General features: G+C 36.2%; 3 protein-coding genes and 1 long non-coding RNA gene across 4 annotated transcripts; 1 reads left to right on the top strand and 3 right to left on the bottom strand.

Annotated features, from left to right (window-relative positions):
• Window positions 1–73,924: 73,924 nt before the first annotated feature.
• Window positions 73,925–148,352, bottom strand: DNTT (DNA nucleotidylexotransferase). The gene is made up of 11 exons (XM_065746734.1): window positions 148,150–148,352; window positions 145,061–145,235; window positions 139,162–139,290; window positions 129,683–129,853; window positions 128,430–128,501; window positions 125,541–125,664; window positions 124,134–124,266; window positions 99,270–99,372; window positions 93,165–93,428; window positions 91,741–91,824; window positions 73,925–74,143 (listed from the first exon to the last, which is right to left on the bottom strand). Exons 1-11 carry the CDS (start codon window positions 148,350–148,352, stop codon window positions 74,057–74,059), a joined length of 1,545 nt encoding a protein of 514 aa, XP_065602806.1. The 3' UTR covers window positions 73,925–74,056.
• Window positions 148,353–166,882: 18,530 nt separating this feature from the next.
• BLNK (B cell linker) lies at window positions 166,883–257,220 on the top strand. Its single transcript, XM_065746859.1, has 25 exons — window positions 166,883–166,998; window positions 171,588–171,650; window positions 196,320–196,366; window positions 230,913–230,978; window positions 234,902–234,958; window positions 236,892–236,941; window positions 237,461–237,501; window positions 238,122–238,278; window positions 239,070–239,227; window positions 239,638–239,716; window positions 240,448–240,531; window positions 241,934–241,959; window positions 242,527–242,555; window positions 242,837–242,932; window positions 243,692–243,734; window positions 244,681–244,708; window positions 245,006–245,078; window positions 245,434–245,464; window positions 246,788–246,830; window positions 247,583–247,661; window positions 248,086–248,117; window positions 250,988–251,067; window positions 254,153–254,236; window positions 255,169–255,324; window positions 256,474–257,220. Exons 1-25 carry the CDS (start codon window positions 166,924–166,926, stop codon window positions 256,591–256,593), a joined length of 1,797 nt encoding a protein of 598 aa, XP_065602931.1. The 5' UTR covers window positions 166,883–166,923; the 3' UTR covers window positions 256,594–257,220.
• A 5,002-nt stretch (window positions 257,221–262,222) lies between these two features.
• On the bottom strand, window positions 262,223–267,762 carry ZNF518A (zinc finger protein 518A). Its single transcript, XM_065745994.1, has one exon. The coding sequence runs from the start codon at window positions 267,646–267,648 to the stop codon at window positions 263,032–263,034; it is 4,617 nt and encodes a 1,538-aa protein (XP_065602066.1). The 5' UTR covers window positions 267,649–267,762; the 3' UTR covers window positions 262,223–263,031.
• Window positions 267,763–269,641: 1,879 nt separating this feature from the next.
• On the bottom strand, window positions 269,642–271,334 carry LOC136055050 (uncharacterized). Its single transcript, XR_010622800.1, has 2 exons — window positions 271,202–271,334; window positions 269,642–269,766 (listed from the first exon to the last, which is right to left on the bottom strand). It is a non-coding gene; the product is annotated as an uncharacterized LOC136055050 (long non-coding RNA).
• Between the last annotated feature and the right edge of the window lie 17,024 nt (window positions 271,335–288,358).

Raw genomic sequence — 288,358 nt, 5'->3', positions numbered from 1 at the left:
ACAGGCTTTTTTCATCAATTTTAAAGTCAGACAATTGGACAAAGTCACTACTACTAGAAAGAAAAAATCCAAAACTCTTTGCTTCCTTTCTTTTCTTTTCCCATTCTCTAAAAATAACATAATAGAAAAAAACTGAGGTAAGAAGTGGGGTAGGATAAATGAATATTGCCTCAAGAAACAGTAAATAACACAAAAAATCCAAGACGCCTCTGAGCAGAAAACCAGAGGTCTTCTTGCCAAAAGCAACAGAAACTGCTCAGTGGTAGCTCAGATTTAACACCTGAAACACAGCAGGAAAGACAGTAACAATCCTAACTAAGGAGTTAGTGAGTAATGACACATTGCAGTGGGTAGTTGTCTTATTGAAAAAATCAGAAGTTAGGGTCAAGAGAGGAATCAAACACACCTTTTAACTGTATTTTTCAGCATACAGATCCATAACTGAACAGTGAAAAGTATTATTTAATGTGGCTGAGTAGAGTCTAAGGTCTTCTTCAGTGTTTTTTTCCCCACCAAATAACCGGATAAATTCCTACGATAACAACTGTAGCAACTTACAGACAACTTTCATAAGGGAGAGTTTTATACAGCATTCTGACATGACCCATTCTTCCTTGAACTTCTCACATATCTCTGTCCTCACATTTCTTTTATCCAGACAGGTAAAAAACACTAGAAATAAAATAATTTACATTGATTTTTTTAAAGGAATCCTGAATATTTACTGTGTTTTTGTAGATGGCTTTCCATGGCCAAGCATGCCAATACTCATGCCAGACTTACAAGCTTAAAAACAATTTCAGGTTGTTTGCAAGTTAGCAGTAGGTTTACATGTTGAACTGATAGCTGATAATCACCAATATTAACTTTTGTCAAAAATGTATGAGGGCCATACCAAAACTAACGTCTTCCAATTGATTATATCAGCATCATGACCCCAGAGGCAGATATTGGTGGTATGACAGTAGAAGTTGAAGCTTCTCAGCAATATTTCATTACATTTTGTTGCCATGTGACAGATAGCAGCAAAGGGGCATTGTAACAGAATGAGAGCTAATATGAAAATGCACGTGAAGCGAAGGTTCATCATCAAATTCCTCCACACAGAAAAAAATGGCACCACTGATATTCATTGACCACTGCTGAAAGTTTATAGAGATCAGATAGGAGATGCAAGCATAGTGAGGAACTGAGTGATGTTTTTCAGCAGTGGTGACAGAAACATGAAAGACAAGCCACCCTGAGGACAGCCTTGCAGATGTTTACAAGTGCAGCATACAGGCTCTTGTTCATGACTGGTGAAAATGCATAGAAAATGGTGGTGACTACGGTGAAAAATAGCGTTGTGTAGCAGAGAATTTGTTCTGAGAAAGCGTGTTATTATTGTGCTCTCTGTACCTGTTGTATTTTCCATGGAAATAAATAAGACATTTCTTTTCAAGTGACCTACGTAAGTTACACAGGATTGAAGGCAACCAACTTGAAGTTCACACAATAAGAATGCAATCTCTATTCCAATTATAATCTCCTTTAATGTTTGGTCATTGAGCTAAATTATACTTTCACTACATACCCCTGTAGCCTGGGTTGGATGATATTTAAGTACTTAGCAGATTTAATTCCTTTAGAATGATTCATGTGGTGCTAATAGTGTAGATACCAACAAGAAATACTGATGAATAAAGAAACTGAAAGAGACAAGTGACATTTTGATAGCACGTACTGAATATAATCCATAGCTATTACAGTGCTGCAAGAAGCACATATAGTAAATGCCTCAAATGCTATGAATTCCATATTACTTAAATTGTTTGTGGATATCTCACACTCTGAAATGTTAGCAGCAACTTAGATGCTATCACTTTGTTTATTTTGTGAAGAAAAAGTAGAAAGAAATACGTACGGGTACATGACAGGGAGGTTGTATGTATATGAAAGTATTTCCATCAGCTGACTAATTTTTGTGCGTCTTACTGACATTAAAATTCTTGTATAAAATTGATTATGATGCTACAGGATGGATGAAGCTAACACAATATAATATCTCAGCGTCATCTGATGGTAGTTAAAATTTGCACATGGGTTACCAACATTTTAGTTCTGTGTACAACCAGATCCATTTAAGAATTCCCTCAGACAGAGACCTTGATTTTTGGTCTGACTTCTACGCATCATATCAGCAAAGGTAATTACGTGCACAAATCTCACTGGCTTCGGTAGTAGTTAAGATCCCAAAAGAGAACTGTGGCTAAAACCAGTTACATTGTCATTACCACACTGTCTTCATGCTGCATCACAGGGGTCAAATTTTGAGAAGAGAGTTAACTAAAAACCTATACTAGTTGTTGCACCTCAGAAAAGGTATGAAAGGTTAGAAATTGTATTTACCTTCTTCATCCTTTCTCTATTGGACAATTTACTCATCACGTTGCTCATAGATTATCACGCTCTACACTTACATACAGTAGAATGCTTGTAGACATCCAAGGTATTTCACTTTTCCAGATCCCATTTGGACTAGGCATCCAAATGCCTACAAGTAAATTCCAACTATAAAAATGTACATTCTCTGTGGGATAGTCTGTGATCTGCTGGAGTGTGTTTGCAGTAGATGGATCTACTTTCCCTCATTTTTATTTTTTCTTTTTTTGTTTTATTCTTTGTCTGATGAAAAGAAAAAAAAGTGCAATTTCACTGTTGACGCTGGCAATGAAATTTATCAACTATGCATTCACTATTTCAGATTTCACAGGTAAGCCTGTGAAAATATTCACTATATAAAAGTCAATTTTGTATTCTCATTGCAATTAGTTGAAAACTAGGTCAACAGCCATTCTAGACAGTGATTTTAAAAGGGAGGGGGAAGGGGATGTTATACAGAAATAATTAAGTACTTGCTATATTAAATTGATTAAATTATGATACTATTCTTTCAACTGCACTTCTGACACAAATTTGAAAGCAAATTCTTTACCTTCACGTTATATTTAGTTTCAGGATTGCAACACAATGAAAATATCAGTTTTCTTTGGAGCTTCTTTAATTGCTACGTGATAAACATGCAGGCATACTGAATGATAATGAGTGGACTTATATATAGCAACTAGTAATTAAAGTAGTTTTCTGTGTTGTTTTTAAACTACCTTAATTGGCAGTTAATTTATGCACCTGATTTTTCAGGTGCTTGTGCATATACTCATTAAAAATGACCTCCAAGAAAAGCAGGAACACTGAAAAAGGAGACAGAATGACATGTTAGCTGCTACTAAACGTACTTCTTCCCTTTGTCTGTATTGAGAAGTGCTTTTTGTAAGGACTGCAATTATAAATGATGGAAATAATAGAACAGTTTCAGAAAGTTTTCATATTCAATGAAGTAACTGCACTAGTTATAGAGCTGTCAGTATTTCTAAGTTCTTGTTTACAAATTTTTTTTTTTTTTTTTTCAAAATTCACTATAGCCTGAAACCTTGTTTATACCATTTTATCCTGGAAAAAGAGCAGTTTTGTATTTTTTGTTTGTTTGAATGTTAAGAAATTGCCTGTAATATTCTAATTTCACAAACTAATCTTAAGATCCCTTATTATTATTCAATGCAAGTGGCTTAAACTTGATTTAAAAAAAAATTAAGGCTATATAAAACTAGTCATAGCACAAGCTATCACTTTAATATCCTTATAGTTGCACATAGAATGTTAAGCTGTGAAGTACTGGCTATCTTGTTAAACTAATACACACATTTCACAGTGAAATGTGCACAAATGCAAGTCCTCATTTTATGTAGTAAGTTAACTTATAATCTTTAAGGTTTAGAAATATGAGTTGGAAGGGACCATTGAAGACCATCTAGTCCAACTCCCTTGCAATGAACAGGGATAACTACAGCTCAATCAGATTGCTCAGATCTAGAACATAATATGTAGTAGCGACATTGGCTTTACAAACAAAAATCCAAAAGGTACAATATTGTCTTTCAGCAACAAATATATTATCAAGCACATTAAAAATTCTCCATACCTCTGATGTCAGGGAAAACCAATTTGCTCACCAATGATGTAGCTTTACAGTTACGTAACTGCCCAGAGCAATCAGCTGCATGTTCTGTTGAAGCTGAAACGTGTACAGGAATTAGGGCCATATTGAAAACTAAATATTAAAAGCAATAGCAATTCAATGCCACCATCCCTCTTGAGTGCTATATATTGGCTGTCTTGTACTTTTCATAGGATAATTTTAAATAAAATGTAGATGTAGAATCAAATATATAATAACATTACGTACAGTACAAGCATGGTAAAATGTTCTCCAAAGGAAAATGCATACTAATATTTAAAGCCAGTACTGTTCTGCTTTTTTTTTCCATTATAACTGATGTTTCATTTTAACATATACATTTGAAACTCACTTTGTGTTTTAACACAATGCTCTGGGCCAAATTGATCCCTTGTGTAACGTTTCATGTGCATGTGAGACAATTATTACAATTTTTAATGGCATGAGTTTGGGGTGACTGAATTATTCATGCTGGGCATATTGATGAGAAGGTCATACAGGTCATTGGTAAGAACTTCAAATACTTCCACAGTTCAGAAATGTAATTTTACAAACATACTTTTAGAAGTGTGTGCTTACTTGTTTTGTTTTTAATTGATGAGTATTAGTGTTATTTATTTCACCGTCTGTCTATAAAGTCAAATTTCATTAACTGCTATTTGCAGTCTCAGAACAACTACAGTAAGCCTAAAATTAGAAAATCCCAAAAGAAAATTCCAGTGTCGTAGCAGATTCTCACTCTCTTAGAAGATTAATGGAGCAGACTTGTAGTACATTTTCTGTATCCCGTGGCTATTCATTTAACATATTCATTATGCTGGACATCATGTTATGTTTGAACATTTGGAAGAACTTGATTTTCCTTTTATTTTTTTCCCCAAACAACAAAGCTCTGAATTTTCTTCATTATGAATGTATTGTTAGGCTGTGCAGAGCTGTCTGTAAGAAATACTTGAAAGAGTTTGCTGTATTCCTGACATCATTTATAACAATAGCCTGGAGATGGGTTTTATCTGTTGTAGCGACTCGATGCCCTTTCTTCTCACAGCTTGTGCCATATGGGGGTGCAGCTAAGAGAAAAATGCCTAACATCCATATTGCTCATAAGTAACTCCTACTCTCATTAAAGCTGTGGTTTTCAGTTGTGAACTGGAGGAACCCAAATAGTTCTTGTAACTTTGCATAATGGACTAGAGAACACACAGACAGCTACTAGTATTCAGGATGCAGAAACCTGGTATTGAAACTAATGCCAGAGTTTTATAAACTACAGTCTGAAAGGAATAAATGCTTACTTAAAGCAAAGATACATAGGATATATCCTTCATTATATGTAGTAGTACCATATGGCTTCACCTTGTCTGAGTGCTGATTGAGTATAAGAGCCTTAGCCTATAGGACAATGCAAACAAGGTCTGAACAAAATAAGGCATGTCTAACATAGCAATGAAAGCATATCTGAATGCAATGAGACTTAACGGAAGCACAGACTAACAAGTAAAGGGATAATGATACCTTAAAATCTGGAAGGGTTCTGCTACATGACTGGCAGCTTGTGCCAAGATCCATCTGCAAAGATACTTGGTAGCAGAAGCTGTGGTTGGGGGAACATCATCATGGGGACATCCAACATCGTGCACAACACAGAACTTTCATATGCTGAGCCCTGACCAAGTTCTTGACACTGAACCTGGTCAAAGCGTGTGTCATCCTGCTTCAATTGTGCTGCTTTGCTGGGCTGGTATTTTGCATGAGTTTCAGTTGTTTGTGTCTTTGTTTCTGACACACTCAATTCATTGAATAAGTCTGCTTAAGCAGACCTTAGAAACATCACAATGTTCAGCATTTCTTTTCCCTCAGTGACATCATTCCAATCCTGTTTGGAGTATTCAGGGATGGAACATATAATTCAGGTCTCAGACACTGCTAAGAAGCAATTGTCATCCCTTATGCTGAACACCTCAGACCACATTAAGGAACACCAGTATGTAGAGATTAAGAACAAATGCTCCAAGAACAGCTGGAGAAACCTGAATTTCCTTTGATGTTTGGGGTGTTTTGTTACATTCACATACAACAGTGTTTGGAAAACTTAACATCAGCCAGAAAATGAATTCTGAAAAAAATCTAGTCACAGACATGAGGTTATAATTTATATCCATATCCTTAAATAAATGAAAGGACTAGTAAAAACACTGTACTGCTAAAGGGCAAGCATTTAAATTCCAATTTGAAAACTGTTCTTGTTTTCTGAGTATCCAGATATGGCTAACCATGCAACCGGGAGAAAAAGTCCCTACTGGTCTTGTTTTTCAAGAAATTATCCTATATCAGTTACTGAAGAGCAAGTCATTGCCTCTACAATTTCTTGTAAACATGCACACATGCACATTTCATTTGATGGGAAAGGAATATTTTAGAAGCATAAACCCACATATATAATTAACTGTGATACTGTGAACTTCCGTACTCTAAAAATGTCTGACACAAATAGGTCAAAAATTCACTTTCAAACTAAAGGTTTTTTTTTCCTCCTCAGAAATATCAACTGATTTTTTATTGCGTAACATTATGTTTTGACCATCCACTTTAACTGTGTTTTTTTCATTATTATATGCTTGCAAGTACTGCAATAAAGTATACTAAAATCAGTGTTTGGACTACATTTCTTGTCACTAATTTACTATTCCTTCTTAATATCCCCTGCGCGTCCTTAATATTAATCAAGAAAATCCTAAAGAGCAGCTCTTGTAAAAGAGACAACCCAAGAGTTTGGCAATGCCCTTTTACATCTAGACTGATTTAAGAGCCAGCACAGCTAAGAGCATGATAGTGTGCTGCTGTAGCACATTAAAAGGTCAAATTTAAATGAGTTCAAGGTTGTGGTGCTGTTCTTTATCTCAGGAAGGATTCAGTTTTGAATTCTAGTTAAAAGCGTATGCAATTTGAGAAAAAAAAATGTAATAAATCATACTGATTCATTTAAGTAACAATTATACTATTATTAACAAACACTTAACATCTGACTCCTAACTAGTCATATCAGAATTAATAATTAAGGTTTGGAAAATGAAGTGTATATAAATGTTTGGAGGACTGCTGTCTTTTACAGTAAATGTTTGACATGAGCGCAATAGTAGTTCTCAAACTAATTCAAAGGAGGTTCCTGTTCTTAGTGAGCAGTGTAACTTTTACCTTATTCTCATAACTAACAATGCTTTTAGCAGTTAAGTTACTATTAAATACAAAGATATTGAAGATAAGACAGGTAATTACCTTCAATACCTCTATTGTGTGCTGGATCTGATTCTGAATATTGCACTTAGAAGCCTGTAAGGATAGGCAATAGCAGATACAGCTGCTTTAAACCAGTTTTGAATCGCTCAAGAAAGGTAGAGGTTACAATCCAAAAATAAAGAAACAATTGCTTACCTCTTTCCAAGGATCAGGGATCTGATCAACTCCAAAGGAGATGATCTCTGAGTAGAGATGTTTTTCTTGTGGCTGCCAGCCCTTAAATGAGGTTAGACTGCACAGGTGGATTGCTTCCACCAGTGCTCCTAGGGCTATCTACACCCCTTCAACAGGTGCTTAATCATTGGTTCAGCCATGACCTAACAGTTCCCATACAAAGCCCTTTTATTTATTTTCTTCATGAGGGATCCGTGTTAGATGTATGGCCTTCAGAATACAGGAGCTAATTAGATCTTTTTTATCTTTTCAAATTAAAAAAAACAAAACCAACAACATATCTTACTTGTCTACAAACTGCCATCTGTGTGTATGCTTATTTGAGTGTGTGTCTGTATGTATATATATGCATATACACATATATTCACACCAAGTAAGACGAAATACAAACGATGTGAATAGAAGATCTAAGCATTTCTTCAAGTTGCTTATTCTGAACTGATGCATCTTGCTTCAGTGGAATCTCTTGGACTTTTGCCATTGACTTCAAATGAAATAGATTCAGGCCACTATGACTAGCAGTTCTTAAAATCTTTGTTTTGAAAGTCATGATATGAAACTCAAAGCTTACTCTTTCTTCCCTGTGCAGAAATAACTTGTAGGGAGGAGGACAGGATTTTTAGATATTAACTACTTAGTAATTCTTAAGCATCTCAATAGTGCTTTTAATCTTCAAAGTGCTTTATAAACATTAACTAAGTAATCCCTTCAATCCTCTGAAGTAAATAATTTCATATTTATTATCCTCATGAAGAACAGATATAAAATAAAAGGAAATGCTGAAAACAGTACTTTTCATTTACGTCTTTTTTTTTTTTTCTTATGTAGGAAAAGGGAAAAAAGCACAAAAAAAACCTCAGACTGTGAGTCTATTTTCCCTTGGTACTTACTCCATTTCAACAGCTACTACTTGAAACCAAAAATATAACCTGTATGACTTCACCCATTGCTAGAGACAGAAAACCCACTGCAAAAATCAACTGCCTCTGAACTCTTCCTCTTTCCCAAATAACTGTACTTTCATTCAAATGAATTTTGCTGGCACATGCTTCAAATAGATTGCTGCTATATAATTACTTAGTTTAGAAAAGACCTTTAGGATCATCCTTATTTGTGGAAAGATTTTTGACTGAAAACTGTCATTGTAGATGAAATTTAGTACAGAAAAGTACTGTACAGCTGAGAAAAAACAAAACAAAACAAAAAAATCAGCTAGAAGCAGAATATTATTACTCAGGAGTAAGAATCTGTGGCTCTGACACAGCTCCATCACCTTGATGTTCAAAAACATTAACGAAAAATAAGAACTATTAAGAAAGGTTCATTTGGGCTTCCTTTTCAGTCTGTTTCAGCTGATAATCTGGCCATTCCCACATATTTACAATTACATACTTAAGAGAAATGGAGAATAAATGTCTCATAGAATTTCAGGTTTTAGTGTAATTTCTTAGTGGTAGAAATGTGTTTTCCATATTTTTTCAAGCAAACAGGGTTTCTCTAACAAATGACAACCTATTACCTACACTCAAGCCTCCTAGATTTGTGACTGCATTAAGAAAGCAGAGAGAAAGAAAACTCATCTAATATCAACCAGCAGGTATGTCTGCATTGGAGAATATGAACATCATATTAAACTCCCATAAAATGTTGAATTCAAAATACAAAAAATACTAGCTAATAGAGTTCTGGTTGGTATTACTGGCCATGGCTTTTCTGTTTATTCAGATATTAAATACAAAAATATATAATATTATTAAATAAATTTACATTATATTTTTATAAAAGCCTCTCACATTAAAATGCTAAATCCGAATGTTATCTTTACATACTTATGCATGGTAGGAAAAATGCAAACACTTAACCTCTTTCTGTTATAATATTTTAGTCTTGCTAAATCATACCTTTCCACTTTTCTACTGAAATTGCAGATATATATAAAATTAAAAAGCAATAATCAAGAATCTTCATTGAATTTGTGTTTCTAATAGATTATCTCACAAGAAGAAAAATTGTGTATAGTTATTTATACTGTAGCAATGAGAGCTAAGGCTTAGTATTAGTAGATTGAATTGTAATGATTAGAAAGAACTTCTTCAACAATTGAACAATTGATTCACCATAAAACTAAGATATAGAAGACATTTTAGGGGGGGCTCTTCCATGAGCAATGTGATAAAATATTCAAGGGGTGCATTTACGTCGAGTTGTAACTAGAATACTGTTTCTTGGAGATGCCATTACAGAAATACAATATTAAAAAATATGAACATCTGGTAATCAAATGCAAGTCAGTGTAGTACTTACATGTGAAACATGATTTATTCCCAGGGAAAGACATTAATTCTAAACACAGGGCTTCCGGACTTTCTGGAAGACTGAAATATGAAAGTGATGTGGAGAAAGTAGAGCTGGGTGTATCAGGAGAAAAATCAGAGCTGAAAAATTGTTATAGTGAGCCTCTGAGAAATACAATGAATTAATCTGGGATTAAGCTACTAGGTAGAAAAGAGAATAAGGAAGGCACTAGGGAGGTTGTACAGACCTCCAGGGCAAAAAGAAACATGAGATTAAATGTTGTTTAAAGATGAGGTGAGAGAAAGAAGGTATGAAAAAAAAATATAACCACAATACTATAAAAATTGGTAATTCTAACCCTCTAATTACCAAAAATAGAAAAAATTACCTCAGAGACACAATGGAGGAGAAATATGGGAATAAAGATGTAGCAAGTGATTACATTTGTCTTAATTAGAGACACAAAGATCAATCTGAATGCAAAGACTCTATTGTCAAGGACTTGTTTAGCATTAACTAGTGAATACGATGGCATTAAATCTCTAAAAAATAAAATAATTTGGGATGATTTTGTAAAACAATTTTAGGAGAGGAGGTGACAGGCTTTATCCATCTCAGTACAGTAGTATATGGAAAAAACTTTCAGAGATAAACCATTTCCACATGAATTTACACAGTCCAGCTGGAGGAAAAAAAAAAGAAGAAAAAAAGAAAAATGCTAAGAAATGGACACAAAAGACAAATTCTTGGTCTCTGTAAAACAGTGCAGCTCCATTAACTTTTTCATACAGTTCAAGGCAGAAAGGATCCATTAGATCATCTTTTCTGACCCTGTGTATAGTAGGTTATTAAATTTCATTTTCAGTAGTGCTCAGCTCAGTAGTTTATTGTTAAAGTATTACAGAAAAACATCTAGTCTTGATTTGAAGGCAGAGAGATGGAGAATCAAACAGTGCCCTTGGCTTTTTGCTCTGAAGGTTAAATACCTTTGCTGCTGTGAAATTGTGCCTTATTTCTCATTTGAATTTGTTTGGCTTCAGCTTTCAGCCAGGGGTTCTTATTACAAGCCTTTTTGTTTGTGTGTGTATGTGTGTGGGGGAGGGGGTTGTTGTTTTGGGTTTTTTTGTTTGTTTTTTTGCTAGCTTAAGGAATTTCTTAACTCTTCGTATATATCTTTATTCTTATTTTCATATAGATTGCAAGCAAGTGACTATTCTTTATTTGAGAAACCATAAAGAAGCTACCTATAAAACTTTTTCTTCTGCTTTAATAATATTTTTCTTTCTTTCCATTCTGATAATTACTCAAAACTAGTACAATTGTACTGGTCAAGGTTAAGTTACCTCTTTATCCACATTCCTTCACCCTCTGTATGTTCTGTGCAATAATCAGTTTGTCAATACCATAAATCTGGCTTGAGCTGTGCATCTGTCTTTTGAGGGACCAAAGTTCAGTTTAAAGTGGTCTACATTTCCTATGCAATTAATATATAAAGATATTTTCCTTTAGAGGCCAAAAAACATTTTAGATCAGTTGTCTCCATTTTCCTCATTGAGAGGAGAGTCTGACTGAGCTTCTTACCCAGAAGCCCTTTGGTACTAATAAAAAAGTGAAGGACCAAAGATACAAATGTAATTCAGCTCTTTACAAAGTATCTGGAATTTTATCTTTCCTGATGACTTACTACAGTCAGTAGGGTGAAAACAAATTCTGAACTCCTTTTACCTGCTTCTTTTCCTTATCAGTCTGTTTTCCATCATTTCCTCTGATACAGAATTGCTTATAAATTCTTGAAAGCAGGATGTTTGTAGTATTTGATGAAGAATTCAAGAGAAATTTAGAGCACTTCTTTAACTCCTCCATCTCTTCTGTAAGTCATAGTTTCCTTTTCACCTGTGTTAGTAATTAAAGTTTCATATATAAGAGTAAAAACTACAACACAGCCCTTTGTTTATCATTCTATGAATGCTTATTTGCTACTTTCAAACCACTTTCAGAACCTAGCACTCACATTTCAGCCGAAGTGCTAATTTTGCTTCAGCACTTAATGTAAAACATTACAGTTCATCAATGCACCAACAAAAACTGGTGTTCCATAAACAGAACTTGTAGAACACAATTTACTTCTACTGATGACTCTCAGTAACTCACTTCCAGTTCTGTTATGCTCAATCACTCATGAATTACAACAATAACTAATGGAACTAAATGCTGTATCATCAGTTATCCTTTTCTAAAATTTTGTAATCATGTATTTAACATTATCATTCGGATTATTTTCCTTAGAAGGAACATACAGTTGTTTCTTGTAGGCCATGTTAAAGTAACAATGGCGCATCTCCACTCATATCTATTTCTATCACCAAGCATGTTTTTACAGTGTTGAACTCCATAACAGAGTGCATCAAGAAATCTCTTACTGAACTGGAAAAATGTTACTACCTTAGGCATTTTCCCCAAGTGCCCTTCCCTTTAGAACCATACTGTACAGAATGATATAATTGAAAGGGATCTTCAAGTATCATCTAGATCAACTATCTGACCCTGTCAGAGTTAACCAAGACTTAAAGCATATTGGTAAAGGCATTGTCCAAGTGCCTCTTGAATAGTTTCCTTAAATTCTGGTTTTCGTCCTCAGTCATTGATCTAAATGGTGCTGGGAAACTAATAGTCAGGTTTCTTTTTTTTTCGCAGTTCCTTCTCTGAAACCTCTCACAACTCATTGCGGGTAATCAGATATTATTTACTTACAGACATTATTACATGAGCCAACCACTAATTAGCTTGACATCTTATAAGTGAAGTAACATGGCATTTGCACACCCTGCAAACAGCCTTTGACCTTAACTAGGAAAAATAGAGTTTTCCATTAAATTAATTAGAGCAATGTGACTAGACGGCTAAGCTCAAGATATTGAGGTTTGTTTATCCTTTCTGATTTTGGGTCACTTGCTTTTGTCTCACAATTCAATTCAAACAACCTGAGGATGACTAGAATTCCAGAGTGCCAATATAACAGGAAGGGTGATGAAAGTAAGTATATGTAAGCACTTGGCCTGTCTGGTGGCTATTACTTTTTTCCATTACAGGATTTCAGTCCTACAGTTTTCCAGGATTCCAACCCACATTTCACAAATGGTGCAGAGCAATGTAGGTAAGAATGAACTAATTTGTTTTCAGACTTTTAAAAACTTATTTAGTGATAACGACTGACCTCTGAATCTGTAAAGTGATAGTAAAAGGAAAATATAATATTGCTGAGGTGACTTATTTTCAAATCAGACTGTAGAAATACGATTTCCTGAGGAATAGTCTCCAAACTTCTCCAGAGAAGGTGAAAGAAAAAAGCTACACCTTTCTTATATAAAGATCCTTTATTTGATAAAGCAGAATATTTGTCTAAGTGTTAAGGCAAGCTAGAAGACCGAATATCAAGAACAAGAATAAAAACTAAAATTGCACATAATTATAAAAAGAATTCACTTATTTTCAAATTTATAAATAAACTGAAAATCTTATGGATATTTTTCTTAAAATGGTTAGCAGATTAAGTTGCTTTGTTACACTTGATACTACATCAAGCGATTTAACCTTGCTCATTTCATTGAAAATACACATTTCATTTCATTAAATGCTTTACAAATACCTGGTATTATTTTTTTTTTTCGAAGACCATCATTAATGGCACAGAGCAGAATTAATTATATAGTAGCAAAGCTCTCACTCAATTTTTTGTCCTTGATAACAAAGTTGAATTTTGGAGAGTGCTTAGATATTGTTGATTTCTTTTCATAGGAAAAATGCATCAATTGAAAAAGAGCAAAGCACTATTCACTGGCAGTCAGCTAAGCTAAGACTATAAGATGTAAAACACGAATTTTGTTTAATTTTCTCTTTTTTTTTCCTACATAAATTAATTGATTAACATTGCCTAGAGCACTTAGTGAGTTATCTGAAGAATTCTGAAGGCAAAGTATTGCAAATATTAATATGGCAAAATAAAAAAGTGTTATTTTTATAGTGTCAGTATTCAGTCCCTTGAAAAGATGAATCATTTTTTCAACAAATAATGCAGCACTGGACAGCAGAGAAGTTTTCACATATCAAACAAAAAGCTTATTTTTGCTATCTACATTTGCAAGACTAATTCTTTGTAATTATGCTTGCAAGAAGAACTGGAGGAAGAGGATTTTGGGTTAATGTTTCTGCTGGTGGACTACAAGTTTCCACAATTTCCCTTTGTGGCATGGAAGGGACATTTCAAAGTGACCTTGGTGTAGAGATGACAATGCAGATGATATTACACTTCAGTGATGCCTCATCAGTTACTCAAAGTTGTGCAGGCTGTTTCATACCCTGAGTAAACTGCAGACAAAGGAACTCACTCTTCAGTTACCCTTCAAACTGTAAAGGGTCTGATACTGTCTCATCATGTAAAATACAAAATTTACAACAATCCCTATACAAAGCCCCAAGTTTCTTTTGAAATACTGGAAAACAACTGTATTGTTCTTATGATTTGAGTCAGTTGTCACCTACATCTTTCCAGATAATTAACAATGAGATATAGCATTAAAAAAAAAAAAAAGTGGGTAGGAAGAATTTGAGACCATGCCTCTAAGGTACAGCAATTTAATAAGGGATAAGTAGTGTAGTGCAGCATAGGGAAAATTCTACCCATCTAACTTTGTGGATATTATAGTGAAACTTACAGGTTTTAACAGCAGATGAAATTACTTATTTATACTTTTAGAAAGCCTTTGATGAAGTTCCTAACGACAGACTTCTATTAACTATAGAGTTCTAGAGTTGGATAGTGAGAATCAGAATTTAATTAACACACAGTAAAATAGCCAGCAATCTAGCTCACTGGACAGAGTACTTGTTCCAGTAAGGTCAATCTTCAAGACTCTTTTTAAGCAAACATACATTTGCAGAGGAAGGCTCTTTTTCCTTACTTAATTTTAGTAATATAAACAAGCCAACTAAGCTCATTGCCTGGAATTCCTCTATAGGTATTTAAGAAGGAAGGAGGGAAACAGATAAATAGCCTCAGTTACTCAGCAGTAACTGAGTCAAAAGAGTGTCAGTGATCAATAAAATCAGGAATTGATAGGCATGGTTGTATAACTATCTGTCACCTTCAAAGCAGGGGATGAATTTGACGTAATGGTACAAAATAATCAGCTCACTGCAAAATGCAATTAAAATCAGGTGAATAAGCAGAATACTCTACGTTTATCAAAGTAGAACATACTCTTCTGCTAATACTTGGTTATGTTTTATTTAAATGAAGGAAGTGAACCTTCTCTTTTGTTACAAAGAGGTATATTTGCTTTCAAGGAACTGGTGCTTCTAGGAAGAAAATATGTGACCTGCAGACTAGAATATTCTAATTATAGAACATTCAGAACTCACATTTTCCTTCAGAAGAAACAAATATTGTTGAAAAATCAAAGAATTTATATCACAGTATGAAGAAACTTTCCGGTGCTTTCAGTAAGTACATTCAACAAGTGTAAAGAAACATAAAGGAAAAATTGAGTAACACTCCTCAGATCACCCTATATATATATATATATATATATATTTTTTTTTTTTTTAAGTTAAACTAAAAGAAAAAAAGACAAATATGTAGAACTGAGATAAACAAAAAAAAACCATACCCTTAAAAAAATCTGAATTCATTACAGAAAGCACTGACATGGCTACTACCTGTGAGTTGCACAAATTACTGGTTTTCATTGCAGGCAGATAAACTGAACAAGATTATTTTTTCTTTTGTTCATTTCTTCTTTAACTCAAATCTGGTGGAAAAAAAAAAAAAAAAAAAGCAGGGAAAGCAAATAAGGAGATAAGTACCATTATGCAGAAGACAGAGCATCCTGTCTGAAAGCAATAAGTACTTTCTTCAATTATTTGTAGTCACTGATGAATGACATCTATATCATCCGAGGAAATTACTTGGATTCTACCGTTAAATTTACTAATCACTGATGACAGTAACATTTTAAAATTTGTCAGAGGGGAAAAAATGGTAACATCCTGGAAACTTTCTTCTTATATCTCAAACTATTTCAGTATTATTATTTTTTTTAACTCAAATTTATTTCACCTTTCTGAAAACCCAAAATTACTGAGATGAGAGGTAATGTAAGCAAAAGCAAATTTCCAAATATGTGAATGAATTAATTGTCTGGGCAGTAATCTGACAAAGCTGTCCGAACATCAGCATTCTGATACTTTCTAGCTAAGCAGTGCATCCATAACGGGCTGCTTTATGGAGTAAAGAATAAAAATAAAAATAAAAAAATCATTTCCTTCATTTGATGCAGCTTCAAATTATATTAAAAAACCCAGTGGCAAGATGCTAAAGAAAGTAACAGCTCTGCCTGAACTTTTCCCATCCCTTGTGCAAAATATGCCGATCACTTCTATCCAGTCTATTCTACTTCTCTCTGCAACAAATTTAATACCAAAAAAGTAAAATAAAAACCCCCTAAATATTTGATTTCCATAAGATCTCAAAATTGTGTATAGATGGAGTAGAAAGAACTGTCCACTTAGGGGAGAGCCTACTGATAAGTAGGTCTATGCATAAAATGCCTCATATGATTCCTCAGACAGGATTAATCTTCCCCAGAGTTAATATTTAGATACACAAAGTAATCTGGGATTTTAAATTTTTGCTGATATCTGCCGTCACCTACTGAGCACCTTTCAACTCTCACTGAAGTCAATGAGAAATGAAGAAATTCACTACCACACAAAGCAAAACTCCTACTGAGCCAAAATCTTAGATCTGAGACATCAGAAACAGCAGGCACTTGTGGACTTACAGTCTCTAGCTGCTCTGATGCCATCACAAGTTTTGCCTGATTTAGGAATAAACAGACTGAATTGGTTGGCACATCCTTTGAGATACTGAGCATCTCTATCTCCTTGTAAACCTGAGCCAAGTTGAAATGTCACACGTTATTTATGCATCCATACAAATTACTCACATTCAAAAGGAAAAAATAATTTGAACCCAGAACCTTTCCTATTTTAACAGACAGACAAAACTATGAACTTGTTTGTATGAATATCTTAGTTTACAGAGGTTTACATAAAGAAAGAAGAATGTACAGGAAATAATGGAGAAAAACCTGACATTTTTACTAACCTTGTTAGCAAACTAACACATGCTGTTACTTGTATCAAAACATAACCACAAACTAATGAGATCTAGCACATTATTTTGCAAGACTGCTGGCAGTTTGCAAAATAAATTAAGAGACAAAACTCACCCCAAAGGAATTTTCAGTGTAATTTTAGATATGACTCAGGGTAACACAATGACAAAGAAGAAAATTAGGGTCAGGAATGATATGTGTTAGATGGCGTCATGGTGTGCATGTGCTAATGATTGCTTCAGATCTTTAAATACAATTATGTCCTTTCTTCTCTATCTCTTTTAATGCTGCCAATCTTCTTTGACTGACACTGTGTATAACAGAAATTTTTTGTTATAGATACTCAAACAGGTGAGCCAAACATCTTCAGACTCATTATTTTTTATGGGATGCTTTTTTTCCAAAATTATTTCACCTTATTTTCTAAAAGTATTAATATCCATCATATAGACAGAATAGAAAGTCATTTAAATATATAACTGCACTTATATGTCACATAGAAAATTATTCTAGCAAAATAGTCAACAAAATGTATGTAATATTATACCTGCTTAGTTTGAAGCAATAGAAATTTTTACTTTTCTTTCATGCATCTCCCTTCTTGAAAAGGATTGTAATGTTTTCCTTCCAGTCAGCCTTTTCTTGCACCCAGTAATGTTTTTTCCTTCTAAATATTTTTACAATACACCCATTCCAATTATTTTTAACCTTTTCTCCTAGCATGTATCACTACACAATTCCTATTATATTTATTATGTGAAATTACTTTTTCAGTATTTCTATCTTTTCCCAGTATTTACGTTACTTCTCACAGTCAGCTGTGGCTTCTTTTCCTTCATGATGGTAAAGAGTTTTCTCTCTTAACTTCCTAGAGCTTCAAATCTCATTAACACCTCCCACTCCTCAATGGAAATAGATGAGTGGAAGTAGTTATATATTCCCATTTTGAGACAAAAAATGTTACAGAAATTGTGACTGAAAGGGCAGCTTTCCTTCCCATTTAATTATCATTTTATACAAAGTTTGAGGAAACAAATGCATACCATATTCTTAGTGGAAACATTACTACTACATTCTGAACAAATCTTTTTCTTACATTATTTTTCTAATTCTCAAATAACTAAAAATGTTCTTCCTCAAGTAAGTGAAATACCTTCTGATACGGAGTATAACCATTAAGAAAAAAAGCTTAACATATATGTGCACTAAATAGGGTTTTAAAACTTTGACTGCAAAACATAGGATCCATAATAATAATGAAGACAAAATGTACGAGACACAAAAATATGTGCTTGGGTGTTGTAGTAGGCGTGGTTGGGACATTGTGATGTTACAGGACAGGACCTTCCCTGCTCTGAGATTGATTAATTATGCATGTTTAGGGGCGTAGACGATGATAGATATATGCATTTAGGGAGCTGCTGTGCCTTATTAAACGCCATTTTGCCATTTTCTACATAACCATATTGGTGTCTGTGATGGCAGTGGCCTTAGAGTGGGGAGATCGCTAGCCCTCAGCGGTCCAATCTCCAAGAACGGAGTCAATACTTGGGGTATCATTTAAAACATGTTTGGAATGTCATTTAAAATGCCTGATTTCACTTATAAATGAAATTAGGAATGAATACTTAGTAGAAAATTAACTTGTCGTATTTGTATATAGACGAAACAATAAATACTAAATTAGTGCCACATCTTGTAGGATTCGTTTTCAAAGCTTGGAGACAAGTGTTACTTGCACATAACAGAATACTGGTAATTTCATGCTCTTGTTACTTCTACTGAGCCAAATGTTATTCCTTTTAAACAGTGTACTGGGAAAAACTTGAATCACATGCTGTATCTAGTCCATTTATTTTGGTTCTCTGTAAAGCTAGGTTCTCTGTAAGCTAGTATTGTTATATCCTCAATTATTTAAACATTTCAGTACAATCTAATTTTATTTGCCTTGGATTTTTTTCCCTGTACTTTCCTTAGGTGATATTAATTCTCATATGTTGAAAAAAGTAAGGTCTATATCATTTTGGTGACAGACTAAGAATATATCCGTGTACTCCAGAACCTTGGTTAAAAAGGTTAGTTGTTCAAAAATTGTTAGGTGGAATCTACTTATGGCCATAGAAGATTTGAAATCTACCAGATCCCCTTGGGAATAGCTGTTTGGCTGAATTCAAGACTGACAACAGAACAAAACTACAATTTTGATTATACATAAGGACAATGATGTAAATTCATGAAAGCATCATTGGTATTCACTCCAGTTAAATGGAATACTTTTCCCACCATAAAATCGAATGTCATTCCATAAGTATCACACACATTATGATACAGAATTAATTTCATATAGAAATAAAGTCTGAACTATTTACATATTGATACAGTAGTCAGCAGAGCAGCAGCACAGGCTATATGCTATAAAGCTCAATCAAAAGAATTAAAAACCAGAGGTGGGTGAGCTGGGAATATATTCCACCTACTGTTCATGTAACACTTCCTGTCATTTCAAGTTGCAAATAACGAAATGAATTTTCGCAGGCAATTAGTTGCTAGAAATACCTGTGAAAGCAAGTCTACTCCCAGTGTCTCTAAGTAATTTAGACCAGCAGGTGTTGAGGAAGCAGTACATCCTCAATAACAAAGAAAGAAGTTTCACGGTACCATTTGTAAGACAAAAAGAAATTAATTTCAGGAGTATAAGGCCTATTGTTTCCATTTTACGTTTAGCCAAAAACTAACCAACTGAAAAAGCTATTCTCACAAAATCTATAACATTCTTTGGAACTTTGTAAATCATTCTTCTCAGTTGGAAGACTATTTCACTGTGCAGTACAATGAGTGTCTATTACACCATAAAAGAGTAAAGCCAGCTCTTTTTCCAAAAGAGTAAAATAAAAGAGCAACATAGAGCATTACTGCAAGACCCAAAAAACATCAGATTATGATTGTGATCGGTGTCTTAAAGAGTAGAAATTCTAGAATATTTATTTGAAAAAAAAGCAAACTGGCATGGCAGCATCATATAAAAACTGTGAAAAAAAATGGAAGAATACTTAGTAATACATTCTTACATGTAAATATATGTGTAGTTGTGTACAGAACATTTTTAAGACAATAACTTTGATTTAGTGATCTGTGAAGTATCAGATTCATGATAACTTTCTTAAGTATAGAGCTGATATCTTGTTTTCTGTTATACTACCTATTTTAAAAAAGGAAGGCACTTCAGTGTGCACCAGAAAGGTGTCTCCAATTTTGGGACGACTGAAGTTAATCAAAGAACTGTACCCAGAAATCTTTCTATCCCTCATATATAATTATAGAGATTTTTTTAGAATGAGGTTTATCTCAAGGGTAAAAAGCTGATTATCCAAAGTCAGCCACTCTTCAAAGGTGATAGATTTACTGAATCTAGATCTTCCTGTTACAATTGGATCTAGCTGAGTAATATCTACGAAGTAATCTATGACAAAATGGTTGCTATAATATTTGACAAACAATAGAAGTATTAATTTGTAAATGGAAATTATAATATATGTAATAGACAATTAGAAGTATGATTTTGTGACTATTAACTATTGCAGTGAAAAAGATTAAAGCCATTGGGTTTCTTTTGGAACATCTTATATCTTTATACTCTATGCATATTTAAAGTGAATAAATGTAAATTCCTCTTATTTTGAAAAAGACTTTATATTTTGATGTAGATTCTGTAGATATCTATCTATACAGATAATAGATATGGATGGAATGAGTAATTTTTAATTCAAATGGAAATAGTCAAATACAATTTACTAGCCAAAAATAGAACAGTTCTCTTCTGCCCCTTGAAGTGTCATGTTTCAAGTCCATAAGTGAACCTTAAACAAGAAAATAATTTGGTATTAGAGAAAGAAAAGGCAATTTTCCTATCACTTGACATAATTTTATGGGTCACCTATAAAAAAAATTTATCAGTTAGCAAATATATCTTTTTGCAGGATAATAATTTTAGAAGAGCTTTACCTAGCAACAGGAAAGGTATAAAGGCAGTTTTGAGTTTAAACTCTATCATATGCACTTAGTTTAGGTAACTGATTTTTCTCTGTGTTCAGTATTTTTGTTCTTAGTTTTATTTATTTCTGGTAGCATTTTTGAATGTTTTCAAAGAAGAATTGTGCTTTCTGTCAATACCATCTTTCCTTTTCAGATAATCTAATATAAAAAAAGAGCACACACACACCAAAAAAAAAAAAAAAAAAGAAGGGTAATTCCCAGAATTCAATCTAGTATTGATTCAGTTCTACACAGAAAGAGAAGCCCCTCTGAATAGTAATTAGAAGGGTAAATATGTAACGTAATAGTCATATAATAGACATGCCAAAAGCATTTCACAACAGAAAATGTTTCTTCATGGGTCCAGTGCAGGCAGAAAGCAAATTTCAGAACTTTGGTGGAGTGTATTATACAGAACACACATTCTTTCTCACCATTGTCATTTGTTGAAGGTAGCACACTTTTATTATCAACACATTGTCCTTCATCAGCCTTTGTGTTTGAGTGTTTTCTAAATATGGGACAAGAAATCTCTCTCTTCACCTGTCTTTGTTAGAATAGTTTTTCATGAAAATACCATAAACACACCAGACATGCTCCATAATGCAAGAGAATCTATAGATCAATCAAACCAGAGAATCAATGCTATTTGTATGACAATAATCAAGGAAGTTTTCTGTTTTGGCACAATAATATTTTCTTTTGTTTTGGCCTACTATTAGAAAGATCTCTTTGAAATTTTAATAGAATAGGCAAACTAAACTGTTTCTGAAAAATACTCCAGAATCCTAACATGTTTCTAGAAGTGCTAAAGATGTGATATTACTCCTGAATTATTGACACTATTCGTCACCTTTGTCAAACAAAGCTTATCATAGTATGTGACCTCAATATAGATAGTAAAGTTCTGGCCCAAACAATACTGAAAGACTGATGAATGTCTACTGTATTTTGATAGACTATTTTAGTCACTAAACTGAAATTAAGAACAGAATGCAGCAGAAAATCAGCTATGATTTTATGTAGTGATTGATAGCAAAGCTCCACTGCAATTATCTAAAGAGATAGATCAATAGTCCAATACACTAAATGAGTAAGTTAATGTTATTAACTATCATAAAATTTTGTGAAAAATATTGGCAATTATCTGTCAGGAACTGAGCATTCATCATAAAGAAATGAAATCGATCTGAAATATTACTTAAGTGCTTTAGCTTCTTTCCCTCAAGATAGTGTGAGATAATTACAGTATGCTACATTTGAATAAGAACAGTCATATCCATCTTATTTCATTTCTTTGTGATATGAATCTGTCCTGACAATTTATTTTCTATGGGCTATAATTCATGCATTTGGTTTTGCTGTGATTTAGAAAATTAGCTATCTGTAAATTTAGTGAAATTTGTTCAAGAACATAAAAAGCTTTCAGTAATTAATACTGAAAGTATTTATTCCATCAAATTATCTGGCACTTGATGAAAAGAAGAAGTAAAGGGATATTAAATGCAGAGGAAAAATAACCACAGAAGAGCACACTGTGTATGCTTAGCACTTCTCTGGCGAGTTCAGAACGTGTCCAATGATTTCTCAACGTTGTTTTCATCCAGCTGGTGAGCGTGTAACTCCATCGCTGGCTAGAAGGATACTACAGGAAACCGTAACAAAAGCCACGAGAAAGTCAAATGTATCAACGTTCTTCCCTCGACCACAAAGCCAGCTGACAGATCGTATAAAACAATTGGATTAGTCAGACAAAAATTGTCCTTGGGAAATCCACATTCGATGTTCAGCATCTCTTTCCTGTCCTTCAGGTGCCCATGGCTTGCAGGTGGACCTGTTTCAGAATTTCCCTGTGTAGTACCTAATTCCCCACCTTCAGCTCTTTCATCTTGAAGAGGAGTGTGACACTTGCCATTGTTCTAGTCATGGAGAAACCTTCCTTGATTGCCACAATCTATGAAAGCTGACAGTGAGCAGACAGCTGCCTCGGCAAACCCTTATCTATCTATCTATCTATCTATCTATCTATCTATCTATCTATCTATCTAAGTCTGAATGGATCTATAAACTTGTATATTCTTAAAATACTTTATGCCTGCTATACTTCAAGACCTTTATCAAGAAAGTAGGAGTAACCTTTACAGACTAATATTTCCACTATGTAAGTATTCAGTAGTAATCCCATATATGGCATACCGTATGTTTGTGGATAACACACATACATTGCCATATTTCTAGTACTTAGAACAATTGTCTATTGCTTTAGTATTCAGAAGTTCATTTTCAGGTCCCAGGGTTGGGTAAACAAATAAACAACTTTTCATATACTAAAGGATAAGGAGATTCTAAAACTCCTTATCAATTGCAATCGTATTGAAGAATTTTGCCAGCCACATTCTATAACAGAAAATCAATTGAAAATATATGGAAAACTTTACTACTTTCAGAAACAACCTCTACTGAACTGCAGATTCACAGCTACAAAAATAATCTGCTGCAAATTGAAGCAACAAAGTGAAAGCTGCAAAACAATTCTAACCACACAGGTTTTCAATGTGAGCATAAAATAAATAAAATCATATTAAGTATACAGACAAACATGTAAAAACAGTAGGCATTTATATACATCACTTTTCTGATTATATCTTTGATCTTTCATAGTTTATTGACTCTTTGTAGGCATCCAACTTTATATATGAAAAGACTTTATCACTATATCAAACTCCATAATATAAATGTATTTTAAATTACAGTTCATGTATTTATTTATTTTATGTAGATATCCATGTGAACTGATAGGAAAAAAAAGTGATCTGAAGTGAACAAGAAATGTTTACAAGGTCTACACAAAAAGCCTGCAAAATTACTGATGTAGACTCTGAGCAAGTATTGCAAAAAGGTGTGTAGTCAAGATGAAAATTGCCTTCTTTCAGTCAAAAGAGGACAATCATAACATCTGCTTATGAATTTGTGCCTTATTTGGCATGGAATTACACTTAGATTTTGAAGAGGAAATCTGAGCATAAAAAGATGTGAAGAATTACAGTGCTTTCCTTTTTATCCTTTGCTTCCTCCTAGGGCTTCATTATCACAGAAATCCAATGTCCCTAAGATTTATATTTTCAGAATTCTTTAAGGATTTTTAACCTGACAGGCAAACTATCCCTTGTTATTACCTTCAACATCATAAGATTTTTCTGCTAAAAATAAATAAATAAATGAAGATAAAAACCCCCAGAGGGCTGGACTGAAATAGTCAACTATGGCAACTTAGTAGGTCATTTCAGCTATCCTTTACACAAGGATATAAAGAATCTGCTTTTCCATAATAGAGAAAGCATCTTTGGTCATGTGAATTAAAATGAAATGCAGAATAACTCCTTTACTAAAGCAGTAGTATTGCCAGTAATTGCAACTTCCATGCATTTAGAATATAGGTTGTAGAAAGAAAACTCAATAGGAGCAACAGCTATAAAATGAACTGAGGACTAAAGTTTGACAATTTTTTTTTAATTGTATGCCTTTTTTTTTTTTTTTTAAGTTGTGCACATAAGACTCTGCCTTTTATAAAATATGAGGATGAACTTCTAGTCAAGGAAATTGACTGTGGAGCACAGAAACCAGGAAACAGAATTGTTTCATTGAAATTCTGAAAAAAAAAAAAACAAACCTGTTCTCTTTTTAACAGGAATACCTACAAACTTGATTTTACATGAACTTGGTTTAAGGAGGGAGTAGGGTGAATATTTCTATTTTGGCAAAATATCAGCTTTGTCATTTTGGTGACAGGACATTTCTTCTTTATCATTATTTTTGAACTTATTCTGTATTAAAAAGAAAAAAGTCAAGATCAAAGAAAATTACTTAAAATTTAACAAAGTGCAATGCTTTTATCCACATATGAATTTTCATAGAAATTTAAATTGCTTTCATCCTATATCCCACAAAGAAGAGTCTGAAGTAATAGAAAAAGATTTGTATTTCCATTATCCTCTAGCTAGTGCCTTCCTCAATAGTAACTTTGTATACAACCTTGGGAAAACCTTTTAATCTCACTCAATTCTGTCAGGGAGAGTGTTCCTCAGATGAGTACTATGGATTGGAAATTAATTGGTTTTCTGAGACATTCTGGAAATACAGTGGTATCAGCACAGCATACCAGAAATCATTTGAGGATAATTCTTAAAAAATTGGAGTTTTCTTTTAAATAAAGCCATGTCATTTCTCCATCAAAACTTAACTGGAACATTCTCCTTTCAATGGTTTTCTGGAAAGAATTAGTCAAACCTTTAGTGAATTTTACTGACTTCTTCATGCAACCAAGTCCTTAAGACAACATCACTATACAATAGAAGAAAAAACTAAAAATAAAAAGAATTTCTACCATTTAATAGTATGTTCATTTGTAAATTACTAAGATGATATTTGAAAATCTGCAAAAGTAAAACTCTAATTCACTAGAGAAAGCAGGAAGCAACTTAAGCACTTTTATACCAAGTATCACCTAAGGACTCGTTAGTGTGATTTACATTGACCTATTTAAGTATGAACATTATGAAATCCATGCCTTTCTATTTGTTTTTAAATGTAACTGGTTTAATGGTCCTTCATACCTAGAGTCATAGTTTTGAGAAATATAGGACTTTATTTGTACATTGCAGTAACTGAGGAGGCTCAGAACTGAATAGTGAGGAAGAGCTCATTGAAGTTTAGCATTTTTTTACTTCCTGATAATTATTTCAACTTAGCAAAATATCTTATGAATTCATTGTATAGGTTCAGGTAGTTGAGTATGTTATAGCTGTTTATCAGTAGTCTGAGATTAAAATAGGTGGAATACTCTAAACCATAACTTAAATACCATATCAATCTTACCCCTGCAGACATTTGGCAGCTCTGAATAGCATCTCCAAGTTTTAAAATCTTGTTCTGTTTAAATAACTGAGAGTTAAATCAAGCAGACTACTCATTGAGATCACTATTCAATGAACTTGTATATGGAAAGAAACAGTTAGGTCACTGACTCTTGTAGTCTAATGAAAGTGTATGTGTTCTCTTCCTGAAAGCACTCTTCTGCCGGGACTGTTGCTACAGATGAGCAAATTCAACCCTTCATTATCCACAGATAAGTAGATATATACTCTTTCAGACATACATGAGTCATATAGTATTTAACTGAAACAGAGATTGATAAATCTTCAGAACAGAAGCAATGGTCTTAGAATGCACAGGTTCTAACAATCCGGTCTCCCTCCCAAAAAAAGGTCTTTCAAAGTTTGTCATCTTTGGATGCTATCCAAAATAAACCTGTTGCCAATTCTGAAGTTAAGAATGAAGCATTCTTGTCATATGTTGTGACCTGCATCATTTAGCCTACAGTTTTGTGCTAGAATACTTATATAAATCTTGTAACTTTCTGTATTTTCTGTAATTCACTGAAAAAAAACAAAATGAAATCTCATCAAACCACGAAAACGAGACACCCACACAAAATATACACCCTCCAGATTGAAATATTTGAAGAAATGAAAAGCACACCCACTGAATTACTTTTCAGATTCTGAAAAAGTATGCATTAGGTACCTAATCTTAACTTTTCCTAGTCTCAGATTCCAGCTACCAGGTCTTTTTCATATCTTTATCAGATAGACTAAAGAAACCTTTACTATCATACTCTCTCCATGGGAATACCAATAGGTATTTTAAATTGCTTCTAATACATTTTTCCTTGAATAAAATATCTAGCTATAGCTTCTTACAATTCCAAGTCAGATTTTCTCTCCTAGAACTATTGTTGTGGCTCCAGCAGGAACATATTCAAAATTTCCAGTGTCTCTTTTAAATCATGGAGGGCATACTTATAATTGTCTTATTAAGGCGGTGTAGTGCAGCATCACTAATTTTACTCAGGATTTGTCTACTTGTATTCCAAGGAATCTTTTTTTTTTTACAGTATTACACTGGCAAGTCTTATATTCCTAGCTCTGAACTACGATGCCTAAACCTTTTTGGTATTTATCAGTGTCACCTCAGAAATAGACCACTTCTTAGAGAAAGAATACATTAAAAAAAAAGAAGAGAATTAAGGGGTAAGCTAGAAATTTGCTTTCTTGGACTGTTATATATTTTTTGTGCAATTTTGGATACGTCTCTTCAGATTCAAAAGTCTTCATGTTATTTCAGTGTGAAATTCAAAATATACCAGTGAGAGTTTGTTATCCTAATTATTTCTAAAGTAAGAGTTCAGAAGAATAGTCATATTATCCAACTTTAGGTTTAAAAGTTAAATTTCAAAGTCATAAGAATTGTTATCCACTAATTCTGTCAAAAGAAAGACATTCCCTGCATAAATTGGCCCATCCAAAATCTCCAAAAATGTCAGCTGCTCCACCAACTCCAAGTGACTGTGTTCCTAACACCAAAACCAAACACAACTTTCACACATCGCTGCATTAAATCCATAGAATGAATCAGTTTTTCAGCTGCTTTATCAGAGATTTATTGTTCTAATTCTGCATGTTGTCAGAGAAAGGTTGTTGTGATAATAGACCGTAGTAATAAATCAGAGCAGTGCCATGAAGAATATACATTATAAAATATTTGTTTCCAGTATTTAGTGTGATTGAAAACTTTCTTCCAAAACAGCACAATGGAAACATTTTAGATAATTCTGATGCAATAACACAGTTCAAAGCACTTTAGAAATTTTCATTCATGCCCATATAAAAGTAGTAATCAGCAATTTTTTAAATACAGTGGATTGAATGTCTAAACTGGATCTCAAAGAATTTCTCATTCTTCTGATATTTGCTGGAAAACCATATCTTAATAACATTTTATCATAAAGATAGTAACAATTCATAGTCACTTAGTTGAGAAAGGATAAATATAACCAGATTGCTCTCTTTTACACAGGCAGAAGGATTCACTTGAATTAACTCTAGTTAGATCTTCAAAGTCGTTCCGTTCCAACCTTCTCGCCACATTTCTGGGCCTTCTCTGAAATTCTCTAATGTTTTACTATCTTCTTCAAATTATGGGTTCCAAAAGTTAATACAATATTTTAAGAACAATTACTGTCCTGTTCATGCGAAGATGTTATAAATCGTTCGACTTCTTTTCGGTATGCTTCTGCTTTTATGCATTTGACGCCCTACGCCTTTAAGTTCAGCAGCGCTAGGATCTTCCCGTTCTCTACTCTGACTCAAATCATTTTTTTAAATTACCAGTTTCCAATACAATATCTTCAAGTCTATAGGTGGGCCTACTATTACTAGTTTCCAGATGACATTGCATTTGGACATAACAAAGAGTATTTGCTCCTCCTGATTGAATAAGAAATCCCACAGAAGGTTTTTAATGTGGATACGATAATTCCAAAACACATCAGTAAGTTATCCTGAATTAAAACTGAGAACTATGCAAGTAAAATAAGTTCTAAAATCACTTAATCTTTTTCTGCAATAATATAAATTAATATATAATTAAACAGGGTCAAAAATTTTGCTATGAAAATAGCAGTTTCTGCATGTTGTTTAAGTGATGAATTAATGTCAAAACAACTTGCTGAGCAGTTAGATTTTTTTTTCCTTTCTAATTCATAATAAAACCCAGTGACATTACGTCTCCCAGCAGTCCGAGTAAGTTTAACAGTGTAATAGAAACACTAAATCAATCCATTTCAATTTATTTAAATAAGAAAAAAACCCTGAGGTGGCCTTCATGCATTCATTTAAATGACAACCTCAAAGGTTAGCACCTACAATAAGTATTGAAAATAAATAGTCAAAAAAGCATACTAAATGTGCAAATTTTGTATGTCCATTTAGGTTTGTCTAGGTATACAAAATAAAAACAAACTGTCAAAATTAAATAAAAACTGAATATCGGTGATCTAGCGTTTACATGATTTATAATTAGTATCCTACCTCCAAAACTTTTCACTTGGTTTATTTTAGTGTATCAGTGTCCTTATTATACTGACACGTTAACATGCAATACCTTGGAAACTTACTGATAACTAAGTAAGCTTCTACAAATGAATCTACGAGTTAACAGAAACTAACAAAGAGGATCTTCATTTCAGTTTAATCAGTTCAGTCTACATATGGGTCCCTCGGGGAACACCAAAGAGAAAAAAGAATATAAAATATGACACTTGTTTGAACTTTCAGTAAAAGTGACAAAAAAATTTGCACTGTGTATAGGATCACTGGGATGAGTTTGTCGAATTAAAAGACAGGAAACTAGCCCTAAATGCCTTTTAAAAGAAAATTGTCTTACTAATACAGAGAAATCATCTTATTTTATCCAACAGTCATTGATAAACTAATTGCATAAAACTAATGCATAAAAAGCTAGAAGAAAATAATAATCTAGTAGAAAAAGATAAATGGACTTTCCACAATACATGATGTTCGAATGGCATATTTTGTAAAAACCATTCCAGAATTCAAATTACAAAGTCAAGATGAAATGGGAACAGCTTGTTAAATCTAATTTTTAGGCAATCAATTGCACAAGGTTCAAATTACTCTGTACTTCAACTGTAAGGTCTGTGACAGATGGCCCAGTAAGGCAGATTGCAAAGTCATCTGCATAAAAACAACACTGCAATCTACAAGGAATCACAGGGACCACTAATGTGCCTGAAGAGGAAAGTGTATCACAATACAGGGAACCCTCTGGGGCAACTTGTTAATTATTACAGGATCACATTTCAGTGTAAGGTTTTGTTCATTACTCTGGAGCTAATTTACACTCAGTTTAGTATATGGTTCTCAAAGCCCAAGGCCAAAAAGGAAATTACAGTAAAACCTTGTGAAGGACAATTTGAGAGTGTTATTAGTAGAAATCGTTTTCCCATTATTGGGTTGAAAATCAGTTTGAATCAGGAGCCAGAAGATCACATGATCCTGAAGTCCAAATTCCACTCCTAACCCAAATTTGATCTGTAGCCTGAAACAAGACTTTTAAACTGCATTATGTGATTCACACCCTTGATTTGAGTTGAGGTCATGAAATTCTATGTACCCAAACTAAAGGAGTTTTAAGTTAAGGGAAATTCATTTTGACCACATGGAGAGCAGCTATACTTCTACACTTGGAGAATGTGTAGTATATTTTTATATCCCATTATTGTTTGGTAATCGGATAAGAAGGAGTAACAAGATCATATTACTCCATATACTCCTGGGGAATATGAGGTATGTTTTCAAGGAGCATAATAGAATGTGAAATTAGTAGCAGCGCTCTTCTCCCGGACAATCTCCACCTCAGACAGCCTTGAAACTGCACAAAAAAGGATAGAAATCCTTTCTATTCTGTTAAGTACAGAAGGATATGGAAAAACAATGCACAAAAACAAAAAGAGAGGAATGGTCAGAGTTTTCAGAGAAGGAAGTCAAAAGGAAGAGGTAATGGATATTAACAGCACAAACCTACTGCATAAATAAGCATTGGATAAAGTATTAAAAATGTTTTGTCTTTCTTAGTATGTATATATCCCCAAGACATACAAGCACTTTTCTCCTAAGCAGAACTCTGTGTGCAATAGCCAGTCAGAGCCTTGACTCAAGGTTCACTTTCTTTCCCAACTTCCTGATGAGACAATAATTTTATTGCTGAAGTTCAAAGGAACCATATCAAGACTGAATTCAGTCACCTTTTTTGCAGAAAAAAATTGCTCTGACAAACTGTGTACCCAAACGTTCCTTGCTAAACATAAGCCTTATCACTTACTACACTGGGAGCAAGATTGCACAAATCTTAAAAACAGATGATATAATAATCCATCCAGTTAGGCCAGAGAGTCTGATTTGTAAGACACCAAGAGTACTTGGCGAACTCCTACAAATAAATGTTTTCTTGGCTTTCAGTTCTGGATGCTTTTTCAAAAATAAGGTTGAGTACTAGAGAAAATATCCAGAAAAAGAATATTCTTGAGAACATTCTGCCTATTAATTTTTCAGAACAAATGTTTCCTACTGTTTATTTACTCAATATCAAGTCGATAATATCTTCACCAGACTTCTTAGAAGTACTTGCTCTTATTGATAGCTGTACTGTTCTATTACGTGTAATATAAAGGTACTATTTTTCCAATCATTTATTTAATTGTGCTCGTGTAACATTGAAATTGAAAAAGTCCCAAACACCTTCAGATTATAAAGCATAGAAGAGGTGCTATTTATATAATTCTTTATATAAGAGCTCCATATTCACACTTGTCTTTCACCAAAACGCAGATTTTTTAATATGTTTCTTTCATAACCATGGCATCATCAAAAACAGACTGCATAAACATAAATCTTTTTAAAATGGAAAATGGAGAACTCAAATTTAGTTTTAAAATAAAGATCACCACTTATATAGATAACAAACAGACACACATTACTGAATATTTCTGTATTTCTATCTGCCTGACACCATTCTGAGTCAAAAAAAGAAGCCTCAAAATACTTTACTTTTCAAACAGAAGTTAGAAGTGATATTGTGACAAGCTTCTTTGAACCAGCTGAGTACGACCCTCCCTCATTATCAGATGCTAGCTGAATTAATGAAACAACTACAGGTTAAAGTAGTAGAATGCAGAACCAAACAGGCAATCTACAAACAGAAAATATTATCTACTCATACTATTAGTTCAAGTATCACTTACTAATAAAATAATCTCTTATGCTTTTCCTAGCACGATTAAGAATACTTCTTAACAAATCATGCCACTCTAGCATGCTATTGTGTTTTCTGTAGGTCACTCTGAAAGTAATGCCTCCTATTTATTTCCATGGAAACTACACCACGAAGAGCACATTGACACTTTGAGAAGACACATTCTTAACTACAAAACATTGTTTTTCAACACAGTCTCCACCAATAGCTATGTATTTTCCCCAGTCTGCATATCATGTTTGTAAACATCTGTACCAGCAGAGGTGATCCACTGTTGCTACTCCTGAAACATACCACTCAATACCTCACTGTGCTCACATCCACAAACTGGTCTCCGTAAACATTCAGTAAGTGTTGATGAGCATCAGTGGGTGCAGTTTTTCCACATGGAGGAATTCAGTTCCACCCCTTTGCATCATGTGTGCTTCCATGTCAGGCCCCATTATACAAAACTGCCCCTCTGCTGCCATCTGTCATACAACAATAAAATGTATTGGAATATTGATAGGAAGCTTTAACTTCTACTGCCATGCTCCTAACATCTGCATCTGACATTGTGGGCTAACAGAATAAAATTGGAGGCGTTAATTTTGGATCAACACTTGTAGATTACACCACATCAGTAGATAGTATAAACAGGAAAAATGGGAAAAATTTGTTCTTTATTGTTCACGAGTAACAACAATAAAGAAATGATGTCTTTTAGAAACAACATATACTGTCCAGGCTATCTTAAGTTTTGAACATCTTGAATATCAGCTCTTTAGTTCCTTCATATTCAAGGGCTTTGGCAAGGTCTTTGGAGCTCCTAAACAGTAATACCACATGCAGCTTATGAATTCACAGGTTAACAGCTTTGAAAAAGGCCAAAGTTATCTTTCATGTTATTTATAATATTATTAGGTGTATTTTTAGCTAGACATTTTTAGCTTAGATTTTTTTCTAGAGAATTAGAAGCAGTGACTGAAGTGTACTATGATGAGAACTTTTAAAGGTCATTACTAAACACAATCAACTATCTGAAAGAAAATCTTAACTGTCATGTGGTGGATAATTTAGATAGGATACTTAGTAAACTACAACATTAATAAAAAAAGTTCCTTCACATTATTTCTTGACACACTTTGCAGAGTTACAATAATCTTCCTCATGATAAATATTTTAATGGGAAAGTTGAATGAAGAAAATACTGCAAAGAACTAAAGTACGGCCAAAGCTGTGATTGTTACAGGTATATAATGCAATTTATTGATACAGGAGGAAGGAGATTTTTTTGATCTTTTCTTCCCTCCTGCTTTTTAAATAATACACACTGCATAACATGCATGATGGAGGTGCAAAATAACAGGCTATTGCCTTTGGCAAAGATTTTAATTGAAACCGTTTATATAGTTTGGAAAGTGGAATGCTATGAAAAAGTTATGTGTTGACTACTAGGCAATAATAATATAACTTAAAATATGAAAGAGGGTTGTTAAGAATGGAGAAATACACCTTTTTAATTGTAGCTGGGGAAAACTCTATATGGGGGTTAATCCTTTCAAAATAAATTAGTTATTCCTTATGAAAATGATGAAAAAGGAAGCTGGAAAAGCTTGTATGTGTGTTTATATGTCTCAAAATAAGCCCAGCAGGAAGCAGACTTGAAATCTGGAGGAATTTCATGCCTCAGAATTCTTGCTTATTAAAATAGTTAGTGGCAGACATGAAGGGATAAGAAGAAACAGAATCATTTACTGAAATCCAGCAGGGATCTAACCCAAAAGGAAAATCTGTATATTATTTCTGGGCATCCTTCCATGCCCTTAGGATACTAAACTATTACCACCTCAGGACCTGAAGGTGTCATACCCCCAGAGGTGGAGCTCAGTGAGAAATAGATGCAGAAAATTCTCAGAGGCCCCTCCCTCCTCATTTATCTTTCTAATGCATAAACATGGGAAAGCCTATGTTCCACAACCTGTAACCTAAAAATCTGTAATAATGTTTGTAAGAATAAACTCAACATTATTTTACTGCATTTTCTGAAATTCAACACGCAGGTCAGATTCAGTCTTTGGGCAGTCCTTAATCTCACTGATTAAGCAAGTTTTTTGCCAACACGAGTACTGAGAGGGAACTTCAGGAGTTAACACGGTAATTACACTTCTTGCTATAAACCAGGAATTTCAACAAAAAAGTTACACTTCAACAGGGAGGTAAGAGCAGATCAGAAGTGAAATGTGGAAGGGACCCTGCCTCCACCCCAGATTCCTCTTCCTGCTTACCACACTCAACAAGACAGCTGCACCCAGAGAGTATAGGAAGCCAGCTGAGCTTTCTTGCACTGAAACAGCCCAGGTATGGAGAAGGGACCATGCAGAAGATTCTTGCTCCTCACTTCAACAGGAATCCTACCTGTCACCACCCTCTCACAGCCCAAAGATAACCTGTTGCAAACCTCCTTTAGCACTGGATTTTTTACAGCTCCACTGCAAACTGATTTTCCCACAATTTCTCTGTGTGCAATATGACTGTTCCCTCCAATCTCAATCCGTAAGCTACAGTGACATCTCTTTCCATCCTGGTCCAGATTTCTCATCCCCAAAACACAACAGTAATAATTGGAAAGAGTGGGAGAGTGTTCTACTGGATTCATTATAGATATATTATTAAAACACCAATAAATTTGAAATAAATTATACTTAGTGAAAATTGTGCCATTTTTTCAATATCAGTGTTACAAAACACAATGAGTAACCACATTTTGTACCCTAGTTTCAGATAATTATTTAGTGAATTGTCTTTTGCTCTGAACCTTGTAAAGGATTGTTGAGATTGATTAAAATCTTGCTTAAAGGCTACTGATCATCAGTGCAAAGGGAGTGCAAGTTATTTTCTAAGCTTGTAAGCAGCCTAAAATTTCTTGAGCACTTTATATGCTGCAAACAAAGAGCTTTGATCTAGCTTGTTAAACTCACTAACAATTAAAGGTTTTTGTAGTTTACTGAACATTTCTCTTCAAGGTCACTGAACAAGCTCTGAATTTTTTCATTTTCTGTTCTTAGTATAAATGTTTAATAGCTCCAATAAAGAGTGCAGAATATGATTATGAACTCTTGTGCCTCTCTAACCTATTTGACAATATTAAGAACAGTTTCTAACACAAGAACTGCAATTAAGTATCTGAAGTTAGCCAGAGTGTAAGCTTCGTGTAGCATTTGTTCTTTGTGAAGTACATTTGAAGGGGCCATAAATGAATGCTTAGTGGTTGTTGTTTATTCTTCACTGTCCTTCTGACCTAAAACTTTCATTCATGGAGCAAAAAAAATAACAGGCAACTGAGAAGTAACACAACATAGTCATCCAAAGTAAGAATCCAAACAATCTATGTCTGAAAACTGATTATTTATATACTACTGCTATTTACTGAGTAGATACCAGATCAGGCCACAGTCAACCATATTAATGATTATATAATGATTATATAACATTAATTAATGATAAAGTAACTCTTAATAGAGAAAAAGGACCATCTTCACAAGATTTATTATATTTATAATTATGTTTTATTTGTCACAGTTATTTTGACTTGACAGTATCTGGAGGCAGTCAAAATAAACTAGGAAATAGAAGGGTTGTACTTGTGCAGTACTTGTGCAGTGCAAAAATACGTATATAAAATGAGAACATATTTCACATTTAAAGACTATCCTTAAATATGTGGGGTAATAGAAAACAATTAAAAATGAATGGAAAAATGTGAACACAAGGCAGATCTACAAAAAAACATACTACTTACTGAGAATGCTGAAATTAAAAATATATTAAAAGCTAAAAAGAATTTACAAAGTGAATGCACAGGTGAGTACTCAAAGTCAAAGTCGAAAGGGAGTATTAGAAATCCATTCAGGTTTCTTCAAAAGTGTTGCCTGTCTATATTGATTGCTGGCAAAAAAGATTGCTGGCAACACAGAACCATACAACAGCAGTTTTGAGAAAAAATATATCGTAAAATATTTTAATGCTACATTAATGCTATAAAGGTCTAAACCTCCATCACACACTAAACAAAGAAAAATTTGTTCCTGGTTATACAAAATATTTGGACAAAATGTCACTCTTTGTCTATGGTAATGAATAGGTTCTTTTCAACAACGAGAGAAAAAAAAAACTAAACAAGGATGTTCAGTAGGAACTAAAAACTTTTCCATGAATTTTTATGTGGTACCAAGTTCAACTTTTTCAGAAGACCTTTCTAAGAATGTAGCATTAAGGTGAACTCTCTGGGTAGTTCATTTACCCTGTGAAAGGGAGAATATCCCTTATATTCACTAAGCACATAATAATATAATGATTAAATAAACCAGTAATAAGTAGTGGAAGGCTCACTTCTCTTTATATTGCTTTTACTTATAGCAGTAAAATGCAGTAACAACAATGCTTTAAGTGCTATTGTAATATATTTAAGTGAAAAAAATATTACAATTAAAAACATTTTGTAGAAATTTGGCATGGCGCAGGGGAATTATTCAGATCCTTTAGAATCTCAGACACACTTCGAGAAGCTTGGAATTCTCTACATTGACCTTTTAAAAATCTCTTTATTATTTAAATGTGTGCTACCTCAATCCTCCAACTCTTTCACCTCCATGGTTTTCCCATTTTTATGTAATTGAATTTTGTATCATATCAAATGACATTTGAGATACCTAAGATAGCTTTTATTATTTATCTGTGTGAATTCCTTAAAAGCAGCCCACTGCCCCACAAGAACCTGTGGGCAGCAAACTTGCTCTTGCAATAATCACATATGTGGAATTTATTCCAGCTCAGTGAAAATGCCTAATTAGGAAGAACAACAAAAGCCAGGGCTTTCCTATGTACAAGTAATAAGATACTGAGCTGTGAAATTAGGCTTTTAATCCAAAAATAGTATTGTGTTACCAATATGTACATTGAGTTAGTATTTAGATAAATTCATTAATTACTAATGTAAGCATGAGTGTTGGCCCCACATACGCTATTTTTTTCTTTGAATAAACAATTTAAGTGGCCTGTGATCTGAAATAACCTCAGAGAGATCGAGGCTCTCTCTACAGGTGTTGGCTCTGAACTGGAAGCCAATCACATCAGGCTTTGCAGCAATGTAAAGTGGAAAATCACAAGTGGGAGTTGTTACATTCTTCACCTTATAGACAGTAAGGCTGCTAGACAGAGCTATCTCAGTGGTTATCAGAAATAATACAAGATTTTATGCTAAAGTGGAGAGTATAAACAGTCTTATTTTAGATTACATGAAAGAATAGTTTTAGAATATATTTATTTTCACCAGATGAGAAATGCACCGTTTGAATTTCTAAAAAACTTGTTTTATTTACTATATTTTTGTCAGGATCTGATTAGTATTCATATGAATAGGTTTATTTCAGCCTTTTATTTTCTCAAAATATTATGCAACAAATATTTCAAAAATAATAGTAGACATGCAAATAACGATTGTGCTCAAAATGCATTTGGGTAGATACGATCTGGCACCAATTTTTATGTGTCTAGGTTCTAGTCCAAAACAGAGTACACAGCAGGAAACAAATAATGTTAAATGACTTGGTAACATAAAATGTCATAAGAAAATAACCAGGGAAGTCCTCCTGGTAGAGCACTTTTTCTTCCATTCTTTTCTTACAGTTAAATTTCAGCCAACTAACAAACATTCCTTAATGGAATCAATTGAGAACATGCCAGAATGAACTTACTGTTAGATATAATTGTTTCTGCCTAATCAATTTGAAATTTAATTCAAACTTAGTCATTTACTGTTTCTAAATGCTGTTTCTATAAATTCTATAATACTGTTTCTAAATGAGTATCAAGGGCTCTGGCTTTTTTTGGTAGTAGAGGTCTTATTTCTTGCAGACTTAAGTGTAGGTTTATGAAAAAAGTTTCATTAAGCATAAATTAAAATACATTCACTTTCATTTTATGCTACTGATCATTTATCTGCTATTTATCCATCATACTTGTGTTCTGTGGAACTGTATTCAATGTCATTTAAGTCATTTAGATTTCTTCTTGGTAGTGGTAGAGTAAATGATAGATTTCATTTCTTAAGTTCAATAGTTGCACATAGAACTCTCACAAAATTACTGCAGAAACAGTTGTTCTTCCCATTTGCCTACTTTCTAGATATACAGAAGGAGAGAAAAAAGAACAAATCTCCTAGCACAAAGATTTTGTTGTTGTTGTGTAAATCTACTCCCATTTAATTACATAATTTCTCTCTTGCAAATTCCAAACAAATGCTAATCAGCATAGTAGGAAAAATAAATTATATTAAGTGCATGGTGGTAAGAGGGCAATTTACAGATCTGCACAAATATGCCTAAATCTGTTTGCTTCAGCTAGAGAGAACTTGCATGGATTCCTGCTGAGTAGCAGAATATATTTAACAAGATAAAGTTTGTTGTCTCTGAAAATCATAGCATTGTTTTAATTATATAAAAGCACCATGAGGTGATAGAAGAGCCGAAGCAGACTGTGAAGCATTCTCTAGCTGTGGCATTAATCCACACCTTCTTTCATTTCCTGCACATTAATCATTCAGGCTGGGAACTGAAAAGCTGTATCTATATTTACAATTAAAAGTGATGACTGAGAAGCAGAATTACCAAAGATACTCAAAGGTACTGATAAGTTCTGTTCAAGTACTCTCGTCTCATTCTCATCAGTAGAATTTAGTAATACTATAGACAACTAATACTGGAATCTGTTTTCCAAAATCTGTTCTATTCAAACACTACCAGAATATTTGATAATTCTTAGTCTTACTACTTGCTCAGGAGTGGGGGAAGATGCATACAAACACCAGGCTAAAAGCAATAGCTGACTCTTAACATTTAATCCACTGTCAATTTCACCTTATTCTTATTTTCAGAAGATATGAAGGGGCTGTGCAAAGAGCTTTATGGGGGCCCACCATCTCCTGTACTAGAGATCAGAACTGTACTGTCTGGTCTTTGTTCCTCTCCCAGAAAATAAGCTTGACCATTCATGTTGTTACAGTTGTCTTTTAACAGAAAGTAATTGATGCAGCATAAATACATCCATAAATTTACCTACTATACAGTCTAAATATTTTATATCATCTCCCATACAAACAAAATAAAACATTTTTGTATGTTACACTGCTCGGTTTTCTTCAAAAGAAAATGCTTGCTGCTACAGCAACAACACTTCAGGGCATAATCAGAGAAAAGCAATGTTGCAATCAGGAATTAAAGGAAGAAGAGCCTATAAATGTAAAACTTCCATTCAAATTGCACTAACAATTTGTCCATTAACACTGAATTGTCAGTTGTATTTCTTCAGCTTAAAGGTCCTACATGAGCATACCAATCACAACAGTCTAATCAAGCAACTTTTCTTAGCTGTATGTCATTACTGCATTTGCAGTTAGCTATAAATGGCTGTGGTCTACATAATTTCAAGGAAAGAGAACACTATCATAAACAAAGGCTACGGTTAAACAGAGAATTTTTTTTATATATGTGCTTCAGCTAAGTCGCAAGAATCTGAAGATAAGTGAGAAAGACAGGGCAAGGTCATCTAAGTTAACACAGAAGAACTTGATTTAACAGTTCTGATCATTCTTAGAAGACAGGAATAAATGCATGCTCTTTCTGTGTCATGAAGTATGTAATATGTATATACACATACAAAAGCATGCAAATATCAAAGAGAAAGGTATTATAAAAGAAGAAAATTAGTACCTTAAAAGAGATGACATCAAGTGTGTATTTTGATGAACAATACCAAAGCACTGCAGACTTTAAAAATTAAAAGGAACTTCTAGTACTTGTAGTGAATTTCCTGTGCATTACTAATGTTGATGAGACAATTATTGTATTTTCATGATAAGAAAACTCACATTATATCAGTCATGGGGATTGGAATTGTGCAATTTTACAAAAAATGTGCAAGTCTGAGAAAGAACTCCAGAAATTTGAAGTGAGAATCAAAAATTTCTAATTCAAATGCATTTTTCCAATTTCCCATATTACTATCAACATTCAGAATGAGCTTAATGGAAAATAAAATCTGTTAGACAACATGTTTTTGGGCAGTTAAATTGTGGCATTTAATATAACTCAACAAACCAGTTTACTGCATGCTTCTTGGCTAAAATAATCTAGTCTGTAGAGCAATATGTTATTCTCTTGTAGAAAAAATTACATATTCAATGGCTGTGACTACGCAGTTGCCAAGAGTATATAATCTAAGGCATTTTATACAGTGAAATGCAGTATTTTAAGCTGTTAACAAATACAAATTCAGTAGCAAATATGAAATGCATCTGTGTTGTTATATAAATTTATCAGTTCAATAAGTAAACTGGAAGCAAAGCAACTCTGCTAACATCACAGATGAGGAAAGAACTAAACTGCCCGGCCTACAACACCAAGCTTAATTGCTTGGATATTTCTTTCTTTTATTGAAAACAACGATTTCTGGAAAGAATTCTCAATCTTTAATATTGAAACTAGACAATGCATTGTTTAGTACTGTTGTTAAAAAAAGTTAAAATTTCAATGCAGTCTAGATTTTTCTACAACAAATAGTGTCCTCAATCAGATTTTGAAATTTTAAAATAATGTGAGAAATGTGTTTATGTTAATACTCAGAATATCTGTTCTAGAAATGAACATATAAATGATTTTCATTTTAATTAAATTGTCCAGGATTTTTAGTTGAATGCAGGGTAAGGTGGAAGCCTCTGATGAAGAATTAGCCTGTAGACAGTGAATACTTAGAGACATAGCCATTATGTAGTGAAAAAAATTATGAGGCGCTAAAAATCAATAAAAAGAAGAGCTCATGTATATCACTTATCTGAAATTAAGATCTGATACAAGTGAAATATTCCATTAGTCAAAATGTGATAACTTCTGACTAAATACCAAGCACAATTAATGAGAAAAAATAAAAATAAACATTGAAAAGTTTAAGATAAAGCAAGTTCAGGAAACACAAGTATCAGTCATATTTGGAGTACCACACGTGAAAAATTCAAAAACATTCTCAGTGCAGAACTAGAGAATCCTGAAATACGGATCCAAATAAGCAATAAAAAAATAGATTGCTTGCTGTTTGAAGAGCAGCTGTGAGAATGTATGACCTTTATTATTTTATTTATCAAGATGTTATGTCCCTTTCTTTCCTAAAAGCAGAAACACCTATTACACTGACTACCTCATGACTGTGGTATTAAAAACACATCAGGTTCAGAGCCTTGTAGTTCTGAGGCTCACTAGCCCAGATACACAAAGGTAGGAAAGACCCTCAAAGCTGTTCAAGTTCAATGATTAATCCCTTCTGCCAGATTAAAAAGAAGTTTCCGGACAATGGTTAATTTGGCATTAAAACATAGCAGGACTCATAGCTTACCTGTCACAACATGTCAATAGCCAGAAGCTTCAGTTCTATTCCCAGATAGAAAGCTATAAAATAAATTATGACCTACCTTACATACACTCAAAACAAGAAAGGAAACAAACAACAACAACAAAACAGACTTCTGCAATTACTGTGCTATATCAAGCAAATACCAGTTTATTTTTTCTGACTGAACTTGGCATAACTGCATGAACACAAGAAATCAAAAAGGCTTAGTGAGCAAAAGTACAAGTATCTGATAAGAGGGGAATAGAAGAAACACAAAGTGAAAAGAGATAATGAAGAGGCTAATTTACAAGTCAGTGTCTTTATGTGCACACAGGACTGCTACTGCTGCCTAATTAGACTAATCACAGCGCTGAGGAATGTGGGATATGAGGTGGACAATTGGTCCTGCTATAGCTGCACACAATTCTAAACTGGTAGTAGCCATTAGGATTTTTAGAGACTGAAGAATGTGTGGATTTCTAAAAAGGCTGAGACATGGCTACACTGAAAGCATTAAGAGCTAAATATGAAATATTATGAAGTCCAACCATCCTCAAAAAAAAAAAAAAGGCAAAAATAATAATTAAAAAAATCAGGTCTGTCAATTTTAAAAGGGAGCTTCAAAGCACTCACCCACAGCAGCAGGAAGCAACACCATTTGTCATGGTCCAACAGGTTACTGCATCAGAGCAAGCAATAAAGGCAGTTTTCAAAGACAAGTGAGCTGGTGCTGCTGGAATAACACAACATTGCTGTTTGAAAAGGTGTTATCAACCTGGAGCACGGCATCCCAGAATATCTACATTAAAAGGTTCAGTAGGGCGTGGGCAAGTCACAAACTAAAATTTTAGCAAAAAAAAAAACTTAACTGAATCTTAGCATGTAACTATTCTGACATTTTCTTGCATTCAGGAGCACTCTAGACATCAATTTGTAATTAGATACACCTCTTATTTTATAACTTTTTATGCCAAGCAGCAGATATTTACTATCTGGGACGAACTGACTCTTCATACTAATCAAACAGCTTTTCATTCTACCCAGTAGAAATACCAACTTCAACCTGAGGACATTTTGTCAATTTATTTTTCTAAACAGTAAAATCCATATCGGTTTCAAAAAATTGACAATAATGAATAGAATATATTATATTTAGGTTTGTGCATTTTCTATGAAGAGCAGGCTACAGTATGTTCTGTCATAACTAAGCAACCACGGACAACTGGGTAGAATTGTTTCTAAAACAGGATTGTGTGTGTGTGCATGCTGGGTTGGGGGGGAAGCACTGTTCAAATTATCTGGGGGGGATTTAACATATCTATACTAATAGGATGCAACAAACCCAGCTTGAACTTTTTTTCTGCCTACAAACACTGCAGATTTAAAGAGACTAGTGACAGGTTTAAAGAAATATTTTTTTCCTCTAAAGTGATAGTCAATAGCACTCAATTTCAGACTAGGAAATGTTTACTTATGTACTTCAAATGAACTTAGAAGCAGTGCTTGTGTGTCACCACAGCTCCAAATTACCTGCACAAGTTAAAGGAAAGAAAAATTCATTCTTTTCACTCTGATCGTGCTACAGGAGCTGCAGAGTGACTGACAAAAGTAGTAGGCCACCCAGAAGTGCAACAGAACACAACATCTAAGTGAAAACGTATGGCATTAGAGCTTAAGCAGGAGTATCCTGCTTTCCAGTCCACCATCATTGCTTTGGAGAAGATGGCAAGGAGTGCTGTTTGCGGAGCACACACAGCCCAGGAACTGAAAAGCCCCACATGCCTCACAGCTCAGGACTTTGAAGAGATCTTTCACCTTCTGTTCCTCAACACAGCAAGTGGCATAGATCAAAGTGCTACTACATCTAGCTGCACCGCAAGACAGTCCTGAAAGTTTTCCCCAACCTCCTGCAGTGAAGAGGTTAGGATAGCCTTTGACTTACTCTGTGTTGAGCAAAAGGCGACCAGTACTGAAAACGTGCTTCCAACAACATTTGTTTCCTGAAAATATTCACCATATTCTGGAATTCTGAGTAATCTACAGAAGTCAAATTAACCTTCTACTGTGGGCTATGTGATCCTCTAATTAGTCTATTCCAACAGATAAATACTATTAAAGGTCAGTGTCACACTGCGGCCAGCGACTAGAAAGTCTAGAAACTAGAAAACGAATTATAATGATGTGAGTAACTTTTGGCTACAGTAAATATTCTCATCTAAATACATTCTTTCAACCAGAAAAAAAAAATCAGGATTACAGAAAAGTATTTAAAAGACAACAGGTGTTCCTTCAAGGAAAAAAAAACCCACACTATTTTAACATAGGTTAGGAACTGACGTTGCCAGCCTATAGTGGGCCGCAGAGTACAGACTTCTGCAAGTGGGGAACACTTCACTCCTGATAGACAGTATTCTTATCATAAGTCAGTGTGTGAAGTTATTTTGTCACTGTTGCCAAACACAGCAGGGAACTGCAAATAGGGAAACATATCCAGCTGATTTGTGTATCAAGAAGCACAAAGCACAAAAAAAAAATTAGTAGTAATTTCAAATGCAGTCATAATCAATCTGCACAGCCACTCCTTTTTACTCAACTAAGATAATTTAGAGAAAGAAGACTTACACAATTAACAATTGTGAGACAATTAACAATTTGAGAGACTCAAAGCATTTCACAATGTGGTAAAACACACAAAGGAATAGAACTCATTTTAACAGCCCCAGCTCATAGAATCTGCACCTCTTCAGAGGTCCACCACGCAGAAGCAATGCCATATACTTCATAAAAAAAAGCACACACCTGGAAGCCTATCTGGCCTTCAGCCAGTTCTTTTAGCAGTTTTAAAACACAAGAGTTCCACTCAGGAATTATCGCCACCACACTGCATTTATCTGTGCCTTCTATGGGATAAAGAAACAAGGAAAAGAAAACACTATGGTGGGTTTGTTTTATGCTTTTTTGGGGGTTTTTGATTGTTGTTTTTTTTTTGTTTTGTTTTGTTTTGTTTTTTTTGTTTTGTCTTTCTACTTTCCAGTCCTCAAAGGTCACTTGTTCTCCAGACATCACTACATAGCACTTAAAAACATTTCCTCAAGTCTGAGAATTCAGTATGATAAGCCAAGGGGAGATTTACAGTTTTCTCAATTCATTCTCTGCAGATACTAGGGTCAAGGCAGGCTATTGAAGTCAATGCAGGCTACAGAACAACCACCTTACTGGAAAACTATAGTACTACAGTCAAGCTGTACAGTGTCAACTCTATCTTTGCAGGGTCAATGGGAACAAAGTTGAAAGAGAAATCTTGTAGAACAAATTACATTAAAAAAAAGTAATAAAGTCATAAAACATAAGTAGTACTTTTTTTTCCCCACTCACTTAGGAACTGCTAGCTTAGTAATGTACTGAAAAAAATGAAGATAACAGAAAATAATGAGCTCATCAAAACTGAGGAATCCCTGTGGAGTACATAGCAAGAAGAGACTGAATATTGCTTTACAGAACAATAACTCATTGCAATGGTATGTGGTGAAGAGTATGATACAGCATAACAGAGAAGATGAAAAGCTGGTTGCTTCATGTAAAAGGATCCAAGCATAACAGAGAAAATAGGACTAGAAAACCGTTAGAGGAACTTCAGGAACTGTCACTCTTCTATCACTGTCAAAATCAAGAGACATTTTTCCCCAATTATAATGAGAAAACACACACTGAAGAATGTCTGCCTTTAAACAGCAGAGCTTTTTTCCATGATTTAAAAGTGTGTGTATCAACACATGCTCAAGGCAATTGTATTAACGTAAAGCCTGCTGTTTTAATTATCTGAATGAAATTATTATTGCTAAGCATACATATTCCTCAGTGCATTTATACTGTTTTAATAACATACTACATGCAAGTTAGATATATAAAAAAAATAAAAAATATTTATTTTTACTCCCACATATGAATGTCAAAGTTTAATTTTACCTCAAATGCTGAATATTAAATGTATTACATAAAGAGCAAGGTAGGTATCACTTACAATAAAAAACCTACAACTGCACATCTGACTTTTCTGAATAAATTTGGATGCTTACACTATATCATGTTAATTAGTGATAGGATACACCATAGGTGACAAAAAATTAGACACAGTCAAGGAAGACAAGCTGCCCGTTACCGTAAGCTGTATTTCATAATAGATATTACAGAAAATAGAATCTCTTACACAGAAAAAATACTACAGAATCTCCTCTGCTCTTATAAGGAAAAGTGCAGAGAAATGAAAATTCAAATTCAGACCAGATACTTCATTTCTCAGTATATCTTGTTTGTTTCTTTAGGGATGATTCTATATACTTTCTTACTAGACAGAACACTTAGTGTTGTGTTAAAATAAGAGTAGCCTATTTCAGTGAGCTTCTTTCCCTGGAGTTCTAATAAGACAGATTATTACTTTTACATGTATTTCATTTTTACTGCAAAAAGGAACGTCCACTCTTTGCAGCTCACTAACCAACTCACTTTCAACAGGAAAAACTTTCATTACAGAAGTCAACTTTTTTAAAATATCTTCAGGAATATCTTGACATTGAGTTAAAATAAATGTTGTACTTCAGTTTAGAAATATGTAATATAACTGTACGCAATTTGGTACTTAAATGAAAGAAAGATCTGTTTATCAGATATCTGAAAGCAGTTTGTTACAAAATGTGATGTCGTTTCTAAGACATTTGATGATATCATAATGCTCCTCCTGTCCTTTGTGTTTTTTTCTGTACTACGGTAAATCAATTTTTTTAATTAACTTGCCTAAAAGGTAATGACATGTAAAAGCTAGTAATTTGGCTTTCTCCTCAATGTAAGTACATATATACTGCTTGCCTTTTCCAAGGCTGTGTCTGGACCTTTAGACAACACAGTTAAACACAAGCTATGAACTTGCTTCCCTAATATTACATAAGTACATTCATTATAAAGATATGCCATGTTAATGAACAGTGCGGTTCATGGCATCTGCATAGAGACATTGCCAGCAACAGCACTCCCACAGGCCCTCAAAAATTTGTTGTCACTTTGGAATGTAGAATCAAATTAGAAAAGCTGGGCTCAAACGATGAGATTCTGTATGGTTTTCAAATGTCTCAGACAGAAATTTGATTAAGATTAATTCAAGCAAAGCAAGCAATTTTAGAAGCATTGGAACCAATTTCCTTTCATATCATGGTTACGTGCTGCTTACACGAACGTCAGGAGAAAAACATGCTAAGTTATGAGCGACAAGATCTTACACTATAGAGACAGAAGTATATCATGTACTTGTAGGTCTTGTTTACACAATAATAATACTACAGTAACAAAACTTGTAAGGAAACAAAACATTCATCACACATCATAAATAATTGACTATAGAGACAGGGTATGTTGAACACCACAGTCAAATCTTCGATCTGGTTTGTCTCATCAACTTTTAAAGGTGAGTCTCTTCAAAGAATTTGCTGGATGAATAAGATTTAATCTAATGCCATTTTAGAAAAATGATAGCAGTGCTCATCAAATTATTAGTGCACTGGAAAAGCATTTTGAATCTAAATCCTTCACCACTTTCATTTATTTTATGATGTTGAAAAGGTTATCCTTCAAAAACTGTCAACCAATTCATATAAAAGATTTAATGTTTTAAGGAGAGATAAGAGGAAAACATGTCATTGTGCCTTTGAAAGAAGATGGATTCTAACAACTGTAAAATTATCATTCTTTCAGAAGATAGAAAAAGAATACATGGGCTTTTTATTGCAATCTCAGCTCAGCACAGGCAGCCCAAAGCTATGTAATTATTTTCTAGACACAGAAAAAGTTCAGGGCAAAAAAGAGACCAAGTTGTTTTATTTTTTTTAATTGAAGTAATCTTGTGAATTTTTTAAACCTAACAATTATTTTCATCCATTTTCATATTATATTTCCAAAACTGCACCCTCTCCTACATGGAGGCAGACTCCTGTACTAACAAATTCTTTGATCTTAGTCATTCACAGACATTTTTATACTAGTAGGTGGACCAAAATAAAGAAAAATAAAGCAGATAAACCTAACAGCGCAACAGTCTTGCCCAGTTGGATATAAAAGCCTTACTTCTCATGCAAGTCTTAAGCAACAATTACTACAAAAAGAAGAAATACAGATAAGAAAATAAATGTATGAAACTAGAGATGAATTAACATATATAAACAAAAAGCCAAGGAAATCCTAGAACATACTACTAATAAAGCCATACAAGATGGTTTGTATGTGACTTTGTATAAGGATTAGCAAAGATATGACAGATTTCAGCTGCATAATGAAATGCAAGTGGCTGGTGACAAGGTTATGACGTTGGGCTTGCATGTTACTTGCTCCAGTTTGCAAAGGTTGAGAAATTAAAGTAATTTGATACCAACTCAAACAATTGAACACGATCTTCACCAATGGCACAGTTAAAGTAAGAAATTACTATGAGTAACGATTTCTTCATTTTTCATTCCAGAGAGATTACCTTCTGCTTTTACTTCCTTTGATCCTAGTCTGACATACAGTGAGCAGAAGACGCTTTTTTGCCATCAGATGATTCTGTAAGCAATGTTTTTAACTAAACACTGTCTCTGCTGTGTAAAAATTAAACTAAAACTCTTCTCACTTTGCAGATCTTGTCCTAAGCTTCAGAATTCAACACAGAGTGTGCAGCCACACAGTCTTATTTGAACCAACAAATAGAAGGAAAACCACACAAAGGCAGTACAGAAATTCTAACTGTACAGATTTTTGCATGCTTAAGATTTAGAATTGTGGAAGAACTATATTGGTCATATTCTTCCCAAGTTACTCTTTGGCCTAATGAAGAACAAGTTTTTGACTCATAAGTAACAGTTTAACCAAAAGAAAAATGTACTTTGTTCCACAGATGTGTGACATATTTTGCTCACAAAACCCATAAAAGCCACAGTCAAAGTGCTGCTTAGCGTGCATTCAACTACTCATCTGAAAAAGATAAACACTAGTTTCTTGAACTCCTTTTGCCTCCTAGTTTGTTTTTTATACACTGCTTCAACACCTTTTAGTTCCACAAGTATATTACCCCTTGTTAAGCCAACTTAGTAATGACCACCATATTCAGCAGTTCTGGGCCTTCTTCTCTGTATGAGTTTTTTCTTTCATTTCCACAGAGCAAAGTAATGCAACAAGGAAAAATACAGAAACACAGACTGAATATGCAATTAATTAGGGTGCATCCTTAATTAACAGGAAGCACAAATGATAAGCTTCCTCGAACACCTGATGGCTGTATGCTTCTGGAAATGAAATCAAATAACAAGAGTAATAGTAATAGAAATAGTAAAAGAAAGTTTCCAGGGGAAATTTTAATACTAATTAATCCATGAGAAACACAGTAGCTTTACACTACATAGAAAAATCCAAGTGCAAAGGACAGCAAGTCCTTAACATAGAATTTACCAGTTCTGGATTTCTAAGCAACCTCCCTTCACCAAATTCTTTGAGCTTACTGTTATCTGTTCCACCATTCTGATCATTGTTTGTCTTCCTGACTACAATGTTTTTGAAATAATGGGAGCAGAACAGTCAACAGTTAACCAACTTAAGGCATGGATTTCTATTCTATCATCATTATACTCCAAGTTTTGTACTTTTACTTTTTTTTTTTTTTTTAGTAATTTGTGTGCGAATATTGAGCTGACATTTTCATGAAGCTACATTAATACCAGATCCTCCCTCCTGATATGGCACATTAAACTTTATGAATCAATAGATGTCACAACTGTACTTGATAAGAAAGTCATTCATGGGAAAGAAAAAAAAGCAAACAAGATGAGCAGCTTTGTCTCTAACTATTTCTTTTCAGTAAAACAGCATATAGGGCCAGAAACACATTCATGAGAGAAATGCAGCAGTACAGTGTGGAAATAAAGGATTATAAAGTAGGTAAAATAAATACAGGTATTTATTTCAATATAAAGCTGCTCTATAAGAAGTTACTTTTGCATAAACATCATTCTTATTTAATCTTTATTCTTATTTAATCTTTAAAAATTTCAGATTAAACCATAATTATCTAGTTTTACTCTCCTAAAATCTCCATAGAGATTTAGCAGTGTGGAGAAGTAGCTAGCATATGATTTTGATATTTCTTTGCCTGACAGAACAGCAGAATAGCTCCAAGCATGAAGCAACTAAGACTTGAGAGATTGCAGCCGATATGATCTGAGTCATCTGTGAGATAAATTATTATATGTAATATGTAGCAGAAGTCTGTTTCCATTTGGAAACATGATGAAAAATCAACATGAATATCACTTGCAAATAATCATGCAAAATTACCATGTTGATTTTCAGTTTGTTATTCCTGTAATCAGATAAAAAGTTTTCAAAATCAAATTGTTCCAATTTGCAGATCATACACCATCTAGACTATTCCAATAATATATTCCACTTAGATTAAATGTTTGCACCATCTGCACTGAAAATGAAGGGGGAAAACAGGGTTTTCATACCACCTCTCACAATCTTCCAAACACTCAGCTTCACTGGAAGCACGGGGATACATTCTTCAGAAGTCACTTTATTTATTCATTTGTATTTGAAGCACAGACTTCTCTCACCACTGAGATAAGCAGTTTCTAGTTATATGCAGGATAAATTTTGTCTCCTACATAGTGATTCAGACAAAGTGTACAAAGAACACTGCACCAAATGATCAGATGATGTGACTTGAAAACATCTTCCAAATGCTTTTGTTTCTGAAAAGTTTTTAAATGATGCCTCATATTAGCAGCTTCTGATGCTAGTTTGGTTGAACTGAATACCATTTCTTCTGTGATTGTTTTGACACAGAGAATGATAAAAGACAGTAAGTATAATATTTTGAAAGATCAAATTTGTTTACAAATCGTAGTTGACTTTTTCCTCTATCAACGTATTGCAAAAAAAAGCAAGTCTACTATTTTAAAATTGTTTCAGAGACTGCAAAGAATGAAATTTAGCAGATGTGATTAAGCCCTATGTAAACAAATCTCTTTAAAAGAAGGAGCATAAGTAAAGAATTGTAAGTCAGATAAATGCACACAGTTTGTGAATTAGAGATGATGAATTTTGGAGCATGGAGGAATTCAATCCTGCATATCAAAACTGGCTCTTCAGTTATATATGCAAGTCAGAACTAAAACTGAAATATTCAGCTTTATTCTGAGCATAGCCTAAAAAGAAATGACAACTGATTTCTGCCATAAGAAATAAAATCTTGTAAAATAAGTAGATGTACCTAAGTAGTCACTGTTTTTAGATCTGGTCCTAAAAAGAAATCTGTCCTATTATTTTAGGGACAAACTTGATGTGGGACTGTGAATAAGACTCAGGTTGTCAATATCACTACTTTAATTTCTACTGAACAACAGGTTTATAATGAAGATAGGTGAGACTCATATTTTGCATATAATTTAATATTCTTGATAAAGATTTTGAATGATATCTGGAAAGTGAAATGAAATCAATTTTCTTATATGTTGCCATAGTTTTATGATTTCTGCTATTAGTATTCCACATCATAACATCATGTAGTGCACTGGAAGTTAAAGAATTAATTCTCCAGTTCCATGGATCATCGATAGTTCTGGGTATACCTGTCTCAGAAGAGAACTATGTACCCAGAGGAGTTGTGTTGCTTTGCATTTTTCCACTTTCTGCTCAGAGGGAAAGATAGAAACTGTTCATGTGCCACTAGACACAGGCTTTTTCCCTTTCAGACTGACCCAGCAGCAGATGACCCTTTGGCCATCTCGCGTTCAGTGTTACCGTGAGGCCTTCAGGTTTTCAGGCACACATTCTCTCATTTTATTGGATTTATCATCATCAATTCCAATTATTTAGTATTATATTGTGTTACTTTGCATGCCAATATCTTATTTAGTAAATCAGCTTTCCTCCCCAGATCATTGCTGCTGTTCTATTTTTAGGCCCATCTTCCTTTTCCCCCTTTTCCTTTCCAAGGGTGTGGTCCCGTGGGTTCCCCTGCCCCATTCATTGTGGAACTGTGTCAAACCAACCCTTACACTGCTGACATATGTACATACACGTGACCACTCCTATTTAGAATATATTTACATTAATATATGGAGCACTAACAAAAAAGTCAGAGTGTAACGTGTTAAAATTTCTAGCCTCATACAAAATCTAAACGTGTTACAGAAAATTGCAGCATTTGTCTTTCCATCTTTCATGATGAAAGCTGTGATTTTCTCAGTATGTTCAGCAGCAAATTGCACTGTTTTGGAACTAATAAAGTCAGCAACACTTTGCTATCTTTGGTATTGCAGAAGGAATACTAAAAATACTAACAGTAAGTAAACACAGACATCTGTCCAAATGCAAGTGATTTCTGTTATTAAATTTGCCATTTTTGGAGAGAAGATTTAAGCCTTAGAAGTTTTGAGTAATATGGGTTTAACATCTTCAGATTTCAAAGAATAAAATCTTTCTAATTAGCCTTGTGATATGCCACGTTGCCATCTGTTTCAGCCAACAGTAGAATTATATACAAGTTTGTAAAATGAACAGTTCACCAACAACTTCACCTACCTGGAGAAACACAGTATCCCTCACTGTATCCTAAGCTAATCTAATTCTAATCATACATCTAACTTCAAAGTAGACTATTCTTTTTTAACCAATCTCCAGATACAAGCTTCCAAAAAAAATTAGTGCAATTATATTTTAGGCACCTGCTGATAATATTTTGGGGCATTTTTAGGAAAACAAACAAAACAAAAATAACAACTGTTTCTGTATCAGACATTAGGATTAAGTAGTGAAAGGTAGAAGTTAAATGTTGATCTCAGTCCTCTCTACAGCACAACTCCACAAATAGGAATTGACAAAGATTTCAATCTTACATTCCAGTGAGTTGGTAGATATCATTCAATACGAAGCAATTTCCAATTTTTTTTCTGTTAGCATCCTAAATATTCTATTGTGATATTCCACATTCCTCAGATTTCACTTTTCCATATGGTCAGAAATAAATTTCATAATCTCTAGTAATCAAACCTTCACTTACTGATCTCTATAGAGAAGAACAAGTCAGTAAAGACATAAAACTCTCTCTCAAACCGGTGTTGGTGCAGGTTACATCAGAAAAAACAAGCAGCCCACTTTTTATCTTAGAAGATTCTCACAAATCAGCTTAAATTCGTTTTTCAAATAAACTTTATCCCTAAGTCTATACTTTTGCCACTGTCAATTCAGACTGACATGGCATATCTCCTTACAAATTTTCAGAAAAAAAAATCATCAGTTTCACAGCTTCTCTCTGCAGCTTCTAGCTTATGAATGATTAATTTTTCCTTACAACCAAGGAAGACTAGTTTTAAAGTTCCACGTGAAAAGATACTGTCTTAAAAATAGATCACATTGCTCTATACTTCATTGTTTCTAAACATACACCAGAGATAACATTGTTTACTCAAATGCTATCACATATTAAGTTGCTTCAGAAGTTCTACACATTAGAATCAGTAACACCACAGGCAATCATTTTTCCCGTTAGTTCCGATGGTGAGTGGAGGATTTGCTGGAATATTCTGAGACATATCTGCTGATTTAGAGAAAATTTGCAGCAGCTGGGAATGGTAACTGCCAAGAGAGGAAGAGTTTTTTGTTATGTTTCTTATATGCTTAATCAGCATTATTAAAGTCAATAAATACAAGCATGAAATTTGATATTTTAATGAAAATTTGAGAAAAAAATACTTAATTCACTGAAATTGATATTACATGGAAAACTTGATCACATACTGATGACCAAGAATGCAAAATACTGCAAATATAGAGATATAAATGCTGCGACATCTCGGCCTTCCTTACACCATCAATTCTATACATCCAAGCAGAGGAGAAAGTATGTGCCCAAATAATAACATGGGGGAGAATAAATAAATAAATACAAAATAAAGAAACTATTTCCTGACAAGGTCAAATTATTTCTTCTCTTACAAAAGTATTTTTTCCCCTCCACATTTTCTGATTTTTTTATCTGAATTCAACCTCTGCAGCTGAGCTTCTTCATGAAGAAGTCAGAAAAATAAGTCAGCTCAAAATATGCTTTAAAAGCATCATTGTTTGGCAGCACATGCAGTTCCTTTTGTCATTTATTGAGTGCAACTGGCAATTCACATCGCTTTTGATAATTTTATGCTCCATAAATATTACATAATTATGTAATTCTTATTTGTCTGATAATGGTTGCCATGTACATAGGTATTATTTTCCTGTGCACTGTAGGATAATTTTAACAACTCAGCATGCCGTGATCAGCAAAGATACATGGGGACTATATATATGTATACATATAACTATAATATCATTCCTCTCAAAACAGAACAGCCAAAATTATCACACCCGTTGCTAGCTAATCTTCTGAACAAAGCAGCAATCCATGCTATTTTTTTAATATATAAATGAGCATTCTATTTTTGTTAAGCATTGCTCTTGAAAATGAAGGTTTCAATATCAGAAGTTTTGCAGTTGGTACTCTGCACGTAAAGCAGGTAAATTCCCATAGAAAGATTTCATTATTCTCTTAATTTCTACTGAGAGTCACAGAGGTGCCCTTTTCTTTGTCTTTCACAAACAATTAACCTTTTGCCGTGTATGCAATTGGCTGAGAGTAATCCTAAGAGGCTCAGAAAATAATTTACAGCAGAAACTGTACAAAGTTAATTAGTATTACTCTAAGAAGGTTATTCATATATTATCAAACTCAGAAAGTGGTCAGGATGACCCTCACAGAACTTAAAGCTACAGCTGAATCACGTTGACATCAGTTGCAAAGTATTGCTAGAATCTCTCAAGTACCAATACAGGTCTTGCAGCCATGGTCAGTTCAAGTTTAAACACAACACGCTTCTGAATGTATGGTAAGGATAAGCAGGCAAAGTAGACTATTTTATTACTCATTTCTTACACTGAAGGAAAAAAAAGCCATGAGAAATATCACTCTTGCACTTTAACCAAAAACTGTTTCTTGTTCTCTTTTTTGCATATCATTCACTCTGTTTTTACGTATTCCTTCTGTATAAAATTAAGTACCCATCAGAATTAATTATCAGCATGTATAACTCCAAATGAAGAATAAATACACACAGTGCAAAGTCTCTTGCTTGCTCAGAGATCCAGAAAGTGAGCTCTCAGTGCACTCATTAAAATCACTTAATGTACACATCATTAGGTTTCCAAATACCTAGACTAGTTGCCATTGAAAGTTTACCAGTTATTAACAGTTGTTCAGTACTTTTTTTTGGTACCCATGGCAAGTGTGAGTATCAACTATATCAAATATAGGGAATCCAAGCTTGTGGGTTCTAAATATACATTTAATTCAACTGATAAATTGACACAAAGTGCATTTCTGTTTGTCATTGGGGAGGAACATCCTTTGGAAGTTGCTGACTACTTAAAAGCAACTTAGAAATTTAAATCTCAGCTCCCGTGGTATGCCACCTCACAGGGCTCTACTCAGACCACAGCATTCCTAGAAAGGAGACCTCATTCAGGTTGAAACCTATCACAGGATACCTTCAAACCTGTTTTGGCATCACATGGAACCACTTGGCTCCCACACAAGGGCACAGTTTCTCTAGAAAGGCTGAATGTTCCACAGGAGGAGCCAGGCTGGTCTGGGCCCATAAAGGAATTCAGCCATGGCAGTGGCAGTTCTGCTCCTACTTCCACACTGCCCAATACTATGACAATGCTATTTCTGCTGCAGGGTCGCAAGCCAAGAAGGCTGATTTTCAAATCTTCATTTCTGAGAGTGTGAAACAAAAGAAAAATGAAGAAAAGTACTTTTATTGTAGGCTGCAGCCAACCTGGCACATAAGGGTGGCAGCAGACTGTGGCCCTAAGAAGGGCAACCAGGAAGGCAAAGGCAGGCATTTCTTCACAGTGGAAAACACGAGGCCCAGACAGGCCTCAGCACTCACCAACAGCAATAAGCGCTGCAACACGACACCATAGATTTTACAACAAAAATTGATACCTGGCTGACACTTGTTCTTGGAATGGCAATTTATTCAGCAAAATTCTCTGGCCGTTGTGGAGAAGAAGGTCAGCCTGGGCAATCCCAGTAGCATCCTTTTGGCTTTATAATCCATCAGTCTACGAAGTCTAATTAAACTTGAATGTGTGATGAAGGGAATATGGGCAGCTAGCCAAAACAACTTTGCAGATAGCCTTATGAATTACTGTTATCACAGAATCGTACTGGGTGGAAGGGACCTCTAGGGATCACCTAGTCCAATCTCCCTGCCTAGAGCAGGTTGCACAGGTAGGCATCCAGGCAGGTCTCGAATGGCTCCAGAAAAGGAGACTCACAACCTCCCTGGGCAGCCTGTTGCAGTGCTCCATCACCCTTACTGTGAAGTTCCCACACACATTTGTATGGAACTTCCTATGCCTCAGTTTGTGACCATTTCCCCTTGTCCTGTCACCACACACTGCAGAGAAGAGTTCAGCCTCATCCCTTTACCTCCCACTCCTTAGATATAGATGTGAATCAGATCCCCACTGAGCCTTCCTTTTTCGAGTCTTAACAGACCCAGGTCTTTCAGCCTTCACTCATAAGGTACTCCACATCCTTTATCATCTTCATAGCCCTCCACTGAATTCTTTCAAGGAAATCCTGGTCTTTTTTTGTACTAGGGAGCCCAGAACTGGCCTTCTTGGCCACCAGGGCACACTGCTAGATCATAGCCAGCCTGTCATCCACCAGGACACCCAGGTCCCTCTCCTCAGAGCTCCTCTCCAGCAGATCATTCTCCAGCCTGTACCAGTGCATGTGGTTATTCCTCCCTACGTGCAACACTCTACACTTCCTCTTGTTAAACCTTATCTGGTTTCTTCCTGCCCAGCTCTCTAGCCTGTCTGTCCAGGTCTCACTGAATGGTAGCACAGCCTTCTGGCATATCAGACATTCCTCCCAGCTTTGTAACATGAGCAAACTTTCTGAGGGTGGACTCCATCCCCTCATCAAGGTCATCGATGAAGATGTTGAACAGGATCTGACCAAGCACTGATCACTGAGGGACACTGCTAAGTACAGGCCTCCAACTGGATTCTGCATCACCAATCACAACCCTGTCTAGTGAACAATTTCTCAGCGTTGAGAGTATCTTGGAGTACTTCTATAACTGCCTTGTTACAACACTGCATTGTTGTTACAAGAATTAAGCTGTTTTAAAAAATACTAAAGCTTTGGAGATCTCTTTTCTGGGTCTCTCCTGAGGTTTTTTTAAGTTTGAGTACAACAAAGAATTTTTTTTCTTTGCCAAGTTCAAACCTAAGAAGAAAACATGCTTTCATAAAGTTAAACTTTGGAGTTCTAGTCAAACACTAGAATCAGTAAACCTTAAAAAGCAAGAAGAAAAAATAAAATACAAAGGAAGGAAAATCCAATACAAAAGTTTTTTTCTTTTAAATACAAAGAAGCACGATAGAACAGAAGCTAGAGCTCTTGAAAAGAAAATCGAGGCTCAGAAAAAGTTGGAAAAAAAGCAGATAAGTTTTGCATATGCAGACCACCTAGAACAAGTTGAAGGTACTTGCCTCTGCAAAGCTATAACTTTTTTTTCTAGACAACTGCTCGCTTACTGCTGATCTCTGGAAAAATATGGACATTTTAGTAGCAAAAGTAAATGGGTCATCAGCTTGAGTTTGATGAACCCCTAAAACAGCAGTCAGCTCTGAACTCCATTTTTCTGGATTCAGACAACACTTTTGTTAAGCCAATGTGCATGAACACCAATGGCCAGTTGCAAAAAATTATATTCACAAACAATACATTGGATGGATTTAGAGGTACCTGTTCAGACTTCGGCATAAATGATTTAAGGACCAATTAACAGTCTGGTGAAAATTAGACTAAAGTCCCACAGGTTCAGGTGACTTTGGCTGCAGTCCTAAGGCTCTAATCCTACCATTTACAGGCTGTTCTTGGATTTGCCATCCCTCTGGCATATGCCATGGCTTAACCTTGTGAAGTAAGAGTCCCTGCACATATCCATACATATTAAACTAAAAATCAGTATCTAATTCATCCATTTTAGTGATTTACATACATACCAAGTTTGACACCTGCCTGTTTGGTCTGCTATTCTGAGCAATGCATCATTGCAGGTAAGTTCACAGCTAACAAAATACTGGCATTATGGTTGAGCATATTATGTAACCATCTAGGGATATAGCAGGTTTTTAAGCTCCTCCATGTTATGTTTGTTTTTTTAAGACTTAATTATAGATTTATTTTACCTTGAAGCAAATACATGCTAAGCATAAGTTTCATTTTACATAGTAGCACAAGAAAAAAGTATTTATTGATACTAAAAAAAACCTTGTGAGGAAATAACCATGCTATTTTCTAACAAAAATCACACTGTTGCACTATGTGGTCTGCATTGCTAATCCTTAGGAAATCCTCACAATGTCAGTACAAACATTTTTAAATATTTATGAAAATACTCAAGCATGCTACAGAAAGTTTTGATCCACTGCATTCCATCTTTCAATCCCTTCAGATTCAGTGGAATTAGATGCAAGGAAAGTATGTGGCAGGCTTTCTAAATTACCTGTCAGAATGAGGTAAGGAGACATTAGAAAAAGAGCAAAAGACATGACAGGACTGGATATATACACTCTAGTCCTTGGAAAAAGATTGAGACCAAGCTTCTGAAATAATGATATGGATTAAATATACATTAATGTCATAGAGAACTGTCTTCCTATCCCCTTAAATCAAGGGTCAAAAATAACAACACAGAAGAGCTGTTTGGGAAGAATCAAGTTAAAAATTGAAAATTACAGAAACTAGAATGCAGATGGATTCAATTAGACTAATTATTAAAAACAAAACATGAAATGTTCTTTTTAATTTCAAGCATTTTTCGAAACAGATGTGATTGAGTGTTTTCTATCATCCATTCACACAAACGCATTCTAGTGCGGTACGTATACCATCAGGACATAGTCTGTGTGGCAGTATGTGCTTACTTATGTGTGTTACTAAAGAAAAATATGCTAAAGAGATATTGAAAATGAAAGCGCAGTTAGTATTAGGGACATCTTCAGCCAGATATGAGAAAGAACCTACGACTTTATAGGTTTATAGGATTCTTTTCAAATTTTTAATTCATCCTGTCTAAGTAAGCTGTCATGAAGGCAGACTTTGGGTATGGGTATCAGTCTGCAAAGAGAATTTTCCTGTAGATTCCCTAAAACATCTTAGCTTCATAGAAGTTAAGTAGTTTAAAGGCTATACTAGTTTACAACTTTGCCTATTATTTGAAAACTATGAACTCTGTTACTCGAGTATTTGTGGTAACACATTACAACTACTACTACTATTCACATTTTTTCTTACTTTAACATGAAAGGTATGGGATTTATTTTTCTTCAACTAGAGCCCAAATTTGATGTACTCTTAACACATAGTAGAAGTAAAATTCATTTTAATATCTGAAAGTTGAAAAAGCACTTAGAATACGTACCAAAACAAAGCTCCAAGATTTCAACTCATAATAATGCACAGATGTCATGCAAAAGTTATAAGTAGAAAGTCAGATGCAATTTAAGCGAACAAATAGTTCCTTGACCTTTATTTACTGTAAGTAGCTGCTTGGAAACTGTCTTATGTTCTAAAGTACTGCAAGGTAGCAGGTTGGTCCAACGTGTTCAAAAAACTGAAGCATTCATACTCAGTGTTTGACAGTATTTGTACCTCTCTGGTGCTCTTCTACCATCCATCACTATCATCAATTCATCGCCTTCTTTCTAATATGAAAGAATACATCTCTTGTCTGTTTGACAAGAAAAAGTCAGTGTATGACACATTTAGAATGACTTACAAGCTTAAAAAAATAGAGATGTTGAAAAACCAAACACACATACACACAGCAATACAATTTAATCAATTGCATTAACTCACAACTGTATCATAACAGTGGATATCTTCTTTTTGTATTTATAATTAGCAATTAAAAGGTGAAAGTTTAGCTTAGAGAGCTTAGATAAAGTTTTAAAATAACCAATGATGCAAAAAAAAAAAAAGTTACATTCAAAGGTCTTGCTAAAATGGAGTTTACTGTAATGGAATTTGAACATGGAGATGAAGACCGGGGGTAGCTCCACAGAACATTGCCATCTATCATTTAAATGGACTCTAAGGAATCATCACTGAATAACTGAGAGGATAGACTCAAAAAAGCTAGCACTGCTCTTAGAGATAAGAAAAAGATATAATACATAAACAAATAACCAGTATTAATGGAACAAGCATGTTTATTTGTAAGAACAAATCAAAGGGAGAGTGCTATAAAAAGAAATACACCCAGTTTATTAGTGGATGAAATAATAAAGGGTAGGACATCGTACTGATAGCTGGTCTTTTTATAAGCCTGATGATACTTATCACTGAACAGCTCACCCCTTGCTTGGTATGAAATTCAAAGATAATACATTCTTAAAGCAAAAAAGTTGTTGACAATTGTTTATGCGGACTTTTTCCTGCTCTATGTATTTTTTTTTTTTTGTAAATCAGTATCAAATTGATTAATTTTACCTTATTTCCTCTTCTCAGAAGTTCTTCACTACTTTATATTGTGTTCAGACACTCTGAACGCTTTAGTTTTAGGACTTCTTATATAAGAGTGTAAAGCAGGTTTAGTATGAGTTTAAAGAAAGCAGCCCTTCCCAGCAGGTTTCACTTGAAAGCAAATTCATGCTTCCATACATTTGTATTTTGTGCTCAAGTGTAATACCAATGTGCTGGTCCAAGAGAAAGCTGGTACAAGGATGGAGTTGTTAAATGTGTTGAGTTACAAGAATTATTAGCAACCAAGGCAAAAAAAATACATAAAATTTTCATGTTTATTTAATTCCCAGGAAACAAAGCTGGGGGGAGGAGAATGGAGATGCATTTCCTTAAAAATGCTTTAGGAAGCCTCCAAATGATGTCTTACGGTATCCTTCAAACAAACAATACACTTAAATGAATCTTTTTTTTTTTTTTAAGTAAAATCCATTATATTTTTTCTTTACTAATGAACTGAGAAAGCTGCACATTTGGAGCAATAATACTTACTAGTTTGCACTGCTTATTTAACAAAACTAGAATAGTAATTTCAATATTCATTTAAATATTTAAAAAGATGTGCCATAGTTATGCAGCTACCAGTGATTTACTTTTTCCTGTTTTGTACTATAGTGACAAAATATAGAATCCAAAGCAGATGATGATTCTGTTAGTTTTGTTATTTTTAGGATCTTACTAATGATGCGTTAATTTTAATGCTCCTCAGTACACAAAAGAGCAGTCTATAAGAAGGTGAAGAACAAATCCTACTACTACTTAAATTTCACTGAAAATACAGTGTGGTGCTTGTACAACCAATTAAAACCACTCTGAAATTGCTGGCCTAAATTATCTCCATCAGTAAGACTTTTTTTTCAGGAAGATCAGACAGCAATTGTGGGAGGAGAAAGTTTCATCTGGGGTAAGAAAACACAGAATGAACAAATGCTTGGTTAGAAATTATAACAAATAATTAGAAAAAAGATCAAAATAGCTAGAATAGCTAACACACGTGCTAAAAATGAATTAAAAGTAATGTTTTTCAGCATTCTGTGGGAAACTCCAATTTAAAAAAAGGGCAAAAGAAGGGCAATTCTTTGAAATAAACAATTCTTAGAACTGTTCCAGAAATTTTTGAAAACTATTTTTTAAACTAGTGTTCAAAGGATAATTCCATTTATTTTTTATTTTCAGTCCCTTCACCTACAGAAGTAATGCTTTATTTGTTCTATAAGTCTAAACATAGAAGCATCCTGAATGGAAAAGGTAATAACGAGTTAAAGACCACAAAATTTTTCATCCGTCCAGAACTATTTTCATGTTTATTAAAAACCTTACTATGGATCAAAGAGAAACAAAAGCTGGTTATCACTTGTGATGAATGTGATTCCCAGAAGCCTTGCAGCCATCCATTTCTACTCCAAATAGCCCACCAGCTTTTAGCCTTCCAGGTTGTCACGTACCTGAAAACTGATTCAAGTTTAAATATTCAGTGCTCGATCACTGAATAAATGTGATTTTCTCCACACATAGGAGAAGGAGGAACATGGTAGGAAATGTTGCAACATTATGTCAGCTATTTGAAGCTTCTTAGACTGTATAAAGTCTCACCCCACTGGATGAGAGTTGAGAACACAGACATCGTGGTTGATTGCTATTCGTTGCCTGGGTATCTTTCTCATCTGGAGGAGAAAAGTACTTTTTGAGAGAGGAAATAAAAAAAACTGTCTCACAGAAAACCACAGTGAAGGATTTAATTTACAACGATTCAGTTAGCTGAGACAAGCTTTTCTGAGATCACTCATAATTTTAGAATTAATTCATATTCTCCATGCATGATGTTCACACTAAACCCAAGTACAATCCTGCCTTCCAGAAGAGGTCTCAGGTTGCCTTTCTAAAAGAACAAACCAGATTCTTTATGATAAAAAAAAGCCAGTGCTTGCTCATAACTTTAATCTTTCAACTCCATGACAATGTTAGGAAACAAATCCATTAATCTTACAGTAAAAGGATGAAAGAACTTGGAACTTTCTACAAGGGCAACCCCTGGCTTTTCGTTCTGAAGCACTATCTGAAAATCCCTTTAAAACAGCTAATATGATGGATTTTAAGTACTCAAAACTATGCAACAGAAGTGCCTTGTGGGACCAAAAATCTCTACTACTGACCCTAGCAGAATTTACTTAACAGAGAAACTGACTTCACATACATACAATTACAAATTAAAAGTTAAAGTATCAATGAACAAGAACGTCATCGACAACATAATTTCAGATACTTGCAAAAAGTGGCTATATGGGAAAAGTCTCAGTAATATGTTCCAGATAATAAAGTTTTAGTCCAGTCAGAAATCTGTTTTCTTAGTGTTGCCTAATTTGTCAGACAGAACTAACTTTCAAGACCTTTTCCCTGCTTCACTGCAGGTACCTTGACCAATAAATCATAGTACCCTGCCTCAAGTTCTTAAGTTATGCAATGAAAGGAATCATACCAGCCAACACCGTAAAGAGGTTTAAAGCAATAGATAACATTTAAAAGCTTGCTAATATCTTAGAAGTCCACTTGTTTAATCAGTAAATTTGATATAACGATTGTTATTTAAATGTTTCATGTTTAACTATAAATGAGCATTTGAAAGTTCACAGCACTTATCTCGAAGATGTCAACAAGAAGCTTAGTTTGGTCACATTAATTTCATCAGCTATATGTATTTCATATAACAAGGAAGTTTGAAGGACAAGACAGTTGAGACATGAAAGGTGAGGAACTGAAAGGATGGAGAACTCTAGCAGTAAGAAAACCAATAAGATAAGAATTCAAGGAACGTAATATGAAATATTTGAAAACAGCAATGTCTAAGAAAATGAAATGAGAATGACCTGATCTTGCTTATAACTGACGAGTGAGTAGAAAGAAGCAGAAAGTAAGAAGAGAGGAAATGAGCAGGTATGTATGTTTCAGAAGGGTCAAAATCATATCTTGTGGGCACCAACTGAAAACAGTAGTTTACTATACTGCAAGATAATTCCTTATTACAAATACACTCTACCTAATGGTTAAAGCCATTGAATCATAGTATCTCTCATAGTAAGGACACTAAATACCTCATACTAAGTTTAACTACTGGCTACATTAAATGCACAGTTTGAATTTGTATGTAATATTTGTATCACAGTAACATAATTTCTTCTAAATATCCTGGTTACAAATAGAAACTGATATTCTGCTTGAACTGCTGCTGTTTCTCCATCATTTGAAAATACAACTTATTTATACTATATTCCTAGCTTTAAAATTTTTGACAAAGAAAAACTAATCATCCTGCCCCCCTTTTCACATTTTAAGCATCCAGAAGTCTATTAAAATCATGATCCTTTAAAATAATAAAAAAAAATTAAATATACTCTTGATACAAATCAAGATGAGTAGCAGCACTTAAAACTTCGGTGTTTGCTGTTGGTGTGATATCAAGAAACAGAACATGCTGCCACATCTTTTTAATAAAAAAAATAAAAGCTCTTCACAGGCCTTAGAGAGTCAAGATTTATGCACACTATAAATAATGCAGCATTTTCAACTGCAGAATATAACCAGCATGAAAGCTACAGAAAAATCCTCCTCCATAACTAGAAGTAAATTGTATAATGCTCATTAATTTCTCTGATCCTATTTTAAACACTAAAACTCACATTTGTAATGGAAGCTTCCTATACGTGTTTTGATTTTGCAATGTCACATTTTTATCTTAGAGGTTCAGAAAAGAGGAGTTTACCTATGAGACAAAGCAGTCTGCCATATTTAAATCTCTCCTATAACAGAAGAGAATTCCCCCACTGTCCTGTCTATTGCAGCCCTCCAAAAACAGGCAGGATGCTTGCTAGGGATAACAAGATCTGGAGAATCTCAGCCACAGATTTGATGCCTTACGAGCATTTCATTTACATAGTGCTTCTTTCCTATTTAACTTCATAGCAACTTGCTGTCTTCAGTCCTTGTTTACTAAAGCTTTATTGTTAAAACTTACATCTCTCCAGCTTCTCCACATTCATTTTCCCAACTATTGTCAGGCATATAAGACAAAACTTCATTGTGGCCTGTCAATGTAAGCACCTCCACTCTCTCCCAGGGGTGAGCAGCTTTCTGAAAATCCTATTACTGCCTCACTCCCCAAATCCCCTTTGCTTCTTAGATTTCACTCCTTTGTCTGTTTTCTCAGACTTTTTTCCTTCATTTTATAAGCCACGAAACAAGATTTCTGACAAACTCACAATGATTGAATCCTGTTTTGCATCTGCACTGCAGTCACCAACAACTTCTATTGTACACACTCTTCAATGTTTCCTGCCAGATTCTCAAAGAGTAACTTACATTAAGTTCCCTATACCCAAAATTTTGCTTCCTCAAGCTGAAATACTGCAGTAATCATTTATGAAACTCTGTTGAAAGGCTGATAACTTTTTTAAGCACTTCTTAATTTTTTGTCTCCTTGGATTTTGTTGGCTACCATTTTGTTTTGGTTTACCATATGCATAACTTCTCAACTAAGAATTCTCCTGTATCATGTAAGATTTTGACCAGTTGTCTAAAGGCTATATCTTAGATATCCTATAATTGTCTCAGAATAGTGCGGATGACAAAATAAATAGATTATAAAATGCCTCCAATTCTTTATGCACTTGTGTCATTTCAGTCATCACTGCACTGCAGGATGCTAACGAGCAGAAAAAGTACTGTCTTTTTCCTGCAGCGTCTGCATTAGTTTTGTCTAGCTGCAGTTTGCACACTGGTGGTCAGTTTCTGACCTTGGGCAGTTCTGGGATTTTTAATTTCCTACAGAGCATAAACTCAGCTCTGATGTCCCTCAGAGCACTCCCATCTTGGCCCAGTACTGTTCCTAATCTATATGCTGGAACTTAGAGGACAAATTCTTCGGCAATGTTTGCATACCTCTGCATGGGTTCTGATACTAAGCTATATCTTTCTTCAACACCTTCTGTCCCTCAGGCATTTTTATTGCTTTCACATCATCTCCTTTATCTTCACTGCTGGATTGGTTGTACCACTTTCCATCTAAATTCAACAACAATAAACTCCCCAGAAAGGAGTAGGGGGAGCAAAAAGGAAGGAAGCAGGCTATTCATACTAGGAAAAGTTGTTTGACTACAATTTCTGCTATTTTTCTTTAGTACACAGCCATTCCTTTATCTAACATTCAATCCAGATATGAGAGAGATGAGAGCTGTTAGTCTGGTGACTGATATTTAAGGCTTATATCCATTCTATCAACTTACATTTATTTCATCTAAGATACACCACTCTTATTACCTGGACACTGATAGAGCACTGGTCAGTGCTCTTATTTCATCTATCAAGATACTGGTGAAACTAGCCATACTTCCAAACCTATTTGCTGACAAATTGGAGTTTATAAATAAAAAAACCAACACACTGTTGCTTGCATCTTCCCTGGAATTTTCCAAACCACTTATTTTGGACAGTAGAGGTGTTTATAGAAAGACGACTTGAAAAAAAATCTCAACACTGAAGTTTTGTTTTTTACATGTGGGTACAGAATCAGTCACATATTCCAAGAAAGATTTGATGAGAAAAATCCTTTAAGCAGTGACTACTAAGATGCATGGCTCAGTTATCTTATAGATAATTGACTAAAACCAGATATTTTCAGTGGTGCACCAAACACACAACTGGCCAAACCATACCAAAGGTACTCAAAGGATTTTTGTTGTGTGCTTCTGTTGTCACTTCCACTGCAGGTTTCTGCATGATGAGCACTGACACACACACAGATCTGTGAGACACTTCAACTGCCATCCTTAAGGACAGAAGAATCCCTCAGATAAAGAACACATACAATAAGGAGTATCAAAGACATCAACAATACTACAAAGAACAGTGGGAGCGATGAGCTTGCTCTGAACAAATAGTTGTTTTTTTTTCCCTGCAGCATTCTTCCATTGATATCTCTGTCCTGAAAATCAATGTGAACATGCTGGAAACACACGAGGATGACACTGTAGTAAAAAGCTTAAGAGCTGCATGAAACAATGGAGACCGACTCTGAAAGCCTCAGAAAGGCTCTTGCAAAGAATAATTACAGAAGCCCGAATCTCCTTGAGAAAGGCTTTTCATTCTTTGGTACTCTTCAACAACTGAGTAGCATCAATATTATGCATAGCACAGAATGGCCTTTATTATCTGGTTGATCAACAGTAGCAGATTAAGATGTTTAAACAAGCAGAATCAGCAAATTGTCACTAGCACAAGCATTATAGTTTGAAAAGTTTAGCATCAAATTGTGGTAAGTTCTTCCTCACAATGTGGAAAAAAGAAGCTTCATCTCAAAAATCCAGTCATTTTTAAGAGTTTTCTTTCTTTTAAAATAGATTGTTAAAATTGATATGTTAAATTATTTATTACTGCACATTTAACAGTTATACCTCTTTGTGCTTCCTACAGGAAGGCAAGGAGTAAATACAAAGGCATAACAGACATTTCTGAAATCCTCTGGGTGCCACTCTATTCTACAGTATATGAGTGCAGAACAGTGACTTTCCCGAGGACTTTCAGCTCTGTCTCACCTGCCACTCAGTAGCAAACAAGTAAATTAAGCAGTTAAAATAGATTAAGCAAATGATCTGAATACTCTAAATAGAGAAAAAGTAAAAGATGAAAAGCTTTAGATTTTACTGATAGGCGTGGCCCATTTCATTCCTACATATGCCTTTAAACAAAATGAAGTTACATTATGTGTTGATGCTATTTATTGTTATTAAAAATACAACTGTCTTATTTTCATCTGTCAGTGGTAAGAAATGTCATAACCATGATTTTCATCCTATAAATCAGAAAACACTGCCAATTTCAACAATATCATAAACTGCAGTGTCATGACCACCAAGAAAATTCAAGCAGAGCAATTCTTGCTGTAGAGGTGCACATTCATCCTTGCCCCTGCTCATAACTGCAGCTGATGATTACAGCACTCTGCCTGTAGCTGATTTAGCAAAAGCCATCTGGATGGGAGATGGCACAGCAATTTCCTCCACCATTTCAAAAATCCTTGCAGCTGAGCTTTTACACTTTTCATCATAAGAAAGTACTTGAATGTCCCTAACAAAATATATTGTCATTGGTCAATTTACTTATCCCATACAGTATCTGAACAAACTTCATATCACATAAACCCCACAGTTTACATTTGCCAACAGATGTTTTTCTTTCTGGACCAGATGGTATATTGAGCCTACTGTGATGTAATTCACATCTGCATTATCAGCCATAAAAGTTACTGCTTTCCAAAAACTGAGTTTTCCTGCTTATCCTAAGATGTTTTTAATAGCCATAACATTGATAATCGGGGAGGTTCTGGTGGAGAAAAGAAGGTCTCAACACATGAAGTAGTTTCATATAACAATATTATTTTTCATTTTGTAAAACTATGCCTAGGGAAACTTAAATCCTTTTCACAGATTCTTGTGTATTTTTAACATAACTTCCCTTGTAACATAAACACTTTCCAAATAAGCTCACTTGCTGCAATAAGTATCAGTGTTATGTCTTTTATTAATATAACGAATTGCTAAAATTACAGAAGTTGGATTATTCTGAAGAGGGTACTCCCATACTCCCCTTTCCCACTTGTAAAATAATTACCCATAATAATGATTTGTCACAACTAGACCACAGAGACAGCTGTTTAAACCATATTGTGAGGTTTAAGGCAACTTTCCTTGAATTCTGTTAATGTAGTTCTATTTACTTCAGCTCTCAGGAGATCATCAATTTTGGCTTTATGCATATTTCAAACTTACTTTAAAATTTGTTTATCACAATAGCTCAGCTTCACTCATTTTCTCTCTTGCTGCCTTTACATACGTAAGGGTGAGCAGCAGTTATAATTACCTTTGACCAGTTTTCAGGCCACCCAAAAAAATTATTGGTCACAATCAAGTAGCAAAGAAGGAATAACTTACTGCTTCCTGAGGATCAGGACCTGCTAGAAACTCCAAAGGAATAGATCTCTAAATAGCAATCCTTTCATTATGGTTGCCAGCCCTTAAATGAAGTTAGGGAAGGGAGGACTCCGGGTTCATTTTCCAGTCACAAGTGAATTGCTTACACCTGTGCTCCCAGGGCTTGCCACACCTCCTCACCAGGTGCTCAATCACTGGTTCAGGCTGTGATCTAGTGGCTCCCATAAAATACATCAAAGTTTGATTTTGCAGGATTTGGTCTGAACCAATGCTACTGTACAAGAGAATTGATTACTTCTAGTAACATTTATCATATCTCATTGAGGTTCTGTTGATGTTTCAGGGGATAGAACCACTGCAACATTAAGTTAATCACTGCCAGCTCTAATCATTATTCTTACTTATCCTCCCTTACATTCAAAGAATGCTTATTCTGTGTTTATTCTTTCTTCTATTTGTGGTTCTTAATTTGTTAATGATGTTGTATGTTCATTAAACCAGTTCAAATGTTTCTTAGATTTTTTTTTGGTGCTTTTTTATGGACTTTAGGCATTAAAGTATAATCATTTATCATCTCATCAGGATTGTCATCGCAGCCATCTGTCACAAACCTCTTAGTGAAGCAACCCACTCACCTACACTTTCATTCTCACTTGGGTACTTCTGAAAATCTTTCACTTTGTACACACACATACAAAAGTAGCTTATAGCATCATTTTTAAAATGCTTGGTTAATTAAGCCCCAGTTATTTGCACCTGACAGAAATTTGCTCAGTGATGTTCCATTTCCCACTTTCTGATTTTATATGGTCACCAGAAACATTTGGATCCTGTAGGCAAGCAGGCAGATAAATAAAGGGGTTGTTAACCCCTTCAGAAAGGGACAGGAGGAGAGCGCTTCAGTAGTTGCAAGTGAAGTTCTACAGATATACATCCTCCCCCTCTAGAAGTTGGATCTAACAGAGGCTAAGACAGAATGAGAGAAAAGTGTCTCTATTCCCTCTGTAACACTGACATTTTGTACAGTTTAATGCTGCTACATGGATTACTTTTTAGTACTGATGCCACGAAAGATTCAAACAGCATCATCTATCAGTTGTGAAGAGCCCTGTGAAACAGTTACAGCCACGCAACTAGACTCTCTTTCCAGAAAAAACACTTCTCACTCACATATCATCACAAAATAATATCTAGCAGCCTTTAATCCACTTAGAACTGTAGAGCAAATGGTCAAAAAGCACAAAAGTGTATCTCTTACAATATATTTGTGTTTAAACCATAGAAAACTAATGTAATTGTTCCCTCCCTGGAAGCATTCAAGGCCTGGCTGGATGGGGCTTTAAGCAACCTGGTCTAGAGGGAGGTATCCCTGCCTAAAGCAGGGTGGTTAGAACTAGATTACTTAAAGGTCTCTTCTAACCCAAATCATTTTATAATTCCATGCGTGTTTAAAGATAAGGATCCTTAGAACTTGAAAATCCTAGCTACGCTGCTCAATGTTGTTTTTGTGCCACAGAGGAATGCAAAGGCAGTATTTCCTGGCCATTGCATAGTAAAGCACGGGGTTCATAGAGTACATTTATGGAAGCCTGGGACCATATGGTTTTTCACATCATACTTACACTACCAAAAAGTGATCACTTTTAGACTTGTATAATCAGCAATAGTTTCTAACTGCAGAAACACTCCCACCTAGTCAGACAACTGCTTAAACATATCAAGCTTCATTTTGGAAGTTATATAAACTCCTCTGACTCTCTACCCTGCTGTGAAGGCAATTTCAAACCATCTCTTTATTGATAGCTAGAAATGTACAAAGATTACAATTTTATCTTCAAAGTGCTGGGATAAGGTTTTTATTATTTGCCCTTTTTTTTTTCAGATGTTGCAACCATCAATTTCTAGAATATAATCTACTCTTCTCCCAGCATAGGCATCTCCTACTCTATAGAAGCAGAGACCATTCTTGTTATTTTCTGTTATGTGGTAATGCAGTTTCCTGAATAGAAAAATACATTGGAGCTGACAGAAAACATACAGCAATTTGTATAATGTCTTCATAAAGATACAAATACATATAATTATGCTACTTCTGCTCAAAAGGCTTTTTTTATTTAGTAGAAATGCTTACAAGTCTGATTTTTCCTTATAACTTCAAAATGAGAAAGGATTTGGGAAACTCAGTCATTTCCAAAAATCCCTTTGAATTGATTTTGAAGAGGACAGAACACAGAAGGTAATAGAACACATAGCATCATTCTTTCTTTCTGCACACTAAAAAAATAATTTTAAAAAAAGCTTATTTTTCAAATGACCATTTTTACTTACTAAAATAGAGCAAACAAGTAGTCTTAGCACTGACCCAACATGCAGCTCCGCAGAGCCAATCACCAGCTGCAGATCATCAATGACACTGATCAGCCAGGTTATGTAACAACCCACACAGTTCAAATCATAGAGCTTGTCTGTACTATCAGTAGCATTTGAGAATACTGTTTGGAGGTATTAGGTTAGATGGTATGGGTTAGGTCTAATAAACATATATTAAGAAGCATTATTACCATTGATTCTAAAAGCTCTACCAAACTGTGGGAAGATTTCAGTACTCTCATGGTTCCAGATCTTTTCAGTGGATGAGGTTTTATTTCCATTATGCTGTTCCATCTCATATCTCCAGTATGATTTCTAACTTTTCTAACAGCCCAAGTCAACTAGCACTGTCAACCGTTAAAATTATTACAGGCCTGAATCCAGTCAAAATTGATTTAACAGTGGGAAGAAACACCATGTTATCGTTTAGAATTCATTTATTAAGAAGACAGAATTTCATACTGCATTTTCTTATCACTCTGTTTTACTTCTCTAGTGAGGGCATGTACATTCTGGCCTCTTAAGTGTTAAGTGACAGGATGCGTAAAACAGTCTCTACTTGCACATAGGGAATTTTAGATTGAAGATTAATAAAAATTCCTTTGTAAATAGGGTGGAGCACCGGACCAGGCTGCCCAGGGGTGTTGCAATCTGCATTCCTGAAGATATATAAGAGATACGTGGACATGGCACTCAGGGACATGGTTCAGTGATAGGACAAGATAGTTCAGGTTGGTGGTTGATGACACGATGACCTTGAAGTTATTTTCCAACCTGAATGATCCTGCATTCTTGAATCTTAACATTTTCTTATTCCCATGTATAATTATTGCTAGCTACATCTACTATCTACTGTATCTCTTGCTCTACCACTGTATGCTCAATGAATTTGGGTAGTGCTATTCGAGATTATAGTAACTGAGACTGTAGCTTCTTCATCGGAGATGTTCATAACAGCAACAATATTCCTAATAGTCAGACCAGCCTGGTCATCTAGACTGATCTTCAGCTTAATCAAGCATCTCATTAAATAGCACCATCATTTTTTATAACTTTTCCAGTTAACAACTATGTTTTTCCTAATTCTGTCAAATATATTCTAAAGGAAGCTCATAGAAACTGAGGAAAAGAAAAGAATAATGTGGTATGCTGCTTTCTTCTGATCTTGAAGCAACTGATAGAATTTATGTTTGGTAACTTCTCTCATGCAGGTGGCACAATTATAAGTGATGCATAGGCAGATAGGATGTGAGTAATGAATTTCAAATGTTTCTTTACAAGGAAATGAGAATGTTTCATATTTCCTCTGTGCCACGAAGTATGCAGAGAAAGCACAACTGGAACATATAATTTCTGATAAATGTTGGTCAAGTAAAACATATGTTTAGATAAGGTACTGTAGCTTTTGTTCTCTTCCACTAGGATTGAAAAATCTCATTGCTACTCAAGTGTCAGCATCTTGATGCAAAACACACAGAAGGTGCCTCATACATCACCATGTTAATGCAGGAAGCAATGCCAGTGCTTTCTAGTTAGAGCAATTTAGAAAGTGACATTGTATTTTCAGCTCAGCTAGCAAAACTGCACTTTAAAAAGATGATTTTATTGGCACAAGCAAGAATAAAATTCCATGCTGTTACTACATTTTTCTACTTCTCTGATTTAGGTTTACTGTGCAGTCTTTTTAAAAATTCATTGAACAAAACCTGTAAACAGTCAGCATACTTTTTCTAGATGTCATACAATTATCTGGGAAAAAAAAAGTCTTCAATACATTTATACTAATGACATTATGTTTGTTTTAAATTTCAGAATCTAAATTCACTGTGCCATAAAATTAGGATTATCACAAGTTATGGAAAGGATTCATAGCATATCATGAATTTCTGGCAGTAAGTGTGATTGAGCCTATTCATCATTTTTAATTGTTTTCTTGAGTTTAGAAATTCTTCTCCTGACCTGTGAGCCAGTTAGTTTAGTGAATAGTACAAGATCCTCATAGAAAAAACAATGATCCTTTGTTAAGAAACAGTTTTCAATCACTTCCTACAATCACTGGAGCAGATCTTGTAACATTTTACCCCAATGAATACTTGTATTAAACTAAGGGAGAATATTTTTTGTTAGTACACTAGTGGATATGGAAAGTGGGATATATAAACTGTATCCTAAAAGCTCTGAGCATCAAATAAATAGAATTTCAAAACCACTGATATAAGTGTTTTTATAGTTGTAGATATAGATAGGATAATAGATATAGATAGGATATAGATATAGATAGGATAATGAATGAATGTATTTCACAAAATACAACTACTAACCATTTTAAAAACATGTGTTTGCACTTAAAACTGTAAATAGGAACTTCTGATAACACTTGTACCTCACTGTCTATTAACAAAGCATCCTTTAGAAAAACAGCTTCTCAGAAGTGCCTATTTAACCATCAGTAGCCTTGGCACTTGCACTTTAAGTCATTAATATTGTGGTTAAGCAACATATTTCTAAGTCTTGGCATATTTTATGCATGTGTTGAACCTTGACGTCTATGTTGCCATGGAATATTGCCATCATTTCAATATGAGACACCATTACTGTCAGCAATGATAGTTGTGAATGGCCTTGTCACTGCCATTCTGACCTTAGTATGCCAACATGTAGAATCAGCCATAGCAGCAGAAAAAAGTTCAGCCTGTTAAGAAAGAAATTTTTTTAGACCAGTCATGGTGTTCTCAATCATCTTTATTCTACAAATGATAAGTGAACAGTCAGTAAGTAGCTTTAAGCACTAAAGCACTAAATGCCCTCACTGATTAAAGGATGAATGCATTACAAACTCTCCATTATCGTTACAGTCACAGGAGCCACTGGGAACTTTCTAAAACCAAAATATTTCAAAGGATTACTTTCATCAGAAAAGAGATCTCAGATCCAAAATGAATTTCTGATTAAGAAAAAAAGAAGAAGGAAAAGCACTGTAGTGCAGCCAGTTGCCAAATATCCCAAGTAAGCTTTTCATTCCAATGCATATATAGCTACTAATAAATAAATTTCCAGCTACCTGAACTGAGCATAAAAATATTAAAAACTTTCACCCTACAGCAGCCACCAATCTGACCATTTAAACAGTTGTTTTCATGTAGGTTATGATTCAAATTCCTGACCAAGGACAATTACCTGAATCTTCCTTAGACAAAATCAGCTCCAGAAATTTACAGTATTTTTCCTCACAATTGAAGATTGCTACTAAGTTCATTTTCATTCCATAATCCCTTCCTGCATAATGTTTTTTTTTTAAATCTGAATTCTCAACTTGATTACAATTTTTGTAGAACTGTGACCCAACTAGATAAATATTATAGCTGAGGCTCACTTGTCTGAGACTGCCAGACTACATTACTACATAGGTTGTTAAGCTTTATAACCTTTACACAGGTCTATATACTAGAGATTTTGTATATGCAAAATACTTAAAAATTCAGCTAACACTAAACATACACTTCAGTACTATTTTTAATTCAGCTGAAATGTTCTGTATTATTTAGGTACTGCCATAGCTGACAGTTTTTTAACAATCATGTATTATTCACAGAAATTTTAAATTCCTATTACAAGCTAAAATATCATCAGTTAGAAGTTTTCCCCTGGAAGGAAAGAAAAAGCAAAGCAAAACAAAACAGGACAAAAAAAAAAAAAAAAAAAAAAAAAAAAAAAAAACCACACACACAAAAGATTAAAACAGAAAATGGGAAAAGATTCTGAGGAATTCAATCTTTTCTTTTCTAGGAACATCAGTGTGCATAAGGGCTTCTAGTAAAATATTTTTCTTAAATTTTAGTTGTTACAGAGACGCATGTAATATAATGGACTGCAAGACAGGCAGAAGGATCACTGCTGTCAACTGATGAATGTACGTCAGCAAATCATTTTAAGCATTCCTTTCCCATGGTTCAACATAATCCAAGCCAAGATGTGCAAAGATTTCTTCCTCACTTCCAGCTTTGAGAAAGACCCTCTGTAAAAGAATTAAAAACAAAGGAAGTCAATAAGGGTGTTAGAAAGACATTTCAATTGATGTTTTTGCTGTTTAAAAGGAGATAATTTTTGACAGTTTGACCCATTGTATACTCTACAGAATACATTCTCTTCATCAGTGTGCTCAAGCATGACTTTGAAGTGTGAAAGCAAGTTAGAAAATAATTCTAATGCTACTTGATTCTTTCAGTTCTAATGAATTGTTTACAACACTTTGTTTTGATTACTTTGTCAAGTCTCTGTGTGTAAGTGTTAGAACTGAAATAAAACCTATATTTCTCTTCAACAAGGGTCAATAACTTGACTTTCCTAATAAAATCATCAATTTTTATAAATTAAAATAGTAATATTCTCTATAAATTAATTCAAGATGATTCAAAGGTTACACTCATGATGCATATCTAAACATTAAAAGTGTCAATGCTTTCCAAATATACAAAAATAAACAAACAAACAACAACAACAAAAAACCCCACTGACTAGGAGAATATAAATCCTTCATTTGGAGAGTACTATAAAAATGGAAATGGTAGAAGAGAACAGAACAACAACAAAACAAAACAAAACAAAAAAACAATGAAGAAGAAAAGAAAAGAAAGAAAGAAGAGAAAGAAGAAAGAAGGAAGAAAAAGAAAAAAAACGAAAAAAAAAAAGAAAAAGAAAGGATAAAGATTGAAAACTCCCATCTTGGTAACAATATCAAAGAATATTTCTTCCCTAGAGAGTATCTTGCAAGAAACAACAGTATGTTAGATATTTCTGTTGTTGTGATGGTGGAATGTTTTGTTTCTTGTTTGTCTGTTAAATGATTATTATGAACAAGAGAGGGCAATCCATAAGTATAAACTACAGAAAATACATAAAACAAGAAAAAAGACCTTTCACTTATAGGCAGATAATACAGATGCTCATTAATAGAAGTTCTTCATATCCCTGGAACTCCAAATTACATCCCATTTCCTTTGTTCTGCCACATCATTGTTTTCTGCAAGCAAAACTAATTTCACTTGCTTGACAGGGAAAGTTTATAATACAAAGTATCTGATAGAGAATATAATTTTCAGTAGCTGTAAGCCATGTTTTTTAAATGAATCTCTAGTTGATATCTGTCAATTGCTTTAGCAGTATCAGTGTTATTAAGGTTAATCATAACTTATTTCACCACTTTGTCAATCCATGCAGAGGTTACACAGTGATGCAGATTTGTTTGGTTTATTCAATACTGTTCTTTCTTTTTCCTTTGCCCAAAAGAAGGAACTAATAAACTGCTTTCCCATCAATGATGGGAATATTACATTTGTGGTTGCAAACATGACTATTAACTACATCTAATGTAGAATAGCTGCCATCCAAATGTTTTCTTATGTGAACTGCTACCACTTATTTTTCATTTTAGCACTCATGATCCATGCATTGATTAGAAAGAAGGAGAGGGTGAAGGCACAAACAGCACTATTTGGTGATTTCCTAACTAGCACTGCCAAATAGATCTTATATTACTATTGTCACTTGGTTTACTCTCACATACAATACAACAAAATACAACAAAACAGAACTATTAGTCAATGAAAGGAATTCTAGTTTTACTTATATATATTAGCATACGTCAGCAGTGCACAAGTTCCCTTCAGAGGCCAAATACTCATTTGATTGATTTTGTATATACATTATTTAAATGATGAAAGAAAAGGAAAGCATCTCAAATCTCCTTCTCTTTTCCAATTTCAGAGTACTTCCACCTGTCTAACCTAATTCTTGAGTAGCTTAGCTGAGGTGGGTTGATCCCAAACACCAAAATAGGAAAATTTAATTTACAATCTTGTTTGCAATTTCTACAGTAAAGAAGAAAAGTTATTCAAAGAAATCAGAGATTAATGGAAATTATTGTGAATAAACTATAGTTTTTATGAGAAACATGGAGGATCTTGCTATTATTGGAATATTTTTGTCACTGGACATGCACTGTTCTAGTCTATTATACAACCTGTACTTACAATCAGCCTGGATAAATTTCTTAGGCTGTTGAAATGAAACTTTATGTCTTAGAAACCCAGTCCACATCCTGATCTACTGTGGCTATCTTCCTTTCCACTGTTTGATTAGGAAGGAAAAACACTACAATGATACCAACACTGGACTGAATCCTGAATAAAGAAATGAACTGCTGAGGTTGCTTAATCGGGAGACTTGGAAGCTGCTGCTCTGCCAGCAACTGCTCTGCCAGTTTTGTGCACACTCCTGAAAGCAGGCCTTCTCATGCTCTGCACCAATTTCCACTCAACTTTCTTGAAAAGTATCTCAGAAGTTCTCTGTAGCCTTGTATCCTACTATTTACTGATAAAAACTCTTGGTAACAATAGCATATAGCAAAATACCAAAACGAGTAAACTATTGTAATTAATACTATGAACAATTCTCAGCCTGTTATTGCATTTTCTGGCAATTTTCCCAATCTCGAGGTAAATATAGAATGTTTATTTGAATGCAGGTACCTCAAAGTAGAACCAGTATAACACAATTGTTGAAACAATAATTAATGCTTCTGAACTATCAGTCTGCTGAGAAGCAATGTACTTCGGGTTGATATACAGACAGCAAGTACACGTGCAAGCTTCAGTCCGGAAGATGAGACACATGTAGGAAATTTTATTTACCCATTTCCTTAAGTCTTTGGTATTACCTGAGAAACTTAGCTATGAGGCTTCTTAGTTCTTCACTGGTCCAATTCTACTTTCTATGTTATTTGCACATTTGTTTTTGAATAAGTCATAGCAAAATCATGCCCATTCAAAGACCAAAGACATTTTTTCTACACCCTATTTTCCCTGCTTTTTACATTTTGGTGACTTTTGGGTGCTGTACAGCTGTAATTTAGAAAGAATGCAGTCATACTCCAGTGGATTTCATTATCCTTTGGAAAACTATGACACTGTGTAGGAAGCAAACCTCCTCCTTCTGCAAAAGACCCTTAGGGGCAATCATCATTAAGGACTGTCTATGCTTCTGACATAATGTTTCATCAAAGAAAATGTGGGGGTGGGGACACAGGAGTGAGGGGGCTGGAATATTGCCAACAATATATTGTTAACAGATTACAAACAAATTACAAAATTGATGCAGTGCTGCTTCTAGGCAAGTCTTTGGGAATGTTATTCACATACACATTTATTCTAACCTTTGCTTTGTTTCCTGATTATATTGCATATTATAAAAGAACTAACAATAAATAGAGCAGTTAGTGATTTTCTCATTTAAATATGGTCTGGTGTCACTAACTTGATATGGTGTCCAGCATGTGACATCTGTCCACATCAATTTGATGGCTGCAATATTTGCTTTCCTATTTAAAAATTATTAAAATGGAGATACGAGGGCAGTAGGATCATTTCTAACTCAGTAATGATTCCAGTATGCAGAATGATAAATACCAAGCAGACTAAACTCCCATTGTGTTACAAGTCTGGAAATGTTACTGTGGCAGTTAGCATGACAATGATAAATGAACAATGGAAAAGAAGAGGATAGACTGTCATTTGCAGAGTTGGAACTTAACTGTTCACTGTGCTTGGACAGAGTCCATTCTAAAAATACATTTTGTGGGTAAAGTCTATTGTAGATGAATGACAGCAACAGTACTTGCTTAATCAACCATAGCAGAAAATATATCATGCATTTATATTTGTCTTAATGTTTGTCACTTCAGTGCTGTGTTTATCTTCATATGACATAAGTTATACCAAGTCAGGTAAAGATATTTATTTTTATTTTTAATAACTATTTGAGACTAATGGAAAGATGATTTTAGCTACACCACTTACAACATCCTCCAAGGAGTGAAACCACCTTGCTAGATATGGAAGTCCACTGAATTTAGTTGGACAATACATTATTAACACCTGCACCTTATAAAATGTTTACTTTACACAACCTCCTATTGTTCCTCTCATGCTAAAGCTAACACCACCAAATGTGCTAATGAACTGCAGTTTGGCATTTTTGGAAGGAGCTGCAGTGCAATGCACACAAGCAGTCAAGGAGGTAAAACTAACAAAAAGAGTGAAAAAAAATAGCTCAGGAGAATTTTGATTCTCACCTTGGAATTTTAGTTCAGACATTTCTGAATTGCTTTTTTTCAGGTAGATTCAAACTCAGACTAAAATCTCTAATCTCATTGACTCTGAGACTTTTACTTCAAACAAACGTATAGAACACAGCAAATTTCCTTCAACAGACAGCCGAAAAGCAAGACTGAAAGGGCACCTAGAACTGAAAGTAATATAAAGAAAAGATGTGGGAGAAGCAATAGTCTTGATGAAGTTCTTTCTTTGTGTCTTACAAAAGCCCTGTTGCAGACTGAATAAAAATAAATAAATAAAATAATGAATCTGTTTTGTTTTGATCTTAATGGATTTCTGAGAGAGTGAGTTTCTGAGGGAAAGGTGCAGGTGGTGACAGCAAAATAACTCAGTAAATATAGCAGTTACAAAAAGGGTATGGAATAAAACTGAAGTCTTTCAGTATTTCCATCTCTTTCCATTCAAAACTTATTCATTCAAATTATTCCCTAAGCACTTCCACCTTCTCCACTGCCAAAAGCAATCACTTGCTGGAGCGATTTCTTCAACAGAGAGTTTATGCATTAACTGGGTCAGTTTATAGCTCTGAATAGTATAATCCACATGAATTAAAGAAACCTCAGAAAATACATGAGAACTCTCCACAGCAGTAGAAAGGAATAGATTTCCATTTTTGGTGGAAAACATAAATCTGCTCTGAACTTCAGTGCAGCAAACAGCTTTACGGTTTTAAACCAAGACTCAGAATTATGTAAAGCAACAGTAGATAAAGTGTTACAGCAGATCCATAAATTCTTGCAGTACACTGAGCAATACAAGGTTGAGTGCCTTCAGTCTACAATGAAAGCATGGGAATAGAACACAACATCGATTTGTAAAATGGTGTCTACTTCTCTGAAGTCATTAGCTGACTCATTAGGGCAGATAAATTGGTGGCAAGAAACACTGTAATCAGGAACATTTCACAGATAGCTAAATGATTTTCAGCAATTATGGATGAAGAACCAAAGAAAAAGAGGAAGATAAAAACATCTAGTTTCCAGTACAAAAATGTATACAATTATGTCATGGAAGAAAAAGTTTCAAGTCATTGCATTCAGTGCCTATCTTATGTACTATGGACTGTCAGAAAGTAACATAGAAAAATTAAACTTCTTCCTTGTTTCAATTCTTACATTTCTAACTGGCCTGAGGGAGACAGTATCTTACTTCATCAGTAGTCAGTAAGGTAATATTCTCAAAATCAGATACTGCATGATAACAATGAAATACGTGAGAATCAAGCCCTATGGAATATCCATTAATATTTTTAATTCTTAATAGTGATCATTGCCATTACGACCAACACAAATTCTTACTTTTTTTTTTAATTAGTGTAATACTAAGCATCTGATCCATAAGCATTGCATTCCTAAGTGATGCAGTTACCAGCTTTGAGGTGGAGGCGTTTTTCCTTCCATGCTTTTCACCAGTTTTCTAATTCCTTTTTATGATAGTGGGTAAGTAATGACAGGACAAGGATGAAAGGTTTTAAACTAAATGAGAGAAGATTTAGATATCTCAAGATCTTAGGGGGAAGTTTTTCACTGAGGAATGTTAGGCCCTGGCACTGCTGCCCAGAGAGCTGTGGGTGCCCCACCACTGGAGGCGTTCAGTGTGAGGTCGGATGGGCCCCTGGGCCCTGATCCTGTGATAAACAGCTCTGCCCAAAACAGTGGATTGGAACTAGATGATATTTGATTTCCCTTCCAACCCAAGCCTCTCTGTGAGTCTATGTGGAGGTTTCATCTAAAACAGGGTGTTAGTGATCTTCACTTTGCTCATAATTAGGCTTTTTGCTAAATATTCATGCTATGTTTATGAATGAGACTCAACAGTACAAACAATTTCATGATAATTATAGAGGATAAATGCTGAAGTACTAATTGTGCTATAAATGAGAAGTTTCATCAACTTCAATAATAATATTCCATAGCACTGTGTGTTTTCCTTTGATTAAATCATAACAGATTTCAATAGTGAATAACTTGAAGTCATCCTGACATTATATTATCTCCAAATGTAATTTTCATGTCTAACGGGTGTTTTTCACATACCACCATACCTGCTTTAAAATAAAAACTAATAGGTTCCTAATCCAGCTACAAATAGGATGATAAATACATCAGAGAGAGGAATAAAAAAAAAGCTTATTTGAAACGACATTATAACAAACTATGATTGAAAAAAAAGCAGTATTACAAGCATGACTCAATACCCTCAGGCAAAACTATGTGTAATAGTGTTGATGCAAAATAGTGCAGTGGAACTTATTCTAATAATTCCGGAGATTAATAATTTTTGAAGGCAAAATAAATGAAATTCACGACTCCTCTTTTCATTTTACTGCTGGACATGTCTTATATTTTTAATCAGAAATACTGTCTTTCTCTCACATTTATTCTCCACCTCTAATTATAGATTTATTCCCATTTCTGAATTTTCTGAACATTAACAAGTAGATCTGCTGAATACAATAAATTTCTCACGTTAATATTAGTATATTCTAGGCTGCTATACTACAAATTGTTTCATAATACGGACTAACAAAATCTCTTCAGCCTTTCTACATGTGAAGTACCTTTAGCAGCTTAGGTAAAGAAGAAACAAAAGAAGGATAAACAGAATTGAGCTGAAGAGCTGAAACTTTGTAAAATAACATTCTAAGTAAAACTGTCTGTTAAATTAACTGAATGAGCACTTTTTTATTTGCCAGAAGTCAGTTTGTAAACAGGACCTTGTTGCAACTACTGTCAGTTTAAAATAATAGAAGCATGATTATTTTGTTGCAAGACACTCTGTAGTTAAGGGCCCAAACTCTCACTCCAATTTTGATAATTAAAAAAATTCTGCAATAAATAATAATATCATATACAACTATCCAGACAACATGAATATATTTTCAGTTTGGGGCACATAAATGGAATAAAAAACATGAAACTTTGTCTGACAACCCAAGCAAAAATTATCAACGTGTTAAGTAGCGTGCTAACGAAACTAAAACTGAAGCTTCCTTGCAGACAGGAGAAGTGCTCTGCCTATTGCCTTCTGTAGTTCTCTGACAATTTGCATCTTATCACAAATAAAAAATCACATTAGAACTATAGCTGGGATTATTTCCCAGCTTTAGCTAGTCTACTTTTTTTGCTTTAAGACTATGACTTTACAATAACTTTGCCTTCTACGTTGCTCTCATCGTATTTGTCTTCACAAAGTTTAATATGAATAAATGAAACAAGAAAAATGCTCAGAATCCTGGAAGCACAGTTGAGTGTAATTCATATAGGATTATTATAAAATACTTCAAATGCACATTATTGAGATTGCAAAAATCAGAAACGTGAGGTACAAGAAATCTTGGAATACGGTTAATTGCATTTTAACCTCAGTTTAATTTCTTTCTGTATATGCACTAAGAGTTCTTTTTCTCCAAAGAAATAAAACTTCTTTCAGTTCCTGTAACATACTTAGGCCTCTTTCAATGAAAAGGAAATATGCTATGCCACAGAGCTGTCTGCTCACAGCATTGACAAAAATCATGGTCTGCAGGCTAATATATCATCAGCCAGTCATTTCTTTGCAAGATGGACTTCATTCTGTTTTAGCTCCATTTCTTTCCTAGTTTCCTATAGCCTGTCTCTCCTTCATATACTAATATATCTTCAGGTTCCACTCATTTCATATTCCAGATTAAAGTGAGATAAACACTGTTTACTCAATTATTTGGGGCAATTGGAGTTTTAACCATTTCTTGTTGCTACCTCAGAGCATCAGTGATTGATTTATTCATCAATTGAGTTCATTCATCTCCATCCTCAGTCATACTTTTTCATGTCCCTTTCCATCTCAAGTTTCTTTAACCAACACATCCCCTCCCACCCACAAAGTAGTGGATAGCCATATATACTCTTTGCTGGGAATTATCATTTCCCATTGCTTTATCCAGTCACTCCTAATTGAATCTGTTTTTCCACCATAGTTTTTTATTCTCACTTCCATTCAGTTTTCCTCTATCTCATTTTCCTCTCTGACATTCAACTCTTCCCTTTTCCAGCTTCCTGTGTAGCTTGCTTCTCAATTTATATCTATTTTTTGTTTAAAAGGAAATCTGAGACTACATGCCCTAATTTATAACTTACACAACCACACTGACTGAATAACTGAATCAAAGCACTTGGAAATTGTTAGCTCCCCTAAAAGTTAAAATGAGTAAGAAGATATGCTCAAAATATTTTGAATCTGCTCCTATCTATGTATATATGCATCTCCCATTTCTTCAGCATCCAGGTTTCACTGTAGTGTTCAGAAAACACACCAAGCAAAGGAAGCAGCAATTAGAGGCATTTATCTTTGTGCTGGATGTACAACTCACTATTACAAAGGGATTAAAATTTGCAACAAATCTACAAAAATTACATGCAGCCTTTGTAAAAATGAATTCTCATATGCTATTTGTAAAACATTTAAACTGCAAAGAACACAGAAGAGAAACACAATGTAGGAAAATACACACCATTTTTAATTTATTCAGAATGTAAAAAAAGTTGATTACTTGAATTCTTAATTTTTAAAAATAGAGCAGGTGCAAAAAGAACAAATCTCCCAAACCACATCTGAAATTGCCACTTCCCTCAGAGAGGAAGAATTGAAACATAAATGAATATGTGTACATCTGTTTACAATGGCTTAGTGTTTAATTGTAGCAATGATTATCTGAACAACTGATTACATTGGAAATCAATAATATAAACTTTGGATATCTATGTTTACTTTAGCTTTAATCTGGTCATTATTGCAGACATCTAAAGCAAACTCTGCAGCTGCAGCATGATTAATTCATTGAGATGTTCTTCAGGCTGACTGTCTCACTGTTAAAACTTCATAATTTTAGAGCAGCATCTGCCCAAATAAGTCTATAACATCTCATTTTTTAAGAATCATAAAAAATGCCTCTTTAACTGTGCAAGTAAAGTTCAGTACGCTTCTTCTTCCAGTGACAGAGAGGAGTAAACACTCTTAAATGACACACACACAAAAAAAAAAAGACTGTGAGACTATAACTGTGAAACTATAACTATACAATATACAGTTAAACATACATGACTATTATGCCTTTATGTAATAAAGTGAGGGTATAGGATCACAACCAGCTCATCTTCCCAGCAACATGTACTCAGTAATGACAGAAAAGAATCACTGCTGGGAAAGGAAAACTAGCTTTTTGTTAGAGGACTTGTTTATAAAGATGTGGGAAGTGTAGGCAACAATCCAGTCATCTGCAGCTTCAGTGCAGTCTCTGCCCTCTGCTGTCCCAGCTTCTATGCAGTGATAGCTTTCTTTGTAACCATTTTAATCATTTTCAGTTTTACTTCTGCGTATGTAGCTAACTAGCCAAATCACCATACGGATGCAACTTTTCCCACCAGTATGACCACTGCCTCATAAGACTTCCCTCAAAAAAAGTTACTGTCTGAGTGTCACACCAGCAGCATGGCCCTAGGTTTAGACAGAGAAAAATGTGAATGTCATGGGGGAAACTACAAGAGCAAGTACACTGCCAGACAGAGTGGGCTAGGCTGCCTGCTGGTACACCATGTCTGTCAGTGAGACAGCAACCTGGGAAAAAGATGGGCAGCAGCAGAACTGAGTGTGCTTACAAACACTGTGGAACTTCAACATCACAGTCAAATAATGCATTTATCTGGGCTGCAATCATGCCTTCCTTTGGCTTTACAGATACACGTGCAGAAAGCCAAGGCAGGCCCTCCTTGGAGAGTTAGTTAAGGATTTCCCTAAATAGGAATGCTTTCTGTTGGTAAGCAGTTAAGGACTGTGCAATACTGATGACTATTGCACACAAGTGATCTTCACAGTATGGAAACAAATAAAACCCCATAAATTACCCGCCTTATTTTTACCAGTTTCATTATGAAAATTGAATATACACTTTAAAAAAATTGGGAGCATTGGGTTTAACTGTTTTCACTATCTTCACTGTCTTCACTAAGCATTTTTCTTATATACTCTTATGAAAACATATCAATTTAGAAAAATTTAAATCTGCAAAGCTGACCCTGTCCTCAGATCCCACAGTCAGTTTGAGGATACTAGCAGGGAAATGGTGTGATTAAGGTACAGGAAAGAGACATTCCTACAAGGCTATGAGCCAACCACGAAGCTGTTGTATATGACATCTCTAGAAATTTCCCACCATGAAGCAGGTATAGGGAAAAGTACCGGTAGCATCTTAATGCTTCTAGCTCATCTAGCTCTTACCCTATCTCTCATTCAGCCCAATTCCCCTGTTCTCATGCATGTACCCCCAGAAATACTGATTTGGGAAAATCTACAGCTCAGTACTTCTGATATATCTGGTAAGAACCAGCTGAAAACAGCTTCAGTCTTACCCAGAATCTTCTCTTATGAAGCAATAAGCAGTCCCGCCACCACTGAAATTATGTGAACAAAACCGTAATATGCCACTGCCATATGAATGGATCTAATCAGTAAAATATAGATTTTATTTCATTGGGACTTTTCTACTCACTCAAACCTGGCATTTCTACAAAACATTGCTCAGAAATAAATAAATGGTTAATCCAATAGAACGTAAGTTACCAATCATTTTATAAACTGTAAGCCTACTTGAGCTCCTGTGAGCTTGCCCGTCTTCTCAACAACCTGCCTGACAGGCTACTGTGAGCCTGAGTTCAAATAAATCATTCTAATTATGTCAGAGCCAGTATCCTCAGAGCTTATTGTCTCCAAGAGCCTAGAAAAGCCAGCCAGGCTGAGTGCCTCAGAGTTGGCAGCCCCAATAATTGTCTGATATTTGGAGGTTTAGAACTGTCTCATCTATGGATTGTTTCCAAAGCTGATATATTCAAACATTTGCAGGAAGTGTCAACACTTTGACTTGCCCCCTGATTAAGAGAATAAGCATTCTGAATGATCAAAAATCCTTCATTAAACATTTGTACTTTCTCCTAGTTAGAGGAAAAGACAAAATGTTGAGTGATCAAAATGTTTCATTAAACCAAACTAGTTTCTTCCTACGGTCGTTAATTACTTATCCTTACTGTACTTTTACATTGTGGGAATTCAACTTCGTTGTTTTGAAATGAGATTAAGTATGGTTAAAGGATGTGCTTAAGAATACAGAGAGAATTTGGCTAGACATGGGACCCAAGTTGCAGGTTAACAGCCAAACCTCTGGGCTACCTCCTCAGGTCACATTATAGCAACATTTTTCAGCTCTCAGAGTTTCAGAATTTCTTCAGCTCATAAAGTTGTCACTTACTTCCAAGTGTAAAAAGTCTTTTTCCTTTTCATGACACTTTTTTGAGAGACAAATCAGGCTTAAGATGTGGTTCAGAAAACATTCAGAGAACATAAAAATCTGAAAGTCATTTGACTATATTCTCCAGCATCACTTGTCTGAATGGGTACATGATCCTTTAGCTGGCTACAGTCGTGTCAGTCTCACAGTTTATCACAATGTCTGCCCTGTTACAAAGTGATACATCAGAAATGTGTTTTGGGGGCAAGAACAGGGAAGAGCAGACCTACTGCAGGTGTAATTTTCAGCTTGCATATCATTGCCATTCCCATATATTAACTCCTCCTGATTGTTTTCTCTGTTGAGTCAAAAAACTAGTAATGTTTGCAAAATTTTATAGATAAATTTCAGAGCATGTTTATGGCATTTCCAAGTTCAGAGCAGCATACATGGCCTTGGAGAATCAAACTGATAAAACTCCACATCATATTCAACATTCTCGCACAACCTTTCCTACACTGTCTTTCCTCAAAAGAAGTAGAAGTTAGTGGGACAGCTGTCTTCACTGTCATCATCTTAAGCACATCAAATACCAGTGACAGGCACCGTATCAAAACAGCCATGTGTGTCAAGTCTTTTGGAAGCTGAGGAAGGACCTTTTATATCCAGTGGTTGCAAAGGGAACAGAAAGAGCATCGTCCAGATAGACTGCAAAAAATCTACAGTTGTTCATGACAAAGACTGAGTATCTGAGTATTGAGTATCAAAAGGACAAGCCACGAGGAAGAACAGGATCAGGACAATTTACTACTTTGATCCTGCACATAGCAGGGGGGTTGAAACTAGATGATCACTGAGGTCCTTTTCAACCCAGGCCATTCTATGATTCTACTATTTATGAACTGCAAGATGCAGCTTCAGGTAACATTCAGGGACAGAGTGATGAAAAAAAGAATCCAGCATATTTATGTTTCTCCTTATATTTAAGAGTAATGACTGATAAAAATATTTTTCACTAAGGCTATGAAACAGCTAACAGAATGTCCCAGAATATCAGAGGTTAAGAAAAATCAACAACAAAGCAAACAAAACACAAAAACAAATAATAAACAAAAAACAACAACACAACAATCAATGAAAATAAAGAAAAACAAATTTCCTTGATGAAATTTTTGGAACTTCAATTACAGTTTCCTGCTCATAGTCTGGAACCTCAGCAGTGTATACACTTCTGATTTCAGCTGGAAGACACAGGTTACACCTTGCAGAGCTATAGCAGCTTTCTAGATAACATCTAAAAGTCTGTCAGATTATTCTTATATGGAGACAAGAAAAAGTCACTTCTCAAACTGACCTCTTATACACCTGACAAGTTTTTGCCATCCGTATTGCAGTCATTCTCATTAAAGTTTAGCAGTTGTATTAATAGTACATACAGGAAAGTAGATGGCATTGGAGTCTACAAAAGTAACAGGTCAATGGCATTTCATATTATGGAGAATGAAGAGGATTTTCATTAAGGAATATTCTTTTTGAAGTAGAGCACATACACCACTACAGAGTGAATTCATAGGAGAACAGTAATTTTGGTACAACTTTGGGACAAGTCTTGTCCACATTAAAGGATGCAAAAATCCCAAATCATGAAATCCAACTTCAGACACACCTCTCATGTACCCCTCTGGATGTCAAGAGTACTCTAGCTAACATCAGCAAAGGTTAGTAAAGGAACAACTAACAAAGTTTGCTGTTCCTGAATCTCATTCTTGGTTGCTGGAACTATGTAAGTGGGGAAACATTCATACTTCAAGGACAGCTATTCCTTTAAGGACAAAAAAGCCTGTGGCTTGCTAGCCACTTTAAAAATCACTTCAAAAATCAGCAAACATCATAAGTGAAAGTCATACATCTGTTATCTTCTCATGTAGGGAATGATATTCATCTCATGAGTTTAGAAATAAAGCATGGATTGGAGCTGCATCTTCTTTAGTTTGATCCATTAGGATCCTGCTCCATTTCATTCAGCTAAAGAGCTGTAAGGATGCTGTCAAAACTTGCCAATGATTACCATGGTACATCACAAATTTTAATCATTGCAAAGAAATGTCTTTCTAATCTCAGTATGTAGCAAACTGTGATATACATATGCATGCTAAAATCTGAGGTTCAGACAGTGATCTGATGACCACATTACATAAATACATAAATATGTGTTTAAGCCCTGATTTCAGTTGCTTCTGATTACATCTAGATGCAGAGCACGTAATAACTAAAACTCCTCTGTAGTGGGATAACACTGACCATGAATCCAAGGGTGTATAAAAACAATGAGCAATGTCATTTGCAGCTAAAAGACCCGACTTTCATATTTCTAAGGAAAAGCCAGTTTCAATTGACCTGACTTACAATTTACTTAAAAAAAAATGCAATTTTCATTGGAATTGGAAATGGCTCAGCAACAAAATCATATCTACTTTAACTATAGAGCACATGATTGATTCATAAATCAGGAAAGTTTTACACTGAGAATTTTATCGGCCTTGTTCATATGTGTCAATCCATTTGTAATCAGTGTAACAGCAGTAATAACATTGTAAGACACAGGGTGAACACAAGTTCTCGTTCTTCCTGATTGCTGATCAATGAATTCCATAATTCCCCGAGCATGGAAATCCTCATAACATTTAACCTCAAGCAGATGTAAATCATAGCAACTTCATATTTCAGTATAAACAAATTCTGATTTGCATAGCTTATGGGTACAATTCTACAGAGATATAGATTTGGACATCCAGTCACCTCATTGTGAAAAAAGAGGCTCTCAGGAAATTGGTAGTCAATTTTCAATTTTTTCCATCACAATTTTTCTACCAAGTTTTATGAAACGCAATCTTATTTTAGAAAACAAAGAAATCATCAGTTTGATAGCTGCACACTGTCTTTTGAAATCTACAACAGTAAGAAAATGATCCACACCAGAAGGGGTAGGAATAAAATAATAAAGGCTGAGGAATAATTTTAGACTGTAAGTTTGTAACAAGTCCCTGGAGGAAATACCTGTTCCTTATGTTCCTCTCTGCAAAGCTATGTAATTGATGTCTAACTGCTATGTTAATGTTCCCTGCTTCTGTCAGAATCCCTTTGGAAACACACTTGAAGAAGCCAGGGTCCCCTTCTGGTGCTACTCCATCAGCAGGGGAATATGGGATTCTCTGACACACATCACACTTCAGGCAGTAAGACACAGTGAAAGCTCAAGTGCCAAAAGGCTAATAACTATCAATATAAAAGAATGAAATATACTAACTTGCTTTTCAGAATATACAGGCCACCAGGAAACTGTTACCTTTCATAATGAAAGACTCTTACTGGTACTGTTACATTCTATTAGTAATTATTGTTATACTTAAAAAAAAAGTAAGAAAAGCATATATGCTACAGACCTGTTTATTAACTTCTTATATCAGACAGCAAAATTTTAAAAGGATGACAGTTAAGTGTAACCAAAAAAAAAAAAAAAAAAAAAAAAGGATTTGGTCCTCATCAGAAGGCAAAATATGGAATAAGGAAAATATTTGATTCACTTCTTGCCTATGGTGCTTAATTAAATTCAATTAATGTTATTTTGTGGGACCTTATGCAGCCTGCAACTGCCTGCATGTTTGCTTTTGATTTTTCTATCTTTTTGAAAGCTTTTATTTGAGAAAAGAAGATTTCCTCCTCAAAGAAAAGTGTCATTATGACATTGGATCAATTTTAGCAGCCACACATCCCAGACATGCAATTACTGCAAACGTCTCCTCCTGTACCATGGGTGATCATCTCAAGATTCACAGCTGCAATCACCAATGCTCTATTATGTGGACTCCTGACTTTATTACACACTGGGTGGCACTGTGGAAGGCTCTTTGTTCAAAATGTATTTTATGTGAATAACTTCATGCAAAATTGCAGTTAAAAATAAGAAAAAAATATCCTGTGAATTTAACGCATTTGATTGTAATAGTAGAACACTTAAGCAAGGAGGGAGTGTCTCTCTTCCTGCATATTGTTAGAATGACACTACAGGATAAAAGGTCCTGCTTTAAGTAGATTATGTGTTCAGCACTGCCTAGTATGAATTCTCTCATATGGTGTGTCTTCCTCAAAGACTTTGTGGGAAACTTGAGGTTTCTGAGAATGCAGCAGAGAAAAGAAGAGCATTGTACAGCATTGACTGTCATTACTCCTTGTTTAGAAATCTGGAGTGTATCTGCACCTTGCAGTAGAAAATAAAATTTGGAAGTAAACAAGCTATTTCTTGGATTAAATGACAAAAGGAGTACTTAGTTATTATTTTAAATAAAACAAACAAACAAGCAAAAAAAAACAACAGGAAAAGAATATTTGACCAATTTGTGTCATTCACTTTATCCTAGAGTAAGGATTTTATGTTCAGGACAGCTGAAATTGTCCATGTAGCTTTGTATTTTATTTTCCTTGCTCTTTTCAAATAATTACAGCATTATACTAGGGAAAAAATTGTAAATCTGTCTTGATGGCCCCTCCACTGATTATTTTGGGGCAGTACAATGACTTGAGACTCAGATATGAAGAAACTCTGGCAATTTAGTTACAGGTGATAGCTTTGGGAAACATGTTGTGGATATACACAGTTCTATGTCTTTTTCAAAGTCCTGAAACAAAGTCCCATAGGAGAAAATCCGGGCCAGATGCTGACAATAGAGGACTCTTCCAACCAATGCTTTGCTAGGGCCTTAAATCTCACTATGCCTCACTTGAAAATTTGGGAATACAAAAACAGCTTTTTTCCCAGACACCACTGTGAAGATAAACTCATCATTTTCCTGTGGAATGTCATTTGCTCATTAGCCCACTAAAATTCACATGGAAACATCTGTTGTGTAATGATACATGTATCCAACGCAGGCAATTTTTGCAGCACACAGAAATTAACACTGGTATTTTTTTGTATTTCACTAGTGTAATCATCTGTTACACTGAAAAAGTTACTTAAGAAGGCACATATTAACCTACAGATAATAGTATCTGCGATATTATGTTGTAGTGAAGGGTTTATATTTTGAAAGCATTTAAAATATAAAAGAAAGGCAAGTAGTGACACCATCCCTGACTTCACGAAGAAAATTCTCCCTTAGACATGTAATTGTATATTATCTACCATGCAATTTCATATGCTTTTCTGAAGCATCTAGTATCGACAATTGTTGGAGACAGAACATTTGACTAAATGGATCATTAGTCTGATTATTTCCCTGGGTTTCTGTGTGACCTGAGGATTCTGTAGCATCTGAGCCTGACTAGTGCATATAGATACAGCTGAAATGGGGTGAGGGCTTAGATCACTGGTGCAGCTCATTAAACAATGAGAAAATTCTGTATGTAAGTAGAGATGCTAAAAACAGACTCCTTTGTGTAAGCAATACAGAGGAAGGATTAATGTAAAAACTTGACATGGTAATTTTACCTTCCTATATAATGACATCAATAAACATCTCCAATATTGATTTTGCTTTTTATTAAAATGGCCTATTAGAAGTACAGACATTAAACCAGACAAACACAGACATCAGTATACTTGCAGACAAAAGCATTTAGACTAGAATTACTACCATTTCACCAACACTAACAAGCCTGGTGAAACAACTATACATAGACTTCTGAATACAGGTCATAAGTATGATGATCCCTGATTTCCTCTCAGTGTCATTGTCTAAAAGAATTTCCTGAGGCCTCCTAGTTGAGCAGCTATTAGTCAATACCTCTTTTTTCCTCCAAAACATTAGAACAATACCCAGTGAAACTGTGCCTATGGCAGAAATATGACCTTACATTCTGAAACTGGACAGTAAATCATTTTTTTTTAAATTTTTGCAAATGAATTGTTCTCTACTTCATGAAATTTGCACAGTATCATCTGAACACTACTGTCCAACATACATTTATTCTTTGATTCCAGAAATTATCTCAACTAGGCTAAAGATTTCCAAACATATTGGTTCAGATTAAATCAGGCTATCTCAATAAAACTAAATCTTGTGAATATGGGACTATTTTACAGATATAAATTTAAGCTAAAATATTTAATATACATAAATATAAAAATGATCTGAAAATTCAATCTCAGAAATCTGGTAACTTATTTTTGAGGGCGAACAGTACCTTTCTCTTATCATATAAGGCATGGTTATCCAGCATCATCTTCCTTTCATGAGTGGCAAACCTCCGCAAATCACGTCCAAATTGCTGTAAAAAAAACCCACAACACATACTACTATTTCTGTCAAAATGAAATTGTTACTTTTCTATATAAGAATCCTAACAGCAACCCAAATAATAAGCAAACATGGAAAAATACCTCTATTAAAAGATAATCTGAATTAATGAATAATCTGAAAGGGTAATGATTGACAATGATCCATCATTTCAGTTGGCTGGTTTGAGCATAGTTGGGTACTACAAGATAAATACCACGGGGTCTCACAGTCTCTAGGTGAATTATCTCATCAGGTAGCAGGAGCTGAGTGAGGTAGACAAAGATGGAGTCCATGCCTACAAAGGGCTTCTCAAACTACATTTTCAGAGCAGACACCCACCTGCAGAGTTGAGAAGGGCTTTTAACTAGCTAGACACCTCCTGAGTAAGAAAGACCCCAAATTTTGCAGGACTTAATCCAATATCCAAGTAAATACATTTTATCATCTCAAAATAGAAAAGTGGCTGAAGTAACTCATCATCTCAGCAGGAGAGCACATCAATTGCAGTAACTGGTCTCATATGAAATCCCCTGGTTCTGATTAACTTAAGTAGAAGAGAGTGACAATGTTTTTGGCACTTCAAAAAGCTCATTCAGAGCAGGCTTAGAAGCTCTTGGTAATACTGTGTAATATCAGAGGGCATGAACGTAGATTATGTACTAATTCTGTCTGGAGACACATTAATTGCTTGAATTTTGAGTTTGTAGCTATACAGAATTTGTTTTGAAAATATTGTGCTATTTTATATTGTACCCACTACAACAACAAGTCATTACAATATCTGTTATGAAAGTAGCTATCATTTGAATTTTTATTTTGATATTAGAATATTAACGAATAAAATTTTTAGTTCAAAGCTAACAAGAAAATTTTAAAGTTTTATTATTTTTTAACAATACACAAAATAAAACTGACACAAACCAATTTCATCAGTCCAAAACTGTTTTCAATTTTCTACGAAACAAATTAAGTTCCAAATCAGAACATTTCTTCCCCAAGTGGTAAATGTCCCATAAAATCCTCATGATAATTCTGTAACATTTTCCAAATCATCTCTTAAGTCCTTGTTAACACTACAGTGATGTAAAAAGTCAAAGTAAGAAATTGAAAATCTAGCTCTTCATTCCACAAACCTAACACTATGCTTCAAGGAAAATGCATGTTAGGCACAAACATCGGTGATGAGTTCAGCAGCTCCAACCTACGACCACTGATTTTGAGATGTGAAAAACAGGAATATTTTTTCAAATTCCATGAATTCAGAATAGTCCTGCAAAAGCAAAAATAGGTTAGCAGTGCTAAGAAAAATAGACTGTTGTGGTTTCTTACCCTGGAGCCCGTCCAGCCCAACAGAGCATATGCATATTGCTCAAAGGGGGTTATGACCAGATCCACACGGATTGCCTTCCAGTCTTTGACTTCTGCCATGTCACATTTTTTTGACATGTTGTAATTGCTGTTGTCTACTCTTGGCTGGTATAATTTTAAAATTGCAAAACACTTCTGAAAATGATCCATGGCATCAACATGTCTGCTTGGGATCTGTTCTTTAACAAATGTTGATTCAATGATGTCACAATATAGAAGTAAGCCCTAAAGAGAAGATATTGCTTGCATTAAATTAGTAGACTGAAAAGAGAGAGTTTCTATAGTTTCTATACAGCTATTAAAAACTTCTGTAAATTGCAGTTTCAGTAAACATGGAACTGTGAATGGTCAAGTTTAGACAATAAAACAAGTGTAACTCCTGGAAAAATATTAGTTGATTCATAGAGAGAAATTTACAGTGGTAGTCATCTGATAGAGTCAATATCCTGTTCTATACTAAGACAATATTTGTGATTCTTCCCCTTCTTGCCTTCCCCTTAAGGTCTCTGTGGTAGATGTCAACAGAAATTTTGAAGTAGAGACTGATGTTTTCTCACATGGCAGACATCTAGTAAAACACATTAGTGGAGAGAACAGTCTTGCTGACAGCTTCCAAACAAAGAATTTGGACTATGTCTGTTGTGTAAGATTTCCTTGTGACATGGCCCTGATCATGACTTTTGTTTGAGGGGAGTGAACCATAAAAAAGTGCTGAACCTAACAGTCAGATTTTATTAAAATATAAACATGATTTAATAATAAAGACATTTCAGAGTGAGAATAAGAATAGAAGTAATAGAGCGTTGTGAACAAATTTCTTCTAATCCAGCACTGCAGGAAAGGCTGGCCAGAACAGAGAGTGCCTTCCTCCAGCTATGTAGCCAGCAGCCTTTCAACAGTTCCTGGGGTTGTGGAAACTGTACTACTCTAAGGTCTTTAGGAAAAACATGTTTTTGACATATCTGAGCCCTGTCACTGTGTCCTTTGTTTGCATTTCTAGGTAACTTCCAAGGCTACTGATTTCCTGAGCATTTCAGATTTACCCTGTATTCCCATAGCTTCTTACATCCCTCCATGTTCAATTGCCCTCAAGTGAAGAGCTATCTCCCTCCACTCCTTCCAGCCAAAAAACTTCTCACTCAAAGCACAGCACCTGGGACAAGACAAAGACCAGCCTCCCTCGCTCTGCTACTTTGCACATCATTTTTAACAAATACAAAACATCAAATACACAACAGCAAATACAGTAGATATTGAACATAACTCTGTTTCCTTCAGTCATGGTTGGGATTTCAGAATAGAAATAGGGCTTGATATTCAGTATTTTAGCAACAGGCAGTATCACTGACACTATCTCTATCAGGAGGGCTCAGCTGGCAAAGAGATTCCACTTTCTGAGAGCGGTTCCAACATGATGAAAACACTCAGATGTGTGCTTGACTCCTGGTACTCAACCTTAATTCAGAATTTATAGATTCATAAAACACAGGAGACCACTGCAATTGCCTCTCTCTGCAACAATACACAAAAAGTAGAGACTGCTGAGATTTGTCTTAAGGAAAACTACTCTGCTGAACTTAATAACAATACTCAGTCTAAATGAGCATGTTAGTTTTCTCTTCGAGACCAATAGGCCAACAGTAATTGTCAGCTGCCTTATCATAGTTGGTTTCACATTTCTTTGAATCTGTTGATAGATTAAACACATTTCTCATACTTCTGTGGTAAGATGAACAGAGTGATTTTTAAAATTTCCATCCTCAGGATTGTTTTATGTCCTTGAATCAAGTTTTCTCTCTCCTCTTAAATCCCACAAGTCCTCTTCTCAACACACACACACAAAAATAAACACCAAAACAACCCAGAATCCTGACTTCTTAACATATCCATTATTGTATTGTAAAGAAGAATCATATCAGCCTTTGTTTGTCGTAGGGTATTTTCTTTTTTTTTCCTAGTTCAAGGTTGCAACACAGAAAAATCCCTACCTAGATAAGGCAAACAGAATTCTATAAAGTGGTACAGTTCAAGGAACTGATGCCTGGGAGCAATCAATGCAGCTAGAATGAAGAATCATTAGGAAATGGCATCAAAGGCTCAATTAGCAATACAAAACTTTACAGTTGCTGCCTAATCATGCAGGTGTCTCAGTCCCTTTGATGACAATTTTATCAACTTGAAGAACTTGAAACTCCCTGTGCAGAAAAATGATTTAATTCTGGCCGTGTCCCGAACAGCTTGGTTTTGACAGAAATGCACAGCCCAGCACCAAAGTTCAGGAATAAAGATGTTTCCCTCCATGCCATTAAGCATTTCTACCAGTGGGCAAGAAAGACTGTTGGAAGTGGACACGGTACATAGGGGACTTCTCTAGTGAAAAAGGGCTGAAGAAGGTAGTCGAGAGGACTATGAAGTTACCCAGAACTAAAAAAGAGATCCAATTCTATACATCTGAAAATTCATACATACATAATACGTAAATTGTACATACACAAGTTATATATACATAAAAGACATATACATACATGCATACATACTTAACCACATATAGATGCATGTAGTACACACCAGAAATATCAGATTCCTTAAGAACTGTCACTGCTGCTGGGACCTTTATGTGAAACATAGCAAGAAGTGAAACACTTCTGCTTTCTTTACGCAATAACTTCAGAGACTGGACAGTCACATTCAGCCCCACCCTCTGCCTAAAGAAATTCAAGCTAAATTCTCTTATGCCCCACTGTAGCAATCTAGACGATATGCTTAAGACTATTTCAGTTAAGAATGCCCTCATCTTCTTCTGAAGTGAAGCCAAAACACAATGAAAAATTCAGAATGTAAAAGGCGAGGCAACATTTGTTCTCATGGAGGGAATACAGTTCTGCATGGACAGATAATTCATGTGAAAGAAATAAGCTTGTTGTTCCAGCTTCATAACTGTTTCTGTATCTTGTCTTATAAACAGTTTTTGTTGCTACTGAAATCCAGCTGTCACTCAATAATCCATGTGCTGTTGTTCTGTGAACCCTGTTTACAAAAATCTTTTCTAGTAATGAAAAAGCTAGACCAATTTTTCCTCTCCGCTTACACTGATGGGACATGAGGCCTTCCTTTCCCTGATCTGTTCACCTCAGCAAGGGTGAATGATAGTGTCTAAAGCAGACTACAAAATGCTGGAATAAGTATGCACAGGAAAGCATCCATATTCCCCATTTTCTTAAAAGCCAAAAGAAAATTGAAATGGCAATGTGGGCTAATGCAACATTATACTTACATGATTTTATATATTATTTATATATGTAAAAGAAGAGTGCAGCAATGCCTGCAATAACGGTATCTCTTCCCCTGTTCATGGTACATATCTAACAGGAATAGTGCAAAATATAGCTGCATAGGTTTTTAGCAAATAATAAAATACTCTTTACACAGTATGTGAATGAAGCTGTACTGACACAGGTGGATCAGCCCGTTTGCCCACAAATTTCCCATGAACCTATATTCCACAGAGGAATTAATTTCTTCCTGGAAGAAGTTTTCTGGAACCATTAAAACCATAACCTGTGTACTGCATTGCAGGTTTTTCATTTAGCCATGCTACTTTGAAGTTCAGCAGAGACTTTGTGTTCTCTGTACTTCAGCCCATTCATCCCTGAAGATGCTGCATCAAAAGCACGATGGTGTTGATTTAACCACTTAGTTCCCAACAGCTTCCAACAGAAGAATCTCTAAACTTTTCAGCTAAGAAAAAGGCCATTTTAAACTATTTAAATAAGGGTGGGGTTCATAGTTTAGAAGTTAAACATTGCAGAATCCTTCACTAAGAGCAGCTGAAAGGAAGGCAACATCATGACCTCAGTGACATTCTTTGATGAATCTGGGCTTTGAAGCAGTAGCACAAAACTGGAAAGATGTGAAAGAGCCGACAGGTGTACTATCAAAAAGTATTAAAGTGTTTTAGGTTTCTTCTTTTTTTATTCTTTCCCTCTACAAAATGAAAGGTAATAAAAAAGCAATAAGAGTATAATTCCTCTCTTTTTGTATTCTGATTTTGCTGGCAGCTAATTTTTTCAGTAACTATGAAGGTAAAAGCCTTTATATTACAACTACCACAGTAGAGAGGATATAGAGTGTTGTAAGCCACAGAAATTCTGAAGAAAAAAAAATACAAACAAATAAACAACAAAAAAGCAGAGCACTGAAAATGTTTCTCCATAGCTTTAAACAATCTTATTTGGGTTTGGTTTTTACAACCAATGCACATTCCCCCTTCTGATACTTTCTTCATGCTGGGATCTCAAGGGAAATCCCAATATTTTCACCAAACCCTTGACCTCCTGTTCTCTGTACTTGTTTCTGCCAAATTTTATCCTTTAACAACAACAAAAAAGAATCAACAGAAACAGTTTATTTTCTATTTCTTTCCTCTCAATTCTATTTAATGAAAATACTTTGGGGTAAACTGAAAATCCTCTGTCATTGCCAGACGTAGACAACTGCTGTTCTCATTAAGGTAAGTGGAATATGATGGAATAGGAGAAGGGATGAAAGGCTACACCAAGGTGAAGTCCCAAGAATCACACAAGTTTTTGGAGGACTGAGGCACATGGCTTCCCAGAAGCTCAAGTCTGCTTAAGATGGCAAAAGCACAACATCCAAGAAGAAATGCAGCTTTGCTTAGAATGAAGGGAGTGGGATAACTGAGGAAGAAGCTTTACATAAATAATAGAAAGATAAAAATAGAGTTGCTCCTCAGCAGTCATTAACTGCCACAGCTTCATTACTTTTCAGTGCAGTATAAAGTACACCTGCAAGAAGACTACTTCAATACATACATTTTTCATACAGAATTATGATGGAAATCAGAGAGCTCTACAAAATCAGTAATAATCTGTAAGCATTCTGAAGACCAGAAGTTAGCTGAAGGAGGAAAAATTCCACTAGGATTGTATTTTATCAGGAAAGATCAAGTTTAATGTTCTGCCACTAAATCCAGTAGAAAGACTCTAAAACATAACACTCATTTATTCCATCAGATAAGTCTTTGTTTGTTTGGGAAATTATTTCAAATTCCTTCACATGTTAACCCATTACACATTAATTAAAGTCCAGGTCAGAAACCAGTTCAAAGGCATTCTGTCCAGGCTCTCTCTGCTGAAAACTGACTTTGTTTAGCAGTGAGGCATTTGATTATTCACTTTGGACAAAGTGCTGCTCTTTGACATATAGAAATGTACTCTTTCCTTTGAAAAGTAGAGGTTGTAAATTCTAAAAATATCTTAGCTGGCCAGAAAGGAAGAATAAGAAAAAAACATAATTATTTCCAACACGCTGTATTTCTGACCCAGGAATATTCTGAGGTACCTCTACCTATTAGAATAGAAAATCTTTCAAGTGTAAAGCTGCTTGGAAATGAAGAGAAACAAACAGAAAAAAACCTTAGATTAACAATTCATCTGTGAAATGTGTGCAGTCAAAAAATACAGATATCATAAAGGGTTACAACAATTCTCACAATATTCCAATGGAAGCCAAGAAAACTGATAATCTATGGGCTGACAGGAAGCCAGAATCCTGGCGTTCTATACCCAACCTTTCAGACTAGCTCCCGTCACACCACAAAGTAACAGAAGTCCACTATATTTATGACAGAGCTGCCTGAAGTAAAAACAGTAATCTGGGAGGAGCTACTTCCATCTCAAAGAGAAAAAAAATACATATATATATATATATATATATATATATATATATATATATATAGTAGAACAGTTTTACTGTGCCACCCAAACCTCCTTTTAGCCTAACTTCTTATCTGTGACCAACTGCAGATTCTTAGGGGAAGATATAACAATATGTAGAGTATCCTTGATACAGCCTTCAACCACAGCATTCTGTGTTCGAGGATACATCTAGATAATCGTGTTTAATAACCAACCAGAATAATGTACAATTTCAGAACAGTGAAATAAGATGTGAAGAAGAGTCAATTCAAGCACTGTTGTAGGTTTAATTCAGTGCTATTGTAACATCTTTTTTTTTTTTTTTAGCCATTTGTTATTATGTCCATACCTGCTTTTTCCATAAATTTACAACTTTATGCAGAAGTTGATCATCTTCCCTTTGTCCTGGACTGGTGATCAAAAAATCAATATCATGCCCAATCTTCTTACCCCTGAAATCAATAAATAACAAGAAAAATAAAAGAGTTAAATTCTTGTTGAATTTTACACTACCTTCAAAGAGAATTTTTTTGCTACGTCATAAAAAGAGCATCAAGAGATAGTGATGTTTCCTAAAACACAATCAAAATCGAATATTCTCTTTCTTCTGTTTTTTATAGTTAAATAGTAATTTAAAATCTTTATGCATTTTCTCTTTTGTTCAATTAGATACTGCAGGTCCATTTAATAATGTTAAATCTCTTTCTTCCCCATAAGTCTCAGAAATGAAGGTTTTAGTCATTGCTGGAAAAAAAAAAATTGTAATCAAAATACCATAATACATCTTAGGAATCCAGTGCAATAACAGCAGAAAAACTTAGCAGTCTAAACAATGCAGTCTTAAAAATTATTCTTCAGATTTGATGGACATTTTAATGAACAGAAGCATGATTATCCTTTCATTATTTTTTTTATGACAGACATACTCTGTCTAATTTTCAATTTCTTCTCTTTTAAGTATAATGTTTTTTGCAGAGATTGATCTCAAGTTGTTGTTGATTTTTTTTATAATTCAATTGTGGTTTTTTGTTTAGGGCTTTTTTCTGAGAACTTAATGCCTTAATGTGGCTAAAGCATTTTATTAGTCTTACTAAAAATCTGGATTTATATCCATATACACAGTCTAATCATAAATGCTCTTAAAAGAAAAATGGTGTCATAACCTTTCTTTCCCACACTTAAATCTAGACATTCAACGTTCATCTAGTTGCAAATTACATTATGTCTAAATCATATTAAGACGCAGCTGTCATTGGAAAACAGGAAAAAGCAAGTTATCTGGAATATTTCCTTTCGGAATCATAACATATTTGAGACATTCTTTAAATTTATCCTAGATTGCAAATCATCCGAGGCCTGCAGAACAAATGTGAACTATTCATTTTGGTTGAAATATTGCAGCAGGGATTGTGCACACTTCTATTTATTGGCTGTAATGAGGACAGCCTACAGAGAAAGCAGTCATTTCTGCAGAGGAGATATTTCTGAAAATAGGTGCAGTATCTAGGTGATGGAGTAAACATCCAGAATCTGAAGTAGTGGCACTTGAATGTAGCATAGCTCCAAAATCTTCCATGCTACTCAGAAGTCTACCCATGCAGCTATTCACAAGAGTATGTGATGTTATAGCTCAGATATGTTTCAATTCAATTCTGTTTCCAGTATCAAAGAAGTTGTAGATCATCACATGAGGAATGATAACTGGATCCGTATAAAACAATATATTTGCTGTTTTATATTTAATGAAATGATTCCTTCTCTTGAAGTAGCGTATAAAACTGAACTTGATTAATTATACTTGGAAGTTTGTAGGAATAGAAGTGATTGGCAGATGTCTACTACCATTTGTATGACAAGAAATCATCCAGCTGATGGATAGTAGAATAGTGTTAGCAGCAAGATATAAGGAAATGAAAACCTAGGTTTCAGATTTGACAAGCAGTCTAACTCACTATAATGAAACTATTGTGCCATGTCTGCAGCAAAGTCAAAACTGCTTAAACAGTTGGAAATTATTTCAAAAGAAGTTTCAAACAAAGCATCAGTCTAGCCTTAGAATCTGAACAGCAATTCAAACTCATGAAGTCAGTATTCCAAGTAACATTTTCTAGGGTGTTTTTGTAGGATGACATTCATTATCTCACAAATTACCATAATAATTCAAAATTCTTACATAGCACTTCTTACTTCATGCCTCAAAATGATGTTTTTTATTTCAAAGGAATCTAATGTTCCTATTTTAGAGGTGCAGAAAGTGGCATAAGGAAACTTGCCTAAATTATTAAAAAGAAAAATAATAAAAAGAACTTAGAAGGTGATGGAATCAAGAGTTGATTCCTGATTCTTCCTCTGGTACACAGTACATGCATATTTTAGGCTAACCTTGTCTAAAGCTGATGGCCTTAAGCTGTCTGTAACAAATGCAAGGTGTTCAACTTGTCATCTATTCTGAATAACAGACAGCATTTACTGATATACTTGCTATGACTGAGGTCATAATATTTAGAATTGATATAAAAGCAATATAAAATCATGGATATTGTCAACCTTATTTTTGCTTCTCTTTGAACTGGTTTCTACTGGGTGAGTTTCTGACTGAGTTTCTCAGGCTGTTACTGGAACATTTAGTCAGATCTTCACTAGTGCCACTTGCAATTTTTTTTTTAATTTTGTCCAGATAAATGTATTGCTTACCTTGAAATAGAAAAGCAATTTAGTAAATTCAAAAGCTGTATAATATATATTACTCGTGACTTATAAGTCATGCAGGAAAGTGCGTGTTGGTTCAGATCTTCATTCTGCTGAATTTGAAGGGAACATGGTCATTGATTTCAGCAGAGTAGAGCTTTTCCTTGAATATATATATTATTTTCATATAAGCTTATGTATTTTTGTATTTGTGTATACAAACATACAGTCATGAGTATGCATAAACTCATGCAAAAAGCATATTGAGCCAAGTTGCTCTGTCCAAGCTCAGAAAACATATGTATGTTTATCAGTTATCTCCATATGCATGCAAACAGTTTTACTGAGGATGAAGCAAACTATATTCTGTAATATGATATAATAAAGAACTTAAGTATATCTGTATAACTTAAACACAATGGTGCTGATATCTGATCCTCAAATCAGATCTGAAAACCCAGAATTCATCATCCAATTAAGTCCCTCAGAGATGAAATCTGTACTGCTTGTTCATTACCAAAACTCAAGAGGAATGATGTGGGCTTCAGTCTTTTTCAATCCTCACCATATTCAGGAAAGCACGTTCCTTACATGGAGCTATAAATTACTTCAACCGTGACACACCATAACCAAGGGTGTTAATACACATCCTTCACTTAGAAATGATAACACTTTGGTTGAAAAACACACACTAAAATGATGCTGTGACCACCTGTTTTTATCTTGTACTCTGTAGCCCATTGATTGATACGCTGATCCTTCATCTTTTTATTGCCCTATTTATCTCAGTTAGGAACACTGGCAATCTTCCTGCAACACAGGAGGCAGCTCCTCAGGCTTCTCCCCTGCCTTCCACAGGATAGAATTCCAGGACCAGAGTTCAGAAACAGCGTTTGGGTCTAAGCCAATGTCAACAGGTTATTTACTTAGCTGTTATTAGCTCTTGGATTAAAAGCACTCATCCGGGAAGAGGAACATTCAGTCTGATGCTTTCATAGCCAGGTTATTTGTCATTGAGTGAGCCTTAAATATGAAATGCAGAGCCAGTGTTTGGTGCAGGAAGGAAAGTCCTGGGAATTCTCCTGTCTAAATGGGCACCCCAGTCAGTATAATATATCACAATTTTTCTGTCTCTACAAATCTCCTATTTTATATTGCAAAGTGCCACAAATACATACCTACTAGTGGTTTTATGTATTTTATGACCATCCACATGCTAATGGATGGTCAGAGATAAAAAGATATGATTTTGGCATGCCAGTAAGTACTCTAACCACAAGGCTTTTATACAAATGTTGAATTATATTATTTAACAAAACTACCTGGATCCCTTTAACATAACCTTTCTTCTTTCATCTAAATCCAAACCTAAATCCTTTTTAGGCTGAAGGTATATAAGAAAACTCCAACCTTAAAGAACTGAGACTATAGCACAGCTTTTGTCCTAATAATCTGTTCAACCCTGAGGACTACAAGAGACAGAACACTGTTTATTAAATACGTTCAATTCTTGGTTGACTAAACTTTTATAAAGCTAATAACTGACTGCAAAGGAACACTTATCTTTCAAGTTGCTGAAATTTTCTTTTTAAAAATATTTTAACACAAAATCTATAAATATATGGATCAAGGGATAGCATGGTAAGGATAATCACATTGTTCTGTTCTATTAGGGTAACTTAAGCAAGATTCAATATTTTGGAGTATTATCCATGCAGAGTATTTTGAAACCTTAGGATATTCCACAGTAGCTAACCCATATCAGAGGCAGTTCTGACAAACTAGTTTTAGCTGAGGATAGACTGACATTTCTCTACCGCTAACAGAGGTTTCCAATTGGAGGAGCTTAAAGCACCTACTACGCAGTTATGAGCTATATGTCAAAACCCTGAAAATCAGTTAGCAAGCTTTGTGTTTATATGGTGTTCAAGCAGATAGAGAAGATGTTTTATTTCCATGTGTTCTTGCATTAGGTAAAATTGCAAGCTTTTCTTAACCTTGCAAGTCCTTGAAGCATGTGAAGTACAAAATGAACATCAACAGCCCATGTTCATAAGAATAGCTGCATTTCATGCTCAGTATTTTCTTGGAAACATAAACATCAAAGAAAAATCACAGGCAGCATAGTACCTCTGGATGGATGTGTCATATCACTGATTTATTATTAACTTCACTACTTATGCTACACCGAGCATAGAAATATTACTTCTCAACCTTGTCACAATCAACTAGGCTTTGCCTTCAAACTATATTCAAGCTATATTCAAACACACACACACACACACGTATACACTGTTCAAATATATCCAAATATTACAAAATTTAAGTAAAAATTTTTTTAATTTTTTAAAACATCTTTACTCTAGGGAGGCATCCTCTACACTGGGCCTGACCTAACTCCCACTATATACAAGTCATGTCAAGTTACTCTTTGGAATAAACAGATTATCAAAGAAAAGTAGTAGGGTAATTCTGTCTCTAGTAACCACAGTCCTGATTAAGGTACTACTAAAGTCTTCCACCAGTGTATGCCTTCTCAGAAAAGGAGGCAAAGAAATTCCAAATCCAACGTACTTTGTATTTTTGCACGTTTGCTTATCAAGCAAACTTTGATGAGAACTAGAGAAGGACAATTTCTTACAGCCAGATATGAAAATAATTCTGAGTTTCTTTCACTCAAACTATGCAGAGCTACACTCTTCTGGCAAACCCCACCTTAAGGAAAAATAAATTGTTAAAGTTTAGTCGGAAGTAATTGGTTGTGATGCTGCTAGAGACGTTAGACAGAGGGTAACATCCTGGACTGCATAAAATCCAGAAGATAAAATTAGTTTAATTGCAAAATAATCAGAAATGACATTCATAATTTGCTCTTGACTGAAACACTACAGATTTTAACGCCATCTTGAATAACTATGCTAAGGTCCCCATTCAGGAGTCAATAACCAGCAGTTTAATTAAAAAAAATGCAAATTAGATCAATAAATAAAACTGTCAGCTTCTACAAAAGTTAATTTACTGAATTCATAATATAATCAGAATTAATTATTTCAACACAGTGATTTCTGTGATATTTTTCAGGTCAGAACTCTGAACCTAGAGTCGATGGCTTTATTGGTGCAAATGGTCATTGACCTCTGTGAGGTACAGTTAATGCAGTGACAGGAAAGAGTAAGGCACATTCTAAGGAATAGAATAGAAGCAGACCTATAAAAGGGCTTCTGCAATAGTGATTTCTTGTTGAAGGATTTTGCTGAATAGAAGAAATGACAATGCTTCTGAGCATTTGCAACAAGAACTGGGTAACAGATAAAGAAAAGTTTTTGAATTGTCTTGTCTGTGACAGAAATGTTCGTCCAGTTTACAAGAAAAAGCTGTAACATTTATTTGAGGTTATTTCTTCAGAAATTATCTATTGTGTATTCTGGTCAGTACTATACAGAGTATTTAACAGCCCAAGCAGTAGCATAAATTACAATAGCCCATGGATATCATAAATGACTAGATAAACCCAGTACACCACACATAAGCTGCTCTTAAAATCACTGTCAGCTTTGGCTCAGCAGTTGTTCTTAATATTCAGGTCAGTTTCATATTTTCAAAACAGCATTTAGATTCAAGTGTCAATGCAACATTGATTCACATACATATAGAACAGATAGCAAGAAAATAAATGCTCACTGAAGTGCAAAAGCAGCTCAACTGAAGTTAACAGTCCAAAAACACTGACACGGAGAAAACAGAGAGAACAGAATGCAGAGAGTAACCGTTCACAGGTCTGACTTGCAACATGCACTGATTACTGTGTCAGCAGAGGGAGAGTGGAAGCGAAGCATTCAGCCAAAATAAACTGAGGGCACTTCACGTTAAACTCTACCAACAACATCTTTTGCTCCCTGGGCTCATGATCTCTATCTTTCCATCTTGAACGTGGCAGAAACACAAGACTGGAGGAGACATCAGTGTCAAGATTTCATTTTATAGTTCATCAAATGTGATGAGTCAGAAGGCTCAATGCCCAACTTCCACTAAGGTGAAGAGGTAGTAAGATAACCCACAGCTTGGGGTAGTTGCACATATATATTGCAGATGGATTCTGATTTGAGTGCCTAGCATTTCAGTCACTGTGCAGGACTTGGTTTGCACAAGGATAGGACAGTCAGTGAAAAATGACTGAAATATTTTAGGAAATTAAAACCCAAGCTGATCCAAGTGTCGTGTTCAATATCAAAATAAAACTTTGGAATCTCTGTCCACAGGGATAATATCTCCCTGACTGTACAGCACAGGGCACCCTGTAGGCACAGTTAATAGCTGTGAGATGTTTAAATAGGATGCTGATTAATGGCTGAAATGGCAATAATCAAATCAAATTAACTGAAATAAATTCTGCCACTAGCAAAAACTATTAAATGCAAATTTGACTTCACAATACATCTAACTAAAAAGATAACACACAGTTGTGAGACATTCTCTAACTTCTTTGGAGGCACAGAATGCTGTAGCTATTCTTACAAAAGAAAGATTTGTAGCTTATTCTGGAGAATTATTTTTGCATCAATTTAAGAATAAAATAACTTTGGATAAAGCTGCCTGAAAAATGAAAACAACAGAAATTGAGCCAATATTCTTCAGGACATCCATAAATCAGGCTTCTGTTCTACAAAAGTTTAAACTGCCAAAGATAGCATCTAGCAGCTTTTTCACACAGCCAAGTTGCTCAACACAGACTCAGGTGAGCTGCCTAGGTATTTGGCAAAGGTTAACAGATGTCCTCTTAGAATTGCTTGAGCATGGACACTTCATTAAAATGTTACTTTTCTTTCCCAGTGTAACACTAACTCTAATTAATCAAGAGCAGAACTCTATTTTCTATAGCTGTGGAAGCCATTTATTTTATTTTTGAAGTTAATCCAACCCTGTGCTGAAACATCTGTGAAAAAATCCTTTTCCCCCTAGGAGCAGAAAGTATATTTATAGAACATAAGGGAATATAGTTATAACATAGCATACACAAAACTATAACTTTCATTTCACTTTTCAGCAGGACATGAATGCTATGGAGCATCAGCAGCTGCTGTTCAAAGAGAACTACAGGAAAATACCTAACAATGCAGAGAATGCATTAATTATGATAATTTTTCTTGTCTCAATCTGGGGTACTGCATCGCCCACTGTAGCAGAAGGGATCACATCTTGGGATATTTCTGTGAGCTGGCCTCTGACAGGGAAAAATCACTGAGGCACAGAGACTTAGTGCAAAACCTGTGCAGTACCAGTTAAATCTTATATAAAACCTAATTTCGCCCTCAGTGACTACACTGCCTCAAAGAAGTATAGCAACATGTGCCGTTTGCCTTATCTCCCATTAAATATACTTTCAAAGACCAAGTGTATCCCATGCCTGACTGTGTGTACCTTTTACTTTTCTGACCCAAAGGAAATCTAGACAGTATTTCTCAGAATGCAAGAAAGCTGGGTACTCCTCTTCACATCATGCTGACATATTTTTTCAATTTCTGCTTTAGTATATATCTGATGTCACTTTCTCACTAAGAAAAAAAAATGATGACGAAGAATGGTTATTCACTGAAAGACTTAAATAAGTTACTAAAACTAAAAGCAAATTATCCACTGATATTGTAAAGCTATATCAGATTATTTGTATTAAAAACTACTTAATGGGTTAAAAATATTATAATGCAAAAATGCTGAAAAGATTTTTTTCCCCACCTCTTTAAAGGAAAGACTGATGAATTGACCATACCAGTGCCTAGTTACTCCCAAGAGACTGCAAAATAAGTGAATGGCCATGCAAAAATTTTACCAGCTACTTCTTAATTAGAAAGTATGGCTATTTCTAGGTATTATAACTGTTGCACTACTTCGATAACTTCATTATCTTCCAGCTTTCAGCAGCACAAATGTCTGAATATGGCTGTCATCTGTTATACCCTGATGATGAATATCTATCTCTGGCTTGTGTACAACACTTCTTGCTAATAACAGCTCTAGGCTGCCTGAATTCTGTATTTCAAAGAAATTCACCAACCAAAACAAAGTTATGCTGAAGCTTTGAAAAAACAAGAGTGCTGTCTCAATGTATGTAAATATTGCAACTGCACCTGGAAGTTCTCAATATAATTTCAAACTTTCAAAGCTTATGAAATGTACCATACAACTCTGTCACAATTTTATTTAAATGATAAAATACACTGCTGAAATTTTTGTGGGTTTTTTTGTTTGTTTTGTTATTGTTGCTTGTTTTTTCTATCTTGGAAATCCCTTTAAATTATACTCCATTCCAATCAAGAATTTCAAATGACATTATAAAAACTTCCTGTATGCATAAATCAGTGCTGAAGCAAAACACTTTCAACACTGTTTGAAAAACATATTCACTCCAATGAGTACTGATATGGATTTGAGAGCTCATATATTCTGCTTAAAGCTAAGGATAAAGAGATGATGCTTTAGTCTTAAGTCATCAGTCTAGTTTTGCAAGTGCAAATTCTACTGTCATCATTTTCTATGACAACATAGAGTAAACTCTCACTCTTAAACTTTCTACAACAGAAAATTCTGTTACCAAAAACAGTCAAATATTAATTGCTCTGAAATCTGAAGGAGGAAAACAAAATTCCAATATACATACTAAGTATTAAAGCTGAACTGTAGGTAAGGTGCAGACTACGCTTGCTCAGATAACTTGAAATACCAAGCGTCTTCTGGCTTAATTCAAAGGCTTAAAGGCTGAAGAATTATGCATGCTGAGAACCAAGGAAATGCAAATACTTCTTCTTACAAAGAATGAAACAAAGAGATTAATGCACCCAAAAACTCTAGATGTCTTCAAGAATACGATGATATTTGTAAAAATAAATTTAAAAATTTAAAGGAAGTGACTCTCCCTCTCTCCAACCATAAACATGAGATAATTAAAAGGGTGTTGAGATTTATAGGAGTTCATCTGGACTTCCTCTAGGAGAGATCTGAATGGACTTACATGAACATATCTGCTCCCTGACTTCTCTGGAGGTGACAGATAACTTGCATTTCTCAGGACAAGGTCCCAAATCTGGATTAACTGTTGCATATAGATACTTCTCTGATACAAGACAAATTAAAGTGCCACATTCACTTTCTGGTGGTGCTCTGCCACAAAGTCAAATTTACCTTCACGATGTATTTAGACATGGGAAATCAAGAGCTGGCTATAGATAACGCATGCATTCCAAATGCCTGCAGGTGGAACCAAAGAGATGAAATGCACTGACATTCTGGATTTGTAAGTCATAAAGTTTTCTTTGTTTCTTGTTTTGTTTGTCTCCATCTCAGCTGGTACACAATCTACTGAGGTGACACATTTTAAACAGCATTAGCTGCAAACTCAAACTTCAGCTAAACAATATTGCTAGAACAACAACCCAGTGATCTCCAGAATCGTTAATAATGCAGGAAGGAAAACAGAAGGGTCAGCTACATTCAAATTATTTACTGAAATGAGTAGACAACAGTCTGCATTATTAATTATGAAAGGTGAATAATTTTAAAAATGTATTTATGAAGCTATTTATTGCACTTATACTTTTTTTTATTAGGAATAAAACGATTTTAAAACAAGGAAGTTTCCTTTTAGTAGTTTAGATTTTATTGTCCAAAATAGAATTGGTTGGTTCAAAATTTCTACTCTGATTACTCAGAATCTCATCATTAATATGTATAATTTAAGACATTATAACTTATTTTGAAAGAAGAAAAAGAGTTGTATACTGACACTATATGAAAATTAATAAATAGTTTTATAGTAGCATTGATGTGCTGAAGCTTCCTGGTTGTAAATTTAAAATTGTACTTTCAAACCCACCTGATTTTTATTCCCTCTAGCTAACTCCCCTGAGAGTTTCAAATGGATTATTTTTCTTTGCTATATTCCTTTGTCACAGAAACTTTCATAAAAATGTTCTTTACTATGCATGACTGCTTTGGCATTTCCAAAAATCAAAATGTTCACTTTGGATGATTTAAAAGACAAATATCAATACTTATGCAAGAAAGGAAACGAGCACATTTTCAGGATGTCTGAATTATACTAGACATTCAGTCTGGATTTCACTTATTTAGAAGTGATGGGACAATCTATAGAATCAACCTACCATAAAAAGAAAGGTTACTATGTGCTTCCTGCTCAGCTGTACTGGAAGTTATATAAACATGACAGATTTTCTATTAAAATTCCTTGAACTGAGAAATAAATTACATGCCTCCACCACAAGGAAAAAAAAAAAAAATAAAGGACAATAACACCTCACTCCATCCCAACTCCTAAAATAAAATAGGATTGAGATTTCTGTTTGAGCTGGTAGTATGATTGCTAGGGGGTGCAAGTAATTGTTCATGCATGTCAGTCAGCCACAAAGACATGACAAGTTAATTTATGAAGTCAAATCCTACTTAGTTGTAATTATTTTAAGGTATTTTAATCATCCATTCCATATAATGAAATAAAATATCTGCTAATTTAAAATTTAAATAGTTGTGTCATTGCTATCATGCAGCCAAAGGCTGGTGAAGAGTTTGAGTCTAGACTTCCTATCTGACATGAAAAGAAGGATTTACTACAGTACTTCTGAAAAAAAATATTACACATAGTGTAAACCTGACAGGTATGTACCACACCTTTGGTTTTAATGACTCTGCTCTCTTCCTGGAAATCTTAAAGTGAACTTTTTGGTCTTTGCAGGCTGACATTTTCCATACCTATACTTACATATTCCTGTGGCAAGAAAGGTAGATAGGAATTTTACAAAAGCAACAGTCTGGAGAAAATGAGCTAGCTGTCTTCTGAGACATAATTTGGACTGTATAATCTGCTAATTTGGTCTGAAGGAAGAAGAGTTTATTCTTAACCTATGGGATTAATTTAGAAAAATAAACAATTACAGAGAAAAAGAAAAAGAAAAACAACAATATTTATAATTAAAGGGAACATATTTTACACAAGAATTATGAGATACAATAAATATGTTCATTTCACCATAATTTTTTCAAATACAAATTGAAAACAAAACTTGTCAGCTGTGTTGTGCTCTATTAGCCAGCACTTTCCTGAAGTTGAAATGGTTATACTTTTTGGGCCAAAGTATGTTAATCCGTTTAAGAAAATCATTTAAAGAGTAGAGGCAAAGGAATACTGCGTCTCCACAGGGAAAGGCTACTAATATACTCTAGAAGTATAAGCATACTGAAAAATTCTTTTAAGGTATAAACAAGCCTGTTATCAAATCTACCTCCTACCTTAAATAAATTGCAATACAGTGAAATCTTGTTACTCTCCTTTACAAAATTCCCTTGGTCTGCTTCTAGGCTTAGCTGATTTAATACTAAGCTGAAATTTTCTGTGATTTTTGTTAACCAAGTTTTTAACTCCTGAACTATGGCAATTAGATATTGAGAATAAAACTTTTGAGTGTTCTCTCTGCAGCCTTTTTCCCAATCCTGACATTACAGAGTTTTGAGACTCTCTTAAAGAGTCAGTCATGTCATATTTCTCTTAAAAAACTTATCTGACTTCTTTCTGAATATAATCTTTTTTAACCTGCACTGGGTTGCAATATGCCTCAAATAACAATACATCTTAGGGTGCCTTTGTATTCTCATTGTAGCTACAAGTGTTTATTTCTTTAGGTGAAATAAAAAAATGCATTCCCTGGATCACTACTTGTCATACAAATTGACAAAGAATAACTTGAAAAAAAAACTTTCTGTCATTATACAACTGAGGTCAAGGTCAAGACACTGATATTTTTAATAGAATGTACCAATAGATCACATTCTATTATAGGTATATAAATGCTGTATATTATCCACATTTACTGATTTGGGATGCAGTACTCAATAATAGTGTCACAAATATAAAGTATAAAATCTATATTGAGACATTTCATAAGCAACAGTTTAACAAGACTACTGTTACCAATTCAGATAAACTACAAGCAACTGGATGCAGTAGCCCATACAACAGGATCAAATAACCAAAAGTATTTTCCATGTTTACCCACTAGAACTATGTCTAGATAGAGGATATGACAAAATAAAATGCACATTTTCTGCAGACTTTGATTATTAATGTAACATAAAGGATTTAAGGTCATTAGTTTACAAACAAGGTATTATAAACTTGTGTGTAAGAGACAAATCATACGGTTTCAATGGCTCTTGTTTGTTCTTCACAATAATCCTTTACAACTTCCATAAAATGGCTATCATAGCTGATGAGTGTAACTGAGCCTATCTTATCAGGTTCTGCTGCTCTCTATTTAGTGAAGGTTTTTTCATTCTTCAGTAATGTTTCCCGATACATATCCATCCAATTCTCCCACAGCACAGCAACAATCCCTAATGAATCCCAACATCCTCAAATTAAAAGCAACAAAGAGGACTACTTCTGACTATCTTCTGTAGCAGGCACTTCTTATGATTTATTTTTAACTTTTTTTTATCTTATCCTTGTTACATGACACATAGAAAATGTCCTTTCTGACTCACATCCTAACTAAAGTCATTTTGCCAGCAGTTACCTCCTCATTATCATGTCCACACACCACTAGCATGATCATGTCACACTTAATTACAGTGTTATGGCTGCTCTTGCTCATAGGGACACATGAAACATACCCTCTGGTTGCTCTAAGCATAATACAAGGTCACTGATGCTAGATCCTTTCCTCATGATTATCTGCCAGGAAAACGTCACTCTTTGCACTGTTAACTGTCTTAACAGCTAAGCAGCCTACAATAAATTTTGACTTCTACTAAAGCAATAAGTGTGCAGAGAGTAGATTGCACTACAAACAGCCTGTTTTCAAGCCAGCTTTCTAAGAATAAAACCACGATAAAAATAACGCAGCACATTACATATTTTAATTAGAACTGTGTTTTAATACCTTTACTCAAAACAACAGGCATTTGATCCTGCAAATGCTGACCTGCCTGGCATGTGAGGCTGCCAAATCTCTTTGGCAAAAGTGAACCATACGATAACTTTATTCAGTTTATTAACAGCTCACTAACAGAGAGCAAAATATTCAGAACAATTTCATCTCTAGTGTATTCACCTTGAGACATTTATGAGTAAAACATAATAAATAGAATTATCTTACTATATGAAATATAGTATATATTTAGAGATATGCGATGCATAAGAAAGCTCTCTGAGTGAGGAATGTTTATTGGAAGAGAACCACAAAGACAAATCATAAGTTGTATCCACTTCTGTCCTGAATTGGTTAGAGGCATAGATCGGCATTTATAAGCAGAAAAGATGTTCAAGTACAGTTGTCCAAAAAAAACCCCAAGAAATAGATGCCTGTTTTCTGATAAATCTGTACATGTCTGATTGCAAACTGACTAAGCATCATAAACACTGCTATTTTTTTAACCCATTAACTAAATCTCTTATTCAGAACTATGAATTATTACTGCTATTAACATAGCAGCTCCTTCTACTGCTAGGAGCTTTGCCTGGGCCAGCTGGTAGAACTTTTATATAATTTCTGTTGGACAAAAGTAACAGTTTCTTCTGCAGGTCTCTTGGTGTTACAAAGATCGATGCTCCAAGAACAGAGAGGAGACTAAATTCAATGGGATCTTTATAGCTGCTGTCATATTTGCCCAGGAACATTAGGGCATAACACATGCACCAAGCACACATTCAGTGAAGTCAAAGAATGAAAAAAAAAAAGCATTAAGCATTTGAACATGATGTGCCAGACTTCCTCAAAGACTCTATGTTGGACTTGGTTACTGAGACACTGTTGGGGCAGATGATCTTTTCCTGCTTTACTAAGCAGTAACCTATATCCTTCAGGTACATATGGAGAAGAGTCTAGGGACAGTCATGAAGGGGAAAAATGATCACAGAAGAACTGCTGAGCAGAGCTCAGAATAAACCAAAGCTGAATCGAAGTCCCATAAACAGCATATCTCAAAGAAATCTTGCTTCTTCTTTGGATAAATGCCCATATACCGAAATAGAACTTTTAGCTTTTGCTTGCACTTAGACCTTTCATGAGCTAAGTGAGAAGATAAAGCTCAGAAACAGTAACGAGGCCACATAGAGCTTTTTCCCTCACCTTCATTTGGTAAAAGAATGAGTTCATTAAGGATTTTAAGTGTGAACTGGATTTTCTCCAAGCTATATATGTGGTGTGCTAAAAGAGAAGGGATAATTTTCAACTGCTCTAAACAATTTTTAATTATTATCTGTCCCCTTTAATTCCATCCCCACCTTGAGTTGCTAGGATTTCGGAAGGCATCTCTTTTAGCAAGCTACCCCAAAGAAATTATCTTATAGTTGGAAAATCTAAGAACAAATGAAGAACACATTATCAACAAATGACACACCCCATCTCATCAAGGTTGTATATATCTTGGCTTTGACCTCGAGGTTTTATGGTTTTATTTTATGCTGTCACTTTTTCTGAAATGTCTTCTATTTTTCTTTTTAGCTTCCTATTTCCCTTTTCCCTGAATTCATTCCACTCTCTTCACTATCACAAGTCCTCCTTCAACCTAATGCTCTATAACTTTAAGATTTTTTACTTATCGATTTTATGTATCATTACAAATATATTTTATCCTATGGTTATTTGCAATTCAACTTGTAAAACCCTTAGTGCTCATCCATTTACAGCAAGCACTTTACACGCAGTGTATTTTAAATATCCTACTGCAACATACTTCCTGGCCAGAGAGTTAAAATCCATCTGTTTAAATTCACATTTCAAAAATCAATGCAGGATACTAGCTGTCTTCATACCAAATATTTAAAGTGACATGCTTATTATTGCAACCTTACTGCTTATTGTGACTATTCCTGCTTCACAAAAATACCCATATAAAATGAAAAAAAAAAAATTTAAGTCACTAATGACTGAAAAATATTTGCTAGAGCTTGATTTTGTTATAAATTCTGAACAATAATTATAGTTGATGGTTTATTATCCCTCTATTGACTGGACCTGATGTTTATAATGAGGATTTAGCAGAGTGGGTCAGGAATCTGTGAGAAAGCAGGAGAATTTGTGTGGACAGTTAAATATTAATGAGAAAGAAACATGTTTAAATGTTGTCATTTCAATATTTTGGTCAAAATCAAAATATCAAAATATTCAAGTGATCTTCAAACACCATTGATTCACAGAAGTTTTGTTGCCTCTGACTACAGTCTTCAAATTGCATAATAACACATTTTTATGAACTTCAAATTAACTGCAACACATATAACTCAACTCTGCTACAGAGTTATCATCATTGATCTTGCTTGAGATTTTCGTACAAAGTGTTACTTTTTGTTCTCTCTACAGATTTTGAAAACAAAGCTTATTCAGTCTGTGAATACATCTCTGTTCATGATAACATCAAGTACCAATTATTTGTACAACTTCCTTTTAATCAGAACAGCTTTTATGCCCCTATGGCATATCATACTAATGTACTTCCAAATTAGCACAACATACGAAAGAGAAACAGTTCACCTTTAGTACAAGATAGAGATTTTCCAGTTAATAAAATTAGACTTATAAATCAATTTTAGCAGTCTGTGTGCTCTGTAACATGCTACCTGTCCCCTCCTCACACCCTATCACCACACTATATTTTAAAACAATGCCTGGGGCAATTGGATTTTTTTCTTTAATGAAATGGTATCCTATTCAAACTGCATCAGCACAATACTATACCCCATGGAAAAAATTGTGATCTTTTTAATAAATGAGCTTTATGCTCAACAAAAATTACACTATCTGAGAGAAACCTGTTTAAGACACTCCCTTCCAAAATGTACTTTTTTTGTAAGTCATCCAGGAATTTTTGTCATTCACATCTTTTATTTTCCTAATGATAGAATCATAGAATCACCAAGGTTGGAGAAGACCAGCCAACCAACAAAATCATCCACATATCACCAATAGTTCTCTCTAAACCTTGCTCCTCAACGCAACATCTAAACAGTCTTTAAATACCTCCATGATTGTTGACTCCACCACCGCCCTGGGTAGCCCATTCCAGCACCTGATCACTCTTTCGGAGAAGTATTTCCTAGCATCTAGTCTGAATTTCCTGTTGCACAAATTGAAGCCATTCCCTCTAGTCCTATCACTAATTACAAGAATAAAGAGGCCAACTTCCAGCTCAGTACAACTTCCCTTCAGGTAGTTATAGGGAGCAATAGCATCTCCCCTTAGCCTCCTCTTCTCCAGACAGAACAATCCCAGCTCCCTGATCTGTTCCTCATAGAGCTTGTGATCCAGACCCCTCCACCAGCTTTGTTGCCTTTCTCTGGACAATCTTCAATGTCTTTCCTGCAGTGAAGGGGTACAATTACTTTCCTGCTGGTAACACTATTCTGATACAAGCCAGAATGCCTTTTAGCCACGTGGGCACACTGCTAGCTCATGTTCAGCTGAGCATTGACCAATACCCCCAGGTCCATTTCCTCTACATAGTCTTCCAGCCACTCTGCCCTAAGCCCATAGTGTTGCTTGGGGTTGTTATGGCCAAAACGCAGGACCAGCAGTAATTAGAACTGCATATACCAATTGTTCTAACATTCCGAATGAATAATTTTAATGTTAATCTAATAAAAACACAATCATTTTTATTGCTACTGGTACTAAAATAGGAATGGTCAGCAGAATATAGGTTACGAAGTATACTTATTTCATAAGTGCATTAGAACTAGATAGAGGTGCATTATAATGCCCTTTCATAACTTCAAACTTCTCACTTTGGCAAACTCATCTAGGAAACTGTCTAAATAACAAAAAGCTTGTTTTAACATTTTGGAATACTTTATGGCACATTATCTTAAAGAGCACCACTGAGATGCACAGCTGGAGTTTGGAGTTCAGAGTGTTGTTATTTGTACTGACAGCTGTCACTGCTTCTTTCCACTTAGGTGATTCTAATGAGCCAGCCATCAAGATAGACTGGTATTTGTTTCAGAGCTAGGACTTCACATCAGAAAGAAGAAAAATATTTGTGTGCATGCCTATAACTTGATATTCCTAAAAGCATCTAAAAGGGCAAAAACTGAGGTCAGACATGAAAACTTACCTAGTGAATGACATTACCGTTCTCTTGCACTTTGATAACCAAAGCAAATGTAAATGGTACCTCTACAGTACAAATCTTCCTCATACTAGCTCTTCTAAATAGCAGACAGCCCAGACTGTATTTGTTATATACCATGCTGAGTACTCAACTCAGAGACCTCCTTCCCCATGCTTGCTCCTACACATATTGAAGGTTTTAACTCAGAAGGCAGCCTCTCTCAGATGTTTTGAGGAAACATCTTCCAAAACCAAGAACAATTACACAGCTATGGAAGCATAAAAATGCTTTTCAATGAGCTATGGTAAATTTCTAAACATAGAACATCCATATACTTTTTAGAGATTAAGAATATTTGCTAGGTGTCAGAATAAATTCACAAGGGAACTCAGCACTTTTAGCTCATTTTTTTCCTCAACATTTCTTAAAAAGCTTTTAATGCATTTAATTTATTGGGAAATAATCATGCATCTTTCTTGAAGTCCTACTTAAATCTTTTTGAGCTCCTCTTTCTGCCATTCCATTCATTTACAAAGCAAAGCAAAACAAAGGTTCTGTGATACCTTCTGTCTCATCTCTGCAAAATCTTCAGCAATACTGGACAAAGAAACTGTTGTTCTCTTGACATTGTATCTCAGTAGATGGACTAAATGAACTGTGAATATCAGCACTTAACCAATAAAGAGAAATCTTTATTTATATAAAATCTATCAGATCTGCTTCATCTGTAAGGCTAATTGAAAAGACTATTCAGGTCAGCTGTGATATTAGAAGACAACTGAATCATATTTAATGCTATTTAAAGTGAGTGAATGGACTAAAAGAACATTTAAACCATGGCCATTAAAATTTAATTTGACTTAGCGAAGACATTAACATCCTGGTTTTATGCAGTGGAAAGCATTTTAAAAATATTTGTATATACTTCAGAAACCCAGAATTGTCAAATGCTTGACCCCTATTTAACAAAATTATTGAAAGTAACCTTAAAGGACAAATAAGAAAAGCCAGAAGGAGAAAAATTCTTTGAATACTATGATTGCGTCATTCTGCTCATTTTTTATGTATAAGTAGTTATTGTATATATGATTACACCTATGTCCCCACACATAAAGCCAGAAATAATCTGCCTGTAGCGAGCCTCTGTATTCTGACTCACTGTTCTTTTATTGTTGCTACTTTTAAACTTTTGCATCTTAACAGATCTATCAGCAAGATTTTCTGTAATTGAGCAATTCTGTCTCTGATTAGGGCCAAATTGATCTGTGTAGTTATCTTAACAACCTCATCTCAACTGCATTTTTTCTTTTATATGCTACTTTAAATAATTTCTTATAGGATAGGGTAAAGCAACTTCCCTGACATTTCTTATCAAAATCAGTTAAAATCCTATGAATTGTAACCTTGTATTAATTGCACACTCACATACCAAGCTGAGTGATGCAGTTGACATCCTAGAGGGAAGGGATGTTATCCAGAGGGACCTGGACAGGCTTGAGATGTGGGCCCACACCAAGTGCAAGGTTCTGGGTCAGGGCAATCTCAAACACAGATACAGATTGGGTGAAGAATGGCTTGAGAGCAGCCCCAATGAGAAGGATTTCGGAGTGTTGATTGATGACAGATTCAACATGAGCTGGTAATGTGCACTTACAGCCAAGAACGCCAACTGTATCCTGGCTTGCATCAAGAGAAGCATGACCAGGGAGGTGATTCCGCACCTCTACTCTGCTCATGTGAGACCCACCTAGAGTATTGTGTCCAGTTCTGGAGTCCCTAACACAAGAAAAAAAAAAGGCGTTGTTGGAGCAGGTCCAGAGAAGAGCCATGAAGATGATCAGAGGGTTGAAACGCCTCCACTGTGAGAATAGCTGCATCAGACTGAAGAAAAGGCTCTGAGACCTTATAGCAGCCTTCCAGTAGCTGAAAGGAACCTACAGGAAACCTAGGGAGGAACTTTTTCAAGGGCATGTAGTGACAGAACAAGAGAAAACGGTTTAAAACTGAAAGAGGATAGATTCAAACTAGGTATTAGGAAGAAATTCCGTAGTGTGAGGTTATTGAGATACTGGAACAGATTGCCCAGTGAGGTGGTGGATGCCCCCCTCCCTGGAAGAACATTGTAGGCCAGGCTGGACAGGGCTTTGAGCAAGCTGGTCTAGTGGGAGGCATCCAGGACTATAGCAGGAGGGTTGGAACTAGATGACCTCAAAAGGTCCCTTCCCACTCAAACCAGTCTATGATTTTAACATTGAGTATCAGATTTATGTAACAAATGTACAGAATATTAATTTTGTGTGAACTCAGTAAATTATCAGTTTTAAGACAATAAATTATTTAGCTCTTAGTAGTATACTTGTGATTGTCACTTTCACACTACGATTTACCTTGGTAATTTGAAAATACTATTGCCAATATTCCTCTTAATTCATATAACAGCAAATACTCCAAAGTCTTATATAATTGTTTTGTGTTATTTAAAGATTGTAATCAGTTGTAAGTTTTGTATAAAGTTTGTCTGGAATTTAAATTTTCTCATGTATCAGTAAGTAACATCACAGATTGACTGCCTGAGGAAGAAATACACTGACCCCTAAATTTGTCTTTCACTTTTAAAATTACATTTAAAATTTTAAATGTAAATACACAGAATGCTTTATTTCAATAATCCTAAAATAACATAATCTGCATCTTCATATATTTGTTGCATGCACATTACTTGTACTGCTCTGGCTGACTTGCAGGTTCTCATCACCATTGGTGATGAGACAGAAAACGCTATATCTTGTTTAGGTTATTGCAAATCCCCTCCAGAAGGTGTAAGATACAACTGCAAGGCTAGCCCAGGGAATCTCAGAGAATGGCATAAAAACTACTTTCATAGTTGCACTGCCATCTCTACTCTAGACCCAGCCTTTGAAAAGAAGAGTTATAACTAAATAGCATCCTTTTATGAGCTGATAAACCTGTGAAAATGGCAATGGTTGAATAGAGTAGGGGACATGAAAAGCTTGGATCAACAAAAGAGTTTCCTGAGATAGGTTTTGAGAGAAATAACTATTGAGTAATCAACTGTCTCATGAATTCATACTGAGTTCTTTTTCTCCATGGCTCCTAGATAACTTATTCACTGGTTTCTGCTTAATGATTCATCATTGCTAATAATAAATGAAATGAGTGGGAAAAATAATCAAAGTTCTAAAGAGGAAATGGAGTTTCTAAATTATTCCAATAGATTAGCTTCTAAATTGGCTTGGTTAGCCATTAATTTGGAAAACATTCTCAACTTCTGTCTCAATATTTTTATTCAGGACATCCCTTTACTTCAAGGACAAACACTTCTAAATTTATGGAGATTGGTATGGTAAAACTGTTTTATTAAGCTTTAGGACAGACGAGTTGAGATTACAGCATCTCTGGGTTAAAAGCCTCATCCAGAGTGGACTATATGTTACCAGAGACCCATGAATGACTGCACCTATGAATTATACCTGATCTCTGTTGCTGGAAGAACTGCTAGATTTTTCCATGATCTGCTTAAATTAGAGAGTGTGCCAACTATTATATCAGCTCAAATGTTCAGTGAGCAACTTGCCTTACATCTCCTTTATAGCAGATTTCTCTGACAAAATGGAATAACAGCAGATAAAATGTTACTTCCTATGACAGCAGCAGCAGAAAGTAAACAAATTACAGAATTTGGGCAGCCATTATTACAGTTTGTCCTCTGGTGTAAAATGCATGGAAATACATCTAAGCACTGAGTAAATTCAGGTGCTAAGTTTATGCATGCAAAGAGATATTAAAATGCCAGACAGAGAGTGCAAGAAACTTTGCTATTGGGTTAGTCTAAAACTTTAATGAAAGAAAGATTTGCAAAATTAAAGTAACTTGAAGTCCAGTACTATTTTAATCCTAAATTTGAGCAGGAAAAAAAAAGTGTGATAAGCTTCAAAATATATTTATTTCTCAGAATCCAAGAAAGATTTGGAGCTACATCAAGAGCTTTGGCTTCTTCCTCTGCTGCCTGCTGTAGCTATTGAACATTTTTATTAGAACAATCCCAATATGACAAGGTCAAATGAAGCCTTTTATCAAGACTTATCAAGGAATTCATGCAGAGGCCACATGCCTATCTCAGATAAACCACAAACTCTCAAGCATAGTATCAAGAGCTTAGGCAATATAATATACTTCATATATTCCATCTCACATTTTCTGATATGTGAGCATGTATCAGGACAGTTGTGATTCCAGATTCCATATAGAAGTCCTATTTCTGAAATGAAGGTTTCACAATAACATAATTTACTCATCATCGTGACTACCTGCATCTCTTTCACAGCTTGTTATTATTTCACACTTTATTTCCAAGACAGAAAGAAGGAACACTTCTAAGCAATTATCTTGACACACAAGAAAGATCAGAGTCCAATGCTACATAATTCCTTTATGTTTTCCTTTGCCTTGTAGAAAATTCTACTGCACACAGGAAAGAAACATTAGCATTCTGATAAACAAAAAAGTGGTGGTGTCTGATGAACACACTGTGCCTTTTCTTTGTTCTCTTCACTGCTTTTCCATGGAAATCTTTATCTACAAAGCCTCTAAGTCTCTTACAGAAGACAAAAATCGATGTTGGAGATAGTGAGCTATGATTAGACTCCCATTATAAAGACAACTCAATAATAAGAGTGCAGCAGTTAAAACACCCTGAAGACTGATGCAGGCTACATAAATTAACCTCCTACCCAGAAAAATTCTACGTGATAAGTACTAGTTCTACTCATAGCATTGCCCAGTACATTGGACACCTTTAAAATAACTAAAATATAAACTGCTCATCTGTAACAGAAGTTATTTTTACACAATGACACAATCATGAAACATCACAAAGAACTAAAGTAACTTAGAATACACTTGGCTAGCTGGAGGCACTTTTTACATGTAGGCTGAGGTTAATGAGGACATCTGCTGGCTAAACTAGTAAACCTTTCAAATGGCTCAGTAAAAGGAAGTCTATAAATAAGTTCCTCCTGCCTTCCAGTTGTAGATTATTTCCTTTCGTGTGTATTTATGGAGCTTTTGTAGAGATGCAGTGTTATTTACCTCAAATGCAAAAGAAATTAGACTTTCTGCTACAGTTAGGTACTGCTCAGTGGATTCCAAAAAGCTTTTCCAATACCATGGATACTCCTAACAATTCCTGGATATAAAGATTATGTTTATGAAGAATGCCAGGGTTGCCACTCATTAAATTGGGCTGCCCAGAGCCCCATCCAGACTGGTATTGAACACCTCCAGGGATGGGGAATCCACAACCATTCTGGGCATCCTGTTCCAGTGCCTCACCACCTTTTGGGTGAAAATTTTTCCCCCAGAATCTAATCTAAATCTCTCCTAGCTTAAAACTTTTCCCCCTTGTCCTATCTCCATCAGACCATATAAAAAGTCTGTCTCCCACCTGTTTATAAGCTCCCTTCAAGTGCTGGAAAGACACAATGAGAATCATAGGGGTTGGAAGGGACCTCAAGAGATCATCGAGTCCAACCCCCCTGCCAAAGCAGGTTCCCTACACCAGGTAAGGTGAGGTTTTTCTGATGTCTTCTCCAAGCTGAATAAGCACAACTCCCTCAACTTTTCTCCATGGCTTCCCACGGGCTAGTAAAATATCATTTAAATTGACATTTTGAAACATTTTGAGCATATTATATCTGTATTTTAAATGTATGTAATTAACAGACATTTACTGAAGGCATTATTAGATACTTAAAATAATTTCTTTTATGGGTTGGCATATTCAGAGTTATAAGGCATGTTTTTAACAAAAAGAGAAGGCTTAGTACCCTGAAATAATAAGCAACACAACAAGCTTAAATTTGAATGCAATATTTGACCTTGCAAACAAGTATTCTGCCAATAAAGCTAATAAATGCATCATATCAAAGTCAATTGGGAGTTTCCAGTGTGGAATAAGGTCTGTCCTTGCAACCCTCTGATTAATCTAGGCATGCGTTTATCTGTTCTATCCAAATTACTAACAGTACAAGGTCCTGACTGACATCAGTGTGAAAAGATTGTTATCATATGCCTCTTAAACAGAGTTGCAGAATGATAATTCTTGAGGTTCTTTAATATAACACTATCTTGTTCTCGTACCATTGGTCGAAATTTGTATTTGGGCATGATGGTTCTTGCTGACAACACTGTTTTGTAGAAAAAACGTAGCTGGTGTCTGCAGGTATTGTTACAAGAAATATGGGCCAAAAGAAATAAATATAAATATTATATGGCACAAAGGCAATGAAATACATTCATCACAATCACTGTGCCTCTTCACAGCAATTAAAAATTGTATAGAACTTACTTAAAAATATAAGGTCTTAATTTTGCACAGGAGTGAATTTCTAGGCCCATTATATTAATTCACAAAAGACACTAATTACTAATTCTACTGATTGTTCTTCTGCCTTTCCTTTCATACCAGTTTTAGTTAAGTTAGAGAATTAGAATTGTGCTAGAGAGAGGCAGAATTGCACGTTTTGAGCCCTACAAGAATATATTTTGCTAATTTTGAAAGAAATTTTTAACCTCAAAATATAGCCAAAGATGTGCATGCACACACACACACAAAAAGCAGCAATAGAAAATATACTAAGGTATTTTGTTTTACGAGCAAGTCATGCCCTATAAGGTAGTGATATAACAAAGGATTTAGTACAGAGCAAGAAACCTAATAATACAAAAGAAAATTCCTAGTCTTGCTACTTTGCCATGTAGCTTTAGGAAAACTCTCCAGAAAGTGCTGGAACAATGAGTCATTTACGTTCTAAGCAACAGTCTCACATTTAGTTTTACAGAACAAGATGAGCAGCTTTAGAAAATAATCAGAAAGGAAAAGAGGAAAAAAATCTCCAGGATCTCCTTATCTGTTTAAAGACTGTAGTATACTCAGCTTAGTCAGTACTCACTGCAGCATATACTTCTAACACCATCAGCTTTGTTTTACTACATTTCAATCTCACGTGACTAAGTTGCCAAAAAAAAAAAAAAAGCCCTACAGCTATTCACAGCTATTCTAACTTTGTTTAAAGCATTGCATTACAATAGATGCGGTGTTGGAAATTCATATACTGAAAACAAAAAAAAACAAAAACACGCTGAAGTACAGTAAGTGATCAACATCATTTTTCCAGCAAATTGTTCTTAGATGGATTTTGTTCTGACAAATCAAGCAATAATAATAATACACAAGAACCTAGAAATATCAAAGGGTTGCTTTCCTATTAAAAATAAAAAATAAAAACAAATTCTGATACTTTTCCACCGAATTTCTTTGATTTACAAGGCAAAAATATTATTTTCTGTATATCTGAATGAAACAGTCAAGTGAGCTCCTGTTTTCACTCACCTTCTGAAACCACCTGTTATGGTAACTAAAGCATCTGGTAGAAATGAACACACAGTATTCTTTACAATCAAGCTTACTGCATCCGCTTCTGCTTCAGATACACAGCTAACAAGGTCCTCATAGTAGAGAAACCCTGGAAATCAAAGGTTAAAAATCACTGAACACTCTGTGAAATCATCAAAATCTATATAGTTTTATGTAAGCCTGGTGTGAAATATATAGTCACCTCTCACCAGGAAGTCTAATCACTTAATCTGTACTAAGGACAAGAAAATCCTATCTAATGACAAGAATAAAGAAATGTGCGAATTTGAATCTAAAACTATAGGCTTGTTTTAGAATATATTATGTAAAGAACAAGATCAAAATATATTTCTATCTCCACACCATACCTACAGTCAGTCTCCTGCCTTGGATGTGAAGGAATCACATGCAGAAGTTTCTCCCTTGCTTCACCTTTGTCGTGATTTTCATAAATTACTTTGTTCTTGCAAACAGCAACTACAGTAACACAGCAATCAGAGTAGTAGTAGTATGGGTACCCACTTGCCAAGATCCTGAATTAGGAACCTGAATTAGTCTCACACCCCTACTAGTTCTCACCAATGGCATTCCTGGATTCACTGCTTTCAAGGAAGCTCTTCTTGAAATGATGGGCTCCTACCCAAATATTGCCCCCAGAGGACTGGGGGATATGGAAAATATTACAGCTTTCTTCATGCCTGATCACAGCCCTTGTATGAAAATAACCCAATTCTGCAGCTTGCTTCAACACTTTAATATAAATGTAAAAGAAAGAAAAGAAAGAGCATGCCAGTCTGAAGGATTCTAAGTTGCAAAAATCAAGTTACATGATCATAACATTACATTTTGTTTTCTTAATGTAATCGATGGTTTTCTTTGAAAGAGTTCCTTGACTTAAAGGAATGGCACACAAAAAAATCTTTGGAGAAGCAATGCTGTTCATCTTGCTACGTTAAAACTCTGAAGTTAAGATGTACCAGGATTATGAAGGTAATTTTGTGACTATTTCATCATAAATCTTGATTTATCACTGGAGTACAGCTGACTTGAACAACACAGGCCTCCTCTTGAAAAGCAGTTCTGGGCGTTTCTATTGTTGTTTTTTCACATCCTGGGCAACAGTGTTCCACTAATGGCTTTGTGTATAAAAACGTATTTCATTGGGTATCCATGCAGGTTATTTTTAAAAGATCCATGTTCATAGCTGTTGAATGACAACAGTTTTAGAAGGCCCTATCATACTAAATACTGTTTTGACCTAAGAAGTTAATATTCAAAAGATTCTGTGTCAAGAAGTTGAATTTACAAATAAACTTTATTACCACCACCTCCTCCTCTCAAGTTCTCACAGCATAGAGTTTTTAAATGGCACTTGCACCTTACCCGCTCTCTGCATTTTTGACAGCTTCAGGGTCTTGTCAGCTTTTACCTCTTCCACGGTTCGTAAACCCATTCTGAACCATTTCTCTGATGTCTTCACTCCCACTCCAAATACTGAAGTAAATTGCTAAAGTCAGTGAAAGAAAACACATTTCAGGTATGTCTGAAAGAGAAGTAAATTAACAATGAGTCGCTAACAAGGTGGTTTCACTGTAAAATAGCAGGCAGATTGTATCCTATCCTACACTGAAGACAAAGAGTGTATTACAAATACACAGATACAGCTTCCTTTATTTGTACAGTTATATTCAGCTGATAATTGTTTGTATGTGTGAGTAGTTCTCATTAAAGTGAAATCTACATAATAAGGTAGCATGCCCAGCATCTTTGTATAATTTAATTAAATGTATGCATTCAGTGAAGGTTTGAAAAAAATGACTTAGTTTGTTTTCCTGGAAAATTGAAACATGCAAACAGAATCATAAGTTAGCTGGATAACCTCAAGCCAATTTTATACGTTAGGACGTGTTTTAACACTGGTTGCCTAATTTGACTGAAATTACATGTTTTTATTTTATCCACTACAAGCTATCACTTGTACACATGATGGTGGCATCGCTGTGCTCCCAAGAGATAGGGTAACTGAGAGCAATGAGTCTCAACAGTGCACAGAAAAAGATGTTAAGTACAGGAAGGCAACAGATCTATTTTTATACTATATTCTAAACAATGTAGATGTTTGTAGATCATCCCAGATATTGTTTAGCAAAATGAGAATCAATTTCAATTAATGGAGAGGTCATATCTGTTCACTAGCATATTATTAACAGTCTTAGAATGCTTCAGTCCTATCAAGAGTCAAAGTAAACTCAGTCTTGGAATGCAGATGTCATTGTTTTGCCCATTGTAGGAAAAAAAGAAAAGAAAAAAAGAAAAAAACACATGCACTGAAGTCTGACACAGTGAAGTTTTAGTATGGTCACATTCAATTCATTCTAAAGTCATGTTGTGCACTTATTTCCTAAGAAATGCTGCAAAGAAAAATGGCACTAGTGTAAAGCACTGATGTATGCAGTACATCAACATCACAGATAAACAACAATACGAAAACAAGAGGAAAAACCTTCATACCTACTGAAAGCACATTGTCCTTCTTCACTTCATCTATACAGAAACTCTCAATAACTTCTTTTGTATAATTTAAAGAATAGCTATGCAAGATTTGAACAACTACCACTTTCCACTGAAACTACAATCTCTGAATTCCAGCCTTGCTATTTTGTGTTTTTCTAATTATACTAATTCTTTGGAAGTAATTAGGATAAAGAAAAGAGTGAAAATCTTGGATAATAATAAATATACATTATGTATATAATGGATGAAATTACCTATTCTTTGTCTGAAACATGGTCATTTATGAAAGAATGATTTTAAATACCTTGATTGCTATCTTGTAATTTGTCTGCTAGTGCTTCATTTTCAAAAGAACCTATTACTGGATTTAGAACTACTGCAAGAAATTTAATCAGTATGGAGAGAATGAACTTAAAGTGAAGTTTCACGCAGCTGCCTAATTTTTTAGGAAAAAAAAAAGTATTTCTTCCATAAGATCCACTCACTTTCATTGTAAAGTTGAAGACAGTGCTGAGGGCAGTGTGTAACAGACAGCACAATTCTTCAGTGGTGTACGCAGTAATTCCCATTTTCATTGAATAAAAGTGAATTCTATCAAGTTGATTTCTGCAGGACTTTCATGAGGAAAACTGACCACAACATTCATGTACCCTATATCTAAAACAGACTGTATAACTTATAGCAGTGGTTTGATAACAGTAACACTGAGACCAACAGCGATCTCTAAAGCCATGATCAGTCAAAAGGTTGAGGTTGCACTCAACTAAAAAAAAAGATCCACACAGGTTTGTTGTAACTTGAAAAAAAAAAAAAGGCATAAAACAAATTGGAAATAATAATATGTCCTCTGGTAGGTCTTATTCTATGCCTTAAGAAACTTTCTTAAACTCTGGAGTATAACAAAATAGTTGATCCTCGATTTTTACTGTCATTAATTATTAATTCTGGTTCCTGAATCCTGCTTCACATGAGGATTCTACACCTCTTCTCTGACCATTATTACTGTATCTGAATGTCCTTTCATATCACTGTTATGATTCATAGAGAGCAGAAGTGCCTTTAAATAGCTGAAGCAGGTAATACAGAGGGGAATTAAACAGTCCCATTCCTTTTATTCTCCTTCTGTTGTTTGTTTGTTTGTTTGAAAACACAGGATATTTTTAGAGATTAAAACTGCAGATAAAATCAAAAACATTTGTAGAAAATATTTATATAAAAACATTTTAGAGAATATATAGGAAATGGGATGTGCAGTATTTTTCTAGTTTTCCTGTAACTACACAGAAAATGTGATCATGATTCTGAATCAACAAGACACCTGACAAAGAAATACATCCAAGTCCTCTTTCTTTTGCTTCACACAAAAGAGAAATAAAATACATCTGAGTCTTCTACTTCATGCAGTATTCTCTTAATACCAGAATTAAATGGTATAGTATTACCTCCAACAACCCAACGGGAGTAGAAGTAATGCCAAAACAAACATTGTATTAAACACAAAACAAAGAACACATTACATTTGTTTCAAGGAAAAAAAGAGATTGGTTGAAGCTTAAGAGCAGCTGTGTATGTATCATATTGACCATAAAGGTAGCTGATCTCACAGTTATTCCATACTCTTTTTATTCAAGAACTACTCTTTATATTTGATGTTCCTTCATTATAAAATAGACAGTTGTGTCTATTAGTATGTTCCTTACTGAACAGAAGGAAATATACTCAAATTTTCAATAACAGTAACAAACCTCAAAGATTTACCTTAAATGACTTGTATCGTTCATCATTTAATATGTCTTTGGCTCTAGAACTCTCTCCTTCTTCAATAATCTCCTAAACAGATAAAAGCATTATTTTTAAAATCAAGATGTAATAAAATAATCTAATGGAAAGTCTTATCAATTTGTAAAAACACTGAAAGCACATTTAGCAAGCACATTGTTTTATTCCATCAGGATTAAAATCTGCAGTCCTTTCTGAGAAAGAAAATTACTGAATGATGAAGGAGAAACCGGTACCATGGAATGTATTCCACACTATTTATTTACTCAAAATCACACCCAGAAAGTAGATATTTATCATAAGCTATCAATGTGTTGCTACGAAAATTAAATTTCACTATTTGCTTGAGTTTACTTCTCTTAACAGTAAAAATACTTCAAAACCAGATTTTTGTTTTTCTTGAATGTATAGTTACTTCAATCTCTGATAAGAACAGGAAAAAATAAAGTGAGAAAAATAAGACTTTTTATAACAACAAATAGTCATTCTACTTTCTGTATGGTCATAATCGAATTCCCAGCCCTCAGGTAGTAAGTACAAAGAGCTCTTCAGAGGCTGAACTCTTAACTGGTAGAATGAGGAGGAATAGGAGCCAGAGTGAATCACAACATCCAGCAATGACCTCTGCAGACACTGGAGACACTCTGATCACCTCCTGTTGCAATAGCAGTACCTGAGATGTGGGGTCCTGAAAAGGACAAGAAATAAAGAAAAACGCAGGGAACACTCAAAGTTCCCATAACGATGTAAAGTTCATCCTTCACCTAGATAAAAGGCTGTGATATAATTCAGAGCAAGATAGGATTTAACATTAAAGTACTAAAATATTTACCAGTTTGGCAAAAACTGTACTTCCAATAAAACATTCAGGTGAGAAAAGCCATGTTACCAAGGACAGAAGATGTTATACAAACAGAACCATTACTGTTAAACTGCCACACTCAAATCAGACTGGGTCCAAAAAGGTATGTAACACTCACATTACATTATTTATTTGTATTTATTCATGATTTAACTTTATTCATAAGAGAAAGCATTCTGTTTCAGAACTAACGTTACTATGAAACAATTCAAGGAATAATTGAATTTCTAATAACAAGGATAATATATTGATACTAAAGGAAATAGATGTAGTTGAATAAATACATACAAATAATCAATGCTACATTCTGTGACCTCTAAAAGTAGTTCTGTAAAAGGATTATTTGGCTGCAAATGCAGAGGTATGTTACCTCAATAACATCTCTGACTCTGTCTCCCATGCAGGGCAGCCCCTGTATATCTTTCATTCTGGTTACTGGAAATGGAAGAGATTTCAGCACAGAAGCTGCCCTTAGAAATTCCAGGCTGAATATTTCGTTTTCTTTGAATTCATAATTTTCAGCCATTATCTCAAAGGCATCCTGGGAGAAGGGAGAGAGGGGGTAAAAAAAAGTTAGTGAAAACTTGAAGTGCTCAATACACTCCTTCGAAGGGTTACTTTGTATGCTAATTCAAGAAAGATTTATTTATGATAGCATGAAAAGATGGAGTTAATCACAAAAATTCAGCATCATTATATAATCGCTCTAAGGTGAAAACTTCTAAAGGCTTCCAGCTGATTAGAATCTGGAAGACGAAGTTCTTAATGAGGCTTTGCAAAAAAATCCTCTATTTTTTTCCAACGTTGGAAATTTAAGTGATTTCTTCAGAGATTTTCAGAGTGTACCATCACCGGAAGAGACTTTGTTTATTCAAAATATCTAAAATCCCACATCTGGTGGTTAGGGGATGATCCTGTGCACCATTCAGATGGCACTGTATATGCTAATTGCAAACCATAAACAAAAGCAATTAGGGAGCCTTCTGAAGCTCCTGCATGGCAAAGGGTCTTGCATCCCTGCAGGAGATCCCATTCTTACTCATCAGATTCTCAAGAGTAGCAAGCTGATCCAAGTCTTGAAAGCACCATACATCCTGTTATATTTATGAGCTGCTGAGTATCCTTCCTGTCTTCCAGCTTATTCCTGTTGATCCTTCAACCAATAAGACATTACAAAATAATAAAGAAGTGGCTGTAAGCGTGCATTTGCCTGCAATTACATTTCACTGAGCTGTAGTCTAAGGAGCTCTTCAGAAAAGTTTCAAGAATAAAGATGAGTAATCATCCTGTGATATACATACCAGAAGATGACTTACTAAAACAATGGCTGAAATGAATAGTAGGAGTGGAAAAGACTAAACAGATTTCTCCTGCCCTCAAGTAGGTAATCAACTGGTAATTAAATTCATCTCTGTATTGTTTTTTAAAAGTCTTAGGTTTTGCTTTGGTTTCTACTGTTGCAATAATATGCTTTATATTCCAAGATAAATCCCAGTAACAAGTTACAGGCCCTGGGCATCCAAAATACTATATACATAATACTTCCAGCTGAACTGGAGTCAGTTTCAACCCCACTTGCTGACAGAATTGCAAACTCAGAAGTGATTCCTTCATTACACCCACAGAGTTAAGAACAGCTTGCTGCAGCCTGATCTATACAACAACAAAACCATACTTGAGCTACAATCTCTTAGATAATTAAAACAGAAAATCTTCTGAAAATTAAATACGCCTTCCACAATGAGTGTAGATTGTTTACCTGTTATATTTAATTCAGTTTGGTGTGTTCTACAAAAACAGATCATTTGATGCATTATGTTGCACAGAGAATTAGCAGTACGGTCGCATCAAAGTAAAGGTTTATCTTTGAAGAAAGTACATCTACTGACCATAGGATTTGCAATGCTTTCCTTTTATCAAATAAATCCTGTGATCTCAATTGGTTTGACAATGTCTTTAAAAGAAACAGTTACCTCAGTTGAACAAAAACACTTCACTTGCTCTTTTTCTTCTGTGCTACCATGATAAAGAATTCTACATCTTTCCCTTCACATCTGTAAAAAATGCTATGAAAATACTGAGGCAAGCACTTCACTAGAGGTTCGCGCTCCCTTTAAAGGAAGAGTGACTTGGTTTTTACTCTTCTCTGGTACTTCTTGTATTTCCAGTTAATATGTAGTCAACCAGCAGTACCTTCTGCACCTATTTTATCAACTCATTTGTGTGATAGCTATTAATAACACACTAATGCAAAAGTTGGAGCTTCAGAGCAGGTCCCTGTTGAAATAGATCTTTTCTCTTTCCTCCTATAAATGAAGAATATTCCAAACAAGTCAATGTGTCTTCAAGGGAAAGTTCAAATCTCTTTAGCTGGATTGGTTCTAATACTGTCTAGAAAAAAATCCAGTTCTGCTTTCTGAGTGAACTCTCAATAATTAAGATTGTTAATGAAACAATTAAGTCTTCGTGATTAACAAAGTACTAAGTAGCCAAAAATCTCTAAAGACTGATAATCAATTGTCCATCTCACCAAAGGAATCCTCCACTAAGATGCACATATATCTGGCATCTTAATAAGTGCAGTGCAATTCTATTTTCACAACAATTCATGACAGCCATCTTGGAATAGAGAGGCATTTAGCAAGCTGCACATTTATCAAGATGCATCATCCGGGAGTTTCTTCAGTTAGCCCCCTGGAGCAAGGAATCAAATGGGTCAGATGTTTTTGGTGCTGTTGTGCTTCTTTTGTTTCTTTGGGTGTTCTTTCAACTTCTTAATCTTTATAGTCATCGCCAGTTTCAAAGAATCTTCCCCCTAATTTAGGGAAGTATCTTTGTAGATACTACTATTCCTAGTTTCATAATAGTAAAGATGCTACTTTTTCTTCGAGAGAGGTTTACATCTTCATTCACAAAATTACCATTGCTTTTCCTGTTCTCTCTTTATAACGAATGCTGAAGAGCACATGAATGCTCAAGAAAGGAATGGCTGGCAACAAATATCTTAGTGCAGACTTGTACTAGCATTAACCAGGGATAGAACCAAAAAGTTACAGTAGTTACCTCCTTTTAAAATAATCTATACAAACACATACACAGGAAATAATTCTTATTTGTCCAGCAGGATGCAGCAACAATCTGTAGACTAGGAAAGTCATCTTCTGATTAGGAAACTTGAAAAGCCTATGGACCTTCTTTCAACGTCCAATAATAGGACTCTTATGTGGGCGTATAAACAGATATGTTCTGCATAGAAGAATCAGCCATAACAATAAATCACAGAATCACAGAACTGTAGAGGTTGGAAGGGAGCTGAGTGTGTCAGCATCACTGTTTTAGAGAGGTACTAGCTCCCTTCTACTGGTGTGTGGGCAGTTTACAGGAATGATGTGTCCCCAGCATTACCAAAAAATGCAGTCACATGTAACATTTTACTGAAAGACTGTTGACAGTCAGTCAGTGAGAAAACAAAGCATTTTCATCATTCTAGTTTGCATTATTCAGTGTTTTCCTGCCTTCACAAAGCTCATTAAGCTATTTTAAATAAACAATTAAATAGCACTGAATATGCATTACTCCCTGTACAAAACACTGCCTGCAAGTTCTGCAATTAATTACAAATCTGCCTCTTTACATAAAACTGCTTTTGACATTCTTTTTAATAAAATCTTTCTGCTTTAAAAAAATAAAAGTAACTGATCTCCAAATGGAGTTGCAGCCTATTGAATTCTGTAGAACATACTGGATAATATTCCAGGTAGGGAAAGCCCATGGAATTCCTGCATGAGCTGAGAAAAAGCTTTCAATGTATAAGGTAAGTCATGAAATCTAACTATGGTCATAAAATAGGAAAGTCATTAACCCTTAATCTTATTCTAAACTTCAGTACTTCATACAGTAAGCACCTTGCCAGCTTCTTTGTCAGTTAAGTAAATAGATTGCCTGTTTAACAAATACTAGTCTAAAAGGAGACAACATTCCTAAGATTTCTAACTTGGAGGATTTCCATAACCTCCACAGTATTCTGTAGAGACTGTTTTAATTAAATGTGAAAGATAGCTACGTTTCACCTTTTTATTGTCTTGAAAGCTATTCATCAAAAATTGTCCATCTGTTCCTTGAAACTGAAACAAACAAATTTCAGTGTGTGAACGAGACACAGGCTATGGAAAAATTTTGAAATGGAATTTGCTTCCAGATAAATACTGGTCAAATGCAAAAGTTCAAAGTGATTTAACATTTACAACATTTAGTACTTAAGATAAATATAAAAAATGCAAAACCATGAGTAAGCAACTTGCACAAGTAAAAATGCACACTAAACATTAGATTATAAAAACTAGAAATCAGTGAAATCAAAACATCGAACAAGATTATCAACTAACATGTTAGAACAGTTCTCAAAAAAATATATATTTTAATGCCATGCTGCTTTCAGTCATTTCAATCATTTTCTACATGTATATCGGAGTGCATGAGACCATTCATTTCAGAAAAGTAAATACAATTAATAGTTTCAGGTTATGCTTCCTGATATCAGTCTTGTAAAAGTAAGACTCAGAACATTTCCATTGTTACTTGCAAAATATTTTAACAACCTGTCTAAAATTTTTGTAGGAAGATACATATTTTCCAATTTAATAAAGAAAATAAGATGGAAGGTATTTTGAGAAAGTATTTTAAATCTAAACTATTTTGTAAGTAAAGCACTACAGCTTCATGGGCATGTCACTTATTTCCATCCCTGCATTCACTGTTCTTCTGCCTTGTGAACTTGGAAAGCTGCTTCAGACCTCCCTGCCACTGTTTCCCTTGCTATTTTTCATTTGCTGTCTACTAGGGTTGTGAAATCTCCAGGGCACAAATTGTCTTTTACAATGCGCAGCATCCTTTATGAAAAAGATCACTGTCTTACTTGAGCCTGCAAATGCCACTGCAGCACAAACAAAAAAATAACAATATCACAATACTGTAGAGGTGAACTTCACCCACTGAAGAGATAAATATTTAACTGTGCTATACAAAAAAAAAAGAAAAAAGAAACCCCACATTACACCTTACTACCTATACTATAATATTAAAAGCAGCAAGCTGAATGAAATTGCTTCTCTCTCAATCACTGTTTAACTCTTCAAGTTTATTTAGTAAGTAGTGAACCCATAAAGTGGGTTCTAGTTCTCATAAGATTGCCATTGCCCATATTTATTCAACGCTGACCAAAGTGATTTAAAGGAGATTTAGAGCGACAAAGACATTCAAATAATTTTCTTCTAGCTTTCCTCAGAGTTAATTCTAATTTCAAGAGCCAAAGGGAAGAGGCAGGGAAAGGTTATGTATACCTTTAGCATACACAGAGAAGTTCTTATTTGAAGGAGAACTCAAATCTGAGTCAACCTGTAAAAATAACTAACACTACTTCTATACAAATAAAATTACCTTTTTTTTTGTTGTTTGTTTTTTCAATCTGAATTTTTTCTGAACTGAACAGAAAAGTCTTATACTTGGCCAGGTCTAAATGTCATGTTACATCAACTGGAAAAACAAAGGAGCTGAGAGAGTGAATAACAGAAATAGCATAATGTGCAGTGTAACATTAATGAACTTACTTCACTGAAGTAATCTATGTAAATAAGATACAGTATGTGTTATTTAGTGTATATACAGTTAGTTGTTTTCTAAATATAGAACTCTCAGGTTAATTAGGACACTCCTGAGATCTGACTTAAAATGGAATAATAACAAATGCTTGAACCATTGGCATAACTGATGTGTATATCTTTAAGTACAAAAAGAAGAGAAAATAAAACAGGGATTACTATTTTTTTCCTCTAGCAAAATGGAAAGAAAACAGGCATCTTTCCCATGCTAAGTATTTACATTCTCATTACCATGAGTAACAGTCTACATAGAGTAACACTCTGCAGCATTAGCAGTAAGCCTCAGAATCACAGAACCATTTGCCTTTGACTTAATCAGTTTCTTCTGTAAGAATTAGATTGTATTTTCTTCAATGTCTTTCTGAATTTTGTGGCAGTCTGGTATTAATATTCAAACCCAACAAACCCCCTCGGGTGAAGCACAATGACTCCATTTATTTTGCCACATGAAAACACAGTGCAACCACCAAGTGTATATTTTCAGCAAGACAGGGGGAGAACGGCTAGCTATTTACAAGCGAAGCAAAGATCAATGCTAAAATAACATCACCAAAGAATAGCATTAATTTTTAAGATAAACACGTTACAGTACAAACTCTGGGCAAAATGATTTGCCCTTTTGTTTTACATCTTTATTCATCTGAACAGCTACAGTCTAAGCTACATACTCAGGTGCACTCCTGAATAATCCAAATCAGTAATGCCATGGAGTACATCATAAGCTGTGGATCATGAGATCACAGCATGTGTGGCACAGTGACACAAAAAAAATGCATGAGACTCCACAAATCAGAGGGATTTTGCTTTCCATAAGCTGCCACACAGTGCCTCTCGTCCTTGACATGTACTTTGACATATTTGATCTACTTTTTATACAAAAAATGGGATTTGCAACAGTATTCAAGGCTTGAAAAAATAATTTGGATGGGGATTTGCTTCATGCTTAACATAGTTATGAAAAATATGCACCATTTTTTACCAACCTTTCTGCAGCTTCTTCCATGACATAAAAATTTACTTGCTGCAACTTTCTGTAAGTTATTCCTTAGAATCTTAGAACTATAAAGGACACGAGACAGCTGAACATTGAAATTTAACTTGTAATAAACTGTCATTGCCCTCATAACTCATCAAATCTCTCTGCCATTTTTCACAAATTGTACTTCATTCTGAAATACATATACAATTTAACTTTCAATAAAAACATATCACTAATTACAGTTTTATCTCCAGAATTCAAGCCTCCTGCACGTTCCCCCCAATAAAATAGCACATTCAGTCCCCCATTGTATGCATATCACAGCCACATTAGTGACTGTTCTCCTGCCCTTATGAAGAGACAAAAAGATGTCAGAAGTAAATACTACTCTTTCTGAAACCTAACTGCTGCACATTCAAATAATTTGATACAGAGTATTAGCACAAAGCCCAGAACAAAAAAAAAATGAGTTCATTCAAGAATGCATAACCAAATAGTATCTTTGTACCCCTCTACTAGGCAATATCAAAACACAGAACTTTCAGGCTAACAAATAAAACAACATCTAAGAAAACTGAACTCCCTCTCAACTCTGTCATACAATATGAAGTTGTTATAACAAAACACTATCATCAAAACATAATTCAAGACTGATTGGACCTAATTTTTGGGATATACAGCACTGAGCCAGGAAAAATCTGTCATTTTATGGTTGGCTGCCCACAGCATAAACAAGTGAATTACACCAACGCTTCAGTGCATTTTCTAAGAGCTTCCACTGGAAAATCTTTTGGAACAATTTTACTAAAAATATGAATTACAGGTTTAATACAAAATCCTCAAAACAACAGCAAAAATGGAAGCCAAAATCCTGTGACATTATGCAGACAAACTGGCAGGTCTCCAGGGAACGAGTTGCAGACCATAAAAACCTAGGCCTTCAGCTGCCATTGCAAACTTTGGTGGAGAAGGAAACGAGCGACAGTCCTAATGAGTTACACTGTGATTTTCAAGAGGCAGATGCTACACAGATACTTAGGAATTATCACCTTGTCCAGGGCCACCTCCAGAAATAAAATACTGCATGAACTCAGAGCACTTTCTCCCAGAGTAGAAGGATGAAAAACTGCCATCTTTGTCGCTAAAAAACCTAATCTCTACCCAGATTCAGAAATGTTTGGTATCTTGGATTTCTGAAGGGATTCTCAGCTTTTTAGTTACTGGACTGCAGTCTTTCTAATGTGTTCAGATACATTTATTCATTAAATACAAGTTACAGTCCAACATTAAGGCTGCTGCAATGATAAACCTGGTAGTAATTTTTGGACTGCCTCTCTGTTGAAACACAAGCATAACAGAACCCATTCAATAAATCAATTGCTGTTACCACAGTTTTTCACGGAAGTTTGAATTTAATCTTGGACTACATTCAGGAATTCAACAATGTAAAGACAAGCCCAATTTTCACCAGAGTTACAGTACCCAATATCTGAAAATAGAAAAATAATGTGAGAACTTGCAAGCAAATTTTATTTTTTTTAATACCTGATCTTTTAATTTTCAAATGTATCATCATAAAAGGAATGCCATTTTCCAGATCCTTTTGTGCCCAACATCTTAAAGAAATATCACTACACTTTCATGTCTTCTAGGAGTAGCCACTGTTCATGGCCCTCATTCATTACAATTATATTTTTCACCTGCTGAATGGACTGATAAATAATGTCCTATTACAAAAATTTCAACAAAGAGTCATTCACTTTCAAAAGGACTACTACATTCCATCATTTTAAGCAAGTGTAGAAGTAAGGCACTTATTTCATCTCTTCACAAATGCCATATTTCACAGCATCTTCAGGCCATATTACATCTTCCCCTACAGCAGCATGAATTTGTTTTTTGTAAACAGTGAAAAGAAATTAATACTTTCAGAAGGTTAAACAACAACAGTAATACACAACCTTATCTTTTTAGCAGGAGGCAAGACACAGTAATCACTGGCAGCAGTTTTGGGAATGATGAAATCATTGGAGTTGGAAGGAACCTCAGTAGGGCTCCAGTCCAAACTCATGATCAAAGCAGGATCAAATTCTGATCAAGTTGCTCAAAAAGGGAAAATTTTTCATGAAACAGTTTAGTCTACCTGGGACCATAAGAGCTATCATATAATAAGTATACTTGATGATTGTTTCAAAGAATCACTACAATATAAAATTCAGGTTAATTTTAAACTGTGCATTCCAGATCAAGACATTCTTGAATTGTTCCTACATTTAGTATTAGTTCTGAATTCCCCAGGTTCTTAATATTTACATTGTAAATGTGATTTATTCTCAAATCACCGTTACCTGACATTATTCTTTTTATTTAAATCTTAAAAATAATATTTATTTTTATGATTTGTATGTATACACAAAATTCAGCATGACAGCTATAAACGATAACAGAAATAATAAAACTTAGGGAGGTCAGAAGCAGTTTCATATTATAGTTGAACTATATGCCAGATTCACTCACACTAATTTACATTGGAGACTCAGTGACAAATGTTTCCTATTGACTAGTCATCAGTAACTGTTTAGAGACAGCAAAGAGGAGCCATTACTCACAATAACTTAAAAGGAATTTAGACCACATGACTCAGGCTCATCATGCCTACTGAACTGCGTAATGGTATGAGCATTAAATAAGATATATGACAATTGGTAAGCTATCTATTTAAATGAACTTTTTTTTTTTTTGGTCACGTAAACATTTACATGAATCTGTTATCAGAACTGAGCAACTGTGGAAATCTGAAGTATACATCTGAAATTCCTGAATGCTTGGGTAAAAGAAATGGGGAAAAAAGAAATTAGGAAGTATTCTGGATTGACTAAAAGCAAAATTTACTTATCACCACTTCTGTTTTGTCAAATAAAATGCAAGAACAAAAGATATTTTCAGAATGTCATTCCATCATTTGTTTTAAAATACATATATGCATTTACAAGCTATCTCTATACTTCAAGATCCACAGTGTTTCCAACACCCGAAGAATGAAATTAAGCTAGCGCTCAATCTTAATTTAAATACAGCAGATTTATAACTTTACCACTGCTACGATTGTGTTTTTTAACTCATGAATTTGATAAGAGTATCATAGATAGTATGTAAGTATCAATTATTTTATTTATCTCAGGTATTTTCTTTCATGGATGAAATATCACTTACTGTGAATTTCTTGTTGCAATTATTTAATGTTGTCTTCCTTTGACATGAGTACTGGGATAGCTTCCTTGCAGTAAATGATGACACTTCTGATTCAGGTGCTTTCAGAGTAGGATACTGCTCTGCTTGTTCCTAATAAGAAAATAGTCAAATAGCTTAAAATGCCAAACAACACATTATTTGAGCCTGAAATATATAACTTTTAATGCAGCTAGAGAATAATAGTGCTCTCACCATCTTCCTAGGAAAAGCATTTAGTATCACTTAAGCTCCTCTGACATTGAAGGTTTATCTGTTGACTACCTGAATTTTTCATTTTCTGTGGTCAGTTCCTGCAGAGAGTTTTCAATGGCACTGCCATTTATTGCAGTAAAATTGAAAAACTACAAGAGTTTAAAAGTAGAAATGGTTGAAAGAGCAAAACACTAGACTATTTAATATAAAATCAGGGATGTTACTCAGAAGAGGAAAAAAATGAAGACAATTGACTTTTTTGATCTATATCTAAGTTCAGTGGTTGACAAAAAGATGTATTGATGCAACTTGCACATTATTTTCAGGTGTTTACCTGAACAAAGAAAAGGTGCCAGGTGTGAAATCTTAAATGGAAGGGTTTTTTAACCACCAGGCCATCAACATGTTCATTCTCTTTTCTCCTAATTTTGTTTTGTGCAAAATGGAACAGCATCGACAAAGCATCTGTGGACCATTCACCTCAGGAGACTGTAGCAAAGCATGAAGAGAATTCTGCTGAAAGGCAGGATATACAGAATCACATCCCCACTGGCAGAAGAATCCTGAGCCTGAAAGTGTCCTCATCTGTGAACAACTGGAAAAAGACAACCTGGCAGCAGCTTTTCTGATGCTTTATGTGACCAGTATTGTAATTCCTCTATATTTTGTTCTCAGCATTTCTGTGGGTTTTTTGCTATTTGTCATTTTGTCTAAAAAGATTTGGCAGATCTGTCAGAAATATATTTGTGTTGTATTATCCAAAAACCACAGGTAAATGGTTCAATGAGAAAAAAAAATCACACAGATACACTGAGAAAATTTTTACCCCAACAACTGAATGATGACCCATTTCTTCCCTTTATCAAAAGAAATGCAGGCATAAAGATAACATCTATGCTAGGCAAACCTTTAAATATGTGCATGCATCCCATATACACACAACATATAATTTCACGCTAAATTGCCTTTGTATTTGATTCAGAGCAGTTAAATAATAGTATTCACACACACACACAAAAGGCACATGCTTGCACAGTTGAAGGAGTGCTGAATTATATGGCAGTTTTCATAGTCTATCCAGCAAGGAAGGAAGTTATTTTAAGTGTAAGACCACCCTGGGGAATAACCAAAATGGGTTTCAGTCAGAATCAACAGCACTACTCATCCAATCCTGCACACCTTCATGAATTATACTTCACCATTGATTTTGAATCATATAAAATGTGATTGATTTCGGCTAATATACTGCTTGAAATGACAGTGCCAGCTGAAAAGACTGAACGGCATTTTACTGAATGGAATATATAATAAGCTGTTATTTTCATTAAGATCTAGACATACTACCTAGGAACAATAGGCCTATGTGTTGCATTACCTGGCTAATATTAATTGAGGATTGAAAAACAAATGCAGTAAGTATGTATTTAAGAGGGTGACAGACTGGCCTGAACATTCTGCATCTGCCCTAATGAAGATATCCAAGCATTTTCCTTAATCAGCAGTTGTTATTAGCAGGATTTTATACTATAAACAACAGAAGAAACTCAGTAGAAATGAACAGCAAAAATGTCTAGCAAACTAATTACTACAGTGTGATTTGTAAGGAATATTATGATGCCTGCATGAGAACCACAGAGATTACTTCCTATCATCAGCAAAACAGGACACATATTACTTAATGGTGGGGAGAACAGACGGAAGAATACCATTTGTACAGATTTTTATGGGACAATCCTGAAATTTAGTCTGGTGGAAACTAGAGCATAGTACAAGCAATCTAGGAAACACATTACCTTAAAATAATTTGTAGTATGATATATAGAGAAAAAATAAGCATTAAAAATCATTTTTATTTTTCAAGTATCTCCATTACACTGAAGAGAAATCTAAGGTAAATTACAAAAGGCAGCCACTGAAAAACATCCAAACACCTGCTAGATCTAGTGATCATTGACATCGCACATCCAGGCTGCTGTAACCATGGATGTTACTGGCATACCTGCACAGTGACATTTCCCACACGGCAGAAGCAAGGAAGTCGGCATTAATTTTTTATAGCAGAGAGGTTTAGGTGCAAAATTAATCTTATGGGGGATTACTTTGTTCTTTGTCAAGAAAATTAAAACAAAAAACAAAAAACAACACACAAAACAATTGAAGTATAATAGAAATAACAAAAAGGGAAAATGTAGCAGCAGTGAATAAGGTGTTCAGATACTACAGACTGAGTCAGGTGACATTACTCAACAGCAGGCAGCTTTGTGATGTCCAGACAGCATTGATCAAATAATAAAGTCTGCTGATATCCAGCATTTTATGAAGAAAAGGCAGCTAGTTGATAAGTTTCTTTTTATTTTCTGGGAAACTCAAACTTGTCAGTATGAAGGATTTCTTCCATTAGTTACAGCCTCTTCTCTTTCACAGGGCAATAGAGTGAGACACTCAGGAAAATGTTAAATGTGAGTTACCTGACACACTATACGGCAGGGGATCAAAATATCTGGTACCTTTTCCTAATAAGTAAGGAGATCCTTTATTTAAGGAAATAAATCTGTCTGCCTTTCAAATTAATAGGAAGTGTGTGTGGGGGGGGGGTCGGGGGGGGGAAGAGAAAACAATAAGGAACTGAAGAGGTAAAAACAAACTTCTGAGTTCTGAATGAGGAAAAAGCAAAGGTACAGTCATAGTGCTGAACAGTTCCTGAGGCTGATGTGGGTGCCCATTGTGGTTCTCCTTTTTTGTTTTCTTTATTCAGTCTGAAAGCTTCCTCTCTTAACTCTTTCCCATAATCCGGGAAGCAGCACTGCTTTGTAACACTGGGATGCCCTCACAAAGCCTTTGTTGTTCCTCTCAGGTTACTGACCAGAAGATCTATCTGCTTGCAGTGGATTTTGCATTGCAAAAAATGCAAGCCTCTTTGCTCAGTGGGACAAAGACATTTCTCAAGTATAGAAATATTTTTATTTCTCTTAGAAGCAGATGGTCAGCTACTACATCATGGGGCCTGTAAAATCAAGTGGTGACTATCGACTATACAAGTCAGCTGTTACTGAATGAACCAACAAAGATTCAGACCAGCCTACATTTGGTCACCCAGCCTTTTATACTATATAAATCATTTATAACACCAGAGCATCACTCTAATCATTTACAATCAGAGAAAGGTATACTATAAAGACAGTTATAATTAATATGTTAGTTAATGGTCTGTAACACTGACTTTATTCCCCTTGTTTTGCATGGAGAAGGACATTTCTTCTCCACAATGCATTAAAATAAGTGTCCCGAAGGAAAAACACCTTCCACGTAGGCTACTACAAGACCTGAAAGATGAAATCCTGTTGGTACTGATATTAATAGATACTTTTACCCCCAGCCTACCTGTAATGAAGTTTTATCCAACACATTAACTTAGCACAATCCATTTCTTTTACTCCAAAACCTTCATGATGCCCTTAGTTAAAAGGTTTGTTAATTTACTTTCATTTCACATTTTACTAGACTGACACAATGGATCAAATTTGTCTTTACTGAAACTTCAATTAAATTACATGCAAGCTTAGTCTGGCACTTAAAAAGAAAATTAAACTTTACTTCAGTCCTTCCATCTTAAAGCAGAAAAAATATCACAGTATTAAAATGAATTTTAAATTTGCTGAAATTCTAGAATCTTTTCTATTCCTTCTTTGATCACTTTTACAAAGATGTTTATTACTTGACAGCCACTATATAATTAAGACTGGATTTGAAGCTCACATTACATATATCATTGGCTTGCTTACTGCACTCTACATTTATCAGAATTAAATCTTATTATTTCAATAAAAATAAAAGTTTGTTCTTGCAGAGTCAGTGTTAAAGTAGTATTACAAAAGGATATTTTTATATAAAGAAAATCTATCACATTGATTTAAAATTAAAAAAAAAAAAAAACATTAGGAGAATTTGAGACATTCTGGAGGTGGAGAAAATGACACTTGAAAAGGGAAATATGTATTTTCTGTGAAACCTGAATCTGTAGGTTTTTAAGAATGTGTTCTAGATTACTTTTAAATCCTGATGCAAATCTTTCAAAAAAAAAATTAACAAGATCTTGTTCATGTTTAGGATTTTTGTTTAGAGACATTTTTGCATTCCTAATATTCATATTTTTATGAATTGTCTTCCTATGATACTACATAGGTTTGTTTTTGTGCTCTTTTTTCCTACTTCACGTTAATCACTTGAGTATAATCTCTATTCAGCAGATTCACTGGAAATATTGCAAATATAACGCAAGAATATTTCATTGGAAGGTTTTCAAATATAAACATGTATTCTGTCATGGAATTAACTCCATCTGATGTATTCTTTATTTTTCATGTGTTATTAAACAGTAACTCTTGAGTGGAGAAGCCTGCAGAATGGTTTCTAGCAATTAAATCTGACTGAAAAATTATTCAGAAACCATATTTTTAATTGGTGAAAGGTGGTATTTATAAAACACATTTCATATTTTAAGAATTAGGATGGAGAAGAAAACAGTGGGATATTGTTGCTTAATATTCAAGTATTCTATGCCTAAAAAGAAGATGCACACTGCACATCCTTCTAAGACGCCTGAGAAAATTGGAACCAACATTATGCAGAAAAGTCACCATTCAAACACAGCCTAATCTCGGCCCTCTAAAATCAGCAAGAATCCTTCACTTCAGAGAGTGTTAGATCGGACTTGTAACTCTTTTGATGCATTAATTCATTTCTTTGCCAGTCTACATCTAGTTCATCTGTGTGAGGCTCAAGTGCTTGTAGGACAGGGGAAGACATCCATCGTGGCACAGCACAGGGCCTACTTCGAAGCCCAGTAGCACCTGCTATTGTCATACAGTGCACAGTGCTCATGGGCATCACTGGACACAGCTGTTATTTATGGTCTGTACTGGGGATATTGTATATTGCCATTTCACACTATACTCCAGTTTGAGAAATTAGAACACAATTTTGTCAGATATAGATCAGAATAAAATGTGTTGTCATCTAATGCTTCAAGGTCAAATACTGCCAAATAATCAGCCTGATTCACAATACCCTCCAAATCGTGGCTCATACTGACAGATAATGCAATATAATGATACCTTAATTTTACTCTATGGTGACAAATTTTTATATGCCTGCAAACAGCTGCAGACCTCACAGGTTCCTCAACAACTACAGTTATCTGACCATTTCAAACAGCAAAGGTTTTCATGTTTTTGTATCATTTTGAAGATGCAAAGCAATTTATCTGGAGACCACTAAAATACACTCCTCTCAGAGGAACAGTTACTGTGATGCTAAAATATTTGTGGAAACACCACAAGTACCACAGCAAAGCACACACTTCATTGATAGATTCTTCCCCCTTTAATACCACTCTCATTACAGGAACAATGGTTATCTCATTTTGAAATATCTGCGAGAGAGTAACTCAATTTACCAAACTCTAATATTTGACTTTTGGAAAAAGTATGACAGGTCTTCCTCTTCATTTGTTAAAGCTGTGAATCATTTAAATAACTCTATGAAAAATGGATTTTAATTCTAAAATTGTATTTCAATACAATTGCATACGTATATGGGTTAAATAAGTAAATAACAGTCATTCACATGGAACAATACTGCATTCACACTACTTTCACACCTGACTTACCACAAGGCGATACTTCATTTCTGCATCAACTGGTCTTCCCACTTCCATGCAGGCTGTGAGCCAGGAAATATCCAGTATTTCAAATCTGGAGCTGTCACCCACAGCCTGTCCTTTCAGCCAGTCAAGGACCTCTGGGTAAGAGTTGTTCTCAGCGACAATATGAGTGACAGAGTCACTGACAAGAAATACAGAAAAAGTTTTCTTCCTGAATCTGGCCATAATCCTGCTACAAAAAATGCTATTTCCCTATTTACCTACCATGCATTTCCTGAAAATTGCTGTATACATTTTATGTTAGGATGTGGGAAGCAGATGCATTTTCATATCACAATATGTCTATTCCAGTTACTGAGTCTGCTTTGAGGAAAGACTTTAACTTGACAACTCCTTCAAGAGCAGCATTTTCCATCTTTAGGCAGTACTCTAAGATACCATATTATTACACATCTTTTTTGCAACTCTGAAAATATTTGGCTTGCACAAGCATTATTATAATGAAAAGACTTCTCTACAATACCTGACAACCTCCCTCTCAAGATTTCCAAACAATGAAGGAAAGCTTTACACAGTATTAAAAATGCTGTTAACAATCATTCTTTAAAGCCTTGCAGCTGGTAATATTTCTCTGAAATGTATCTTTTATGTACTTGCATTAAGCTCTCTACACATAACTGAGCTAAATCTTACAAATTATGTGCTTATTCTAAAGACTGCTTCTTTGCTACTAAGATGCCAGTCTCTTACAAGTTTGATATCCTAGTTTAGTTAGAATAAAATTTTCAGATTGAATTATTGTTCAGTAAGTTATATAGCACTTACATGGGCACTGATTAAAAACACAGTAGCCCAAGGGTTTTTTACACTAAATTTATTTTTATGTATTAGAGTATCTTTGTAAAAAATTCCATCATAGTTCATGATCAAGATGACACTGTTCTGCACCTTCCACCAAGAAAGAATGGGCAGGGGCTAAGTTCACATTTCATGAAAAAACTACATACAGTTAGAGTAAACTGTGAATTTCTAAGCAGCCTACTGATTTGGATTTAAGAAAATTACTAATTTAGTAAGAAATTTTACGAGTGCATTTCCTGGTGATCCACTCCAGAAACCCCACAAAGACAGCACCACCACAGAGGTGGCTCATGAGTATGGCCTTGTATATCCCTTGTATGGGATACACAACCTGTACTAACTGATAGAGACTGGCTGTCTACAGAACCTTTCCAAGCAAACTACATTCTGGAAACCAACAAAATGCCTCACTCTGTCCCCATGGTGCCAATCACATCAATAATCACTGTATCAAATCTCCAGCCACAACTGTAGAGTCATACCACAGAAAATTGTTACCATATGACTCTCTCCAATGGAAAGATAAATAATTTGTTGACTATGCTGTGCTTTAGTAATATGAAAGAAATCATGGTATAGGAAAATCTCTCTTCTGCCCTATATATTTTAATCTGAAAGACAGCAAATCTAGGTTACATTCATCACTTTTGAACATTATTTCAGTTATTATTTAACCCTACTAGGTTCTATGCTAATTAAACAGTCACATCCATACTTGAGTAAAAAAATTCACTTAGAAACAAAACTTCTGCTTCCTGTGGTATATTTCATTTTATATGAAATATTCATATGTAATAAGCCGCAGATCTGGGAACTTTGCCATCACTATGCTTGCAGCAGCTGTTTAGCTGAGGCATACCAGTTTCCTCTGGTACCTGTACAGCTGTGCTTTCTTCTCAGCACAGAAAGTAATAAACTTAACATTTCATCTTGCATTTCTATTTGAGTTTTTGTTTTATTTCTGTTATATCTATTAGCAGCTAAGTTGAAATAAACACAGCACCTGAGTTGCATACAATTTGCAGAAAGTCTTAAACACCAGCAATTAATAACTCTGTGTCAAAGCAGCCCAGATAAACCCTCTACTCAGTTCTCAAACAAATTGTTAATGCAGGATTTAGAATAGCCCAGCTCATTAAATTACCCAAAAATTCAATCAATTTTGTATCAGATATTAATTGTCTATTTCTGTTTAACACCAACTTGAAATATGCTCTACAAGTAATTTCTTCCTTCCTCAGTCTTTCAAAGCTGATGAGACTGAAAAATCTGTGGAAATTAATTTATATAGGAAAGAGCTAGTTGCATACTACACACAAACAGACGCAGAGATGATCAATACTTGGTTTTGTTCCAGCTCATCAGAAAGCCTGCACAAGAACACAGGTTTCAAAAAGCTGCATAATGATCTAACAAGTGCTCATGAAAAGCACTATTAGGAGAAAGGCTTCCTTCAAAATGAGTAGGGCTTGTCTAAGTACCACCATATACATTTGTCACTGGATTATATCTTCATCCTGGAATGCAACACCTGCAGTGTTTCTTTCACTCCTAGGCCTTTCTTCCAGTACGCTCCCACCAAATGGTACTAAAGTGTGAGCCAGTAACTACAAACCTCACAGAAATGTATTACTACTAGGAAGTCAGATAATAGAATACTAGAGGTTATGTGGGGAAATGCCCCTACAACAACCACGTTTTTCACCCCATATACTTATTTTTCCATTTCTGGAATTGGCCATTACATTTAGAATTAAGATAACCTGACTTCAAGGGGTAAATAAACAGTGGCTGGTTTAGATTAGGTAGAGATATTCATTGTTTGCATGAAATTATACAAACACACAGAAAAAAATCCTATGAAAAACATTCACATGCTCAAACTTTACATTTTTTATTTTCCACATGAGAAACAGCAGACTGAGAAGGGCAAACTTTAAAATCAACATCCCAGAGATAAATTGGAACCATGAATTTTAAAGGTAAAAACCAATAATTTTTTGCTACTGTTTCTGTTCTGCTAACTCTCTATTTAGAAGCTAGCAGAAATTGGTCATGCCTTAGTAATATAGATTGAAAACTGAAGCATGACCATAGTGGGAAGAACAGAGTACATCCACAAAATATATAGGCAAAAACTTCAACAGTAATCATTTGAATTAATCCATTTATTGCAATAAAATGTTTCAAGCAGCATTTCTACATGTCATTTCAGAGAATAAACATTTTCCTACCTTAGCTCACTTTCTACTCTGAAGCCCTTGCTTCTTGCCAGGTCCATCAAAAACGTCCTTCTGGTCATCCCCATCTTCCTCTGCATAATAAAAATGACAAGCTTATTGAATTTTATTTCGTAACTGTTGGAAAGTTTTGGGCAACACATTCCCTTCTGCCTCTTCCTCTGGGAGACTACAGCTAGAGGTTTGATTCTATCCATGATGCAAGGTAGAAGCGTATTTCACTTTGGTAAAAGGAAACTAGCAAGTTTTCTGCCAGGCAGCAGCTGTATCTAATGTTGCCACCCACTGAAGTCATTTTCCTTTGTTTCCTTTCTGAAATAAAAAACAAATGCTAGGTAAGCAGAAACATTATCTGCTATCACCTAAGACAACTTGCACAGAACTATTCCAATGGCCTTAAAACAGCAATTGACCTGTGAAGTCTTTATCCAAACAATACTGATCACAAAAAAAAAAAACTGTTCAAAATAACAAGCAAGATCTCCCGGTGGTTTAAATGCACAATCCCATCTGTACTGCTTTCAGTGTTCTTCTAAGACTTACTTTTCCAAACAGGAACACTGATTTTTAGTATATAAATAAATTCTTCCTATCATTTCTTATGAGCCATGTCTCAGAATACATCCTAATGACAGTATATAAATGTGTTTTAGAATACAAGTCTGTACACTTTTTATATCTGCAATTAACTCTGATTAAAAAAAATAGAATAGTCTCTTAGGAGAGCAACCAAGTAAACTTTTGAAATGAAATTTACAATAAAATAAATTGCTGCTTTAAAAATAAGGTAATTAAAGGCAAAGAGAAAGCATTAGAAATGAGTTTAAATATAGCTTTGGTACACACTGATGTCACTGTTTTCTACTACCTGATCCGGAATGTATTGCTGCCTATAGCAGGTTCAGTAGAAAAAAATTCCTACCTTTAAGCACCCAGTGACCCTCTAAACACGGAGGAGATTACGGAGGCTATGTATCATCCTGTTCTGGAGGATACAGTATTGGTCATCAGAAAACTTCACTAAAATTTATTGCAGACATGCTTCATCAAGTTGGATCCATTTAGATATGACCCTGAATTTCCATCAGCACAAAGTGAGTGCAAACAACAAAGTTTACAGCATGTGCATCTATTTCAGCACAAAAACTACTTCAGCAGTAAATAGCCCCATTTCTATGTCAACTTCAATTTTTATTTTTAGTGTAGCAGAGAATTTAGATTTTGCCAGTCCTTCAGAATGTGTCAGAAACGTTATATCTTGCAGTTCTCATTGCTGACGTTCAGGAGAGGATGCAAGGTGAAAAATCCTGCCTAAGTCAGATCTATCAACTTTATTTTCAGTCATGTTATCATGGATGGATATAAAACCTGAGTTGTGGAAAAATGACGCAAAACCTGTTTTCTGCAATTATGGCCACAAGTTTAAAATTAAATTATAAAAAGTACTACTGACATTTTCTCAGCCCCACAGCTCATGTTGTTTCAACTGTATTATCACTGATACAAAGAAAAAGTTTTCATCAGAATAATAGACACTAACCATCAAAAATTAATATAGAGCTTTTACCTCTGAGGTCTTCCTGAGGCCATGAAAAAAATATATACATAGTTCTGTACATAGACTGGATTCCATTCATTTCTCTCATTGCCTAAGGATAACCCAGCAGCCGAATTATCTATTTCTCTTTCTGGTTTATAACATTAAGATTGCCAAAATAAATCACTTCAAGGTTATTTTTGAATTATGTGAGATAATTTCATAGGAACTAGAAAATGAACAAGCAGACTTTAAGAGGCTTAAGCAAAAGAATAGCAGCAAGGAAATAAATTAGTAATGATGGGTTCAGCGTTAAGGCTGAGCAATCTATTACAGTTGTTCCATGACTATTTTCTAGAGTACTGATCAACCATTGAACACTGGCCATTTCCCATCTACATCCTTTCTACACTTGGTAAAATACTTTATTTTGAGCCTTACAAGGAATAACATATTTGAGAACAGACTCTTTACATGTGTTAGACAAAGTCTTATTTTATGTTATAATTAATTCAGTGCTCTCAAACATGCAAATCTAATTTCCCCTAGTGCAACATCAAGATGCTCATTGCCAGTGAAACCCTTCTGGCATGAAAAATGTAAGTTATTTTCCTTTGTGTTATAAGTATAACTCTTGAGACAGATTTTCAAGGATATTTAGGTGCAAAAATGATGCAAACAGAGGCCTAATGAGATTTTCAAAATCAAAGTCAGTTAGCATCCAGCTCCTTTGGAAATTTCTGACTTTGAACCTAATGTAAAAAGGTCTTTGTTTAATAAGTACAGCATAATGTCATGGAAATGTCTCTGCCAGTGATGCAATTTTATTAAGCGTATCTTCTAAGATTAACAGGATTTCCATATCCCAGCTGAGCAAATAATCTGCTCTCCTACAACCTTGCATTATATATATATTTATTTTTTTCCAGTAATGCAAAGTAGAACAGGCTTTATGGAAAGAGCAAATACAGCAGAGCGCAGTATTTGCAGAGAGCAGTGCACCTGTTTTTTATGATGTGGCATCCTGTTGCCTGAGTCATGGCACCACACAGAACACTTCACGTTCACTGTGCAGGATCAACGGCCTAAAGCCACAAGCAACACCTCATCCTCACTGCATACGAACAGTGAGCTAAAACCACAAGACCTTTCTCTGTCTCAGCTCAGCTCCTCCAGAATTATGACCTTTACAGTGGTTCATATCCCCGGAGGGAAATGTAGAGCACATTTGCCCTGCTCAGATGTTGCTGCTGGGGATCAATGTTGTGAACTATCACAGGCACAGATTAAGAATGAGCCGTTTCAGTGTGATGCCTGTGCTAGCAGCAGCCAGCCAAGCAGCCTGCGGGCAGTACTTGGTACAGGGCTGGGCCTGAGTTCCCACTTCTGACCTGACTCCAGAGAGAGTTTCTCAAGGGCAGTTTCTGGGAAGCATAGTTCAGCTGCTCTCAATGTCCATACTCACACATGCTTTCACTGCACCTTCCAGATTTCTATCAGATAATCTTCTAGTGCCCTGCTTTCATATGAACTGCTCCGTAAATATTTTATAAATGTTACTAGCCTGTTTTATATAGCTTCCCCATGAAGAGTGAGAAGGGGTGGCAGGTGCTTTTAATGTAGCACTGCAGGTTAGCAACCTTCAAGAAAGCACCTCTTAAGCATCATCAATAAAACTAGAGAAGTGATTGCATACCTTTTTGACTTTTGATTAAACATTGGTTTAATGCTTAAAACTAGAGAAGTGATTGCATACCTTTTTGACTTTTGATTAAACATTGGTTTACTGCTTCATACAGTTGTTTCACAGATTCACTTTATTTTTTTTTTTAGAATCATTGCTAATGATTCTAAAACAGCAGTTTGACACAATGGTGTCTGACATGGAAGTGCATATGAAGCAAAGTTGTGTCACTGAACTTCTCCATGTGGAACAATATTGCACCTATTGACATACTTCGAAGTATATATACTTGAGGTATTCACATCAAAAACTACAAACACCATAACACATCCAGGTGATCAAGAGTTTTGGGAAACTGATGATAGGATCCTTTGAATGTGATTACTTGGCTGTACCATAGTATTTGACATGTAAGATAGGCTTAGGGAGAACATGAATTCTTGAAGTTGCTGCCATCTAATTTATAAGATTTCTCATATACATTGTTAGAATAGCTACTTCTCTCTTCATTTTTTTCCCCATACTGGGAATGAAAACCTGAATGAGAAGAAAGAATTTAGTGACAAAGAAAAACAGTTTTTAAGTACGAAGGGTTTGATAATGACAAGGATATAGGGACATTGCAAGGATGAGTGATAGAGGCAATATCCTAAATAAATATTCTCTAGTAGATACAGCTGAACAAAGTCATATTGTGTAAAAAATATCTTTAGAACATTTGCATTTAATTTACATTTGTGTATACAAAGATAGATGAAGTATTTCTGGGAGAAACGCTAGCAACCATTCATACATATTCACCTTACTACTCACCAGTCAAAACCAAAGACAGCAAAACACAAAACCCACCAGCCATTGTGGTAAGATAAGAGGTTGTTGGGCACACTCCCTGCTGCTCCACAGCAAACCACCACTGCATCACCTCATGTTGCCTCAGCAGCTGCGCTGCCCACAGATATGCTATACAGCACCAACATAAACAAAAGGTGCTACTACATAGAAGGGTGAAATCAGAAACCAGACATTGAGGATCACTGTTTGTTTTAAAGGATTAATGGGAAGAAAAAGTAACTGACAACTTCAGCTATATTCAAATCTATTTGAAGAGTAAGCTGTAGGTTGTTCTCAAGGTTGTGTTATACCACATGGCACAAGTATTCAGAAGACTTATCGAGTAAAAATGGTTACAAAAAATATAGGAACATGACAGTCCAAAAACTAAACTACTCTAAATATCTAGTATGGGCATCCGGTGGAGGTAAAAATACCTTCCTACCACTGTGTTACTCTGGACCCAGTGTTGTTCAGTGAAGAGTTTGAACTTACAGCAGCTCAGTCTATCCATAACATCCCTGAGCCAAAAGAAGGCACTCACTGCACCTGACTTTGAACCACAGAACTTTAAAAACTTGAAAATTCTGGGCAATCAGACCTCTAAGGTAACAGGGGTCAGGGTGCCAGATTAGCCATTAACCCATTTGGTAATGCAGGCAGATAACCAATTTCTGTGCAAATTGAGTCTTTTCAGGCATCGTAAAAGTGTTAAATGTGGGGAGGTAACAGCTGTGTCTGGGCTAACTGTGTCTGCCAGGCTGTCAGACCTGACTCCAAAGAAGCCACCTGGTCTGGTTTTGTGGTCACATGTACAAAAATTTCCCTCTGCAGAACTCTCAGCTGAGCTTTTGCACTTTTATTTAACCAAACTCTTTTCTTCACCCTGTGAAACGACTCCATTATGTTGCCATGTCAAGTTCTCAGGCAAATTTGTGCGTTCACGTTGGCAAGTAGTTTATACTGAATCCAGAAAAATACACATAGTATAGGAGCACAAGCAGATAAACAAAATGTTTTCAGTTCATTTGCTGGGCAATTGCTGAAAGAAGTATGTTTGTACATTGATTGGAAAAGGCAGAGCATATTCCACAAAATGAAAATGAAATGCTTCTCTGTAAATGAAAGTGATTACTCAATCAGAAGTAAAATTCCTTTCATCATTTATCTGAAAAAATTAAATTTCACTTTAGGTTAAACAAAGGGCTTAGCATGAAGTGAAGCCAAGAAACCCAAAGTTGTTTATGTACGCTTTTATCTTTCCCAAATGATCATTTTGATGTAAAATTTAGAGTTACTCTTAAGGCTATTTTTATTTGTAAACTCTACAATACAATAGAATGACAGTAATAATTGGAGGGAAGGGGTAGCAAAGTCCCACACTGTAGCAAGTGAGGATATACCCCAAAACAGAAGCTGTAGATACAGAAACAAAGGAAAAAAAGCTGCTTACCCTGGAAAGACCTCAGGTAAGCATGGATCTCCCACAAAATTTCCTTGCCTCTGCTGCCAACACTTAAATGATGTCTGAGAAGGGGTGGATCCTGACTCCACTCCTTCCAGTCACTCAGGTATATTGCATGCACCTGAGTTCCCCTGGGTTGGCCTTGCCTTCCCACCAGGTGCTCAATCACTGCTTCAAGCTGTGACTTAACATTTGTGCTACAAACTTTTTCATTTAAATTTTTCAAGAACTATTTTTTCAGATTTTTCTGTAGTGTATCGCAGGTTTCAGAACCTCTGCAAAAGCTGGTGCTGCTGTAAAGCTAGAATTCACTAAAAATAAATGCCTCTCCTCCAAAGGATCATTAAAAGACTTAAGTCAGCAGAGAAGTCCTTGCCTTAGCTGCTAAACATTTCAGAAGAAATTCTACTGAATTTAGCAAAACAGTGGTACTGTTGAAGAAAAGTTATTGGGTGTGATGCCCATAAGGATGTCTGGTATTGCTGCTTTATTTCACCTCATTCTGCTGGTGATATTAACTGATTTAAATAATTTTTGTAAAATCTGAGTCAAAAATGAGCATAAGTATTCTCAGAACAAGCAGTAAGACAGAAAAAAAATGGATAAGCCGGGAAGCAACCCAAAACTATCCACAGGTAATTAATATTGGATCTCTGACTTTTGCTAGATTTTCATATCAGCACTGAAAGGAGTGTTTGGAGTGGCAGCTGGGAGCGTTGCTATCTTTTCTTCTCTCTAACATAAGGAAGGTGCAACAATTTCTTTATCTGTGATCTTCATTTTTAATCAATTGTATTTAGTATATCAAGACAACTCATAACGGGATTTACTTGTATTCAGACTGCTGGGGATAATGTATTGTAAGTTATTGATAATGTATTGGTAAGTTCAAGCTCTCAGCAGACGTGCATGTCATATGTGATCCCTTTACCTCCATAAATTTCTGTGCAGCTGGATTGTGGCAAACTTGCAAGCACTGGCAACTATTTATAAAGGCAAGATCATTTTACGAACTATACATTCTATTTCAATCATAGTCTTAGGATATAAATCAGGAATTTATTTACAGAAATTATTATTACTTTGATGTGGAAGGTCATTCTTTGTAATGACTGTAAGTCACTTACAACCTTAACATCTGTAAATTTATAAATCTCTATTTCAAGACTTTGGGAAAAGGCAGAAAAGATGAATATTCTGGTTTCCATGGTAAGTTGTTTCCATCTTTATTTCTGATTTAAGGCCAGGTTCTGTATTATTTCTGCTTCAGAAAGTTTAACTAACCCAAATAGAAGGAAAAAAAACAAATCCTTTTGTGTCAATGTGGGATTCATTTACAAATTTCAAAAGTCTCAATAAGTAAGCAAGAGCTCACTAATCACTAGAGAAGAGTGATGAAAAAAAAATGTTCTTTGTACCTGCTGCCTTGTGCCTGCACACGTATGCATGTTTTATTTCTCCAATGAATGTATGGTTAAAAAATACTTTTCTGTATTGAGTTGGTCAAATGCTTGAAGATGTAGACTTTTAGGATTTAATTGGTACTGCTTCAATGGAGACAACAGCCTGATAATGTCAAGGATTCAGGACAGAAATTTTTTCCTGAGGGATTTGGAGGCTGAAGGTGTACTAATCTGAGACACGTTTTGTTTTATATCCAACTACATGTTACCACAATATCTAAGCAAGAGTATTATACCATGATTTCTTTTATAATGGCTAAACATGTCCCAAGGTTTTTTTAAGAAGTGACAATCAAATTCCTGTCTGATGACTGATATGACCGTTACATGCATCACAGATATGCTGATACTAATCACATCTGTTTAATCTCTCTCTTAGGATTTGTTCTAAGAATAAATTCTTCTGGAAATAATCTCGTACTTTTAACTGAACCTTATATGCCCATTCATTTTGTCCATAAAATGGAAATAAATCAAGCAAAAGACCTGACACTCTTCAGTGTTAGATGGGGCAATATTTTACCCAGCAAATGTTTAAACAATGAACTGAAATAGAACTGTAAACTGAATGATTGGGATCAATTATTTCAGTGCAAAGGGATGATTTTCCTACATGATGATTATTCTGTGCTAAGAACAGCACAGCTAAGTTCCCACATTTTTGCAGTGAATATACAAGACCTGCACTGAAAGTAATGCCTCCTATTTTATTATGTTGGCCCATGTGATGGCAGCAGAGGGCAGTCTGACAAAATGGTGTCTGACAGTGTGTATGAAGCAAAGGTGTGGAATTGAATTCCTCCATGTGGAAAAAACAGCACTCACTGACATCCATCCACCATTGCTAAACATTTATGGAGGTAAAACTGTGGAGATATGGTTAGAGAGCAGGACTGGAAATACTGCTCATCTTGTAACAACCAATATAGATGTGTTAGCTATAGTAGGCCACAAGCCTTGGCAAGAGAAAGTGGGATCCAAAAGAAGGAATGCAAGAGATAAGAGAGTGCTTGGTACAATGTGCTCATTGTACTGTTTTTGTGAATACCATACATACCTGGTTTGTTTTGAACAAAGCACTGATTAAGTAATGTTACTTAGTTATGATTAAATAATATAGCCAAGTTACAGAATATTATTGATGTGCTATTTTTAGCTATAGCAGAAAAGGTATGTAAACTCAGCTGTGTGTTCAGTAATCAGTTTTCCAGCTTCATCAATAAATGGCTTCATGCTTGCATCAAGCTGGAGACCCTGTCTCTTTATCACCACCACCATCACATGGAGCCTTGTGTGAGGGAGGTGGCAATAATCTGCCTAGCTGGCAGATAGACAGCAGATCCAATAAAGCAAAGCTCTGCTGAGAGGAAGCAGGACACGCTGACCAGAGACAACTAATCCCTCTAAAAAAGCAATGAGCTACAGGGGCTGGTTCCCCTGGATTAAGATTTGCTACAGGGAATGGGACAGGCAATGTCCAGACAGGAAAGAGATGCATTTGAACTTAAGCAGAAGCTGCTACAATATCGCGGCAAATCTTTGCCTTCACATGATTTAAAGATCTTACTGAAATGGGTAGCGCTTAAACTTGGGAGTTTCCCAGTCCACAATCTTTACAACAGATTTGTGGGATGAAGTGAGAGTTCCTCTATTACTGTCTTCTGCATAAAATTTCCTACGATAAACTAGCAGTCAGCTGTCACATTAAGCCTTCTTGATACCAATTGTCAGTTAGCAAAAAAAAGTACTATCTTATATCTTGCTTTTAATCTCCACTGTTTTTGTTTTATTTTTCACAGATATCAAAACAAGTCAGTGAACTGCCAGCTACCCTACAGCTGCAAATGTCTTCTGCACGATTGTGTACTGTGGACTAGATTCCTATCTCAGTTACAGTGGTACCTACAAAGCACTCTCAGTAAACAACTATCAACTATCTATGGTTAATTTACAGGTAGAACATATGTTAGTGCATAAATATGGGAAAGAAATCTGTAAATTTCTGTATGTAGATATCCCCAGATTTATCCTTAATACACTGGCCATCCAGTCAAACAAAGATAAAATATTCAGATATCTTTCCAAGTGACCTAAAATCACCATTCTGTGCATGCAAACTAATTTAACTGTTCTGGTTCAGTAGGGCACTTACAGGTTGATTTTATATATACACAGCATGACTTGATAATTCTGAGTTTAAAGCTGTGAAGTCTTCTCTCAGGAAATAGATTGTCATGGCCAGTAAGAATTGAAAGGATTACCTACATTCAGCTCATGCTTTCAGTATTTCTATTCTCGATTTTTAACACCACAACATAGTTGTTAAGTACTCCCCCTTACGGTCAGTTACAGCATGGCACTGTAATGCTTTGTATTTCTCTTGATTAATCTCTAACTGTACCTCAGAGTAACATCAGAGTTTAGCTAGGCCTATACCATTGCAACTCATCCTAGAAAGAGTTTCAATGAGTCAATATGTGATAGCAGATATTTACATCCACAAATTGTCTGCAATCGCAGATTATTATGTATTATTTTGCTCTGAAATATATTCTTGATCACCACTATATTTCAGAAATAAATATAATGAATACTCTTATTAAATCAGAGGTGGCTGACCAAAGTCTTTCTCGGGATTTATTCTGGACTATAACTACATATCTGCAATGTTGATAGATTCTTTGATGCTGACATTATGTATTTCAGACTGCATTTGTTAGTTTTATGAGAAACAAATGTAGCACAGTTAAATATCTTTAAAGTTGTATACAATAAGTGTTCCTGAAGAAAAGCTAACACACATACACAGTCACAGACATTTACCCTTATCTTAAGGAGTATCTTCACTGATGAGAAAAATTTCAGTCTGAGTTCACAACTCCCCTTCAAATAAATTATTTTATTTAAAAGACTACTTACATAGCACATAGAATGGATTTTCAACATCACTGTACTACTCCTTTAGAATAAAGCTTTAGTATGATCAGCTAAACTAGGATAAAAGCCTTTCAACGTAAAATTATTTTCACTATTCAGAAAGTCTTCTGATGTTCCTATCTTTATCATGGCACTGACATAAGACAGGATATCTCACCTGCTGTAACCAACTCAGTGTATTCCTCAGTGTAGTCTGTGTTGCATCGTAGAGCAGGGATATTGGAACACACATTCAAAATCAGTTCAGGGAACACTTTCTATGTTCTACAATGTACCCATCACGTTTCAGAAGAAGGAAAAAAGTATACGTAGACATCCATATCTGAAATGATATTCAGTAAGTGAAATCTGTAGTTACCATCAAACCATTCTTCTTGTTAGCTCCAACTCTGAATCTCAAAACACGCTGAAAAGCATTCATTAAACAGCAATGTTAATTGCACCTTTCTGCTCTTGGTCCAGCAAAGCACTCTGCTCCCTTGCAAAGTCTTCAGAATTCAGTTCGTAACTTCAAAGAAAGGCAATCACTAACTCTTCCCAGAAGACATTGTAATGTTAAACAAAGCACATTAAGAATTAAGATCATCTCTGTAAATAAATATCAGTTCATTTAAGTTCTGCTTCCTGATGTTTAACTGGGTAGTTTTGGGGTTATTTTGATAAAACAGTTTGCTAAAGTCATCCTTTCTGTTAAGGCTTTTATCTTTGCTTACTCAGTTTATAAGGAAGAGAGGTTTTTTCAGTGATGGATTTGCAATGTAGATCTTGAAAAAAATAATGAGATTAATAATTGTCTGTAAGTGTATTTTAAGAGAGAATGCAATATATACAAATATATATATATTTAGAACACTTATCAGAAAACTCAAAGTGTGCAAACAATCCCATAGATACTATCCACTGGGGAATTAGGCAAAAACCGCCTAAGTTCCCCTTAGAAAAGTTAAGCTTCAACAGCAATATTCCCATAGGTCATTGGATAAATAGCTTCTAATATAATTTTTTCCTAATACAATTTTAATCTCCTTTGGGAGCTTAAGAGAGAATCTAAAAAAACTGTTATTTACATGTTCATTTAAGGGTGTACAAAAATCTAACAGTGCTTCAGAGGGTGAACTCTATTCAAGCAGCTGACTTTGCTTTCCACGTTTTCAAACTAAGACAGACCTGCAAAACAAATTATTTCATTAGGTATATATTTTATTAATAGATCTAAAGAATCTGGCTACTTTCTCAAGTAGGGAGGCTTATTCCTGCCAAGTTTTTCCAGCTATAATATTCTAAATATCCATGAAATACACTCTCCAACTTTAAATTCTTCTACTGCAATGAATCTATCTAATAACACTTAGAAATTTTATATGAAATGCTACCTTTCTACTTTGCACTTTTTAATATTGCATTTGAACAGTCTACTATTTTAGGATTAATACTCTCAAATTAATCTATACATTGCCACACAGAAAGATATTAAGAACATTCTAGAATTGGAGTTAAGTAGGAGTAAACTGGAGAAGTTTGTTCTTATCAGTTAGTAGTAGTACAGACAAGGGTGTTTGTGCTAGGGGACTGAATGCGGTAAATACAAAGGCTCAGAGTTTTAGATGAGGCAGAAAGTAACTTCTGCCTAATTCTTTCTCTCCTTAGCAGTTTGTCTGTGATAGTAATCAAATTATGATGTTTCTGATCACTGAAGAGAGAGAACCACCTCCCAGACCCAGATAGGTTTACAGTATAAGGGCAGAGAATTCAACAAACTCAGAAAAATAAGGAAGCCAAAAGACAATCTTTATGTCTATGTTGCTTTACCTCACTCACCCAGAAAGCCACAGCCACACCTGAACAGAAATGGTGCAGTTTGCCCTACTTTCATTTCAAAAAGGCTCTTGATAAGAACCTATGTGTGCTCACTGGAATACAAATAGGAAACCTGAAGGTGATTAATCTGAGAGAAACTCCCTTAGGAAGTACTGCATCCCTGCTGGCCTAGCTCTCCCTCTGTCCTGCCCTTGCAGTGCTGACTTGGGTTTTACACCCTGTGAAAGACAGTGAGAGGTAAGAGCTGATTGCAACATGTCTGTGGCGAGAATAGGAAACATTATTTACAGCATCTTGAGCTTCCTGAGCTTGGTCAATCCAGAGTAGACTCTCTACTGATTCCTTTTCTATGCAAAGCAGTTTTCACCACCATAGTCTTCCCACGTTCCAATTTAAGCACTGCTTGGGCCTGCATTTATTTATCAAGATTTGCTTTGTGGAAAAAAGTGGGGGGAAAAAAAAAACAGTAAGGAAGTAAACTACCTAATAAACAAGTGTTTTTATTTATTTATTTATTTTGCTTTCCAGACATAATCTCAGAAACTATTTGGTTGTTAGAAACAACACGTTACTGAGCTTTCTTTAAAAATAGAAACAAGAACATGACTCAAGGAACTGATGTAAGCCTTTTGCACATTGTCAGAAGAGATACAAAAGCTGACAGGTTAAGTAAGATTGACAGCATCATCTCAGTGCTGTGATAAGGAGTACATGCTGTGATTCAGTGCTCACTGTACACGATAAAATTACTCCTATGCCTCTAAATCAAATTAAACTAAAATCAGGAATCCAAGTCAACAGATAGAAGGAAAGATGAACTACAGTTAAGAGCGACCATTTTACAAAGACATTAAATGATCTGTCATCATTGATAAACGATGGGCCATTCCATTTTGTGTTGCTGGTACAGGTATATAGGGCTGGTGTATGCCCCAAGAGCTGTACTTCCCTTTTTTCCATTCACACCTGCAGCACATTAAATGCTTTGGTACTGAACTGAGGCACAGCTAACTGAAAGGTGAGAATTGCAAGAGAATTCAATTGTTTGCTATAGTCTGCCAGAGACTGGAGAGGTACAAAATCATAAACAGGAATAACAGATGATGCACATGACAGTGGAAAAGACATGGCAAATGAGGCATGGGATGTTGTGCAGCATGAGTAAACTACAGAGGATTGAATGTATTAGTTTCAACTGATTTGTAACTTCTGACCTCAGAAGATAATCACATCATTGTCAAATCTTACTGCTCTGAAGGTCAATGCTGAAGTTTTAATCAGCCTGACATTTATTGTGGGAAAAAAAAAATTAATGTTAAGTGCTCATTTCATCTCTTTTTAATAACAAAGGAATGAGCTCATGAAGGTTACACATAAACAACTCTCTCTGACTTTTCACAAACTGCTTGATCCAAAATAGTCAGACTTCACTTTATCAGGAAAGTAGGTAACATTATCAAAATTCCATTAACATCATGCATCCAATCAATTTTTTAAAACAGGCACAGATTTCTGATGTAGGGGCCTGCTTTTGAGTATTTTCAAAAACATAAAACTAGTAATTTTTTTATAAATTAGAACAGTGGACAAAACCTAGATTCATTTCTTCTCTTTCTCACTTTATATGGTTAAGATCATAGAAATCTGAGACACCACTTAAGGAAAACAGCTTCTATTCCCATCAGTATGAAGTGCCTTGTAAAACTCAGTAATGCAATCCCATGTGCATGAAGAGTCAAAAACAAGGGAAAAACTGGCCAATAATCATAATTGCCTGATTCGACCTGAGCATTAGCTCATCTTTCCATTTAGTCTGACCAAACAGTAATATTTTTGAATACACTGATATTATTTAAAATCATTTCTTTATAATACAGATTTTAAAATATAGATTTTCGGCTCTTGTACTGATTTCATGGCAGGTCTTCAGTGCATACAGGGTCAACCTTTTGTTGAGATCTTCCACTGTGAAATACCATGCAATGATGCATTAGTATGCTCACTGAGAATTTAAGTATTAATTTAACACGTTTTCCTTTTATCTGCTATCAAGTGTCATATGCACGGTGAAAGATCTACTACACGTATCAAGGTACAAACCTCAATCAAGTCAATTGTTTTTAAGAATTCTGTACACTAACAGAATTCATTAAAAAATTAAAATAAGCATCAGCTGCAGCTTTACAAATCTAAACTGACTAGGAATATTATTTAAATAAGACAAGACAGTAAAATAATAATATATTTCTTTTTTGAAATTTACTCACTAGATTTTAATGTACATAGATATTGCCAGATGGAAATATGTTCATACATAATTTTCTGTTTTATCAGAATAGCCAGCACACAGACAAACTTTGAAGTAGGAGATGTCCTATAATGAAATGTTATAACATGTAAAGGCAAACAAACCCAGAACACAATCCTTGAGGAGCAGACAGCAAGTTCTGACAAGATGTTCAAACAAATAAAATTATAAAAAGTGTCTCAATTGAACTGCTAAGAACACTGCATACTTGGGAAGGGTTGCACAACCAAGCACTAAGGCATCAGTAGCAGACTTCAAAAAAAAAAATCAAAGGGAATTTCTAGTGAACACTGTCACTTTTGTAGCAGGTTGGGTTTTTATTACTACTGTACTTTATTGTACTAGTTAAAAACATGAATTTCCAAAAAGATAAAGAAACCCAGGTATAATATTCAGGCTACAAATAAACAGATATGGGAATAAGTGCAATCTGTCTAGAATAACAGCTGAATCTGTTGCTAGATTCAAAGAGAAGGTCAAACCAACGATCATAATTTTAGAATTATAAACAATAACACAAAGTGCAACTGTTCTTAAGACAATGACTTTCATACTGTATATCCACTCTGAGCTACAAAGGAAGCAGACAAAAGGAAAATAAGCATTTGGCAATAATTATTATTCCGTTGAAATAACAGGAATGGGTTGAAGAGCAAGTTAAATATTAACAATGAAAAAAATTAATTAAAAAAAGTTTGTCCTATTTTTCAGTTAAGATGAAACCAAACTGAAAAGAATACTGAGAATGAAAAGGCTAAATGAACTTATAAACGAAATTACTACTAAGGAAAAAAAGTTGAAGAAACCGGGTTTGTTCCCTCAGGAAAGAGAGGAGGTCCAAATCCAGTCCTATCTAATGACTGGATAGAAAATATTATCCCTATTGATGGGCTCATTCTCTTGCAGCCTCTAGTCTAGCAAAGAATATATATGCTTCCTCTTGCTGTGCCATCTAAAGGTGCGATGAACCTAGTGCTGCTCTAAGACCTCACAACAAGAAAAAGGAGATTACCCAACTGATTTCTAGGACCAATTTGCCCTAATTATATTTGATCACACCTTTCAGCCAAAGTCCTGCCTGGTTCTCCTGAGGTCTCTTCTAGACCCTGTGATTTCAAGCTTCCAGACAGATAGCTGTAAATAAACCTTTATTCTCCAGCTGTGAACTTTCTCATTCTATGATACTATTCTAGCTTTTTACTTTAAGAATATATTCCCCCCACCCACCACAAATGCCAAGCCTATCAATCACATTAATAACAACAAAGAACATATGGGAGCATTTAAGGGAGAAGAGCAGGCATGAGAAACTACTCCTTCAACTTATTCAACTTAAACATGTGTTCCTGACAGAAGAGAAATACAGAGTGTGCGGTAAGTTATATTCTTTTTATTATTCTTGTATAAAGTAGATATAAAATATATCAGTGATAATGGTTTATAGTTTATATAAATTACTGTACTATTGAGCTAAGATTTTTCTCAAGTATATTTTCCTGAGAGCAGTTTTCTTGTAAAATAAATTGCATACAGGCGTTACAAGCTTTTTCCCAAAGCAGATCTTCACTTTGAAAGTTCTGAACTAAGTTTAACACATTTAGTGCTTATGTTCTTGAAAATACATAGCTGCATTTAGTAAGAAATGCTAGCAGTATGATCTAAGAAACAGTTTCTATACTGCTTATTAGCAATTCCTGTAAAATTGCAAAGTGAGAACTCATTTTATGAAACTCTAAGGAGCTGTAGCCTATAAAAACATGCCTCTTATGTGGCTAGCGCATTCCAGACTGAAGGGAAAAGAAAGCCTTCAATGTACCAAGAAAAAAAAGCATATGCTGTAACACTGCATTAACTCTCCTTTATGTAGAAGTTATATATGGGAATGACTTTCTGTGGAACGGTCAAATTATGTGGTGTCTAAAATGTGTTTGTTAACTAAGATTCCCCTAAAATGTTATGCTTCCCAAGAGATAGCAAAATAGAGAACTGTATTAGATGTCACTTTCATTGAAAGCTCCAGAAAAAGATAAAATTTCTTAATGCACAGAAATCAGATCTATGACTTTATTTCAAAGTACTGATGGAAAGTGTTAATGTCTCCAGATGGATACAAGCTTAAAATAGCAAACTACACTCTGCACACATAACCAAACCCTTTTTTATGCCTGCTAGTGACCATGCTTGATCAAGGGAGTACGCAGCACTGATTGAACTTGCCCTGCCCAGGGTTGATCCTACAGCTTGCTTGGAAGTTGTGTGTAGGGTCCTGACCAAACTGAAAGAAACACCATGGTTGTTCTTTAGCTGACAAAATCTGAAAGCTGAGGTATCCACATCACAGCATGCACAGACAGTATGTGTTCATGTGCACATATTTACTCATATGGCTATGAAATTTGGTATACTGCATAAAGTATCATGAGAGTACTAAAGAGAACTAGTAAGAAGATCTAGAGTCCTTCATATTCTTGAAGTAAACCCCTTGGAGGTAATGAAAAGTGGAAGCTCATGATAACGTTCTCCGTTTCCATTGTATACACTTGAGAAAACTACAGCACTGATCAAACCAACATTAAGCATCATCATCAGAGAATAACTGCAGAATCTCAGATGAGCACCCCCATATCCCTGCTTCTTTTAAGTTTTTATTGTTGACATTCTTTTTAATTCAATCAAAGCACAAATGATAAAATGTTTCTGGCAAACTGTAGTCTCAGTGTTTCAGCCACCACTGCTAGAGCTCCTGTGGGACCTCAAAGCTGTGCAAGACTCTCCCAAATAGGTGTTCCTCTCACCAAGAGAGATGAGAACTGTGGAATCACTGGCCTCAGGAGAGTAATATTCTGAAAGCCCAGATTACATAATCTTGTCAGTATCAATGAAGGCAACATCAGGAGAATTAGCCAAAAGTCACTGTATCAGAGAAGAGAGCAAGAAGCAGGGTGAGAAAAGAGCTGGATGTGGCAGAACAGGGCTTCAGCTCACACTGCAGACTGAGATGTCATATATGGAAATAGCAGTGGATGATCACAGGAGGTAATTAACATTAACTCATGTGCCAAGATTTCTGAAAATGCTACCAGCATACTGTGGTAGAGATGAGAACAGGTACTGCTAGCAGCATCCACTGAATTGCAACTTCCTCTATACTCTTAAAATCCATGTTTAGCCTGCCTCTGAAATATTCTGAACTAGAATTCCTTACACTTACTCAGTAACAAAACTGTGCTATGGAAATAATAGCATCCATGCTTTATTTGTGTTTTGCACCTGATGTCATCTTATTTTTTTGTTTTTCCCCAAACAACCATCAAACCTTTAATTCACAAGTCTCCCACCCAGCTGCTCCTCATCTCCACCAGACATGAAGTCCTTTCTACTGACACAATCCCTCCTGCACTGAAAAACAGGTAGAATCTCTGAAAGTAGAGATTTTCTCCTGGCCCTGCATACAGTGGAAGAAGGAATCACTACCTCCCACCAGCCAGGGTTACGTCTCCACCCTGGAACTACTCACAGGCAAAACATTATAAAATTCAATTTAACTCAGTAAGGCACTTGTACTTTCTATTCTGGGGAGGCAATGTTTAAGATGCAATGGCAATCGTCTTAATTCTGCATTTCTGAAATTCCAGCTGTTAAGTTTTTGCCAAATTCAAGTTCTGCAAAGACACAAGACAGAAAAGAGTTAAGAGCACTCAGCAGCAACTAATGACCCACAGAAATCCATTTTAACCTTTGAATAGGTGCCCAAAATCCATTTTGCAGAGAGAAATATAACAGGAAGAATATTGGAAAGCAGAAAATAATATTCCTTGGTTGCCAGTCTTTTATGGAAACTTTCTTATTTCTCCTCTTGTGGTGACTCAGATCTGCTGAACAAAATAATCCGAGTTTGTTTCAGCAGCTGCATCTTTGTAATTGTATTGCCCAATCTATAAAGCAATGTCTCTCAAAAAAATTTTCCTGTTCCTCCCATTTTAGATGATGAAGCCTGCCCTTCCTCTTTAAGAGCTGCCTGTGCTGCTGCTTTGCAACTGGAAGTGCAGCTGGTGTAAGAGGAAAGGAGGCAAAGAAGTGCTGCAATTTGGGCAGAGATACGGTTCCTGGAGGTGGCTGGGCTGGGACAGTTACAGACAATTTCTTGTGCATTGATACAAATTTATGGGGACCAAGCTTGAGATAGAGAATGGAATTTTACAACATGGTAGCATGGATATAAATGTTGAGTAACTAAGCTCTAGTTTTCCCATGTAAACAACGCAGTACAATATGACAAAATATATGAATAAGTCAAATATATTCTGAAGGCACATCCAGGCTATTGGAATAAGGAGTCTGAGGTAGAAAAAGCGTAACTATTGTTAATACTTTCTGCAGCAGACATGAAAAGCTGTTTCCATATTTAAATTTATAAACATGCGAATGACTCAAATATTTCACATACTGAATGTCAGCAGAATTTGCTTACCTAATTTCAGTAATGACTGATATTTGCATATGCTGACATTATGCAACAAAGATTTCTCATACTGAAAAGTAACTTATTTTTTAGGAAGTTAATACTTCCTAAATTGTTCTTTAAAGGCGTTCACTTTAAGTGAGCAAACAGGAAAAAAAAGTTGCAGAAAGGACTTCCTCTTAGGATTTCTACAGCAGCTCAAAGATGAGTGAGCCAACACAGCATTATTCACACAGATCAAGACTCCCTCTCTGGACAGCAACATGGCCACAAAACTGCCATCTCAAGAGGAATGTGAGAGCTGGACAGCTTTTCAAGTTGCAGACCTCCTAAGACAGGTACAGAATGTCAATATAACACTTTGGACAGTTTGGTCTATCTTCAGCTAGCAGAAAGTCTTACCAGATACTGTATATAGACATCTTATCCTAAATGTAAACTTGTCAGCAATTGCCACCCACAAGAACTTACCACAGTTTTCTTGCTGCTCTCCTGTGTTGTTTTTCTTGTTTGTTTTTTTAATGGAAACCTAATTCATGGCAGAAGCTGCTAATTACGATCTCCTCCACGTCCAGTCATACTAGTATGATTGCTCACAACAATAGCTCTTAGGGTAGAAGAGGTATTTCATGCCCCAATTAATACACTGAAAATAAATATCACTTTCGGTGAATGTGGGTATGGACTTTAGATTTCAATTTTGCTTTAAAATTTGCAGCTTGTGAGTAAGCATCCAGCTTTTTGTCTTCTCAGTGCATATGTGCCCACTGCATCTGCTAGATGCTTCCTTAAATTTAAGGTGGTTCAGCCTTTTTCTTTTGTCTGCTTGATCTTTCCTATCTATACAATGTCTGTTCCAACGTATGCAAAGCAACGTGTGTTGGACTAAGTATTTCAAGATTCTCTACTGAATATTATGACTCAGCTTTTAGATTTCTACATATAGTTGTATGATCAGTCCATTCACTGCATTTTGATGAATAGAATCTCCTTAGGTGTTTTTTTTAAAAGGAAATGTATATAGCTGGAGTTTGTCCTACTTCTTACTGTAGAAGTACCAATCTTTACAACGCTTGCTTCACTCAGTGAGAATGTAACGATATTAGGCTCTCATCCATCTCAGCTGAAGGAGCGTGTAATATCTTTTGAGAGGAAAAATGTGCATTATCAGATGTTTGTACACTTGGTTCTGCTTGTAATCATAAAAGAAAAAAGCCAAAGTTTAAAATGTTCATGTATTTTCTTTCCATGTTTGCCTTGTGCGTAAATACACACTCATGCATATATAGCTTTTAAAAATAAAAGGTTGTCTAATGTAGATGGACAACACATGGGACACTGTCCCCACATTGAGAAAACTGACTTGTTATGTGGAATTAATTCATACCACAAGATAATGAGACAACTAAACTCTAAGCTTATTACTGTGAACAGTTAGAGAATTAGCTAAAGGCTAAATCAGACTAATTAATAGATGAATTAATAGATGACACAGTGATTCTCATTATCAAGACAGAAAATTAATAACAATTGTTTAACAGCTCAGAGCCTTACAAGGAAATGTCAGTATGCACAGTGTAACTGCTGATTTGTTAGGTGGAAGTCTTAAAACCTTCCTCTTCTACCCTTATAAGTAAAGGCAGTAATAGCTTTTTATACTTGCACCCCAAATTGAAGCAGACAAGTGATCCAATCACTGCAGCATAGCCAACAGTGGGTGCTTGGCTGTTCTGTGTACCAAGGACCAGTGCTAGGAGCTCATACAGTCCCCAGAGATGTAGTGCCACAGCTCCCACAGCCAGCGCCACAGGGGCTGCCAGATACCTCCCAGAGACTGGCTATATCCACATGAGTTCTAAAATCATACTGCTCAGGTTGCATAACCAAACACTCAAAATTGAAAAATATCAAAACTAAGATTACTTCTACAACCTGAGCTTGCTCCATTTTTATATATTTGTAATAACCTGTAATTTCTTCTTCATGCATTCAGGAAAAAATCTGCCTCTTTCAGTGCAGAGAAGCCAGTATGTTTTGTGCACTACTCTGGGCTATTACCAATACTGTAAAGCATGCAAGGCCAGGGCTTGCTGAAAAAGAGAGAATGAATTCATGGCGGTGTCAAGTTAATTTTGCCTTGAAATATCAGATTCTGTTAGTGCTTCAGCACAGTGCTTTTACCTGAATTCATGCAGGTCACACGGGAAGTGGGGGGAGGAAATCATTTCCTTTGTGTTTTGAGTTGAAATTTCAGGCTCTAATTTGCAGAACTGGTGAGAGCTGAGCTGCAACAACAGTGGAAGCTCTGCTCAGAAGAGAAACTCCAACTTACTGAATACATACATATATACCTTCAATCCAGCCTAGATTTAATGATGTCCTAAACCATTGGTTACTATGAGGGCTGCTCCAAAAGTTATGTCTTCTATTAAGTTGTCCCATAACATATGCTGGCAGGTGTTGGTGGTATGGCTTTCCCACCAATATTCCATAGCATTTTATTGTTGTGTGACAGATGGCAGCAGAGGGATAGTCTGACAAAATGGTACCTGATATGGAAGTATACACGAAGCAAAAATGTGTCGCTGAATTCCTCCATGTAGAAAAAAATAGCACTCATTAATCATTACTGAATGTTTACAGAGACAAAACAGTGGATGTGAGCACAGTGAGGTGGTGTGCTTCAGCAACAATGGATCACCTTGTTGGTACAGATTTTTATGAACATGTCATGCAGGTTCTTATTCATCGCTGGTGAAAATGCAGAGTTTATGATGGTGGCTATAGTGAAAAATAGTATTTTTATCTGAAAATTTGCTCTGTCAGATAGTATTACTGTTCTCTTTGTATCTGCTGCAGTTTCTATGGCATTACTTTCAGAGCAACCTACGTATCTTAAGTTTCATTTCTCAGCGCCTGAATTCCTTCTACTAATACAGTTTTCACCTCATAAGGTAGTCAAAGAAAACACAGTGGGTTAATATTTCTGAAGCGTTTGGATTTCTATAGAACAGCTCAAAATGAAGGAAAATTACTTGAGATTCAGAGGAAGTTTTAAATACTGTTCTGCATAGACATACAAGATGAGCAGTGAGCACCAAACAGAACATAATGCATTGAGCATCAGTTTCATTAGTGTCACATCAACTTTTACACGCTATGACTAATGCTGATGCTATAGATTAAATGAATAAAGTTGATAATGGAAACCTTCTAGGCAAATGCACATACCTATTCCTGTTATCTTGCATCCATGCTATAATCACAAGTACACATGCATTCCATGTTATGCTTAGACTGTATATTTAGTGTCCATTTGCTGTGTGGCCTAGTCCTTCTCCTTAGTACTGAGGAATTACTTTAGAAAATCTAAATGAGTATTTCTACGCGTATAACCCATTTTCACTAATGTTCTCTGTTGGAGTTGTCAGTCCCTGTCTGAGTTGGTCATTACAGTTACAAAAATTTATAGTTATAATAAAGAGAACAGTCATCAAGATCTAATAATGTGTGACAACCATGACAAATTTTCCCCATGATTTATACTATGGACTTCCAGTTTAAATACTATTTTTACCTGGTTACAACAAACAAGCATTTAAACTATTACTAGCCCAATCCTCTGAAGACCTAAATATTATCTCTAATCTTAAAAAATTGCAGGGTGATCCTACACAGCTGTGAGTATCAAATATCTGTCTCCCTTTTAAGCATCGTGACCAGATACTTAACTGCTTTCTAGAGCTCAGTTTTTAAAATATAGTTGGATACTAGTAAAAAACATTTTCTCATAATGACCATGAATTGGGACAGGCTGCTCAGGGCGATGGTGGAGTAACTGCCCATGGATGAGTTCAAGAAATGTGGAAATGTGGCACAGAAGGACATGTTTGGTAACTGAACTAGATGATCCTAGCTGGCTTTTCCAACCTTAATCACTCTATTAAAAAAAAAATATCAAAACTAATGAAAGAGTTAATAGTATTTGTCTTAAAACTCATCATTAATAGAACTAAGATATATAGACTAAATTCTTTGATGAAGCATTGCAAATACATACTCATTTTAAGAATAGTACTTAAAAAAAACCCACTTGCCATGCATAGCTGCCATAGCTTTGAAAAGCCAGCCTAAAACGCAACACAGCAACCAGTGAGACTTTTAAGACATTTCAGTAAAGATAATTTAATCTGTCCAATTTCTTACTTCTCCCAAACTACTATTTGGGTACTATCATAAAGAAATACTACTACTGAATATTCCTGAATCTTCAATTTGTTTTATAGTCAACACCAATTCTCTTTGCAAGGGGAAGAAACAATGACCATTTTACAAAAGAAAGATCTTGTTTCTGAATCTAAATTTCTTCTCAGCAGTGCCTGTCTGTCATGGGAGCTGCAAGACACATCTTGCCCAGACTCCATCTCCTGGTACATACACAGTTGGTTTCAGGCATGTAACAGGAGAGCTCTCTCTCTCGAATAGCCTTCAGTTTCCAGTAGGCAGGATATAACCACTTCCTGAGATGATCCATTTACTTATGGGCTATGTCATAAGCAACCTTGTTCACCTTTGTCTAATTTTGACCTCTTCTTATCCTAAAGCAATTAAATTTCCATAGTTTATTTTTGTTGGGCACTTTGTTCTATTTGTTATACTTTTTGCTCCTCAATTTCATCTCCTCTACTGCATTCATGATTTCATCAGCCTTTATCCTTTTCTTCCAAAAAAAGATAAAACACTGTGCCTTCTCCCCTCTTACATGGAAGTTGCTACCTATTCCTAAGCATTGCTATTATTCTTCCCAGAATTCTTAATGATCCATACTAAATATTTGTGTAGACATAATTAATTGAGCATGGAAATATTAATCAGCTTCTTCATAAATGTCATGTTTCGTACTCAATTCTACTTTTTCTTACCTCAGTTCGGAATGTCTGAATCTGCTGTGCTTGTAGAAAAACTGAGTATGGATGGATCTCATTTCTTGGTAAGCAAATATTTTATAAGTAAGGCTTATATTTCTTACAGTGCCAGGAATAAATCTGATGTTTTCATTTTACATATACACTTCTTCATCAATTGCTATAGCTTCCCATTTTGGTGTGTTGATTTACTTCCTTAGTGAAGCACCCTCTCCTAAGCAATATATATACCACCCAGTCCTTCCTTTCTTCCAGAGAAAGCAGTTACAGATAGTACATATTCTCTCTATATTTGCACATACTCTACTGTAGTCAGGAATGTCCCTTATGAAATACAACCTCCAGGATTGGTGGGTTTTGTTGTTTGATTGTTTCTTGGTGGTTTTAAGAAAAAAAAATTAAATCCACTACTTAAGTTTTCCCTAAAACTTGTATGATTACTAGTACACAATTCTACAAATTTTGCAAAAAAAGTTTAGAGAATTCTGGGAATAACTGAAAAATGCTGATAGCCTTTTCTGTTGAGCTCCGTTGTTGTGGATTTTTATTTATTTCATTTTGGTGTAACTGTGGTTCTATTGATTTCAACTAATATGTAGAGAAACAAATAGAATAACTCCTTGACCTTGGGCAATTCCTCTGTACTGACTGCATTTAGGTTCTGAAATAAAATATCCTTAGACCTATTTTAAAGACAAAAATAATTGTTATACCAATAAGATAAATAATCTTTACTTGTCACTTTGTTTCTTAACAAAGCTGTTTGCTGGAAGCATCAGAAGGTTTTAAACTGTGTTAACAAAGGCTCTAGTCCTGTAATGTGATTCATTAGAGCGTGGTTACTCAGGTGCATGCGGGTTTACTTTGTTTAATACTTTGTGGTCACAACATAAAATAGCGTTTTCTAATATTTCATGCTACACGGACAAAGCTGTCCAATATAGGCTGAATTCTGTCCCTTACATGTGTTATAAAATCAAACTACTTGAGATGCCATAGTCACAGAAAATTCTACTGCTGGAGAAGGACTGAGGTTAAAGCTGAACTCTTGGCTCTTACCTGCTGCAAGTAGCGGTGAACAGTGGCAGCAAAAAAGGATGCGAGAAGTATTTTCAGACATCAGTGGTAAACTAATAAAGCACAAGTGAAAAAAGCAAGAGGAACCATGGGTGGCCTGAGGTGGTGATAAGTTAGAGATTTAAAAAAAAAACCAAACTGACAAAAATGAAAGTATTTTCTAGTATGCTCTTCTAACTATGCATTCTCTAAGCATCTTTAAGTACTATTTTGCATACCGAAAACCATAGCAATGCATGTGATACAATGAGAACATTTTTGAAGGCAAAGAATGAGACAGAACACATATCTGTGGTAACACTCCTACAGCTTTCACGTATTCTTTCATTGAATTATTCAGTAGCTTTGTCAACATGATAAAACTGTAAAAAGTTAAGCTTGAAATAATTAAACACAATATTACTTTAAAAAAAATTCAAGAACCTATGTTTTGTTATCAATTATCACAGTATTTGAGTATTTGCAAAATGCAGTTCACATGTGATGAGCTAATATGTAAATTAACTTATAATTAAACAAATAGCCCACTTTTATTTCAAGCTCCTAGTCTAATTTATAAAAAGTAAATCAGTACTTTATAAAAAGTACTCCAGAAATGATAAGTTCCTCCTCCATTACATGATGATTGATTTAGAACATGCCCCTTAAAGATTTACCTTTGACAACTTCCCCTGAGATGGAAAAGCTATAAATATTAAAGATTTGAGAGATTTGGTTAATGAGTTGTTACTAAGAAAACAAACATTCCTGTAGACCAAAAGCAGCAGCCTTACTGTATCCAGACCCTTCTTTTGCACTAAGATAATACTGGATGTGCCACTCCTAGAGGTGACACAGCACTAATTGTTGCAGTTAGCAAGATACTCCAGTTCAACCATCCCAGGCATGGGCACTTGTCCTTACTAGTGTACAAATGAGCGTCTGGAGTACGTGTCCCAAGAATACACACTCTGCTTTGTTAACATTAGAATAACGTTCCTTATCTTTCTCATTTATCTGAAACTGTACTTAAGTGGGGCTTTGCAGCCAGCAGGTAGATGCTGCCTACACGTTCCCTCATTATGATCATAGTTCAGTTTCTCTCTGGTCTGGCTCAGATTGTACTCGAGTTACAATACAAGTACACACAAACCTGATATTCACTGACACAACGTATGATAGCATAACCAGGTTGATAATGTAGACAATTCCACTATATGTATGTAATTACATGCATTAAAAATCTGATTTTCTATTCTACACCACCTAAAACACCATTCCTTAAATTTATCAACTGGTTTGTCAGCAGGCGGCTGAAAAGCCAAAGTACTGAAATCCTGCATGTGTTGTTTTATATATATATATATATTTTTTTTTTTTAATGTCTGACAAGCACCTTAGGTTTTGCATCTCACTTTATCATTCAGTTCCAAGTGCCACATGATTTACCTCACGATACTCTGAAAAGTCCTAACTGATGTCCAGTATTACCTTTAGACAATAAGATAAAGTCAGTGGAAAAAAGCCAGTAATCACTAGAGACTAGACAGAAATGTTGTAGGGCAAATAATCCTCAAAAATTGTACTCAATGAAAATTGAGTATGGAAAATGGTATATTTTAGTAGGCCTATATAGATGGTACACAGAGAGCTAGCAAAAGAGAATGGCTCACCTTTAGGAAGATAGAGGCTTGCTGCTGACTTCACGCAGGAGGGATCTCCAAGAAGAGATCCTTCCCTGGTGGTGGTCAGCCCTTAAATGGGGTTTGGGAGAGGTGGAGCCAGGCTCCAGCCCTTCCAGTCACACAGGTATATCACCTTCACCTGTGTGCCTGTGGCTGATTCCATGCTCACCTCAGGTGACCAATCAGTGGTTCAGGCCATGATTCAACAGTTCCCATGCAAGTGTACACACAAAAGCAGAAAATACTTCAACAAGCCTGATGACATCTGCTAGATGGCAGTTATAGGTTACCCACACAATTCATAATTTATAATGAGCAAATATTAGCTTGCCTCTGCACATGTGCATAGGAAATCTATGAAGATAGGTGGGTCTCATGATGTAAATCACTGCTGTGCATCTACACCACATTAGATGGATGTTTAAATATGGCATGGTTTTGTTATAAGCTCTGTTAGGAATTATTGAAAATTCCTTCTAGTCTAGCAGATGAAGAAAAAAAAAAACTCTCTTGTGGTGCTTCCCACGTGAGCTGAGCTTACTTTTCCCCTCTATATTTAGAGAGGGGCAATTTTCTGTTTCACCTATGCACTGTCTGAAAAAGACCTTCTGCCTTGAGTATTGCTGCAGAAGGCAAATCAGAGCCTGCACAGGCTAGAAACATCCAGACAGGAGGCAACCAAATGTCTACCAGTAGTTCTTCTTAGGTCTTAGACAAGCCCTCATTCCCTCAGCCCGTTCCAAACCATCTGCTTCCCTGCCACAGCACCAATACTTTAAGCCGGTGCAGAGGGTGCTTTCTGCCTTCACAAGGGGTGCCCAAATCAAAGCTGCAATGCCACCTTAGAACCACCAGCACACCAGATGTGCCTCTGTTTCCTGTGTGGTTTCAGCAAGGACATTTATCATTTAAATTTTCATCCAAAGAAAGGATATTGTCAGATGTTTATCTAAGAATCACAATGGTATGGGTTGGACAGGACCTTTAAGATTATCTAGTTCCAACCCCCTAGCTATAGGCATAGACATTTCAGGCTAGACTATGTTGCTCTGGTTAAAGCCTGGCCTTCAATGCTTCCAGGAAAAGGGCATCCACAGCCTCACAGGGAAACTGTTCCGGTGTCTCAGCACCCTCTAATGCTTACCATACAACTAACACAAAATCTCTGAAGGAAGTTGCTGCACAACATGTTCGTCAAATGCAAATAGCAGTTTATTTAATGGTGAATCAGATGGGTTTATAAATACTAATGTCTTTTTGAAGTTTAAGACATTCAAAACCAAGATATACAGGCACTGTAGCCAAACAATACATAGTAAGATGTTGACATCAACTTAAATCCATTTTTCCTGGTTTTAGAACAGAAATAACCAACATTCATATGATCAAGGTTATAGGGAGTGAGTGCTTTGGAGTATTTCTTTGAGTGGTTAAAACACAATTGCTTCATAGCAGTATTACATTCTGTTCTATAAACATACTGAATATCAGACAGATCTTTTATATGAAAAAACTGCATGCACCTTATAAAAATTTAGAAGTAATAAGTCTTCCTTTTCTCATCTGTAGAATCTAAAAATGCAAAAGAGTGGTGGTATATTAGCTCTGAAGTGTACCGTGCAGTTTCATTTTCCTTTTTTATCTATAGCAATCTGCTTGTGATGGCTACTCAATATGCAGGTCACATCTGAATGATGCTAATCTTGTCCCAGTGTGCAAATCAGCATTTAGCCACAGCTGCATTGCACAGAGCATATTATATTCTCTCTTGCTTTTTTAATGTCTGAATTTGCTACACTGTACTTTGCTTTTCTGTTCTAAGAGCAGGTTGCTTGTTTGAAGTTGTCTTTTTTAATTCGGTCTTGAATTTCCAATGACAGATTGAAAAGAATATTAAAAACAGTGAATTTTGAGTTGAACGTCAGAACACAAATAGGTTGGTTTTATTACATAGTTTGCATATAGAAATCTGCTTAGTCTCAAACATGGAATCAATTTATGAACATTTTTCTAAACAACTCTCATGTATTTCTCCTCTATTTTGCTATTTCAAAATATGTATCAGATCACATGGTTGGAACATGAGTACCTTGGAGAAAACCAGTCCTATTTTCATCACCAATACACTAGCGGTTTTATTGAGTAATGCTTAAAGAAGGGAACTTGCATTTTCCTGAGGGAGATCTCTGCCTCTCTGCCAGTGCAAAACACTGCCAGAGCTTGCCAGATTTGACTCACTGAGGCTGTACTTTGACATCCATTTGTGTCAAATGTTACTGAGAAAAGGCAAGGATAGTCTCACTCGGATGCTCTCCCATCCCCACAGTGCAGAAGCAGCAGACAGGGAAAGATAGACCTGCAGCTCCTCTGTTGGTACACGAACCCTGCAAGGTCCCTCAAGAGCTTAACAACTTCCCCCGTTTCAGCTAAGGGCATTTCCCAGTACTGGAGTGGCATTTTAGCAGCATGGGGTGGGGGCAGATGAAAGCTGCACTTTGGTTTTGTCGGCTGTCAGGAAAGGTGTAAGCTGTATCAGGCTCTGTTCAGTTTGATCTGACACACAGCCCTGTATACTCTGTTTTAGAAATAGAGTTTGGACCACAAATATCCTGTGGAAAACAATGTCTTCTACAGTCCTACATAAACAAGAGACTTGCTCATTTATTAGTAATGCTGCTGCAAAAAGGCCAAGAAACTCCTTTCAGTTTTTTTCCCCATATACTAAGCAAGAGTAGAAAGTCTCCTATAGGTGAGGTCCAGAGAAACACGGTAACAGAAGTTGCAGCTGCTAGTCAGTAACGTTCTCCTGACAGCTAAATGTTGCAATTCCATTGCCAGTGTCACACAATCACACAAACCTTCAGTACTGATATTTCAGGGCTCCCAAGTTATTTTGTGCAAGTAGAAGTAATCTCAGCAATCTTGGCCTGCCTTCAGCAAGCACACAAATTTCCCCCTTACAAAAATCAACAATTCTTCCCCATAGGAAAATGACATTACAAAAATGAGTATTTTTCAGCTGCAAAACATGTGTTGGCCATACAGTTGCATTAATTCCTTGTCATCGTGCATAATTTCTACTCCTCCAATATTTATTTCTCCTATTCACATTTACCTACACCTGACACATTTTCCTTCTCCTTTCTCCAACACACTTTGCTAGGGTGAGTTTGTGTATCCTTCCCTTAACACAGCTTTCTTTTGGGTGCTTTCCATCCACCCAATGCTTTCCTTCTTGTCAGCTTTAAGCCAGCCTCTTCCTTTCATTTTCTCCACACTTAGTTCCTGTTTATGTTTTGCTCCTAGCTTATTCATTTGCAGTCCTCAGGGCTTTCCTCATTGCTATCCCCCCTAGCTGTAGAAGTTCCCCATCAGATGCAGTGAGCCAGCTTGGATATAAAAGATATACTTTCAGAAACAACTTCATTTCAGGTATTCTTGCAGGCTCTGGGTTCATGGAGTCAATGAGGAGCCTAGAAGCTAGTAGGAGCCAGGCACCTTCAGAGCTTGAACTCTTCTGCACTAAGATGAGTAATCTTTGCATCTCTCTCTATAGCAACTGCCTTAAGGACTTGGAAAACACTTAAAACAAAGCTGTTCGAAATTAAAGTTTCTCAGGGTAGATGGAAACTGAAAATAGTTTCTCCTCTGGGGAGATGGATGGAAAGCATTAAAATTGAGGGCAAAGGGTGTAACGGAGAGCAGAGGAGCATAGCCTTTCCCCCTCAGCTATTCTTGCAGACAGCTGCAGTGGGACTACCTATGAGTGCAGGGAGGGCAGCAGCAGCTTTCTGGGTTACTCTGAGCATCCTCCACTCCTGGCAAGGCGAGGGGTACAGGGTCAGCATCTAGCTGCTTCTAACCAAATAGGGAACAGTTTCTAAAAGCAACGTTACAAGTTCATTTCAAGCTGAGGAAAATGGTAGGAGTAGAGCATAGACAGGAGCTGGATGTAAAATAAATAAATAAATAAACAAACAAACAAACAAATAAATAAATAAATAAATAGAAACTAAGAGTGACCTTAAAGAGATCTTATGATTAGGGCTAAAAAGGAGACATTTTATCGCCTATCAGTCATCCTGTTAGGTAATAATGTAGAAGGATAATATTTATTCATATTCCTTCAACAAAACAGAAGGTGTCTGTAAAGTAGAAGTATCTATTCTTCAAAAATGGAAAAAAGCAAAAGGTATGTAGACATCTCAGAAATCTACACTCAGTAAACCATGATGCTGAAGTTGTGTAACTTTATCTGACATAATAACACGAGTTAATTTAGCTATCAATGTATTAATTTAACAATACATTAAAGTAACGTTAGTAAAGAAAATAAGTAAATAAAACTGTCTAATGACAAGACCTATCCTGTAGTAAAAATCCTGAGTCAGTACAAGTGCATTCATTTCAGGGCTGGCTCCCTAGTTTTTCTGTGACAGTATCACATTTCTATACATATTCCAAATGCTGTTGACAAAAGTGATTTGAACATAAATTTGTTTGTTTTATGCAGTGGCTGCAAATAATGGGAGGTGCTTGTCTGCTTTCTAGTTTTTATGCTCTGGCACACAACAATCCAATCAAATGCTAAATGTCAAATTATTCATAACTAAATACGGATTAAAGAAATATTTTTTGATCTAGAATTCTTTGTTCTTAAAGTTTACTGATAATTTTAAGCACTATTGTAAATATCCTTCAAGTCTAGTGGACCTTTCAAAATTCAAGGAAAGTAAGAAAGAATGCAAGAAGTTGTGGAAATTTCTAAGCTATTGTGTCACAATGTTTCCAACACTGACTTTGTAAGCACTGAACTGAAAAATAGAGACTCCACACAGTCTCAATACTTCCAGTTTTGAACTTCTTCCTATTTCTAGTTTATTTAAATATTCCAGTTATATAAATGCACTCCTTCAGAGAAGAGAACATCTTAAGAAACTGCCTTTAGAAATCTTCTGTAATTTGAAGAATCTTCATTTTGGATGCTTTTGCACTGCTTCTTTCCTGCAAACTGGGAGCTTTTTAACAATGCTTGCAAGTTGGAACTTAATAACACTAATGCCTGAAATCATTAGTCATTTTTAAAAATCTCTCCAGAAACTATAATCACTCTTCTATGGTCAAATGCCAGCTGCTAAGCATTTCAGACGACTGAAGTCTTTAGTACTTCTACTTTCCTATTAGCAGGTTCCTGTACAGGGCTATAAATTCCCAATTCTCCCTGTTTTATGCTTGAAGAAGCAAATGAACATGGGAAGCAGACACTAAAATGAAAAGTTCCATTTTTCTCTGTTTATATTCTGTATTAGGCTCTGATGTTAAAAAAAAAAATCAGTTGGCAGAGGGACGTTGTACGTTACAGAAAGATTATTAAATGAATTAATCATAGATTTCAGTGAGTAAAGTCCCACAGGAGGTCAGCAAAGTTACTCAAGCAGAGAAGCCAGCAGGTCTCAATACTTTTCTTATTGACAGTATTTCAACATTTATACAGATTTGTCATTACATACTGATAGATGAGTCCTCAGCACTGCACAACTACGGAACAATTTTGTCTAGTTTTTTGTCTGCTTGCCCGAATGTCATTCAGACCACACAGCATCTGGGAAACATTGGCTGATTGCAGCTTTCAGAAGCACTAGAGAAAGCAGCATTTTATGTTTCTCTATTAACAAGGAACAAAAGTGAAACAGTTGGTAGGAATTTCACAAAGGTACAGATTTAGATAAGGCCAAGGTTATAAAATGGGTACTCCACCTTTCTTGCCAAGAGTGGAAGAAAAAGCTCAGGAATTAAAGTTTTGCAGGAAAACTTGGCATTTAAAAAGTAAAAGATGAGTTTTACAGAGAGTGAGAGACTGGGACTAATTGAAGGGAATCAACTTGAAGTAGTATTTCCTACAGTAAATAGTGTTACCTATCAACTCCAAATGACTGGAAGATTACAGATTAAAAAAAAAATCTCTTCTGCTCATGTAGTATATCTACAGCAATTTTATCAACACTGCCTATGCCAGCTCTGTGAAAGAGTGTTACATCAAAAACTGCAGGAGCAAGAGCACTGAAAGCAAAGCTGAAAATAAATCCATAGGTCACCAAGGTGTCATCAGGAAGGGAAAGCTTAAGACCACAGTTGATTTTACTGCTCTTACATCTATATGAAATCTCACATATATGTTCAGTACAGTCAGAGAAACTGCAAAGAATCTGTATTCATTTTTTTGGTCCAATTTCTTTTTGGGGGATTTTTTATTTTTAGAAATTTTAATAAATTGGAAAATTTACACTCTCAACTGGACAATTTCATAAACATGTATGGATCTCACGGAGGAGGCTAAACTCATAACTCCAGTTCCTTGGCAATATGAAAAGACATTGAGCAGTAGTCAAAGTAGAAGCAACATCACCCAGCTGAATCAGAAGTTTACTAGGCATTATACTGATTTAAGTTGGGGTTGAGAGACCATAGCCTGGAAGATATTTCTGGAGGTTTCTGGGAAAATGCTTCTTTCTCCAGCAAGGACTAAGCCCAAAAGAATATTTTTTTATTCCATTGAGGAAGTATGAACGAGGTTAAAAATCAATGTTGTAAAGGCATTTTTTAAGACTGGGACAACTCTTATGGCTCTTGTCTAGTATGAAAAGCCAAATAAGTATGATTCAACCGAAAACCAGAATATCCTGAGAGAAGCAGAGAGAATGGGAATCCTTGGGACCAGAGAAGAAGGACTCTGAAGATGCAGATTATTCATTTCTATTGGGTTCAGAAAGAGGCCTTCATTTTTTTTCTGTGCATACAGGATCGCATACTATAGTAATCAGTGCAGAACTTTTGTATGCTCTCTATGCTAAAGCTTCTGTGTAAGCTATATGAGTTTCTGTTCCAAACAAGGCATGTGCAAAGGCCCAAGCATTGCCATGCTACTTGGGCTGGTGAGTGATACTAGTCCCAAAGCAGTATAAAGAATTTCCAGGGAGTGACATTGAGCTCATATTCCTGTGGAATCAAAGTGGAACTAATTGGAGTCTCAGCCACAGAAATATGTCAATAAAGAGTTAAAATAAAATGACACACATCTTTAATTTCCCAGAAGAGCAGAGAAAGAAATGCATCTTTGTTGAAGTACTTTACAAACCTGCCTGGATGCTATCTGCTGCTAAAAAGTTACAAACTCAACAGAAGTAGTTATTCCCAACACGGGAATCCCATGGGATATGACAGAAGGATTATTATACCAGCATCATTCTGCAGATAGTTTTCACACAGATATGCTCATAGCCTAAGAAAAAGATATAACCCACAATAACCTGAGCATATTTTGCTAACGCCATCTGAAATTTTAAGGCTCCATCAAAGGGCCTAACACAACTAAAATAAAAGTCCGTGAAGTGCAAGTTCATAGAAACAAGAAGCTGATAAATAAAGGCTAACAAAAGTTTTCCCTTAGTAAAAGGAAGCCACCCTGTTTTCTTCTGCATTATACCCTCTGCTCTGAATAAGAAAATTTACAAAAGACACAAAATTCTCTCTATTTAGTGAGATACCATTGGTATGGTACCATTAGAATTAGTCCATGAGACCTGCTATAGAGCACTTTCATTTTGTTTCTGTGCTTGTCTTTCTACTTCCTTCCCAGTTCCTGCGTGGCTGGGCTTTTTGGCTTAATGCTTGGCCCCTTGCTACTTGTATAGTATCTACATTTTTAAAACATGTCATTGTCTGCTTCTGTTGTGACATTGTCCTTGTCACAATTAAAGGTACTAATGGCCTTGCACATGCCCTGAGGGTTTTTTTTTTTGTCACCATGGCTCTGATAATAAGATAAACACTTGATTTTGCATTAAACATACTTTTAAAACCTGACATATTAAAAACACCCAACATGTTTAACCTCTTGAATGTAGTTGTATTTTCTTAAACAAATTTAAAAAAAAAAAGACAGTAGATTGCAAATGTGTATTTGATATTCTTAGCTGATAAACTCTATTACTCTTTCAATGGTAAGCAAGGAATATGTTAGCACTTGCCCCAAGCCCCTGGTTTACTATGAAGAGGGAAAAAGCAACACTTCATTTCTGCATTACATTGTCTGGTTAGTATATAAAAATCAGATTAGAGAACGTCTGTATGTACCAGCACTATGCTGTGAGAGAGGGAGGCTCTTCAGTGCTTTTCAAAAAAAGAAAAAAGAAAAAAGAAATAAAAACCTAGCCACTTACTTCAGCCTGGTGGTGCACAGAGTGTCTGAAAAATATCTGTGGAAACATAGCACTGGATTTCAAAAAGGCAATAGGAAGCAAACCAAATAAAAATCAGTTAGCATAAGGTATAACCCAAAAAGCCCTGTTATATTTGGTAATAGTGGTTCCCTAACTGAAAGTTCTCTGCCAACAAACTTTCAATCTTTTATAAACCTGTGCCACATACTATTTATATTGCTATCATTCCCTCTTTTTCCCTATCCTGTTAGGTGTTCTTAAGCTTTATAGTGTGCTGTTAAATTTTCTGTGTGTCTTCAAGTATCTTCATAACTATGCTCACGAAGAAGTCCGGGAATACAAGAAACTAGAAACTTCAGCAATTAGATCATTAAAGACTTCTGATAATTTCTATCATAACCCAAAACACTTCACACTGGTTCCAAATGGGAGAAATATCCTTTTGGCAGCACAGGTAAAACAGATATAAACTGGCATTTACAGAGAATAGCTGGATTTTCACGAATTAGCATAGAATAGGGACCAGAGGACAAGAATTTCTTGAACATGGTCTTGCATTTGTTGAGATTCAGTTCAAAATATCCCACATTCATGAAATGTTGGGTATAAATTTGAATCAGATAAAGCCAAACGAAGCCACTTTTGTCAAGTACAGTGATACACAAATCTACAAACTCTCCTTAAAACTGGGGCCAATCAGGTGGTCAACAACTATCCCACCACTAATCCCTGAATGCCTACATGCTTCCATAAACATATGGATGAGCTGGATGTATCATATTCACTCTCACATGCACAACAGTGAGAAGCAGTATTCATTTTCCAAATACATAGCAGCATGTAAAGTCATACTCTTTTACTTGTCAGGTGATGCAATATAACAAAATGAAATAAAAATAAATACTGCTTCTAGTTACTTCAGGTGGCATCTACTTATACTATAAAAATGCACTACATGGATGAATTTCTCAAATGAAAAGGAGTTTGAGAGTACTATTGGAGAAGATAGTTGACTTTTTAAACGCTTTTTTTTTTTGTAGAAATATAATACTGCTGTTCAGCTTTACGTAGCAGGTGCACACCATTGTTGATTCTTGCAATAATTTATAAGGAGTTACTTGTAAATGGATTTTGGTTAAGTACACCTACGTGAAGTTTGAAATATATTTATACCCCATCAACAATACTGAGAAAAGTAAGTGAATATAAAATATAGATATAACAACAGCAATTTTGTGGCCATCGTAATTCATTAAAAAGATGGGTTCATATTCCTATTAAAAAAAAAAAAGCTTTTCAAAACATTTTTACATTTTAATTGTACCAGAAGCACTCACAAGTGTTTGTGTCCTGTAACTAAAGTGAAATAAATAATTGTTACTAACTACAGTTACCAAATTTACTGTGAAAACTCATGCCAATTGTTGATATTTACAATATTTATTGAAGCATGAAGAAAACTCACATAATCAAAATTGACCATTTTTATTCAATTAGGTGTTTTTGAGGTTTTTTTGTTAGGGTTTTTTTGTTTGTTTTGGTTTTTTTTGCTTGTGTACCTTGGATTCACATTGATACAAGACTTAATAGCAAAGATTTTAATACTGTTGTGTTATTTTTCTAATATCAGAAGATGACAAATCCTCCATGTATATTTTATCAGTTGATTAACATATATTGAGATTTAAACATTTGGGTTTTTTTTTTTTCCACTTTTTTGTTTTTCTCCTGTTTTACACATTTGTGCTTAGTTGCTGGGATAACTATTATACAATACATGATCACTGTCCGTTACTACCTCTGGAGGTTCATGTTGATTCAGAACTAAGCAGACGATTCTCTGTATTACAGCTCAGTGTTTATCCAACTTCTAGTGTGCTTTTGCACATTGACAATAGCATATGACAGTTACTCTATGCTATAAGTTGACCTAAAATCCTGATTGAAATTTTTACATGGCACACAAGCAAAAATAGAAATATTCACTCTAAGTTAAATTTCTGTATTATTAGTCAACAGTAAAGGGGTGAGAAAGGGTGAATAAATAAAGTCAACCAGTGGTGACTTCCTACAAAGCAATCTATCCCATATACAAGACCCCTGGGAGACTAATTTAGGATGAGCTTATAACTAGTCTATTTTGTCCCAGCATAAATACCACCACTAGTTTTCAGATACCATCATAACAACAGAATTCTAGAATAGGTTACGAATATCTGTATCGTACTCCTGGAATGAGTTTATTTTTGAAGCTGTGTGAATCTTAGAAACTGCTCAGATGTGAAAGTACATTTGCATGCACAGCCTTGACCTCCAGTCTTGCTCTTTGCCCATTGATGTATCTCAGCTGGTTTGTCTTTCAACATTCCAGAATTTGCAGCAGTTTTCAAAGCTCAACTTTTCACAAAAAAAAAAGCATGCTTCCTTTCCTTTCTACTCCCATATCAACCTCTGTACAAGATTGATACTAGATTTAAAGGTATGCTGCTTCAAATGGTCAGATGGTAATCTGACTAAAATTTAAATTTTGGGTCACTGTCTTTTAAAGAATATCATATTTTTACATATTTTATGTAATATCCAATTTTTTTAACTGCCAGAACCACAGATCCTAACCACTGCAACTTGGCCAGCTAGTCAATAGAACAATTGTTTAAAATTGGTAGAAATAGGTTATTGGATTATTTTTTCCTCCAAAGGAGATTCATGTATGATTACACATTCTGAAACAGTAATTTCAATGACATTTGGCATCATTTTCATAACCCACTTTTTAAATCACTCACTCCACAAATAAGTTTCTCGAAGAAGGAAACAAAAGTATGCTTTATATTCACTCCCAAACAGTACCTAGTAACATATAACCAGTGCAGAACATACTAAGAGTAGAATCACATACTTTGAGAACTCCAAATGTAGATATGGCCCTCATTGTCTGACATGAAGCGTCACGGAAAAAAGACTGGTATTTACACTTCTGAAGATTCACAGTGTTGCAACGGAAGAGGAAAAGGCACATTCTGGGTGCCCCAGGACCACAATAAATAAACAAAGCTTGTATATTAAGATTAAGCAGCAATACGGAATTAGACAAAACACAGATACTGTATTTATTCTGCCAAGAAACGTCTATACACAAACCTACAGAACTTTAACTTAATATGTGTCCTGAATCCAAAACTAGATCTCATTTTTTCTTCTGAAATGGAACTAATTGTTTAACACATACCAGGTAGGTATACTGATCCATTTGTCAGTGATATAAACTGTTAAATTTACAAGTGACAGCAGAAGAAATAGAAACTTTCAAGGCAGTTTTTCCCTTGCTTCTTTCTAACTGGCATTATCTGTCTGGTTCATAACAACCAAAGAAAGAGGAAATCAAACTCTCAAATTCAGTTACTCTTCACCTTTGTAGCTGCCCCCACAACAATCCATCATCCAGAAGCATCATTAGCATCAGACACGCTGCACTGACATAAGATATTGTTTATTGCATTGGACCAGAAAAGATTTTAATTAAACCATTGAAGTACACTAACACATCTAATGACATTACAGAAAGTCAGCAAGGGTTATAACATGCAGGGGAGTGTTATATTTACAAGCTGTCTTTCAAATTTCACTAGGAAAAAGTAAAGGTGATGTTTACTTCAAAGTCCTTAACTCCTTTGTAGCCAAGTACCTCCCAAGAAAGTTTCCAAAGCTCGCTGGTAAGCGTGGGTTAATACTGCATATTCATGTTCAGCCATAAAGAGGTGGCTGTCATCCGTTGGAGTTGCTATGGCCATAACATGCTGAAAAGCACTCAGCATATCATCACAGAGAAGGAACGAGGTTGCCACTCCACAACAGACATGCCTTCCAACAAGAGCACACCTCTTGTAAGTCCAGTCCTACACTCCCCGTGCTATGATCCAATACAGTGGAAGTTCACACTCGGACTGAAGACACCTATGATAGCTTTTTCCAGTATTAGAAATAGCTTTTTCAGTCTGAACCAGTGCTACATGATGCAAGTACTATTGTCAGGTGTTCTGTTCAAAATTGTAATGAAGGCTGAGTTATTTCAGCAGCCTAGGCCTGGTATGTAAGCTTTACATACTAGCAGTGGATCTTCATCATATTGTAATTTTGATAATATTGCTGTATATCTACATTACTGCATTCGAATAAGGTCTTCCTTCTCAAATTTGCTATGAGCTTTCATGACCTTAGAGTCCACCTTTTTGCAAAATTATTCCATCTACTGTTGAAATGCAGCAGTCCTGATCTTGCTAATGGACACGTTAATTACCCACTACTTGTAAAGCTCATTACTGTGATTTGAGGTAACAAGACTGGAGAAAATGAGCTGTTTTTCAAGATGCTGATGATACATATGCAACAATTAACGACTGTATGAATTGAAGACTATATATATGGGATGCCTATAACCGCTGTGTGATAAACAGTGGAATTAAAACACTACATCCAGAATACAATATACTATCAAAGAAGATACAGCAAATCTATCCTACCACCTAGGGATGCATGCTCAAAGCTAAAACGCTTCCTAGATTTGTGAATGAGCACAGGAAATTGTTAGCTTAATATGAATGCACATGGAGCCTGTGATGTGGCTTATTTCCAAAGAAGGTGACAAGGGAGTACTTGCAGCTGCCAGATACATACAAAGTCACTGTTCAGTTTCCAATAGAGCAAGGGCATTTATTTTAAAATATATATTGAAATATACGTTAGCTACTTCTGGTACTCTCAGTTAAACTTACTGGGCTTTAAACTATGTGTATGGTCTTTCTTGACCTTTCAAGCCTATTCTCATGCAAATGTTTTGCTTTCATGCTTTCTGTTGCAGTTTTAAGATTGCTGACTGCTTCTATTGCATTTGCTATGAATGGAGAAATGAGTCCCACATTTTCTGTGGTCTTTTTTTCCTGTAGAGTCTTTTCAAGCTCAGCTATTTCCCAGCAATTCTTGTAATAATTATTGTTTGTGTCCAGATGCAGGAAAGCGGAAGGCAGCTGCTCTTGCAGGCAGTGTCAGCAGGGAGCACTTCTGCACAGTTCCCAGGCCCTTGGCCAGCAGGGGCAAGCAGAAGGCTCAAAGTCCCCCACTTTCTGGGATTCTCTAGGATTGATCCCATTGCCTCCAGCTGTCCAAGAGACCTGTGAAGTCTCCACACTCAGTTATTTGTCCTGCACAACAGCCTTCAAGTAGGATTATGGCTTAACTTACCCTAGTAAGGAGGGTCCTTGCCAGTCTCACCTATCAGTGATCTGAGAATTTATTTCTGCTGTGCTATTTCCTGTTGTTATTTTCAGCCTCCCTCATGAGAGGGAGAGAAGAGAGAGAGCTCTTGTTTTACAGTGCAGTGCACAGAGCACTTTCCACTAAGCCTCTGACATCTTTTCAGGAGAGCACACTTCCTTTTTTCAAATCAATATTCAAATATTGAAAATGTCACCATCACACCCAGTTCAGGTTGTCTTCCTTCATTTCCTCAGTAAGCAAATTAGATTAATTGAAGCAACAGCTTCATAACTGGTTACAGGGCAATGCTTCCCATTCCACCTTTCCTATGTTTCCCCACAACCAAGAGGGCAAAATTTTCTTCCTGTAGGGTTACTTTTCAGCCACACTACTTCCCTAATTCAGTTCACCACACAACTGCTGGTTACAACATGGGGAAAATAGAGGAAGCAGTGTCCGGAGAACTTCTCCTAGGGGTTCACAGTGACTGAAAACACAGCTTCAGTGCCTGATTTCACAGAAACCCAGACAGCTGAATATACCTTACTAGGATGGATCTTCCCATTTACAATTTTCTTATTTTCCCTCTTGCCTCTCTTCCCAGTCAGAAGCTTTTAGGGCAAATCCTTTGTTTAACTTGCAGCTGATTCAAGTCTCAACTTGTCACAGAAACACCAGAGCCAGTATAGAGTGGATGATGTACCTCTGAGCAAGAAACAGAAGGAAAGAAGCAGAACTGGGCCTCTGGTAGCCATGTGCAATGAGATGTATCTCTGTCTCATGCAGCTTCCCCTCCTGGCAGCAGCTTGTTGATCTCACAAAGCAAGCATCAGAAGGACTCTACATCAGCTGTGTTTTAGGATATGAGATTATTAAAATAAGACTTGTGGAGGTTATCTAGGGGAGAGTGACTGCTGAAGGCAAGGAGGTTTCTGGAAGAACTACCATCATCTCAGCTGGTTACTGGTAAACCAGCAGTGGGAGAAGGGTTTGCTAACTTCGGGAAATATCAGGGAGCAAGAGCAGATCATTTAAAGAGAAAAAGTTTGTCTAGAAAGAATAACAGAATTGTAGGGGTTGGGAGGGACCTCTAGAGATCAAGTCCAACCCCCCAGCCAGAGCAGCAACCCCTAGATCAGGTTGGACAGGTAAAGAAACAGTACAAAATAGACCACTGTTTTCACAACAGTGCAAAAGGGCACCGCTTTTTTCCTACATTTTTAATCATTGATGAAGTTGAGTCCTGCAAAGCAATTTATTTTAATTGATATAGCATCTTTAGAGATAAACGATTCTGCTAGAAGTCTGGCTTTTCTGAATTCTCTGAATATATATACAAACAAATAATCCAAATTTTAGATTTATATATATACTTATATGTACATCAATATATGCATATATCTATAAATCGGATTTCCTAATCTCAAAGTCCACATTAGCACCAGACTCTGCCCGTTTTTGCTGAGGCTGAAATTCTAGCAGTTATAGTATTTTTTTTCCATATGTGGAATTTGTTTTCCTTTTCAAACACTAAAACCTCACTTAATTTGCTTAAGCATTTAGCAATGCATTACTGTAAAAATACAGGAACTGGTTTTATTTTCTATATTCCAGTAAGTATTCTTTCAATAAGGACTTACAAATACAAAACTCAGGCCACAGAGCATCACTGTTAGTGAGGAAGGCAGTATAATTATTTTAATTTTTGTTGAAGAAATTCAGAAACTTATTTCCCCATCAAGTCAGGCTAAGACTAATGGGGACATCTATGTACTAGGAAAAAGTAACATGAACTTTCCCAACTTAAACACCAGAAAGTTTTGTATTGCAGATCAGGTGTTACTGCCTCAGACCAGCAGTTCTCAAAGAGGACACTATTCATTCAGCATGCAAAATTGGATATGACAGATTCAAAAATTCATGGATAGACAAATGTGAGTGAGCAGTTTCTGAGCCTAGAAAGGGCTGGAAATGCTAGGTCATAGCCAAATCACAGAAACAGTCACCTTTAGCATGTAAAAGAATAAAGAATCAACTAACTTAATCTTCACCAGAACTCCTTCAGCACAAAAAAAAAAAAAGAAAAAACCCTACACTTTAGGTACTACTGCAGAGCGTATTTCCCTCAAAATATGATAAATGACAAGGATTCACTGAGGCAGTACTGCAGGAAGCTCTCTCTTGATGGAAAAACAAGTTTATGATATCTCAGAAGTCAAATAAATGTGGCAGGTTATGCAGTGCAGACTCCTCAGCCCTGGAGTTCTGGCAAAACAATACAGTACTTCAATGCATATTAAACTTAATCAGACCATCTGTGTGTGGGGGAGGAAGGGGAGGGGAGAGGAATCAACTTGGTTTTTACTCAAATTGGTGAAGCAGCATTGCTACAGAACAGATCTCCAATGGTGCTAAAGCAATCCTGTTTATCCTAAAACTGTTTAATACTCTACTGTTCCCTCCAGCATAATAGAAAAAATAGACCTCCAGTTCTCACAATGCTTTAAGCACAGCCCTTGGACAGGGGTAGAATGATAGCAGGCGCAGCTCCCAATGGCTGACAAATTCACAATGCCCATCTCCACCAGTCCTATTCACAACAAGGTTTTCCTGAGTATATTCCCAACCAACACAACTTTATTTCTACTCTGTGAGGTTTTCTTCAAGCCAACCACAGAGGTGACTACTATGAAATCTTAGAAATAGCATACGGCTCAACTCTGGTGATATTTGCATGACTTATGCTTTCACTGCTGGAGGACCGCTAGCATTCAAGCAGCAAGGAGACTCCCAGGCTCTCAGTGTGCTCAGACAAAGCCTTTACCCACTGCAGCCAGCCTCGTGTTACTACAACCTCCTCCACACACAGACCTGAAAGGTCAGAAGTGTATCAACACTGTTAAGCGCCTATACAGGATTAGCTGCTGGGATAGATAAGCACATCACCCAGCTCTGGCTGGCATGACTTAACTAATCTTGTCCTTACTGAGCAGTTCTGTGTCTAACAGGACTGATGATCATCTCTGCTTTCTGTTCAAGCAGTAGGCTCACCTCTCCTAAATCACAGCAGTCGTTTCTTATGCCACATCTATAATCAAGACTTCAGTTTCATTGCAGAATATCAACATTGGTTGTCAACAAATATGATTCATTGTGTTTTGAAAGTAACAGAGATGGAAGGATAGAGGCAGCCTGTCATGATTCACTAGAAACTGAACAGATGTGTTTCATTGGAATTATGCCATGTTATATACGTATACAGACAAATACATATACACCTCAGGTATTTACAAAGCTTATCATGGACTGAAAATAGCATAAAATATGTATTTACAGCAAAAAAAAGTAGAACAGTTAAGGGTTTATTTTTCTAGGGCTAACAGCTTGTGGCAAGATTTTTTTTACTTATTTTTGAACTCTTCTTGTTATGCTTCCACTGAAACACATTCCCTTTCCTTCAGATTTGTATCTGCCTTCACTGAGCCTTCTCCTGATCACTTCTGTTTTAGATAGCCTTGAATGGTAAATGTTTAACTCAAATTGCATCCCTTAACCATAGAGATGGCATCTGAAGCACAATTTTAAAGTACCTAATATTTTATTTTTGCATCATTTTGTTCTTTTTTCTGCTTATTAGTCCTCTACCTATTGTATATACAAAAGCACAGGAGACAGAACTAAATTAAAGCTTCATTAGGGTATGTATCATGCAGAGCTTTAGCAAGATTAGTATAAATTAAAAAATACTGTTTGAGCAATATTATGAATGAGAAATGAGGTTATTAGCTATGATTCAGGAAAAAAAAAACACTTAAGCACAGACTTCAACACATGAACACGTTCTTATCTTTAGTGGGAATGACAGAAGCATGTGCCCACATGCTTTCCTGATTCAGACCCCTTGCATCTTGCCTGAACTCATGTGAGACTTGGCACTTCACTATGACATCCTGATTCTCCTCCCAGAGAAGCCTACACTTCTGAGTAACACCACAACTCTGAAGACTGACTTCTCTATTCATAAGCAGTCTAAAACTGGGAGCTGCCAAACAATGTCCTTCAGTGACCCTGCTGAGATTCTTTAACTCATCTCCTCAACTTTTTGGATGGGAATATTTTAATCCTAACATCCTTTCCAACCCTTTCCTCTCTTAATGAAACCATTCACTGCTTCTCGTCTAGTAATATTTGACTTAAAACAACAAAACAGCAAGTATCATTTATAAGTAGGCTAAAAAAATTGCAGTTCCTTATGAAAGGAACAACCTATTAGTATGCAACACAAACTTACTTTTACAAAGCCAGTTTGCACACAAAGTGCTTCTGCTACCACTAGATGTCAGTTTTATACACTTTAAAATAGACAAGTACATTTTAAAGTAGTAATTCTACTACAGTCACAATATAAACATTTGTAACATTTGTTTACTGCAGCATTTTTTCTGGATGTAGCTTTAATTTTAAGGATTCCACCTCTTATATACTGCATTCCCTTCTGCTTTTTTGCCTGTATTTCACAGTTTTCCGTGATATAAAGAGTACATATATGCATATATACACACGTGTTATACTTTTGTCCCATGATTTACTCTGTTTGAGACACCCTGACAGATTTTGCCAGATCTCTCTGATAGAATTCTGTAGCTTGGATTGTGTTTCTAGAGGACAGTACTGAGATCTTATTCCATAAGAACACTTTTAGCTAAGAAATGTTGTATCCCCTCTGGCCACTTACAGATCATCTTCTATGCCAGTTAATAGGGGATATCATTAGCATTCCTCATTACAGTCCTAAGGCTGTTCAGATTTTTACTTTTGTTGGCTGCATGAATGTGAATTGCTTAAACTTATATTCCAAATTTGCCTCTCAATTGAAAAACTGTAGCTGTTCAATGAACAGATTCCTCCTAATCCTGGCTTCTGACAGGTCTTCATCATAGCAAACGATACTATAAACAAGTCTTGGCATAAAGAAATTCTTCACACTGAATGCAGAGCCTTTATAAAATATTTCGCTTTTAGTTTACTGGAACAACATGAAATTGCTTTACAGCAAATGAATCCAAGCCTGTACTCTTCCCATCCCAAAGTAAATTAAAAGGAATTCACATTTATTATAGTATATCATACTCAAATGCAGACATACACACACAATGAAACAACCTCATTTTATAACAAGGTTATCCAGAAGGATCAATGCCCAGAACTAGCAATATTACAGAACGTAACTCAGCCCTATTGTAACAAATCTAGCATCTTACTTGAAGCTTTATTGTCCAGATATTGACAGCTTATCAAGCCACATGGATAGGGATTTTTCTGTTTGTGTCATAAAGTCAAGGGGAATCTCCTCATTCTAATTCATACAAGAAATTATATTTTTAGAGTCCTGCTGATCTTATGAGGCTCTCCTGGATTGTTCAAGGCATTATTTGCAAATGCAGACACATCCATCTTAAACAGGGGCATATCTACAAGGAGGGTCTGGGAAGTAAGAAAGAGGAAATATATATATTTACAGGTAATAGTCAAGTCTACATCAGGCCCCATGACACAACAGTCACGTTTACTCCTAACAGAATCCATCCTCACGGAACAGAAGGTTTTTCTATCTTCAACTACTAGAAGGAACACGTGCTCCTTGGGTAGATAAAACTCCCAAACCTTGTTGAGTTTTATTACGTAGTAGTCTACTTATAATTTTCCAAACAAAAAATGCACTGAACCTACTTACAGCTCCTCAGCTCTGAACCACGCAGAAATTTTAGTTCTATGATTTTTTAGTTCTATGATTTGATGCGAAGCTCCTGCTTCCTCAGCACCCATGTTGGCAAGCAACTGCAAGAAGCACAGGCTCACATCCAAGACATGCTTCTGCAAGTAAAGGATTGAGACACACCTGAAACGTTTGCACTACGGAAGCATCTCTCCTCTTCCACGATATTATCTAGCGAACAAAACTGGTTGGTGTGATTCGCAATCAGAGTTTTGGTTACTCTTCACTACTGGGATAAGTGACCTACTATGAAAGTTGATGTCAGATGAATGAGAGAGTCCACGGAAAATGGGAAATCAGCAGTTCATTTGAAAAGAACATAGCTTTTCTATGCTTTCTAAATTGCACTCTAACATGAATTTAAAAGGAAAACACAATGAGGAATTAAAGAGACAAAGTGGAGGGTATGTACCACAACACAAATCCCTCCAGAAAAGAAACTAGTTCAGCCTCTTCTGTATCATATATATCCATTTGCACTGTATTTCATCCATATTAATATGAATCATTGGCAATGTATATTATAGACAACTACAAGAACAGGAGCAACAAACAATTAAAACCTGGAAGTATTAATCATCTCCCATAAGCTACCATACAGTTTCATGAATGTTGATTATGCAAGATACTATTGTACTCTTCCCTAAGATCAGAACTTTGTTGGGGAAAAAAAATTCTAGGAATAAATAAATAAATAGATGAGCATACTAAATAAGAAAGAGCAGTTTTCAGCTAGACTCATAGATGCCAATTTCCTCAGAGTTGAGAGGCATTAGTAGTTTAATCCTCTTAGTATAGCACGCCTTTAGGGAGGGAGTGGAAGAAAGAACCAAGCTAAAGCTTTCTGTAGATCTGAACTTTCTTATCTGGTAAACATTTTCTACAGTTTCATCATCTGCTATGCTCAACTTATATTTAAATGCACTTCATCTGATCACAAAGATAACCTGTCCCTAGGCAGGAAGCAATACCCTCAGCAGAACACTACCTAAAAATTCTCTGGATTTTAGAGAACGGCAGCTTGGAAGAACAGCAAGGGTTATGCAACCAACAGAGCTGTGATCACTGAGTAGTAAAGGTTTAAATATTCATTTTCACAAATAAACAGATGAAGAATTCAGTCCTTACCATAAGATGAAGAAACTATTCTTTTTTATTTACAAGATGAAATAAGAAAGAGTAGAAATGGCCTTACTATTGCTGGTCATTGATCTGAGGAGGTAATTTGGTGACTCACTATCAGCTGATGAAGTCTGAATGAGCCCAGATGGGCTTGTATGGCAATTAGTCAGCTCAATATAGCCTGAAATTTCCACAGGAATTTGGTGATTTATAGACCTGGTAGATCATCTGCTAATTATCATATATTCTTCATGTAGATATGCAGCTGCTTTTTGTCATGTTATAATTACAGACTAAGTATTAAAAGCAGGAGGTTCTCTGGAGTCTGAAATGGTGTATTTTCACAACAAATATATCAACAAACTTTCTTCCATTCAAGAGTTTCTTGTATTTAAACACAGGCTGAGGAAATGCATTTTTATTGAAATCCTGCCTGTTCGCCACTTGATCTCCTTGTCTTATCCTGCTGTTGTTAGTTTATCACTTTGTATGCCCAGTGCTATCTCATCTATCACACGGATGAGATGGTGAGAGAACTAGCAGAAGAGTTCAGAACAGGACCAATAATTCAGGAAAAAGACAGAGTACCATGAATTCAGGATCACTGGAGTTGCTGGAAACAGTTCTCAGGACTTCCCATCCTCTCCAGCTGTGCCTAGGAAATTACATTTTATTTTGTTTCCTGGAATCCCCATTTCCTCTTGCTGACACAAAAAGATTCAGAAGTCCAACTACTAAATAGTCATATTTTCCACTGAAATCTATGCTGAAAAAGGGAGCATTTTAGTACTAGCACATGGTTTCTAGACTGAAACCATGCAATCACAAGTTTGGTCTAAGTGCAATTCTGATAAAACCCATAGAGAATCAGCAGCAAAAATAGCTTTAACTTAGTCTAGTTTAAAGGTCTGACATAAGAAGTTTGGCCACAAGGTGTGCACTGGCCAGAAGTACATCCTTCACCTTAAAGCAGTGCTGGTACTCTTATAAGTGAATACGGGGTGTTTGGAGCAGCACAAATGACTGAAATTCTCTAGCTAAACTGCTTCCAGCAGAAGAGCCTGCTCAGCATTAGAATGGGTATTGACTCAGCACTTCATGTGCCAAGGTGACACACTAAAACTGCTCTCATTTTTCATCCCATTTTGGTTTGTTTTTATTGGTTGAGGAGTCCTGCAGAACAGAGAAAATGGTGACTTTGTAGCTTCCCAAGCACTGCCAAAGCTAACTTCCACTCAAGCACTGATACACTGATCTGCTGATTTCAGTAACAGCCCCCAAAGAAACTCTACAGTGGAGTTGGAAGGAGTCCACAGTGGCCTGCTTATCACCTTCAGCATGATTCATTAACCAGCATTATTTGGTCTGCCACATGCCCGGTTAAATTCCAGTTTAACAATACACTGTGCCCTACCTGCTTTCCAGAAATGTTAGAACAGGTAAGTAATAAACGATTAAGCATTAACCAAGATGAGACAAACACATAGCTACAGAACAGAAAACTGTTTCTTTCAGGTCTTCGCTCAGTTCTCTTTTTAGAATGTTGTGTAGTTCACTTAATGGAGCAATCTCAATGAAGTTCAACTTAACTTAAAATGCAAACATTGTTTTCTCTCTTTTCAGAATTTATCAGATTATGAGCTGAGCCGATTCAAAATAATGCATCAGCCGTAAGTTTCCCATCCTTTTCTGCTTCACCATGAAGTAACAAACGCTCTGTTGCCCTTCAACAGTTTCTCTGCTAATAAATAGGGGAAAATGAGAATTTAAACTTTCTCTTCATGTGAAGAGAAATTGATTGATTGGAGTGGGACTGCTTGGAATAAAGTCCCTGGAAGGTTTACAAGAACTTTGGCTCAGATCAGCTGACAAAAAAAAAGACTTCTCTGCACCAGCTGCAGCATGATAGCCATCCTCAAAACAGTCCAAGATAACCTTAAGGTTAGGAAAAAGTACAAGCTCAACCTTTCCTGGAATATGTAAGCTCTTCCCTTGTACACTGTGTGGGGGGTAAATTTTTCAGAAGTGGTTCATCTGTTGCTTAGATACCAATTTAAGCGATCAGACCGTCAACTCAGAGTACTTGAAAGGCTAAATGTAAATGTTATACTGAAATCTTTGAAGACTGAGGCTTTCAAGAGGTAAAAATCCACCCAGCGAAAAGACTGGGGTATCACAGGGGGGCATTGTATATTGCCACATATCACAAAACAGAAGCAAAATAGTAACTGCTTACCCAAACACCTCTGTGCTCCAAGGTTAAAGCTGAGAAAAATCAGGGTCTAACCCAAAAGCATTGCAGTCTCTGCTGTCAATTCAAGATTGCTTTCCTAATATCAGCTGCCTTAAAATTGCAGTAATATTTTAAAAGTTTGAGTAACCCAATAATACTGGATGCAGAATCCAGTAAGAAAAAGCTATTGCTTACTCAATTGATGCAATCAATGAGTAAAGATCTTTATATATGTGGGTGATATGTTCCATCGACTGCTATAATTGCAAGCAAAGTTGCATGCTTCTAATTTTACCTGTCATTTTAATAAAATACTGAGTAAGCTAACACAGATGAAAAATCATTCTAGTAGCATTTGACAAATCAGGTTCATTTGGAAGGATATCCTTAAGGTACAAGTATATTATTTCTCTCATATTACTGCACAGAAAATAATACCAGGGCGTTTACTGAATGAGCCAGTGAAATCAGGAAGAGTTCAGTCTAATGTGGAGTAAAGTGCTCTCTTTCACCTAGCAAAGGTCATTACTCTACATTAGCAACTTCTTCCTTGCTGGGAAAATGCTAAGTCTATTTACAAAATAAGTTTTGGTTTTTTTCCCTCCAAGCCCCACTCTATTAGTAAGAAATGGGATGAACTTGGAGGCTTTTTTACCCATTTAAATCATATTCCTATTGATAAGAATTTGATGAGAGCATATGTTAATATTCTTCGGGGTTTGTTTTAATTATTAACTAGATGAATAAAGAAACTGTCAGAGGAGCTTCTGGTGAGGTAATTAAGTCTAATGGGACATCATTTTGACAGGAAATGTAGAGAAGATGAATATAAAGTTAACCAAGGATGTGACCTCTGTTTCTGTGAGATACATGACTACTACAATATTGGATCCCGCAGAAATCTATTGAATTGAGACTAAGACCTGTGCTTGTACTAATTTTCACATTCAAGCTTTGAATTTCAAAATTGTAAACAGGATTCACAAAGATGTTTTGTAATAGGAATTCTTCTATCAAGTAGAAAAACAAAAGGCTAGCACAGATCAGTCCAATGTAATAAACCAAAATGTTCAATGTGGGTCTCAAGTCCCCAGCACCAATTATAATAGCAACTGTTTTTAGTGTAAAACATCTTACAACTTGCTATTGCTAAAATTGCCAGTTTTCAGCAAGCAAGCACTTTGCATGTTTTAGCTTAAGACCTACATAGATCCACAGGCCTGTTCACATATCAGATTCCTCACAAGTGATCAAAACATGACAGACAGATAAACAGGAATATTTTCTCAAAAGTTTTCTCTGAGAAGAGTGTATTTCAGAGTATCAAAACAGGATTACTACGAATAAACTGTTGCACACCAGACTTTTCATAAAGCCTTTAATTACATCCTGTTAGCCTCAGCTTTGACAGCTAAACGAGAGCATAACAAACTGATTCTCTTCACTAAAAGCCACAGACAGCTTCTGAGCAGCTGCTCAAAACAGCAGTGAAATTATCAAAGACGAGCCTCCACTAGTGTCCTACTAGTGAAAAGCAATAACAGATTTCCTTTCGCACTTCACAAAATTCTGCTTTAGAATGAAATAGAGCAATGAGAGACTAGTCTAAATATGTTCTAGATCTGACTGCTAAAGTTGCACAGCAAACTGCTTTCACATGTTCATGTTTTCGACAGCCCTGAATTTATGTTGAAATCTTGAGTCTTGCTTACAATCCTTCCTCCCTCATCTAGCTAGTTTTTTGCTCTGTACACAGACTAAAATGCCCTCACACTGAAAGCCTGGGGTCACTCAAAGCACTATCACAGTACTCTCTCTAGGTCAGCAGTACAACTCCACTTTAAAGTTATTTCCATTGGATTTTAAGTCAACATTCGCACTTACTATGGTCACAGGCAGATTTATTCAGTATTAAAATTCATTCCAGGAACAATGGTCTCTAGAACATTACTATTTTCAGGAACACTCCTTAAGAAGAAGTAGATATCAAAATCAGCTTCGTACCACCTTAGAATACTGGAACTTCAGTACTTTCCAGACGTGCTGTCTTGCTATCTTAACAGTTTAATAAGCAGCACAGATAAGGCTGGGGTTTATAACTGTGTATAGCAAAACTGACACAAAAGATCTAACTTAGTGAAATGCATCCATAATCTGGAAGTATGCATTGAGAAAGCAACATAATTACAGTTTAATCACCTCACTGTATATAATCCAAGTATATCTGATATTTCTGCATAAGTTATTTCTCAATGCCCTCGGATTACTTAAGTTTCACCTTACCAGGACAATAAAAGACCTCCTTTACAGCTAATGTGATGAGACATACATCCCAAAACAAGCTCAAAATCAATTTTGTTCTCAGCCAATGAGCTCTCAAAACAGTTTTCCAAAGTCAAAATTAATTCTTTCATCACAAGATCAGCTCTGTCACAAGTGCAAACTCAGAAGCCTGTTCTGGCTGTGTCAGATTGCAAGGCAAATGAGAAATCTTAACCAGCCTACCTGTTGCATGATATCAAGACTTCCATTTATCATTTGCATATATCAACATGCAAATCTGAAAGATCTCGGGTAAACTGTGACAAGTAGCACAAAATTATAAGCTTTGCTTAATTATTGTGTGGGCAGCATTTGAATTCCTTTTCTTCAAATAAACATCTACCAATTTTCCCCTGGATGAGAAAAAAAGTTACTTGTTTATTTTTATCAGGAAATTATAGTATATGAAGAAAAAAATAGCTATTCGTAAATCAAGTAAGAGTTACGTAGTTAAGACTGATTGATTACTTTTTAAGACCTAATATCATTTGGTTTTAATTTTTTAAATGAACTCCACACTTAAATTTTTCATTCTTGGCTTCCAAGCCAAGGAAATCTTTTTCTAACAAATAGAAATAAATTCTGAATTATAAGAGACATTAAAAATCAAAAGTACCTTCATAATGTTGAGGCATTCCAGTTGAACTGGATGCACTTGCATAATTCAAACCACAAGAACAAGATACATTCTACATTATCTTGTCTCCCCCTGCTGCCTTTTATTTCTTCATGAAGGAAGGCAGACAACCAAATTCCAAAAACTCAATTTCCAGTTTTTCTTTTTTTTTATACAGCTGTCAATATTTAGCTCCAGGAACAAGTTATTCTATCCATGCTCCACACCAATGCATTAGGTAAAAAATCCTGGATATACTTTGGAGCTAACTCAGGAGAGCTTGTATGGCAAAAATCTCTAGGAGAAAGGGAGACTGACAAGAATGAATAAACCCAAAATTGATAAATGTGGCTATGAGAGCTTGCTTTGCTGCAGGCTTCCTAAGCAAAACCAGGTGAATTGCTGTATTGCTGTAGCATTTCTTGCTTCCTCCTTCCCTGAAGCATGGAAACAACAGCATTTCCCTATCTCACAGCAGGGTTATAAAGGAGAAGCATCCACTGTTGTGATGATCTGACTTAAAATAATAGGGAAAAACTGTAAGGCTGCACTGCAGGTGAAAGCCTTTAATTGTTTTCTAAAAGCCCGACTTTCAAGCAGTGTTGCCATAGAGCCACAAAAGATGCATGTATTGAGGACATCAGTTCATGTGGTGAGATGACATCAGCCAGTATTCCCACAGCTGCAGCTGCCAACAGATCTCTGTAGCATTAAGGCCACTGCAGGCTGGCAGCCCAGAGAGGTGACAAAAGTCAAAAGGGGCTCCACTGGCAGCATCGCTTCAAGCCTGCACGTGACAGAGCTTCACCTTTGTTCCACTACCTAGCCAGTTGCCTGAGTGCATTTTCAACTTCTCCATGCTTCTCTAGAATCATTGCTTTCAAATGTTTGCATGCATAATGCATTTTCTTCTGTTACATTTTTACTTGTCTTCAAAAGTACAAGAAAATAGAAGGCATAAACTTTAAGGCAATAGTTAAGCTTGAGAATAAAAAAGTCAGGATATAAAATAATAGGCTCCAGACAGTGAAAGGTGAAATTAGAAGGATACAGAATTTTCTTGGTTTTTTTTTTTTTGGGGGGGACAGTATTGGCATTAAATATATTCTTATTAAATTTAACAATAAAGTGTGCAATATTTCAATTTGAAATATTTATTTTTGCTTTAATTGCTATGAATTAATTTTCACTAACCAAAGAATATCATACAGAGGGACTAGTATAAATAAAGCCAATGAGATTTGTATGAGAATTGGGCTGTTTCCTTAGCAAATAAGGCAGATAAAAAGCTGTTACTGTCTCTTTAAGTGAGATCCTGTAGTACAAAAAAATCTTATCTTTCACATTCAGACTTCCCCCACCCCAGAGAGAACACCAAGCTGAAAAACCACTAGTGGTAGATTACTTCTGTCCCAACATTTAACAAGAAGGAAAAGCTTGCCCCTCTCTTTGGGATATACCATAATGAATTTTTAATTGCTCTGTTGCCTTTCAATACCAGTGCTGACTCAGGCTGAATGTTTTATGTCTAAACACACAGGTTTAGCTCCTTGCTTTCAGTAGCTGTTGGCATAGCTTAAATGCCACTTTAAAAGTCTCCAATTATTCTCAAACTGGAAAAGCCCAGGACTGCAAAGTTAGAAAATATCTTCATAAAGTGACCTCTTCACAAAAATGGTATCTAAAAGAGACCAAAAGTGATTCTCAGTATCTAATCATTCTAGTGTCACACTTGCTGTAGCCATCTATACTCTAAAGGGTGAAAAAGAAATGTGTATATATATACATGCACATGTGTATGTGAATTTGATTTTAAACCACATTTTTGTCTATTATTTACAGAAAATAGAAATGCTGAATGCCTGTGAAAGATCTATTCAGGCATAAAATACTTGAGACAGAGTATCCCACTCCTCCTGTAGCAGAAAGGGGGCAACAGACACTTGTATTACAGCAGTTCCTCTTCCATCCTGCCATGAGACTTCTGATACAGTTGCCTGAGAAGAAAGATGCCCTCACAGCTCAGGGACACATTTTGTTCCCAGGTCTGCTAAGATTACTTTTCTTGTTGTAACAAGACTGTTCAGCACACTGTCTAAATCCAAAGACAGACAAAACCCTTACATGATTCTTGATGTGTTTTGCCAGAATTTAACAGTAGAAGAATCAAAAGATCAAGATCACAGTAATAAAAACCTTGTAGCACCAACACAGGCAGCATGGTTTTGAACTTGAGATCATAGTCTTCCCCATCACGGGTTCCTAGTTAACATCAGTAAGAGTAGATAATCAGAACTCAGGCAGAAAAGACACATTCCAGTCCTGGGAAACTATAATTGTATATGACCAACTCACCTCCTGCCAGTCCAGCATTACCCATAGTTTACAGTCAGAACACTCAGAGCAATAGTATTTAGGCAGCAGCCTCACCTGTCCTGCAGCATCCCTTTGAATTTTAAAATATTCTTCATTTAAGCAAACATTGTCTAAAAGCCTCTACTAGAGCATCCTTTCTTATAAGGATTTTATCAACTGTAGTTATATTACAATACTAAATAAAGCTCATGGGAAGTAATCATCTACACAAACTTATTTGTTACCAAAAATAAAAATGCAGCTTGAAACGACATTTGGCAGAGCTTATAGAGAGAAAAGTGACACCTGTATACTAGAACATGTGATTCACATAGCCTGCAAATGAAACAGCAATTTGATCTTTCAAAAACAGGTACAAATAGTAGCAATAATGTTCTCAGAAGTAGCAAATATAGAAGATCATATTGTTTGAATTCCAATATCCAGATATTTGCTGGAGTCATACAGTTTTCCAAATAGCAATGGAAGCAATTGCCATGGTACAGTGTCACAGCTGTGGTTAAAGTGGAAATAACCCAGGAACATTTTAGTTTCTCTGATGCTGAGGATCATATTCTTACCCCTGGACAATGTAGAAAGAACAAAACATAAGGAAAGCCTTTCATCATATGTTTACACTGCCATTAGACAAAAATTCATCTCAGGGTTACAGATCTGTTTTACCACAGAGTAGAAAATATGTACTGATTTAAAGTCAGTATTGGAGTTTTCTTCCTCTGTAATGAGAAATGCATCCAAAAAGTTCAGTGAAATAGAAGGATGAGAAAACAATTCTCAGTGAAAATAACCACGTTTCCAATCAAATAATAAACTAGTCTAATTGATATCAGTTGGTATTTGGAGTTCAAAGATCTAATAGGATATGAATATGTCAGAGGAAATTCAATGTTTTTTCTTCTGATACCCCAATGCCTGTCATGGAAATCTGCCTGAAGTTGTGTGACTGTCTCCCATAGCACACCCTTTTCTTCCATTGTCAAAAAAATCCAGGAAGAGGTGCAGAGGTTGCAGTCTCAGCTGACACTATACAGATAATATATAAACCAGCATAAGCCCAGAATGGTCTCCAGATTCTCCTCCTCATTTTCCTCTCAACATTGTCCACTACTCTCTTTACTAGAGCCTGTTCAAGACAACTTCTGAATTAAAAATAAAATCAGTATACCCTTAGCAAATCTCCTTCCCCAGTACCCTACCATGATGTCCAGCCATCTATATCATTTTGTTTCTGGTGGAGTTACAGTAACATGATAGCACTGTTTCTTTAGTATTGGAAGCAGTCATTTTTAGGGATGCTAAGCAAGCCAAATTGCAGACTTTCAGATAAAGGTGTGACACATTAGTGCTAATTAATACTAGATGTCCCTTGAAAGAGGGTTAACAGACAGGAGTTGATCACCCTATCAGGAAAAAAGCAAAAAGTGGTCCAGCTGAAGGAAGAGCCCAGCCCAGTAACAGCCAGTTCATTCTCACCAAGCTGTGGTGAAAGTAGAGACTTACTACTCAACAAGAAACAGAGTTGGTTACAAAAAATTAAAGTTGAATATAAAAAAATTAAAAGCAAGAAAGAAAAAACAAAACCAAGAAACCAGTGAGAGGTCACCCTTTGAAGGCAGAGGGTGAGTTTCCCATGTTTGTACACACAGGCAGAAGCAGAACCAGCAGTGGAAGTTATTGCCTGACTCACAAACCAGTTCTTCAGTGTCATTTTGTGTCCGCAGAATCTCCTTCCTCCACCCTGCCTTGATTGGCTTTGCTCTTCTCAACTACAAGGCTATACTCAGACCTACAACAACTAAGACTGTTGTAGTTTCAATTCACTGCTTTCTTCCCCTTTAGAAAAATCATATTTTGTAGTCAGAAGGTGCTGCACCTGGGACTCAAAACTCAGAAGAAAATAACTCCTGGCTCATTCAAGCAATGAAGTGTGAAGAACTGTTCATATATAATCTCATTTTAGTAGGATTCCACATGTACCCAAGCTCAAATACTACACAAATCAGCAAATATCCTGTGTCATTTTGCTCACAGTCTCCAAACAGGAGTCTTCCTTTAAAAATATATATACAGTTTTTAGTCCAGTGTGTTATCAACATATACCTACACTGACTATAAGAGACATTTTGTTCTTACTTCAGACTAGCCTCTATGAAAACAAGGGAAAATACACTCTCTTGCTTCTGTGTGAGCATGCAGAGCTTCAGTTCCAGTCTTTCTGCTTGCGCTGTCATGGCAGATGGTGTAAGCAGTACTTCCAAGACAATGAAGACATGTATTAAACCCAGTCATTCTGGCTTTGAATTCAGAAATGAGAAAAAAGACAGCTAAAAGTTTGAGATAAGATACCAGGCCATGAAAACTGTTAAACAGAGTGAGCTAGTCAAGAAATATAGAAGTAACAAAATGAGCAGCAAGGAGAAGTTACAGACGGAGAGCCTGTTGCAGCTGCAAGCCAGACAGCTGGTACCTGCAGAAACCAGTCACTTGGAACAGTCTCAGGAAACTCAGTGCAATACAGCTGGGCTGGCAAAAGATGAAGTGCAAGTGATAGGAATCACACCACAGCCCTCTACACAATAGAAATGCAAGACCTGAAACCCAACAGGCAGCACAGCAACAGGCGTACTAAATTCTCTAAAAACATATTTCAATTTGCTCCAAACAAAATTAGAAATCATGAAAATATATCTTTACTCGCACCATCCTCAGAAATTCTTCCCAGCAGTAAAGCTGATGTGAGAAATAAATACCATAGAAATAATATGGACACTGACATGAAGGTATCGCTGCATATGATGAACAGCATTAGCATTCCATCACTTGAGTCATAGCAACAGGAGGTCTCTGGAGATAAATCCCATGTGGCCTCCTATATACAGGCAGTACTATTTCACACATGCAAAGGAAACTCAGATTGATTTCCAGACCACCTCTGTGCTAGCATTCTCTAACTTCCAGTGCTTCAGAGAACCTGTAAACTCAGTGCATAGGGTGAAGCTCCAGCACAAATCAAAGCAGTAGCTCAGCTGCCAAAGGAGGAATCCAGCATTGCTAGGCATAGCACATGACATGAAGTGCCTTGGCTACTCCTTGCTCCAGAGAGTGCTCAGTTGCTACTGGCTCTGGCTCCTCCACACAGCATACACACACTTAAGAGTAAAACTCGTGCTGTGACTTCTTGAACAGGTAAAGCATTTCAAGGCCAGAATACAACTATTCACTGTGCAATAGCACAACCTTCTCTGCAAGGTGCTACAGCTTAGGACTACTCAGACCACCTCTCTCATGTTACTTCACTTATCTTTTGGAAGGCAAATGGAAGAGACAATCCCCTGAGCTGAGGGCCTGTCCAAAGCTATCTTAGTCTTGGTTGAGGCTACTGTTTAAAATGATAATGAAGCAATAACATTCACCTGCACCTCATATCACTGTACATTTTTGGCAGCCTCCCTTGATGGTTCCTTCTTCATAGTTCTGGTACTTAGCTTCTCCAGGCACCTGCTACCACAGTTCTGTCATTTCTCCTATTTAGTTCCTCACTGATCAGTTTCACAGCTTTTTATTATTTTACAAAGTGCACAGTATTGACAGGGAGGTATTTTTATGTTACTATTTCAGTTAATTTGCTTTACCATAAGTGCCATAAAAGTCATTGGATCCTCTTATAAATCCCTGATCTAGCTAATATGACTAAGTACATTTAGCAGTATATACCTTCTCATTCCTTTGGCTTCAAGCAATAACATTCTGAAGAAACATGAGGAAATACAAGGCACATCCTTATTTGTGCTTTAATGAATAAGATCACAGAAGTAACAGGATTGTTTGCATTGCTTGAAATGTTTATATATTCATTTTAAATTACAGACAAATAATGTTTAAGAAATAATTCATAGCTAGATGTTTACCCAGCAAATCTTTTTTTTAAACCAACACAGCCTACAGGTAGATATGCTTAAATATAACCTGAAAAAAAGATAAGTCTCTATGTGTATAACTGTGACATAGCTTGCTGAGTGTACAGAACAGAATATTGGTGTCTGGTAAGTGCTGTAAAGACTTGAAGCATTGTTCATTCACAACAAATGTACCAAATCCATCTTGAAATAGCTCCCTATGGCAAAGCTTCATGAGATACCTCAGCAGATTTAAAATCTTTTCTAAAACACTCAAAATTCTAATATTCTTGCTCAGTATCTCTTTCCAGGATAGGATTGCTTAACTTTAAATGGAAGTAACCAATGCTAAGTAAGATAGAAGGTCTAACTCGAATGACTTCAATGACATTAGAAAAGAGCAATGACCTAAGAAATAAAAAAAAATAATGGAGCAAATGAGTGTGGGTGGTTTCATCTGCATGCATACATGTAACTGGTACATCACTAGCTGGGTTACTGTAACAACCCAAGGGAAAACACTGGAAAAAAAAACAACACTTTGATCTTTGATTCAGGGAAGTGTTAGTAGAAACAGTTCTACCAGGAAAAATAGTAATTATATATTATATTTATATATTATAATTAACTTTATATATATACACACACCACCCATAATTTTTTTTAGAAGTTCAAGAAATTTAGAGGAGTTTCTTCCATTAAAGGGGAAATCATCCAGTGAGGAAGTAATGAATATGATTCCTTTTAGGCTAAAGCCTTAAGAAAGTCATACCTTAAAAACTCATGTTTACCCCCTTGAATACTCTATTATAATGCCATTGAAAACCTATTGGATAATAAAAAATTAGCATGTGACACATAATATATACCTTGTCAATAGCTTATAATTACAAATAGCACATGGGAATCTAGTTCTTGCTCATGAGCCTACTTATAAACATGAATATGTTGATAAATACATTCCTTTCTCTGAAATACTGTAGCAATAGCAAACAAGACAATTTCAATTGTGTGATGTTCTTACACTCTGCTGCAATGCAATGGAAAATAGAGCAGAAATAGCAGAGTAGCAAAGTCCCAAGCTACAGCAAATGAGGACAAGCACAAACACAGCAGTCAGGAACACAGGAAGAAAATGTATTTACCTTTGGAAGGCCTCAGGCAGAGAGAAATCTCCAGCAAGATACCCTTGCTTCCACTGCCAACCCTTAAATGAGGTCTGGGAAGGGGTGGATCCTGGCTCCATTCCTTCCAGTCACTCAGATACATTGCATGCACCTGAACTCCTCTGAGTTGGCCCTGCCTTCTCACCAGGTGCTCAATCACTGCTTCAAGTCATGACTCAGCTTTTTTGCTACACCTGGGCAGAGCTCTGTATTGTAGAGTAACCCAAGTCCACACTGCAGGCACTGGCAAAATCCACTAGCATTCAGAAATGAAAAACCTCAAAACTATAACCTACATATATTACTTCTAAAATACCCAGCTAGCAACTTTCTTTAATCCCCCCCAAATGTTTATACTGTAATCTCCTCAATGTAGTAACCTTCTTGTTCATTATTAGAACAAGATGGGTTGATAGTTGGATTGGATGATCTCAGCAGTTATTTTCCAGCCTTAATGATTCCATTATATTACTCTATGAACACCAAATAATGGAAAGTTATAAATGTTTGAATAAATTTTTTATGAGCAATATAATGAATAATCAAATTCATATGTATGTCTCTATAGATGTAGACTTCAATCATATTTTCATTCCTCTGTAACATCTCACATTCTGTCTCCAGATTGCAAATCCAAAGGGATAACAAAAAAGCAGGAAAAGTTATTCTGTTTCTGAGATTTTCTGAGTAATTTAGAGATACACCAACTATTTTTCCTGGCTGTATGCACTACAGGCCAGCACAGGAGAGAAATAGTTTAAAAAAAATACTGTTTTTTCAGCATTTTCCAGGTGCTGAAGGCATTGTAATATGTGAGCAGCAACAGCGCTATACAAAAGTAACCTCATTTTCAGATACTCCTTTAGTGCAAGCTTCCATGGTGACACTTAGAGTCAAGGTAAAGCTGGCCAGCTGTGAGTATCTCCACTGCAGTCACTTGTTTATTAAGGTTGGAAGAGGATAAGATTTGCACACCAAGCAGCAGCACTGCTCCAGAGGCACTTTTCTTCCCCACAGCTTTCAGATGGCTCCAGCACAGGTCATTGCCTCTAAGGCAATCTTGCCCCCAGCACTTTCAGTTTAACATGAAATAATCAGTCTGTCTGAAGGAGCAAGGTTTGTGTTTCTGTGCATGCAGAACAGATGATGGTAAAACAGAAAAGCAGAAGTGCAGCTTTATGCACAGTGAGTTTGTCCCTAGGGACAAACACATGTTCTCCACAGGTGCTAAAATAAGTTTGCTCAGAAGCCTCTTCATGAGAAAATCCTACTGAATTTACTGATTTCACAACTTTGCCTACCCCATAGTACATCTGTTTCCTCCACTGAGAGGAAAGACAAACCCAAATCCAAATTCATTCAATTAAACTTATAGTTGCATTTTTAAAAGCATCCTTTACTACTGTAATTATTAGAGCAACTTCAGTATTGGCATCAGCAGTTAGTATCTAAAGTGATAAACTCAAGCTTTAATTCTGGGGCTTTGCTAGGAATCTTTCAAAATTAACACTGTGGCACTGAGCTATTTGACCCACAGCAAAGAAATAAAAATTATAGAAATGAATATTAGTAAAAAATATTGGGACAGAAGTGTTCCTTCCTCTCAGCTGTTATGACAACTAATTGTCTGTTTGTATATTTTCCTGCATTAGAACACTACATTCTCTACTTTCAAACAGAATATCTACAGTCTGAAAGTGGAAAAAAAATTCAAATTGTCTAGATTGTGAGAGCCTGAGAGCAATGCTTGGAAAAAAACATATGTATTATTTTAAGCAAGAAGCAGCAGTGTGTTCAACTGATTATAGTAATCAGAAAGTAATAAATACATAGAAAGTCATGAGAAATCATGTTCCATAATCTCATGGTTTCCAAACACCAGCCATAGGACACTAAGTGGTAAGTTAAGTAGGCAGTGCATCAACTGAAATAGAAATCAAGGGGAAGCAAAACTAAGTCTAAAGTGGCAACGTTTTAGATAATAGGTTTTGAGAAGTCTTTTGGCATCGTACCAAGTATCACAGATTTGCATTCAGACCCAGATGACCAAACAAAACCCACCCAGGCAGCACATGACAGTCTAGTGCTAAAGGCATATTTCCCCTTCCCTCTCCATCCCCACTGCATGTTTCTGGCACAGCTTCCTAAGGATATTCTGAAACCAGAAGAGCCCAAATGCGTACAGAATTATTTAAAACAAGCCCACAAAAATGTTACAGATCCCAGCTCAGAATCCGTTTATGAATTTGGATTATTTTCCAGTTCAGACTATTTTCACTAACTTCCACAGCCTTTAAAAAAAGACTTAAAGTAGTTATTTTCTGACTTTCACATGAGCTCAGACTGAGCCAAATTCCTGCCACTGACTGTTGACATTTACTTTCACATTACACTGTTTCAGTGATTGGACCTTTAATGCTACTCCAGTTGTTGCACTGAGTTCAAATAGATTCAAATTTTAAATAGAGCTCTTCACATATGAATGCACGCTCTTTCTGAAACAATTACCACTTTGAGAGAGATACAGGAAGTACCTCTAAGATAGATGACATCAAGACAGCAACATCAAGTAGGGATTTTGAAGTGGATTATCCATCTTCATTTTACATATTGCTCAGGAAAGCTTACACTGTTGCTCCTTCATCAGGAATTCCTGAAGGAAAAGGCAAGCAAAAACTCATTAAGTTGTCCTTTGAAGAGTTAAATCCTAGAATCATACAATCAAAAGTGTGCAGTACCTTCTGGTTCTCCACATTCCTCATAAGCGTGGAAGTCAATATGAGTAAACACACTACCACTAAGAAGGACAGGCTGCATATGTAATCTATCTGAAGAATTCTTTGCAGTAAAAAACATCTGACATCTTGACTCCTGAGAATCTCTAAGAATACTGTTTGGCACAGTCTTTATTAATGTTGGAGACAAGTTTTTTTTTTTACGAATTGAGAGTGGGTTAAAAAATGGGTTCTCAAACATGACAGAAAAACTGAGTCCTATATGTTCATGTTATGAATAAAATTGAAACCTGATGATCAAACTGATTGCTTACTTCAAATCAAGTTTCTCAGCTATTTAATATACATTGAAGGCACTAGACTGTATCTGTGAACATTAATGTAATCTGTAAAAAAATATTTTCCTCTTGAAATAGTCATGCATAGTTCATTGAGATTCTTTGACACAGCACTGTCTTCTCAAAGTATTAAAAAAACATTATGAATATTTTCTGCAAATTGATGACTAAAATTAATCTATTTGCAGCTATTTTTATTCACCTTCCAATTGTGATTTTTTTATGCTACACGATACAATTTACAATACTCAGCTTGTTCTTTTAAGAACATGAAATTATAGATGACTAGAAATAGCAGTTTACAGCTAAGGCACTTATTTATATACTAACTTGGACTTCTCATGCTATCTCGGCAGCCTGATTGCCCACCTGTCTTGTGCCACAACTGCTACAGGGGATACATTTTTAGGATTTCTCATCACACAGACAAAGCTATGGGTAGGTGCTGTTGCACCACTGAGCTTCATCCCATTATGCAATCAGGATGTGGCTTCAGCTGCCAACTCAGATCAGGAACTCAAAAGGCTCCTGGTTTCCCTAGGATAAACACAGTCAATCTGTAATCCACAGAAAGAATTACTTGAATGGTCTCCCTAAAAAAAAAGTTACCATCAAAGTCTGTGAATTTAAAAGGAAGACACATATATTGTTAAATACTATATAAAATATTAGCTATATCAGCAGCTTCAGCAGGAATTTCTGAGAAAAACAGTCATCATACAAACCATATACTGGAGGGAACTGAACTGACTGGCATTAATTCCAGAGGCAATTAGACAAAATAGCCATCAAAGGAATCAGAAAGAAACCTTCAACAAAGAAAGCCACCAGCCCTGTCAGTGATAGCAATCACAATCTGGCTTTTGCCTAATGGTTTCTCCATGATTAATAGTGCACAAAGGTACTTGTTCTGACCTAGGAACACCAATTCCCAAGAACTTGAATGCTTCAGACAAGTCTTTTGATCTCTTGCCTCTCCTACAGAAATCTACAAAGGGAAGCAAAGTCAAGCTGCAGGTAATCATAACAATCATAGAATCATAGACTACCCCAAGTTAGAAAGGACCGAAAAGGATCATCACGTTCAGCTCCTGGCTCCGCACAGGACTACCCAAAATTCAAACACTATACCTGTGAGTTTTGCCCAAATGCTTCTTGTGCTCAAGGCCATGACTATTGCCTGTAGAGGCTATTCCAGTCTCCAGTCCTTTTGGTTGAAAAAAATAATTCCCAACCTGACTCAACCTCCCCTAACACATCTCCATGCCATTCCTTCAGGTTCTGTCACATTGCAAAGAGCAGAGCTCAGTGCTGAAACCCTGCTGTTGCCACTGGCCCCATATACGCCAAGAAGCATGGTAGCACAGGCATCCCTTTGCACAAATTCCCCTCCGCCACAGTGTAGGGTGAATAACCCAAAAGAATAGCATTCACAGAAAAATAGCAAGGAAGATAGCATATTTTGCTAGGCTTAACTATATGGTAAAAAGACAACCAGTAAATAAAGAGAGACTCACCTTTTGCAGATGATTGAGGATTACAGAAAACTCCACAGGGGAGGGATCTCCAACAAGAGATCCTTCCCCAGTGGTGGTCAGCCCTTAAATGGGGTCTGGGAGAGGTGGAGCCAGACTCCACCCCTTCCAGTCACACAGGTACATTGCCTTCACCTGTGCTCCTGTGGCTGACTCAATGCTCACCTTAGGTGATTGATCAGTGGTTCAGGCTGTGATTCAACAGTTCCCATATACACAATCAATAATCATGGCTAGCAAGGAGGGTTTAACGACTGTTACAGCCAAGATGCCACTCACACAGTAAAAGAAATTCCAGTTCCTCTTTGGCATTCTCCAAATGAGCATTTTGGCTCACAGAGGTACAGTTCCTTAGGTTGCAGCTACAAAAACAACATGATTTCAGGTGTTGCAGGGCTCATGGAGAGGAAGAAAGTCTGGTTCATGAAGCCAAGGCTAGGGTGGTCCTTCCTCCCTGTTTCAAGGAGGGACCTTGAAGGGAGGGAACAACTGCCCATTCCCAGTGGTCTGCAGCAAAGATTAGCTCTCTAAGGACTATATGGAAACACAACCACAAACAGTGTCAATCCCAATATGGGCCAGAAATTTGGACTTTGAAACCATCAGCTGGGAAAAAAAAAAAAAAAAAAGAAGCCTATGGCTGTTTGGAGGAGCTTGGGTGTGTTCTTCTTTATATAGGGTTTTTCTCAAGTGGTTGTCATATCTTGTTTCTCCCTGAGTATCTTTCCAGCACTGGTGTAGATGGCCAGGTAGGCTGCTCTGAAAGCAGACCAGAAATAGCTAAGCAAGGCTCTGACCATTTCCTGGTAGGTTACAGAGTTTAGATCCAGAGGTTTTTGACACATGCATATATATAAATTGGAGATGAGGAATTTCACTGTAGCTAGAAAGGCTTCCTTTGACATTTAAGGGAGGGTGACTTCCTTCTCTTAGTTTCAGGACTTAAACTGCACTTGGCTTTCCCTTAGTTTCCCAGGAAAAGCATATTCCAAGATGGCTAGGAGAAACTTCTTTCTCTCAGGTGCCACAGGTTTGAGATGACAATGTATGTGCTTTCTCAGGAGGAAGAGGGTAATTTATTCTTTGCCTATGTTCTGCATGAGCAAAAAGAGCCAGCCTAGACCACATCGCCTGGTACTAGAGCTTCTGCTAAATCTAGAGCAGGACTCTGACCAAGAATGCGTCAGCCGATCTTGGTGGGAGTGGATATAAAAGGAAATAAGATGTGCCCTGGGTGAGTTATTCAGAGGGATGTGCCCTGGGAGACTAGTAGGAAATAATAACTAGTAGGTTCTTCTGTTTTTTTTATTGCTGTTAGGCTTCGCTGTGAGCTCTTTGCAGATAATAAAGTGAAGCAGGGCTGTGTGTTGGGCCACGTGGGCATGGAAGAAACAAGCTAGCTGAGGTGTTGACCCATGGATAGGCCCTGTGGCAGATGCCCCAAAATGTCATGAATAAGAATTGTTCAATAGGGACTTCCTCAGGATTAACTTCTTGGCAGCAGTACCATTTTAAACAGCCACACAACCTACTTCTTCTGTCCAGTGCTGCATCATGACAATTATCTGTGCATTGACATATCAAGGCACAGAATGCAGCTAAAGCCACTAATTTTGTTACATTTTGATAGATCATTTGTAGAGAACATCTTCCCTGCTCCATTTCACTGTGCAGCTACACAGATGCTTGAGACAGAAGAAGGCAGGGAGAGAGATAAGGGGTGAGGGTCAGATCTAAGGATTGCCCAGGGAAGAGACTTCAGCAGCCACACATTCCCAGGAGCAGTGCTGCCAGGACAGGAGGGAAAGCACTGAACCCATGAACTGATGAGTCACAGAAGACTCATAGAAGACATAGGAAGAAACGAGATGAAACCATTGCACTGGGTGACTGAATGGCAGGGATCCATAAGGGGAAGGACACCAGGGATCTCCAAGCGAAATAACTGGGGATCTCTATGATAGTCAATTGCTTCTAAGGGCCTGCTGAACAAGCTTGTATTTCCATGTGTGTTTAGATATAGCATGAAGATTATAAAAGCAAAAACGGCAACTGATTTATATCAATTTCTTCACATTGCCGGAGTGCAACCTTGATTTTCAAACTTCTAGAGAGAGTAAATTTGCAAAGATATCTAGTTTATAACCAGATATAATGTGGGGGTGGAATCCCACACACGTGTGTAGTAAACAATGTTCGATACTATTATGTTATTACTTAAAGCCGTTAAGTTTGTAAGAAACCCCAAAGGGTAATTTGATCACTGAGGGCCCTCCATGGAGAAGTACCATATGCAAGCCTCCAGAGACACTGTGTTGAAGGCTCAGAGACCAAAGACATCAGCCATACCAAGATCAGAACAATACTGCTAGCAAAGACATGCAGCTCATGTCAGACAGTTTCCCCACAGTCACTTCCACCAAGCAGAAAAACACATTCTGTCACTACATCATCCACAAGATAAAAAAAAATCAGTCCAATCTTGAGAGCAAATACATCCAAATGAAAATCTGCCTTAAGTGCCAGGAGAATCTCCCCAAGAAATACTTTCCAGTGTCATGAAAACACATTGTACTAAAACCTATTAACATAATTCAACATACATTTAAGAAATAGCAAGAATCATAGATAAATAAATAGATGAACAAATAAGTAGATCTCCTACGGCCTAAACCAGCCTTGGCTTTTTCCCACCCGCGGGAGGAGCGGTGCCCATCACCTGTGCGCGCCGCGGGCCGGGCGGGGGCGGGCCGGGAGGGGCCGGGCCAGGCGGCCTGAGCACCGGGTTCGTCCTTTGCGTGTGCCTGCAGATGGGACAGGGAGAGGCTTCAATACCCGAGCACGGCCGCGATTTAACCCCGTGTGGGCACCGTGGGTAGGGAAGTTCCCGCTGTGTTTAGTGCGGGGCATCGGAAGGAACGCGGCCGTGCTTCGCGGGAGCAGCGCGGAGCATGGACAAGCTGAACAAGCTCGCCGTGCCGGCCGGGGAGAAGTTCAGGTAGGGGCCGGTCCCGGCTCTTTCCGCTCCGAGCGCTGAGGGGCGGTGTGGGGGCCCAGCGGGCGCGGGCGGGGGTCCCGGAGTGGCCCCGGGCATTGGTGGCTGCCGGGTGGTACGGGGAAGTGCGGGGGGTAATTACGGCTCCGCGGCGGTTGGCCGGCCGCAGGTTTCAGAGCAACAATGCGTCGCGTCTGCTCTGTTGGCAAGGAACAAGGAAACGTTTTAAAAGTTTCTCTTTTCAGCGCTTTAAGAGAATAGTTTTTGGCTCGCTAAGGTGTACTTTACCCGATGGGAATTAGAAAAGTTGGATTCGTCGCTTGATGGGTTATCAGTGTTGTATGAACTTGGCTCTGACAGCTGAGTTCTGTGATGTTTCCTGGTCTTCGAAAGATTTGGTAGAATAGGGGGAGCTGAAAAGCGGAGAAGCCTCACAAGTGAAGAAAGACAACGTTAAGTACAGGATTTGAGAGGGAAAAAAATGCAGAAGCCAATCATTACTGGAGTATTTTTAGTGTGACTGCTTTGATGTGCTGGTGGAGCTGGTATCTCAAGGCTCTTTCATCATGACTGTTTCCTGAGTAGTTAAAGAAGTCCTATTTCAGATTAAGGTCATAAGAACTTTTTTCTCTTTTTCCCGAGAAAGCAATACAAAAATTGTGGGGTTTTTTTGTTTTGATTGTTTGTATCTTTTTTTTTCTAAAACAATTTAGGACTCCTGTTTAAGCCCTTAATGTTATTTCATAAACCATTTGCGAGTGCCTCTCCTGAGGAGAGTATGTCTCTCATTAGGCAGAGACCTGGATATAGGTTACACGACCTTACTATAATATGAGGATTTTAATAACTTATGGCAGAAATTTCCTTGAGTAAGTATTCATAGTACAAATGTAGAAGAGATGTGTGAATATAACAGATCAGTGTAACATGAGCCCATTGCTTCCTACTTCAAAACAGCCATATAGCCCTGCACTAAACAACTTGCTGACTTGCAGTTGGCTTTCTAATACAGCCTCCTTACCTACACAGAAGATACATAGGTGGCTCAGAGTTTGCCCTGGATGTTACATGAATGAAAGAGTAGCATTAAAAGTCAGCCTTCCTCCACATACAAGAAGTAAACGTGGAGAACTATTCCTATGAAGCATAGTTTCAATTGATGTAATTATACAATTATACTTCACGTATTTTTCTAAAGACAGCTTTCTTAACACTTCCAATTTGTAGAAGCAAAACTGAAGCAGTGCTGCTGATGAGTCAGTGTCTGAGCTTTTGATGTTTTTTAAGGGTAGACCTGAATAGCTAGATGTTCTGCTGCTCTGATAATCTCATCTGTTCATCTGTATTTCTGATCCATAGGGACAAGACCTTTTGTTGAATTAGCAAGTATTGTATCAGATCTGAATTCTTAACATAACTTTATATCACAACAGCAAAAGTTCTTGTGTGCCTCTAACTATCGTGTTGTGGTATGAGTGTTGTTTGCATCTGAAGTTAAGTCACCCAATTAACTTAAATATCAGTTGGACTGGAATGCTGGAACTTCATGGAATTCCAGTATTATTTTAATACACTGTTTGTTATAAGATATGCATGGTGTTATACAAGTATTCCCTCAGATACACTGTATTCTGATGTTTCCATATAGCCAGACTTGAAGTCCAGAGCTCGGTTGTTTATCATGAGACAAATTTATGTGGTGCATACAAAGACATTTTAACTTTGAATGGCTTTCTAGTGTGTGGAGTGATATACACAAGCAATAGCTGTGCTGACGTGGCAGGCTTTAGCGTGTCTTGATTTCAGAAAATAATTTCCATGCTGCAGGCAAAGTTATACATAAGATATGCTCATAATCAAGAATGGAAGCTGGCAAAGGTAACATGAAGTTAGCAGTGCAAACAATATAGCACCAAACTTGTGCTCCTTAGTGATTCAGCTCACTTAGACAAAGTACTTCTAATTCCTCTTCTTTAAATGATTCCTAGCTGCTCCATATGACTCTGCTATAATAAAAAATGCAGCAATTCTGAAGAGAAGTTATGACCACAAACCTTAATAATGCCCCTTTCCTCTGAACTGCCTTCATTTTCTAAGTTATTTTCAAAGGCATCATTACCATTTTCACTGCAGTGACAGACAAACCATGGCATGAACTAGAAGTGTACTGCATGTTTTCACTTGCCTGAGGTCATACAGCTGATGTCTTCCTGACTGCAAATAGAAGATTACTTTTCCAAGAGCACAATTTCATGTTTACTTCAGATGACTTCATTTACTTGCAGTAGATTTCTCCCTCTACAGAGCCCCTGAAAATCACTACCTCAAACCATTACTGATGAATGACTCCTCCTACCCCACTCCTCCCTCAGGTTGGACATGCATCAAATTACCTGCAGTCCAAACAGAATTCTTTTGTTTCAACAGCTCCTACTAAATAGTGTTTAAATCCTAATTCCCTCAAAATCAAGAGGGATTTCCTTAAGGCCCAAATGCCTACTTCATATCTGAAGATGTTTATAGTCTTCACTAATTTTATACTGATAAAGATAACCTCACTAACTATTTGGTCTTCCTTTTCACTATGATGTTTGTTGGTGCAGTTTGCTCTTGAAAGCACATAAGTAGAAAATAAACTTATTTGGGGGTGAAATGATATGAAATTATAAACTGATTCCTTCTATTTAGAGCATATTTTATCACAGGGAATATCTCTTTTTTGAGAAAATAAATTGGAAGTTTCTGAGCATTAGTTAAGCATTGTTAAAAAATATTTTTATTGCATTAGTTCTACTAATCAATTGTTGTTATAGTGGAAAAGGAGGAATTAGAAACTTCAGCTCCTTTTTTCGTGAAGTAAAATTTTACATAGTTTTTCAGTATTAGAATAAAAACCTAACAAGGAAAGAAACTGGAGTTTCAAATAAAGTTATGGTATTCTCCCTGTGACAGAACTGTGCACTTGAGTCAGTGTCCAGCTTTAGTATCTTTTACCTCTTTTAGTTACTTAAGCTCCAGAGGAAAACTTAAGCAAGAGTTAATCATGCTGTGCTTAGGTTGCTTAGCAGTCCAAGGACCTGCACTGGAAGAACTGTCCCATGCTGAGAGGTTTCCAAACTGACCCTTTCTACTCATGGCTGTTTCTTCTCCAGTCATAGCCCCTCACTTCTGCTCTCCTATCTGCTCTGTTCTCTTTTAGCACAAGCCATTACTACCTCCAGAAGCCCTCTGTCTCAGCTCCCATTTTCTCCTAATAATTTTCTACTGCATGGTAACTGTCGCAGCAGCAGTTCTTGTGGCACACCCACATTTTGGCTGAACTGAATGTGAGGTCACAGAGGGCACGTAAAGCTATCACTAAAGTTCAATCTGTCAGGAGTAGGGAAAAAGGAGGACACCAGTTATGTTTACTGTGCTGAGAAATACAAGAAATAGTTATTTCTATGAGTTTGTTAGGCCCAGTTTGCCATAGAAAACATGGAGTTGTAATTGAACAATGAAGCTATGTTTATTTCCTCTCTCTTTCAGTTAAACTGTTCATGAATCTGTCTCACCTCTGGACTTTGGAATGGAACTAGATATGAATGCACACTTCCACAGATACCTCTGTAAAATCCCCTTCTTTCATTCCCAGTGTGACTTCACCAGTCAAATGCTTTTGCTGTTTCACTCTGCCCTTGCTTCAGACTCCACTCCATTTATATTGTCCTTATTTCTTCTTTTCTCTCTGTACAAGCATTTCATAAGAATAATTCTTTGAAAACTTTGGCCTTTTTTTTTCTTCATCACTTTCTTTCTGGCCGTGTCATTTTGCTGGGACCAGTCTGTCAGTCTGCCAAGGTGCTTTACTGGTTTTTAAACCCAAACCACCATGTAGTGTATTATTCTCATCCAGAACATCCTGCCTATGAAGCTGTTTATAGAGAACGGTGTCTAAGTGTGGTTGTGGTCTACCTATGCTTTAAAAGAAAATACAGCATTACAGACAAAAGGGTGCTATGCAATACTGAAGCCATGCTGAAGATTCCTTGTTTAATGTAGGTAGCAGAGCAGTAGAAGAGTCTAGGTTTATACCATACGTGTTCACAAGACTGACTATGCCCATTACCTTTAGTTTCATCCTATATACTGGCAACATTGCTGGCATAGCTTATCCTAGTGCTGCCTCATATGCATGCTCTTCCAAATAAAATTAGGTCTTCTAGGAGCATTTTAGTTCAAAATAACTGTCAACAATAGTGGAATTTGCCAAAACAAGATTGGAAGTCATAGGTCACATCACCTTTGCCCTCTGAATGTTATTCAGCAAAATCTGGTAATGAAGATTGTATCCTAAATATTTGCTGTTCTTTATTTCAGAAAATGCATGGGCAATCACCAGTAAAAACCAATAATTTTCTTGGTCATGGAAAAAGAAATACTTGAGTAAATTTTAAATAACCTTTTTCATCATTAGCTTGGAACTGTACCCCATGTAGCTGTTAGAAGTCTGGATATTAAATCACAATATGACATTGCAGGTACCCAGTTGATATGTTGATGTTAGGGCAAAATAGTTTTGTTACACAATCATTCTAAACTTATATACTCCCCAGTATGTTAGAATATGATAGTTGCTTTTCTTTTGGAAAAATAATATGACATTCAAAACCTTGGGGGGGGGAGATCACTTTTAAGGCTTATGTCAGCTTATGGAAAACAGCATTATCAAAGTGAGGAAAAGGTATTCCCATGTTGTTAGAAATTAATGGAAGTACCTCTTTATTTGAAAATGAGTTTTGTTTCTAGTGTCTTTTTTGTTTCCCTTGGAAAGTGCTTCATTGACCTATTCTGCTATTTGATTCTCTTTTTTCAGTGTTACCCATTAGACTTTGGAAGTAAGAATTTTATAAATAAGTAGTCAAAAAGTTAATCAAGAGTAATGGAGTCAAGTTTTAGCTCTGTGTGGTAAACTTAGTTTTGAAAAAAAAAACCAAAAAACATTTAACCTGATCAAAAGTGCCCTATTAACTATGATCAGGATTATAATGGGAACTAAAAGGTCGAACTGATACATTTTTGAATAATCTATCAATTCCAGTGTTTTTGCATTCTGCTTGAAGGATGAGTATTCTGGAGTTTCAGTGTTGCAGGCAGTTTCAACCTTTGGACTGAACTTAGGGGGGAGGAAAATAAGGTTTCAGTTTCTTGTGGAACAGAAACTGGAAAAAAAAAAAGATGCATGGAGTTCAGATCATCTTACGTCAACACAGTGTAATATTAACTGCAGTGATATTTTTGACATTTGAAAAATTTGAATGTTTCCTTTCAGTTTGTTGGATCAATATGGTTCAGGAGTATGGTGTAGCAGGTTGCTGTGAGCACACTGCAATGAAGAAAATTTGTGACCTGCTCCATTAGATGTATTTAATGAAAATGCCTCAAAACTACTTTCATAAGTAATAATTTACTAAAAGAATAATTTAAAAGTCACCTCTAGCTATCTTTACTTCTGCAGACAACTTAAGTCCCTGATAGAGAAGCATGTATCTTCAAACTACATAGTTTTTTCTTACGTCTTGTGTATTTCTTAAACTGATCAGTTTGCATTCATGACTGATTTTAGTTTTGTATAACATCTTTTATGGTCTAAATATGATGAAGTACATAACAATATGATATAAAGGAGATACTGAAGAGGTTTGCTTATCTAAAGCAGACAAGAATTGGAAAACTGATTGAAAACAATGGCTGAAAGACATAGTATTTTCTCATTTGGCTCTAGGAACTATCTTCAATTTTTGGTATACTGCAAAAGAACTATGCAGATGATGTAAGTTTTGGTAGCCGTAGTAAATGACTGAAGGGCAAAAGAAGCTCTGAAACTGTGATAGTATCTTTACTCTTAATCTGTTAGTACATATGTTTTTGACAAGTTCATTTTCCAATTATAAGCAAAGATGTGCAATACTAGTTTGTGATATCAACAGAAATTAAATGCTACACAGTAAATACTTGAGGAAGAATTAAAATAATGCCTTCTAGGTCAATAATAGAAGAGCATGAACACCTCTTTTAATGCAGTAACTGGGTGAAGTGCCCATGAATATAAGTAGCCAGACTAGATGGCTAAATGATTCCTTCATGTCTTAAAATACAGACACTGGAAACTGCAAGAAGTGCAGAAGAAGCTAAGTGCCACTGAAGGCACAGTTATGCAGCTAATTTAATGTAGCTGAAAGAGTACGTCCCTTCCTTCCACCCTCTCGATCCCCTCCTTACCCTGGGACTCATTGCTCTTATACTAGCACAGGATTCCCAAAGCCCATGATGAGCTGAATCTGATCCTGCTGGTACCTAACATGGCAAAATCAAAAACAATTTAGTGGCTGAGACCAAAATGGGAGGAGAAGGTCTCTTCTAAATGTCAGCCTATGTAGGTTAGAGGGTATAAATATAGGGATCAGAATACCTTTCCAAAGTTCTATCAAAATGTGATTACTTCCATAAAAATAAAATAGGTACATCCATGAGTAACTGATGCATTCACAACTTCTCTGTTCGTTCCGTACCCATGCTGCTCCCCATCTGTGGATATGATACTTCTGTTGTTGGAAGAAAAATGCTTTCAGCCCAAGTACAGAAGGGTTGCTCTTCAGGTGATCTGTCAAAACGCGTCCGTTTCCCTACACCTTTCTTCTTTTGATTGTAAACAGATGGTAAAATCTTTTCAGATAAAGGGAATTCTAATGCTTTAGAGGGGAACAGTGGAATTTCAGTATCCTTCCAGCTCAAGCAGTTCTGGAGAGGAAACTGCTTGAGAGGGGACAAATCTTCTTAGAGAACAGTAAAAAGTACTGGACCATAAAGAACAATTCAGAAACCGTGCTTTAAGTCTAGCTGTAGGCTTTTTCTTCATACTGAGCAAGTATGAATATGATCAGTATTCATATACATCTACCCAGCCTAACTAGCACTTCTTCCAAAAGAGTAGCTTTTATGAAAATAAGCCTTAGTGGTTTCCAAATTCTGGGAGGCAATAAGATATCTGGGCTTATTTTGTCATTAGTAGTAGGCTAATTGGAGAGTTTACTGCGATATGTAGAAGATTTGCTCTGTTTTGTTTGGCTTTCAGAGTGCTATTTGGTAGAGCAAATGCAGCCCACTATGCTTATGAATGGATTTTCCTTTAAGGAGAGGAGTTAAGAGGCTGGAAGGGACCTCTAGAGATCACCTAGTCCAACAGCCCCCCCCTGCAAGAAAAGCCTTCCTTTCATCAGATGTACACAAACTATCTTGCCTTTAAACTATAGAGACCATGAAGTTTCCAGTCCACAGGAAAAACATGCTTTATTTTGCAATCTCTGAACTTTCTAGGTTAAAATCACTAAATTAGAAAATATATTGAAGATTGCACTAAGGTTATGAAGTCAGTTTATTCATCTCATGTTGGTGTTTATGTGCCCAGGTTAGCAAGACCTCTAAACGAAATTTAAGTACTTAACTAGCAGTAAGGAAGTGGAATAAATGTACAGTCTGTGCATACTCAGAACAAGATTCAGCCTTGATCTGAAAGGAGGGAGCAGTTCTTCCAAAGTCAGTGACTGAGAAGGCTTCCACTGTCTAAGCCCTGTAGATAAATTTGTATATGCCTGTGGAGAATCAAGACTCCTTAACTAAGTCCCAGTAATGTCCTTTCATTGTGCAGAATTCCTGGTCACATCAAATTAATTATACTACTTAATTTCATGCTAGGACTAATTGTGTCAGATGTATTATCATGGAATCACTAAGGTTGGAAAAGGCCTCCAAAATCATCCAGTCCAACTGTCAGCCTACTACCATTATATCCTCGTTAAATCATGTCTCTTTGTACATCTAAACATTTCTGGAATGCCTCCAGGGACAGTGACCTCACCAGCAACCTTGAAAGCCTGTTCTAATACCTAACCACACATTTGGAGAGGAAATTTTTCCTAATACCCAGCCTGAATATCCTCTGATGCAACTTGAGGCCTTTCTCTCTCTCGTCCTATTTTTGGTTACACAGGAGAAGAGGGGACCCCCACCTCACTACCACTTCTTTTCAGAGAGTTGTAGAGAGCAATAAGATCTCCTTTGCCTTCTCTTCTCCAGACTGAACAATCCCAGTTTCCTTAGCCACTCCTCCTAAGACGTGTGCTCCAGACCCCCTTATTATGCCCTTATGTGCCTTGCATTTTCATTTACCCTGTGCTGGTACTTACTACTAAAAGAGAAATTTACAGCTTATTTGCGAAGATTACCTTGAGGGCATGTCAAGATGAAAAGAGTAATCAATATTTAGCCTTTCTGCGCCTCTGTGTGTACTATGTAAACACACACCTGCTCTAATTACTGTTTTGCCTTTAGACAAAATAGTGGATGACTAAAAAGTGAGCAGAATAGGATGCTCTTCAGATATTACAAAAAAAACCACTTGACGAATCAAATATTTTTAGACACTTCCTCATGTGCAACTTAGAAACACAGCAGAAGACAATTGTAGTTTGTGCTTCCTCTCAGATAAATGTCTGTATTTACTTCTTGCCATAAACAAGCATCTCTCAAATTTTCCTCATAGCTTTGAGATAGTGTTACAGATAAAGATCAAAGTGCCTTCACATGACAGCTTGGTGTTGCAGGTTGCTTCCTCTGCTATCATGAAAGACATTGCAGATGGTGGGCAGTGACAAGTGTGTATATGGTGCAGTAATGCACTATCCCAGACCAACAGCAAGTGGAGCAGCCTGAAAGCCACATGAGGCACTTTGTATGCACTGTACACACATCACAGCCATAGGAAACACCAGCTGCTACCCATCCAGCTAGCACCAGTCTGCACCTCTTTGCAAGGAAATTGCAGTCTCGCTGTTCTAGGAGCCATATGACATTGTGGTGTGTGTATGAAGTGCATGGAGGAGGACTAGAGAGTAGAATTAAATGATTTCTGGAGTTGGGAATTTTCATTTGCTTTCTACTGCATAAATAGAAAGAAGGCGAAAAGGAAGAACCATTTTATGTAATTTGAGTTGGTTCAGTCGCATAAAATTTGAAAGTAATAAAAACTGTATCTTGTGAAGTTCTCAGCCAGCTCACTGAGGCCTGTGTTCTTCCACAAAGACCATGCTACTGGTAATGTGTTGATGGAAGCTTCTGTGTTTAGCTTGGGAAGACAGTCCAAGAGTAGAGCTTCAAGCTTTCCAAGACCTGAAGTGATGCTTTTACAAATCCCCTACTAGGTAAACAAATTTTCCCCAAAGAAATCAGGATTCTTTCCCTTTGTCCAGCAATACTGACATTCTTAATTTTGTCAGCACCCCTGTTGATAAAACTAAAAGCTAAGAGAAACATAAAATGAAGAGCAGCTGAGGAGACCACAGAGGAATAAATGAGCTGTGGGGAGCAGTGAAGTTAGTGGCTGGGCATGCTATTATCTGGTTTCAACTTCATTTTTAATTTGTTAAATGACAGGGTAAGTGTAGTTCCAGATTTTTTTTGTTCTTTAATTTTTTTTTGCTTCTTGTAATAACTTAGCTTTTATTCTCCTAATTCCATTATATGTTTCCATGTTTGGGTTTTTGTTGTTGTTGTTGCTTTTTCATTTTTTTAATGGGCCTTTGCTGTAAGGCTTCATAGCTAAAGCAGGTAGGATTTCAGGAGTGTTGTTTTGTTGTTTTGGGTTTTTTGTTTTGTTTCTTAATTTAAATCTAAGATTGCACTTACTAAACCTTGTTCATTCAGGTTCCCAGTGCTAAGCATTTGAATTATCCTGGGAAAGAAGAAATACTTTGTTTTACTTGATCTGTTATGCTGCCTTTCTCAAGATAGTAAGGCAGGTAAGAGCTACATCCAAAGTAAACTTTTCTTATCTGAAGTGACTGGAGGTAGTAACTATCTTCAGAAAATTGGACTTTCTAGACAGAGAACAACAGAGTGCCTTGCCAGTGATAAACAGCTGTATTCAAAGGATTGTAAGTGCTCAATGCAGAGTGCAAACTGATTTACAGAGTGACTTTTCAAACAATATTCTGAAAGCCATTCAAATTTATCAGTTAAAAAACTAAGTTAGCTAGGAGAAGAAAGAATATGCAGATCATTTAATATTTGTGTATTAATATTGCTTAACATTTTCCTTACATAGCTTTTATCTGAACATATCCTCTTCAAAATGCTGCCCTTTCTTTAGTTAAAGTAACTAATCCCGGAGTGCAGATAAGGGTTTTTCAAGAGGCACAACAGATAAGTCAAACAGTCCTGTAAGTGCTACAAGTCTAAGCAGGTGTAATTCTAGCCCTCCAGATAAACAGAAGTGTGCATGCTTGTAATTTTGAAGACTTCCTGTGAGCCATTTAAAACTTGCTTCCCTTCTGCTTGCTCCTTACAGATGCTGCAATCAGCCCTGTTTCCAAAAACATCATCAGTACCACACCCAATTGCAAGTTTACACATCTGCTTGCAGGCAGATGCACAAAAGCAGTGTGTGTCCACTCCCCCCACCCAGGACACCACGTAGTTTATTCTTGCAGTGGAGCAGTGTCAGTCACCATGGGCCTTCCCTCTCTATGTGACAGAGCCAGCAGTACAGATAAAATGCTGGCACCCAGGGTCCAAAGTAATGAATTCACAAACAGAGAGGTAGAGCTTACTGCTCTGCACACAGTAGGGCCCTCTCTGCTCCCAGCAGCACATAGTGGCCTTGGCCACCACCAAGGCCACACTTAGCTTCTGAGATCTTCATGCCTCTGCTTTCTCCTGACAGCATGTCATGGCAAGCCCTGATGAGCAAGAACATGCAAAGCAGGCTTAGGCCTACTTGAGCTCTTCTTGCAGCCCAAGTGCTACCTCTGTACCACAGAGTGACACAAGTCTTGCTTAGAATTACCAACAACCAGTGCACAAACAAGGGGGTCCCTTGGCTTGGGTATTAGGGGAAACTTATCTGAGAGAGTGGTTGGGTACTGGAACCAGGCTGCCCATAGGGGTGGTGGAGACACTGTCCCTGGAGGTGTTTAAGAAACATGTAGGTAGGGTACATAGGGGAATGGTTTAGTGGGCAATATTGGTGGTATGTGGACAGTTGGATTGGATGATCTTAGGGGCTTTTTCCAACCTTAATGATTTCAAAAGAGAAGTTCCCAGGAGGTATAGGTTACTCCCAGCCTTTTTAAATATGCATATTTGAAGATGCATGAAGACACTTAAAATACAAACATATAATTTTTCAAGAATTATTCATTACAGAGAACTGTCTGAAAATAAGATACTCCTCAGGTCCACGGGCTCTGTAACTTATTGCACATCTGAGTCAGAAGTTCACATGCCTTATTCTTTGGATCATTTATATCTTCTTTCATATTATTTTAAGTTTGGGAAGCTTTTGTGGTTTAGCTAATGTGCAAGAGCATCAAAAGCTTCTATCTGATTTCTAAGCATGTGAATGTGTCACAGGCTGGGCCTATCTGCTGCTTTTCACTTCACATACACATTGAGCTGTGATCAAATCAAAGAGAGGATGGATTTATTACAGTTTGTTTTTATCTCAAGGCAACTCTGGCAGTGCTTGAGTATAGCTAAGTATTTTGTGAAAAGGCAAGTCCTCTTTCTCAGACTATACTGTATTGGCAATGATAAAACTTTCTGGCTTCTTTTATATGTGTATCACAGGTAGTGACTTTTTTTCAATATATTATCTACTTCTTAATTGCTGGATATAAAAACTGATAAGAAAAAATAAAGCAACATAGGGTTATAAAAGCATTCCTTTTTGGAGAGGCTTACTCTTAAGCACTAGAAGGAAATGTCCTTCTTTCTCCTCTCTGACATACTTCCTAGTAAACTATACTCATTATTTCTGAATCTTATCTCTAAAATGAATTAGCAAATAGTAAAATAATCTTTCTCAGCGCTTTTGTTGCTTTAGAGAGTTGGAATAAAACCACCTGTTCAGTAGCTGATATGTTTTACTATGTTGTGAGTTCAGAAACCAGGGTCTAATCCCCCACAGTCTGTCTTTCGTTTAAATCTTATACTAATCAGTGACTATACTAATCCTTACTAGAATTTAATATAATAATTTAAAAATTTAATTTAATAAAATAGACTTCTCTGAAACCAGAAAGCCAGAGGAGAGCATGTATTACTTTAGCTATATTCACAAAATCACAAACAAAAACAGGAAAACATGCCAGGTTTATTTGAATACATTTTTGCTTTTTTTGTTGTTGTTGTTATTAGGAAGATCCCTTTCTAGTACAAATAGCTAACTGTTTGCTGGGGAATGTTGTCTGCTAACTACTTCATAATTTACTTGTTTCACTTGACACCTTGCTATCAATTACTAGCACTTCTTTTGGGGCTCCAACAATGAAGATAAAAGTTCTGTCTTCAGCATCCTAACAGCCCGAGTCAGCACAGAGTTGTTAAAGAAAAACTAAAATCTGAGAGACTCTATAGAGTAACTAGAAATGTAGGGATTATAGTTACCACTGAGTTATTGCCTGGAACAGGCCTGACTTGTCCACTGAACTGTTTGGCTGCCCACTTCCTGTTGTGAAACTGTAAAATACAAATTTAAGTGAAGGAAAAATATACAGCTGAAGGATTCGTTGAAGAGTCTTATTTGTTGTTCCAATGTTCCTAATATAGTTTCCAGAAACAGACTTTTTAGACATGTTTAGAGCCAAGACACTTAAGCTTCTCATTTGCATACTTACTACCAGTAGTAATGGCAGAAGTTGAAAATCACATAAAATGTGCAATGAGTCCCTGATCAAAGGGTCTTATCTAATCATACTTGAATTGGATCTCAGAATAGCTACTGCTGGAAAGTGCTTGTAGAGATTAACAGACACAAAATACACCTCTATCTGCAAGCCTAATTTTACATAAGAAGGTCTCAGCCAAAGTTGAATGAAGAGCTGGTGATTATAGTTAAGAAATAACTCTTAAGATTGGTCTTTTAATTTTTACTTAACTGCAGTGCAAGATAAAGCTAGCACTGTTTATTTTAATTTGTAGCATTAGTTAACTGAGGTCCTTAAATGCTTTCAGTGCCTGTTCATATCCAGAGAAGAACTGGAGAATAATAACTAGTTGTTAACAAGGTCCTGACTCAGAAGTATTGTGAATTATACTGTAGTTTTGTACTTGAAGCAAACAAAGGCTGTCCTCACAGGGCTATGGTAGACTGCATGTCCTAGATACACTCAAGGCTGCTGCCCTGTTAAGTTCCTCCCGCGAGGAACCTCTTGAGCTATTTTCTTAAGTATTTCAGAGACAGTCAAGAAGTGTAAGAGAGCCAGTGAGATACATGGATCTATGCAAAATATTCAGTATATAGATGACCTTCCATACTTAGTTTTCTTCATTGCCTGGAATGACCTTCTGGCACATAAGGTCAAGGGATTCCAACTTTGCTACCTGACCCTCATCTTTGCTACTGTCCCTCTAAAATCACCAGTCAGACAGCTTGTTGTAAAACTTACAATTTGTAGCCTACTATATCAGCTTTCATGTTAAGAAACTCAACTTCTGCTCACTAGCTGAACAGACTAGCTTTTGCAATTTGTTCAATTTAATGATTAAAACAAGGTTCTGCTTTAGCTGAAGATCATCCACATCTGATGACTTACTACACACACCACTGTAATAGTGCATTGTTTATCTGCTTGTGCTCACAGGCTCAATTTGAATCAAGCTGTCCAGGGGCAACAGACTTAGTTTAACTCATGTGAAAGCTATGAAACTTTAAGAAATAAAAATGTTGCAGATATTAGATAGTCCCTAATTTATCATAATTTTTACTTACAAAGCTAAATGGCTTTTGGAATTTGAATAAGCAAATATAGATAAGCTTTTGTTTCAGTTCAACTACATGGGGAAATCACCTTTTCTCCTTTTATTTTTTTTTTCCAGAATAGTGTCATAAGTTTATTTTTGTGGAGTTATGAGTGTCAGAGATGAACAGTAAGCAACATTCAGATATAAATTGAGAGAATGGCTCAAATCAAAAATCTATCTCTATCAAGCCTTACATACTGGAAGAAAAATAGCAGATTCTTGCATGCATTTCTCCTTAAGGACTGCCAAGACTTTTCAAAAAGGACACAGGCACCTGCAAACAACTATTCTCCCCAAACTAGAACTAAACCATTTAAATCTCCTCTCATTCTTTTCATTCCTCATTACTTTTCATTTATAGGCACTGCCAGGTGCCAGCTGGGGCACAAAACAGAAACAGTCAACTGTAGAAGATGATTATTTGTGATATTTCAAGCATGACCAGAAACTGAATTTATTAGGGAGGGAAGATAGAAAAAAAAAACAACACAGAAAAGTAGAAGATCTGAGACCTTCTGTTGAATGAATTTTGTTAGATAACCCAGGCTTTTCTCATAGATGTAGTGCATTACTTCATTAAATTGCTCTAAGTATTTTGCTGGCCACTATTTTTCAACATCTATAAACAATTTCAACTTTTTATTTTTTAATATCAGCATTTAACATTATATCTTTTTGCTGTAAATAAATAGTGTTAGCTTTGAGGAAAAAGTTACAGATGTGTTTGTAAATTACTTTTCAGTTGTTCTTTTAGATTCTCAGCTAATAAAAAAAGAAATAGGTTGAATTGCTCTTCAAGGAAAATCATGCAAATACTTAGACTCAAGGAATACCCTCTGTGTATCACAGCCATTACATTATCTTTTAAATCTGATTTCCTTTAAAAAAGTTATTTTAATGTATTTTAATATTTTAAAGCCCCAATTGACAAAGACAAAGATGGAAGGTAGTTTGTTTGGGTTTTTTTGTGTTTTTACCAGAGCTTGAGTTGTTACTCAACCTTCTGCATATTAAAGTTTCAAGTTTAAAGAAATCTTTTAAAAAGGGCAAGAAAACTTTGATTTTACTTGTCCCTTTGTAAGCAAAGATTCCAATATTTGTCTGGTAGCTTAATCTTCTATCAAAGATGAGATAGGCAAGACAATGAGATTAGCGTAGACAATTTGCAATGAAGAGTGGGAAGCAGAATTTAAGTCTTTTTTGCTTCTCGGTTGAGATGTCGGTTTTGCTTGTTGGTTGAGATGAAATCTTCATCTCGGGTCTCATGCAGGATACCTTTATTTAGGTAACAGGACAAACGTAAACCAATACTAAAGAAAGACAAACTGAAACTAAAATAAAAATTCAATAAGCGTTTCTCTAAGATGATTGGCCTTCTAATGGGTTTCTCTATAAAAATCAAAATTTGCAGTAAGTTGTATCAGTGTTCCTTGAAATTGCCTTTATTTCAGTGACTTTTTTCCTAAATGAGAAGGGTAAGAGGCATTGAAAACTGATACCTGCTGACTTAAGATAGTATCTCTCATTTATTTTTTTTAAGTTGACTGGATTACCAGTAAATTTTCAATGAGGTCAGTGCAGCTGATGAGTAGAAACTATCATTTGATTCCAAATATCAGCTCATGTAATTGGAGCCATGAGATATGAGTTTTCACAACTGAGAGTTGGTGGTACTCCAATGACTTTTTAAATTGCTCAGGTCAGGGATTGTATCATATTCTCCCTTCCTGTTACATATTCAAGCGCTGTAGGAATTATGTAAATTGCCTATTGATAAAAATGACTCGTGTAAATTGGGGAATGGTCCCATTATTAGGGTAGAACGTTGTAAAGTCAGTCCTGAACAATATGCTAATATTGAAATATTCTAACCTATTAGATTAGGCAGTTGTGTTCTTTCTTGATACATTTGCTTAGATTATTTAAACCACACTAAACTGTATAAAGAATAACAATATAAATTGTGCCACAAAGCTCAGTTAAAAAGAGAGGGAAACTTGATACACAAACTATTTTAGCAACTGAACTACTTACTGATATACATAAAGCATTTTTTGATACATGAAAAATTACTGCTTACACTTTCCTATATTTTTCTCAATTTATATTAAAGAGTATTCAACTACATGGTAATTTTAATCCTGGTTTTCTTTAACACTTTACAGGAAGCTTCAGAAGATGGTGCATGATATCAAGAAAAATGAAAGTGGGATAATAAACAAGTTCAAAAAGTAAGTTTGAAATGTTACTCCCAGTTTTCTCTTTGTGGAAGTTTAGATTAACTTAATTAGTACTTAATCTGACTTAATTAAGTTAAGTTATAACATTATACTAGTGGTGATGGGACCATATTATTCTAGGAGGATGTACTTCAGTGTATGTAAAGAAATTCAGTCCAAACTATGACGTGTAGTATTGTCATTGTTATTAAGAGTCTCTCAAATTAGCTGCAGAACTGGCCTCCAAAGGAATGTTGTGTTGTAAAACTGAAAAACAGTATTTAGATAAAAATGCATTTTTGTTGTATGAATTTTGGAAAATTATTGTAGCTTTTCCTTTTTTTCTTAGCCTACTGTTTAAGTTTTAATTGGAGCTCTACCTTGAGCCAGCTGATCAGACATCATAGAATTCCTAGAAAATGCTATGTTCTCCTGTATATCAGTCAACTAAAACTAAAACCACCATTACCTAATGTTCTTATCTCAGTAACAAGTGCTAAACAGCATAAATATTGATGTTGCGTAAACAAAAGTATCATAAAATATTCATGTCTTATACATAGAAATTCTGGTAATTCTGCATCCTTGTCAAATGAATACCCTGTTCACTGTTTCCAAACATCTATTTAAGCTGTTTAGCACGCTTTCTCTTAATGCAGTATCTCATTTGCATTGAACTTCCACTCTGATGCAATTTTCCAATTCAGATGTCTTTCTTTGCATGAGCCATTGAATACTAGGAATTTCTAGAAGTTGATTAGTACACAGTGTTACAGTGCTTAAGGGTGATCACATTAAATTCTAAAAATGCAGTTCTCATACATAAAAGGCACACAAACTTTTAATAACTCTGTTCTTTAAGAGTGACCATGATAGTTCTGTTTGAGAGCAGAAAAAACATGATTTTAACAAGCATTAATTCTAGGTATATGTGAGGCAGATGGGAGTAGCCTACTCTGACTGTGCAGAGCCCTGGAAAGCTGTTGGTGTGTGGGGGGAAGCTGCTTTCCCAGGTGGGGGAGGTGGGATGTGCTTCTAGGAGCAGCACCCAGTCCACCAACAGAAACCTCTGTCCACAGGACTTGAGCATGCTCTGATTGTAAGACCAGATATATCAGAAAGATTCTTGAGACATCTTTCCCTCTCAATACTCATCCTCTCTCAATCATTTCAATAACAGTCACATTGTGTGTATACTTGATTGTCTTTAGTTGCCTGGACATGAATTCTGCTGTTCATCAGTACTTCTGACTATACATCCTTCCCCTCTTACTCTCTGGATAAGACAAGGGAAAAATAACAAGAACCAAATGTAGCTGAAGCTGGGAAGGTCAGAGGTGCCATTGTTAAATGCCAGATACAAGCTAGCTGGTGTAATGCTACAATTCTTTGATTCTCTCAAGATTAAAAAAAAAAATCCACAAAAAGAACACTACAAAAACTCTTAATGTATGACTGCAGCACAAAGCTCACATTCCCCCTCTTCCAGCTGTGAGAATACAAATTGAGACTTAAAAAAAACAACAGAACATAATAATCTTCTTGAGTCCTCTACAGTGCTTCTGAGTCTTATTAATCCTATCCACAATTAGGAAGTGAGAGGGTTTTTTTTTTTTGTAATTTCAAACATTTGCACATGACTTATGTACTGGGTTAAAGATTTGAGTTCTTAATGAGACTTAAAGTAAAACCATGATTTGGTAGCACTGATAAGGGTATATATAAGAGACACCAAGGTTTGCAGAATAAGAATTGGCTGCATTCCTCTGTGCCCTTTGTTTAGTTTTAGTAGATGATTTTTCTATTAACAAAAATGTGATTATCCAGTTGATCACTTCCTCCATTTCAGTTATAGGATTATTTTATTACATGTCAAAAACATAAACATGACTGAAGCAGGAAAAATTGTATTAAAAACTGCTTTAAAAACACAGATTTGGACTTTGTCTATGCACTGGAAAAATACGAATAGCTTTGGCTCAAATTCAAACCGTAGAAGTGGAGAAAACTTAGAAGTCAAACAGTCTACTTGGTTATTGCAAGCCTGAAGATGTAATGGGCAACATACATACTTGTCTTTGCTTTTGAATTGGGAAGAATAAGTGGTCTTGAAAGACAATTAACTTATTAACAACATTTGTTAAGACACCTCTGAAATCTGGGTTGCCTCTTGATTTTGAGAGGTAATAGAAATTCCTGCATCAAAAGTCTCCCGCTACAATCTAGTTCAGCACCAGAGTGCAGGAGAACAGGGGTATGTCTACCATCCATGCTTCTTAAAGTTTTGTGGAAAGCTGCCTGAACAGATGTGGTAACAAGAAAGAAAACTGCAGATAGGACCTTTCAATCAATGAAGGAACTATTGTTTATTTCCCAGTCAAACTCAAAACGTTCCAACAGCAGCAATACAATTATTTCTCACAGGCTTCTATTCACCTGCTTGCCCTGTTTACAGTACTGGAGCCCCAGTTGCTGTGCAGATCATGATATCAAAGAGTATTATTACATTCCTGTGAAGAAGAAGCAGTAGGTCTTAGCCAAAGTTGAATTGGGCATGTAGCGATACAGTTTTTGTAAATCCTATCTGGAAAGATCCATTCTCTATGAAGCAGATGGGTTCTGTGCAGAAGCTGACAGTGGGAGAAGTGAAGGACTCTTGTAAACGAAGAGACTGTAGCCACTTAAAAGCAGGGGGAGTGAGCAAGTAGACCAGAGAGTAATTGCCTCTGAAGGAGAATTTAGTCCTTTACATAAAGCGCTATTGCTATGTATTCTTGGTTGCTTTTCTGATGTCTTTTTTTTTAAAAAAAAGACTGTTTGAGCAGAAAACCCAGAACTTTACTACAGACAATTTTAAAACTCTCCATGCAGTAAAGGGAAAGACAAAAATGTGCAATGAACTTGAATCATGTAAATAATACTTGCTATTATCATAGGATTCTTTATATGAGTAAAATCAATCACGTGCCTATATGTTTTGCAGGATTGACTTTGGCACACTGCAAAGGGGAAACCTCAAAATATATTTTGAAATCAAAGTAACTTGTTTGCTTAGAAATCAGTGTGCAGTACAGCCTGCTTTTGAGCAGCATTCAGACCCAATTACATGAAATGCCTCAAATGCTACCTGGTTATTTATTGAAGCTAATGATGTATATAGTAAGATGTCACATTGATTTTTAAATCTGTTAATGTACTTTCAAAAATACACTTGGATTTTATGGAGATCTTTAGAACTGAAATTTTTCATGCCTATTTCAAATTCTCTAGATAGTAACTTATTTTTAATAAGTTTTAGAGAAATACTGGCTCTATTAAGGTCAATGGAAACTTATGTTCTATTAGAGCCCATGTAGAGGTGGTCTACTATCCGTCACTGAAGTGCAGAGCTGGATACCACCAGAATATTTCATTTGGGATTTATAGTAACTTGTTATACAACCATTAAAAGATATGTTAGGAAATTATTCCTCTTTTCCACTTAAATATGTATTCTCAGTTGGATGGTCTTTGATTCTTTCAGTCTTTTGTTGATAAATTCAGAGGAACAGGACAGAGTGAGTCAGTTGCCGCTCTGCAAGCATCTGTGTAAATGCATCAGTATCTGAAATAGTGAGGTATTGGCCTCTTAGCATAGAGATTGTCTTCTCAGCTTGTGTGGAGGCTTGCTCAGTGGGTGAAATGTTGGCTCTTGCAAAGCAAAGCTCCACTTGACTTCAAAATAATCTAGATTTCAGTTCTGGCACTCAGTAATCCGTTCTGGTTCAGTGGTAGTAATCTAAGTGTATTTGAATTTGAGAATAAATAACAAATTTGAAATGATTCAACAATCAACATGATGATTACAACACAACAACTAACAAATACAGATGTGGCTGTGATCTGTCTCAGCACTGTGACAGAAACATGATTTCTTCTCTTCTATCGATATTCAGGTTCCAAAATGAACAAGTGGCCTTAATTTGCAAAACTGGGAAAGATACTTGGGATCGGTATGCTAATTCAGATCTGCACAATGGCATGTTAGGTTGCTGTGAGACACACAGCTCTGTTCTGTGCTTTGTATGCTTTCATTGTAACATTTATATTTTCTGTCAGGGTCACTGCCAGGATCTGCAGGGCGTGGGACACTGTGCTGAAGTTTTCTGCTTAGAAGTTTGGAAATGCATTATGTGGCTTAGGCCACAAATTTTATGCTGTGACCCAGAGAGCCCCTTACTTGCTGTTGTCTTAGTTCCATTATTTTCCAAGCATCCACGATCTCTGAACAACACAGGACAGACTCATCACAAAGTACTTGACTAGATTTTGATCTGTCCTTTTGACCTGAGATCTCCCCTGGCAGTGGCCCTGGGTTTTCCGTCTAACGTGCCTGTGCTAACCTGGACAAACACAGCAGCAGTGCTGTTGAGAATGCTTTCTGATTGACTGTACACTAAGCTTATTTGTGCTGTGGGAAGGTAAAGAGTAGGAGGAGGAAAAGGTGTTCTTACCATCAACACTAATGAAAGAAAGATTGACAATCACTTAAAAATAACGCGCTGAGATCTTATTTGGTATAGTGAATGGTACAGGCACTACTAAAACTAAAAATAGTATATTTATACTGTTATGTATTTTATATCTTTATTAATGTCTGTACCATTCACTCATTGATTCAAGTCTCACAGGTTCAGCTCAATAGTTGAAACTCCGCTGAAAAAAGATGGCAAGAGTTTGTAAGCAGATACATTAGTGCAGATGTGCCACCACCCCAAGTTAATGTGGTCATCTGATCATTGACAGCTAGGTACTATGCTGGAGACTTTGGCAGCACCATCATCTGTATATATAATTATTATTTATATCATATATTATTATTATAGTCATCACTATAGATCAGAGGTCATAAGAAAGCAATTTAAGTTCTTTATGGAGGTTGGTAATTTTTTTTTTTTTTTTTTGTAAATTTGCTTATTTTTACATATGTATAACATCAAAGAAATTCCTTGTTAGGATCTGATTTAAGAATAAGTGAAGCCACTGAGGAAGATGCAGTAGTATGTTGAGGTCTCCTCAGGGAAGCTGTCAGTGCTCAAAAGTCACTTTGAAGAGTCCTTTCAATGCAAATCGTATTAATGTTTTATACTGCTACAAAAGGCAGAGTTTTTTGCTTCAGATGCATCAGTCTGACCTGTAACGGCATACATGCATCACCTGTTTTGATTGTGAACAGGATTCTTTTTATTTTTTTAGGGTAATGGTAGAACACTAATGAAATAATTGTTATACCAACTGACTAATTCCCTGGGAGCTGCAATTTAATGAACTCAAATATACATGTACATGTATGTATAGCCAGAAAAGTCCTGTCAGCATTTCTACAAACTATTTTTTTTTTGTCTCACTTGGTATTGCTAATACTATTATAACAGTATTTACCTAAAGAGGAGCATAACACCATAATGTAGTAGTAAATGGAAGCAGAATCTGGCCCTGAGAGATCTGATATATGTTTTAACAGCAGTCAGATAATGAAGTTCATGCTCAACAGCATTTATAAAATTTAACTGGAGAGTAATCACTACTTTCTTATACCTTAGTCTTAGCAAAGTCTCTGTGAGACTATCTCAAGATAGGTGTCAGAGATGCACATGCATCTGTGTTATCAGTTTCTGCTTGGAAATGTAGAGGAGGGTGGGTGGTCAAGGAAACTGTTCTTTCAAAACATGTTCTTAGGAAAATAATCTCAGATTAGATTCTAATTTCTTATCTGTTTCTGGCTTCTCAAAGCATTCTCCTGTAGCTGTTTGCTAAGCATCTCTGACAATAATCTGTATTTCTGCAGGTATCTTTTGTTTCTGGCTTTCTTTGTGTGCCTGGCTAATATTTTCTTCTACAGAGCATTGCTTATTAGATCATAACTTTAGTTATTATTATTTACAGACTAAAAAAAAAACCTCCTCCAAGTCTACCACAAAGGGATTATGCTTCAGGTAAGTCAGGATTACTGGAAATTTATACTGTATGTCTGTGTATACTTAGTACCTATATATCTAACAGCACCTCCGTTACACCTCCTTTTCATTTTTTCTCTAAGAGGAAAATGGTGTGCTTACCAACAAGTTCTGTAAGTAGCTCACACATATAAAATGAGATGCAAGAAAGGCATGAGAAATTTTCCCAATATGAGTAAAAAATAACAAGCAGCTATTCTTTCCAAAAATGCATTTTTCAGGCTTCTACCTGTAGGCTGCTCTATAGACAGAAGAGAATTCAGAACCAGTCCATCTCTAACAGAAATAGTAACATGAAAGTAAATGAGGAAACAAATAACTAATGGATCAAAATCTCTTGGTACTATTAACTTGATACATTAACCATTTAAAAAAAGTTACTCTTTTTTATTTGAATATGTAGGTTTGGGGTTGCTTTTTTTATTTTTATTCTGTGCTTAAGATAAATATTTATGTTTCAATATTCCATCTCCATAAGTAACTCTCTGTTTGGTTTAGAACATGCAGACAATGAAGAGGAACAATGGTCAGATGACTTTGTAAGTACATCTTTTGGGGTAGTGTAGGAGGTTACTGTAGCAACAAGTTCAACACAAGCAATAATAAATATTTAGTTTTGAGTCATCGAATTCTGGTTTAACTTAATCCTAATGAAACGTTATCTTGTTTGTTACATCTGCATTATTTATGCTCTTGGATACCTTATTTTTTTTTCAATTTCAACTTAGGTACATATGGGAAATGCTGTCAGTGATAACCATGGACAAATAAATGAATATTATCAATTTGAGAAAGTTCTCAAACTGAACAATTTCAAAACCAGAATCTTCTATTTTAAAGAGGGAGAAAATATATACTTTCTAAAAATGAGATTTTTCTGTTAAAATTTTAGAGCACGTTAGAATGAAGCAACTCATGGACGTGTGCCACAAAGTAATTGATATATCACACAAGTGTCAGCCTGAGGTGACCTGTTTCCTTCCTGGGAGGGGGAGCAGGCTGAGGTGCCTACTTGTGTTTGGAGAGGATAATTTGACCATTCAAGGATGCACTGTCATAATTGAGTTAATTGTACTCCTGCAAGGATATTCATGTCACACTCCTCTATGAAGCGCTAAGTATATGACAAAGTGAGAAATAGGAAGTTCTGTCTTTCTAGGACAGTGATTATGAAAATCCAGATGGCCATTCTGACTCTGAGATGTACGTGGTTCCCAGTGAGGAGAATCCTGATGACAGCTACGAACCACCTCCAAGTGAGCAGGAGAAAAAGAAGATTCCATCTGCATTTCCTATTTCTAGAGGGGAATATGCAGGTAGGTATGGAAAAGTTGGCTACACCAGCTTGATAATTATTTACTAGTACCAAAAGAGAAGTAGCTTCAAGTGGACTAACCTATCTTTTCATCAAAAGTTTGCTTTTAATTCTGACAATCAGATCTTTGGCTTTCAGAGGGTATGATTTGTTACTACAGCATGAAACAGGTTAGTATTGCTGCTAGAAATGATTAGAGTTGTAATATAATGTGTCCTAGGGAATTTGATAAGTATCTAATAACCACAGTATTCAAACAAAAGCATGAGAGCTTTTAGCTCCATGTTCCTCTGCATTTTTAGTGTGAGTTCAATTTGAAGGTTAAGCACATAAGTCTTGAGTCCATTCTTAATCCTTCTCGTAGCTCATGTCATTCCAAAACCAGCTAAAAATAATAGAAGAGAAAAACGAAGCAGCCCAAATATTCATTCCACACTGTCCTTCAAGACTGTTACTGAGGAGAAATATCTTGAACAAACAGGAAGGTTTTACTTAAATTGGGATATACTAAACTGTACACCTGGCAAGAGTTGAGCAGTTGTTTGTACATCAGCCAGTGTCTAGACACAATGCAACCTGCTGAGGAGGACTGGATCACTACCTGGAGTGGTGAAATGGGACGGACCAGTTGGTACACTGATCTCACTGTCAGAACCTGCAGATGTTCAGGTCTGCCTTTTTCCCTAAGTTGCAACCACACTAAAGACTTTTTTTGCATAGGTAGCAGAAGACTGTCCAGAGGCTAATGAGTAATTTTGACTGAAATTTGTTATTCTCTTCCACATTTAAAAGACAATCGCACCAGTCACCATCAGCTTCCTCCCATCAGCAAACCTCTTCCAAGCACACCCAGTTCAGCCTTGCCCAGACCAAACAAACCATCCAAGCTGCCCCTGCCATCTCCTGCTGCAAAACCAAAATTACCACCGAAGCCGTGCAGTGATGATGAGGTAACATTAATATATACATATTTTGACAGTTTAAATGACTGATCCCAGTAGACTACATAGCAATGCCAAAAACTGGTGTCTCTATTAGACATTATGGTACAAAATACTTGGTACAAGCTGTGATCTGCAAGTACCATGCAGGTTACTAGTGGATAATTATCCACAAGTTGCAGGCAATAAGGAGAGAGAGAGGGCAACCTCAAATACTACCCTGGGACCAAAGAGAAGGGAAGGCCAGTCCAGAACTGGGGTTGTTTGCCAAAGCATTTTCAGTCTTGATGAATTCCCATCCATAAACAGTGATGAGTGTTTGAAGCAGCAGTCACTGTGAAATGGCATCTACTTTGGTCAATAGTTCATTGATGTGATGGAGGTTTAACTTAGATTGCTCTATCCTGTGTTTCTTATAGGATAATTACATTGTGCCAGTTGACAATGATGATAACTATATTGAACCCACAGAAAGCAGTCCACCACTACCTGCAAAACGTGAGTTTTAGTCACTCAAGCTAATTGTTTATTACTTTGTTAGGAACAAAAGAGGGGGAAAAATGAGTCAAATTTATGCCTTTTTCTAAGGTTCAAGGAGTGGAGGTGCAGTTGTTAAAGAACTTGCCAAGAGGCAGTTGGCTTCTTTGGCCTGTGACAAGGCCACGGAAGTTATGTTTAATTCCTGCCTCTCTCACTCAGTGAGTTCAAAGTCCATCCCTGGTACAACCAGGAAGCTTTTTATGGTGTGTGATCTCCCTCCTCAGCCAAGGGAGCCACAGCATTAAAATTCAGTCAGCTGAAGAGCCATAGGAAACAAGAGTAAGACTTTTTAGATCTGCAGTAAATTAAGACAGAATTTGATTCATTTTTAAATTCTGTATTTTAAGTATATTTAGCTGAAGAGTTGAATTATTACAGTCCAAAGGTAAAAGTAAACAGAAGAGTGTTTAATTCTGCTCTCTGACATAAGTGGCAATATCAAACCTATTTATCGAGGCATGAATTATCAAGGCATGAATACTGAATGATGTTTGCCTTTCAAAATAAGAACTGTATCCTGCCTTAATTTGTTCAGGACTATCATTTACACCTGCTTAATGTTTGTTCTTACTGTAATGGCAACTTATTTTTAAATCACATATGTATATGTGTATATTTCTATATCTAAAAATACATGTGTGTGTATATATACACACAGGCATATGTGTATAAATAAATAATGTTTTCAGCTCCTGTGAACAGATTTATGAAGCCACCTACAAAATCAGCCCTCCCTACTCCTGCAAAACCCTCTCTTGCTTCTGACATGCAAGGTATGTGGAGTTATTTTGTTTCAGCACCAATACAAACCTAAGATTGAGCAATATTAAATTATGATTGATGTATTTCCTACAGAAACCATGTAACACATCAAAAGTTAAAAAAAATGTTCCCTTTCAATTTTTGTTCTATAGCATTTGTTCTGCCTAGGTTGGATGGTAAATCTGCTTTAAGCACGAATAAAAATAGAACAAGTAATTTGCCTCAACCTAATTTATTCTTAGTCTTCTGGCCTAACAGAGGAACACAAACTGATCAATACAGCCAAAACAATTATAGGAGTCAGAATGCTATTAATCTCATTTCACCAGAGGAAACAAGATTCAATATTTTAAAATCACATCAAGATTCAGTACTAGAGAAATTCTGCAAAGGCTGATGTTGCTTGCCCTGTGATAACAATGTGCCTGTCTAAGTTCTATTAAGACCAATTTACTTGGAAATAGGAGGGGGAAAAATAAAAGCAGAAGCAAATATGAGAATCATATTTGCTTTTGTAAGTACATATATATTTGCTTAATCTTAACAATCTTAGTTAGCTGTGCTACCTCCTAGTTGTTTTGTATCCTCAGCGTGTCAGTAATTGCTTGGCATTGAACCTCTACAGACTGGTCACACCATTTCTGTTTATTCATTAGCACTGTGTTCATGTCATAAGCTATAAAAGTTTCTTAATAATGACATGAGGATCTGTGACGTACTTCTAGGACATTTTAAATGCTACTTTCAATCTTCCTGTAAATCAGTATTAAGCAACAGCCAACTCCAGACAGATGTTTCTTAAAAAATAAAACATCTCCCCCTGGTGGGAATGCGGATACTTTTCAGAGCAATAAAAGCAATGAAGACTGACATAAAATTGAATTTCCATTGAATAAAGTGGGCATAAATAAGGACAATGGTGGTTTTGTCTTATAGTATCTGTGAATTAAAATACTTCTGTGGAATGGAGCTCAGGGGTGAATAAGCAACAGAAATAAATCTGTCTGGATTTATGATTCACCTGATTTCTTCCTCCCTGAGAGTCAGAGAAAAGCTAAATGTTACCAAAGGTGTGAGAACACACCTCTCCAAACTGTACCAAGTTTGCTAGACAAAGGAATCCTGTTTTTGAGAGGTTGGGTTGGTGGGAGATTGTAAAGGTGGATAAAAGGTTCATTTATATAGTGAGTGTCTATCACTCTTCCTGAAGTTCTCTGTTCTTTCATGAGCAGCAGGGCTGTGGCTGCCAGAGGGTTCAGGAGGCAGAACCAGGAGACAGGGACAACTTCTCCAAGTTACTTTTCTGGAGGCAAAATACAGTTGATACAAACTCTGTTATTCTGTAACATGTTATTCTGGTAACATGTAGTGCACTGTTGCTAACTGTAGGACTTTTTCTTTCCTGTCCTGTAGAAGTGTACGAGGTTCCTGAAGAAGAGGTAAGGCTTTCCTGTAGTTTGACTCTTGTACCCTGTCTGTGGACAATATATGTGACTGTAGAGTGTACATGTGTATAGAATCAGTCTTTGAAAGGGGAAAAATGGAACAAATCTGCTTTTGCTTTGCACTCTGATGCTTTCTTCACAGAAATGTTGGCAAACCAATTCAAAATGTCTGCAAAATATAATAATTAGGAAGGACCTGAAATTTCCAGTCATATGTGATAGCAATTGGGTCTGGGAAGCAGCAGCCTGAGGGAATGCTCTCTACAGAAGCACAATTGCAGGCAAAGGAGTAATGATATTTCTGACACAGTAGTTTTCTCCCTACTTGCTGGTTCTGACACGACATGGGGCCAAAGCAGTGTGCTCAGGGCTTCCCAGACTGTTGGTGGCTCCCTGTCTGTACCATCATTAAGCACATCACCAAGCAAAGCTCTAAAACAAACAAACAAAACACTACAACATGAAAATAAGATATTGCTGTGATAATATAAGCATGATCATACAAATATTGTTTTTGAAATCAAAATATGACCAAGTTATTCTGTGCTTTTTCTCTTAAAGGAAGAACTTTCACCACCACCTGTAACCAGGTAATCTCTCGCTATGAGTCTGTACATTATTTAAAGTTAGTCAGAAAATATATTTTCTCATCAAGATGCTGTATGCTTAATAATTCTCTTTAAATTACCTGTGCAAAGATTGTAATCCATTTCTATGTTAATTTCAATTAACTGAACGTATATATTAAGAATAAATACTACTTGTAAAGGTAATGTTTAAAATTTTTATGGGCAGGGCAGAAGATAGTCACCCTTTCTATTCACTACTGTTAAATGTGATTTTCTGTCTTTAATTCACATTTTACTGTTAGGTTCATTAAGCCACTTCCTGCTACACGTACTCAGAATGCAGAGCACTCACACATGCACAGCGTGACCAGAGAGTCACCTAAACTGGATGCTTCCAGGTAAGTTGACAGCAGTTTATATTAACTACAAATAAGAGTAGAAATAATTTTCTAATCTCTACCTATTGTGTACCCTTCGGACAATAAAAAGTAGTTGGTATTTGCAAATACCTAGGGATTTTGGGGCAAACTGCGAACAAAAGTTCCTCTCAACCTCTGTACTGAAGCCAATTTGCCAAATAGGCACTATTTTCTTGAATATTCCCTTGAGAATTAATGCAGGAGTAAAACAACTCTGCAGATCACTTTCAAGTCCTATTACCAGCCTCTGCACCCTTGCAAATAAGATGTTTTTGCAGGAGATGGGGTACAGGATTGCTGGTATAAATGCAGCTGGTAAATCTGTGACTTATATTTCAAGTCTCTAAAGGAAAATTAGTAAAAGAATCTTAACTTTTATTCCTGTGTACCCAGAAATATTGGAAGCTGCTAGAAAACCAAGACGCTGCCTTGTCCCTAGGTCATCACTCTACCAAGTAGAACATATGCCCCAGGAAGCAGGTGGCATACACAGCACTGTTAGTGTTTGGGTCCCCTGTGCACAGCTGCATGGGAACCAGAGTTCAGGACTAGAGGGTCTTCTAGAAGGGTTCCTCTATAGGACAGAGCATCACAACCACTGCAGTGATGTATATCTGTAACTAAAACAGTTTACTTCAGAGCTCCTCTCTAAATCTTGAAATGCATATCAAAGTCAAACAACCAAACAAAACAAATGAAAATCCTACTCATCTTAACTTACTTTGTGTATTTTTCCAGAAATATTTTGCCTCTTCCTAGAAATCGTCTTTATCCAAGAACAGTGAGTAACGTGCCCATTTAAAGAGTGTGCTAAACTTACATTTTTTGTGTTCTTATGGGTTTTTATTATCTAAATTAAATAACAGAAGTGGACAACATTTGATGTTAGATCAATCTAATATTGTAATTGTAGCTATTCCTTTTTTGGACAGAAGAGGTACACTGGACATCTGTACGGTCTAAGAGAAAAACTTTAAGTGGCTTAAAGTCCACAAAAATAACTAAATAAAAATCAGTTCAACTCCAAGAACTTTACTTTCAGGAGCAATGGATTATTTTGTCCAATCTGGAGTACTTTTACTGATCACAATTCCTCTCATGTGATTCTTGATACTTTCTGAAAATTTAATCATCTTAAACTGTCTCAGATTGGGTAGGAATTGCATGTGAGAAGACTGGGAGGGTCACACCTCTCCAACCAGAAAATGGATGTATTTGTAACCAACATTAGTGAAAAGCCATTAACCTGGTGGATGAAAATGGACAAATGAATAACTGAATGGTAGTTTTCATATGAGAGTCTTCCCTAAATGACAACATTTAGGAGCCAACAGAAAGCATCTACAAAAGAAATCAGTTGGGTTGCTTCAGTTCTAGGATGGTGAAAAGCCAGTCTGCTCACTTCTCTCAGTTCGGTGAAAAAAAATTAGCTTTCAATTTCAGAAATGAAACATGAATCACAAGATCTCATTGCAAAATTCAGGGGCAACTTTATCCATACTAAATGAAAGACTTAATTTATTGTAACATTCAAAATTAATTGGCTTGCTATTTTTTTTTCAAATATCCCAGTAGAAGCTGATAAAAAACATCCTGGATGCTGGATGCTCTCTGTAGAAGTGATCTGCAGTAGTTCTTAATTCTTTACAACTGCAGATACTTCATGCACTTCCCACTTAATTTATTTAATTGCTTCTTGTCTAATCTAACATACTTTTCCATTACAGGACCATGAAGCAAACAGTAATGATGAAAGTAAGTATTCTGTACTGTAGTCGTGGTGATGTGAGCAGGATTTGTTGTCAGTATGTCACTAGTGACCTTAATATACCATGCAGTGGAGTGTGTCAGCGTAAATGTTATCTGTATCAGCCAGCAACAAGCAAGAAATGTTCCTGAACTCTTTTCTAGTATAATCAAAGTGAAAGAATGTCAAGAAAATTAAACCATTGCTTGTTTTTTACTTCTGTTACGTTAACATTGAAAAGTAATGAGGAAAACCCACTACTCAGAGCTAATTTTGCATACTAAATATTTCATATCTGTTTCTAGATCATAGCTTCAATAATACACAAGAATCTAAATTTCCCACTGGAGCAGCTCCATCTCCATTACCAAGGGCCCTGTGAGTAAAGACAATAACAAAACTACTACTTTGAGGGTGGGGCTAAATTTATATTGGGTGCGTGGAGAGCCAACTCCTAACCTTGTCTGTGGCAGGCAGAATTCAGGAATAACTTTTATTGCAGTTTGTGAAGAATATCTTGACTTTAGGGGAAGGCAAGCTATTCTTATTTCTGGAGGAATGCTGTTTGTATTCCAGTGCCATTGCCCTTCACTGCCTGCTACTGGCAGCAGATGCTGGCTGGCTTGCTTAATTTGCCCCAGTATAGCAGCAATATTGTGCAAGTGCTTATTTGCTAAATGAATCCCATATATAAGCTAAGTAACAACGTTCTTTTTCTCCCTCCAATTTTCAGAAAGAAGACTTCTACTGCAGCAAATCCAACAGTAAGTTGATTTATAATTGCATAATTAAGTGATAACTTTACATGGGATAAACCTTGATTTGATCTTGATTTGGCTATAATATAAAGGCACAGAAAAACTAGGAGAAAGCCTAGGAAAATAAATGTGTGTGCAGTTACATGAACTAAGTAGCAGTGAGAAGTCTCAAGTAGAAAAATGTTTAGATTAAATGAATGTTTGGATTTGATCCTCTGCAATCACAGAATTGTTGAGGTTGAAAAGATCAGTAAGATCATCTAGCCCAACCATCAGCCTATGTCTGTGACCAGTCTACGCCAAGACACAGAGAGCCAGCTATCCTGTTCTTGAGCACTTCCAGTCAGTGACTCCACCAGCTCCCTGGGCATCCTGTGCCAATGCATAACTGCTCTCTTTCTGAGAAGAAACACTTCCTAATATCCAGCCGGAACCACCACTGGCACAACTTAAGGCCATTACCTCTCATCCTGTCACTGTTACCTAGGGGAAGAGGCAACCCCCCACCTGGTTACAACATCCTTTCAGGGAGCTGTAGAAAGTGATAAATAAGTATCTGTGAATGTAGCAATACACACATCTTGCAAGGACTGAATTAAAATGAGAAATAAACAGGAAGATGGGCCATTAAGAAGCATCTCTGAAATATATAGGGTCAGCATATGAAGCCTGGATTCATTTTAAGAATGGTAGCTCAAGAAAGCTGTAGTATTTTATCAGCATTTTACATTTTTCAATAAGTATTTCATAATTAGAAAAAGACCTAGTGGGAGAAAGTGAAAGAAATTGCTTATTTCCTATTAAATTGAAAAAATGTTTTGAAACTGACAGTTTGTCATTTCTTTAAAATAGAAAGGAGAAAAAAATCAAGTAGAAGGCTGAGAGAGGTTTTACTCATGGTTAAACTGGCAGTCTGAACTTCAGTAAAGAAAGAAATGTGTTCAGATGTACATACAAAGATGAAAATATTCAAATTTTGATTTAGAAGTATTTGGAATTAACTTTTCATTTTTGGATATGAGATCAGAAGGAACTATAAATTACTCAGGGATGATAGTAAAAAAAAAAGCCTTAAATTGCACTCATCTCTGAATTTTATTTCAGTCCACCTGTTCATTCCCACTAACTGGGATTATTTCCAAATCTACTTTGCAAAGCTCCAAGCTGCATTGCTGTACACCCAGAGGCTCTTCTCAGAATGCCCATGCCCATTTCCCAATCCCTATGGGATGCCATCAGTGACTAGTTAACAGCAACTTTAAAAACATTTGCTGTATAAGTGATGTAGTGATGTGCCATTCAGTATTGGAATTCTTTGTTTTACTGCAGAAACCATGCTTGCCTTCCAGAGACACACTCAATGTAAATGAAGGTAAATTTCCTCCACTACTTTGGAAAAGTTGGCATTATCAAAATTATTTTTTTAATAGAAACAAACAACATCACATGCAATTTATCATTGTTATTTTAGGAGAAGTTGGTTTTAGCAGTTTAGAACTGGATCTGGCCAACCTCAGTTGCACTCAGTATCATTGTTCTCTAAAAGCAGCCACAATAAAACTTCTGAGGTTACTGGCAGCGTAAGGCATGGCATAACGCAGCAGCAATGTGCCATACAGTCCTCAAAGTGGATATGGGGGAAGGGAGAGGAAGCACTAGCATGTCATTCTGAACTCAGCAAGGAGCACCTCATGCAGAGATGGCTCCTGGCAAGAGTCCTTAATTCAGGCAGAAGAATGTCTGAGCAAGGCAACAGCGCCTGGCAAAAGCTCAGCTGGGGCTGCTGCCTGACACAGGATAACTGCAGCCCCACTGCCACACCTGTGGCTGAGCTCTTGCACCCTGCCCAAGCATTGTCCCCTTGGTCACACAGCTTGCTTACCCACGGGAACCCTGCTGCCTTTTGAGCTCTGCAGACAGTCAGAGCACAGCTATTTGCCTATAAACTGGTAGTGTGCCACCAGTCAGTAATAACAGTAGCAGGATGGCAAGCCTCCATGCGAGAAAACCCTCCATAAGTATGATAAGTAAAGAAACCCTCCTTCATCTACTGAGACTATCTTTCCTGGGACAACATATTTCTAAAGAAATGTTGACTCTGATTTGTTTTTTCCCAAACCATAGACAAACCTACAGCAGCAGAACGACGACGAGGTTCTGGACATGAGTTCCCACTTCCACCTCTTCCCAGTGGTACCCCAAAGTAAAAGCCTTTTTTTTTTAACATCTTTTGAATGTTTCAGTGCACCAACTCCTATTCCCCTATCTGAACACAGATAAGAGAAGCTCAAAGGAGAGAGGTTCTTTTTCTTTATAACCTTTGGAACTCCCACCAGCAGCAAAAAATTAAATGTGACAAATGCATCAAATCACTGTAACCACTACCAAAAATCAAGGAAGGCTATAATGTATAAGTAAGCAACAGAGGTTTAAACCAGATGTTTAAATTACTGATTGTCATTAGTAGTGGAATATGGTTTCTAAAATACCTATATCTGGTTCTTTTCTCTCAATGGACAAAGGTGAGCTGGAACACATTCCACCTTTGCAGCTTCATATATACAATTTCAATATATGCAGAAAAAAGATTTCTCTCAGACTTTTTCATAATCTCTGTTTTATTTCAGGTCTTCGCTCCAAAAGCCCTTAATTCTGCCAAGTAAGTATTGTTCAGATTGTGAATTAAGATGTGACTGATTTATAACTTCCAATGAATCTTTGAATATTTCAAGATGCTATGTATATTCATTGGTTCAGAATTATAGTTCAGCTAGAAAATTAAAACAAACGCTACCTGATCTCTTCTTTGTATGCGTTAAGGGACTCTTTCAGAGTTATTGTGCAAATTACTGGAGATTGGGTGCCTTAGTCCCATTTGTTAGCACTGAAAATTTCTACCAAAGGCAGATGGGTTGGTTCTCATCTTTCTGTCCATCTTTCTTGCCATAGAAGGGCCCCACATATGATGTCTCTGAGCTGTTTCAGGCAGATTGTTATGTTCAGCCATTTCTTTTTCCCTCTACAGAGATAACAATGGTATTTTTATAATGGTCAATACTACAGCTCTTCTGTAAATCTTTTCAAAGAGAGACTTGGAGTTTCAGTTCACAGTTGAAATCAAATTAGTTAATATGTTATGGATTCTTTTGTACAGAAGTGTGAACTATGTGCAATATTTCTCTAGTCTCTTGTTAGTATACAGCTGTCTGGTGCTCCTACCAGCCCTTTTCTGCACCTAGCTCAGTTTGAACATCATTCACACTGTGAATGGATAACTGCACACAGTACATATGGTATAGCCTATACTCTTTACACTGTTATTTGTACTTCTATTTCCTGGAAATGTCTGTATGTACTCTGCCATTCTATGCTACGGATGCGTAATAATGCATGTGTTTGTGTTTCTATCATGCAATTGATACGCTTGAACGTGTAGCGTAAATTCTTACTAAACAGTAACTCTATTGTTTTGAAGTCATTTGGTACTAAATGATGCTCTAATTAGTAACATTTCTTTAACACGCTCTTGTTGGGTACTTATTTGGTCCCTAACAACTGACAACACTGTGCCCAGCAGCTAATACCCCTTCAGCATACCCTGCCATTTCTTCCACATCATCATACCAGCCTCGTGCTAACCTTTATTCTCTTCATCAAAAGTACTGATTCCCCATACGGCATATCATCAAATGCTCTACTGAAGTCCAGAGTGAATAGAGTACAATATTCCCTTTTTGTAAAAATCCATTATTTTATGAAAGACCTTTAACATTGATCTACTTAAGTAAACTTCCAATTTTCTTCTGCTAATTGGACCCTTACCCCCTCATCTTAAAATACTCCTTGCTTCAAGTTCTCTTCCAGGGCTCTTTTCGATTAGACAAAAATGCTTAAGTTGCTCAGATCACTTTGTACCCTTTAAGTATAGCAATTATGTTTGGCATTTGAATCTTACAGTACCACTCTGACTTGAAATTTATTTAAAGCAATTGTTACTCTCCCTGTAATTTCATGTGCCAGTTTGTCAGAGTGCTGGGATAAAGACTATCATTCCCACCAGTTCAATTGCACTAATCTGAATGAGTTTTGCTTACAATTTGGTTGTGGAATTCTCCATTTCTATACCAGAACTCCTATTGATTTAGTGCCTACAATATCTTTAAAATGAGTAAAATTCTTACAGCAGACAACCTCATTTTCTGCTTTTCTCCTTCTTTCTTAAACAGATAAGGAATTTCTAGTTTTTTCTTGTAAAGTCTAATCCACCTGACTCCTGACCATTCTTACTATATTCATACGATGAATTTTTCAGCTGCAGCTTTTGTAGCTGGTCAGTTGGAATTTGACAGGAAAAATAAAATTCTTCATCTTCAGGAGCTTTTTTCACGTGATTATTCATTCATTGAGTGCTGCTACTGTTCCTCTCCACTTAGTGAGCAGCTTACAGGTGGTTGCACCTTTATAATAAAGAAATTCTAAAGACATTTCACATACATCTTTCAGCTTTCTGATCCAAGGTTGTTTTTTTCATTTTCTTTTTTTTTTTTTTTGAGTTACAGCATGACCATTACAATGAGGTCTTCTGTAACTCTTACCACTTTCTGAAACAAAAATCTATAAGTGAAGATTAGATAAAGCAGTCTGCAAAATATTACGACCAGGAACAGGAGAGTGCTAACAATCTTAGTCATGTTTTTTTTTCCCCAGGTGAAATAAACAGGATACAAATCTCTCATCATGACAGAATGTTTTCTACAATTATCTTCTCTAGCATAACAGTCTGAATCTGTGTGTACCCAACTGTGTTGACAAGTGCCAGGAGTCACTCAGTGATCCTTATGAGTCCCTTCTGACTCAGGATACAATATGAGAACCATTGTCTTTGGCCAAGATTCTATTTAATCACAACAACTATCTATACTTACTTTCCATTTCTCTATCACCTCATTAATATGCAACACAACTCAACCAGTTTCTTTTGAGAATTTCTGAATTTAATTTTTCAGAGTTTTTATTTCAGCCATAACTATTTTCTACACTGCTTTTCTATCACAATTGTAATTAAGCTTCATAATCTTTCCTACTAGTTCTGCTTCTGTTTTACTGCTTAGATTTCTTGCACACATGTACAAACATGCAAGTTGGATTAAATCAGTGAAAAAATGACTGAGCTACGTTATTTTTTCTGACTCCCTTACCACGTGATTGCCTCTTACCTTGAGCTGAGTGCTTTTTGCACTTTCTGCATTTTCTTTGTCGTTTGCTATGACTGATTTACTTAAGTGTTTTCTTTTTTAGGCATTTTTCTTACATGCTAACTCTAGCTCTGGTTATTAACCAAGTCATTTTCTTCTTTAGAAGGAAGGGCTCCTCCTGTGAGCAGGCAGGTGTCCCAGGCACCAGCACAGAGCCCATGTATTTACAGTATATGGCTTTCCACTTTTCCAGATCTCTGATTGCCCTTGTGACACAGATTTCTTACAGGAAAACAAAAATTTGAAAAATTATGTATGTTCTCTCTTTTTCCAGAGGTGCCAGAAGTTGCAAGCCGTGCTCTGGGTACTTCCACTCATGGCAGCATTTCATCCATTTCAAATACTGCAGACCAGGTATAACATCTGCTAAGTTCATGATACAGAAATCTTATCCTTCAATTTAAAATAGCATTTCCACCCCTCTCTAAAAATTATACTCCTTCGCTGGGGATATCTGTGTTCCTGTTTGCAATGGAGATTTTTCTATGGCACAAATCATCTAAATGTTTACTTTCAGTCAAAAATGCTTAGAACGTGTAGCATAAGAGAGAGTTAAGAAACCATGGAAAAATGCAAAAGTGACATTATGCCAAACCCTGGTTTTGTGCCACTCATTTTAAACAAATCCTGAAAAGCTTTTTTAGTTTTTCAGGTTCTCCTGATTTCCCAGATTATAATTATCTGACACCATTTGAAACAAGAAAATTTGTGACTATGTACTTAAATCTAGATGGCTGATAGGCTTTTATTTTCCTACTTTCTAATGTACAGCTGTACATACTGAGTCCTGAAATAATTGTGTAACCAGGAAATCTGCAGCTATTAGTATTAACCTGCACTGTTGTGATGTGCTAAGAGAGCCTAGAACTTGGAGGAGAAAATTGGGATGTCTCTGCTTCCTAGTCTAACACAGCAGAATGCAGAGGGTGGAATTATTGCCTTAGTTACTGCACTTTGGGGTGTCAGCTAAATTTTTAGGGACTGATAATGGAATTGGTGCTGTCTGCCTCAGAGAATGTTGTGATGCTTCACCCTACATTTTTTTTTTTAGTGTCTAGCTGAACTGCTCTTTGTGGTCCTCTAAACAGACTTCAGTACTGTTAATACTGTTAGTTTTACAACCAATTATTTTCTCTGCTTTCTGTTGCAACATTAGGCTTTGAGTCATCTAAGCAAATGCAAAGTTATTTACATGTCAGTGCTATTCCCCTTACTCACATTTTGGAGGAAAGGAAACCACAAAATGCATGAAGCCATTCTTGTTAGCCCAGTAGTCACAAGCAAGGTAAAAATAGTTCTGCTGATTGCAAAACTAAGGCTCTGTTGTGCAAAGCCTATTGGAACACTGAGTGTTCTGAAGCCTGACATGACAGTGATAGTTCAACAGTGAGGAACACAAAGGATTTGAACTTCTGGAACAATTTTAACAATGACACACTGGATATTTGTCATAAAAATCACTTTCAAATAAACAATCCAACAGACACTAAAACAGCTTGTTACAATTAGGCTTTCATATAACAGCCTTGGGCAAAGCCACAGTTTAATAAAACATTTTTTTTTTTTAAAGAATTAACTATTGAAGGTAGTGGTGTTTTTCCCACCAGTTATATATAATGGAGCTGTTGCAAACCTTACAATACTGATGCTTATGGACTTGATTTTTGTCCTAAAGGTTCATTATTTGTTTGGTTCCCATTCAAACTTTGGTGGCAGGTCTCTGCTGACAAATTATATCCCATAGAGACTGCTAGGAAAAAGATTTTGTAGCAGATCACTTTCTCATTCTGCTCAGCAGATTGGTCTGCTGCACTCATTCCTTAAGTGCCTGAGTACGTTACATACTTGCAATTCTTCTCTTTGTCTTTTTACAATTAATAGTTTGACTGGAAAAGTACTTGGAAGAATCTTGGAGATAAAGTTTCATGCTTTAACCGAAGCCAACAAATTTACTATAGTGCCTGCAACCAGGAGGCTTCAGACATTACTGAAGCAAACTATCTCATTGTGAGATCAGAGAAGCAAGAAAATGAGCTCAAGGGAGAGGCCAAGACATTCTGTTATTGGCAGCAAGGAAGCAGCCATAACATGCAACTTCATCTTCAGTCTGTTTTGTACTGAGGTGACAGACTGATTTCATAAAGCTTCCATGAAAATGATTTTTAATATTAACTTTGTTACTATAAAGTTGGAGCCAAACCATTTGAATGACCATGAAAGTTAATACCCAGAACTATTCATTATGAAATACTCCATAGCCTTCCACACTCTTGAATTAGTTTTAGAATTAAACTTCTCAGCAATGGCTTACATTTGTGATTGTTGGTTTGACAACCTGTTAGTTCATCATCTAGCCATTGGAACCCGATAATGTGTAGGTCTTGTGCTGCTTCTAATCTCTCATTTCCATCCTTCCCCTGGTCTTTCCACACCTCTCTAAAAGCTCCATACCTTTCTTAAGCAGTGCCAATGGATCCTACCTTGTATCTTAATGTCTGCCTGCAAGCCCCCGTCCGTGAAGTCCTCTGTGCTGGGTCTTTCCCTGGAAGAAAAGCTTCTGGTTAGGTTCTGTTACTGTACAGAACATTGCAAAGTATTTAACAGACTGGAGAGAAGAGTGATGTTGATGTGTTCACAAGGGAACACCAGACATAAATGGGATCCCCAATAAATATATAGAATACGTCTGTGACAGAATACCATAGTGTCTTATAATCCTTCTCTACAGGAAACATAAGGTGTTTTATGCCTTGTAGTCAAGAGCTCTGTTTTAAATGTAAAACAGAGTCCAACAGGGAACCTGAACTGAATTCAAAATCTCATGCTTCAGGCATTGAACTGCAATATAAGCAGAGGAGAGACATTAATTCTATGTTTTGTAGGATACCATTTGTTGTTGTGCTCATTTAATAACTTCAGGAAGACAAAGACACTTCTCCTACTTTCACATTAACACAGATAGCCTTTCACATATGGGAAGCTTCATTGCCAAAGTTAGATACCTACCTATTCTGGCTATTTTATGGGCTAGGCTACAGCCACATCTAAATTGTTAATGGTCAAGCTATTCCACAACAATTCCTGAATACTATCTTTAAATTTTACTACAACATCTTAACGCTTTAAGAATGCCAAATCATCTTCCAGTTGAACCAGAAGATTATTCTCAGTGTATTTTGCTTTATTCTGGTTCACCTGAACCTTCTATCAGACATGTTACTGCTGTTTAAACACACTAATTTTTCTTTGTTCTTCCTCTGGCCAATAAAAATGGTCAGCTCTTGACAAAAAAAATTTCTGAATTCTGCATTTCTTGAACAGTTCTGCATCTGAGTTCTTCACAGCCATCATTATTAAGTAGCAGCTCTCCCACAGGCCAAACTCTTTATTACTATTGTTATTACATTGCAGGTGAAACTCACTCTTTCATTCTTTCTAGGATGCTGGTGTTCATAGTAAAGCATGGTATGCTGCTACCTGTGATCGGAAAACAGCAGAAGATGCGTTGTATCGATCTAACAAGGTAGGTCACTTTTAAGGAATGTCTGTTTTAGGAATAAATTCAGATGTAAAAAAAAAAATCAAGACAACCAGAAATGTTGTAAGAACTTCAGTCCTATGACAAACAGATCAGAATATTCTGCCATGCAAATAGTGTCAAAATAGAGTTCTTGGGGCGGAAGCTTTTTGCTTGCTATGGAAAGCATAATTGAAGTTGCCTCAGTTTAGTTCAAAGATTGCTGCACTGCAAAGAACGCTGCTACAGATTAGAGAGCCAAGGAAGATTTTGGCTCACATGGCTGCACAAAAATCAGAGGCAAAACCCTGTTACTTTTAAGTCTATGACCGTTCAAAGAGTCATAAAAAAAAAATCAGTATTTGGAAAGACAGATGCTGTAATATATTTTGATGTGACAACACTAAGTATGTTAGTTATTTGGAGAATGAGTCCTCCTCTCAACTACTCTGTCTACGAGGAACCAGTGTCACTGAAGTGGATAGTAACATGCAGAGTTGCATCCCCAGCATCAGGTATATTTCCACTGTTGAGCTTTCTTTTCTCCCTTCACAAAGCAGGATAGAGCACTGGGGCTGTCACTGGCACAGGCTGCTGCCAGCTAGTGAGCACTGGGCTACACTGCCAGAAGCTATAGCTGCTTCCTTGTCTACCTACTGCCACTGACAGTAACTTCATTTCCTAATAATGTGTGAAATCCAACAGACTGCTGTCAGTGCATTTTATTTCATGTTTTATTTCTGAACAGGCAGAGAAAGGGGGGCAAGGAGCCTTCTTAAATAAGCCTTTCAAAGCTATTGTTAGACAGTAGGAATACATGCTACTTCCTGCTGCATGGTTTTCCTAGAAAAGGATTTAATGCTATTACAGATTAAAAAAATAATACTAAGCTTAAAAAAAAACCTACAAAAAGTTATTTATATATTTTCTTTCTTTAGGATGGATCTTTTCTGATAAGAAAGAGTTCTGGACAGGATTCAAGGCAACCATACACACTGGTTGTGTTTTATAACAGAAGAGTATACAACATTCCTATACGTTTCATTGAATCAACAAGACAGTATGCATTAGGAAGAGAAAAATGTGGCGAAGAGGTGAGGTTTTTTTTCCTAACACTGTTCAGTTATCTACTTTTAATGAGCAAGGATTAAAGTATGCTGCAGTATGACTGACAGGATTCTCTGTGCATCATGATTGAAGTACACCAAACTAGAGAAACCAATGTAAAATCAGCTCCTGCATGTTAAAACTAATTAAAACCACAGATCAAGTTAAAAGCATATTCCTAACTATTCTGAAAAGTTATCAAGATCAGAATTGCAGCTACTAGATAAATCCTCCAGGTATTTCTAGTCATTTTCTATCCAATACTCTGGTTCTAAAGTTTCTTGGAAAATTTTAGAGGACCTCTATCAAGAAAAATATATGTTCTTTTAAATCTGTTTTTCAGGTAAAGAATATTTAAGAGTGCAGAAATCACAATCATTCTAACAGCAGTATAGATAATTGGAGCCCAAATGCAATCAATCTGTGTTATCACCACACAGGAGGAGGCTTCTCAGGGATGTGAGAGTAAGCTCATCTCAGCCTAATTATCTGCTTCACAGGCAACAGTTCTTAGGTTACAGAATAACTCGGAAGGCCAGATAAACTCCAGGCTTCTACAAAGAGTCAAAAATGACCTGAAGGTAAACAGAAAGACCGTCCCATTTGGATGGAAACCTAAAGAGAAGGCAACAGACCTAGTGGATTCAGGGTGTAGAGTGGCTGACATTAAAGTGGCGTAACTAAAACGGGGTTCACTGACAGCTGTCTGCACCACATTACTCTTGGAGAGTCCATTACTCCTATTGAGGTGGCCAAACTGCAAATAAAGTAGACTTCAAACTGCTATGCAGTCTGCACAGTCTATAGCTTGACAGATTAAGGTTAGCTGTAAGTGGTGTCCATTTAATGCTCTAGGTAACAAACGCTGTGGTTCAGCTTGTGCAGGCAGCAATCACAAATGAGAAGGAGCCAGTGGTAATATCTCAATCTTACATTGTCCAAATTTTGTCTTCTATTGAAATCGGGACTGAGAGCAGGATTGTTTCTCTTATCAAAAGGCAGAACATATCACTCTAAGTCATAATTCTTCTCCATGTTGGGAGAAGCAAGAGGAAAAAAAATGCCATGATTACTGTCAATGTCACAACATTAAAGGATACTACTAATTATTTCTTGGTTTTTTTTTTTCTATCCAGCGCTTTGACAGTGTTGCTGAAATAGTAGAGAATCACCAGCATACCTCCTTGGTTCTAATTGACAGCCAAAACAACACGAAAGACTCAACAAAACTGAAATATATTGTAAGAGTTTCTTAACTGAACTAAAACGCTGAGATGAAGACTGTTTTTAATCATTTCCTTCAACACCCCAAAACACGTGGATCAGGTTTTTAAAAGATGATGATCCAAAATGATGGAAAGTACTCCTTAACATCTGCTGAGCAGTAAGAAATGCAGATCATATAGGACTCTCTCTTTACCAGAAAAGCATAATTAATACCAGAATCAAACTGGTTACATGGTCCTCTGTGACTTCCACCTGTGACAACATGGGTACTGAGAGTGAGGTGAACAGCTGCATATAACAGCCTTGTCCTCTGACTGCTGTTTAAAGGTATATTTCCCACAGGACATTCTCACCTTAAAAGTGAGAATACCCACAGTGGTCTTCTCATTCCATTTGTTAGGTTTACCACACATCACTGCTCTCAGTAATTTCTTTGTAAAGTGCACAGCTCCAGAAATAAGAGCAACTCAACTTAATGTACTTCTGTGTACAAGCTGGAAATAGGATTGTACTTCACATGAAAAGCTTCACAGCAGTAAAGCTGTCAGTGTATTAGATTAATGGACATGTTGTCCTTTTCTTCAGCTTTACTATGTCTCATTAATATTCTTGGGTTTTTTTGATTGTGCAAATAAAGTTAAATATTGTAAAGTTGACTGTGTACAGAGGCAGAGCCAAATGACTTTTGTTAGTATCCTTGTGAGAAAGCATCAACTCACTGTCATGGACGTCTTTATATAAATTTGTGAGCTCCTTCACAAGCTTTGTAAAAACAGTTTTTGTAACAGCTTTAACACAGATATGCGACTTCATAACTCTCAACCCTTTGTCTTTAAATATTGTTGGAGGCCCAAACACACTGCTAAACTGAATACCAACACAATTCTTGCAGAATTGGTTTACAGACAGCAACAAAAAAACGCCTGTTCTATTGTAGTGTTTTTCTTCCTGCACTATTGACAGTGTCATTTCCATAAAATATCAAGTAGTTAAAATGAAATCGATACGTGACTGATCCAAGAAAAAATTCTTAGCATAGTGGCTAATTAGTTCCAAAGGTGTTTGATTGGACCTGATAATCCATTTAAAGTTATTTTCCTAAATTGACCCTATGCAGATTTGCTTTTTTTTTTTTCCCCTCAAGTTGGGCAGTGTTCTCTAAGATCACCCATGAGGCATTTAAGGCAAGCTTCAGCCTGGACTTGTAAGGTCTCAAAAAGTCACCTATAAAGAGGCCTGTTCTGTAGCTGGTTCTTCAAGCAACACCTTCAGGTAATACACCTATCTTCTAGAGATAACTGTTTCCTTATACACACAAGGATGTTCAATGCATGGCTGCACAGGTTCTTCTCTTGTAACACAGATAATGCTTACTCTGTGAAGCAGATGAGAGCCCAGCAAGTAAGAAACAATGTACACAGACTTTTCACAAGTCTGCCTATTCTAGGACACTTACTTCACAGTGTTACATACTGTAGGGTGAATAACCCAAAAGAATAATATTCAGAGAAAATAGTGAGGAAGAGCGTATATTTTGCTAGGTTTATCTGGATGGTAAACAGACAACCGGTAAATAAAGAGAGACTCACCTTTTGCAAATGGTTGAGGTTCACCAATAACTCCACAGAGGAGGGATCTCCAACAAGAGACCCTTCCCCAGTGGTGGTCAGCCCTTAAATGGGGTCTGGGAGAGGTGGAGCCAGACTGCACCCCTTCCAATCACACAGGTGCATTGCCTTCACCTGTGCTCCTGCAGCTGACTCAGTGCTCACCTCAGGTGATCCATCAGTGGTTCAGGCCATGATTCAACAGTTCCCATACACATACATACTGTGTTCTGTATATTGTTCAGGTGACAGTAATTACGCTAGTACCAGCATACTATCACTATCGTGTTTAAAGCATTTAAAAGCTTAGACCTCAGAATTAACAAAAGACAAACTTGTTGGCCTCTGCAAGCTTAATTTACTTCTTGTAAGTTTTACTCTGGAACATCACATTACACGGTTACTATATCAAGTAATATTAACAACGGAAAACACTCTGTGGAAAAGCACCATTCAGTATTTAGCTTTGTGTTCGGAGAGAGTCCTTGCCTACTCATTCATCTACTTGCACAGTATGTACACTGTTCTTAACACACCTGTTTGTTTCTTGTTTCACCTATATAACCCTCCTCAAAAAGTGCCTACGTTCTTCCTACGCTTCCTTCTGATTAAAAGGTGTAACATCATCATCATTCTAGAAAGAAGGAAAAAAAAATTGTTTAAAAAAAATAAAAATAAAGAAGTGAAACTATAAGCTTCCATTTAAGAGACTAAACACCAGACTTTTCAGGGTAATTAGTAATACTGAGCCCTTCCCATACACAAAGCAGTGCTCCTACTGCCCGTCAGCTCCGAGCAGTCAGCACTACTTTGTAATTTTGTGGCTGACCTAAAAATAATAAATACACTCTGGATACACATTCAACTCTATGTTCACCTCCAAACCCTTATTTACTCTCAGCCATTTTCTACACCATTAACAGGGGTAACTTACACTTTCAGCAGCAAGATGAAGCGTGGAGTCAGTAGGCAACACCTTCCACAAAGTAACTGATGATGGAGTTCACTACCTTAAAAATCCTGGTCGCGTGGTATCAGCAGATATCACTGAATCTTGAAAGTGGCAATGCAAGTGAAATCCTGCTCCAGAAAACTTCCTCTGCAGCTGGTGAAGTGCCCACAGCTGCTGCTAGGAAGGTGTTTCCATCAGGCAGCAGGTGTTAGCCTGACTTCTGACAGACACAGCAACATCTCTCCATCTCTGGTATTACAATATAATTTGTCTTCCAGAAAACTGACATTATCTGACTAGCTAAGAAAACAAAGGAAGAGCTAAAATTGTTATCTGCCTACCTGATACAGAAAGTAGAGTATTACAGAGTGCTGCAAATTATTCCTATTAACGTTGTTCCATGAAAGGAGAACTTGCATTCTCCAAAATCCCAGTGTGCAGATCTGCAAGTTACAAATCTACATTCTTCCTTCAACCTAAACTACCACCAGAAGGCACAGATTCTTAGAAGTGTTGTTAAAAAATAATAAAAACAAAACCACATCTCCCATGACAACAGCCCCAGAACAAATACTGAACACAAGTTTTTCTGTTAAAACATTGGAATTTCTAAAGGAGAGAAGCCATGATCTACTAATGAGCACACATATTGCAAAGAATGCACGAGGGACTAGACTTTAGGCCAAGTATATATTTACAAGCATCTTCTCAGAGGAAAAACACTGACCTTCCACTTGTGCTTATTTCTGTGTTTCAAAATTCTATATCCAAGTTAAGGTTTTCTTATCTTGATACATTTTAAGACAGCTTGTAAAGTCAAGCAGCAAAAAGCAGCACCCTTCACATCAAGTTACCTGCAGCCTTCCTTTGTCACAAAAGGCACACACATTACGAGCACTGAATATGCAATCATTTACTATTTTATCATATGGATCTATGTATTTCCTTTGGTTCCGGCTTGACTTCCTACTTCAGGATAAATCACAGCTGCATAAGGAAGTACTGTTGCTCATAGGACATTTGTAGGATACCTTTTCCATTTAATGAAGATAATGTGGGAAAAAAACACCACAGGAGACAGCAAGCTGAAAGGTATCCTCATATTATTGAGGCAGTTAAACATGTTTTTGAAGACCCTATTGCTGCATCATCCAGACCAATACTCGGATTGTTTAAGCCAACTTTCTGCTGACGATCTTTGTGTTGATTATTTCATGTAAGCCTGACTTGAGATTCCTTGAAATCAAACCTGCAGAAACTCTTAGGACCTCAAATGAAGAGTTAAGAGGAAAAAAAAAACATTAGAGAGAGAGAATTCTATATTCAGAACAATACTTGAGCAACGTGTCTTAAATAATACAAAGACATAACTAAGAGTGGAGAAACAAAACATTAATCACAGTTCTCTGCAGTGAATGAGATGAATGGCGATGGATAAAGTGATATATGACAATGAATTCAGATTGTATAGAGCAACCTTATTTCAGCATTTTTAACACCACATTGTTCTTTTTCATGATATTGTGTAAGGTTCTCCAGAAAACCAAAATCCAATCACAATTGTCACTCACAACAATATAGACAACCCTCTAGAGCAGAATTTCTACCTCAGTACTATGCAACTGTTAACAAAAATTGCTCACCCTTAGTGCAATTGCAGTGAATACATTTTAGAAACAAACTTCACAGACATTTCTTACAGAAAGGCAATGGTAAAGCCCAGGATTCAGGGGTTCAGTGTGAAGGCTCTCCTACAGAACAGCAAGCTGAGGCAGCCAGTAGGCCCTTCCTGGCTTCTTTTTTGTGCTTTCCTACTGATGTTTATTTCTAACACACTTCCCTATCAGTAAATCAGACTTCTGGAAGTTCTTTTCCAAATTCACATGAGCTCCAGACTGTTGTGCAGCATAGTACAAGCCCACTTTGATACAGGAAACACACCAACTGCACACTAATTCACTGAACCTGCACTGTCTCATACACCTCAGCTGATTCCCTTACATATCTCACCAGCTACAGACCTAGCATGGACCTTCCTGCCAACAGACACAGCAAGACTATGTATCTGCAGGAGTAATTATTTCAAAATCATTTTCATTATAACTTTTTAAAATGCAGAGTAAGTCTAATTCTGCTGCCACTGACTTCCCTAAGAGATACGTAATTGTTTCTTGGGTAGTGCAATCACTCTTGACTTTTACCTTAAGGAACAGCCACAGAAAACTGCAGCTGCATTTGCACACAACCTAAATCCTCTAAATTTCAATCATCCAGCCTTCACCAAGTCCAGTACTCAACTTTGACAGTTTTTCCATCAATACTTTGGGAAGCTGACTTACACAGACAATATGTAACCTTGCAGTCCCTGGGTAAAACTTTGTGACTATGCTATTGCTGCTGTTCAGCACAGCACTCACTACACAGCCAGAACAGCCACTGCCATCTCCATTTGCCTGACAGCCATAAATCTGGCTTTACTTAAACACTGCCAGTATTCATCAAAAAGGGAAAATCTGGACCACACTGAGTCGATAAAGGACCAGGTGCCATATGCTAAGCAAACTCTCAGAGAAGACTGAATCTAGCCTGTAAACATAGTAAACACCATGGGTAACAAGAACATTTGTATACTCTCCATCACCATGGATCAGAAGCATATTCTCCTTCCTTTATCTCTAAAACTATAAAGATGAAGCAATTGGGTTCTTGGGAACACAATTACCCTACTGACCATTAAAATAAGGACAGAATAACTGGCACCTTGGCTTTGCCAAACCTCCAGAACCACAGCAGCTCATCTGAATAAGCAACAGTAGAAAAATACATAATCATTATGGGGACAAATTACATCCACATGGAATAAAATTACAATGGCTACAGGCCTGAAAAGGCCTCCACTGGCCTTCCTACAGGGTCTATGATACACATAGAATAAAATAAAATAGAAGTATTTTCTAGAAATGCTCACAGTCAATACTCTGTAAACACAAATTATAGCAAATTTAATAGTCACAGAGTGAATACAGATTAGGAATGTTCACCATTCTGAAACACCATATACATTAAGAATATATATATATATATACTGTATATTTTCAACTGATTTAATTCTCAGGCTCACTGTATTATCACAATCGTAACATGTTTTATTAATTTATATGAAAAATACTTCACTAAGAAAGTAGACAAACTGCACAGAAATAGTACAAGTGTCATGTGCATAGCAATATAGCTTAAAGCATTCACATATGGCTTTGTTTAACTGAAACTACTGGGGAAATGGCCCTGTGTGGACCTGTGATTACACAGTTGACATAATGTTAACTGCTTCACATCTTCTAGGCACTTGCTAAAAATAGAATTTAATCCCTGAAAAATAAAATCAGGAGTTAACAAGTGAAAACAGCAACAAAAAAAATCCCAGGATAACAGCTGTGTGTAGCTGATTTTTTTAATTGCTTTTAGTAGTGCATGCACAGATCTTAAAAAAAAAAAATAGGGGCGGTGGGGAAGGAATAATTTCTGTGCAAGAATTATACCAAATAGTTGAAAAGTATAAAAATATTTACAAGTGTAGATTTTTTAAAATATGTACAAAACAAAAGCCCTGAAAATTCATTCCATAGAATAAAAATATAGGACAGAATAGTAGTACAAAAAATAATATATATTTGTATGGAATTGTATTTGCAGTTAGTTACAAGTTATCTAAACCACAAAGTTCCTTGATCTTTCTAAAAGCCTGATGACAACAGAGAATCTGCTTTTCCTTTCACAATGCAAGCACTCTGCATTCCTTTTACACTTGTTACAAAACTGAAATACAAAATGATCTATGTATCATAATTCGATTTGATCCACTTTCTAAAAAGGTGTAATGTGTGATATTTTATTTTTATGGGTCATCATTACACTAACAAATTCCAGTCTCGAGTAGCCTCCATCAGATGCCTCTGTCCATGTCCTACCCAATTATCCTGATTGTCAAATATTCTACCACAAAACCAGCAACTAAACTTAGCTTTCAAGGTATTATCAGAGGTAGTTTTCACAATCTGATAATTGTTTTTGCTAGTCTTTTTCAGTGTCAATTTTAACACAAACCTTTCCTTTACAGGGCTAATAGGTTTTATTGTCCTGCTCCTCTTTTGAAAAAGCTTATCAGTAGTTACGTCCAAATGATTGCAGAATGCTGGCTCTAGAAGAGCTTCAATAGTTCTTTTTGACAATGAAACCTTAAGAACGTGTCCCTTAAATTTTGCAATGGTTTTCATTACATTTACAACTTCTGGAACATCTGCATCAGGATGGTTAAGCACAACAACTGGCTGATTTCTCCGAGGGCATTTGACAAGCTGTTTAGAATTAAAAGGAAGTAGTTTCAAAGTCCTCACAGTATCTTTTGATGCTCTTGGTCTGTAAGAGCCACCTGATTCACTAACAACTTCACCTCCATTCTTTTCCTTACACTTTCTGTGTAATGTTACTTTCTTTCTTGGAGGTTCTTGGCAGTTATCCTTACTTTTCCGTTTGAAATTCCTGTTTCTTTGCAAACCTACAGTTTCTGAACTCTCAGGCCCACTTTGTTTTAAACAATGTCTTACTTTAGCAATTCTGTTTTGGGTGCTCCATGAGGACTTCTGACTACCGAAGTTATTCCCGTTGTTAGCAGTTATTATTTGCGTACCCTCAACAAAACCTTTTTGCAACCATGTCCCTGCAGTTGTGGTAGAATACACAGGTTCTACAGAAGGAATACAACATGCTGGATTAGAATTTGACAAAGAGGCATTTGCTGGCATTAATCTACCCGGTAAGTTTAAGGCATCATTAGAAGTAAGATCAGTCTGTTTCTGTGCTAGTGCAGGAGGATGGGACTGTACACTGTCCAGCTGTAGAGAGGGCACTGAGTTGTTTACTGACTGGTTTGTTTCAGCCAGCGTATCTGAAGTCTTAATTTCCAGCAAAAGCTTTTGATGCATGACTCCAGTTTTCTTTGGTTGACAATTTTGATAATGAGCACTGTCCTGAAAAACTCTACGTTTATGTACTACAGGCTTATTTGGTGTCATGTATTTCAGAAAAACTGCCTGCTGTCCATCAGGCAAAAATGCATAAACATGCTGTTTCTGTTTCATTTCCTGTTGTTTTATTGACTCTTCAGAACCAAAGACAGCATCCTGATGCTCTGATAATGCTTTCACAGAAGAAATTCCTTTCACAGATGACTCTGATAAGTTTGTAATTACAAGAGGTCCTCTGGATGACACGTTATTCAATGAGTCATTTGCTGCCTTACATGTTTTCCTATTACAGCAACTTCTTATGCTTCTGAAACGGCCATTTTTCCCTTCCTCTTTTGAAGCTGGTATGGTAATTTTACCATATTGTCTGGATGCAACTCCGCCTAAAACCTGAGAACTATCACTAGGGACATTTGCAACTGTTCCTACTGACTCACTAAAAGTCAGAATCATTCCAGGTCCCTTATTTAAAACAAAAGACGTAGGTACACCTTTTGTCATATGACCATCTGATGAACTGGCTGACGAAAGAGATTTTCCTGAAACAACCTGTAGTCCACGCTGGTTAGAAAGGTGAAAAGGAACAAAAAATCTTGATGGAGGTGGCTGAACTAAAAGAGTTTTCTGCTGTTCCCGAATGATTGGTGAAAAGCTGCTAGGATTTGAGGTTGTAGACTGCATTTTATCTTTTACCAGTCGCTGCGTTACAATTGCATCCGTATCGTCTTTAAGCAACACACCATCTGCAGTTCTGGATAACACATCCATTCCCTGGGAATCAAGGTGTGTTCTGGGTGTCTTGCTCTCTTCTCCACAATGCATACCTTCATTTGTGCTACATCTTGCATTCACCTCTCTCTTACGTAAATGAAAGTCAGTGTTAGCAGAAGGCCCCTGAAAATGACGTGCTGAGTTTTTTAAATGTGTTAAGGCTCTACTCCCTTTCTCTTGGCTGGAAAGCAGCTTGTCAGAATGAAGTTCTACACAGTTATTCAACTTGCTGTGGGATTCTTGCTGAGGAGTTGCTTTCACTTTTAATACATCTTGCAGTAATTGGTTTATTTCAGGTGATAAATAATTAGCTGCCTGTTCACTGTGCAATGAGAAAACAGATGTGATTTTAGGCATTAGAACTGAATTAACACAATCAGATCCATTTTCTTGGAATTCCTCAGCTGTGCTATCAAAGTCTTGATGTAAATTAGTATCCAAATACTGCTGACCGTTATGCTGGTCTTCCACAAAATATTCTCTGTCAATAACATATTTAGATTGACTGTTATTAGATATAATATTATTCTTAGTGTTCAAGTGTTCATAAGTTTTAATATCTGATTGGGCTGATACAGTGTTCTCCAGTTCTATGTCACTGAATAACTCCGAAAATGAAGATGCAGATTCACCTCTGTTTTGAAAATTAACTGTTTGGCTGGATATAAATTCTTTAGATTTGGCATCTGTTGACATCCAGATGCCACACTGATTATCCAAAGAGTCCATTTTAGAATAATTATGAAAAGACAGCAATCCTTCATTAGAGGAATCAACTGAAGCTGAATAATAGAGATTATTAGTTCCATGATTACTGTTCAGGCCACCATTTTGTATCTTCAGATCAGGAAAGAAGGGTATTTTCCAAGGGTCATAGCAAAGTGTATTTGTAACAGGAGGCGATAATACCTGAGGATGACTTGGAGGACAATAATTTCTCCATGAGATATTACTTTGAGTTCCAATTTTTGTCACCTCATTACATGGAGATACCGGTGAGTCCAACTTCATTGGAAAATTATATGTTTTTTTTCCTACAGCTACATTAGAAGGTGCTACAGTTTGAGAAACACTCCTATGGTACAATAAGGAGTTACTTTGTTTTTCCACTTTTGCTCTTCCTGAATGAGGAGCAGAAGGAAACACAGAGGCTAAAGGGCGAACTGAACTGTTCTTTAAGGTTGACTGATCAGTTACATGGGGTATAGCACCTGAAGACAAACTGCAAGGATGAGCAGTCTGTGGCAAAGGAGGTGTAGAGTCATCTTTAATAGGATCAGCTTTCTGACCCAACAAATGCAAGTTTTGCTTATTTGTAGGTAATAACTTTATAACAATATGTTGCTTTCCATCTACAATTTTAAATCCCATAAATTTAGCACTGTAATTTGCTGGAACAGATATTTTATTGTTTTTGACCATCAGCACTGCAGGCCCATGAACAGTATTTTTCAACAACCCAAGGCTGAAGCGTGTTCCATCATCTGCTTTGTTATACTGTGCAGTAGCATGCATTCCACCTGTGAAATTCTTCTCAGTGTATGTAATTTGATCCTTTTCTTCATTTGCTTCCACAACTTTCATATACTGCTTCAACTCATCCAATTTTGGTTGAATTTTGTTCACAACTTTTAGCACTTGCGAATTTTTTTCTCCAGTTTTGTCACTTCCACCCATTATTTTTTTTCGTCTCCAGAGAGGCTTTTTTGATGTTCCTGTTTTACACCTTCTTAGCACAAGCTTTAATGCTGCTGGAGTCTTCAGTATTCTCTTTTCACATTTATCCCTTTCCAGTTTTTCTTTTGCACACAAGTGGTCTCTATGCATAGCTATAAGATGTCTTAAAATATAATCTTTCCGTGGTGTGCTGTAACTGCAAAATTGACACCTAAGAAGAATCAGACTGCTATGGACAAGATGATGCCTCTGGAACTCCTCTTCTGTATAGCTTATGTGATGACATTTTCCGCATTCATATGTAATCCCATTATGTCTGTGAATGTGCTGAACAAATGTGCCCACATCTTGGGTGGAAAACCCACATTTTTCACATTGGAAGTGACCGTTTACACAATGCTTTGATGTAAAATGTTTTGTCAAATCCAACAAAGTGTACACCTGCTCATCAAGACAGAGCTCACACTTTAGTAAAGTGCCGCGATGCGTGAGTCTATGCTGATTAAATGCCTGAAAGTCATTTGCTGAGAAGTTACACATTTCACAAGGATACACAGGCAACTCTCCCGAGTGTAGCAGCTGAAAATGTTTTTGTAGATCATTTGGGCTGTATCTAATATTGTCCTCACACTTCGTACAAGTGAAATGCAGTACCTTAGCTGTAGTTTTCAGCCCTTTTCCAAATTGCACTTTGATTTTACTCTGTACATGGCTTCCCCCTGAACAATTGGGATTGCTTATGTTTACTTTCTCCAGAGTTAAGGACTTCCTTGCAGTTTGCTGTTTACACTGAAAGAGTTTTCTAAATTTATCAACTTCGTGTTTCATTAATACTTCATTTGGAATGTTCACCTTGGGTAAATCAATTTTCACATTTTTAATTTCACAGGAGAAACCAACATCCAAAACTGCCGGTCGAGTCGTCATACTTAAAGGATCATTCACTACTGCATTTTCCAAACTAGTATCCACACAAAGATTATTTGCAGCTTTGTGTTTTAACAGGTTAATTTGCTTTTTATCATGAGAAAACCAGTCCTGTTCAGATGGCATGATTTCACATGTATTCTTCTTTCTTCAAGTGAGTTCTTGAGATTAGGCTTATTTCCTGTAGTAAACAAGTTGATTGTGCTGAGTTATCCTCAGTGTTCTACAACTTTCCCATTTTTTCCTGAAATTAGAAAACAAATACAGTGAATGTTACTTTTAAAACCAATGTACTAACAGAGATACGACCTTTATAAACATACACACACACAAAAAAAAACCAACCCACAGTCACCCACAATTAACATTTCACACGGCTACTTTTAGCATCACGAAGTTTGAAGTAATCAATGGATAAAGTCAGCTTCTATTTCTCACCATATATTTGTGGATATAAAATTAATCATTTTGGAGCAGGAGTATGACTGACAACAGTATCTCCCCATGGATTAAGAGGCATAAATCAGTATGGTGAGCATCATTCTCTCTTTACAGGCTACAGAGAGAATTTTCAACTGCACAATTTCCAGTCAAACAACACTTCCACGTGGTAATAAAAATCAGGAGAAATGAACTAGCAAGAAAAAAAAATCAGCTGGACATTTTAAAGGAACAAGAACTGCTTCTTTCCTAATACATGTTTTTCTTACTAAATTCCGTAAGGAACTGACACTTTTCTTCACTAGCAAAAGTTAGTAAAGTGTCAGCTGAAATCTCACCACCAGCATCCTCTCAGCTATTCCCTTGCCCACCCTTAGTAAACACAGACTTGGAACTCATTAGATCATCCTGCTTATTCACATTCAAACTGAAAGAATGATCACATCATCTCTCTCATTGTGAAGGAGTGCAAGGGCTGCCCCTAGAGCTCTAGGCCATTACAAATACCACCACTGAGGTCTTCCAAATGTTTTCCCATATCCCTGTGAGAAGGAATTATCTAACATTCAGCATTTAAGTATTCAACTGAAACAAAATGCAGACTGAAAAGTTTTCCAGGTCACGTTCACATTTCACAGCAGCAATTAAAGAAAAACACATGTTTGGGATTTTTTTGTTTTGTTTGCATACGCTTTATTACATGCCTTCAAAAAATATTATTGGCATTTCTACATAACTCTTGAAAACGACAGGCAAAACATATGTATACTTTAAGCAGACTTCAATATCAGTTAAAATTCAACTATGTTGTTTAGTTACAAGACATTCAAGATTCTAACTATAAATTTTACACTTAAAAAAAACCACAACCCATGGACATACACATACTTGTCATGAATATTTGCAAAATAAACACTTGAGATGCACTACATATATTGCATTTATATACATATATATATAAATGTAATATGTATATAGATAGATATAGATACAAATGAAATTTCTGGTCTTCCACACAGGAGATTACAACACAGGATATGCTTGAACCATAACAACAGAACAACTCACCCACATTAAACTCAATTTTCATAGGAAAATTACTGTATTAAAATGCCTTTATCTTGCCAGCAGTAAATCTATTGTTTAAACAGGAGCGAGCTAAACTCCCACATAAAGATTAAGTGACCAAAACACAACCTGGATTTCTTGGCTGAAGAACTTTTTAAACACAGAGATGCAACACATGAAGATTATGGGCTGCATCATACAATATATCATCCTGATGGTAGTCATCTATCATTCTGTTGTACTGTCAAGTACTGAAATCTGAAATATTTATACAATTAACACTATAAGAAAAAATCACAAGTGAATGCAGTAGCTGCAGGAATACACTCCATGCTTTCAACATGGAGCCAATGTGGTCTCCCCTAAGTGGGTAAACATTTATATTCAGCAAAAAGGCTCAAGTGAATACATTCAAGCCTGACTTGAGATTTTTGCTAACCAACAACACAAATTACAATCAAATTTTATTATTGTTGGGTAGCACACAGCTTCAGACAAACATCTGCAATACAGCAAATAGATTAATTCACCATAGACATCTAATTAGTGAATGACACTGATATTTACAGGGATCTTTAAATTTACTTTATGAAAGTAGAAGTCAGACTTACTGATTTAGAAAAAAAGACTTCAATTCTTCAGCAGCCTTTCAGACATTTTTCCACACTTTTCCACACATATAGTAGAGCTAAGACTCAGAGAAGGCAACAGTCAGAAGGAATATTGAAAAGAGGTCTGGAAACAAAAAGAAATATTTAGAGGATGTAAACGTAGCCACGGCTGAAAGAATATGCTGAAAAGCACAAATCCTTCCCAATGGCACAGTGTGTGCATTTTTTAATACACTGAAGAAAAACTATAAATACGCACTACGTTCTCTTTCAGGAGAGAACACCATCAAATACAGAATAAACTGTAAAGCTGTAGCTAGAAATTCAAGGCTAGAAAACTCCTAATCAGGTGTAGTATAACACTGGCTTTATAATTACTTCTCAAATGTTCCTAACTGTTCTAAGTATAAACGTAAAATCACTTAATTTTGAGAAAATGCAGTAATTGTTAATTCATTACTTCAAACTCAAAAGAAACTTAACCTTAAGCCAAAAGCACTGTAAAATGCATACAAAAATTCTACAGTACTTATTACAATTTTCTAGAAAGTTTCACAAAAGACAAAAAGAAAAAAATAAATAAATAAAATAACCTGCATAATATATGGAACATGCAGATAATAACGCATATATAATAAACACAAAGCCTGAAAACTTGTAAGCATGAACCAAAGGTAACTGACGTGGAAAGAAACCACTAGACACAAGCAGAAACATCCACGTGCAATCCAAGCCTCTAATTTCCATCCCCAAAAACTGCTTTAACACATCAACATTTTGTTTGTTTGTTTTAAATAGATAAGGAGGCAACGTTTTAGCTGGATACTTTATCTCATTAAGGAATGACAGTGAGAGTTCTGCCAAGTCGGGGATCTCTTAGTTTTACTATCTAGCAATTAAAACAACCCAGGAGCTCCAAACACACGCCCCTGCATCCGGCACTGCTAGGAGCTCTGCAGGTTTGCGTACTCCCGTTTAAGTTTCACTACGAGGCATTACTGTGCCCAGCGCTGAGCACAGACACCGCTCCCCACGCCCGCCCGAACCCGCGCGTGCCCACCTGCGGGGAGCGGGACTGCACCGCACCCGGACAAGACCCGCCCGGCTCTGCCCCGACGCCCCCGAGCCGCTCCCAAAGCACCAGCACCGCACACCCACCTGCGGGCAGCCCCCCACCCCGGGTCGAAACTCGTGGCAGCCCGTCCCGCCTCGACGCCTCGCCGCCGGCTCCAGCCGATCGCGCTGCCCCTCACGCACCGGGCAGCAGCGGGGCAGCCCCGCCCGCCGCGGGGGAACGACCGCGATCCCGGGGGCACGCAGCTGCCCGCGGCGGCGGCGCTGCCATGCGTTATTCCGGTGCGTGAGCTACGCACAGTCCCGCCGCGGACCCGAGCCGCCCTACACCGCCAACTTCACACGGGCGGAGGGGGCGGGGGGGCATGGGACTATTTAACGAGTCAACCCCGGCGCAGGGCGGATTCCTGCTCGGCGAGGGCTCCAGTCGCCCGCTCCTCTCCGCCGCGGGGATCTCCTCCGCCCGGCGCCCCTCGCGGAGTTACCTCGTCCGTCTCCATAGCCCGGCGGGTCTCTGTCGGCGGCCATAACAGTTTCCATCCGGGGACTGCGAGCCTAGCGCTGGGGGCGGCCGCTGCGGAGGGATACGCGTTCACCTGGTGCGGGAGGACGGCGGCCGACGAGGCCCACGGGAGGGAGCGCGGGGCGAGGAGGCGCCGCCCAGGGGCGGGAGCCGTTCCGTGCTCTCCTCCTCCTCCTCCCCTTCCTCCTCTTGGACTGGGGATGCTGAAGCGACCTGTACGTGGAAGTAGACCCCAATTAAAGTGTTCTGAGTATTATACATGATTTACATTGATTTGTTGTCAAAATCATGCAAAAAGAGCTGAAAGGTAATTAACTACCACCAAAGTGCAAGGATACATACGAAATAGGGAATTCAGATGTACCGTGGCCAAAATGGGGTCAACAGCTCTGGCAGAAATGAATTGTGAAGACAAATCACAAGTTAAGAGATTTGTGTATGTACATATAATAAGGATCCATTTAGAAATGAACATATTTTTAATTCTTCATTCAGTGTGACGTCACTTATTTCCATTGTGTCCTTTGACTGAAATAAAATGAATAAAATCCATTTAGGGGTGGGGTTTTTTCTGGCCGTGAAGAATACCTTCAGGATCAGAATTATATCACTGGCGTTTCTGCTACACCCAAATGAAACAGTCTGTGCCAAAAGCACAAAATGTACTCATGATTTGTATGCAAATCTTCAAATTGTTCTTCCGGATTTTAATTAATTACAGTTTTCTAAATAGAAGTGATTAGTCAAATTGCAAATATGTGCTCATACTGTTTTGGAGAAACTGAAAACGAACTGCAGCTGGAGAAAAGAATGAGAAAAAATGAAGGAATAAACAGAAACAGTCTAATTCTGTCTACAGCCCTGAAGTTGCAAAAGATAACAACAAAGAATTACCATGACAATTGACAGGCAGCTACAGTTGAATTTGTGTTAAAATGTTAATTCTCCTAATCTGAAAGTGAAAATATACACTGTATTGTCAGTTACACATTCCAACAAAATGTATTTTGCCTGTGGCGTATCACTTTGTAATATAAATTTAGACCATATATGGACGTCAACCACAAAAGAGGAAAAAAGACACCATCCGTAAGATGACTCAAACAAGAGAAAGAAAGACTACTGTCTGATTTATCATTTACATTGGGGGTACAAGAGGAGTCAGAAAAACTGAAGTCAAAACTCATGGTCATAACAATAAATTTGTATTTGGATTCAAATTTGTATAGTACCATCTGGAATAAAAACCAACAAAAATGACCAAACACACCAAAAAGATTGATGTTATATAATAGTTTCTCCTAAAATTAATGGAAGAGCTATTTTGTCATATGAGTTAGTATCCAAAAAACTGCCTCCAAAATTCCTAAGTATTAGTCTACGAGCCTCCCATTTAGTGGAAGTGTTAAGAGCACCTTACAAACCACAACATGAGTGCCTGCTTAAGAGAAGGCACTCACATGTTGTGCCTTCACTCTAGATCCATATGCTCACTACTGAGGACATGAGCAAGTGAACGCAACTGCCATCCTCAGAATAAAACTAAACCGAAAGCCATCAACAAATCCATGTCCAACCGAAGTCTTACTGCAGTTAGGTACTTCAGTGTCGTCTTAAGAATATTTTTCTTTTTTTCAGATAGCATCAGGCACTGTCCTATTTCAAGGACCAAATGCTTCATGAGAACTTGAATGTTTTTGTATTTTTCTTGAAGACAAAGATCACACAATGCATCAAGACCTGGATGCATATATATGTGCCACTGGCAAATTTAGAAGTTCTTAAAAAACAGGGACTGAATCTACAGAATCCTATTTCACTCTTTTGTTCTTTTTCAGAAGAACTTCACTTTTCTATGTGAGATCCCATGAAAAAGGTGTTCAGCTTCAAGAAAGTCTACGTTCTCTGAAACATTAAATATCCCATAGCTGTTTTTACTTTTCAGAAAAAATATATATATATTTTATAATTATAAACTGCAGTCAGTCTTTTTTTTCTTCTGAGTACAGTGTATTGTTCCCAGAAATGCGTAACTGCAGTATTTTGGAAACTTTAGCTGTGTTTATACATTACAATTACTCTGTGCATCTGAAAGAGCAAACAATTGCCAACTTCTCTTTACATATCTCATTAGCATTTGTTTAATCGTTAGGGCAACTAAGCATAAATAGCATAGAAGATCTCTGTAGTCGAGGTTTTGAAAGTAACAGCAAATAATAGTAAAAACAATCTCCCATGCTAAGGCTTTGAAGTCTTCAAAACCTGTTTAGAGCCATGCCATCTCCCAGAGTCAACCCAGTCCTTACTAAGACAAACAGAATAAATGCATTTTCTTTGAACCCTCAGTGCTGTCTATCTGTAAGATCATACTTGTTATTTACAGGTCTTTACAAAAATTTGAAACAACCACCTAGCAGTAAGACTACTTGGCTCACAACAGGTTGTCTCTAATTCCTACTAACCATATATTCTTAAAAGAAATAGCAGAGGCATCTCAGTTCTTCTTTTGCTTTTAATTCAAAGATCGCACGCCAGGCAGTCGGGCAACCAAAATAGTCTGTCAATTTCTACCTATAATTTTCCCTCATCTGTGTTTAGTCCATTGTTTCTTCGTCTATAGATTTCCAAACATTAAATTTTATTAAGTATATTTTTAAAAATATATTAAATGCTGAAATAAATAATTTGATGAGATTAACTTTCACTTACAGAGGAACAGAGCAACCCAGAATGTTTTTTGCTATTAATAAGGAACATTTTAGCCCACATTATAAGAAAAATATCAGAAACAGGAAGCCTTACAGAAAATCTGCAGAGCCAACACATGAGCAAGGTATTTCATGAGCACTCAGAAAATCAAATCATGAAAGAAGAACAAAATCATTTGCATTCTGCAAAAACAGACTTGTAGAGCTTTACAGAATATGTGTAAAAGATTATTTTAAATTGTCTGTAAGTGCCAGTAGAAAGGGTGCCAATAGAAGAGGATATTTTTAACAGGATTTGTAAGAGCTATAAACTATTAAACCTGATCTTCTTACCGTGGAAATAGATTAAAAACTTATGAAATAAGGCACAGAAAACAACAATATATGGATCTAATATATAATATTTTGGAACTGAAAGTCAATTTTCTTGAAAGTTACCAGGAAGCCCCAGAAATTCGGTTTAGGCCTGTACTGATCCATATGTGGAGCAGAAGAGTGAAACTGCACCATGAAGTTTTATGATGACAATGATATTCAATTCACAATCTTCTGCAAAGAGCTGTAAAAATTTGTTTTTGATGCTGAAGAAATGGACAATATATTTTTGGACAAATAATTTTGGAGGTGAAATTCAGTAGAATGTCAATTAATATTTCTATATCAAAAAGCAATAGTAAATTGGTGTAGGAAATGATGGATTCCAGAATAGCTAATACAACCCAGAAGAAACATCTTGGAAACGTGATAAACTTTTATAACAGTGTCTGTATATTCAGTAATAATCATCAAAGAACATAGAATATTAAGAGCTGATAGAAAGAGTAGAGAACAAAACTGTGAATGTAACAGTGCTACCACATATAGCCAAGGTATGGGGTCAGTATGATAGAAGCATTATGAAGAAGGTTGAGCAAAGACTGATGTATCATGACTTCTTATTAAAAAGGAATTAAAAGGCATGAAATTAAGATGTAAAAATCATGGTTGAAAACAAATTAATGGGGTGCTACATGCAACTGAGGGCTAAGTCAGGAAATGTACTCTCACAGACCACTATAGATACCAAATATTTGCATGTATTTGAAAAGCTATGAGACAAACTTACAGTAGAAATAATCAGACTGTTAAATAGAAAAGTACAGCCTCCGAATCAAGATGACACTGAGCCTCACTTGCTGTGCAACAGGAGATCAATCTCATAAAATAGCACAAATCATTTGCTCTGCTCTTCTACAGCTCTGTTGAAATGTGCTTTGGGCCAGGTGATGCTCTGCTAAATAGATTCAGTACATCAGTTCCCCTTTTTAATTATTTTAATATACCCACCAAACAGACATATCCAGTTAAGAGGCTGTGCTATAATAGAGTATCCCACATACACTTATTCTTACTGTAGACTTTCTGATTACCTGCATCCAAAGAGTCTGCAGTAGGACTAAGGCAAAGCAGTTAGGGATTTAGATCTTCTTTTGAAACCAGATATTTGAAAACATCTCTCTGCCTTCATGCTATGTAAAATTAGAGATTTATTATTTTCATATGTGGACAGGGGAATCTTACCAGACAACAAATGCAAGAGGCATTCTTAGAAATCTGAAAAAAACAAAAACCCACCAACATAGTTTACCGCTTTATTTACAGCTTTATTTACAAGTACCTCAATCAATACTGATATGATCAAAGATGAGATTGACTGTAATAAGTAGTTTGCCTTGGTACCAGAAGTAGAACTTCTGCATATCTTTTTCTTGATTAGGCATTACTAATGCCCTGAATCATTCTCTGTACTCTATCTTCAGCTACGTTTAGTCATATGAAAACTAAAGAGTCTGCATTGTTAAGTGAAGACCAGACTTGGTTCATTGCAATTTTAGTCTTAACGTATACAAGTGTCTTCAGGGTGAGGAGAAGTTACAGCTGAAATAAGGTCAGACAAGCTAACTCAAAGCAGAAACCAGGGCTGGAAAAGAATGTGGCAAGAGCTGGAAAGCAAGGCTGAGTGGATCAAGGGCAAGATTAAGAACCAGCACTCACAGGAAGAGGAACTAGGATGAAGTACAGAAAGCAGTAAATTGGATCAGGACTTTAGGCAGGGACAGGAACCAATCCTCAAAGCCAAGAATCTAGAGAGAGCATCATTACAACTAAAAATCATCTAAACTAAAAACTTAAAAATAAGCCATCCATACATCCTGTCCCATCTCCTGTATCTTGAGTCAGGTTACACTAATGAGCTAGCTCAGGTGTCAGGCCATAACCCTCTGAAAAAAATGAGTTATGGATAAACAACTGATAAAGAGATGCAGAATTGACTGTGGGAGATGTTGTGACTTTATGGCTTTCAATGACAGAAGGCTGAGCTAGCAGGACTAGTTGTGTAACAGAAGAGCACCTTCTGAATCAGCAGAGACTAATGGAGAACCCCAAGGCCATTTTCATCAGTGAAGTCATGTGTAAGCAGGAAACTTCAATCTCAAATGCCTGGCTGAGATAGGAGAGGGCTTAGAAAACCCAGAAATGTTTAATGCACAAAGATGCTTAGGGAACAAGGCAATCCCCATGCCTTTCTCAAGACGGGGAGCAATGTCTCTTGGTGGACAAACCAACTAGAAACCACAGACCATTGCATATACTGTCTTTCTGATGCAATATTGCAAAATACTTCCTGACTACTGCTCTTGCTTTCTATAGCAAAATGGGTGTTAATTTTCACTTCAGGATGTACAGATACACATTTAAAATCACCAAGTTGTTCTAAGCCACAGCATAGCTTCTTTGATATTTACTAGGGAATTCTCAAATGTCTTTTCCAATATCTTTCCTATTTTACCTAGTTTTAATTTGTTTTATTGGTTCCCAATGAGGTTTAAAAATGGAATTTGAGGCATTATTTTAAGACTAATATCTAGTAATCTGTTGGTTGTAAATGGTCAGTTATCTTGCATTATGTATCTTTAGCTGGTGAAATCTCCATGAGGTCTGGCAAGGGCAGTAGCACAATAGAAGTTCTCTGCATAGCCTCACAACAATTGCATCTCATCTAGTCACACTGCAAATAATTCCTATGTCCACATTCTTTTTTTTTTTTTTTTTTTGGCACTTCCTCTGAGATTATTAATATCAAGTGATGACTTTTAAGCATTCCTGGTCATACAGCACTGGACTAATATTGAAGTAGAAACATACAATGGAAAACCTTTCAAACCCTTGTTAAAATGTATTGTCTCTTTCTGGGTATTTCAGAAGATGTACTGGAAACAGCAGGTGTCAGGTTGCTTTTTAATTGTGCCCCGTGGCTTTGGATTTCACTGCCTAATGACTGGAGATAGGTTACACTATGTTGATGCAGTTCACAACAGGCTCAGTAAAGACTTTTTTTTTTTACTCCTTAATCCATGTGATATGCATTAGCTATTATTTGAGTTCTGCATCCCACAAGGCTTTCCAAGCAATTCACCAGACAAGCATATTGTACCCATCCCTGTTTACAGAAACGGAGCAGACTATTGGTGTGACCATGGTTGTTGTTCTGTAATGAAGCGTCTCTGTACTGGAGAAAATAAGCCTTTAATTAAAACCAGCTGGCACTATAAATTAATAATTCTGATTACAATTTTCAGATACAGATAGGGAAAATCAGGGATTTTCCTCATCCTAACAAAAAAATCTGTTGCTAATTTGCCGCTTAAAGACAGAGAACCTCATCCCTCACAGCAGATCAAGAGAATAAATTAATTGTAACAACTTTACAACCTTAAATGCTCAGTTTTTATATCAGAGGAGTTTTACAAAAGAACAAAGAAACCAAGAAACAGCCACTTTGTTACCATTTCCTTCTGCATATCCAATCAACCGATTTCTTTGAGATATAATAAAACTAAATACAGATTACAAAAACTTCAGAAAATCTCATGGTCTTTAGTAGCTTAAACATTGGCAGGTGATAAGGGAGAGTAGCATGCATTTGAGAAATAAGATATCAAGGAAGGAAGTATAATATTGACATTAAAATGATTGTTCCCATAAGCAAAATCTAGTCTTAATTATTTCCCATTTCAGTTTTGAGTTAGCTTTGCCAATGCTATTTCATTATGTCTTTTCATGAAATCTATTCCCTCAGTTGAGTTTGACCATATAATTTTGTTTGTAAATCTGCAAGCACAAACTTGCTAGGCATTTGAAGAAAGAGACCGCAGTGATTAATAAGGCAAAAGATTAGGAGTAAGGACAGTCTGAGTCCTAATCCCAGTTGAGCCATTTATGGCATAACCTTGGGGAAGTTACTTGACCTTCATACTTCTCATAAAACTCTGCTGGAAACTGGATACCAGCTGCACCTCAGAGAATATCGGGCACATCTGTTGAGCTCCTCTCAATTAACAACATCAGAATAATGGTAAGTGGGCTTACATTATTACAAAGCTCCTCTCAATTAACAACATCAGAATAATGGTAAGTGGGCTTACATTATGACTGTGGGGTGCAATGCACATAACTACAGTTGAGAATTAATGACCTTTCTTCCCTTTCTTGGCAGGGCTAAACTGAAGTTAGAAGGTGGACTACATGCCACACTTCATGTCCAATTGCTGGTTATGTTATGAAAAAAAATAAAGGCACACAGGAGGCAAATAGGCTTAAAAGGATTCCAGCTGTTCTCTTCCACCCAGCATTCTCTTGCACTTTCAGCAAGGACATTCATCAGATTATCTGATTAGAAAGATTAGATTTATGTAGCCAGACTCTGAACTGCCTCCATGATTAACTAGTTGTAGTTCATTAATTTGGGATCAGCTCCGTGCAACTGGAAGAGGCAAGTCTAGTAGCCTGAAACCCCAAAAAGGGAGACTCATTCCAGAACATTCACCCACAACATGCCTGCCAGTGATCCCATGCCAGTAACTTAACATCAAGAAATTCCTCATGTTTGGTGCATCCCAAATTCCTTTCATGTACCTAGAGGATTTTCCTGACTTAAACATGAATTTTCTTCTATCAACATTTAAGAACATAGGAAGGAGAGGAAGGGGAGGAAGGAAGGAGCAGAAAAGAAAGGAAGAAAAGAGAAAGAAAATAAGAAAGGAAGAAAAGAAAAAAGAAAGAGAGAGAGAAGGGGAGAAAGAAAAGGGGAGAAAGAAAGGGAGAAAGACAAAACACAAGCACAGTGAAGACAGGCTAAGCCTTTAGTGACTTGTGCAGTAAAGTGATATCATCCCATATAATCCACATAGCTTATAGTTCACTGAAAGGAGGACAGTAGGAAGAAGGATATGTTCATATACTAATGGCGTTATAGCTCATTATAATCCATAGCTTAATGGAAATATCAATAACTAACGTTAAATACTTAAAGCATCACCATGGAAGTAATTCAAGCACCCAAATAAACAAGCAGGATCATATTATCTCATGAAATCCTCCATATTTCCTACAAAACAAACTTTCTGAACTTTTTAGAACTTTTTAGTTCTTTTATAACAGTAGCTAATACGGTACAGTGTAGAAACTACTGTAGTATTTCAGAACAAATTAAAAATGAAGCTGTGAAATGCAAGCTTAAATAAGAAGTCTGTTCCACATTGTGATCCTAAGGAGTACGTTTATTATTCTAGGTTATAAAAATGTACTTTCCAAAGAAAATGTGCAGTATACATACAAATATTCTTCAAAACTTGTCTGTATCAATCCATGCTCTGTTTAGCCTTGTGCGGGGGAGGAACAAGGATTTTTAACAGATAGCTGCTAACTGGTTGCAAAGATCTGTACAATATTTGTAATTCTAGTATTTTCCAGAAGAGCCATGGAGACACATCCATGTGCCCCTGAGTGCAGTCTGGTTGGCAGATTTTATTTGTCTGTTAAATAAAAGTTCAATACAACTATATAACATTTGTAAACTTAAATTTTGTCCAAAGAGTTCCTCTCTGTGAAGGATCATATATGACCAGGTAAGACCTCCCAGTACATTGACCAGTTTAGTTAGCATTTGGGTCGTCTAAATATGCTGCAATCATAATACAGCTGAGAATACTACACCAGCAAAGGAATGAAATGATCTCCAGATGTCTACTGTCTGATAGGATTTTTTTCCTGGAGTTGGTAGATCTCATGCCTCAACAGTTACTGTGCTATGCCTAGACTTCTCAAGTTAGTTGGGTCTTCTGGTACATTTTGTATTAATTGACTCTGCAGAGGCACATACCATTTCAAGCTTTGGCACCCAGCAAAGCATCTTCTTAAATGAGAAATGTTCCCACTGCTTCATAAGAGACCTGAAGTGACAGCTACAGGATCTCTCTGAGAACGTGATGCATCTCAACTTTTCAGTATTGTGGAAGTCTCAGCAAAATGTATCCAAGCAAAGTTTAGGACAAAAGGTGTAACAGGAAAGATGCAAAAGGAGGAAACTTCTTGGCAAGGAGATTTTGTTAAGGAGTGACTGATGACGAATAAGACCAGGACTGGAAATGGTTACAATAAACTCAAGAGGAGCAACAAGCCACGGACAGGGGCAACAGGGCACTGTGACTAGATAAATTACTGAGACAAGCAGTGACAGCTGAGGAAAACAAAAAAGAGGGGAAAATCTTACTGACAAGAACCAGAGGGGCACAGAGAAAACTGCAATTGGTATTATGAAGAAGCTGAGGCAAAAAACTAGGAGTGGTGAGAGTCTGAGATATAGGCAAGTGTTTGTAAGTGAGAATGAAACCACAAGCCAATAACTTCAGTAATGTGCCTCTGAGATTCCTAATTTAGCTTCTCTGTATAGATGTCCTGTGATGCCACCCTTGCTCCCATTTCAGAGAACAGCTCACTGTGGATTTAAAATGGGCTGTGTAGTGAAGAAGGACATTGTCTATGAGCCAGGAAATGTAAAGTGGACAGGACAGGGGATTACAACAATAGGGACAGTTAATGCAGCTGCATATCATGCTGGAGAACACAGTTGTACCCCTGCCTTTTCCAGAAGACCAGTGGTATGCTAACCAGTCCACTGAAACACCAACTTATATTTGTTGAAAATTACAGTCCTCTGTGTTCTGAATAAGACAAAATCACAGTCTCAATGCTGAGAAGTATGCAGCAGTTCAGTCTGTTACCCATGTCAATATCAGTACATACAAGTGAGCTATCGTGCAATTCTGGGAAGAACTACTTTCCAATTTCTTAAACTGGACACCCAACAACAGCTCCAACTGTATCTCCTTTTTGCCCTAGTTCTACTCCTAAAAGAGAAAGACAGTACAACCCCAGAGACCTTGATAAGACAAGCATTAATGAAGAGATAGATATTGTAACCATCAGTGACCCATGAGAAAATTCATACTTATATCTTCATCAAGGGTTTAACCAGAGCACAGTGAACAAGGTACAGGTAAAAGCTTCATGCAGAGCAATGATAAAGAAACAACACAAGGAATAGCTGTAAGCACTGCTTTTCCCATGTGCTGAATGAGACAAGAATCCTGTGAGAAAGCAAGCCATTCTGTTAGGGAGATTTGGTCAATCCTGTTCCAGACTGCATAAATCAGTTTAGAATATCAGAAAGTTAGTATTTTATTTCATGTCAGCTGGCTGTTGAATAAAAGGACAAAATGAGCAAACACTTTCTGTTTTTCTTGTATGCTATTCATGTCATTTCATATTCTTCACCCCTCTTTATCTATGCAGAAAAGTCATAGCCTATTTAATTTTTCTTAATACACATAATTGTTGTGCATACACATTCTCTCATTTTCTTTTTTAGTATTTTCCCAATAATTCCTAAAATTCTGTCTCTTTTTTAGTGGTTACTCAGCATTAATTTCATACTTCTATGGGCTTCTCTATTCAGGCTCCTGAACTGTGCCTGTATTGTGAAGATGTTACCATGTGCATTACCTTTATAAATATTTACATGAATTTCACTGACCATTAAATCATGCGATATGACGAAACTTTTCTGCAACTCTTCATAAGTACCTCTGCTTTGTTGATGTTCTTTATTCAATACCATCAGCAACCTCTCATCCTCTTTAGAAATCATATGTCAATATGCTGAATAGCACAACCCCCCTTGTAGGGGGTTTTGACTTTCCTTTGCAGACAAAACTGACCATTAATTCTTAGTCATTCTTTCTAATACGTAGGCAGTTACGGCCAATGTCCTTCTCCTCAATATCCTGTAAGAGTCCTTAGCGAGAGACTCTTTGAATGCATACTGAAATTTCTGATAGTAATTCTGATATTTTCTAACTACTGAGAAGCTGATTTTGCACCCTGAAATACACTGATGTGAACAAACTAACATGCTGATTGTATAAACGTGTATTTAGAAACGGATATATTTTTTCTAGCAATGCTAAGAGTTCCCCAAAGATGAACAGATCTAGTGGCATACATTCACCATCCTCAGCTGAAATTCATTCACCTTATCTATAAAAAGAGTTCAAAGCCAGATTCCTAATCTTTTACAAGAAGCACAGAAGAAAAGAAATAAAGTATTTACATACCTTTAAAGTTTCAGTGCTCAGAGCCATGGTCACTGGGCCTAGTTTTAAGACCCAATCTGTTTTTGCATACTGGACAAAAATGGGCGTGGTATTTCAGCAACTCCCTTTAGATACTATCCTTTTTTTGCAAAAAGGAAAACCAAAAATTCATACTGCAGTCTAATATTAAGCAGACATTTGCTTTACATGATGATAGACATGCTGTAATTTAAAGATGCTTATGTAGATGCATGAATTTTATTACCTGTGCTAATACTTGTACAAGAAGAAAAATGCTGAAAACTCAGGATCACAGAAACACATTTATCACTGACAAAATGTTGCACAACAGTCGTTTTTTGTGAGTTAGGAAGTGGTTCAGAGACACACACAGTTAACTCTCAGGCCTACCGATGACCAATTTTAAATATGCTGGAAATTTCAATAGCGATCTGTAACAACAGCTAGAAAAGTTAGAGACTTCCCCACAACACAGGTCACCAACAGCTGTTGAGGTCTCTGAGACAAGCCACTGCATCTCCGCAGGTTCCTGATACTGTTTTTTAGCACTCCCTTTACCATTTTCAAAGCAGGAAGAAACATTTTTCCTTCAATCTGGAGCAGCCTGGACTGTGTTTCTCAATCTAACAATTAAATCCTCTAGGAATCAGTCTTGCTTTCTTCTTAGACTCTGAGGGACAGGGAAAGCAGAAGAAAAGAAAGATGCTAAGAAAGAACATTGCATCATCAGTAGGTGTATCAGCGACTTGAGACAGGCAACATTCAGATAAGCTCTAAATATATGATGTATATTTGCCTGAGAAGAAGCTAAGGAATAGTTGAGGTAAGTATGCCAATTCTTGTAATACATCTGCCAAGGAAGAAGAAAAGGAAGTCTGAGAATAGTGAAATGATATATGAGGCAGTCAGATCAAAGTTGCTTCATTTCAGAAGAAGGTAGCGAAGATACATGCAGAAAGTTAAAAGAGTAGATATTATATAAATTGTCAATATAAGGTTCATTCCATTCCTTGTTCAAGAATTTAAGGTCAGCCTTTTAATAAGAAGAATAAATTATGGGCAATAAGGAAATGTGGAGAGACTTGTTCACAGGTTTACTTACCTCGGATGTGGGAACCAAGTTATCAGGTACTTTTGTATTTGCACTCTGAATTTAAAAAAAGAAAGAAAAAAAAAAGAAGAAAAAAAGAAAGAAAAGCTCACACACAAAATAAAAAGCTAGAAATATTTGAATATACAGGAAGAAGTTAAATATAGGAAAAAAAAGGCATAGCAAAAATATGGCATACATGAAGAAATTCCTAATCTCTCTAAAGAAGCGTATGTACACAGAGAGGAAGTGCTAAACATGGAAGATCCATATAGAATAGGTAGTTCTTACAAGCTGTGATTTTGGCATTCTAGAGTTCAGAAATCCTAGCAGGAAAAAAAAAAGCCTCTCTGCAGTGTTCTTCTAAAGAAAACAAAAAATAAAAACAGAACAAAAACAACAACAAAGCAATCAAAAGTGCCTACATGATTTTCCTCCACAGTAGCAATGAGAAATCACATCTTTGTGAGCATTTAGCTGATTGAGAGCACAATTATACAAAAGCTCCTAAGAGTGTTCCAGACTCACACAAGTAAATGTTTGCATGAGTTGCACGCTTAGTAGTGTAGGTAACAAATTCAGTGCATAATAATGAAGATTGCAACCCTATTGAGCAGTAGAACAGGTTATTTTGGCATCCCTAGCATCAATTCAATTTTGATATGTTGCCAGCAATGCAACTATGCAAAGCTGCAGGTTGTGATACCCATGTTGCACTCAGCTGAGCATAATAGCCCTTTGTTTAAAATATTTGAAACAATGGAAAATCAATAGTCCCAGAACAGGTCACAGGAAAAACTGGGACAGCTATGCTGTGTGTAGGATTTTGCAAGAATTAAATAAAAGTGGTGGAGGTCAAAGACATTGACAGCATGACATAGTTGAATGAGAGAAAAAAACCCAAGAAGTGTTTATCAGACCCTTGCAAAACCGTGCACACCACATGGCTGCAGAACAACTAAGCCACTACATAGGGCTGTCTGCATTTTTTTGTTTGTTTGACTGATTATTATTTTTTTAATTAAAAGAAAACAGAGCTTTTGGAAAAAGCCTTTGCTCAAAACAGACATATAATTCTTGCCATGAAACTGCTTCTTGCTGCTTGGTTACTCTGTGTCTATAGGGTGCAAAAACAGGATGCCACAAAAAAAAAAAAAAACCACCATCACCACTGTCTTCGAAGAGTGACAAATGCAACACACTGACTGTAAGTTAACTGATAGAACATGAAATGCAGTATGGGGAAGGGATGAGGTTGTTTTCCAGAAATAAAACCTCGAGCTGTCTCCTAGACATTATGATCAGAAGAAATGAAACTGTGAGCTGAATACTGCACAGGAGCACAGGAGAAGAAAATAACTATGGAAACATTAACATCCTGTTGTAAAAAGTAATAAAAAAGTGCACCTTGCAAAATGGGCTACAAACAGAGCCTCCAATGAACCAAAATTTCAATGCACCAAGTGCAAGGAAGCTTTGCACTTTCCTTCCCATAGTCATTTTATTTCATCTTGTATTTCCCTACCAGAGAAAAAAACATTCAATTGCTCTTCAAACACCGATGTACATGCTACATTTTCCTTAATCATCTTGACCTTTTTATTCTTGTTTGCTAAGCACACAGGAAAATGTGCTAAATATTCCCTATTGATTGAAACAGCTTCATTGTTGCAAGACAACTACTGTTCTATATTTCTAAAGCAGACAAAATTTCTCAGTTGTCAGTGTATTTATTCTAGGGAAACTTGTCATGGATTATGATAAACATGCAGAGATCTAAGTGCAACATTTTAATTCTTGGTGGGATGTTGATTCCAGCCCGAAGCCTCATTTTCTTCTTGAAAGATTGCATGATTTCCTCTCACCTTCATCTTCATGAAGGACATTCAGTCTCCAGATGAAATCTATATGCTTTTTCCTCCCACTGTGGAGGTTTGATATTATAAAGCCTAAAATGTAGCTAAAGTATTTAACTGTAAATATTTTTAAAAGTAAATAAATCAGAAACTTAGTGGAGTTGTGTTTGGCTTTTGAGTAGGTGAAACTACACAATTTTGCTTGAAGGAGTGTAGTCATGATGAGGGGCAAGTTCAAACAGACTAATTCAGAGATACAGAATCAAGGAGATCATGTTTGCCTTGATTTGTACTGAACGAGAAGTCAGAGAGCAATCTCCCATTTTTAGTGAAAGTACTAAGTTCTCTATCCTAACACTACATAGCAGAAATTTCATAGTGCAACCATTTAAACTAAACACCGAAAAAGAAAGATATGATGCCCAGACAACACATAAGCCATAGTTTTCTGAGGGCTCACCCAGCCCTAACTGCAGTAGAAGAGGTCAGACTGGAGAGGGATGGTGGTTCAAAGTGGTTTGAACCACAGCTGCGGACAATGAAGTGTCATAACCCCAATGAGTACAATGTTCTGTCTACATTCCCCTCTTTGAGTGCGGAATAGGACAGTGCAGGAGACATCAAAGCACTACAGGAAAGGATTTCTCATCGTTCCAGCACTCTGCCCACCTAATTCAAGTCAAAATTTCACTTTCCACAGTTCCCCTCTTTTCACTTGTTCATTATTATTGATCTGGCAGTGCTGTATTCTGACAGAGCAGGTAATGAGAGGAAGCAGCGGGCTGAGCTGCTTTGCCAGCCTATGGCAGGCTTCATCTCTGGTCCTGGTGGTCCCTCTAGGGGTCAAAAAAATAATTCTGTTTCCAAATCCATTCCTATACATCCCTGCCAACATGACAAACTAAAATAGGAGGGTGAGTTCTGAGACAGCAGCGTGTATGCAAGCTGGTCGTAGGCTGAGATTCATTACTATAAATTGTCAGGTTGTCATATGCATCAATTTTCTCCAGCTTAATATATCTATCAGCTGAGCACAAGCTCAAGGCTGAATTTGGCTCTGATACATTTCCAGTTACTCAAACCTCAGATGGAAGACTTTTCAGTATGCTCAGAACACTCATACTTTACAAGTTTAATTCTCTTTTTCCTTACATTCATTCCCCTCTCCTCCAGCATCCATGTTGTCATGTACTGTTAACTGAATAAACAAAATGTCATATTATCAACGTGCACTGATATTTATTATTATTATCCAGCTTAAATTTCACTATACTTAGAAAAGGTATCCACCTCTATTACTAACTATATGTATAAATTCTAGGAGGATTGAATCTTCTACTTCTTCCTCACAATGATTATATGCTGATTATAACAAGATTCTCAAGAGAGGAGACAACAGAAGCTTCTTGTTCGATTGCTCTGCTGCTGCTTGGCAGCATTTCACTGCATGTATACCCAATTTCACACACATCCACACACAAATACATATGCCTTCTGCTCTGCAGACTCAGTCAGTGGGCTGAAAGCCACTAATTTGTCAGCTACTGTGACCAGATGAACTCCGCAGCTTAAATAAACAGGGCACCAAGGGGAGTTCTGAAGGAGTTCACCTTAGCATTTCATGGCAACTGAGTTAGATCCTTGGTGACTGAGACTGAAAAAAATGTACATGTACAAACCCAGAAGGCAGAGCCAACAGAAACCTGAGAGCAGAGCTTCATACAGTGCTTTCCCAAGCTTTTGGCAATCTACCTGGGAGTGTAGCTATTTAGTCACAGGCTGCATCATTCCATGATGATACTGGCACCGGCACTAGTTTCTCACCATGGCTTTTCCACTCAATCTCGGCATCACAGGAGACTTTCCAGGATAAGTGTTTTAGAGCCAACAGTGGTTTAAAGCAACACCAGCCTTTTCAAGCCAAGACATGATTCACTAGGAACAAAATCAAATATTTAAGCACATAGCTTAAGTGTTCAAAAACAGCCCTCATAGCCCAGCCTGCCAGATTTCCCTGGTTCAGTGTGGCTCCCTAAACTCTGCCTGGAATGCAGATGCAAGTCTTCAGGGGCAGCCCTATGCCCTGAGGTCCGATAGACTCAACCAGCTCTTGAAAGTCTCCCTGATCAGTGCTCATTAGATTTAAAGTGACAGAGATGTTATTCTCCAGAGCATACCATGGCCTCCCTGCTGGCATACTGGCAGCTCTTGCTCAGTCACTCCTGCCACATTAGGTGTGATTCAGTGATTCTCATCCAGTCCATTCAATTATCTGGGGAGAGGCCAAACCACTGAGACCAAGAGTCAGCAATTTTTGATTTAGAGAGTATTTGAGTCACACACCACTTTCCAAAAACAGTTTGTCCTGCTCTTAGACAGCTGCCTCGACTTTCAACCTCAATTTAATTTATTTATTTATTTTGGAATTGAAGATGGTAATGTGTCAATAAGGAAAAGAGATGTCTTCTAAACTTTTAGAGATAAACAGAACTTGGCTAAAAAGATTAAAAGAAATTCTGGCTAGTAATAGATATTAGAACAATACCAATGAATGCATATTCTTGCCATTCTTCTGTTTGTTCTAAAGAATCCCAAACTATGAAGTCTTCAAAACAGTCTTGATAGATTCTAAAAGTGTTTTTGGTAGAGCACTCCTATATTCCACATTTTAAAAGATAGACTCATGACATGGTTTCAACAAAGGCAAAAAGAGTATCAAAATCACAGACTAATGCATAAATAATATAATCGTAATAGCTAAATCCATGAAAAACTGGAAAATCTCCACTGCTCCTTAGTTGAAATGAGTTATTACAATGACACACTCAAAATGTCCATAAATGTTAGTAAGGTTCAGTTGCTAAAATGACCACAAGTCCACTTGTACGTGAAGGTGATCCTGAACTTAAGGCACTTCCATGCATTCTCAGAGTTGAAATTGCCTTCAACTTGGGGATTTTATTCACTTCA

Source organism: Cyrtonyx montezumae, unplaced genomic scaffold, assembly GCF_038088225.1.
Source record: "Cyrtonyx montezumae isolate F1298 unplaced genomic scaffold, pur_monq_1.0 scaffold_4, whole genome shotgun sequence".
Taxonomy (NCBI): Eukaryota; Metazoa; Chordata; class Aves; order Galliformes; family Odontophoridae; genus Cyrtonyx; species Cyrtonyx montezumae.
This window is presented reverse-complemented; position numbering and strand designations above follow the sequence as displayed.

What these genes read in the sequence shown, in the direction of transcription:
- DNTT (XM_065746734.1), bottom strand. Translation starts at nt 148,352, where the DNA reads ATGGATAGAATCAAACCTCTAGCTGTAGTCTCCCAGAGGAAGAGGCAG. An exon ending in AAATGAAGTATCGCCTTGTG is followed by an intron (nt 139,291 to 145,060) that starts GTAAGTCAGGTG and finishes TTTTCTTATTAG; the next exon opens with GAACAAGCAGAGCAGTATCC. An exon ending in AACGATACAAGTCATTTAAG is followed by an intron (nt 125,665 to 128,429) that starts GTAAATCTTTGA and finishes CACTGACTTTAG; the next exon opens with CAATTTACTTCAGTATTTGG.
- BLNK (XM_065746859.1), top strand. Translation starts at nt 166,924, where the DNA reads ATGGCCACAAAACTGCCATCTCAAGAGGAATGTGAGAGCTGGACAGCT. An exon ending in GGGAAAGATACTTGGGATCG is followed by an intron (nt 234,959 to 236,891) that starts GTATGCTAATTC and finishes TATTATTTACAG; the next exon opens with ACTAAAAAAAAAACCTCCTC. An exon ending in ACGAGGTTCCTGAAGAAGAG is followed by an intron (nt 241,960 to 242,526) that starts GTAAGGCTTTCC and finishes TTTCTCTTAAAG; the next exon opens with GAAGAACTTTCACCACCACC.
- ZNF518A (XM_065745994.1), bottom strand. Translation starts at nt 267,648, where the DNA reads ATGCCATCTGAACAGGACTGGTTTTCTCATGATAAAAAGCAAATTAAC.